At 36.7% G+C, this 288,206-nt stretch overlaps 3 protein-coding genes across 3 annotated transcripts in view; 1 reads left to right on the top strand and 2 right to left on the bottom strand.

Moving 5' to 3' along the window:
• Nucleotides 1-137,750: 137,750 nt before the first annotated feature.
• LOC115921280 (putative nuclease HARBI1) lies at nt 137,751-242,805 on the top strand (the record flags this gene model as incomplete). Its single annotated transcript, XM_030978610.1, has 4 exons — nt 137,751-137,843; nt 138,158-138,435; nt 241,523-242,145; nt 242,414-242,805. Coding segments are annotated over exons 1-4 (1,386 nt in total), but the record flags the coding sequence as incomplete, so codon positions are not given.
• A 1,463-nt stretch (nt 242,806-244,268) lies between these two features.
• Nucleotides 244,269-247,852, bottom strand: LOC105439105. The gene is made up of 3 exons (XM_011667688.2): nt 247,746-247,852; nt 245,197-245,395; nt 244,269-244,724 (listed from the first exon to the last, which is right to left on the bottom strand). The coding sequence occupies exons 2-3, from the start codon at nt 245,373-245,375 to the stop codon at nt 244,403-244,405; spliced, it is 501 nt and encodes a 166-aa protein (XP_011665990.1). The 5' UTR covers nt 245,376-245,395; nt 247,746-247,852; the 3' UTR covers nt 244,269-244,402.
• A 38,654-nt stretch (nt 247,853-286,506) lies between these two features.
• The window catches only part of LOC100893610, a 2,416-nt gene continuing 716 nt past the window's right edge, over nt 286,507-288,206 (bottom strand). Inside the window, exons 2-4 of the mRNA XM_030978609.1 lie at nt 287,928-288,206; nt 286,822-287,260; nt 286,507-286,511 (exon numbers count right to left, since the gene is read on the bottom strand). The exon at nt 287,928-288,206 is cut by the window's right edge and continues 33 nt beyond it. Coding sequence (XP_030834469.1) covers nt 286,507-286,511; nt 286,822-287,260; nt 287,928-288,206 — 723 coding nt within the window. The remainder of the gene's footprint in view (nt 286,512-286,821; nt 287,261-287,927) is intronic.

Genomic DNA, 288,206 nt, shown 5'->3' with positions numbered 1-288,206 from the left:
GTATTTTGCATTCCGGGTCACCGTCTTATAAAGAGTTCTGATGATCAAAATTAATCGCTAGTCCTCCGATCAATCGCAAGTTTGCAGTCTCCTTTATATCGTAAGAACATAATGGTATGATAGATATCAATTGTAAGTAAGGAACGATTAATATGAACTCTGTACAAGACAGGCCCCATATACGCCTTTCGTGCTATCAAATCTCGCTAATAAAGCTACGTAAAATATTCATCACATTTTAAACCTGCAAGGCATGAACAAAGACCAATTTGTTACTTTCCTATTGATGGAACCATAACATTGATTGACTACATATTTCATTTCACCAGCGTTATATTTATGTCGAAGACTGTACACAATACACATTATAACCAAGCAACAGCTATTGTTTTTGAACAGGATTTTCTACTCTTACAAACCAAATGACATTCGTAAAAAACCGACAACTAGCAGGAAATTTAGAAAATTATTGTTTGTTCCACTACTGGTAGAGTTAGCTCGATACTTTCCATGGAAGAAATTGAGCTAACAAAAGAAGCAAGAAATCTATGAAAATAAATTGCTTATATTGATCTAATTTATAGATAATGTGATTCTTTTATGTTTCATTGTAAAAATAAACTTTATTTGTCCTGCCACAGCAGCCTGGTCAAGACTAAATGGCAGTTCAATATTTAATCAAATTCTGATATTTTGTTTGGTTATACCTGTACATTAACGACATATGCTACAGTCTGTCATATGAAAATAAAAAATCCTACACTCCGTAATGTCCCCAACATTTACACAAAATCTGGATTAATGATTTTTAACAAACATGGATCAATGTAACTTTTTAAACATAAATACTGCGAAATATAAAAACTGTCATGAACATCATTATTATGTCTAATCAAAAGTATGTAGCCCGGGTGTAATATACTCACATATCACTCTCTGTTTTATCAAGGCAGCCACTTAATCAGGTTTGTGTACTCAATCACAGCTACGCCATCATCGTTTAACTTTTAACAATTTTCCCTTTTATCAAGGCAGCCACTTAATCAGGTTTGTGTACTCAATCACAGCTACGCCATCATCGTTGAATTTTTAACAATTTTCCCTTTTATCAAGGCAGCCGCTTAATTAGGTTTGTGTACTCAATCACAGCTACGCCATCATCGTTTAACTTTTAACAATTTTCCCTTTTATCAAGGCAGCCACTTAATCAGGTTTGTGTACTCAATCACAGCTACGCCATCATCGTTGAATTTTTAACAATTTTCCCTTTTATCAAGGCAGCCGCTTAATTAGGTTTGTGTACTCAATCACAGCTATGCCATCATCGTTTAATTTTTTAACAATTTTCCCTTTTATCAAGGCAGCCACTTAATCAGGTTTTCGTACTCAATCACAGCTATGCCATCATCGTTTAATTTTTTAAAATTTCCCTTTACCCCGTCTCAACTATTTCACGACAGTAGTTATCATTTGTTAATGATCAAATCATAATAATCGGCTTCAAAGCAACCGAGGTATCGAGTTTTAGAACTGATCTTTCTCCTTTTTTTAAATATAACTGTTTAATGTTAATGTAACTTTTTTTATAATCTTATTTTATGCTTTCTTGTATGTTACTTCAAATATGACAATATTAGTTTCCGAACTTTTACCATTAAAATTAATGAATACAACGAACTGATATTGAATTAAAAAAGAGGGAAAAAATTAAGAAAAAGAAATTGAGACCTAAATTTACACATATATTGCATTGCTGAAGAGTTGGCGCAATATATGCCCATGATAACTTTGGACGAAAGTAGAACATGTTTTTTTTAAAGATGTCTTTAAGAGAGAAATACAAAACTATTATATCAATAATTTGAAGCATAACAGTTGATAAAAGGTGATGATAAAAAAGTTACACGTATTAATACCCCACAACAGAAGTCAATACACAATAAATAAAAGCACATCAATTAAAGACATGAGTTCGGGTTGAATTAAAGATGGTTAACATCTTAATACTTTCAACCCTTTTAAACAGCAGAAGAAAAAATCTGTATCACGTGTTGATTATAAATAAATAGTAGTGTTAGGAAGAAAGTATGTAGCTATAAGATTCAGGCAATAAATTATGATGACTCTAATACATAAACAAAGCCAGTCTAATTTTTTTAGAAATCTCAATGTTCAAGAGTTTCATTCGTCTGAAAATGGGGCTATGTATGAGCATGAGGAGTATCATTGGAAATTACTCTGACAATCCTCTTTTTTAGTTTTTGCACTCAAATTTGCAAGAGATGTTGAAGCCCAGATAAACGTACAATATGATAGGTATATGTTTGAATTAACGTTTAATTTAAGTTGAGTCATAATTGGATTAACATTCTTAAATTCTTATAAAACCACTCGATAAAGACCTAATATTCGTGAACTAATGCAAACTGTTGGATTGAATTCATGAATTTTCTCTTCTTCAGTTATTGCGTTATGTAAAGTGAGAAATGTATATTTGGATATCCACACTATTTTTTTAGACATGTTAGAACATACGGAGTCAACTTGACTGTTCCATATTAGTGATCATCGATGTAATCACACAGAACATATAATACTGTGTACATAGGCAGCTGCTGTCGTATTCAAATAAACCTTTGCTCCTTCGATATATGTTTCCGTTTCGTAAATATCATCATGCTAGCTTTGGATTTGCTTATTTCATTTCATGTTCTGTATTCAATTAAAATTTAAAAGCACATATAAAAAGAATCAAGGTTGCACATTTGAGGTTGACATTATATAAACAAAATTCAAAACACTCAAACAAACAAATAAACGCCGTCAGGGTGATTATAAAAAATACCAGTGATAATTTTGCAATTAAATAAATTAAACGAATGCAATGTTGTTAAAAACAATCAGCGCTACGATAGCGCAATCCACGGTCCGCCCACGGTCCCCCCTTGCGGTGTGAACACGCCCTCAGACACAAATACACACACATACCCACACACACACACACACACACATACCTTGTTACACTACAAGCTCTCATGCATGCGCACAAAATACTCGCATGAACACATTGCATACCAATAAATGGATATGCGCTGTGGAACTGAAAAGTGAGATCTACCCCCTGAAGTATCTTTACGTAATGCTACGGTCACAAAGGTTCGTACGAACGATAATTTCGTACGAATCTCCCTGTTTTTCCATTGTCTTCCCGAATTTCCATTGTCTGAAAATCGTTCGTACGGCGTTCGTAGGAGTTCGTAATGGCATTTGTGACTGAGGCTTAAGCAAATTTATAACTAAAATATAGACACATATTGCAGCATTCCCCAACAATTCTACAATTTTTTTTTTAATAGCATCTCTTTGACAGTATTCCATATCTGCCAATCTAATGCAGACAAAGATAAGTAACACAATCAGTACATTCTTGAGAATTTAGAAATTAATATTCTCTGTTATCCCTTACACGGATAAAGTCTCTCATTTGCTCCGCTATCCTTAAGAAATCATCCATTCAACCAGATGATTTCCTTTATTGTAAAGGCTGTATTTGTTTCTACTCGACTATACCACAAAGAGCTACGTGCATTTCCATTATTTGTTACAAACACATATAAACACGCACGCCCGCGTGTACATGCACACACATACACACACACGCACACGCACACGCGCACACACACACACAATATATATATATATATATATATATATATATGTACAACACACTCACCAACTCATAACAAAGATCGTTTGAACACTTTTTCATTTTAAGATTTACCTTAAGATTTTTTTGTTGTTCTTGTTTGTTTTTTGTTTTTTGCCGCCATCCTTGTCAAGCTTTGCTTATGATTGCGGTCTCCTGCACTTTTCCAACATAATAGTTCGGATAATACTTTAAATTTATGATAATATGTTATGTAAATAATAAGTTTCGTTATTATATGTACATATATTATGTAAAACAAATAATTTTGAAATGAAGAAATTATTGTTTGTTTATGTTGTATTATACCTTACATTTATATTATGTTCTTTGTTATTCAGTTATATTTTATTTGGAAAAAATGCAGAAGCAAAAATAAAATAAAATCAAAATCTAGCTTTTAGGCGTGTATATTCCAAAGTATATCTAGATATCCAGATATGTCAGATTACCTCATATTATACAATATACTCTAAATCTACTAGTTCCTGTTATGATACTGTACCTCTAGCATTTTACCTATGGCATTTTCACCAGTGGAATTTTTTCCACTGGCATTTTTACCCGACACCTGAATGAATGCACGAGATTATGAGCGTGTGCATTCGTGTGTTTCCACGTTCGTGTCTTTCTGTGTTTGACTTCACATAGTTATTTTGTGTGAAACAGTTTAAATAATAACAAAAATTGTTCAAGCAAAATACAAGTACGATAAACGGATAGTTCTGCTTCTCCACCTTTTATTTTAACACACACTTTCGGCAAAACCGGGGGGGGGGGGGCTTTGGACGAATAGTCACATTCCGGTCGACGCGACGCGACACTCCCAACGCACCCTTTCGGCAAAACCGGGGGGGGGGGCTTTGGACGAATGGTCGCGTTCAATCCAACGCGACGCGACGCTACCCGCCCTTTCGGCATAACCGTTTTACATTTAGTTTCTAAAACAGCCTTATTAAAACCCTTCTCTGGTTACATTTAAACATGTATTGTAAATATTGTCATGAAAGACGTTAATTAAATGATTATGACTAACAAACTGTTGAGTAGACACATCTAAGAATTATCCTAATTTTGACTAATATCTGGAAATGTCTTCCTTCTTATCGATTTTCCAGCAAATATCCAGCTACAAAAAATAGCTCGTATCAAAACGTTTTTGTCACTGAACAGTGCTTTTTTTATTGCCCCAAAACGTAAAAGTACCACATATTTTGCCCAGATAGACAAAGATATGACGCCAAAGACTATTTTCTTTCTAATAAAGCATTATAAAATATTGTTGCATTAGGAATGTACACAACAAGAAAAAGAACATTTTTACTATAAAAGGCGTTATCTGCCGAGAACATCGGAATAGTTCATTTTTGATTGCTGACGTCACGAATAGTTCACCCATGGACTTACTAGACAACTAGTAAGTCTATGGTTCACCATTTCCCCTTTCTAAGATGTAAAACCAATACATTTTGCCGAGGAATCTCTTTTTTGTACCATGATTCAATTTCAGAACCTTATCGCCTATAGTCTCTGTCACGGTCAACGCACTTAATACAATGCATTGCAATAATTTAATTATATAATGATAATTTTCATCAGAAAACAGAACGAATGTCCAAATATTAGAAACGTACCCGAAATCATCAATATATCTATAAAAGAAAATGTAGGGACTTAGTGATACTCCCCTGTGGAATTCCATTCATACTTCACTGTATTTTTAATTGAAGATCATTTTTTGAGGCTGTATATTGTTGACGATTGGAAAGAAGAATCTGAAACTAAAGAATTGTATACCCCTTATACCTATCTATACATTGTGTTGAGACAATCACCTTGTTTTCTACGGGTAGTGGTGTAATGGAATATTCTTCATAAATAGAAGTACAAATCAATATGGAACTGTCGTAATTAAAGTCATAAGATGACTTTTTAAATTAGTTAACAAAGTATGAAATTTTGATTTATTTCTGTTATTGAAGACACGTGTTTCAGTCTAGATGATATGCTCTGTCCGTGTTCTTAAGAAAGTTGAGAATATCATGAAGGACCCCCAACACCCTCTTCATCTATGTTTCTGCTGGATGAGATCAGGCAAACGACTCCAGTCTGCAAAATGCATGACAAACCGTTATTTGAATTCTTTCATTCCATTTGCTATTAGAGCCTTTAACAACACACGTTAAGTGTCAATCAATATAGTTCACCTGAAATTTTGACACTAGAATTATTATGTCTAAAGAGCTGGGCTGTTAAATGCAATTAAACTCTGACTTTCCATACTCGTTGACATGTGCTGTGTTGCTAATAAAGTTCGTAGTCACGTAAGCGTAGGAGTAAACAAACAAATTGCATGTAATAATATTCATATATTCACCACCAACATGTAACTGTTGTTATTATGTGCAAGGAGACGCCTCTTTTCGATGGACCAGTTTCGTAATGTGTTCGAGTTGGGTGCATGGGTCCGCGTGGGGTGCCTGGATGCGTGTGGTTAGAAGTGAGGACACTTTCTTTTTTTTTGGAGGAGGGGTCTTCAAATTTGAAAATTTGACATTTTGCTCCGTTGAGGGGAGGGGGGGGGGGGTAAGGTTTTTTTAGGTCAGCCATGGGAATAATTTTTTTTTTTTTTTAAATAATAATAATAATAATAAAATAATATATATATCCAAAGGGGGGGGGGGGGGTTAAGGGGGGGGGGGGTTTACACACATAACAATACCAAAGGGGGGGGGGTTAACCCCCCAACCCCCCCCCCCCTTGTGTGCGCGCCTGAGCTCACACATCTATCATCACTTTTTAAGTACAGCCAGTGTGTGTATGTATTATGAACTGTGTGCAATTATCTCTGAATTCGGTCTGCCCGTACTGTGGGTTGGGATTCCTTCTCGATCCTTCCCTTCCACCTCTCCCATTCCCCCTCCCCTCTCTCTCTCTACTCTTTCTCTTTCTTTTATCTTTGTTTGTCTCTCTCTCTCTTTTATTTTCTCTCTTACATCTTCCTCTTTCTCTCTCTCTATCTTCGTCTCTCGTTATTTCTTACTGTCTCTGTCTCTTTGTTCCCCTCTCTCTCTCTCTCTCTCTCTCTCTCTCTCTATGTTCCTCCGGCTTGGGATGAGTTTCTGGGGTGGGGGTGCAAGGGATCGGGGTATTGTGTACTAAAGTTATGTTGACAAACTTGGGGCCTTTTTACTAAGTATATTTGTGCATTGTGTCGATGTCATGTTATGTTTTTCCAATTTCTAACCGATTTTGAATGTAATTATTTCCTATTTCAATGTCCTGCTTTTGATGTCTTTTTATACATGATTTAAATGTAAACGCAATATGTAAATCCCACAATGAATTTCCATGTCATTATTGGACGAAATAAAATTGAATTGAATTGAATTGAATATAGCACAGAGATGAAAATTGAATTCACTGAATATTTGTTTCTCCCTTTCTCTAGTTAAATTATTCAGAACAGGGTTACAGTCATTAAAACATAATGTACATAATGATTCGGTGTGTATAAACTATATAGTGACTATAAAGAGATTCAGTTTGCAAAAACACATTCAACCTTATCAGGCAAAAAAGTGCGATCATATCTTGAATTGTATCAAAGGTCAGTTTTTAAATACATATAGACACTTCCTCTTTGTTTGCTCTAGAATGAACAATACGATTATAATTTGAAAGATTATAGGTAATTAATAATTGAATATCGCGTTTAAACCATTTCTCGGTGAGTCATATAATATTGAAAGGTGTTTTTATACATTGAAGGAAGCTAAACAGCTTTGACATATTTCTATTGAGACAACTAAATTAAATAAAAGATAATCTGCTGGTCAGATTATCTATATGTGTTTTTGTGAATTCACTAAGTTGTCATATACCAGCCAGTTCAGATGGGATAAAAAGATAAATATATCCGAATTCAGTGCTGATTGTATTCATACGAGTACAGCAATTCTTATGGGGGAAAAAAATTGGTGTCTTCGGCGAATAATATTATTATTAATATAACTATTAGTGATGGGGCTTTAGGAGAATTCTGAAAATCATCGATGTACACAATTAAGAATGATTGATGAAGAAGCAAACCTCATGGCATTCCAGATGTTATGTTTTAGGTTATGACTTTATAAGGACAAAACTGCTTTCTAAATGTATGGTAACTTCTGTACCACTCGAAGGCCTGTCCCCCTTTTCGGTAATAGGAAAATTTAGACCTTAAAATATCAAGGTCGATACCTATAATCTTTCAAATTATATTCGTATTGTTCATTCTAGAATCTAGAGCAAACAAAGAGGTAAAGTCTATATGTATTTAAAAACTGAACTTTGATACAATTAAAGATATGATCGCACTTTTTTTACTGATAAGATTGAATTGTTTGGGGTGTTGTTTAAAGCATTAATTTCAAAGGTTGTATCAGTTCTGGATACATGACTTCTCTCATTGAACACAGTCGTCTTCGTGTGGGTTTTCATTCACCTGGTCTCACTCTCCAGGTACTCATAACACACCTCAAGGAGTATTCAAACGTGCCTTCTCATTTATTGCTCCTTGTTTTTGGAATTCACTTCCTTCCTTTCTTCATGAGATGGAACACTTCAAATTAATCATCCCTCAAAATTTACCTATTTCAACCAATATTGAAATGTTGACTTAATTGGAGGACCCTGCATCTTTGAATTTTCTCTTGAAACATAAATCTGGCGCCATATAAATTTTGTGAGTCACCAGCATCACAATGATATGGTTAAGATACAACAAAAGTTGTAGAAGAAGGTTTAATACTAAATTTATATTTTAGACAGAAACGTAGTAAAATATGGCAATATGCATATTTTGTATCATTATTCATGCATGGAAATCATAGAATAGATTACAAAGATTACCTTGATATAGGAGCACGAACAATGGGAATCTTAGAGCAAAGTTTACAAGGAAAACTGATTCAGCAGAAAGAGAGCACTCAAAATATACGTGATTAGTCGCGTCTTCAAATTTTGAAGGCCTGGCTCTGGGCCAAAGTTAATGCCCCAATAATTGATGAGATGTATAGACTTGATATATCCTTTAATTGGAGATTCGATCCAATATAAATTTATATTTGAGATAAGAGCTCGAAGTTCAAGGCGCATCTGTCAATTAACCACAACTTATCTTATTGATAATATAACGGTAGCCCAGAAGATTTTTAGGTTCCAGATAAATATTACAAACTCATAAACAGTTGAGCTCAAAGGTCGATGGGGTGGACCCCTTACCTTACGAAAATGATAATCTGTATCAACCCTAAGACCTGCACGCGCTATTTACAAATTTGTTTCAATGATAAATTAACACTTGTGTCAAATTTAGGTGAGTTAAGAGGAAGGAGGATCACCTTTTATGGTACTGTTCAATTATGATAATATTTATACAATTTTGAGGGCTTTGAGGGGTTTCAAAATATATTGCCGCGTAATATTGCGGTGGTTTTCAATGAAATAACTATGGGATATTGATACCAATCGGCGAGTAAAATCTCGACCACAAACAGGTTCGTCCCTACCGCTACGTGGTAAGCGGCTATAGAAGTCAGTAGAAAAGATTTCTTAGATTCGGGACATGCAATCTTGCACGTACCTTAAGCTATGGTCACAACTCGAGAGAGGCGACCGACCGATGTGTAGCCTGCTCGGTCGCCGCTGGAATTTAGGCATCGCCCAACGAATTTTGGAGAATTCGAGCGGGCTGTAGAGCCCCAGCGGTGCCTTGTCGATTTCCCGTCGGTCGCCGGTCGATTTTAGGTTAACAAATGGGCGAAATCGGGGAGTATATCCGCGCGGCATCCCGGCAGTGACCGACTGATGACCCACCGATTCCCGGGCGGTCTTCCACCGGCCACCGACTGATTTTCGGGCACCGACCTTATCGAGCGTTCACCGTCGAGTGATTTATGTCAAAAATCGAAGCTGCTAGGTCAAAGACTGCCGACCGTTTTTGACCCCCCCATCCCCTCCCTCACACAAACACAAACACACAGACCACAAAACACACCACATGCATACACACAAGCATACAAAACACACACCCCAACACACATCCTATCACACACCACAACAAAAGTTGCCAGGCTGTGAACATTTGCACAATCTTATATTCCAAGAGCTCCCCCTCCCCCCGTCCCAAAGGAAACATAAAACTATACATATAGGCTCCTAGTAACATGAAAGCCCCTAGTTAAAAGCAACCGAATCACATGAACCTCTCTTGACCATCTCAGTACAACAGTTTGATAGGTCACATTCCCTGATTGTGAACCTAGTATACATATGCCGAAATGGAATGCAGTTGATATTAATACTAATAAGAACACTAAAAAAGCCTGTGGCATGCGTGTAGCTTTAAACAATGCCTTCAGGAATACTTAAGCCTCTACACACTACAACTCACTGCAAAACAGCTCAATATATACCACAGCTTGTGGAAATTTCAATATCGATTATCTAACTTTGTACATGTATGTACATACTGATGTTTGAGGCCCCTAGTAACATAAATGCACCTAGTTACAGGCAACCAAATCACAAACTCACACACACGCACACGCACACAGACACAACACACACGGTAACAATTGTTTCATAGTTTTCCCTTTTCTGATTAGGCGAGGCGTCAAAAATAAATATACCAGCCAGCGGCAGCTAACTGCACTTGCGCGTCCTGGCTGCATTTTTTAAATTAGCTCAGCCGGCTACCGCTGGCGGTAGGACCCTCAATTAACTCATGATGTCATCATAATGGTCTCCGAACAAAAGCATGCGCTGGCTGCCGCCTTTCGAATGGAAACCGAGCCTCAGATCCCAGCCTGGCGCAAGCCGGCTGGGCTAATAAGTGAAAAATAATTGCCCCAGCCAGGCTTCGGCCGTAATTGCAGCCTCGATGCACCAATACGTGAGGCGGCAGCCTGCTGGTATCGATATTTTTGACGCCTCGCCTTAAGCATTGATTTTTATCAAGATTGCCAAAAGTTTAAGTGGCATTTCCCTGACAATCTTTCCCTTTAGTTCACATTCACTACCACCATCATATCATCATCATCATCATTGTCATCATCTTAATCTTCTTCATCATCATCATCATCATCATCATCATGAAGCTCACAGTAATCCAATGTGCTATCTCAATACGTGTTTGTATGCATGTGCCTGTGTGCGCACGTGTGTATGTGTCTGTCTAAATTGGGGTAAAACGAAAATATTCCAACTATATGAGCGACAGTGTACATGACTTTGGCATTGATTATTATACAATTCACAAAGTAAGACTTCTCCATGAGTAATAGATCTGTGGATATTTGGGGTCATTTGACCCATGTGCTAACTGCGAAATGGTCTATTCTAGAGCAGTGGAGTAGCGTGGATCCCTTCATTGACGGTAACCTGTTCACCTTCCTTTCACGTTGCTTCCCTCTCCCTATCTCTCTCTTCTTTCATTTTAATTTTCTACTCAATCAATGGGGATCGAGGGAGAGGAGTACATCTTTCTCATTTTTGAAGGCCACTGCATTTGAAGATTCAACCCTTAGATGTCCCTCAGTGTCAAATATGAACTTGTAACTGCATCATTAATAATTTATAGTAAGCCCATATGTATGATGAAATTGTAAAGAAAATATTTTGTCGGTGTCGAATGAGGTTTTATAAGTGATAAGATTGTGGAAGTACTTTCAAAAGTACCCACATGATCACCGCGGATGGACAAATTGATACAAAGTTTAGTAAAGACACAGACTAAGAGAGATGTGCATACTTGCAAAGGACAGATTAGCCTGGAGAGAGTTTGTCTACGCCGCTAGTGACCAGGCATCGGGGACGACTCGATGGCACTACAAGAACTATGTTTATAGAGTGAATATGGTAAAATAGTATGAGGGTTAGTGGGTCGCATTTTCAAAAGTGAAAACGTAAGGGGGGGGGGCTCTTTTTTTGAAGCTTCGAAATAGTATTGTGGCTCCCCTCGTATTTCCCTTGTATCAGGTTACGTCGTTTATTTCATAAACCATCGAATTTATCACCATCGTTTGTATAATGCTGATTCTAATGTGGTTATTAAAATATTTGCATTGGTGCGCGGGTGCAACACTAATCAATGTACATATATTTATGTATATCAACTTACTGCTAAAATACAAATGGTTTATTGCCGCTAATGGCTCAGAAACTCATAATGGATTCATGAATGTTTAATTTCGATGTAATGATAAGTACACATTAAGTAATAGCGATATTTATATAATCTTCCGGTAATCTGCTAGCATGGGAAACACGCGAAATATGATTTGGGCCACACTTCCTGTTCAATTGATTTTTGAACAGGTGTAGTTTCTTTTATGCATGTGAAATATAGTGATGTGTATGTTGGTAATATTCGAAATTGATTCGAGTCACGAACTGATCACGAAAGTAATTTGTCTTGATCGGGCTTTGCACACTGGGTGTTCTCTTTGTTTCGCATTTTTGACATTTTGTGGTCGCGGACGAGCAGAAATCTTTAGAACATAGGGGGCCTTATCTAACTATTTGAAGTTTCTAAAAGCAATTTGATGAATATTTACATAATAATAGAAGAATTATTGAGGTCAACAGTTTGTTACTTTTTCCTTGTCGGATGGTTGTCGATTTGGGATAAAACTAGCCCCTTGCTCCATTCCTTCACTTTCTTGTGCCCTCCTTTTGGAATCTTGTGTACCTCCCCATGTATGGGTCTTTTCACCATTTTGCCTGTTTAACAAATATATAACTTATTATTTGATCAATTTTTTAATGACGTTTGCACAATTATTGACTGACATAAAACAAAATCAAAGACAACATAAGTATTATCAGGGTTAATACTGATGAACTCACAGTCACGTCCTGGACTTCGATCTCATATCTCCCATAATGATTGCGTTACCTGGGATGTGCTGAACTGGAAACCGGGTGGGACAATGCAAATAATCTCTATTTAGCTTCTCGTATACCTCATTAACGTAGGCGTGGCCTATTACCATAAGTACTTGAAATGACTTGTACATACGTCGATGTGTTATCGAGTAGTCAACTTCGCGTAGTCGACATCTTGTCGTGATTTGGGCCATCTGAAAAACACAAGGCGTTTCGTCTTTGACGTGTATATCATGATTTCCGACCGCGCTCTACCAATCTGAAGGCAGATGGCGCGTGCCGAATCGGAAGAAAGTATGTCTAGGATGGAGAATCTTAGACCAAGGCTTACAAATGACATTCATGTTATGCTTGTTGGCCCTGCTGGAGCAGGAAAGTCTTCTCTAATCAAATCTTTGATACAGCTCTGTAAACCAAGTGATGGATCTCTGCCATGCGATTATTCGTATATACCACCTGTAGGAGGAGGTATGCTGGGCGGACATACCCTGATGCGACACGAGACAGTCGACTCGATCAACACTCTCACCTTTACAAACAACAGTGAGTGGCATGACTGGTCAAATAAAACCGCGGTGGAAGAGCTAACTGCTCAAATTCGTAAGTTAATTCAAATTTGACTTGACAGCATAGATTTATTTATTCCAACGATAATCAAACGATAATATGTGTTTCTTGTATTGTTTTTTCTCTTTTTGTTGGTTGTGCATGAATATCAGAAATACATTATTGAAGATATCATTGTCTTCTGTTAACTCGACGGCTCAACAAATATTTGTATCTTGAGTAGTCAATTTTATTTATGTTATAAATATAAATTACCTTGAATATATGTTTGCTTATTTTTTGCAAATGAAAATCAATAAAATCCCTTTGGAAGAAAAAAATTATGAAGAAGTATACCAACAAAAATGGAAACAAATTATTGATTTCTTAGTATACTTTGTTAAAGATTAATTGTAAACGAGTATCTGAGGTACTAACACTTAAACAAGCGCTATTTATAGTTAGTTCCCCTTTTACGTGCTATTTTTTAAAAATTATATTTGTCGTTTCATTATATATTTGTTGTTGTAGTATACCTATTCATTGTATTATGTTTTGGATAATAAATACAAATCATTTGATTTAGACTAATTATTCTAGAGGGTAATTTCCAGAGGGTAATTGTCCTCGGGAAGGGGGGGGGGGGTTGTTGTCTTTGGGGCGTATTTTCCTGGAGTAATTTCCCGGGGGTAATTGTACATGGGGTTATTGTTCTCGAACCAGGATCCTGAGCACTGTTTTTGTATTGTAAACTAAATTATTTAATTAAAATTGATATGTAATTAGTCAGCACTTTGTAATTGTATAAACTGTTCTCCTCCTGAGATAAACATTATCCAAATTGCAGTATTATCTGTTACTCTTATTTCTTTACAGGCGGTGAGAAACCAATTGATGATATCGATTGGACTAATACTGAAAGAGACCCATCTCCATTAAAACATTCAATGGTACCACATCCTGCTTTCAGTGAAGTAGATTGCATCGCTGTCGTTCTAAAGTAAGTTTTGGGCTGTATCTTTATATTTGTTAAATATATTGTTATTTGTTATTTTCTTCTTCTTCTTCTTCTGTTTTGATGCCATGTCCAAGCATCACTACTGCTTTTGGATGGAGGATGCGAGCGTATATCCATATATCTACCTTGTATAGACTTGCTATTATGCACAACATGTCATAACATTTATGAACAATTTGATGGATATTTCTTTTATTCGGAAAATCAAATCGCACATTTCTTTTGGAAGAAAAGAAGATACACGTATCATAAGAAAACATCAGGAAGTTTAAATGGCAATGGGGAGTTTTGGGATTTTTTCCTAATAATAATAATAATAATATTGGATTCTTATATAGCGCACGTATCGACCTTGCAACGGTCCTCAAGGCGCTCCAACATTACCCGGCTGTGCTAGGCTGCCTGTTTCGACGCTCACAGCATTTTAAGGAATTCCTTCCTACCGGTACCCATTTAACACCTGGGTGGAGAGTGGCAAATGTAGATCAATGTCTTGCTAAAGGACAGTAGTGCCGCGACGAGACTCGAACCGCGGACATTGTTATCGACAGTCCGGCGACGTATCCACTCATCCACGACGCTTCTAAGAGCGCTCTTTATTTTGGCAGGCTCGAGATCGAGTCGATTTGTGGTCTGAGGGCCGGTTAATACGGGTTCTAGGACAATTACCCTCTGGGCAATCACCCCCCCCCCCGGAATATTACCCCCGGAAAACTACCCCCAAAGGACAATTACCCCCTGGAATATTACCCCCCGGAGAATCACCCCCCGAGGACAACTACCCCCCAAGGACAATTACCCCCCGGGGAATTACCCCCCGAGGACAATTACAACCGGAAAATTACCCCCGGATAATTACCCCCCCCCGAGGACAACTACCCCCCGAGGACAACTACCCGCCGATGATAATTACCCCCGAGGACAATTCCCCGATGACAATTACCCCCGAGGACAAATTCCCCCGTGGACAATTAGGATTCAATAGCAAAAGACGATCTGACACAATGAGAGATGGCTACGAGCCCATAAGATCCCCTGCATGAACCCATATTCTTTCAAATACTATAGCACGTTGTCTTCCTCATTACTACACATTTCCCTTTTATTATAATTTATGCAACGCCAGTGCGGTTACTAATTTCCACGAAGGATGTAAGTTTTAGGTAATTGTCCAGCGCTTTTCAAAATACATAGATTATTTCTCTGGAGCAGCGTTATTTTAACTTTTTGTTAGTCACGGTACCCTCTTGCGAAATGAAAAGTTTCTCCCAAATCCCAAAGTCTTTACAGACTATTAATTTTGCATGACTCTGGCTCTCGTCAAGTGCCATGCACACACGTATGGGCACATTTAAGAATAAAAAGGAGAAGACATTTTCAAACTGGTAAAAAATTAGTTTGTAATCCACACACTAGAAACTATTTAAAGTACTGTATGCGGGCACCTTGCCGCCGAATGTACATAAATAAAAAGTGATATATTCGGTCATGACCTTGATACACGAATACGAGGATATGAGGATATTCGGGCCTCTCGTTGCCCTTATTTGCCTTGCTGTCAAAATATTGGCAGCGAGCGAGGAAGGAAAACATTTTAATATCTTCAACATTTCATTTTCTTATGTAATTTACATATTTTAACCGTTTCTGGTATTTGATTTTTTTTTACAAAATCAACGTTTTCCAAATCATTCTCTTGCGGCACCCCGGTTGAAAAACGCTGTGCTGGAGTTACAAAATCAAATGAGATGAATTACCAGAGAGCGGATATTTATTTTCTTTTGACATGGCACCGTACATATAATTTGAAGGCAATTTCTATTTCAAAATAATTTAACGTACACGAAAACATTTTATACTTCAATATGACAACACACATAAATAGATGTAGATAACGTGAAGACAACCTTAAAGTTGATATTCATTGCTTATCAATATGGTTAAATCTCATATCGATGCAAAGGTTATATGTCTAGATCAATATCGGACTAATTCCAGCGTCCAAGAGGCAAACAGAACGCAGAAATCGCAAATCCAATGTTGATAAACATCCACCCCGGTAAACGCCCCTGATTGGGGTCCCGGAGTCATGTTATCGAGTGACGTCACTATATGGACCACTATGATATTGATCGCTTGCGTGCAAAACACATCGCTGTGCTTCTTCAATTCACTTTGCTGTCTCTACGAATGTACTCTCAATATTACGATTATGGCCGATCTTGACTTAGAATTAGATTTTGAAGTCGACAGTGCTCAGGGGGAGGATGATGATCAGCTATGAGCTCATATAGTCAAGCAGGTGCAATGCAGCTATGCTACTGCTGGTGATGCCGCGGAAGGGGGGGGGGGGGAGGGGGGGGGGGGGGGTAGGGAGCATCATTTTTTGTTGGTATATGACCCCGAAAATGTGAAAATCGAGCCTACCAATATTTCGCTCAGTGGGGGGGGGGGGGGGGGGGGAGGGGGGGGGGGGAGGACGCATAATTTTTTTTTTGTATTTTACCCCGAAAACTTTTTTTTGTTTTCTTTTATTAAAAAAAAAAAAAAGCAGGGGGAGGGGGCGGGTCCATCGGTCCCCTCCCCGTGGATCCGCGCCTGCCGCAAGGCTATCTGCCGCTGCGAAGATCAGTGCAGTGCAGTCTTCAGTTCAGTTTTTATTCTCGTACTTTAATTTATTTCTTATTCATATTTCTTATGAATTAATTGTATCCTTCATTTAAAAATCATGTAAGATAACAGTATTTTTAACATATCTGTATTGGAAACCACGGTAAATCACTGCGTTGATAAAGACTTCGGTGCGGCGGTCTATATACTTATTATATAGCTTCAATGCGTGAAATCTAATTCTGCTGATCTGTAAACAAACCGGTCCCTTTTTTTCACTTTCGGACTTTAGGGTTCGAGATTTTGCAGGAAAATGCCATTTCTTGTATGTATAATTATAGATTCAAGTTAGGTTTTTTTTTTTTTACGGTACTCATTAATTCAGCTTTTTAATTCAACTCGTTCGTTTTAATTTACAAATTTGTGCTTATATGTATATGCACCATCGACCAGGTCCGCCTGTCGAGATCAACAACTTCGTCGAAGCTATGGTCTAATTTAACGCTAATTTAACAGGTTTACAAAACCGATGTGGAATATCCGAACAAAAAAACATTAATCTTGTTATTCTATATTCGTGTCATGTTTCTTTGCATACGTTAATGTGAAAAAATAACATGTAAAATTGGACGGAATATATTGGTAAAAGATGTTGTTTTACGCGTTGTATGTAGCTGTACTGTTTACGGCGCGCCAGCTGGGTCCATATAACTACGTCACAAAAACAGCGTCTTACGCTATAAGTCAACTTCCGTATTCTAAGAATCTGAGAGGTGTTTCTAAATTGTGTTTTAGAGGGATTTCAATATATTGATATGATATCTAGTGAATATCATGGTAATCTGGATGCTTTTCGCTTTCTATTAATATATTATTTGCCATATTTGTGCTTTTCAATGAATATCAACTTTAATTATGGATCATGGCATGGATGAGGGCCCATTATACATACAAAGACAAATACACGATCAGCTGATTAAAAAGTTACAGAGGATGCATAAAGGAAATCTTACATCCTAATTTCTTTGTTGTGCCATTGATGGTGAGAGAGGCTGTAACGCATACTCATCTGCGCGCAATGTATTCTTCAATTTCTGTTCTTTACTCGGTAGCAAAGCTACAGGAGAATTAGGCAACCTCCATCCCCCCATATCGAATTGAATAATTTGAAAAGACTGAAATGAACTTCATAAATAACAAAGAAAATGAAGGTTCATGCAATTTCTGTAAATAACAATTTGGAGAGAAGCTTGCGTTATACGTCACATTGTTATAAATTCCTCGGGGGTGATTGTCATTGGGGGTAGTTGTCCTCCGGGGGTTATTGTCCTCGGGGGGGGGGGATGGGTAGTTGTCATCGGGGGGTTATTGTCTACGGGGGTAGTTTTCCTGGGGGTTAGTTGTCCTCGAGGGTAATAATAATAATAATAATAATAATAATAACTAGACTTTAATTCGTCACTTAGACGAATTAGGTGATACGTATGATAATGGTCTACATAACGAATAATGCATTACACGATATATTATTTTGTAAACTGCTTCTCCCATTCATATGCTTCTCCCATTATGATCTATTCATATGTCAAGATTAAATTGTGTCTCCTTGATCATTATGGATCTAGGGAAGATAGATTGAAACAATATATGACCTTCGACCCTGTGCAGTAACCAGTTACACATTTGACTCTAATTTACATCATGAAGAACACCTTTTGACGATTTTTATCTTATTCAAAGAAATGAAAATGTAATTGATAAATGATTATCATCATTATGATAATGATGATCATGATGATCATGATCATGATCATGAGCGTGATCATGACATCTTATTGAAAAAAATGAGGGTTGATTTAGATAGCATATAGTCTCAGCTACAACATACTAAAAAATCAACAAAATCCAAGCCGAAATAACGGCGATATTGCTCGCAAAAGACAGGAATGTAGACTCCAGATTTTAGAAAAAGTTATCTCCCATAGGGATTACACGCAAAAAGTAATGGATTAAGTGAAAACAGGGTAATAATAAAGTAAAAAGGGTTATTTATGACATTATTTGCGAATCTACGTGTTTAAATAATCAAAGGAGATGGTACAGTGAAGGTCAAAAGGAAAACAAAGTGAGAAAAAAAAAGTGTTGGAGACACCCGGACTCGAACCAGGGATCTCGAGGTTGGAAGTCAAGTGCGTTACCGATATACCAAAACATCTCCCATAGCGATTACACGTAAACGGGAAATGGAATTCAGAAATCCTACTTTGCAAGTGAAATATGAGCTTGATCCTGGCATCTAATCGAAAAATAAAAGGCACACTTTTGATAGCTCATTGTCTCAGCTACAACATATCCAAAGCCCAGCGAAAACAAAGCTAAAACAACGAAGATTTTGCTCGCGAAAGACAGGAGTGTAGAATCCAGTTTTGAGAAAAAGTCATGTCCCATAGAGAATACACGCAAAATGTGAAAAATTGACATGCCTCCTTTAATCGCAAAAATACACCTTGATACTTGTGTCAAAAATAAAAATTGTGAATACTACATTTGTAGAAAATTGTCTCAGCTAGAACATATCAAAATTAAAAAGAAAATTGATCCATATTTACAGAGATACAATCAATTTCCCAAAAATATGCTGACGTCATAATATGCAAATTGAAATTTTGAGTTTGGAGGCCATTATGATGACGTCATGAGTTAATTGAGGATAAAATGAGACATGAAATCATATCTCCGACTCATAATCTATCCAAATATGAAAGAATATTAGGAGTTTCTATCTATTCTAAAGAGTTACAATGAATTTTATATAGGCATGTTTTTGCCCATGTATTGTGGACAAAGATAACGCAAATCCGCGCGTGCTGTCAACTTTGACGGACGCTCATTGCGTTATTAAAAGGTGAACAAATTATCAAAATGCTTGGAAAAATGTACCGAATATGATGACAGAAAAAAATCGGCGATTCTATGTTGCAAAATGCCAGTACACGCGAAAACGCGCGCGCATGCGCGTGCGCGTAATTTTTTTATCAAATGCTTCATATGGCCTGAAACGTATGCAAAACAAATTTGGGATGACTTGGAGCATTTTAAATTTTTGCGCGCGCGTAAACGCGCGGACGAACGCGCACGCGCGCATTTGCGCACTTTTATTGACCTCAACTTGACCGGACGGATATTTATCTTAATCGTGATAATTATGAATGAGAAATACTTTTCCGTTATGAAGATATGATCATTAGTTGATTTTCACAAAATGGCGCCTGGATGACGTCACGATAATTTTGAGTCTTTGAAAAGTCACGCAGTTCTAAGTTAGACTAAGATCTATCATCATGGCAAGTTTCATGATAATGGCTTTATTCAGTCTTGAGATATCCTGCGAACAAATTCGAGGAAGAATAATAATAAATAAATAAATAAATAAATAAATAATAAAAATCTTGACGAAATCAAAAGGTGATACGTCTACGTACGTATCACCTAATAATAACGTTTTATTTACCCAGGGTAGCCACTTCAGTTATGAAACTGCTCTTCCAGCGGGCCCTGCAAACATAATATGTCATTACTACCCTTCTCCAATCTAATATGCTGAGCGCCTAGCTAGAAGGCAGAAGGTCCCATTGTTATAAGTCTTCGGTATTGCTCGGCCGGGGTTCGAACCCATAACCTCCCGTTCATACGCTCTAACCACTGAGCCACCATGCCCAGTAGTGTCCATGGGGGTAATTGTCCTCGGGGGTAGTTGTCCTCGGGGGGTAATTGTCCTCGGGGGGTAGTTGTCCTCGGAGGTAATTGTCCTCGGGGGTAGTTGTCCTCGGGGGTAGTTGTCCTTGGGGGTAATTGTCCTCGGGGGGGGGGGGAATTGTCCTCGGGGGGAGTTGTTCTCGGGGGTAATTGTCCCCGGGGGGTAGTTGTCCTCGGGGGGTAATTCTCCGGGGGGTAATTTTCCGGGGGGTAATTGTCCTTGGGGGGTAATTGTCCTCGGGGGTAATTCTCTGGGGGTAATTTTCCGGGGGGGGGGGTAATCGTCCTACGGGGGTAGATTTCCGGGGGGTAATTTTCCGGGGGGTGATTGCCCAGGGGGTAATTGTCCTGATACGGTTAATACGCATCTTAGCACATTTAGTGGGGTGGTCGCATTACATTTCAGAAGCTATTATCAGTCCCATGAATTCCACACGCCCGACCCTTTTGAGCAATGCACTCCGTTGTCATACTTATAAACCTTCTTCATTATAAGAGTAATGAATGCATTGGTAACAAAAGAAATCCCTCCCCAAAAAATCTTCAGTCGAATTTACATCTTGCCAGTTTTCTATTGGTCATCTTTGAGATGACATGGTGAGATTGCACGACAAAATGCGGATCCAACCACTGTGGGTGCAAACAAATTGTTATTTAAACTCTATGCAAGGGCAATGGAAGTACTGGGATTTGGTTTGGAACATTTATTTTGGAAATAATGGCAACCCTCTCCCCCTTGTATTGACGTCCCTTGCAACCAGTTAGGTGCACGACTCATGGAATACTAGTAGATGATATTTTCACAGTAAATCCCACAACACATTTGATAGTGAGACGCTTTTCATGGTGTAATAATGAAGCCCTGAAGAAAAAAAATGGCGCTTCAAAATGATCATGAAGTGCCTCAAAAAAGTAAACATCTTTGAGTAACCGGTTTAACTATACTCATTTTTCCCAGTAGACTGTAGTGTTATAAAAACCGTTAGGAAAACCCCAAATTTGATTTCGATTTCCGATCATAAATATCTTGATAATCAGAAAGGCGATCGGCTTGTTAAAGTCATGGGGTCCTTACTGACCTAAAGGTTTATAATTATCATTGCAGCATGAGCTAAATCCAGGATTTTGTTTCACAATCTGAGTCAAAGTTACCCAATCCCTTCAATTCAGTACTCTATACACGCTTTGTATTTGTGTGTACAAGTATATAACACAAACATATACAAATGCAATAGACTGTATTGTAATGGTTGTTTCATAAGAAAATGTTTTCTACCAACTAAGAAAATAATTAATTTTCATATGAAAGAAAAAAAGTATCTGGCAAGTGGCGATGTCTGGGGTGGGGGGGGGGGGGGGTGCACAGTGTCCCCACTTCTTCAAGTACCTCAAAAGTGCCCACTTTTACATCACTTAAAGGTATCCTTACCACCTCTGATAAGTTCCCCTAACTTTTGATATCTTCCTCTTTTCATAAACAAGAGGTGCCCCTTTGTTAAGTAAGAAGTGCCCCTTTATTCTCTAATAAGTTCCCCTTTTCATCACTGATAAGTGCCAATATTTTTAACACGTGCCCCCTCTTCCTTAAAAAGTACCTTTTCCCATCTGATGAGAGCTCCTTTCTCTTTATAATAATAGCTCCTTCGCCTTCTCATAAATGCCCCCTTCAATCTCTGGTGCGTGCCTCTTTTCAGATGCAAAAAGCGCTCCTTATCCTCCAACAAATGCTATTTTTTCTTTATAACAAGTGCCTTCTTTACATCTCTAGTTATGATAGCCACTATTTCGGGTGAGAGAAGTGACCCTTTTCACCTTTGATAATTGGCCATTTAACTTTTACACGTCCCCTTTTTCCTTCCTATTAAAAAAACAACCTTTTGATGAGAACCCCTTCCCCTTTTCATAAAAGCCCCTTTTCACATCTGATAAATGCCCCTTATAAAACATAATAAGTACCTTTTTTCCTCCGAAAATGCCCCTTTTCCATCCTGATATTTTTTTAAAAATTTTGTGAGTGCCTCTTTTTAGGTGCGAGACATACCCCAATTACTTCAAAACGTGCTCCCTTCCTTTTCAAATAAGTGTCCTTTTCCCTTCCGATATGTGCCCTCTTTTCATTTCACCTTAACATGTGCCCCTAATTGAAAGCGAATGAGAGCAACATATCTTTGATTTTGTTCAAAGTTCCCTCGCTACGCTGGCTCTCATTTATAGTTGATTTAATTGTGTTTTCTTATTAAAGATGTTTCACGATAGGATTATATTTTTTTCCCCTTCGTTATAGTATGTAATTTTTCGCCATGTGACCTATTACTTAAAACAATTTTTGTGTTGAAGATTCACAATACTTTACATGTCACTCTTGTGGGCATTCTTACACATCTTCTGACGGCTCAAGAGACCTAAATTGTTGGTTTCATGGGCTTCTGGTATATTGGGATATCCCTGCAAGATCGGAAGCGGTTTTTTGTTTGTATTCCCTATCTTTCATTATGTTGAAATATTTTCTTTGCCATAGCAAGATTATAGCAAGCAGTCAGATGATGGAATGGTGAACAAATAGTCGATGGGGGAGGGGGTGGAAAGCAACTGCCATTGTCAAAACGAATCACAGAGTCTAGAAGAATTACTTATTTGATTGCACTCAATACTTTCGTCCAGTTAGTGTACCGAGATGCTGGCCAAAATTAGAAGAAAAGAAAAACGGTATCTACAAAGAACACATTTTCGGCTCAGAATTTATATTTTACACAACAAATTATTGTTATAAACTTGGAGATAATTCAATTATCCACCACATAAAACAAACAAATGGTGATGTGGGGTTTTATTTAAAGGTAATGCAAAGTTTTGGGAAATTTTAAAATTGGATGGATAGTAATTCTTATTTGTTTAAATATATTTGGATGCCCCTGTTGATGTATTATAAGCACTACACAATTTAGCCCCTAGTCCCCTTAGTCCTTGCACAAGGACGATTCCTGAACAAAGTTACCAATCCCTCTTTCCTGACTACAGCCCTCTAACATGTATAATGCGTTGATTATTCAAATGTGGGTACTTGAATCACTGAATGGAGTCTACTTGAAGCTTTTAATTGCTTGTAGCTTCAGATAACTTTTTAATTTGTTGTATTCCAACGTTCTTTTTTGGCGTTTTCCTTTTTTTAATTTCTCAGGATAAGTTGTGACTATTTTTCAAATGATTTCTTTCCTTATCCTATAGCGGGCAAGCAGGTATCGAGGGAATTGCGAATCATCACGGACTCGTTGAGGCATGCCGTCAAAACACCAGTGAGTACTTTTCAACGATTTTCTTTCAAAATACACTTTAAGATCCCATTATTACGCGTTTAAGAGTATTGTTACATGACTAGCAGAGAACGTCAGAGAGTTATTGTGTTTTACATATTTTCTTTTCTGTATAAGATTCACAATCTTTGTTTGTAGTTTTTGCTTCAAATGAACGCATTTGTCAATAAATGATTTCGGTGTTACGTTGTATTATTATAAAAATGGTATACAGTATTTTTTTAATGTTTCGGTCCGTTCGTAACATTTAATAGGTAGCGCTTCGCCACAAGTGAATCTGAATCATGATGAAAACGTAATGATGTTGCCTTAGTGGCTGCAAACTTAGTAGGATTATTATGTATTTGGTAAGACTTATTGAGGTCATAATGTCTGTTTAAGGTGCCTGAAAAAAGTAGATAGACCGAAGTAAGATTTCATGACAAAATATTTGTGGGCGTACTTTACAGAACGCGTCATTTCATAAGAAAGCAAAACCCAAGAGTCTTTTGAACATTTAAGCTGTTGAAAATCTTCCCTCTGTTTATTTCTCCTTTTTCACACCTTCAACTTTTACGATGTATATTAAAACTTCTCAATAAGCAGACACATAAAGGTTCAAGGCACTGGTTTTTTTTAACTTATACCAAATGTGTCCACAAATGGGTCCAAAATGAAATTATGTTTACTCACTTCAAACTTGTATTTTTAGGATCAGGACTAATCATATTTTTGAGAAATGCAAATTCTGGACCTTAATCTATCTCCTTATTTATTCACCAGATATGAATACTTTGAGTTTTTACAATTTTATTGTGAACTATAGCATATCTAATAACTGTGATATAAAACTCATTTGCTATTAACTACACCTTTAAATATGTTGGGTCTTTAAGAATATGTTTCAGAGATTATTCTTGCAAATTGTTGAGTTTCTATCTTGAAAAATACAGATTTTGTATCCCTTGAAAGTGAAAAATAGCTCTAAATTAGGGTTTTGACAATAACAAGTTTCTATTTCAATAGGTAAAATGCTTTTTTTCTTAGGTCAAACTTATTTTATTATAACAACTGATGATATAAGGTAAATACATGCAAAGAAATTGGGAACCAGTACATTGCCTAATAATTTTCATATGGCACACCACTGATGTTTCGGACGTTACACACTGTTAACATTATAACTTTATTCAAGTTAATTGCTTTTCTTTAGGTATTATTGACCAGTAATTTCTGTAACATTTATGGAAAAAATTGTGCAGTTTTAATTAGTTTAACACATACATGTATACCAAGTTTGTCTTCATCGACCACTCAATTTATGTAAGGTATATTATTCATTTCAAGAACGTGTACTGGTAGTTAAAAATGCTTATGTGATTTAACACAGTGAAATATGAAGCTAATAGCAATTGTAGTCATCAAAACTCCTTAGAAAATTCACTTAGAAACATACTCTTTATTGCATGTTATGAACAACAGTGTGAAATGTATACTATGGTTTGTTTCGGATGTTACACGATGTTAACATTTCAATGAGATCATCAATTTCTACAAACTCTACAATATAGATGTTTAATCAGCTTGCTAATGTTCTTTGCCTTCTACTATATAGTGTGTCATTCAATAATATCACTAACACATACATGTATGTAAGCAAAACATTGACAAATCTTTAAAAAAATAAAACTATAAAAAAGTACCCCCAGTCATGTAAGTACGGTAATAAGAAATAAGTGAATCCTAATGTATGTACATCTCGAGAATGAGACATTTTTGATGTATTATAAAATTGTGTATGTTTTAGGTTATAATACTACTGTAGTAACAATCATCCTTTACCACTATTTGTATTAGGAGGCTGTTTCAAACGACAATATGTTTTAATGCTCTTAAATAAGTATTTATTTATTTATTTAATTGATGACTATTTAATTGATGACCGATTGATGAATGGATGGATTGATTGGTTGGCCGGTTGGTTGGTTGATAGATCTTAACTCTTGCTGTGCCTATATTACAGGTGACAACCAATATACAGTGTAGGTTAAACATGTACCGTATTTGCCGGCGATAAGGCCGCAGCGCCGCACCCCCAACTTTGACATTTCGGAGAGGAAAAAAAACAAAAACGGACAGCGCATTTATATTTCACACTAGTGTAGGGTTGCGGTTCTAACATATAATTCCTAGCACTCTTAACACAGAGGCAGCCCAGCAGACATGTTGTAGGATCGATAACTACTAGCTAAGTTACCAGGTTTTAATGTGTAAAAGCATTACAGCATTCTATGTAGCATTCCACATACATTCCATGCAAAGTAGAATAAATCAATAAATATTCATATAGTCCCATACAAGTATCAATCAACATCACAAAGTATTCTTGAATATTCAAACATAAACAAAGGGTATATATTGAATATTCATAGTATATGTAAATTTTACTAAAGCTTGACTGCATCAGGTGAACATTGAAACCAATGAGAGAGAGATAGACAGATGAAAGGATGGTGGATGAAAAGGGTGAATGTGAATGAGGGATGACCTATCAATATGAAAGGGATGAATCATGGATATGAAGGGGAGTTTCAAAAGTTCAAAATAAATCCCTACACTATAGCTGATTTTGAGGAAGATACTACATGTATATGTTTAGGATCATTAAATAAGGTATTACTGGTAATGCCCTTTTCTTTTATACATGTATGTATTTTCTACACAGATTAGTTACGTGCACTGAGTGCCCTTTTTCAAGGTATTTTCAAATGAAAATCCATATTTCCCATAATTTTTTAGAAAAACATTTTAATTTGCTTGATTTTATCAACTTTATATACCTGTATCATACCCGTGTCATGTACATGTACACTGGGTATTGCTTAAGTGGGTGATTTTTAGCTTTTGTAACCTACCAAATAGTTTAGATTGACCATACAATCTTTGGTTATATGACATAATTTGGAACAACCTCTGTAAAAGTGAAAACGCGTAAGAAAACCAGACGGGGTAATCGAGGCGGAAGGAAAAAGAATAGTCTTCGACATGTAAGTCAAGCATTGATTAGAACTTCATCACTTTCAGATCATCTTAAACTCTGTTCAATTAATGTACGCTCTGTTCGTAATAAAACAACTATTATCCACGATTTTGTCTATGAAAGCAATGCTGATTTAGTCACACTAACAGAAACCTGGTTAACTGAGAGTGACACTGCAGTTCTACGAGAATTTGTTCCCTCTGGGTATCGCTTCCTTCACCATCCTAGGACTGGTCGCCGCGGTGGTGGAACTGGTCTTCTCTCCAAAGATTCCATCGATGCTCGTCAAGTTGCCGCTGGTCAAAAGGAATCATTTGAGTATGCTGAATATCATATTTCTTGTAAATCGTTTCGTCTTCATTTGATCAATGTATACAGACCACCATATTCAGAATCTCATCCCGTGTCTGTTTCACTGTTTCTTTCTCAATTCAATGAATATATTCAAGATCACCTTTTGTCCAATGTTCCATTACTAATTACTGGTGATTTTAATATCCGAGTTGATGTAAGCTCATCTGAATCAAGGTCATTTAGATACCTCCTCGAATCACTCTGTTGTACTCAATTTGTAAATTTTAGTACTCATTCACATGGTCATACCCTTGACCTACTTATTTGTCGCGAGTCTGATGATATTATTGTTGGCCAACCATGGCCATGTGATTACCTCCTATCTGATCATATTCCTGTTATGTGCCATCTCAATACATGTAAACCATTATTGGCTGACAAACTTGTGTCGTATCGCAAATACTCCCGTATTAATACTAGGATGTTTAGTATAGATCTTGCAGAAAGTATACTCTGTCAAAATGTACATGTACCCAGTGATATCTCCGATCTGGCCTCCTTGTATGATATCACACTCAGAAAGCTCTTAGATAAACATGCTCCTTTAGTTTCAAAACGAGTAGTTGCCCGTCCTCATGTGCCATGGTACACGGACGAGGTTAGAGCAGCAAAGAAGCAAAGAAGAAAAGCACAGAAACGATGGTCTAGAACACGATCTGATCACGATCTGAATGAGTACAAGAAAGCTCGCAATGCAGCATTGTATGTTTTGAACGCTGCTCACAGAACTTATCATAAAGATTTAGTAACACATAACAAAGATGACTCAAAGGGCTTGTTCACTGTCATAAAATCTCTGCTTAATGTTTCAAACAAACAACCAGTGATGCCATGTAATATTGATAAAAAGATTTTTGTGAATGACTTAGGAAAATTCTTTCATGACAAGGTTCTAAACATTCACAGTGATATTCAAACTAGCATAGGTTTGATGGATAGAATTGATACTGATTCATCAAGTCTTATTCCAGTACCTGATGGTATCAAGCTTGATGAGTTTAAACTTTTATCTGAACAGGAAGTAGGGAAACTTGTGATGAAGCTCAGCAAGAAGTCTTGCTCTGCTGATCCGATTCCAACAAAGATTCTCTTGCAATATATTGATGTTATACTACCTGTGTTCACATCCATGATCAATAATGTCTCCTTGTCTACGGGCCACTTTCCTAAAGAATGGAAAGTCGCACTTGTTTCACCATTGTTGAAAAAACCAGGGCTTGATGTTGAATTTGGTAATCTTAGACCCATAAGTAACCTACAATACATTTCTAAATTGGTAGAAGGTGCAGCCACACAACAGATTTTACAGTTTCTTAACAGTAATTCACTCCTTCCATCCAATCAGTCTGCATATAGACAGTTTCATAGTACAGAAACGGCACTACTCAGGATCAAGAGTGATATTCTGATTGCAATGGACAGACAGAAAATCACTCTCCTGTTATTACTTGACTTGAGTAGTGCCTTTGACACTATTGAACATTCCAGATTAATAGATATTTTGAAGATATGTTGCGGTATCGACGGTGTTGCTCTCGGCTGGATCGAGTCATACTTGTCTGATCGACATCAAAAAGTTAAAATTGATGGCATTGTCTCTGACTCTTTCCAGGTGCCCTTTGGTGTGCCACAGGGCTCTCGGCTCGGCCCTTTGCTTTTTATGTTATACACGAGTAATCTAATCAAGAGCACTCAGGATAATTTTCCTGAAGTCTCCTGTCACTGTTATGCAGACGACACACAATTATTTTTATCCTTTAGACCATCCACTAGTACTCAAGATGCAAGTGTTTCAATGTTGGAAAAATGTGTTAATTTTATTCATAGATGGATGCTTAACAATAATCTTAAGCTAGACGATAGTAAGAGTGAATTTTTGGTTATAGGAACTCCACAACAAATCTCAAAAAAAAAGCATTGACGGTGTAAGAGTTGGATCCTCCAATGTGATACCCTCTGTTACAGCAAGGAATTTAGGAGTATACTTTGATACTAATTTAACCATGGAAACACATGTTAAAAATATATGCAAATCAACATACTATCTTCTGTACAATCTCAGACGTATCCGCAAATATTTTGATCAAGAAAGTATGAAATTGGTTGTATATGCTCTTATCACAAGTAAGCTTGATTATTGTAACGGGTTGCTGTTTGGAATGCCTGATTCTCTGATAGCTAAGTTACAAAGAGTCCAAAATGCATGTGCAAGACTTGTCTATCGTCGGTCGAAATTCACTTCAACCACACCTCTTCTGAGAGAACTCCACTGGTTGCCAGTCCGTCAAAGAATCTCATTCAAAATATTGTTAATTGTCTATAAATCATTGAGTGGTCAAGCACCTAATTACATCACAGAATTACTCCAACTCAAAGTCCAATCACACAGTCATAGCCTACGCAGTTCCACAGATAAATTATTATTTCAGATTCCCCATGGCAAAACTAAAATAACTCTTGGGGACCGCGCTTTTGCTATTGCTGCCCCCAAACTATGGAATAGCTTGCCAATAGAAATACGAAGCACTCCATCTCTCAATGTTTTTAAATCCAATTTAAAAACTTATTTGTTCAACTGAGAGATCTTATTTAATTTGTAGAATTTAGTAAAAAGGAGCTCTTAACCAGCGCAGCTGAATATATTTTGTATAAAAGCTGCGCTATATAAATTTATTATTATTATTATTATTATTATTATTATTATTATTATTTGCAAACACACATCAATGTAAATAGCAAGAGGAGAGGTTGAACAATTGAAATTTGCTATTCTCACATTTATCTGTGCCCCTCATTTGAACTAGTTAAAGTATGAAAATGTCTGTTAACAGTTTAATGTAACATCCGAAACGTGCTAACAGCATAACAGAAAGTGCTGTTAGTGCTGAATAATTTTTATAAGTCACTTTTATTGAGATTTTTTCTGATAAATTACAATTAAGGATATACTAAAGCAGCCAGAAATGCCTTGCACCACAAAGTGTGGCTTCAATATTTATTTTTTATAAGTCAATTTTGCAGAAAATTTAGATATTTTACGGAAAATTTGATTTTTTGCATCATATTTCTTCATATTTTTATATTTAGATCTAAATGAAATTATCAAAATAGTGTTTTAAACAGGAGTGTGCATTGTGAAATCGTAACTTGCACATATGATCGAAAATTAGTTGAAATTTGCAAACTATGTGTTAACAATCAAATAGTGTAACGTCCGAAACACCCTTCTTGAGTTTACACAAAATTATTGGATTTGAAAGACCTGATTTGTGTTTTGACTTGTGTTAAGACTTATAATAACTTATTTCATAATGATTTATTCACTCCAGATACCCTCAAATATGGATTATCATCATTTATTTGGTATTTTTTTGTTTCGGACGTTACATTTGTTTCGGACGTTACAACAGTTAACGGAAAATTGGTTTTAACTATAAAATAGTATTGTAATGATATATTGCAAATTTCTTTTCTTTTGGTGGGTAGCCGCCATGAAATGTTTAAAAAATGTTACGAAAGATAGGTCCTGCAGTTCATATATTTTCTGCTACTTCAAATTGAAAGTTGTTTCGGACGTTACAAAATTGTTTACGGAAAATGAGACAACTTTTTCAAATTTTGAATATATTTATAATATAAGCGCTACTACAATTAAATTATATTTTCTTTTAATTTAATGACTTGGAGTAACTAATAAGCTTATTCAAACCATAAACAATCTCATTAAATGATTGTTCTGGTGGGTTAAACGAGGGCCTACATTGTTTACGGAAAATGTAACGTCCGAAACACCATTTTCAATTGCTTTTTTCTATCAAAATACAGGAGTTAATTCAGATTTCTGTTAACTTTCTTTAAGATCTACCCATGCTCATTAATCATCAATAGAAAAAAAACATATTGCTTGTGGGTATATATTTTTTCGGCTCCAACCAAAAAGGTATGTCAATTTTGTTACAAAATTCCGTAAACAATTGGCTGTTCAGGGATACCTCATTTTCGTTAAGCTATGGGAGGTTAACCTAGGTCCATGCTACAAGAAAAAGTTGTAACTGATTTCTAATTTTTTATCTTTGTAAAGTTTCAGGCTGTCAAAGGGTCATTAAGCTATTTGGTCATAGTTAAAAAAACCAGTGCCTCAATATCATTGAGTCCAATTAAGCGGAGGGCCTAAGTCAAATATCACGCTAACCTTTTCAGTTGGTCACCACTATTTGTACCTTGTTTTTGTTCGTAAATGTTTCGTAAAAGGTGTTTTTCTTTTTCAAATTTGTAGCAGTCACTTCTAAATCGAAGGGGGCGTCCTAAATGGCGCCCGTTTTCACAGGAAAAAGAAAAACGATTTATTAGGAGATTTAAGAAGAAAAAAAAAGAAGGAAATAGAACAGATGTTGTGACTTTCCAGGATTTGCCCATGTACATGGAAGTACGATGCCTTGCGCAAATAATTGAAATTATACACATGTATCTCTTTGCAGTGGAAAGTTTTAGCAACCAACATTAATTTCATCGCTTTTGAAAACAATTATTTTTTTTGCCCGCGTATGATTAAAGTATATGCATGCATGTGTACTGATATATTGATGAGGAGTTTGGTGTGTTTAAATTCAGTTTAATGATAACTTTTAGATTAAACTTTAAATCACCATGGGTTTAAAATCAAATGGTCGATAATTAATTAAATTACATGTACTTCAAGTTCATAGAAGTTCTTAATTTTTAAGGAAAACGATGGCTAAATGCAACATTGATATTTACTTCGTTGGGTTCTAGGACAATTACCCCCTGGGCAATAACCCCCGGAAAATTACCCACGGAAAACTACCCCCGAATGATAATTCCCCCCAGTAAATCACCCCCGGAAAATTACCCCCAAGGACAATTACCCCCAAAGACAATTAACCCTGAGGATAACTACCCCCGAGGACAACTACCCTCCCCCCCTGAGGACAACTACCCCCGTGGACTATCATGATACAATAGCAAAAGATGATCTGACACATTGATAGATGGCTACGAGCCCATAAAATCCACTGCATGAACCCATATTCGTTCAAATACTTTAACACATTGTCTTCCTCATTATTACACATTTCCCTGTAATTATAATGTGTGCAACGCCAGTGCGGTTGCTGATTTCCACGAAGGATGTTAGTTTTAAGTAATTGTCCAGCGCTACTCAAAATGCATACAAATGCATTTATCTAAAGCAGCCTTAAATCAACTTGTTGTTAGTCACGATACCCTTTTAAGAAATGAAAAGTTTCTCCCGAATCCCAAAGTCTTCACAGACTTTTTATTTTGCATGACTCTTGCACTCGTCAAGTGCTATGTACACACGTATGAGCATATTTAAGAATAAAAAAGGAGAATTTTTGTTAAACTGCTAATTTTTGTTGTTGTAATCAACACACTATAAACAATTTAAAGTACGCACCTTGCCGCCGAATGTACATGAATAAAAAGTGATGTATTCGGTAATGACATTGGTACACGGATATAAGGATATTCAGGCCTATCGTTGCCCTTGTTTGTCAGTTTTTAAACGCAATGAGTCAACGGTACAAAACATGTCTCACATCTGGAAGAGCCGAGGCCTATCTCTCAGTCTGAAGGTTCGTCTGCTTCAAGCAACTTCCTTCTCTATTGCGACTTATGGAAGTGAGTCCTGGGCCATGACAAAGAATGACAGAAAGAGAGTTGATGCCTTTGAAATGTGGTGCTACAGGAGGCTGTTGCAGGTGTCATGGAAAGATAAAAAGACAAATGTGTGGGTCCTGGAAAAGATAATAAAGTGTCTAAACAATCTCTTGCGGCACCCCGGTTGAAAAGCGCTGCGCTGGAGTTACAAAATCAAATGAGATGATTTACCAGAGAGCATATATTTATTTTCCTTTGACATGACACCATATAACTTGAAGGCAATTTCTATTTCAAAATAGTAAAGTTGCAGAGGATGAATAAATAAAATCTTACATCCTAATTTCTTTGTTGTGCCACTGTTCGTGAGAGAGGCTGTAACGCGAACTCATCTGCGCGCAATGTATTGTTAAATTTATAACAAATGCAATTTCTGCTCTTCACTCATTAGCAAAACTACGGGGGAATTGGGCAACCTCTTCCCTCTCCCCCCCCCCCCTCCCATCGAATTGAATAATTTGAAAAGACTGAAATGATCTTCATAAATAACAAAGAAAATGAAGGTTCATGAAATTTTCTGTAAATAGCAATTTGGAAAGAAGCTCGCAATATACGTCACAGTGTTACACATTCCTCGGTGGTGATTTTCATTGGGGTAGTTGTCCTGGGGGAGGGGGGGGGGGTTATTGCCCTCGCCGGGGGATGGTTGTTTTCTTTAGGGGGGGGGGGAATTGTCCTCGGGGATGATTTTCCGGGGGTAATTTTCCGGGGGTTATTGCCCAGGTAGTAATTGTCCTGATACGAGTTCGTTGTTTTAAACAAAAGAACAATGGAATAGTTGTCCATACAAACTAGAATTTGAATTTCCTTACCAAAATAAAGAATATTTAGTACAAGAAAAGGGGGAAAATGCTCTTTTGGTCATAATATTTTCCGTAAATTCAAATTATTGATTAGAGGTGGTATCGGCCCTCATTTCTCTCACCCTTTCTTTCCCTAGCGACACATGTGTAATTACTTTTAAAATTAAGGAGCTTCCATTGATACCACCTTCCCTCGTTGGGATTGCCTGTGAGGGGTGAAGGGGAATTCGCCCCACGAGCCGCTCTTTAATTTAGCCGGCTCGAGGTCTATACGATTCGTAGTCTGAGGGCCAGTCGGTATGCATATTATAATAGTTAATGGGCTAGTGGCATCATAGGCGAATCGAAAGAGGACTAAACGGCCATAGTCTCCCTCTGAGTCAAATGAAATGAAATAATAATAATTAAAAACAAATTAAAGGGTAAGAACTTGTCAGCGAACCCCGGCAGCGTCATACCAAAAGACGTTAAAATATGGGAATTGTTGCTACCTTGTTTGGCGTTCAACAATAAGGGATAGAGCAACGTCGATCTGGCGCTGCTCAGTGGCTGCCGGGCTCACGATAAATTGGGCAAAAAGAATTTCCGTTTCGACTATTAGGCTATTATTATTATTATTATTATTATTATTATTATTTTCAGAACCATGAGGTGAACAGAGTGACTTCCGTTGAAAAAGAGAAATTGAAATGGGAAATGCATTCTCAGTGCCCATCCCTTCGGAACAATGCACTAAACTTTCGGATTTAATATAAACTTTATTTCATTTTCAGAGTAATGAGCGCACCGGTATAAAAAGTGTGGGTGTTCATAAAAAAAATTTCTTAGCGTGCTAAAAAAATTCGGACCTTTTAAATAAGAGTGACCAAGACAACGCCCAAACTATCTAGCTAGTGTTACACTCATTGTCTTTGAGATGATATGCTGAGATGTGAGAAAAAATAGAAATCTAATGTAAACAAGTAACCTGTTCATAAAGTAAGACTGTTCAAGGGTAATAGAAGTACTGGGATCTGGTTTGGAACATTAATTTTGGCATTATTTGCACCCCTGCTGTATACCGTTGATCGATGTCCAATGCAACAGTACATGTTCACGCCTCGTGGAATACTAGACCAACGATAGTTTTACGGTAAACCCCTTAAGGCACTTGATAGTAAGACACTTTTCAACATTGGTAACATACCTTTAATTTTTATTATTGTAATAACGCCCTCAGCTGTTCTGTATGCATGTACATCAAACGAATACATATACATGTAAGGCGAGGCGTCAACAATATCGATACCAGCAGGCTGCCGCCTCACGTATTGGCGCATCGAGGCTGCAATTACGGCCGAAGCCTGGCTGGGGCAATTATTTTTCACTAATTAGCCCAGCCGGCTTGCGCCAGGCTGGGATCTGAGGCTCGGTTTCTATTCGAAAGGCGGCAGCCGGCGCATGCTTTTGTTCGGAAACCATTATGATGACATCATGAGTTAATTGAGGGTCCTACTGCCAGCGGTAGCCGGCTGAGCTAATTTAAAAAATGCAGCCAGGACGCACAAGTGCAGTTAGCTGCCGCTGGCTGGTATATTTATTTTTGACGCCTCGCCTAACTACGATTAGTCTAATTTGGTCAACGCCTATAAAAACAGGTCAAGCAGGCCAATATTCGTATAACTATACAACTATACGACTAAACGTCTATCCAGCCATCCAATCAGAATACAGAAAATTGTATATCTATATACGGCTATATGGCTATGCATCCATCGAAGTACTCGTTAACGCGTGTATACAGTGTTAGTCAACACAAACGTTTACACCTAGAAAATTGATAATTATTTAAAAAAAAATCATCTATGAACAGTGAATTATTATATATGTTATGAAAGAGTGTTTTATCACAAATCATTTGTGTGTGGTATGTGTCCACGCTTGGATGAACAGGAGGCATTGTTTGCGAAAGTGCAAACATCGACTTGCGCCAAAGTTTCTTATGTGATGTTTAAATATCAAAACAATTGGGATGTGGGTATTAAATCGGTTTTTGCAGATCCAAATAACATCCCTTACAAAATTAATCATGCCACACAAATATTGAATATCAAATATCAACATGAGTGTGTGCACGTGTGTGTGTGTGACTTTGCTTATACAACAAGCATATGCAATGCATTTGATTTGATACATTCAATTAATTCTCTCACTCCGCTAATTCCAACATAATACATGCTGTAGGCATCACTTTGGCTCAAGCCGATTTTTGCACTCTCGCAAACAATGCCTCCTGTTCATTCAAGCGTGAACACATACCACACACAAATGATACCTAATGATTTGGCATAAAACAGTCTTTCATGAGATGTATAATAATTTACTGTTCATAGATGATTTTTAAAATAATAAGCAATTTTCTAGGTGTAAACTCTTTTTTTTGACTCACACGGTAGTTTCCAGCGCGCGGGCCGAAGCAGGCACGGATCCAGGAGGCCGAGTGGGCCTTGCCCCCCCCCCCCGTAAAAAAGAGAGCGAGAGAGAAAGAAAAGAAGGGAAATGAAGAGAGTAGAGAAAAGGAAAGAAAGAAGAGGAAGAAGAAAAGAAAAGGGAAAAAAGAAGGAGATCGGGAAGGAGGGGGCCGAAAGGTCCTTGCCCTCCCCCCTGTTACACCCACAAATGTAATAACGCCCACAAATGTAATAACACTTTACCCACAAATGTAATAACACCCACAAATGTAATAACACTTTACCCACAAATGTAATAATTTTACCCACAAATGAAATAACCACTTTACCCACAAATGTAATAATTTTGAATCACCCACAAATGTAATAATGACTTTACCCACAAATGTAATAAATTTGAAGTGATATTTTTTTCGAATTTGTTCAAAACTAAAACCCTGTAATAAAGCATGAGTATAGCTAACTACCACCTAGTTAACTACCCCCCGGACATCTACCCCCAGTCAAGTACCCCCTCCCCGGACATCTACCGCCGTTTTATATCAAGTTCAGTTGATGTTATCAGGTTCAATATTGCCCAAATTATAACCTTGTTTGCTTGTAAAAGACACGTGAGTTACTCCACCTTTTTATACGTAATAATTATTTTGATTCTGTTACCGTCTGTATATTAATGAAACAACCTCTTCATTCGATTGGAATAAAATACTTTCTATCTTACAAAATCTATGTATCCATCATTGCATCACTATAAAACCATAACCTCTGCAATTTACTCACATTGATTGAGAGAGTATATAGATATTTTATCAGTCAAAGGGTTCTGCAATCGTTCATTCAAAACATGCAAATATGTTTCGCGTGATCTCGTTATACAGCTATTTATGATTTGTTATATGAAAGTATGCGTTGTTATTTGCTTGTTAACCGATTATCATTTCAGACTTGTTCTTGTTTATATAGCTGCTTGAGTGTTTCAGAAGTAGGGAAAACTGTAATATAAATGTGTTTTGTTTGTATTTGCCTTTGAATAAATGTCGTTCTCATGAATTCACACCGTGTACCGCGTACCAATTGGTAGTCTTCAGTACAAGTAATTGATACGTTCATCACATGAAGAGAGGTAATTCATTCACGCACTCATGAAAATATAACATCGCAATCCAACGTTTCAATGTCACTAATAGCGTACATATATATATATATAGAAGTTACATATCGTGAAGATATTTCATAATCACATGCATAAAACAATCAGCGTCAATATTTAAATACATTTAAGGTCACTTATTCGATTACTTTTTTTTCTACGAACATTGAATTCCAGGATATTTGTGGGCGTTAGAATATTTACATGATTAAAAAATCGTCGACGGTCAACGAACCATCGAATCGGTCCCTCCTCTGTGTGTTATATATATATGGACCATTTTGACTAATTCGTCAGTTCGTGTGACCGCCGACCAATCATTTATTTGTGACGTGTTGTATCCACATATGTAATAATGTAATTTATTTTTAAATGAAAAAAAGAGAGGAATAAGAGGGTGGGTTTTAGTTTCGAAGATTTTTTTTTTTTTTAAACTTTTTTTTTTAACTTTTGAATAACCGGGTCTGGAGGAAAGACTACGCTCAATACTCATGTTCTTCCACAGGAATAAGATGATGGGGTCTTAGTTTTGAAGATTTTTGAAAAGTTTTGAAATAACCGGGTCTGGAGTAAAGACTGCGCGCTATACCCGTGCTTTATTACAGGGTTTTGGTTTTGAACAAATTCGACAAAATATCCCTTCAAATTTAGTACATTTGTGGGTAAAGTCATTATTACATTTGTGGGTGATTCAAAATTATTACATTTGTGGGTAAAGTGGTTACTACATTTGTGGGTGAAATTATTACATTTGTGGGTAAAGTGTTATTACATTTGTGGGTGTTATAACATTTATTACATTTGTGGGCGTTATTACATTTATTGGTGTCACACCCCCCCCCCCCTATCAAGAAAGGAAGGAAAGGGAAAGAAAAAAAGGAACAAGAGGAGATTACCGCTGCGAAAATAAGCGCCGGCGGCCGGGCAGCTTTGGCTGGTATAAGCATTTGTTAGCATGCACATTTGACCCAGAATTACTTTTACTTCTGAATGAAGGAGGAAGAACACGTGTTTAAACTTGGCTGCCTTACACTGTTGGGTTGTCACATTTAACATCATGTCGACGTTTTATCATTGGATTTTTTAGGTTGGATTGGGAAGAAGAAATGACTGAGAGCCCCCCCCCCCCCCCCAAGTGAAATAGTTGAGTTTTGTTACAGAGGGCGCTACACAAAATATTTTGTGTGAGATTATGAAGAACTGAGTGTCAAATTTTCAAGAACAAACAATTTAAATGACATAATCATCTTTGTTTTTATCAAAATCGGTTCAGAGACGGCTGAAATATCCATAAATATAACCATTTCTAATAAGTTGGGGGCCCCACAAATATTCGACAATTTTGAGCCAGTCGTTGAATTCCAGCCAATGCCAATGTTGGCTTTTTGTTGGCTTTTTTGTGTTGGTTATAAAACGCACAACCAGCCGGCCGGCCTGTGTATTGTTATTATTAAAGTAATTAATTAATGCATTAACGGTCTCAGTATTTTTGGGAAGTGGAGGTGAATTGGTATGATCGTATTTAATCTAAATTTTTACACGTTTTGGCTTTAACACTAGCTTAATGGCAATTTTAGGTTTTTAAAGGGCACTAGAAATTAAATAATTAAAAAATAAGCGCAATAACCATGCACTTTGAAGGCATTTGCAGTCTTAAACAATAACTCAACTATCCCTTTAATACAACTTTCATTGAAATAATAATAACAACAAAGATACATGTAAATATTTTTTTTTCTTCTTTAAGACACCTTATCTATGATATTTGAAGCTTTTCTTTAAATACAACTAACATTTTGGATGCCCCGCCCCCCTCCCCTTCAAGGGTGACCGTTACACATAAATGAAAAATAAAATACCTACTGAGACATTGTGTATTTTTATAAAATCTTTTCAAAGATCGAAGTGTGCTTAGTTTTTGAAGAAGTGGCAACAAAACTCCTCTTTTCTGACTTTGGTACTTTCTTAAATAGTAGATCATCTTTAATACTGAATTTCTAATTGCATTATACACTCTTCCGTTGAAAATATTTCATTTTCCATTCTCTATCATTAGAACAAATGTTACACCCAGGAAACTAATCATATTAATTGTGTTCTAATTTTTTGATATGATAGGCACGATAAATGGAGTTATGTGTATATGTCAAATGTGTAAATGTTTTGTATACATGTATTTGTCATTTGTTCTGTAAAAGTTGATATACACTGTCGCTCATAAAGTTGGAATATTTTTGTTTTACCCCAATTTATGGAATTATTTTAAAAATGATTTAAAAATAATAGATCTAGATAATAGTATACATTCTCTGATTTTATTGAATGATAATTTGACAATGTGTGTTTTGCGTGACTGCTAAAGCATGTGTATGCTACTATGCTTATCAACTAGGGGACCTACGCCCTTAAGTCATAAATGACAGTAATGAGGATTAATGCCTCCCAAAGGGCACTAATATAGCACATCGACACGGTTTTGATCCTGGGGCCTCACAGTTACGAGGTCATTGCTTTGTCACTGAACCATGACTGTACGCAGCGGGGGCTAGGGTAGGGGCAGTTTCCATAAACCAAAAAACAACAAAGAAAATGCAATAGATTTTCAATAATTTATTGCATTTTACCCCGGTTCCCAACATAAAAAAAAAATCCTCGGTGTCAATACCTTGAGCCATAATGCATGAAAACTGTCCCCTACCCTAGCCCCCGCTGCGTACAGTCATGGTTCAATGACAAAGCAATGGTCTCATAACTGTGAGGCCCCAGGATTATAACCGTGTCGATGGGCTATATTAGTGCCCTTTTGTGGGGCATTAATCCTCATTACTGTCATTTATGACTTAAGGGCGTAGGTCCCCTAGTTGATAAGCATAGTAGCATACACACGCTTTAGCAGTCACGCAAAACACACATTGTCAAATTATCATTCAATAAAATCAGAGAATGTATACTATTATCTAGATCTATTATTTTTAAATCATTTTTAAAATAATTCCATAAATTGGGGTAAAACAAAAATATTCCAACTTTATGAGCGACAGTGTATTTTAGGACGAAACAAATCATATGATGTTATTTCCTTGATTTAAGATTGAAATTTACTACAAGCTATTTCTTTTAATCTTAAGCAATTTTTAAATTAGCAGCAGACTTTATGTACCAATATTTAATTGTAATACTTCAGAGGATAACAACTATAAAAATGTATATATATATATATATATATATGAATATATAACTTATATTTATAGGGTAGTTGCAGGGAATTGGAGAACCTTAAGCACATTTACATAATTTACATAAACATGAAAAATGTTACACATACAGAACGTGTTGTATTCTCTTCAGTAACTTCTTCTCTTCATTTGGTAACAAATTAATTATTATTATTATTATTTGTTTGACCAATCGGAAAACATACAGTGAGTATAACAATTAGATAATACATAGCAATATCATAATACATACAAACAGCTTTAGGGAAGTGGAGAGGAGAGAGAGAGAAGGATACAATCTGCTGGTCAGGGGTGACAAAAGCAATTGAAATTGCTATTACTCGAAAGCATGTCACCCCCACAGTCTGCACCCTGGAAAATCAAGAGTAAAGAACATAATGAGAATTCACAATATGACAAAATAAATAAATATCAGGATAAAAATAATTGGAAGGATTACCATTATATGCTTAATTACTTTCATTACATTGTGTTGTCATTACAATGGCTTTACGTTCATCACATAAAACTACAAACTTTCAAATCAATAACATGGTGCTTACATTAGAAACATTTCATATGATTATTATTAGGAAGGTTCCATAAAGTTCCATAATAATATAAAATGCTTAACAATAATTTCTAACTTTTAAAATGAAATGAATAAAATTGTAAACTGAAACCTTATATGTACGGAACAGAACGAAGAAATGAGCTTGCAATATTGATGATATTATTTCTAAGTGACAAAATAAACATAAATTAGTCAGTTATGATATATAGGTGAGATGAATAATTAATCTCAGGGTTTCCAAAAAGGCACAGTAAAATTACATATCAGTTGCTTTTAAGTGACGATCACATTTGGGAATTCATTGCATAAAAATTGAAAAATAAAAAGCTTTGCTTGATTTGCTTGAGAGTAATAGACAGAACTTGAAATCAGACACGAGTATGAAAAATATTACCATTAATAATTATCAATACATTGTTTTACATTAAATTAAATGAGTTCAATGAACAGAGAGTAGAGATTGTTTCAGTGTTGAAAGGAAGGATGAAGTAGAATTGAGTACAGCAGTATCTTGTATTACTGTGGGAAGGTTGTTTCACAGTCTTGGAAAGTGGCAAGATGGAGAAAGAAAAAGTGCCTGTGTCCGAGAAGGAAGGTGACGGAATGTAAGGACCTCTTGCCGCCTGGAATTGATCTGGCTGCATTCAGTAAGAGCCTCACAAAGGGTGAGACCACTGAGGCATTTGAAAGTGAATGAAAGAAGGAGATAGTCTCTCCTGGAAGATAAGCTCGACCAGTGGAGAGTAGTGAGTCTATCTTCATAGGACATGTCGCCTCTCCGTTGTTTAAGGGCAAGACGTGTGGCTGCGCGCAGAACGCGTTATAATTGGTGTTCTTGTTTGAGGGTGTGAGGATGTCAGGCTGGACATCCGTATTCTAGTATTGGAAGAATGAGAGCTTTGTAAAGAGATAAAATGGCTTGTGATGAAGCATGACCTGCCACTACTCTAATGAACCCGAGGAGACGGTTGGCCCTTTTGACGATATTATCAATATGTGTGTTCCATTGTAGATTAGCACAAATTGTGACCCCTAGATAAATATATGAAGGGGCACATGAGAGGTCAGATGTGTTGAGTTTGTATGTGGGTGGTTGCAGATTCCTGCTACTAGATACATGGAGTATTTTACGTTTGGATGGATTGAAGGCCATTTGGTTCAGCTCGGCCCATTCATGTAGGAGTTGCAAACCAGTTTGAAACATCTCTTCATCATTGGGTGACTGCACCGTACGAAACATCAGAATGTCGTCAGCAAACATAACAGATTTAGGAGAAAGGGGGAGGGAAATATCATTGATGAAAAGGTTGAAAAGGAGAGGGCCTAAACAACTACCCTGTGGCACCCAGGAAGTCACATCAACCCAGGGAGAAGAGGACCCCTGAACAATTACACGCTGTATCCGTCCAACGAGGAAGGACTTAATCCATTTCCAGAGAGTACCTGTTACATTAAACTGTGCAGATAGTTTAGACATTAGAATGTGATGAGGCATTTTATCAAATGCTTTGGACATATCTAGGAAAGCTGCATCTACACGAGGAGGACGATTTTTATCAAGAATTGTACACCAAGCATGTAGGACGTTGATAAGCTGGGTGACGCAACTGCATTTCTGTGTAAAACCGTGTTGGTTTGGATTGAGGAGACCAAATGTTTCCATATGTTCGAGAATGGCAGAAGAAACAATTTGCTCAAGAACCTTACATATAACAGAAGTGAGGGCAACTGGTCTGTAGTTTGTCATGATTGATATGTCACCCTTCTTAAAGACAGGTGTAATAAGATAACAATAATTAATGACGTCGGCACCAAAGGTCTCTCATTACCTGCATGTGCAGGTAATAAGGAACAGTTACAAATCAAGACATTTTGAATACAATTTGAATGAAAATAGGATTGTTATGGTTAGTTCAAACACTTTTTGAAAGAGATATATGCAGCCAATAAACTTACTGTAATTTTGAAACGATTTTAAAACAATGTGGCCCAAAATATTTCTGTACATGGACAATTAACCAACCAGCATCGGGTCATTGACCGTCCTCGGCATACTCGACATTCAAAACAAACGACCCCCATCTCTCTCTCTCTCTTCCTCTTTCTCTCTCTTCAAACTTCTCTCCTTCATTTTTTCTTTTAACCTTCCCTTTTCTCTCTTTTAGCATGTATTTGTATGATGATTATTGTTGCCTCGGCAAAATCTGACTTTCCTAATATTTATAATGTAATTATGAATAATATCTTTATTTAATTATGATCATTCCATTCCCTGCTCTCTCTCTCTCTCTCTCTCTTCATTTCTCTCTTTGTACCTCCCTTTTTCTCCCATCCTCTCTCTCTCTCTCTTCCTCTCTACTCCATTCACTTTATCACTCTCACTTTCATGCTCTTGTATATCTTCTGCTAGTACACCCTTTCACGTAATGTACATAAACGAACGCAATATAAGTCTGCTGTATTGTCATTATGTTACAGATTTCTTTACTATGTTTCGTAATACTATTGTACATGTATATAATTTACATCACTGTACCTTTGTAAATTGACCCTTTCAGCCTTGTTCTGCTGGTCGATCATATTATACCAATAAATGAATAATAATAATAAATCTTGGACCTGGTGTCCCCCATTGCCTGCACACATTTCTGATCAGACACCATTCATAATGGGCTGCGCAACACCCATTCACAACATACAATGGCCATAAGTTTTCTGTGATGGTTGGCACACTTCATAAACTTCAATTTAAAACTACTTTTTAAGAGCCACCCCTAAATATCTGCATACACCACAACATTCAGTGAAAATTGGGTTTTTATATCAGAGCAAAATTTTACGATCAAAATTGGTTACCTTGGTCAATTTGGCCAATTTTCTCGGAGCAAGAGCACATTGTAGTCTTCGAAATGTATTGGACTTATGCAGTAGTGTTGTTAAAGGCCACAAGTGGCGCTATAGCAATATTGGATCCAACACGGACAGACAGTGATGGTTTCAAGCTTGGTGGTCTCCAATTCCCTGCGGTCTCCAATTCCCTGCACTTACCCTAAGTATAAAACTACGCAAGAACAAACTCTGTTATCAATACGCCATGTACATGGTGCATATGTACTTGGGAATCACAAAATCATTTAGGCATGTACGTACGTACTTTGCATTTCTTCGTTAAATAAGCTATTTTCATCTGACCAAGAGTATAACATAGGTCGTAGGCAGGCGCGTACACAGGGGGGGGGGGGGGGGGGGTTTGGGAGTTGAACCCCCCCTTTGGTATTTTTATGTGTTTAAACCCCCCTAAAACCCACCTAACCCCCCCCCGCCCCCATTGTTTTTTGTTTTGTTTGTTTGTTTGTTTGTTTTTGTTTTGTTAATTATTAACAAAAAAAAATAAAAATATATATATTATACTTATGCCCATAGCTGACCTAAAAAAGGTGACCTTACCCCCTCCCCCTAACGAAAAAAATGTCAAATTTCCAAATTTCGAGACCAAAAAAAAAGAAAAGAAAGTGTCCTCTTACCCTCCCCCCCCCCCCCCCCCCCCCCTTTGAGTGACTTTTCGGCTGGCGCGATTTTCAAATTTTCGGGAGCAAAATAATAAAGCTGAGTCGTTGCGAAATTTTGGGCCTGATTTTAAAACCCCCCCTTGAAAAAATCCTGCATACGCCCCTGGTCGTAGGAACACTTCCGGGAGAAGTTTCGTAGAGTACGCTTAAATGTTTGTACACACACCCTCACCCATAATCACACCTTCTTTTTCATTTCCATACTTGTAGGGCGTATACCATCCTTCGTAATTACGCACAAGGATACGATGTCAGGCGAACAGATTGAGCACATGAAGACTGCACTTGAGACAGAGTATGGACTCGACCCGTACAACATCTTCTTCATTGAAAACATCACGACACCTAATCAGGAAATTGTAGATGTTGATTGGAAGTCAAGTCTATGTGATTTCATTGCGGTCTGTGAAGCTGATGGAAAGGTCGGTGTAGATTTTCATCAAATGGGGGAGAACGCAATCCGTAAAGAAGAAGAGGGTCAACATAAGGACGAAACGAATCGTATAGAAAACGAGATTGCGGATGCAAAATATGAGCTTGACACCATGAAAATACGCGTTACATTAGGTCAAGTTGGTCCTGATACAGCGAATAAGATGGTGCATCTTGAGCAGAAGCAGGTTATGTTGAATGACAAGCTGAAGCATGCTGAAGAAATGTACCTTCTCAAAACAGGTAAACGTTTGAACAATCACACTCATGAAACATTGTCTTAATAAATTCAAAAAATAAGAAATTAACGTGGATATTAACGAGGGGATCATAAACACCATCTGGATACATTATCACATACATATTGTTGCTCCTAAGGGACACGTAAACGCAACAATTGTACGTATACCTATGCAACAATTATTTTTTGTCTGTTACGTCCAAGACGTGAAAGTCAAAACAAATTGACGTATACTTTGAATTGTTTAGTAATTTTTTCATTTTTCTTTACTCAATGGCCCTGAAGGAACACGCTGACGTGACTATTTTACGTGCATTTTTTCCAGTAAATTAAGCACCTACAAAGTCTGTGCCGTAGTGCAGTGGATGCAGTGCATAACATTCCCTGCGCCGCGGATTTGGTGTGATGTATTGACTTTCTAAGTAACAACAAAATGCCTTCTTGTGCAGCCATCAAATGCACAAATCGACTTTTGAAAGGCTCCTTGGAAACATTTCACAAGTAAGTGATCATTTCGTTTAGATATTTCGAAAATTAGCGTTTAAAGACGGGTTTCGTAGGATAATCTAATCGTCGCGGCATTTGTAGTCGAGTAGTCGCTTCTGCTTGTTTTTTATGTGCGTGAAAATGTTTAACTTGGCTGACCTGGGGAAGGGGAAAGCCATAGTTCACAAAACATACGTCATAACTCAAAGTAATAAACTGAATCCAATCAAGTGGGGATATGTGCTTGTACTTGGTAGGGTGTGTAAAGAAGAAAAGATAGGCAAACACTAGACAGAAATGACCGTCTGGTATGGGTCATTCTTTGATAACAAAATGACATTTGTCAACATAGAGGCGGTCGGAGGAGCCAGATGTAATATCAGCGGAACAACCGTCGATATCACAGACTGAAGCTTCCGGTCTCGGCAAACACATAAATATTTAGTCATTTTAGTGCTACTTCTAGAGCCTACTAAAAAACAATGTTTGACTTTGACACTGACATTTACAGTGATAGTTTGTTGTCTTTATATTAATGTTGTAAAGTAAGTTGGTGAAGCCTGAAAGTGAAACATGTATTCAGTTAGGGTCTACTAATTCGGTGATAACGAATCTAAGAGGCTGTTCACACCGCATTGAGATAGCGCGGTCTATCGTAGCACCCCCTTTTTTCTAGCGCGCGCTAGACCGCGCTCTCTCTCGTGGACCACCCCCAAGAGGTGCTCCAGTGGCACGCCATTTTGGCTCGCCGTGGCTCGCTGTTGGGCGGACCGAAACGACGTTGTACCTTCCAAACCGCAGAGATAGCGCGGTCTAGCGCGCGCTATCTCTGCCGGTGTGAACAGCCTCTAAATAACAATAAAGTCAAATGTTTTCGCATAGCTCAGTTGTATTTGTATACTTTTATTTTTTAAAGAGAGATATTTATATATATAGATCTAATTTATATTTATATTATTACACGCAATTTCAATTTCTTTTGACAATTGATATAGATCTACCTTTCACTAACATAGAAAATAACAGTTTGAAGAATACGGCCCCAGATCTTTGCCATATGTTTGGACATCGATTATCTGCATGCTGCAAATAACCTTGCATACAATACATGTCATGATATTAGTGACGTGTTGCTTTGGGTTTTGCCTTTGAAATGCTTTGCTTTGTGAAATTGATCTGGACAGGTTCATTGAAAAAATGCTTGATGGGGTGTTTATATTTGTTGGTAAAAATCAAACAGCAACAATTGACCAGTTAATTTTTGTTATCATTGTCTGGACACACGTCCCCCATGCTATAGGACAAAGGCAAAGGCAATATAAAAGGCAAATGCAATGAAGCCTTGTTCTCAGCATCCCACTTATCCTCCATTATCTTGTTTTCTTTTAATTCCAAAGTTTCCCAAAGCTGGTTCAGCCCTTTTGAAATAATGGCTTGTCAAGATGAGGAGGGACAAGTGGACATCGAGCCAGTAGTCCACCCTGTGCTCGGACCACTGTGAAGCAGAGTGTTTTAACCGCATTGGCCAGACAACTATACTTCGCCGAGGTGCTATTCCAACCATTTTCCTCTTCTCTGATCATCTGGAGAAGGTAAACACCAATGCTAAATTCTCTTGTGGTAATGATTAAAGAGGACATTTGTTAATTTGATAGATTATTTGAATATTTTCTTTATTTAAGAAAATATCGCATGGTGATAGCCAAAAGGGCGTTAACTCATATATTCCTACACAGAGTAAATTGCCTTCTGGCTCTCAACAGATGATTTAATTGTTCTAGTAGTTAATTAATTTAAGTTCAATTCAACCTTCAATTCATTACCAGATGAGTGATTTGATTCATAGAAAAATGTTACTAAAAAGAGTTCGCATTTAAACCTTGAATGCAGTTTTCACACCTATATTGTGGGAATGTAAACTGACTTGGTCCAAAGTATGTATCCCTTTCCAAAAGAAACCATTAACACCAACTTAAAAAATGCAATTTCATTTTCATAAATATATGACAACATTTGAAGGCATAATGTTTCTGCTGTATATTGGCATATCCATGAGAACGGAACAAAACATTAAATACAGAAATATGTCTTGTATGAATATCATTCGCTTTACTCCTGTCAAGTAGTATGCATGTTTATGTTGTCCGTTTGCATATAAATGAACATCTTTGTTTATATTTAAGAATATTTCTGAAATGAAAATATAACTTGATTTACTATAGATATGCAAATAAAATGGCTGTTTCATGTTAAGGACAATGATAAGTAAAATTTGTGGAGAATTAACCATTTCTTTTTCCAAACTATTTTCATCTTTGTCCCTTAACCCTATCTAGCCCCGGCGGGTGGGGTACTAAAGCCCCCCCCCCCCTCTAGATTTGTCACTATAATTTTTAACTCCAAAGAATCTTGCGCTGAAACTTTATGACCTTTTCTTACAATTGTAGCACATCTTTTGAAATAATTTTTTTTCGAAAATCGGACCTTCAGTTCCAAAGTCAAGTGACCCTTTGTTTTTGCAAATCAGCTCACAAATCGGTCATTTTCGTGATTTGTGTTCAAAACAAAGGGAAACCTAATTCTTCCAAAAAAGAGATAAAACATTGGTTCTTTGGTCTTGTTCATAGTTTAGGTGTTTATTTTGGGATTCAGAATAATTGGATTCTAGTTTGTATTATTATCCCAAATGGTCTAAAGAATATATGTAGTGAAAACTAATGTTTAAATATGAAGAATATATGATTCATGGGTAAAAATATGAATGTTAATACCCTTTTTGCATAAATTACCATAAATATGCAAATTTGTGAATTTTTCAAACTTGCTTTAAAGTACCATAGTAATCTATACAGTCCACTTGACATGCATGCAAATTTTCGCGGCGATCGGCCGAGATCATGGGGGGAGGGGGGAGGAGGGCTTAGAAGCCCCCCCGGGTTATGTAGTTTCAAAATAATATGGGCTAGATAGGGTTAAAGACTGTTAAAGTGACTCGGTAACATCGTTGAAGGTTGATTACAAAAATGAATAATTTGTGTATGAAATGTTACTTATCATCTTCCTTCTACTGTACTAGCCCACTAACATGCACACAATCCTAAACGATTCTCAAACCACAAATATATTAATGGTTTTCTAAGAAAGCCTCTAACAGTGATTGACAGTAAATTCTCCCCACAATTTTCGAATTTTCCCAACCTTTTTTCCATGAAAATAAGACAAAAGAGAGGCTTTAAAAAAGCTTCCAACACCTAAATGCCTGGAATGGTGTACAGTTGGGAGAATGAACGTATCGAACAGATCAGTTTTCCCCAATTGTTATCATTAATAATGGTCCGTTTTCACTCAAACTTTCAGATTATCTTTAATTGTACATCTATCATTGAAGTCACTACCTTAGCACCAATTTCTCTCATCTTTACAATTTTAAAGTCCCTTTAAGAAACGCAAGCCTCCAAAGCCTAGAAGCAGTGAAGACATGTCTAGGCTTCTTAGCACATCAACAATAGCAGGCGCGATAGCTCAGTCGGTAGAGCAGTGATCCACCACCAACTCCACCACTCATCATGGCTGGTACATTTTACAATACATTTTTTTTTTACATATGTATTGGTTTGTATGAAATCTAAATGCAAGATATTGTCTACTCATTGTGAGAGAAACAAAATTGTATTTTATTCCATTTCTGACACCAAAAAAAAGTTATTAAGCTAAGGAATTATTTGTGTTGTGATGTTCCTTTTCCCACCTGTATGAAAACCTGAAAGTAGAACTATTATATGTTAATGCAACTGTTTTGTTTAGTTTTCCAATTCTTCCAATTATGCTGACAATTTACCTGTATGCATGTACTGGAATTATGATGTACAGCGATATTACTGTTTAGATCTCTACTAGTGTTTGCAAAAGGACAACCACATATTTCATGTGATATTCAACATTTGTTTATAGTAACTGTTAAGAGGTCTTAAGTGAGATGAACTACTTGCACTTTTTGTTGTTTTGGGGGATTTTTGAATCCCAAATGATGTATGGAATTGTGTAAACAGTCAAAGAATCAATATTATTTTTTCTTTTCACTTTATAGTATAAATATATACAAAAGAAATGGTTAGTTATGAACCAATGACGTCACATGCTCATAACCGAGTTGCTAATTCGACAAGTTATGTTCATTGTGCTCCCCAGGTTCATGCCATTACAAATTCATAACTTTTTAAGGTGGTTTTCTGATTTTCCTCAAAACTTTTTTGATACGTTTTATTTTCTGTTTTTATTCAAACCAATTAATTGAATGTAACTTAACTAAAGATCATGTGTTGTACACTATGTACCTGGTATTTTTTATTTAAAGAAACATATGTTATATGTTGATTTGTAATAATAAACACCATAATCTTTATGATAAACATTTTATAAATATTTAACTACATGTATGAAATTTCATAAGTCAACTTGGGATTGATTTCAGTAGCAATTAAAGAAAGTTAATATTAATAAATTATAAAACAATTCTTTACATTTCGTGAAAGGAAATAGAAATAATGATTTTTCCACTGTGTCATGACTTGCATGCTTGTAAAATGGATTTATAATGGTAAATGCCGAGAAATGTCGAATACACGTAGTACAGAGAGAAAGGGAAGGGAGGGAGGAAAGGAGAGAGAGACAGCTTGGGAGAGAGAAACGAGAAAGAGGAGAAAGAGAGAGGGGAGAGAGAAATAAGAGAAAGAGAAAGGGGGAGACAGATTGGGATAGAAAGAGGAGAGAGACAGATTGGGAGGGAGAAAGAGTTCGAGAGAACGGGAGAGAGAGAGTGGTGAGACATTATGAGAAAGAAATAGATAGAGTGAGAGAGAGTAAAAATATGTGTGATAGGAGAGGGGGGGGGGTGGCAACACTAATGCACAAAAAGAAGTAATTGCCTGGTACAGGCAAAATATGTTAAGAAATGTCAAAGCGTAATGTAGCCTTCTACTTTATGTCAAGTTTAGTCCATATACAATTAATGTCGAGATAAAGCTGATTAAAAACATAGTAGGACAAACCCAGATACACTTATCTTCCTGGTGCTCAGCTTACTGAAAACAAAATTCACGTAAAATATATTCACGTCTGCGTTTCCCTTTTGGAAGACGCAGACGTGTATATATTGGACGCAGATTTTCCAGCCAATTTGCACGTCTGCGCGTCCCTTCAGGGCCATTGAGTACAGAAAAATAAAAAAATTACCAAACAAAGGTATACGTCAATTTGTTTGATTTTCACGTCTTGGACGTAAAAGACAAAACAATTGTTGCTTGGGTATACGTGAAATGTTGTGATTTTCACGTCTTTGACATAACAAAAGAAAAAAAAATGTATAAGGTATGAGTCAAATGTTTGCTTTTGCGTGTCCCTTGTGAGCCACCATTCATACATGATCGAAAATCATATTTTTTTCAAAGGAGTTAAGACGAAGTTAACAAGTATAGGTCCCAGGGTGGGAAGGGGGTTGGGGATGGAGGTGGCACCTGAAACAGATTCAAAAATATACACGTCTACTTATGGCTTAAGAAGGCAGGCGTGTCGGGATCCTTCCTTTTTTCCCTTCAATTTTGTTTTTCTTTCTATTTTTTCCTTTTTCTTTTGGAGGGGCAGTCACGAAAGGACTTGGGACAAATTTTAGCTCAGAAATTAAACTACGATAAATGTCTGCGAGGCCCTTCAAGCTTCCTCATGTTTGTAGCAATATTTCAACGCGATTTGAATGCGCCCGAAGCCCCCATGTTTTTTCTTTATGTTATGGGTGGGGGGAGGGGAAATATGCCCCTTACATTCGTATACGCTTTTCATGCAATATTAACAGAAATAGGTCATCTATGCGTAAGTATTTATGTATGGTAATGTACATATCGCTTGGCTATAATAACAACACAGTAGCATTGGCTAAACAGTGTTCTGCAATTTATTTATAACAGTGAGAACCCAATATCGCAAATTAATAATCATCGAATATAAATTAATGATTGATTAATAGAAATGTAAGCTTTACTTTTTCATGAGAAAAAAAAATCTATATAGCTATGTTTTTTTCAGAATTTTAGTTAGGGCCACAAAGTTGCATTGCAATCGCCTTCCATTACAAATAGTTTAAGTTTTCATGATTGCTGATTTTTTTTGTTTAGCTCTCTACTATGTCATAAATATCACCCCTGCACCATAAGGAATGGTTGATGTAAAGCTTTAGCCGGGCGGCGAGTTTTCAGCAAATTTCGTCCGGACACCGAGCGGCGGCGGCTCAGGCACCGCTTGTTTTTAGGGCATCGCTCGGTCGCCGCTGAAATTTTAGCGCGGAGTTATTTAAAAAAAAAGATTTTTGACCTAAATCGCTCGACGGCGAACGGTCGGTTAGGTCGGTGCCCGGGCGGCTGAATTTTTTTCCCCACTTGAGCTCTGAACCCCAGTATGAACTCATTTGCATACAGCCAATCAGAGCTCATCTTGTCAATAACAAGCTTTATGCGTGCTAAAGATGCGAAATTCGAAACGGTGCAAAGCTCTGGGCTTCACACACGTACACACAGCGCATTGCCTATTTCAGCATGCATGGTGTGCGTGCATTGGCATAGGCTTGTAAATGATTCATTTCTGCTCTAGCATCTCTACCTTTAGCAAATTTATTACAGATCTACAAATATCAGCTTATCAAATTGCTGTGAAAAACTGTTACTTAGCACTAAGTTACAATTACTCTAGCAATTACGCACCGTTTTGAATTTCGCATCTTTAGCACGCATAAAGCTTGTTATTGACAAGATGAGCTCTAATTGGCTGTATGCAAATTAGTTCATACTGGGGATCCGGAGCTCAAGTGGGAAAAAAATTACGCGCCCGGACGGCGTTGAATTTCAGTCGAGAACTCTGGGAAGCGCGATTGATTTCCCCATTTTGTCCTACTTTAGATTAAGAGTTGTATCTTACATTACGTGGTCGAGATAACCAAAAAAAATCTACGTTTCGTAGTTTGGATACGTTATTTTCGAGAGCAGGTTTTATCACAGCTTTAAAGTTCAGCGTTAAAAATTATTTCTATATTTTGTGTTACTAATTAACGTTTATTTTTCGAGGTAGAGTAGCGACCGTGCAAGTCGTTTAAAACAAACAATTATTTTTGTAATGGTACAGTAGTTCAGAACGGAAATAGCTCTACCCAAGCGTATTTTGACCTTCTTACAGCCAGGCAGCCTTTTCAGAATTAAAAACAATGTTTTGCGTAACGCTAAAACCAAATTCATTTACATAATATTCCTGTATCTAGCAATGTTCATAACGACCGTTGTTGTAGTAAGTATGTAAATGCTTAGAGACCAGTATGGTTTACTTAAAGTACCCAAATCTGTAACAACATATTTATTACAACATCTGTTTTGATATCACTTTTAGAATGCAATAAAGCAAGGCAGAACATCACAGATACAAACAAACAGCGAGGATGGGAAAATAAGTGGCATCAACGCCAGATTAGTGAGATGCAAGGGAAGCTACAACAGTCTACAACAGTTTGTGATAGCCTTGTCGATACAAATGCGAGTCTACAAAGTCAGCTAAAAGATGAACGAGACAAAAGAAATCAGATTGAAACGACGTTGAAAGAAAAATACACTATTTTAGAGAAAAGAATAAAGAAGGTACAAACGGAAGTAAAGGTTAAAAACCAACGTATACAGCAACAGAAGCGTGAAATATTGAACCTGAGAAGAAAAATTCAACTGGAAAGCCAAAGACGATCAGAGGAACAGAAGAAGATGAAAGAGGAAGAAGAAAAATCTGGACCAATAGCTTCCTTTCCGAAATCTAAAGCAGGTTAGGCATTTGCATAGTGTACACTACGTGGCCCTTCGGTCACTTAATAACTACATGGAAAGCTACTATAAATCGATGGCACTGTCTGTCCTATCCAACATATGAAGAACAAAAAGCGATGTTTTTTGTTTGCAGTGCTCACTTTCATTATAAATACGTGTACATTAACTTGCCTGGGTGAGGGGGTTGGTGGTGGGGGGGGGGGGGGGGGGTTGTCGATCCAAGCTTTTGAAGAAAAAAAGAAACAAGCTTACCACGAGTGCAGTCTTGTATTTCCAATAGTATTATTACGTGATGCTTCGATTTGATGGTGCTATTTTCGAGAAATGCCGTTCACTACCATAGCCGTTCTAAAAAAAAATTATTAAAAAAAGTGTCAAGAATGATTCGTCTCTCCAGGCGAATTCGATACCGTTTTGTAGGCCATGTTCATTCATGTTTGGATTACGTATCAATAATCAATATAATCAATAATCAATAATCAATTTCGCACATTTCAATATAGATGAGGGAACATGTTATTGAAATATCTTTAGGGGTTGTTTCTTCGGAAGTAATTTTTATTGCGATGTATTGACATTTAGAGAATAGTTTATTGACATTACTCCTCTTCTATATCCTCATGATTTAGGTTTGCCGGACACATGTTCCAACCCTGACAATCTGGACCAAACAGATGTGCGGAATTTAGAGTAAGTTGATATAATGAGCAGACACATTCTTGTTGCAATCATTATTATTACTTTTTGGGAGGGGCCACAACAGGTCATTTGGATTCAAATATTAAAATTGACCTTTTCAATTCTACCCCTCGTTATTTAACGCATCAACATAACTCGAACTAAGCTTATGACAGGAATTATAAGCATTTATAAAACAAGAACTTGAAACAAAATGAAGTTTTTTCGAAAAATCTTTTCAATAAAAAAAAGAAGACGATCCCCAACAAGAAAACTGAAGAAAACGTATTAAATATATATGGAAGTCTTATCATTCACACTAGAGCATGAGGTTTTCAATCATTACCTATTTTTTGCATTGTCTTGAGAAAACAAAGGAACCTCTATCACAAATACCCTTCATTTTACATAACAAGGTGAAATCAAGGCTATCTAATAGACAAATGGACACTGTCATGAGAGGTTTTTGACAAAACTATGGGCAAGAAGTAACTACAATAATACTATTGAAGTCACCGACGCCTATATTTGTAACTAATACCTCGAAAAGAAGGCAGGGTATATTGGTTTCATATCCTACATAACAAATCAGGTTTTCCAATGAATTCAAGCCCCTCAGATTCAATATAATCGAAACACGCCTCCACCTTTTTGCAATATTCGCCAAATATTGACATTCCATACTTAATTTGCTTCTTTGTGTTGTCGCTGCCATACAAAAGATAACATTATTCAGATCTTCTTCTTCGACGTTATTAAATCTCCGGTCAGAGGAGGCCGCCATCTTTGCAGACGATCAAACCACAACAACGCTTTTGCTATTGCATGGCGTGAGCGCCGTGACAGCGCTGAATATGCACGCTGGATCCATTTGAAATCCCTTACGCTCGCTTATTTTTCATTTCCCAAATATTACGCCCAAATAGTAGTACTTTTTCTCCCTAACAGTACCTTCAAATGGTACTTTTGCAGAGTAACCTTAAAATGGTTGAAATATCTATGGTCATGTCAAGAGCGTTGCTTTATATATCCTTAAAAAACTGAATTATACCGTTCTAGATAATCTCTCAACATGCAATAATATTATAGAATCCCTTTTTATTGAAATCGTGATTCCCGGTAATAAGAACATAATAGTCGGCGTGATATATCGACCCCCGAGTTCGAATGCACACGAATTGTTATTGTATTTATCTGACACATTACAAAACGCCAACTTCAACAATAAAGATTGTTTTTTGATGGGCGACTTTAATATAGACCTGTTAAAGCACTTACATAGCAATGTTTCTCAAGAATTTCTCGAAACAATTTTGTCTGCTTCTTTCTTACCACTTATTTCCAAGCCAACTCGTGTTGCAAATACATCTGCTACTTTAATTGATAATATTTTTTCTAATGTTACTCCACATTTTGATTCTTACATTATTGTTTCGGACATATCTGACCATTACCCCATTGTGACTCACTACACGGTTTCAAAGCCATTTAACAACAATGGTCCTTACCCAAGTAGACGTAAAATAACTGTATAGAATTTAGCTCGCCTTGGCCCTAATCTCGAAAACACTGATTGGTATAGTGTTTATTCCGAAAATGAAATTAACTGTTCTTATGAAATGTTCTCTAGTATATTAAACAACCAATTATATACTAACATGCCGAAGCAAACATGGTTATGAGAAAACGCCCAAACTCCCTTGGATTTCTAAGTCTATATTGCGATCAATAAATCGGAAGAATAACCTTTATTTTAAATATAAAATAAAAGGCACTGAGCAATCAAGGAGAAAATATACATCCTATAAAAACATTTTGACTCGGATTATTCGATTAGAAAAGAAAAATTACTTTGTAAATCGTTTGAAACTTTTTAAATATGATATGCAAAACATTTGGAAGGTAATCAAACAAGCAATGAACCAAGTTAATAATAAATATGAGGTAAAGAAGATCAAATTTGATAATGAGATTGTTGAAGACCCAAAAGATATAGTTAATTTTTGTAATACTTATTTTTCTTTAATAGGTGATAATCTCGTTAAAAACATTCCGCCTTCAAACACACATTTTGTGGAGTTTTTAGGCCCTCACAATCCAAATTCTATTTTCTGTGTTCCAACTAATAGGGAAGAAATTATGAATATTGTTTCTAGTCTGAAAGATGAGGAAATTTCAGGGTATGATGAAATTAATAATGTCATACTAAAATCAATTATTCCCTTTATTGCAGATCCCGGCATTGGTTCACATCTTTAATATATCACTTTTATATGGTAAATTTCCTAATTCTATGAAAATAGCCCAAATTATTCCGTTATTTAAAAAGGGTGATAAACTGGATGTGGGTAACTACCGCCCGATTTCTTTATTATCTTCATTTTCTAAAGTTTTGGAAAGAATAATCTATATCCGGATGATGTCTTTTTTGAAAAAAATATGATGTATTTTCAAACTTCCAATTTGGTTTCAGAGAAAATCACAGCATCGTTCATGCTTTAATGTCTTTTATTGAGAAGGTTGCCCACGCAATTGATACATCGTCACACACTGTAGGTATATTCCTGGACTTCTCCAAGGCCTTCGACACGATCATTCACGAAATTTTACTTTACAAACTATCTCACTATGGTGTACGTGGAAAGGCCTTGGAGTGGTTCAGGAGTTGCCTCTCTAACAAAAGGCAATGTGTACGATCATGCATCTGAATTATGCAATATTAGTTGTGGTGTCCCACAAGGTAGTCTGCTAGGCCCGCTACTCTTTATTCTTTATATACATGACTTTTGTAAATCGTCTAACTCCCTGTCGTTTATTTTATTTGCAGATGATACTAATTTATTTTTTTCACACAAAAATCAAAACGTCCTGGTTGATAAAATCAATGCCGAGTTATTAAATATATTGCAATGGATACAAGCAAATAAATTGTCACTTAATCTCCAGAAAACAAACTACATGCTATTTAGTAACTCTTTGGATTCATTACCCTCTGACATTATTTTTGACAATACCCCTTTGAAACATGTCCCTCTTACCACATTCTTGGGTATAACAGTCGATGATAAACTTTCTTGGAAACCACACATTGATAATATTTGTAAAATCATTTCGCGCAATATTGGTGTTATTAATAGACTAAAATTGTACTTACCACAATCATCATTACTTATGCTGTATTCTTCATTGATCTTGCCTTATTTGAATTACGGTCTTCTAGTTTGGGGCAATACACATCATACATTGTTGGAAAGAGTTCTATTGCTGCAAAATAGAGTTATTCGTATTATCTGTAATGCCCCAATACGCTCCCAAACTGATCCTCTGTTTTTTTTAAATAACATCTTAAAAATTAAGGATTTGTACTTATTTCAGCTCGGTCAATTTATGTTTAATTACAATAATGGTATACTGCCCTCTGTGTTTAATGATATGTTTCTTAAAAACCATGCTGTTCATAGATACCCCACTCGACAATCCGATGAGTTTCACTTACCTCTTTTGAGAAAATGTTCTGCACAGAACACGTTCTTGTTTGAAGGCACTAAATTTTGGAATACTCTGCATAACGATTTGAAAACTTCCCCTTCACTAATAACTTTTAAAAAAAGTAAACATTTTCCTTATTACAATCTTATAATATTTAGAAATTTATTGTGATAGAACATCTCCTTCCCAATTTTGTTTTCTTTCCCTCTTTTCTTCAGCCCATCTAAAAAAAAAACTACTTGCCATCATGTTCTTGCTCATTTCGTTTCAGCTATTTCAAGGATTTTGTGCGCTCCCTATTTCGTGCTCGATCTCTACAACTTTTCCTTTCTCTCCTCTCCTTCCCTCCAAACGCAGCCCACATTTTTTTTCCTTTTTTTTCTCCTTCTTTTTTCTGTTCTTTCTTCGTCATGTAAAATTTGTTACATCTTCTTGTTTACAGTCATTACGTGTTTTAATAAATGTTCTCTGCTGGCCACTATTCTTCTTTCATTGATTATGTATTCCATATTTTTTCACACTCATTATTATCTGAGGGGTCCACAATTTACAAGCTCTGCTTTTCAGTGGACCTCTCCATTTCCTCAGAATATAAATGCAGTTTAATTTTAAAATTCATTTTTTGTCTTCCTAAAATGTATAAATTATTATTAAGATTTGTTAATTACAAATGTAACTATATTTTGTATACATTTTACATTGTATTCGTTATTGTGTATTGTATTTTGTTGGAAATGAAAAAATAAAACTGAAATGAAATGAAATGAAATAACAAACCATACTTTTTTGATGCAGGATATACTAACATATATGGACTTGTAGGGTGTGTAATATAACATTTGTTGGGCAGCAAGAGAGTAATATTTCCCCAATGATCATATTTTGAACATTGTATAACCCTTGGGAAAATGCATTTAGTATTCGAGAGAATGTTACTTTACATAACCTACCAATCAATATTTGTACAATGGCAGTGTCTGCAACAAAAATACCAAGTCTCTCAAAAAATTGCAGTAATCTATTCGATACCCAGACGATATTAACTTCAAACAGGGTTGGGTAATTAGGACATTTCACTGCTAAAATAACTTAAGAACCTGTGAGGACTCTGTAATGCTCTAAGCCAAACATGTACGTGCTACGTCGTCATTCCCTACGTCTTTACTCCTTCCTGTTATTTAAAAATAAATCATGAATTCGTGATGACAAATTAAATGAAAGGAATGAAGATTTGTTTCTTCTTCTTCGAAGCATTTCATCGATATATGTGGCGTTTTTGCTTGCCCACTTCCGGTTACTTTGTATAAAAGCGGGGCACTCGATCGAGCGCTCGCAGGCCAGGTGAGCCATTTATTTTGGTACACAGACCCCCCCCCCCCCCACCAAAAAAGAAAAAAGAAAGAAAAAAAAAGTGGATTCCGAAATAAAATGTAATGCTAACAACGTTGGTAGGCAATCGAGGTTACTGAAATTTTAGCTCATTTAAAAGACAACGATTTTCTGTATCGGATGGCACAGATAGTCATCTTCTTGAAAACACCATACTTTAGGACATTATCGACCCCTAGTTCATGTTACTATTTCATCCCTTTGGAGTGGCTTCGTACATGATAACACGACATTGGCATAAGTTAAACCGATTTAAAAAAGGGTGACTAAAATAATGTAAACAATTATGGTCCTATTGCCGTGCTAACAAGTTTATTTATTATAACCAATTGTGTACACCGGAAAGTATAAATCTTTATAGTTCCACCATGCGTTCATTTACTGATAAGTTAGTTTCCCTGAAAAGCATAGTACATTGTGGACATGAATTATGAATACATGTATGGCATCATTAGACAGGCATTACTTTCCCTTAACCATGCAATAAGATTAAACGCAACACAGGTTATAACCTCTTTCGTATGAACTACCAAAGTTGCGAATATTATGTTGTATATGCACTCTATATGCAAACATTTGGGGGAGAAAGATCCTTTGCTCACGCCTGTCCTACTTTATGGAATAGCCTGAAGACATGAACAATTGTATAATCTCTGATTCCTATAAACGTTATGTAAATACGCTCCTGTTTAAATCTTAATTATTTCTACATGCGCCTCAAGCACTCAACAGAGTGGATTTGGCGCTATATAATTTACATTTTGAGTATCATTATCATATCCCACAAATTAACTTTCAAAATCTTGTTCGATGAATGGAACTAACTTGATTAGACATTTCTTTTATATTAAAATAATCTTACTATTATACAGGAGAGTTTCAAATCCATGAGTGGGGTGTGCTGTCGGCGAGACGCTGTGTGTGCCCCCGACGTAGGCGGCGTTGTAGTCTGCTGTCGTCTGCTGTGCATTCTAGCTGTGAGGCTGGCGGCTGCTTTGAGGGTTCGGCGGGTGGCGTTGGTTGATGTAAGGGTGTCTGTGGGTGTGGTGAGGGCGGTGGTGGAGGCGGTGGTAGAGGAGGAGTGACCGGGTACATGTTGATGAGGGGTTTCCAGATGTCGTTGATGTATAATCCTGAGTCTTGGGGCACGGCGGGTGTTTTGGCGGTGAATTTCGATGACTTCTCGGATTCGGCGTGTATGCCAGTGCCTCATTATGGAGATGAGATGACTGTTATACCATTCGATGGTGTGTTGGAGTTGCTGGGCGTGTTTGACAATGGCGGACTTATCCCAATCGCTGAGTCTGAAGCTGGTTCTGTGCTCCTTCAGTCTTGTTGCCAGATTTCTCCCCGTTTCACCAATGTAGACTTTTCCAACGGGGAGAAATCTGGAAACAGGACAGCACACCCCACTCATGGATTCGAAACTCTCCTAAGTCCGCAACCCGGAGACTCCAGACGGACAGTCAGACGGACGAGCAGACCATCCATGTCCACTCCCCGGTGACTTAAGCCCACGCGGTCATGCATTTTTCCCCGACGTTCGCACCCAGGTAACTTAAGCTCACGTACGCCAGCTATTAGGGACTTTTAGATTTGCTGGACTGATACGTGTGACGTCCATTCAAGGCAGTGCATTAAAAGGACGTCGATCGTAGCAATCCCCATTGTCTTCGTGCGAATCTAAAAGTCCCTATTCTCCACTCCTGACGACGGATAGTCAACCTGTTCGAAACGTCAAGCCACTTCCGCCACTCATCCTCTCCAAGTGCTTTAGTTCTCCTTAGAACTATAAGCTAAGAAAGATAACCAACAGTCTTGTTCAAGACTACACAAACAGTGGTTTTCAGGACTACACACCCCCAAGAAAGATTACCGAGAATCCTTTATCAGAACTCCTCAATCCTCTCTCTCTCTCCCTCACATGGTGCACCCTAAAGCCTACTGTATACCTACATCACCATGCAAGCCGACACTTACAAGCAGCATCTAATCTCACTATTGATTGTTAAAGCTGACTATGATGAGGATTTTTTTGTAATTCTAACAATCATTATACTATTTATAAAAAGAGAAATTGTTTGCATATAAATAGCGGGAAAAAAAATGCTATCCTAATAGGCATTCAAATATATAATGAATATGTAACTTTCTATATAATATATGCTTAACTTACAATATCCTTACTTCGTTCAGGTGAATCTGAATCCGCAACGCATCTGGTGATACCTTAAATTCATTGTCAGTAAATTCACGTTCCTCCGCCACGTTGAACTATGTGACTTTGCACTTTTTAACCATAGAAAGTAGCTACTTTATTTCGGGGTGAAAACGTGCTTATGTTATTGACCTATTAGACGATTTCAAATTAATTGTTAATTCATGATGTAGAATAATGATTAAAGATTATGAAAATGTGTGTAACTAACTTTTCATAAAAGTGTGGGTTGGCAGTATTTTACACCAACCCCCTTCAAAAATGAAGTAAATTTATGACATTTAGAAACTAAAAAGATATCTTGCTGGCAACATAGTTTTTGATAGTATTCCTCTTGAAAATGTCTCCTGCATTAAACTTCAAGGTGTTAATTTCTACAACAGCCCGACATGGAAAATCATGTGAATTCTATTTGTGAAATAGATTCACGTTAAGTAACAAACTTAAATGTTCCAATCCCTTTATCTCCCTTGTTACGCTTTACCAAGGTCGTATTTACCTTATTTAAAAGTTAGTATCCTGGCTAGGAGTTAAACTCATTAGTTCCTTTTAATTGAAATATTATGGCCTCAAAAGAAAATGTTAAGAATTTGTTCGACCTCAAACTACGTGCCCACACTGAAAAACTCTTTTGTTTCATTTTATAATTGATAAAAGTAAAAGACAAACCTTTTCCAGTTAGATTTATGTTCCGCTACAACAACAACAAACATCTAAACTTAAAGGACATACACAGTTTTGGTACGGGGTCATGAATTTGGTTCAAATGTACATATTGGAAGCATATGCGACTTTACAAAATCCAATTGTTGTTGTCGCAATTGAAATCGAGTTTAAAGAAATGATATTATAAATGATAAACTCATTACGTTGTATAGCTTCCTCCAAAGACTGATATTACTTTAGCTGTAAAACAATGTTTCTTGACTACAATCGACCGATTTGCTATTCCCATTTGGAAATCATATATCACAACTGCATATTATGAGATTTTCATGGTCGCAGCTACCATGGAATGGTATTAGGCGCTATTTAATTTGAAATATTTGAAATTTACCGGGAGCGCCGGTACAAATTTGTTTATTATTCGATTTCTCGAAAGCAGAAGTGTTTTAGGGGCTAAATATGCTAGTGCTTACAATGCATCCACAGGGGCATCCACATAAATCATAATTTTAAAGAATTAGGGTAGGATAGGTGTAGAGAATTGGAGACCGCAGGGAATTGGAGACCACCAAGCTTGAACACATCACTGTCTGTCCGTGTTGGCTTCAATATTGCTGTAGAGCCATTTGTGGCCTTTACAAGTACTGCATATATCAAATTCATTTTGAAGACTAAAATGCGTTCTTTCTCCGAGAAAATTGACAAAATTGACCAATGTAAGTAACATTTTGCTCTGATATAAAACCCAATTTTCACTGAATGTTGTGGTGTATGCAGATATTTAGAGGTGGCTCTTAACAAGTAGTTTTAAAAGGAAGTTTATGAAGTATGCCAACCATCACAGAAAACTTATGGCCATTTTGTGTGTTGTGAATGGGTGTTGCAATGCACATTGGGGACACCAGGTCCAAGATGGGGGTCGTTTGTTGTGAATGTCGAGCATGCCGAGGACAGTCAATGACCCAATGCTGGTTGGTTAATTGTCCACGTACATAAATATTTTTGGCCACATTTCATTTATTCATTTCTGTTTGATTTTCTTTTTCTTTTGCCCTATTACAATATATAACAAACAAAACATTGCAAATTTTACACATTTCAAAAGAATATAATGTCGAATAAAGTAACTAATCGAATAAATCAAACAGGAGGGTTGACAAAGTAAGCAAAGCTTGATAGCTTGACTACCCTCAATGGATACATAATAATACGAATATGGTGGAACAAATATTGGTAAAGGGGGAAAGAGAGAGAGAGAGAGAAGGAAAAAAAAGGGGTGTATGTGGTACAATGTAGTTGGATTTCAATTTGATATATGAATATAATAAAAGAAGATGCACATTTGAATATTGGGTGGCCAACTTGGGATGTATTATAAAATGAGAAGACTCACGGGGTTTCTGGATAGTATGAATACAAATGTGAGATCAGCGAGCTGGTTTTTATAGACTGTAAGCCTTTGTTTGTATACAAAACAGGTTTTTGGGAGTATCCCAAGTAGGCCACATTTTTTAAAAAATCGTTTCAAAATTACAGCAAGTTCATTGGCTGCATATATCTCTTTCACAAAGTGTTTGAACTAACTATAACAATTCCATTTTCATTCAAATTGTACTTACAATGTCTTGATTTATAACTGTCCCTTATTACATTCACATGTAGGTAATGGGAGACCTTTGGTGATGACGACATTGCAATGACGAATATCGTCATTGCCTTGTTTTTGTTCACCTTCTTCCCCATTAATATTCTTCTTCTCGTCAGGAAATCGCATTCGTTTTGTACATAGTGCTTGTTATTCCTAGTTAGGTGCTTTCCTCATGTCCATTTTCTTTCAAATTTGTGTTTTTTCATTTTCTGAAATCATTCATGCGTAACCGTCCAGGCGCCATTTTGTCCATTTCTGGTCCATTTTATGGCCTTTCTATCATCCTTCCTATCTCCACTATCCTAGATCCTACAAACTTCTAATAAATTCCTCTACATAGTCTAAGAGATGTTCTTTCATATGCAAGAAAAACCTGACCTTCAAAATGCCATCTTCGCACTCAAAATTCAAATCTGAAACCGACTCCGTCAAAAATCTCTCGAATTCTTGAAAAATTGACCCCTAAAAATCTAAAATTGCAATAACTTTTTTTTACCCATTTCGTTTCGTCTCATTTTCTTGCAGTTTGTTTATTTTATAATTGCACATAGCCATGCCAAATTTCACACTCAAATGGCTATGCATAAAATAAATAGCGCCCTCTAAAATTCTGGGAATTGGCTTTCTTTCTTTCTATTGTGTCTTGGCAAACCCGTACCCTTTTGGGGATTAAGATACTTCAACATATGCCCTTTCCAGCCATAAACAAAATTATATACCCTAACATCGACCAACTTTGCGAAAAATGCCCTCCAAATATGCAGTTTTCAAGAAAATTGATAAATAACTTCAACTTGATCCTTATGCCTACGTCAATGAAACTTAGCGAACACATGTTTCCATTTACGTGACAACTGTCTGCTAAGTTAAGTAAAATTCGATTACGTCAGCGTAAAGTTATCGCTAAAAATGATGAATTTACTATGCATTACGTATTAGCGTGTTTCATGCGTGCAGTACATTGCGCACAGATGACAATGGTGTCAAACTGACCGCAATAAAGTGCCCTTTCGAATGATACCAAGTATGCTACATGTTCACACAGAAAATTTAGAGTAAATCGTATTTGAACAAGGGTCACTATACGAATTCCGCCGAGTTTCCGCCCGATTATAACAGTATCGGCTATGACGTCATTTTTTTCAAACTGCTTTTCGCCCCCTAAACGTTCTTTTTTTTTTCCTTGAAAATTTGCAGTGACATTCCGAGTTGCAATACGCAGGGCACAAGAAGCCGGATTTTTAAAATTGGTCAAGTGGGTCATTCAAGACGCCATTTTGTCCTATAAATCTTTTTTGCATCACGTGTTTCGATAGGATTATCATAGCAAAAAATAAAGTGGGTTACAATAACCGCCATGAAATTCTCTTTCCAATAATACCAAATACGGCCCATAACAAGACATAAAGAGAGAGAGAAAAAACAATTTAAATCCGGTCATAATACAGATCATGTACGTTTTCCGCCCATGCATTACACGCATTGTCTATGGGGCAAATCGGATTCACGCTTTTAGCCCCCAGAACGATCTATATTTTTCTTCAAATGTTTTTTATCATTTGTCAAGGGAGTATTTTAGACCCCATATTATACTGTTTATGATTATGTTAGTATAGACGACCGTTAGTGCCGAATCGCCCGTCATTGCACGCATATCGTTGTGCCACGATTGCAGGTCTAGTTAATTATTGTTATCTTATTAATCAGTTACATCATGACCACAATTTTGTTACCAAATAAAGAGAAGAAGTTACTGAAGAGAATACAAAACTTTCTGTATGTGTAACATTGTTCATGTTTATGTAAATTAAACAAATGTGCCTAAGCAGGGGCGGATCTAGCTTTTTGCTAAGGGGGGGGGGGGGGGTTAACCAAAATAATGACGATGCAGAGCATCGTCCACGAGCCGCGAAGTAGCGAGCCGATTTTTTTTGGGGTGTTTATTTGAACCCCGTAAGTGATGTTTTCCTGGCATCTATTAACACAATGGAGACCATAAAAAGCAGTGCATGATAACGTCTTTTTAAATCAAGTAACAGTTTAATACACAGTTATATCCAGAGTTATCATGTGTTTGGTTAAGTTACCAGATGAGTTGAATATCTTCTCACAATATTTGCACTTGAAAGGGTTTCTCTCCAGCGTGCGTTCTTTTTTTTTTTTTTGGGCCGCCCAAGGGGGGGGGGGGTTTAAACCCCCTAACCCCCCCCCGTAGATCCGCGCCTTCTAAGGGTCTCCAACTCCCTACACCTAATCACGTTTTCATAATTTACATAAACGTGAAAAATGTTACACTTACATCAAGTTATATACTTATTCATTCATTCTTCATTTCATATGTTACAGAGAAAAACAACCAAATGACGAGTTGGCAGCAATACTGAAGCATATAGCCGATGATCTTTATGATGAAGCCAAGATCGATAGCCTTGGGGGTCAGCTAGGGATCATACAGGGTGATATACAGAGAGCGCTCATGACCAATGTGAAGTTCAACCGTGTTACCAGTGATGGAACTCATCACATGCTGAAAGAATGGAGAAGAGGTGTATACAGCGGAGACGAACGGATCGAACTGAGGAACGCGCTCGTGGCTGCCAAATTACAAGATCTTGCTGACTGTTATTTTCATGAAGGTTAGACCATGATAGCCAAATTGTTATAACAGTATAATAATTAAAACAAATGCAAATATCACAATGTTAACGTATGCCTAATTACATAACAAGATAGAACGAAAAATAGAGAGGCGGTGGGGACAAAGAGAAAGAGAGAGAGAGAGAGAGGGAGAGAGAGAGAGAGAGAGAGAAGAAAATTGAAGAGTGAAAAACATGAACGCGGAGATCGAGGAAAAGAGCGAATATTGGATCGTTAGGCACGTGTTCAAAATACCCCACTCCCCCCCCCCCCAAAAAAAAGGCCTGTCGGTATAATTTCTAAGGCTTGACTTGTTCTTAGAGGGTATTGACTGAGCAGATATGTTTAAGTTTAGGCTTGAAATTACTGAGACTAGGGGATTTCCAAATTCATTGAGCAGGTTCTTATGGCAAGCCGTTTGTAACATTTATTCCTATTTCTTTTTCTTTTTATTCATTTGTATTATTGATCATTCATAATCATATTTTTACAAACAATCATAGGAGAAATAATAGTTTTAAAAAAATAATTAAAAAAAAAAAAACAAAAAACAGCAGCAATAAATTATACCATAAGATAATACAATGTCAAGCTAATGTCCTAATTCAGCCGCGGGGGGCTCGGGGAAACACGAGCCGACTTCCGCGAAAAGGGATCAAGACCGCTCCCCGAATCCCCTGCGGCGCATTCCTTGAGCAAGAGATGGCAACGAATAGTCAGAAACTGTTATGAATCTACATAAAAACTTCAAAGTTCAAACAAAGATACAAAAAGATTTAATGTACATTCTATAAACATATAACTTCTTATATGTACATTACATTCTACATAAGAAAAAGTTCACATCGAATTTCCATTTGGTTTTAATGGATTGAAAGTTTGTTTCTCTTTTTTTGCAAGGAAATACCCAGAATCCTTATGTGTCTTGACAAATGATTTAAATGCAATATTAGTTGGTAAACTACTCTTGAATGTACAGGTGTATATAAAACATTTTAATAGCAGGAATAAATAGGACAATAATTTGTCAGATGGGGTACCAAAAAGCTTTTCAAAATTGGTTAAATCAAACTTTGGATCAAATTTGAGGTAAATTAAGGTTAATAATTCATTCCAAAGTGGTGTTACTTTCTCACATTCACAAAATAAAGGAACTATTGTCTAATTTTCTTTGTAACAAAAAATACAATTAGGGGAGTCCTTCCTCTTGATTTCATACACAAAAAGTTTATTCCTATTTCTTGATATCAAGAAACGTATTCTCGTTATCAAAAAATGATTTTCTGTTGTGAAGCAATGGTAATTCTTCATATATCAAGAATTCGACTTCTTGATATCAAGAATTCATTTCTTGATATCAAGAAATAGGAATAAATGTTGAAAACGGCTTGCCATAAAAACGCAGCAATGTGCAAGCTATATATGTGAAAAGGTGTGACTAAGGGTACGTTTATGCTCAACTTTTTCAGGCCAGAATGAGGCTTTTATTACGCGTTTAGTTCAAAACACGGTTCCATCCTTTCTCATTTTCGTAGAATCACTGATAAACGGCGATCTTAATCGCCGATCGTAAACTCACAAAAACGTGGGTTTGGGATCGGCGTTGCTCAAAAAGACTGTTTCTGGGGAAGCATAAATGCACAATCATTTTTAAACGCGTTTAAATGACGTCATCATAAACGTGTTTCCGGTTCAGGTTGAAATCAATAACTAGCAGGACCCGTGGAAAACTCACGGAAAAGAGGAGGGTTGTTAATAGATATAATGTGCTAACGAAAATATTATTAAAATTTTTTTTTTTTAAATATAATTTCTATGTTAGATGATATATTTTCAATATAATAGTGTTTTTTTTTTTTTTTAATTATTATTTTTCCTTCTATTTTGCAATTTGTTTTTCTCTTGTTTGTGTACCCTTATTCTTTTACGTCTTCTTTTTATTTAAACGCACATCGAAAACACGTACATGCAATGGCCGCCTGGCTTGCTTAAATGCATGCTCCTGTCGGTGCAGTGCCTACAAAGCATATTCGGAAAAGCGCTCCAAAACTTGACCTGCCCACCTGGGGTGAACGTAGCATGCGAATCCAGATAGGCTTTCAGAGCCCCAATTGGTCTGGAGAAGGGAGCATTAACAGTACACCGTGGAACTGCGTTTACGATGAGCGTTTCAAATCGCTCATTCTGCCCTCAATCATCACTAGTTTCTAGCTGCCCTGTCAGCGACAGCTACGTACAGAGCCGATAGCGGACCATGCAGTCAGCATAGTTTAACCACGGGGACCCTGTAACGCACATTATGTGACAAGGTTATGTGCCTGCAAGTCACCCATCCCAATAAAAAGGTACCCTTGTGATTGACACACGTGTATTACTATTGATAACGTGACTATGAAGTAAACGTTCTCACTTTAACCACATCAACCTCTCTCTCTCTCTCTCAATTTTATACAGTCGACGTGGCTAAGCATGGGGATCAACTTGACAGCGAGTCGGCACTACCGGACGTTCGCCAGGAGCATGACGCTAAAGTCTCGAGGACCGAAACTGCTGTACCGACTCCGGAGAGTCCAAGTGCTAACATGGATATACTACATGTAGAAAAAGGTACTAATGTCAAGTATGCACAAGGAGAACTTCAAATCACTGACGTAATTGATAAGATCCCAAGAACAAGGAATGACAGAAAAAATTGACATGAAGAAAAATTAAAGCGATGTATTTGCTGCCGACTTTTAAAACAATATAAATGAACAATCAACTTCACGAAATGTAACTACATGGCATTTTACAACTTTCCAAAAATCCATACTTTAGCTGTGTAGAATTCAAATTAAATGATCATATTCTTCCAAGAGTGGATTCTATTAAGTTTCTTAGTATTTTCATAGACATTAATTAACATTGAAAAGTCATATAAATGCACTGTAAAACAAAATAGCTCAAAACACAGGTGTTATTTAACGTCTAAGTATAATTTTACCCAGTATTATTCTCCCATCCCTATCCTATTGTAATAGTATATGGGCAAATAAATATCGAACAAGTTTTAAAAAGCGTTGTGCACTGCAAAATAAGGTTTTACGTTTAATATCAGTTTCTCACCCACGATCCAGTAGCGATCCTTTATTTAAATCTCTCAAGTTGCTTTATATTGATAAAGAAAAAATCATCAATATACATTATTATTTAATGTCTAAACTCACAACTATCTTCTCAGTTCTGCAGCCAATTCCAACGTGTTTCAGATATCCATAATTATGGTACCAGATCATCTTAAGAAAACTATATTCCCAAACACCATTAACATATGTTTCAATATAATATCCGTTTTACCGGTCCAAAGCTTTGGAACGATTTACCTGAACCTATGAGTAAAAATGTATCTCTGTTAAACTTCTCTCGGAAGTTTAAAATATGTATGATTTGAAATTAAGGTGCATAAGTATCAGCCCTATACCAAATTAGGGTGACGAGTGTGGGTATATTGTATGAGGTGATGTGTATGTATGTGTATATATAAATATATACATGGTGTAGGCAAATGTGTAATTATGTAAACACATATACCGTGTGAGTCAAATAAAAGTTTACACCTAGAAATTTGCTAATTATTAACAAAAATATCTCTAACTCACTTGTAACTCACTTGATCCAGGATTATTCAGTCTTCAGACTGTTGGGGTTGTCATCATATTTGTAGTGACTTGACCTTTAGTTAGGAGAACTTTGCATTTGTAGATATTATTGTCTTGTCTCTATTGTGTGGCTTGAAGTCTAGCCTTTTATTCCAGTGTCACTTGTTTCTTTTGTGACACCTGTTACATTACTAGAGTGCCACACAAACTTATTCTGGCGAGCACATTCCACACCCTATGGGTTGGGATGTGCAACCACCTAATATACTGGTATAGCTTATACAGGCATATTAAACTTGCTTTGCCACACCTTTTTCATCACTTCTCCTGAGTTGTTCATATAGAGCAAACGTATTCTAGAGAGTCTTGAGTCGATCTACAGCAAAGCTAATTCAGCTTCATCTTAATTCTTGTACTATTCAGGTGGGCTGTATTTAATACAGACCACCTTATAATTTTTAGGTGGTCTGTCGATATCGACAGATCACCTATTGTTTTTGTCCAAATTTTCTTTCTTTATCAGGTAGGCTGTATCTAATACAGACCACCTTATATTTTTGTTAAAATCGTCTTTATTTATTATCAGGTGGGCTTTTTGTTAAAATCGCCTTTATTTATTATTTATTTATTATTTATTGTTCTTAATTCTACCCACTTTTTTGTTAACAAGATAACTTGAAAATGGCTATATCAAATGCCTTGAGATTTTAGACACATATGTATAGGCATATGGAGAAAAGACGGTAAGGTTTTCAACCTTGACCTTGACTGATGACGTCATCTAGGCGCCATTTTGTGAAAATTAACTCATGATCATATCTTCCCAACCCAAAGTAATTTCTCATTCATATTTATCATGATCAAGGTCAATATCAGTCCGGTCAATTTCATGTCAAAAAACGCGCGCATGCGCGTACGTCCGCGCGTCAGTGCGCGCGCAAATGCTTAAAATCGTCTCAAATCTTTTTTGCATATGTTTCAGGTCATTTTATAGAAAATCGCGCTCACGCGCATGCGCGCGCATTTTCGCGCGTAACACCATCACACATCATAGAATCGCCATTTTTTTCTTTCTATCCTGATATTTTTTTTTTTTTCTTCAAACAATTCGATACCATGTTAATATCTTTATGACCATTAATAACAAGATGAACGTCCATTCAAGATAAATGTCTGTGCGCGCGAGCTCTTGTAATACATCGCATATATGGGCAAAAACATGCCTATACAAATTCCATTAAAGCTCTTTGGGATGGAGCTGGACCCCCAATATTTTTTCATATTTTGATAGAGAATGCTTATAAATGACGTCAGCATATTTATGGAAAATTGATTCAATCTCTGTATATATTGATTGATTCTTTCCAAATTTCGATATGTTGTAGCTAAGATAATTCTCTACAAGCTCAATAATCACCATTTTTCCTTTTGATGACGTCATCAGAGTAAAAACGATTTAAGGCCTCATGTCAGAAATTTCATAAGTTGCGTGCGCGTACGTCCGCGCGTCAATGCGCGCGTAAAATTTTGAAATGCTCAAAATCGTCTCAAAATCATTTTGCATACGTTTTAGGCCATTCTAAGCATTTTATAAAAAATCGCGCACACGCGCATACGTGCGCGTTTTTGCGCGTAAAACTATTGCACAACATAGAATCGCCATTTTTTTTCTTTTATAATATTTCACATATTTTTACAAACAAATTGATAGCATGTTTATCTTTTTATGACTATTAATGACGGAATGATCGACCGTTAAACATAAATTTCCGTGCGCGCGAGCTCTTGTAATACATAGCATATATGGGCAAAAACATGCCAATGCAAAATCCATTGTAGCTCTTTAGGATGCAAGATGACCCCCAATTTTTTTTCATATTTTGATTGAGTATGAATCGGAGATATGATTTCATGTCTCATTTGACCCTAAATTAACTCATGACGTCATCATAATGGCCTCCGAACTCAAAATTTCAATTTGCATATTTTTAAAAAATTGATTGTATCTTTGTAAAAATTGATCGATTTTCTTCAAAATTTTAATATGTACTAGCTGAGACAAATCTCTACTAATCCATTTGCCACAATTTTTCATTTTGACAAAGGCATCATGGCGTATTTTTGCGATTAAAGGAGGCATGTCAATTTTTCACATTTTGCGTGTATTCTCTATGGGACATGACTTTTTCTCAAAACTCGATTCTACATTCCCGTCTTTCGCAAGCAATATCTACGTCGTTTTAGCTTCATTTACGCTGAACTTCGAGTATGTTGTAGCTGAGACAAAAAGCTATCTCAAATGTGCCCTTTATTTTCTCTCAATTTTTTGTTGGATCAGCCCACCTATACTTGTTCCAAACAAGTATTACAAATCTAGTTATTCTTTATTCCTTTATTTTCTTATTTCGACCCACTTTTTTGTGAGCAAGATAACTTTAAAATGGCTAAATTAAATGTCTTAAAATTTAGCACACATATGTATAGGCATTAGAACAAAACACAGACATTTTTTCAACCTTGACCTTGACTGATGACGTCATCTAGGCGCCATTTTGTGAAATTTTCTGAAAATCAACTCATGATCATATCTTCATAACCCAAAGTCAATTCTCATTTATATTTATCATGATCAAGGTCGATATCCGTCCGGTCAATTACAGGTCAAAAACGCGCGCGTGCGCGTTCGTCCGCGCGTCAGTGCGCGCGCAAAATGTTGAAATGCTCAAAATCGTCTCAAATTTGTTTTGCATACGTTTCTGGTCATTTTAAGCATTTTATGAAAAAATCGCGCACACGCGCATGCGCGCGCGTTTTCGCGCGAAGCACCATTACACAACATAGAATCGCCATTTTTTTAATTTTCATTATATTTCTCATATTTTTTCAAACAAATTGATACCATGTTTGTCTCTTTATGACTATTAATAACGGAATGATCGACCGTTTAACATAAATTTACGTGCGCGCGAGCTGTTGTAATACATAGCATATATTGGCAAAAAATGCCTACTGGTATACAAAATCCAATGTAGCTCTTTAGGATGCAAGGTGACCCCAATTTGATTTCATATTTTAATAAAGTATGATTCGGAGATATTGTTTCATGTCTCATTTGACCCTCAATTAACTCATGACGTCAGCATATTTATGGAAAATTGATTGTATCTCTGTAAATATTTATCGACTTTCTTACAAATTTTGATATGTTCTAGCTGAGACAATTTTCTACAAATGTAATATTCCCGATTTTCCATTTTGACAAAGGCATCATGGCGTATTTTTGCGATTAAAGGAGGCATGTCAATTTTTCACATTTTGCGTGTATTCTCTAAGTGACATGATTTTTTTCTCAAAACTGGATTCTAAATTCCCGTCTTTCGCGAGCAATTTCTCCGTTGTGTTAGCTTCGTTTTCGCTGAGCTTCAAGTATATTGTAGCTGAGACAATAATCTACCACAAATTTGCCCTTTAAATTTTAATTGGAACAGCCCACCTATACTTGTCCAAAACAAGTATTACAAATCTAGTTATTCTTTATTTTTCCTTTTTCTAACCACTTTTTAGTGAGCAAGATAACTTGAAAATGGCTCAATTACAAGCCTTCAAATTTGGCACACATGTGTATAGGCATTAGAACTAAACACAGAAATTTTGTCAACCTTGACCTTGACTGATGACGTCATCTAGGCGCCATTTTGTTACATTTTCTGAAAATAAACTCTTGATCATATCTTCATAACCAAAAACCATATCTCATTCATATTTATCACGATCAAGGTCTATATTCGTCCGGTCAATTCAGGTAAAAAAACGCGCGCGTGCGCATACGTCTGCGCGTCAATGAGCGCGCAAAATTTAAAAATGCTCAAAATCGTCTCAAATTTATTTTGCATACGTTTCATGTCATTTTAAGCATTTTATAAAAAATCGCGCACGGCAATGCGCGCGCGTTTTCGCGCGTAACACCATTACACAACATAGAATCGCCATTTTTTTTATTTTCATGATATTTCTCATATTTTTTCGAGGAATTTGATACCATGTTTATCTCTTTATGACCATTAAAAACAAGATGAGCGTCAATTCAAGAAAAATGTCCGTGCGCGCGAGCTCTTGTAATACATAGCGTATATGGGCAAAAACATGCCTATACAAAATCCATTGTAGCTCTTTAGGCTGCAAGGTGACCCCGATTTTCTTTTCATATTTTGATAGAAAATAAATTGGAGATATGTCATCATAATCGCCTCCGAACTCAAAATTTCAATTAGCATATTATGATGTCAGCATATTTTTTGAAAATTGATTGTATCTCTGTAAATATTGATCAATTTTCTTCCAAATTTTGATATGTTCTAGCTTAGAATAATTTCTAAAAAATGCAGTCGTCACGATATTTCATTTTGACGAAAGCATCATGGCGTATTTTTGCGATTAAAGGAGGAATGTCAATTGTTCACATTTTGCGTGTATTCTCTATGGGACATGACTTTTTCTCAAAACTGGATTCTACATTCTCGTCTTTCACGAGCAATATCTCCGTCGTTTGAGCTTCGTTTACGCTGAGCTTTGAGTATGTTGTAGCTGAGACAATAAACTATCACAAATGTGTCTTTTATTATTTCGATCAGATGCCGGGTTCATGCTCATATCTCACTTGCAAAGTGGGATTTGAGAATTTCATTTTCCGTTTACGTGTAATCGCCATGGGAAATGTTTTGGTATATCGGTAACGCACTTGACTTCCGACCTCGAGGTCCCTGGTTCGAGTCCGGGCGTCTCCGATAATTCTTTTTCTTCACTTTTTTTCTTTTTGACCTTTCACTATACCATCTCCTTTGAATATTAAAACACGTAGAATCGCAAATAATGTAATAAACAACCATATTTACTTTATTATTACCCTATTATCACTTGATCCATTACTTTTTGCGTGTAATCCTTATGGGAGATGACTTTTTCTCAAATCTGGATTCTACATTCATGTCTTTTGCGAGCAATATCGCCGTTATTTCAGCTTGATTTTTGAGTATGTTGTAGCTGAGACTATACGCTATCTAAATGTCCCCTCATTTTTTCAATCAGATGTCATCATGGTCTGTTGATGATAATCATCAACATTTTCATATTGATGAAAATCATCCTCATCAACATCATCATGATCATGATTATCATCATGATTATCATCATTATCATCGTCATCATCATCACCATTATCGTCATCATTATCATAATGATGATAATCATCCTCATCAACATCATTATGATCATGATTATCATCATCATGATTATCATTATCGTCATCATGAAAATCATGATCATGATCAAGTAGTTTATTCTCAATACATCGTTTCATATTCATTAGGCCTACTTATTTTGATATTTTTTGCATTAAATTTGATCATGATCATTATGAATCATCACGATAATTGCTCAATATTTCGATCATCACTTCAGCTCATCAGTTTAGTTCAGTTCATCAGTTCATCCGTTTAGCTCATCAATTCAATTCACTTCACATCAGTTCAATCTATCCGTTCATCAGTACTTCATTCATCAATTCATATCTTAATACATCATTTTACATTAACATCATTTTATTGGGTAATTGAATTGAAGATGAGCATGATCATAAGAATTGAAGACAGACCACCTAATTCGTCCCCATGACGATTTAAATTTCTAGTCAGGTGGTCTGTCGTTTTCGACAGATCACCTGTTTTCGTCAGAATTTTCTTTCTTTATTTTAATTTCCTTCACTTTTTTGTTAACAGGATAACTCAAGATCAATTTGGTCAATTTCATTCAATTTTTAGACAGTCATAGGTCATTGCCATAAGACGATCCAGTAACCTTTTCAAGGTCATCGGGTCATCGTGACGTCATCCAGACGCCATTTTGTGAAATCACGTTATCCATCATATCTTCGTGATGCATAAGCAAAGGTCATTCATATACATATCACATATATTTCAGGTCAAGGGTCAACAGGTCATGTCATCAAAGGTCACATAAAGGTCACGACGCGCGCGTACTTGCGCGTCAAAATTTAAAATGCTCAAAATCACTTAACTATTAAAGGAGAGTACGAATCAGGTCATTTTAAGCATTTCAAAATTTTCCGTCCATACGTGTCCCCGCGCGCGTTTTGCGCGCTCACAACGCGCGGAAAAGGTCAAATTCAATTTTGTTTTTACATGATTTAGATTCCTCTTACCGTAAATGACAATTTACATTAATTTCAGTCACTCTTGACCTTTCATAAGGCCGTGAGCGCGCGTCACGGTTCAAAATCCGCGCGTGCTGCTATGGGAAATATAATGCAAATTTGATCAAAAACATGCCATTTTAAAAATCGAAATAGCTCTTCAGATAGTCAATTGACCCCCAACTTTTATATCATGGTTGGAAAAAGCATGAGTTGAAGATATGATTTCATGTCTCATTTGACCTTCAATTAACTCATGACGTCATCATAATGGCCTCCGAACTCAAAATTTCAATTTGCATATTATGACGTCAGCAGATTTTTGGAAAATTGATTGTATCTCTGTAAATTTTGATCAATTTTCTTTCAAATTTTGATATGTTCTACCTGAGAATATTTTCTACAAATGCAGTTACACGATATTTCATTTTGGCAAAAGCATCATGGCGTATTTTTGCGATTAAAGGAGGCATGTCAATTTTTCACATTTTTTGTGTATTCTCTATGGGACATGACTTTTTCTCAAAACTGGATTCTACATTCTCGTCTTTCGCGAGCAATATCTCAGTCGTTTTATCTCTGTTTACGCTGAGCTTTGAGTATGTTGTAGCTGAGACAATAAGCTATCACAAATGTTACTTTATTATTTCGATCAGATGCCGGGATCATGCTCATATTTCACTTACAAAGTAGGATTTGAGAATTCCATTTTTCGTTTACGTGTAATCTCTATGGCAAATGTTTTGGTATATCGGTAATGCACTTGACTTCGGACCTCGAGATCCCTGGTTCGAGTCCGGGCGTCTCCAACAATTTTTTTTCTTTTTGACCTTTCACTTTACCATCTCCTTTGAATACTGAAACACGTAGAATCGCAAATCGCGTAATAAACAGCCATATTTACTTTATTATAACCCTATTTTCACTTGATCGATTACTTTTTGCGTGTAATTCCTAAGGGAGATGACTTTTTCTCAAATCTGGAATCTACATTCCTATCTTCTGCGAGCAATATCGACATTATTTCTGCTTGGATTATGTTGATTTTCGAGTATGTTGTAGCTGAGACCATATGCTATCTAAATGTTCCCCCATTTTTTTCAATCAGATGTCAACATCATCATGATGATGATCATCATCATCATCGTCATCACCATTACTATTAAGATCATCATCATCATGATCATCATTGTTTACATGTCTATATAACTTGAAGGCAGACCACCTTAATCGTCCTCGTGACGAATTAAATTCTAGTCAGGTGGGCTGTATATAATACAGATCACCTTATGTTTTCGTAAGAGCTTTTTTGTGAGCACGATAACTTGAAAATGGTTCAATCAAATGCCTTGAAATTTGGCACACATATGTATAGCCATATGGAAAGAGCACATTAAGGTTTTCAACTTTGACCTTGACTGATGACGTAATCTAGGCGCCATTTTGTGAAAATCAACTCATGATCATATCTTCATAACGGAAAGACATTTCTCATTCATATTTACCAGGATCAAGGTCATTACCAGTCCTGTCAATTTCAGGTCAAAAAACGCGCGCGTACGCCATTATTAGCAATAGCATTTCATAAAGAAAATAAAGAAACGCGCACACGCGCATGCGCGTGCGTTTTCGTTTGTCACGGCCGAACGCAAAATAATTCATCCTGGGTATTTTTTAACACAGTATTCCTCATGTTTTTCCCGAACAATTTGATACCATGTTTATCTCTTTATGACCATTAATAAGGGAATGAGCGTCCGTTCAAGATGAATGTGCGTGCGCGCGAGCTCTTGTAATACATAGCATATATGGGCAACAACATGCCTATACAAAACCCCTATGGCTCTTCGGGATGGACGGGAACCCTCAATTTTTCTCTTCATATTCGGATAGAGTATGAGTCGGAGATGTGATTTCATGTCTCATTTGGCCATTTAGTATATCGTGTCATCATCATATTGACCTTGGAACTCAAAATACGAATTTGCAAATTTTGACGTCAGCATATTTATGGAAAATTGATTGTATCTCTGTAAATATTGATGGATTCTCTTTTTAATGTTGATATCTTGTAGTTGAGGCAATTGTCTACAAGTTCACTGCATATTATTTTTCATTTTGATGACGTCATCATAGTGAAAATTGCGATTAAAGGTAACTTGACAGATTTTCTGAATTTGCGTGTTAAGCCTATGGAAGGTGCCAATTTAGTTCAAATCATGGATCTACATGACATTAATCTTTGAGTACTTTCTAGCTTTTTGGGGCCCTATGTTCTCCCAAATTTTACGTGTAATCTCTATGGGAAATGTGTGGGTATATCGGTATTAAACGCACTTGACTTTCAACCTCGAGGTCCCTGGATCGAGTCCGGGCGGCGATTTTTTTTTCCTGAACCTTTACGGCTTCATTATATGAATATTCATGACTTTCGTCTTCGGAGTATGAGCACGCATGCGCGTGGACTAACTTTATTTGCGGTGAGGATTCTGCTGAGGAAAGAGGACAGGCGAGATGGCGGTTTCCGAAGTTTCTTCTGTGCAGGTACATAGGCCTAGTCATATCGATAGATAAAACTAGCTTGACTAATTTTTTCTTTATAGTCCAGTATATCATGCAATGTGCTTATTATGCGTATACTTTTGGCATGTTTGGAACAGAAGTAGTCTATTATATCATATTCCGTGGGAATTAGTAACTGATCACCGTGACCGAGTTTTGACTGTGGATGTGAGTGTGACTGTGTGGGCTTGACTGAGACTGAGTGAGAGTGACACTCACACTGTCACTATACACTGTACTGTAGTGTTAGACCATGACTGATAAGTGATAGGTCCTAAAATCATTGAATGTAGGTCGTTGACACTGGCAGTCTATACTATAAACAGTTTTACTGTACATCGCTTGTCGTAGGTCATAGACAATTAACAGCTCTCAATAAACAAAGTTTCCATATTTGGTCGTATTCTGCACTTTTTCCCAGGCAGTAATTTATTTTTTCCGCTGAAATGTTAATTAGATCTACATGTTTGAAAGAGGGACCTAAAGCTACGCACTTTGTTTCCAGCAGCTGAAAAGTCACAAAAATCATTGGTTTGTCCAAATTTCATTCCATATTGCACATGTTTGTCTCTTTTGCAGGAACTTCTTCCAAAAGGATATGAATACAAGTTTCCTGAGAGCCCCACATATTCCAGTGTGTAAGACTTCAAAGCTGTGATACGGACAACCATTGAAAATGAAGACAAAGCTGAACAATGGTGAAAAGATTTTCAGGAAAATTGTAAAATGACATGGAGATTGCATTCAGGAAAGGAAAGGTGAATGTGTACAAACGGTACTTTCGATGCCATCACAATACCATGCCTCGTTCTGAGAGTGCTGATAAGAGGATGGCCTCAAAAAACACAAACTACCCAGCTACAATGATCATCATGGTAAAGAGGACACAGTTAAAGAAGAAGAAGTCACGGTATGTTTAAAATTCAATGTATGCACAACAGACAGACACAACACTAATAATGAAGAACTCACTTTTCCAATACCGTTGAAGATATTTGTATTTTCACAGAATGACACCCCCCCCCCCCCCTCCAAGTCTGTTTTTGATATGGACAATTCTTGGCATTGCAGAATGACATTTATGCACTGTCATTTTTAAATTCAAATTTCTCTGGCATCTAGATTTCTGACATTTCAGTCATTTTAACAAATTATTTCTTATTTCGGGGATGATATTTTCCATTTTGACTGAAGATGATATCTGAAATCCAGTATATTTGCATATGCAAATGTGCATTGCGGACTGACACACATAAGTATTTTTTTTCCTTCTTTTTCATGGCAACATTTTGCAAAAAATATGAACTTGGTAGACCTGTTTGCTTTTTATGTTTATGATTTTTAACTTTTATTTAGTTAGCCTGTTGTTGACATACTTTAAAAAGCACTTTCATCTTTGGTGGGGGGGGGGGGGGTTGACCTCCTGGTAACCGTGTCCTGGGGGGGGGGGGAGAGGAACTGTACTCCGCAAAGTTTTCAGGTGGGAATCATCCGCGGGGTAGTTGTCTTGATATGGAGTCATTTATTGCAATACAACATACAACATTGCTTCAGTGTGATAATCTTGCATACTTTTTTTTCTGGCAGTGCTACTGTTCCTGATCCCTACCTTCCTGAATATCCATGTCAGATTGAAATCAACAACAACCATAACCACCTCATCCATACTGCAGACTCTTTGCGGGAACGTGATGTGACAGAGGAAACAAAGATGAAATTGCAAGAACTCTTCGAAAAAGGCCATTCACCAGCATCAGCTCTAGAATCAATCAAGACAGACATGCAAATCTCTGAAGGCAGCAACTATGCCTTTGCTGCTGCTGATAGGGCAATTTGTCCTGATACTGGATATTGTTTCAGGTAATGCACATTAAGTTCCATTTTGCATAACTTGGGGGAGGGGGGTATCTTCTATTGAAACGTGTACAGCATCCTTGTAGAAGAAAATATGGGAAAAGGATATAATTTTCATGATCCTGCTCGTTACGTGCATAAAAACAGGAAAATAACACATTCCAATATTTTTTCCTGTTAAGGATATCCACAAATAGTTGAAATATTCTCCATGTATAGGGTATCAAAAAGCAATGTCACATCTTCCTCCCTTTTTAGGGTATAAAACAAAATCTCAAATGTTCTCCCTGTTTAGGGTATCGAAATCAGATAATCTTTATCCCCTTTTAGGGTGCTTTTCAGAGGGTTATCCACGAGGATACTGTACAGGGTTCAATGATAGACCCCCCCCTTTCCCCCTGGGACTTGTAATTGGTAGATTCAGTTTTGCTGCTTTATTTGACTCCTGCCCTATTGAGTCATGCTTCAAACTGGGTATTGACTCTGCATCACTGTGTCCAATTTTGTCATGAGACCTAAAGTCACCTAATGCTATCTGATGCTCAGCTCTCATTTGAATATCTTTGTTTTCGTCAAGCCCTAAGAGGTGGAGGAAGACTAAGTGATCAAGATGAACGTACATGTTTTTTGTTTTTGTTTTTGTTTTTTTTAGCAATGAAAATAAATAGTAATGCATGCAAGGAACACCTCAAATTTTCCTCAGTAGAAAAACATCGGGAAGTGGTCTTTCTTGGATGGTAGATGTCCCACAGGGCGGTGAATGTCATCTCAAGGTCAAAGGTCACCAACAGGGGTCAACAAATGTTTGGAGAACTATGTTCAATTTCACCTGAGAATTTTCATTAGGCCTATGGTTCATCCATAGTAACTTCGCAACAATGGGCAAGACACATTATGGCTATCGCCTTGTTTAAAAGTATGATTTATGTAAAAAGTTAAAAAATATAATTTTAGCTTAATAAAAAACAGTTGCTGTTAAATGTGTTGATGAACTGACATTTAAAACTATTCTTAATCATTTTCAGGCTATACTACAAGATATTTTCCAAGTCATATGGTGCTCCAAGCGGTGAACAAACGGTGAAGGACCTTGAGCATCACATCAACGAGTTCAACCTGGAGAAAGGGGAATATTGTGCATGTGTAACAACAGTTGGGAAGGACCTAGTGGTGGCTTTATGCACTTCATTAATGAAGCGGGCACATTCGTTGATACCTCAGAGTGGAGAGATCGTCTTTATTGATGCTAGTGGTGGACTTGACCGCCATCACTGTAGAATTGTTTTAACTGTAAATATAAGAAATCATACGCTCTATCTTAATAATATAGATGTTTTTTATGTACTTACCTTAATATCTTGCCAAACTTTTCCTTGAATCCTTGTATTTTTACCTCATTTTAGATCGTAAATAGCAACTTACAGCATTTTATGTTTGAAACAGTGTAAAATTGAAAACCTGCTAGAATGGGCGACTTAAAAAGGAATAAGGTAGACTCATATAATGTATCTGAGTGGGAATTCAGAATAAACGTTTATAAAACGTTTATTAACCCATTTTGTCTTGCCTTGTGAATCAAAGAGAGACATAGGTATCACCATTTGTCATGTGGGCGGTCAAGTTTGAAAATTGGTCTAATTGACCCAGTTCAAAAGGCCAATGAAGTTTCCATGATAAGAACTGTAGTAGGTTATACATAGAGTTACCTTTTATAGATGTGAGGTAGGATCACCAAATTCCCATACTAGAGGAACATCTCATGGTGAGGTAAAGGTCAAATAATGATCAAATGTCCAACTTCCAAGGTCAAATGGTCATAGAATTTTCCATGATAAGTACTGTATCTAGGGGCCGAAAGGTCAGGGGAAATGTAGTCAAATTGACCTCATCTATTGTAGTAAAATTCCATGTGTTATTATTGATTGCAAAACAGGCTAGACTTTATTTTTAATGGGGGGGGGGGGTGCTTACACCAGTAGTACTAGTGCTTATACTGGTGTTGAATTTATGAAAGATAACATTGCTACTACATGTATAATTTATAACTTACACTAAAACAAAAAAAATCATTTTAAAGGGCATAATACTGTAATGGACTAGATTGCAACAGTGTTAATTTCGTAGTCACACCAACGAAACCGACTCCATACTGACCGATGCTGCATCATTCAAAATAATGCAGTGGCTTTCATCGGTCTAGAGTCGGTCTCGTCGGTTTGACTGTGACATAAATCAGGAGTGGTCAATAGCCTATGTGTTAGTATGAGTGAGGATCCAAAGAATCAAAATCATTTTCAACAATTTTGAAATCATGAAGGTATTTATGAAAATGAGTGAAGAGCTTGATCAGCACACTTATAGATTCTTATCAGGTGGGCTGTATCTAATACAGACCACCTTATAATTTTGTTAAAATTGCCTTTATTTATTTATCAGGTGGGCTGTATAACGTACAGACCACCTTATAATTTCGTTTATTTATTTATTTATTTGTTTATCAGGTGGGCTGTATAACGTACAGACCACCTTATAATTTCGTTAGAATTGCCTTTATTTATTTATTTATTTATTATTATATATTTTTCTTATTTCTAACCACTTTTTTGTTGGCAAGATAACTTGGAAATGGCTCAATCAAATGCCTTGAAATTTGGCACACATATGTATAGGCATATGTACAAAACACAATAACGTTTTCAACATTGACCTTCACTGATGACGTCATCTAGGCGCCATTTTGTAAAATTTTACGAAAATCAACTCATGATCATATCTTCATAACCAAAAGGTATTTCTCATTCATATTTATAATAATCAAGGTCAATATCCGTCCGGTCAATTTCAGGTCAAATAACGCGCGCGTGCGCGTACGTCCGCGCGTCAATGCGCGCGCAAAATTTTGAAATGCTCAAAATCGTCTCAAAATCATTTTGCATACGTTTTAGGCCATTCTAAGCATTTTATAAAAAATCGCGCACACGCACATGCGCGCGCGTTTTCGCGCGTAAAACTTTTGCACAACATAGAATTGCCTTTTTTTTTCTTTCATAATATTCCACATGTATTTACAAACAAATTGATACCACGTTTGTCTATTTATGACTATTAATAACGGATTGATCGACCGTTTAACATAAATTTCCGTGCGCGCGAGCTCTTGTAATACATAGCAAATATGGGCAAAAACATTCCTATACAAAATCCATCGTAGCTCTTTAGGATGCAAGGTGACCCCAATTTGTTTTCATATTTTAATAGAGTATGATTCGGAAATATTGTTTCATGTCTCATTTGACCCTCAATTAACTCATGACGTCATCATAATGGCCTCCGAACTCCAAATTCCAATTTGCATATTATGACGTCAGCATATTTATGGAAAATTGATTGTATCTCTGTAAATATTGATCGATTTTCTTCCAAATTTTGATATGTTCTAGCTGAGACAATTTTCTACAAATGCAGTTACTACTATCCTTCATTTTGACAAAGGCATCATGGCGTATTTTTGCGATTAAAGGAGGCATGTCAATTTTTTACATTTTGCGTGTATTCTCTATGGGACATGACTTTTTCTCAAAACTCGATTCTACATTCCCGTCTTTCGCGAGCAATATCTACGTCGTTTTAGCTTCGTTTACGCTGAACTTCCAGTATGTTGTAGATGAGACACAAAAGCTATCTCAAATGTACCCTTTATTTTGTCTCAATTTTTTGTTGGATCAGCCCACCTATACTTGTTCCAAACAAGTATTACAAATCTAGTATATTTTTCTTATTTCTAACCACTTTTTTGTTGGCAAGATAACTTGGAAATGGCTCGATCAAATACCTTGAAATTTGGCACACATATGTATAGGCATATGTACAAAGCACAATAACGTTTTCAACATGGACCTTCACTGATGACGTCATCTAGGCGCCATTTTATAAAATTTTAAGAAAATCAACTCATGATCATATCTTCATAACCAAAAGGTATTTCTCATTCATATTTATTATGATCAAGGTCAATATCCGTCCGGTCAATTTCAGGTCAAATAACGCGCGCGTGCGCGCGTCAATGCGCGCGCAAAATTTTAAAATGCTCAAAATCGTCTCAAAATCATTTTGCATACGTTTTAGGCCATTCTAAGCATTTTATAAAAAATCGCGCACACGCGCATGCGCGCGCGTTTTCGCGCGTAAAAATATTACACAACATAGAATCGCCATTTTTTTTCTTTCATAATATTCCACATATTTTTACAAACAAATTGATACCATGTTTGTCTCTTTATGACTATTAAAAACGGAATAATCGACCGTTTAACATAAATTTCAGTGCGCGGAGCTCTTGTAATACATAGCATATACGAGCAAAAACATGCCTATACAAAATCCATTGTAGCTCTTTAGGATGCAAGGTGACCCCAATTTTTTTTCATATTTTAATAGAGTATGATTCGGAGATATTGTTTCATGTCTCATTTGACCCTCAATTAACTCATGACGTCATTATAATGGCCTCCAAACTCAAAATTTTAGTTTGCATATTATGACATCAGCATATTTATGGAAAATTGATTGTATCTCTGAAAATATTGATCGATTTTCTTCCAAATTTCGATATATTTTAGCTAAGACAATTCACTACAAATGCGGTGTACAGGATTTTTTATTTCGCTGAATCAATCATGGCGTATTTTTGCGATCAAGGGAGGCATGTCAAATTTTCACTTTTTGCGTGTATTCTCTATGGGACATGACTTTTTCTCAAAACTGGATTCTACATTCCAGTCTTTCGCGAGCAGTATCTCCGTCGTGTTAGCTTCGTTTACGCTGAACTTTGGGTATGATGTAGCTGAGACAATTAGCTATCTCACGTGTGCCCTTCATTTTGTCTCAAACTTTAGTTGGACCAGCCCACCTATACTTGTTCCAAACAAGTATTACAAATCTAGTTATTATATATTTTTCTTATTTCTAACCACTTTCTTGTTGGCAAGATAACTTGGAAATGGCTTAATCAAATGCCTTGAAATTTGGCACACATATGTATAGGCATATGTACAAAGCACAATAACGTTTTCAACATTGACCTTTACTGATGACGTCATCTAGGCGCCATTTTGTAAAATTTTACGAAAATCAACTCATGATCATATCTTCATAACCAAAAGGTATTTCTCATTCATATTTATCATGATCAAGGTCAATATCCGTCCGGTCAATTTCAGGTCATAGAACGCGCGTGTGCGCGTACGTCCGCGCGTCAATGAGCGCGCAAAATTTTAAAATGCTCAAAATCGTCTCAAAATCATTTTGCATACGTTTTAGGCCATTCTAAGCATTTTAAGCATCTCAAAAATCATGAATTTTCAGGAGAGCGAAAAAACTTTCCTGTCTCAACAAATTTAGTGCTGTGACACCGTCCTTTCTTTTTAAAACTGGAATATTTATACAAGTTTTAATGTCATTGTTGAAATATAGTAAAATAATTGTTTTTATATTTGAAAGTGAGTTACGAGGTTTTTGCTTTTATCTACATTGAGATACGAGTTTTTAGTTGTCATTCAAATTGAGATACGAGTTCTTACTTTCAATTCTGAATGAGTTACGAGGTTTTGGTTGAATAAGTTACGAGGATTTGAATACACTAACTTCGGTACTGCTAGGCCGTGTGTGAGTTACGAGGAAAAGGAATTACGTATCTTATGTTACGAGGTTTTGTCAGTGCAGCTTCAAAGGGGGTTAAAGTTACGAGGTTTAGTTAAGGGTGTTTGTGTGGATTTGTAAAAAACCAAGACAGGAGGCGTTCCATGGATTTATCAGGTGGAGTCGTAGGCCATTAGCTACAAAATTATGCAAAAAAAATCAAAATCTCAAAAAATTGAGATACGAGGTTTTGTCACCCCACCGACGAAATGCAGTTGCTACTCTCCTTCATTTTGACAAAGACATCATGGTGTATTTTTGCGATTAAAGGAGGCATTTCAATTTTTCACATTTTGCGTGTATTCTCTATGGGACATGACTTTTTCTCAAACTCGATTCTACATTCCCGTCTTTCGCGAGCAATATCTACGTCGTTTTAGCTTCCTTTACGCTGAACTTCGAGTATGTTGTAGCTGAGACAAAAAGCTATCTTAAATGTGCCCTTTATTTTGTCTCAATTTTTTGTTGGATCAGCCCACCTGTACTTGTTCCAAACAAGTATTACAAATCTAGTTCTTTGCTTGTTTTTCTACTCGGTTCTGAGGCCTTATTACTTCATAGATATTATAAGTTTCTTCTTCCTTACTTAATTCGCAAAGAAGCGTCATTACTTTGTACATGGTCTTACATATTTTGTCTATACGGGTCCTGTGCAATATTTGAATTACTACTTGTGAGATAATATATGTCACAAGTGTCAGCATTACAACAGGTGTATCTACGAGACAAGGTAGGAAAGAAACCATTTTCTAAATCTTTAATTTAGGTGATTAATTCCCTACATATTTATCTGGGGCATCTTTCGACCATTTCTCAAGTCCAGATTTGAAACGATTGATAGTGGTACTCTCCACAATTGCCTGGAAGACCATTCCATACATCGATTATTCTCTGGCTGAATGAGTTTGTCAATTGTGTCTTCCGGCATTTTAGCTTGTAAAACTTAAGTGAGTGACCACGGGTCCGACTGCACTTTACAAAGTTTCTCCTGCTGAAGAAGTGTTAATCTTGAAGATTATCAAACTTTTGCAATATTCTGAACACTTGAATCATATCAGATCGTTTCCGTCTGAACTGTAGAGTGGTTTTTTTTAGTGCTTTGAGTCTCTCTTAGTAGTTTAAGTGTCTAACACTTTGGAGAAGTTTTGTATCCCTCCTCTGCACCTGTTCCAAATTATCCTTGATCTTATTCAAAAGATGGTTCCATACTGTTGAGCAGTACTCTATCGTAGGTCTTAATATTTCCGACATGCAGGCTGTATTTTAAGGATGGGTTAAAGGTAGCCTCTTGTCGATGGCCCTCGCTTTGTTGGAGTCCGTAAATTCTGGCGAGCGAAGCGAGTCAGAGAAACCGAGCGCGAGCGAGGGCCTCTTGACAAGTGATCTGAATTTCTTATGTTTTACATTGTTTGGCGAATATTCCGACCCAAAAGAAGTCAGTGAAAGTCATCCAATCAGAGAGAGCTACTATGACGTAATATCTACCGCTCTGTGCGAATTCCCCCCGTGAGAGCGAGACTGGCCGCCTAGTTGTAGTCTGCAAGCACAAACCTGGTCAGTCGTAAAAGAGAGCCTGCACTATAAGACTACCATAGGCCATGTACTATAGCTGCTCCTGACCTATATTGGTACAACCAGTAGGTACCAGTAGGTAGCTGGGCTAGGCTTCTCTCAAGGCACAATGATTTTTTTGATAAAGTGTCAAATTAGGGTCTGTGCTTGCAGACTAGCCTAGTTGGGCAATCCCGAAACACACACACACACACACAATCGCTGCGGTCTAGACATGCATAATTCAGTAGGAAATCGGGTCTCATGAATATATAATTCAGATCACTTGTCAAGAGGCCCTAGCTCGCGCTCGGTTTCTCTGACTCGCTTCGCTCGCCAGAATTTACGGACTCCAACAACGCGAGGGCCATCGACAAGAGGCTAGGTTAAAGGTGACTCCAAGGTCTTTTCCGCAGTAACGTTTTTTATCATAGAGTTTGTCTCTTTGTTGATGGAATATGTTGCTCTTGGGTTTTTGTGTCTATAGTGGATAACCTTGCACTTTGATTCGTTGAAAGGTAGCTGCCATCCTTTTGACCATTCCGTCTGAGCATCGATATCATGTTGCAGTTTGTTGACATCTGCAGCACCCTTTACCGGTCCAAATACTTTGGTGTCATCGGACAACAGCCCAACTCTAGAGTTAACTGCTAGAGGAGGGTCGTTGATGAAGATGAGGAACAAGATCGGGCCGAGCACAGACCCTTGCGGAATGCCACTTGTTACATTTGTCCGTGATGAGTAGGCTCCATCTACTCTAAGTCTTTGAGTCCTACATGACAGTAGGGCTTTTAACCACTTGGATCCACGCAAAGGTGTGACTAAGGCATTGTTGCCCTGTCAGCGGCAGTCAAGTACAAAGCCGATAGTGCTCACTATAGACCATACAATCAGCAAAGTTTAAAGACACTCAGTAGTCAGCTCTCATTGGGAATTCAACATCGTTCGGGTGTTTACCCAATAAGAGGTGCTGTCAATCACCAGAATTAGCCTTCAGTTTTACGACCACCAGGCCTTATGTAACATACTGCGTTTTCCACCCATTCCCCCACATAGTAATCTCACCTTTCCCTCTCCCGAACCGACCGAAGACTCTCGAGAGACGAGGGGGGTATTTCTCGATTGGCCAACGGGTTCGGTGTGTGCAGACCTAATACCTGTACACACGTTAATGACTTTTATTATCCACCAAGTCTGGTGTCAGCAAATTATGGCCTTCTGCTCATGGAAACTGACGAATGACTCCCTTTAACCTGGTGGACCCCGTTACGCACAATATGTGACAATGTTTCGTGCCTGTTAAAGGTAAAGACCAGTTTTGGAAACGCCCCCCTCTAACAAAAAATGAAATGGAAGCTCTTATTACCAATCATGTGAAAGAATATGTTTTGACTAATACATGATGATTACAATTTTGCCGGGAAACCACCTACTAATTGATATATTTGGTAAACTATTTTATCTATTTGGACATTATAGATAAAAACGCACGTGTCGCGCACGTGTGAGTAGTCCCATATACATCTTTCTGTGTACAGTGCTTGTAACTTTAAAAAGACTGGGCCAAATTTCTTATCATTTTGATGATTCCAGGTCCTTGCAGTACCAACCAAAACTTATATGCTAGATGATCAACCTTTTCTGATCGATTCCACAATGTTTCTTTCACAATGCAATCGCATGACCATAACTGGTCGTTATATTTAAGTAAATCACCCATCCCAATTAAAAGGTACCCTTGTGATTGACACACGTGTATTACTATTGATAACGTGACTATGAAGTAAACGTTCTCACTTTAACAACATCAACCTCTCTCTCTCTCTCTCAATTTTATACAGTCGACGTGGCTAAGCATGAGGATCAACTTGACAGCGAGTCGGCACTACCGGACGTTCGCCAGGAGCATGACGCTAAAGTCTCGAGGACCGAAACTGCTGTACCGACTCCGGAGAGTCCAAGTGCTAACATGGATATACTACATGTAGAAAAAGGTACTAATGTCAAGTATGCACAAGGAGAACTTCAAATCACTGACGTAATTGAAAAGATCCCAAGAACAAGGAATGAAAGAAAAAATGGACATGAAGAAAAATCAAAGCGATGTATTTGTTGCTGATTTGTAAGATAATAACAATTAACATAATTCCATCATATTTTCCACATATTTTCCTTTGGTTTATCCACTATAAACTATCAATTAACAGGGGCTTTCCTTTTGTGAGTGCGTAGATAATACTGGATTCTAAGTGCTGATTTTAAGACGAGCAGGGTGGGTGTAATTTTCAGTGTAAAAAGGATGCGCTTTTGTATAAGAAAGGCACGTACAAAGAGTAAATTCAAAGCCAAAAATATTTTTTTTGAGGCACCAGCATTTACACGTACATTATAACTAATGCGTAATCGAGAATCATCTGAAACATTGTTTTGCTCACGTTATGTGATTCATGGTACTTCTTCCTTGTCATAGTTTCCAGTTGTGTTTGGTGGTCTGAAAATTCATCTTTGGGAAAAAATTAAAAGACTGTGAGTTTGCCTTTTGATCGATCAGAAATTTTTAAAGAGATTAACCGATCGTGAGGGGGTTTTAAGAAAAGACCTCTTATAAAATATAAATATCACCACCAGCGTACGAGGGCTGCTGCCCTAGACCGAAATAAAATAACAATACTAACACAAAATAACCGGGCCTTACTTCCAAACACTCTTCTCACATCGTGCTCCGATGCTAGGGAGAAAATAGGAAGAAGACCCCGTCTCCTAAACATAGAACATAAACGTTCTTTCTCATATTTCCGGTAGGGTTTGATATCAGAAACAGTATAACATAAATCGAAGAAAATCGGACCCGGCTAAGTGTTTTTTCTTCAAAAAAGCGTCCATGATAGCCGTCAATACTTTAAAATAGCCATAAATCATGATTTCTCCATCTTAGATATGTGATGGTGGTGTCGAAACTAAGGATTGGGGGAATAGGGTGTTGGATAATTTCTTCATATATTTGTTAACGGGTATGACCACCAGGAATCCTGGTAATCCAAGATGGCGTCTAAAATAGCTACCGGTCTGCTAAAAATTACCAGAAGCGAGTTACTATTGACAGTAAATGTTAAATTATTAAGATTAAAAATATGGTTTAGGGGTCAGGGTATTCACTAGTTTACTTTCAATTATCTTCGAGGTTTTTAATATCATTTTACTAAAAAAATTGTAATCCAAGATGGCCGACGGAAACTGAAATTAGCTATAAATCAAAATACATCCATCTGAGATAACAATGTTGGTGTCTTTACCTAAGTTTCGGAGGTCGATAGATTTTTTAAACTGTTAAGAATGTGTTATGGCAACCCAAAATCCTGGAAATCCTGGATGGATTCCTAAATAGTAACCAGTGTGTATCCTAACATAATTGGATTCAGGTTACTATTTACACTACATAGTATTTAAGAATAAAATGGGATTTCATTTTATTTCTCTTTATGGTATTTTCCAAAAGCTACAAACTAATTACAAAATAATAATGATAATAAACATATCATTTAATAAGACATCATTAACGTAGCTTACTATTATGTAATATACGTTTTTGCGGCCAATTTTTAAACCATAGGCCGAGGCCTGTTTTTCTTGCTTAGTTTTTGAATTCCGTGGTTTCCGACTGGGCAGTACCTACACATGTGCCAGATATCTTGGAAATGTGTATCTAAAACAAAAACGACATGTTCCCACGTTTGAAACTTGAGCATACGGCAGAAAACAAAGAAAATTTTAAAAATTGGTTGGTAGCCATCTTTTTCCCTAGCAACCATAAAAGGGGACATATTTATTGACATATTTTGCAGGAAATATGCTTATTGTGCATACAAATGGTGTTTTGAGAAGTGTGATGTTATGAATTAATGTTTAATAATATAACATTTGCATGTGTACATTAATTAGTACCTTAATTAATATATGTATACATATTGGTAAAAAGTCTCATAAAACCTGATATCAGTATGAACATGCATGTAGAATCAGATGCATTTGTGTATTTATCAAGTTTTCCAAAGGGATGGCATTATCATTTGCCACTTGTTTCCTTCATGGATATTACCATCCATTTTTTCTCTCTGTGTGACCTCACATGAAAAGCAATGACAGAATGATTTGTGTAGTATAGTATTTAATGTTCTATTTACTAACAAAAGAAAGAAAAAGGATCACAGTACAAGTTCCAAAACACTGCCATAATAAACCATTGTTGATGTATTTCATATAGGCATTATATATGTATGTACCATCAAATTCAATTTAATATGTTTAAAAATCGCACTGCCAGAATATTCTCTGGATCTATTCATACTAACAGTCAATCAATTCAGCCAAGGTAAGCAGGTACATGTATTGCTTTTAGAAACTATACTCTTCTTTACTCACTTTAATTCGAAAGTGTAACACTCAGAAGTACACTGACAATTAGTTTCAAACTGAATGGCTACCAAACTGTATAACTCTAATAGACACGGGTTGCACATCATACAATATGCAACAGTCCATAACAATGCCACCTCATCCAATGACAAATCTACAAAAACTACATCACTAGAATTATTATGAAGACGACCAAGAAGTTTCAGAAAAAAAGGGTCTTCTGAAGCCTTCGCTTTAAATTATTCGACTTGTAACCTGGGATTTCTTTCCCTCTACCTCCTTGGTTGAACACAATATTGCTCATCTAATTGCCTTGGTGGCTCCTTTATCACTGATTCCTCTGCCTCATGTGGAATATCGTTGGTTTTTGTGGCTGAAGCATGTTTTTAAAGACAAAAAGAGAAACAGAAAAACAAATTATTATTGGTCCAAGCTTTAAATGTAATAAAGGAAATGCCCCATATACAATTCCAACACATGTTCAGTCCCCTTCCTATAAAAAAAAAATTTTTCATTGTGGAACAAATAATTTTCAACATCTTAGTTAAAAAGATTGAAAGCTGAATAATTGTTTCATAATGCTGACTTGTTGATGTGGACGATGACTACCCAAGCTATATTCTAAGTGGCATTGCTATTAGCTGAATCAAAGTGTTATTATTCATAATTTCCACCCGATAATATTTGAACTTGAACATGTCATTATACATTTTATTACTCATGTACCATACGAGGTCAACCATAAACAGTTTATCACCTTATCTTACATGTATGAGCACGGATATTCAGCACCCGCAGTAAGACAGAAGTGGATACAATGAATAAAACTGGGAAAAGTCAACATTTAATTTTCCTTTAAAGTAATTTTTCCCATCAAGGCCGTGAGTGAAATTTATTGTACGCCAGGGCGCGAATCCTTACGTAATACCTATTGTTCAGGGGGGGGGGGATGAATGAATAGATCACCCCCTGAACAATAGGTATTACGTAAGGATTTAAGCCCATGATTGTACCAGGGAGTGCCCTGATTGTACGATACCTTGTGTTTTACTGCCATTCAGATTTCACCACCTGTAACTAAAGTGGAGCCTTTCAGTGAATTCAAGTAGTTCACAATGATGTTAGAACAAATTAGAATAAATAGAGGTGCTCATGTTTCCACTTCTATTATTCATAAGACCCTGTCACAATGTGACTTGAATTTCTGTCATTTTAAACTCTCCTGACCCTGTTGAGTTGTTTAGGCAGAGAATGTAATAGACAGGTGCTAGCTGAATGGATGTGTTTGGCGGAAATTTAGGCAGTAACTAGGCCTAGGTCAACTAACTGGAGTTCTCTAGTATAGCAGGTGTCTGTCTTTGTCTGTGTGTGTGGAAAGGATGAGGAGAATGTTGACAGGACAGTTTTGTATAGAGGATTCAGTAAAAGGAATTTTGATGGACAGTTTTGGCATTAGAGGAATATGAAGAATATTAAGGAGGTTACTATTGAGAGAGCTACAGTGGATTGGAGATTTAGGGCAGTTTATTCAGATTGCTTATGAGATCTCGAGAGGATCAGACCTATCTGAATTTGGTCTGATCTTGGAGTGAATGAGGGGTGTTGGCCACGAAGGGGAATGTTACAGCCACATGATGTATGCATAATGCTGCTGGCATAGCAGACTTTCCCTATATATAATGGAACCAGGTAAGGACCAGGCAGCACAGGCCGTAAGTGGTAGAAGCCTCATCAGCAAACATCCTAGAGGAGAAAGCTAGTTGCAACTGGTCCAGTTGATGAACCAATTAATGCCACCTGGTAACCCTGGAAATTGAAATGGGCTAAATGATCCAGTTGATCCAGGCCAGTTAGAATTCAAGTGGTCTAGCTGAGCCATTAGAACCATTTGGTAAAACTTCCAACCAGTTGAACGGCAACAACACTTCAACACTGGTACGTCTGTATTTCCAATGTAAAGGCATTGGTAATAAGTAGACATACATGTACATAATTTAAATAATCGATTTTTTTTCATATACTTGTATTTTATTGAAATTATTTGAGTTCATAGATAATGTTTCCCTTATTCATGTTTAATTGAATATAATTTATACGAAGTAACGAAATGTCCTAATAACTGGTAATTTATATTTGAAGTATTTTCGAAATGAAAAAGGAAAAAAGAAAGGAGGTGGGCTATAACAAACAATGGTGTAGCAATATTACGAATAGATCGAGTATTTCGTCCAAAGATATCGAACTAATGTGTGTCTCATTTCGCCCCTTTTATCTGCCAAGAGAATTTCCCCAAGTCAATGTACTCTTAGTTTATACACCTCCGAGCTCAGATAAAGAAAATGCCAAACAAATTATACAGGAACAAGTGAACGAACTCGGAATACAGTCCGCCGATGCCCCCGTTATCATATTAGGCGATTTCAACCATTGTGACCTGGAAACTGTTATGCCCCATTATTACCAATACGTTGATATAGCAACAAGGGGAGAAAACATTTTAGATAAATGTTACTGCTCAGTTAAGGATGCCTACAAGTCTGTTATTCGACCTGGGATTGGTGCTTCAGATCATCACACTGTCCATCTTATGCCAAGGTACAGACAAAAGATTAAACGTGAAAAGCCAAGGAAAAGGAAGATAAAAGTGTGGGACAATGAATCGAGTGAAATGCTACAAGCCGCATTTGATATCACTGATTGGGACGTATTTCGTGACGAATGTGATTACATACATGAACTAATGGATACAATAAATAGTTATGTCACTTTCTGTGAAGACTTACACATTCAATCTAAAGAAATCAAAATCTACCCTAATGGCAAGCCCTGGTTTAATGGAAAGATAAAAGCAACCATAAAGGAAAAGAAGAACGAGTTTAAGAATGGAAATCATGATCGGGTGAAAGAACTGACGAGAGAAATAAAAAGACAAGTCAGTAAAGCAAAGCAAAAATATGGAGAAAAGCTAGAAAGGTGCTTCAAGACAAATAATCCAAGGAATGCATGGAAATGCTTAGAAGCAATGCCGGACTATTCCAACAAAAAGCATGGAAACACTTTCGAGCACGAAGAGAATGCAAAAGAAAAGGCAAATGAACTTAACTCATTCTTCTGCCGCTTCGAAAACCAAGATCGTCAAGAAGAGCTCAACGAACAACTAACAGCGTTGCGTAACAGAGTAGACGACCGCGAGCCTTTTGTGATCCATGAATCAGATGTTCGCAAACGGTTCAAGCTCATTAGGGACTTTTAGATTGAGTGGACGAGAACACGACGAACGCCGACTGATCATGCGTGTCAACGTACTTAACTGCCCATGTTGACTACAATTAGAAATCTTTTAGATTGCACTCGACGATATATGCATGCAGGAAGTAACACTATGAACATCACGGACAAAGAAAGAGGACAAAATATGGGGCCAGTCACCACGAAATGAGTCCAGTGTCGCATTAGGCTCACTCGTAGTAATAGCGATGTATAGTGTGTATGTACTGAAAATTGACCCACCTACCACATTTAAGATTTTTCCAAAAATCGACTTATTAATGTCTTGTAGTTTATGTCCCCAGAGCTTAGGTCACGAAAATATCTCCTTCTAACATTTTTTGGCAAATAATATAGGCTATGTTACGCATCATTAACTTTACACCTAATTATCTCAAAACTGGGTAATCCCATTGTTTATAAAGTCCAATTAGGTTTTTGTTCATATTTCTGGATATAATTTATCAATTTTAATGTGTGACCCCTTAATTTAAAGCTTACTTAATGTAGATTCATAAAATTCCTAAAAAACAGGAATAAAATTTTTGACAAACTGGACTCATTTCGTGGTGACAGGCCCCATATACAGTTCCTCATTCTACCCTGTGTAGAACAGGTGAATATGCATGTGACACCTGTTCTACATATTTTTACATAATAGCAGGGAAGGGATGTTCCTTTGTCTACCTGAGGAACTGTATATTTTATGCGCACGCGGCATAGTACCTTGAGCATGTAAAGGCGCTATATTACCAATATGTATGTATGTATAGTACTACATTTAGGAAAATCAAGGTTGACGCATTCTCGATCGCCGACTGAGACGACGTAACGCATGCAAAGGCGCTGTTTTGCTGCTGCCACACACACACTTCTGCTCCCTAAATGTCATTTGTTTTGGGCTACTTTCTCTTTGTTTTTCACTTCAAAATTTGGATCATGTTGAGTTTATGTTTCAGAGCATCTCCTGATCAAGGTTGGAGTGATTTTATTGTAATCTTCTTGGTGGATTTTTGATGTGTTTTTCTTGTACCTGGATGTGACTTTCCTACATGCAACTTGTGCTTCCATTATACACATTAGCCTTTTCACTTTGTTGGCTATTGGAATGCAAATGAGTGCTTTGTGCACCACCAACAGGATATGGTCAACAATAGATATGGATCGGTTCAGTGCCTACAGCCATTGAAATACAGCAGGTCCCAGCTGCTTGCACTAAGAAGTAAAGCTATCAAACAAATACCTTTTGATGCTTATTGTGCTTTGAAGGACAATGGCTTGCTACATGTAAGGGGCAGACGTGGAGGTGCCCACATGCATAAATCAAAGCATGTACATGTACATAATAATGTGGAAAGTAAATTGTCATCTGATAATCAAGTTACAACAACATACAGGAATGAACTTGATGTTAGGCACTGGAACGTCCACTCTGCACGCAACAAAACTTGCTATGTGGCTGACTATGCTATTGAACATAATGTAGATGTTTTATTCTTGACTGAAACCTGGCTACGTGAGGATGATAATGTTATAATAGGTGAACTTAAACCACCGGGTTACTCGTTCTTAAATGTCCCCCGATCATCCGACGAGGATCATCATGGGGGGATAGGGATTCTTTCTAAGAGTGAACTCAATCTGCAACTTGTTCCTGGTATTCTTCCTGATACAGTAACCTTTGAACACGCGTTGGTATCCAACACTACGAGAGACATTCACTTTGTCGTTATCTACAGACCCCCTCCTTCAGCTAAAAATGGCTTACGTACTTCCTCATTCTTATCAGAGTTCGACAATTTTATTGATGCTGCAAGTCTGCTGCCAGGTATGCTTGTTCTGATGGGTGATATGAATATTCATTTTGATATTCCAGGGAAATCAGACGTGGCTCATGTTCTATCTTCACTCTCTGCAAATGGTCTTGTACAGAACATTTCGGAGCCAACGCACAGGTTGGGACATACACTTGACCCTATCATCACTCGTGTTGATGGTGATAGTTTGATGAACTACAAAGTTCACGTCAATCATATCTCTGATCACCACGTGGTATGTGCTTCTCTAAGAGTGTATCATCCTGAGTTGATATCAACAAAAATATCATACAGGAACTTCAAAGACATGGATCACTCCAATTTTGCCTCTGAGCTCGCGGCTAAACTTGATGCTCCTAAGGCTGATAATGGGACTGCTGATGAATGTCGTATCAATAAGATCGTATCGGAATTCGACTCTGCCGTCCAGGAGACTCTTGACTCTACCGCTCCCATGAAGACAGTCACCATCAAGGCTCGTCGCAGGCCCAGGTGGTATAACTCGACAATAGGGGATTCACGCCGTGAACGCCGCCGATGTGAAAGGCGGTGGGGGAAACACAAGACTGATGTAAATTTGAGTGCTTTCCAAGCTGCAAAACTTCATGTCAAAAAGTGCATCACCATGGCCAAGTGTGAATACTTTACCTGTGCTCTTGAGGAGTGTACTCCAAAGACTGCCTTCCAAGTACTGAATAGGTTACTGAACACCAATGAAAAGGTTCTTCCTGTACATGACTTGCCAGCTGAATTAGCAGACAGATTCGCCAACTTCTTCACTGATAAAGTCCTGAAGATTCGGAATGAACTTGATGGCAATGATCCCGATCCATTGTTCACATCCTGCTGTAATCAGGGGATAGGTCTTCAGTTCCGAGAGTTCGCCGAAGTATCTGAGAGTGAAGTGGAGAATATCATCAAACGTTCATCATCAAAGAGTTGCTCCCTTGACCCTCTACCAACATGGCTGTTGAAGAAACATCTCAGAGTTGTACTACCTGAACTTGTTCACCTTACGAACCAGGTTCTGTCTAGTGGTGTCTTTCCTACAGATCTCAAAGAGGCACTAGTGTTACCAGTCATCAAGAAAGCGTCAATGGATAGAAATGATCTACGGAGCTATCGCCCTGTATCAAATATACCATTTCGGTCTAAGATTATCGAGCGAATAATGCTTAGACAACTTACTGAGCACATCCAGGATAATGGACTTGCTGAGCCCATGCAATCGGCATACAAAGAACACCATAGCACTGAAACAGCACTACTTAAGATCCAGACGGATTTACTTCAAGCCATTGACAGTCAGAAAGGAATAATGATGGTGCTGCTTGACTTGTCTGCTGCGTTTGACACAGTGGACCATAACATTCTGCTGAATCGTCTTGAAGACCATTTTGGTATTACAGGTCTCGCTCTCAAGCTTATCCATTCATACCTTGAAGACCGCAACAGCCATGTTCTAATCTCTGGTCAGCTTTCGAAAGCTTGTAGATTACCACATGGAATTCCACAAGGTTCTGTCATCGGACCCTTGTTTTTCACCCTTTACATTCGTCCCATTGGTGATATTCTTCGGGCTCATGGAGTATTCTTTCATATGTATGCAGATGACATTCAGATCTACGTGATGTTTGACCCAACTGATCCAGTGGCAATTGATGCTGCGCTTGGCAGACTCAGTAGTTGTATCACTGAAATTCAGCGTTGGATGAATGCGAACAAGCTCAAACTCAACGATGGCAAGACAGAATTCTTTGTCTCTGCTTCACCGCATCATCGGTCATCCCATCTAATGAATGATGTCAAACTGATGATTGGTGAGAAATCCTTCCCACCATGTAAGTCCATCCGCAATCTGGGAGTAACACTTGAACCATCTGTGAACTTAAGTCTGCATGTTAACCTTCTCAGCAGAAGCATCAAGTACCACCTACGTAACCTGTGGAGGGTGAGGCGGTTTATTGATCAATCAACATGCCACGCTGCGGCGAGGGCTCTCGTCCTTTCCAGACTAGACTACTGCAACAGTCTCTTCAGTGTTCTCAGCCAGAGGGACCTTGATCGTCTTCAGAGACTCCAAAACTCAGCGGCAAGGCTTGTCTTTTCTGCTCCTCTTCGGACTCACATAACACCACTTCGACTTGAACTCCATTGGCTGCCTGTACGACAGAGAATAGCTTTTAAGATCCTACTACTGGTCTACAAGTCTCTCAACCACCGATGTCCCCCGTACATAGCTGACTGCTTGGTTCGTCGTCCTCGAGTCCGAAATACCCGCTCATCATCATCCATCTGGCTCACTCAGTGTCTCTCTAAGAAACGTGCTGGTGAATTGTCTTTTCCATCGGTTGCTGCAAAACTGTGGAACCAACTACCTACTGCTGTGCAGACTGCCTCATCTGTTGACCAGTTCAAGAAACTACTCAAGTCACATCTTTTCTGCTAGAAATTACTTTATTACCAGCCTACATATACTTTGCTGATCTCTAAGAAGTGTCTAACTTTTGTTTTTAAGTGGCCCAAACATTGTCGAGCATGTGTGCAGCGCTTTGTAACTGCAAGGAAAAGGCGCTATATCAAATATCTTTTGGATTGGATTGGATGCACAGTGCCTTAAAATGACGTCACACGTTGCAGTCAAAGCTGTCGACGTGCAAATCTAAAAGTCCCTATTAACCCTCGAAAGGCATCGGGGCCTGACGGTGTGAATGGACGAGTTCTGAAGACCTGCTCGTCCCAACTCGCCGTCCCATACGCTATGATATTCCAGACGTCGATCTCCGAAAGAGTAGTACCTGCCTGTTGGAAAGCGTCCGTAGTTACGCCAGTACCCAAGAACAATCGCCCCAGCGCGAATGGGGATTTTCGCCCTATCGCACTGACATCGGTTGTTATGAAAAGCCTGGAAAGACTAGTACTTGAAAAGCTGACAAGCTCAGTTCTTCCGCTACTAGATCCAAACCAGTTTGCATATAAAGCGAAGCGTTCCGTTACCGATGCAGTTCTTACCTTGACAAACAAGCTGTACGAACACTTAGATAAGGCAAGGTGTTATGCCAGAGCAACTTTCATAGACTTTTCGTCGGCATTTAACACTATAGAACCCCTCATCCTACTACAGAAACTTCAACATCTACAAGTTCAGCCATCTCTTATATTGTGGCTGCAAGACTTCCTACTTGACAGGACACAGAAGGTCAAGGTCAACAGTGTTCTCTCTGACGAACTTATCACAACAATTGGTACCCCACAAGACTGTATATCTAATTCTCCATCTGTTCACATACTTAAATATGCAGATGATACAGTAATAGTAGGATTGATTGAAACTGAAAATGAACTTGATTACAGAGCTACCATTTCCATGTTCGAAAATTGGTGTAGGGAAAACTATTTACTGCTGAACTCAAAGAAAACAAAAGAAATTGTTTTTGACTTTAGGCAAAATAAAGCTTTTGAACCCATTGATAGACCTGTATACTTTAATGATGATACCATTGAGAATGTTGACAGTTATAGATACCTAGGTACAGAAATCGACAATAAGCTGTCTTGGGAAGACAAGTCAAAGCGCACCCTAACAAAATGCAACCAGCGCTTATATTTTCTTAGAAAGTTAAAGTACTTTCATGTGAACGACAGAATTCTGTTTCTCTTTTACCAGTCGATAATTCAGAGTACTATTACATTTGATTCCATTATCTAGTTTAACAATGCAAGGCAAAGTGACAAACAAAAGCTGAGAAGGGTTGTAAAACAAGCCAGCAAAATAATGAACCATAGTGTTGACCTAGATGAAGTCTGTAAGGAAAGAGTAGTATCTAAGGCCCTATCCATTATGTCTGATCTTACCCACCCCCTTAATGACTAGTACATACACCTGAGAAGCGGACGAAGATTGAGATATGTTAAAGCAAGAACTAGTCGCCGCATTAATTCATTCATTGCACTTTCCATAAGAGTAGTTAATGAAACCCAGTAAAGAATAGAGAATGTGAAAACCATGCAAAATACCCTCATTGACATGTTACACGAATATATATATTGTTTTAGTATACTTACTTTACTGTTGTACCCCTACTGTTATACAATATCAAGAAATAATCTTTAACACAAAATACCTACTTCAGATTAGAGCATATAAGAATTTTAAAAAAAATGGAGGGTATGTAAGAAGAAAGAGAGAAGAAGAAGAAGAAGAAGAAGAAGAAGAAGAAGAAGAAGAAGAAGAAAGAGTATTTAAATGTATATTCATCATGACCATGTATATTATATCAAATGTATACTAAAACAGGGCCCTATGAATATCAATTATATGTTGTTCCTATGTTCATATGTTTAAGCAAGACCGTTCATGTGCATATAAACAATTATCCTATATGGACACAATAAAGAAATGAAATGAAATGAAATATAACTAAGTCATCAGTAATTAAGAAATATGCTGTAAATTCAGATAATTATTAAACAAACATAGATCCGCACGCACCCCATATTCAATATGCAAACTAATTGGTGTCAGCTGGTACAACTGGAAATATGTCAACAGACCAGTTATCAACTGGTGCAATGACAATATGCCAACAGTCAGTTATCAACTGGTGCAAATAGATTGTTCACACCTAAAAAATCACAGATCCACACCTAAGATTAATAATGAGTTTGAGTCACGAGATCATCACCGCGGAACTTAGGCAACTTTGACTACCATTTAAAAAGGTGTTTTAAGACACCTAATAATTACTAATTTTTTACACCTAAATATCACGGATGCCCAGCTTATATTAATAATCCGTTTGAGTCACGAGATCATCACCGCGGAACCTACTGCAACTTTGACTACCATTTAAAAAGTGTTTTAAGACACCGAATAATAACTTATTTTTCACATCTAAATATCACGGATTCACAGCTTAGATTAGTAATCAGTTTTAGCAACGTGATCATCACCAAGAAAGTTATGGTAAGTTTGAAACCATTAAAAAAGGTGTTTTAAGACATATAATAATGACTAATTTTTCACACCTAAATATCACGGATGCCCAACTTAGATTAATAATCAGATTGAGTCACGAGATCATCATTACCGTGGAACTTATGGCAACCTTGACTACCATTTAAAAAAAGTGTTTGAAGACACCTAATAATAAATAATTTTTCACATTTAAATATCACGGATTCACAGCTTAGATTAGTAATTAGTTTTAGCCACGTGATCATCACCAAGAAAGTTATGGTAACTTTGAAACCATTTAAAAAGGTGTTTTAAGACACCTAATAATGACTAATGTTTAACACCTAAAAATCACGGATGCCCAGCTTAGATTTATAATCTGTTTGAGTCACGAGATAATTACCAAGAAAGTTATGGTAACTTTGAAACCATTCCAAAGAGGTGTGTAAGACACCTCAAAATTACTAATTTAATACAACCAGAGATTCAAGGACAGAACAATAAGACGATTAGCCGGTTTAAGTAACGTGATTATTACAATCAACCTTGGATTACCTGTGAAACCAATCGATAAAGGTGCTTAAAAGACCAAATAATTACTTATTTATCACCACCGTCGGTTAACGGATAAACAAAAAAACTCGTTGATTGGTCAAGTGGTTATTTGGTCATAAACACTTGATTTACAGAGGTAAGTGGAATCACGTTACTCCAGTCGCGTGATAAATTGGTGGTTTTTAGGTTAGATGAAAACGTGAACAGGAGTACCTTTTTTGTTTAAATGAAGGCACGTGTCGATAACGTTTAAATGTAGTTTACAAGGCACCATACTTTAAAATCACTTAAAATACGCTTCCAAAAGAGGTTATTTGTTTGTGTTCTGTTTATTGGGATACTCTTATACTCTTATTTCATATTGAATCACAATCATTTTGTTTGTCATTTATTTGCGTGTACATTTATATTGAGCAGATGGCTCTTAATTACATTTATAACAGTATATCTTTTCAAAATGAACAAATCATTGTTCAATATTTAGCAAAAAGTGGGAAATCCAATTTCACGTCTTTTAAGCATTATTTTCATTTTTTTTAAAGGTCAGAATGAAATTCACTACCCTTTTTCAATTTGTCAAAGCTTACGTTTATATAATTTCAGCTAATATGTTTCTTTTTTTTTAATTAAAAAAAAGTCTCTCACTCGGACAGGTATCTTTGTCTTCACAATTGTAATACCTGGAAATGCAACACAATATAGTCACTCAATGGAACGCAATATATCACATTGATATATCAATGTGATATATTGCGTTCCATTGAGTGACTATATTATTGTGTTGCATTTCCAGGTATTACAATTGTGAAGACAAATATACCTGTCCGAGTGAGAGACTTTTATATGTATATATGTGTGTATATAATGTAAAAGATAGTCATATCTTTGTCAAGTCAGGTCAGATAATATTAACTTGTCAAGTCAGGTCAGATAATTTTATCTTTGTCAAGTCAGGTCAGATAATATTAACTTGTCAAGTCAGGTCGGATAATTTTATCTTTGTCAAGTCAGGTCAAATAATATTATCCTTGTCAAGTCAGGTCAGATAATTTTATCTTTGTCAAGTCAGGTCAGATAATATTAACTTGTCAAGTCAGGTCAGATAATATTATCCTCGTCAAGTCCGGGTAGATAATTTTATCTTTGTCAGGTCAGGTCAGATAATATTATCCTTGTCAAGTCCGGGTAGATAATTTTATCCTCGTCAAGTCGGGGGATTATATTATCTTGTTCAAGTCAGGTCAGATAATAGTATCCTTGTCAACTCCGGGTAGATTATTATCTTTGTCAAGTCGATGCAGATCATGTCAATTCAAGGTAGATGCATGTAATATCAGTTTTGTCAAGTCAAGGCAGTTATTGTCAATGTCTAGTCAGATCCCACTGACAAGGAGAAATAATCTGCGGTTCTCCTCGCAGCTGCTTCAGGGGCGGATCTAGCTTTTTGCTAAGGGGGGGGTTGACCAAAATAATGACGATGCAGAGCATCGTCCACGAGCCGCGAAGCGGCGAGCCGATTTTTTTTGGGGTGTTTATTTGAACCCCGTAAGTGATGTTTTCCTGGCATCTATTAACACAATGGAGACCATAAAAAGCAGTGCATGATAACGTCTTTTTAAATCAAGTAACAGTTAAATACACAGTTATATCCAGAGTTATCATGTGTTTGGTTAAGTTACCTGATGAGTTGAATATCTTCTCACAATATTTGCACTTGAAAGGGTTTCTCTCCAGCGTGCGTTCTTTTTTCTTTCTTTTTTTCTTTCTTTTTTTCTTTTTTTTCCTTTTTTTTTTTTTTTTTGGGGGGGGGGGGGGCCGCCCAAGGGGGGGTTGCAACCCCCCCAACCCCCCCCCCCCCCTGGATCCGCCACTGTGCTTGTTGATGGGTCCAGCTCGGCGATCCGTCCAGCTACCCGAAGTCCGACTCTAGATCTGCCCATGCCGCCGTCATTTTTCCAGTTCTGATTTGTTGCGTTTAATTGAAAGCTAGAACGAGTTCACAGTCTAGAAATCAGGCCCGATTTGTCTTTCGAAGGAAATATAAATCAAACGTACACCTCTGTCGGTTATTTTGGGACTGAATAGATATGAATAATAACAAACAAGACTAAGTTGAAGCAGCTAGGGAGGCGGTGTACCTGGTTGAAGCACCTATACATTTATGCTGTCAACAATGAAGCATCTACGTACCAGTACTTCACACTTTTTACTATGTACACGCGCGCGGCGACGCACGCTGTACTGTAATTGGTCGCTATTGTCCTGCTTGTCAGATTCTATTGTTCAGGTGCGAATTAAGGCTACCTAATCCCTTGGCTAATTTGAATCACGAAAGTCTATATTCAGCAGAGTTGGTGTATATTTAAATTCATGTTGTTCTATCGGCATGGAATGTGTGTGTTAGAATGGGGGGGGGGGGGGGTTTGAACGCGATCGGATCAAAATGGCAAAGGCCCTTAAGCATACAGAGGCGATTTGTGATATAGGATTTCCCGGCCAGATTCGCATGTCATTCGAATTAATCTACTTTGCATTTGAGTTAGCGCAGCTCGGCATATTGCCATACCAATTATCCCGTTATTTTATTTAATTTGGATTTTGGTCGAAGGGTTTTATAATCACTAGTAAAAGGAATATAAACCCGAGATATACCCGACAGCCGTTAAAAAGCGTCGAATTTTAACTCAAGACAATTAATTTTAATGACAAATTCGCGAATTTGGGTGGGAAATCCTTCTAAAAATCGAGCTATACTAGGGCGGAAAATAAATAATGGTGATGAGATTCTTTTCACTTCACCACGCCGTTAGATAAAAGTAGAGAGTGAACTTAAAAGAAACTTCAATTTTAAAAGAGAAAACATAAACTTTGTCGATCACAGGTGTGTGATTTTAAAAGGAGAAAACAAAAATCAACCGGTTAAGGGGTGTGTTTGTGTTATTAATCCTAGTTTTTTAGAAAAACGAAAAATAAAAGAAATTAATTAGTAGGCTTTTAAATCAAATGTGTTAAGATAAAAGACACGGGTGTTATTTCTTTTCTGGGGAACATGCATTAACTATGTTAGGGCCGTGGAAATCCGTGGAAATCTCGGACAAAGTTCATAACAGTTTGAAAACTATTCAGTTACTGTTAACATGATGAAAAAAGGAAGATGATCAATATAAAAGAAAGAGAAGGGAGAGAGAGAAAAATAACTGACACTGTATCATATAATGATATTGATGCGTTTATTGTAAAAGGAGATCAAATGACAGTAGTCTAGAAGCCTAGTCTGCATGTATAGACTTTGTTTTGTATTTTTAGAAAGCCGCGTGCAAACTTTGAAATTACTGTACCGGTATCTAGTAAAGATCAATTTTTAGTTGTTATTTCATTTGGCAACCATTCCAATATGATATGTTTTTCATTAATCCGATTAGCAATTGTAAAGTGTGTGTGTTTGTTTGGTTTGGGTAAAATAAGAGTATGTTTCTGCAGACTGACATTCTCGGGAAAATTCAAAAATACGTCGTAGGCATGCACGCACGGCAAAGTATTAAAGGCTGTTGATGATCGCTATTGTCCGGCTTGCCAGTTCTATTGTTCAGGTAGGGATTAAGGCTGCATAACCTGAATCACCCAAGACTGTATTCAGCAGAGTGCGTGAATATTTAAATTCATGTTGTTCTATCGGCATGGCAAGTGTGTGTTTAAAATGGGGGGGGGGGGTATAAACGCGATCGGACCAAAATGGCAAAGGCTCTACGATTTCCCGGCCAGATTAGCGAGTTTGTAATCGAATTTACTTTGCATTTGAGTTAGCGCAGATCGGCTTTGCCATGCCAATTATAATTCAATTCTCCCATTATTTTATTTAATTTATGATTTTGGACGAAGGGTTTTATAGATTTGTCATTTGATTTAGAAACTGCTCAACTAGCATTCAAACTAATCGTCACTTGTCGAGGCATCGTGTTTATCATTAAATTAACACCTGTCACCATTCGTAATCGAAATATGTTTCTCCAAGTGAGGAATGTCAGAGGGGGAAGAAATTTAACACAGTGTTACATGCTCAAATTGTGTGACTCTATTATAGTCCCTACCCCAGTCGAAATAAGGATGTGGTCAGTAGAATGGGTGTATAGCCTATTTTAGATGATGTTGTTGTCGAGAATACAAGTGCTGGAATTAGAAGGAAAGATAAGAAAATATCAATATTAATTTTCTGGTCAGCTCACGTCTTAATTCTTTGTCATTAAAAACGGTGGCCAAACTCCAAATGTATTTTAAAAAGCGTTAAGAAAAGACACGAAGAATTTGAAAGAGAGATAAAATGAGTTTGTCAAGATGATTCCAAAATGAGTGAGTAGTTAAGGAGGTGAGAAGAAAAAATGTCAGTAATAAATAGCCCGGTCTATTTATAAACCCTTTTTTTCACTACGGGAAATTACAAAATATCAATCATTTTATTGTTCTTATTCTTTAAAATACGATTAAGTCTAATTTTTTTTTTTTGTTAAAGCAAACTGAAAAGGACGGTAGCTTTTATGGATATGTTGATAGTTTGACTTATCTAGGGATCGAGGTGAAGGATAATCATCAAACAAAATATTAATTCATGATGACACTGTTCAGTTTACCTCGCTGTTTGATAATTTGAGTTTTGTTGAGCGAAAACATAAGAAATGTTGCACTATATAAATGAAAAAACAGGAAATGTGGCGAGATATCAGGCGCCGAAGGAGAAAAAAGCGAATGACTTACTAACGATATATCTCGGGCTCGAGGCCCGTGCTAAAGAAGCGATAGAAATGTTAATGTTAAAAACGGTTAACAACAATTTTCCATAACCAGAATGGGGAAGCTCAGATGGCGTATAATTGAATAAAAATGAAAGAATGTAAAAATAACAATAATATTAATAAAAAGAAAAGAGAAATTTCGACAGTGTCAATGATGCTCAGTCCCTCGCTTGTCTTTCTTTCAAAAATACACAAAACGAGATGCCAGGAAGTATTTATATTCGTAAGCATGCAAATAGGGGGATGGGGTATATATGCTTGACGCCACAATGAACCGGCCTCATTGGTGTTTTTGAGTTTTTCGAGAATGTCAACTGTACAAAGTCTGCAGAAACAGACTTTATTTTGACGCTAAAAAACCCACAAAGAAACAAACATTACAATTGCTTTCTGTATATACAAGAATATCACATTTGAATGGTTGCCAAATAAAATAAGAACTAAAAATATATCTTTAGAAGATACATTAATTTCAGAGTTCGCATGGCTTTCTGAAAGTGTCAAAACAATGTTTATACATGCAGACTAGGTTTCTAGACTTCTCCCCGTCTCTGTCATATGCCATTCTTCCCCCTTTTTTCCCCTTTTGCTATTTGTCATTTTGTTCGTATTGCCAATGCAAACTGATGTCAAGCCATTAAGTCTTACTTATTTATGGATCAGCAAGGTGTAGCATGGGCGTATGGTCCATATGACCCCTCCGGGGATGTGGATATACCCCCCCCCCCCCACCCCCGCACTTGTATTCGCGACGTATAGTTCCTGTTATCTTTCTTTTTTTTAAATAGAGCTCTACAAATTTAAAGACAAACAAAAATACACGCGAAAAGAACATTACAGAACATTCATGCAACATTGAACATCCGATTTAAAAAATATGCAAATTCGAAATTTTCTAGGCCAGCGAGTTCTGTTTCATTTCATCGTGACGGGTCACTTTTGCCTCTATATAGCTCTTGTAAGACAAGGCCATTAAAAAATATATAAATGTTTAGCGTCCCCGCCCGCTTCCTTTTTTGGGGGCCGCCTCCTATTTTTTTGTTTTTTTTGTTTGTTGAGTTTTTAAAGAAAAAAAACATGAAAACACTGCTAAATGGATCTATTTCTGATTTTTAAAAAAAGGCCTCCTCCTTCCTATTTTCCCCCAAAATAGGACGCTAAACATGTTTTTTTTTTTTTTTATTGTTTTGCCCAACATATGATCTATGTCTAGGGAAAGAAGGCCTATTTATTTTTGGCTACTTATAAAAGATACAATTAATTGCCAGCTACTATATATCCTGGTGGGGTAGCCTCGCTAGTCATACACCCCGCTATTCATAACGTGACACGCTATAATCATGAAACGGAAAGGGTGTCATATATATGCATAACGGCATAAGGACCGCTATTTATAAAGTGAGTTGAAGGTCGCTATTCATAATTCACATTCAGTTCATAATTTAAATTGGGAGTCACTACTCGTAAGGACTGCTATTAATAATAAGAAAGTGAGGGTCGCTATTCATAATACGAAAAGCATGAGTGCCCACCTTGTCGTATTATGATGAACGTCAATCTTATCATATGAATAACGACCCCGGTTTATTATTATGAATAACGCTCCTTAAGAATAAAGACCCTGATGCACCCCTCCTGATGGGCCCATACCCATACTACTGGCCACATATAATTCGGGTGATTCAAGTTAGGCAGCCTTAATCCGTACCTGAACAAAAGAATCTGGCAAGCCGGACAATAGCGATCAAACAAGAGGATGTCAACTCTACATAGTCTGCAGAAACAGACTCTATTTTTACGCTAAAAACAAACCAAACAAACACACACACTTTACAATTGCTATTTGAATGAAAACATATATCATATTTGAATGGTTGTCAAATATTATAGCAACTAAAAATTGATCTTTACTAGATACAGGAATTTCAAAGTTTGCACGCAGCTTTTTTAAAAGTGCAAAACAAGTCTTTACATGCAGACTAGGCTTCTAGACTTCCCCCCTCTCTGTCATTTGATCTCCTTTTAAAATAACTAACACATCAATATCATAATTTAATACAGTGTCAGTTATCTCTCTCTCTCTCTCTCACTTCTCTTTCTTTTCTATTGATCATCTTCCTTTTAACATCATGTTAAATAGTAAAGATAAACTGAATTGTTTTCCGACTGTTATGCACTTTGTCCTAGATTTCCAAAAAAGCTATTGCTTTTTGTATAGGATTTACACGCCCCTAAGATAATGTTCCCCAGAAAAGAAATAACACATGTTTCTTAATCTTAACACATTTGCTTTAAAAGCATACTTTCTTTTATTTTTCGTTTTTCAAGAGCTAAAATTAATAACGCAAACACACCCTGGCAACATGGACTTTTGTTTTCTCCTTTTAAAATCACACACTGTCTTGTGATCGACAAAGTTTATGTTTTCTCATTTAAAATTGAAGTTTCTTTTGTGTTCACTCTCTACTTTAATCCAACAGCGTGGTGAAGTGAAAAGAAACTCATTATCATTATTTATTTCCCGCCCTAGTTAGCTCGATTTTTCGAAGGATTTCCCGGCCAAATTCGCGAATTTGTCATTAAAATTAATTTCTCTTGCGCTCCAATTCGACGGTTTTTAGTGCTGTCAGGTATATAACGGGTTTATATTCCTTTTACTAGTTTTCAAATCTATGAAGTTTCTATATCTCATATGTTTCATTCAAATTAATGAACAATGTGCTAGTCTTTCATTATTTTTGTCTGACTTAAATAAAAATATTTCGATTACGAATGACAGGTGTTAAGTTAAATGATAGAAACGACGCCTCGACAAGTGATGATTAGTTTGAATGCTTGTTGAGCAGTTTCTCAATTAAATGACAAATCTATGAAACCCTTCAACTAAAATCCAAATAAAATAAAATAACGATAATTAAATGATAATTGGCATGGCAGTGCCGATCTGCGCTAACTCAAATGCAAAGTTAATTAATTCGAATTACAAACTCGCGAATCTAGCCGGAAAATCCTATATCACAAATCGGCTCTGTACACTATGAATATGACAGACAAAGAAGGCGGACAAAATATACAGTTCCTCAGGTAGACAAAGGAACATCCCTTCTCTGCTATTATGTAAAAATGTGTAGAACAGGTGAATATGCATATGACACCTGTTTTACACAATAGCAGTGAAGGAATGTTCCTTTGTCTACCTGAGGAACTGTATATTTTATCCGCTCTCTTTGTCTGTCATGTTCATAGTGGTATATGCTGAAGGGCCTTTGCCATTTTGGTCCGATCGCCCCCCCCCCCCCATTCAAACACACACATGCCATGCCGATAGAACAATATGAATTTAAATATACACCAACTCTGCTGATTACAGACTTTGGTGATTCAAATTAGCCAAGGGATTAGGTAGCCTTAATTCGCACCTGAACAATAGAATCTGACAAGCAGGACAATAGCGACCAATTACAGTACAGCGTGCGTCGCCGCGCGCGTGTACATAGTAAAAAGTGTGAAGTACTGGTACGTAGATGCTTCACTGTTGACAGCATAAATGTATAGGTGCTTCAACCAGGTACACCGCCTCCCTAGCTGCTTCAACTTAGTCTTGTTTGTTATTATTCATATCTATTCAGTCCCAAAATAACCGACAGAGGTGTACGTTTGATTTATATTTCCTTCGAAAGACAAATCGGGCCTGATTTCTAGACTGTGAACTCGTTCTAGCTTTCAATTAAACGCAACAAATCAGAACTGGAAAAATGACGGCGGCATGGGCAGATCTAGAGTCGGACTTCGGGTAGCTGGACGGATCGCCGAGCTGGACCCATCAACAAGCAGCTGCGAGGAGAACCGCAGATTATTTCTCCTTGTCAGTGGGATCTGACTAGACATTGACAATAACTGCCTTGACTTGACAAAACTGATATTACATGTATCTACCTTGAATTGACATGATCTGCATCGACTTGACAAAGATAATAATCTACCCGGAGTTGACAAGGATACTATTATCTGACCTGACTTGAACAAGATAATATAATCCCCCGACTTGACGAAGATAAAATTATCTACCCGGACTTGACAAGGATAATATTATCTGACCTGACCTGACAAAGATAAAATTATCTACCCGGACTTGACGAGGATAATATTATCTGACCTGACTTGACAAGTTAATATTTTCTGACCTGACTTGACAAAGATAAAATTATCTGACCTGACTTGACAAGGATAATATTATCTGACCTGACTTGACAAAGACAAAATTATCCGACCTGACTTGACAAGTTAATATTATCTGACCTGACTTGACAAAGATAAAATTATCTGACCTGACTTGACAAGTTAATATTATCTGACCTGACTTGACAAAGATATGACTATCTTTTACATTATATACACATACATATATATATATATATATATATATATATATATATATAAAAGTCTCTCACTCGGACAGGTATCTTTGTCTTCACAATTGTAATACCTGGAAATGCAAAACAATAAAGTCACTCAATGACAATGGAACGCAATATATCAATGTGAGATATTGCGTTTCATTGAGTGACTATATTGTGTTGCATTTCCAGGTATTACAATTGTGAAGACAAAGATACCTGTCCGAGTGAGAGACTTTTTTATTTAAAAAAAGAAACAAATTAGCTGAAATTATATAAACGTAAGCTTTGACAAAATGAAAAAGGGTAGTGAATTTAATTCTGACCTTTAAAACAAATGAAAATAATGCTTAAAAGACGTGAAATTGAATTTCCCACTTTTTGCTAAATAATGAACAATGATTTGTTCATTTTGAAAAGATATACTGTTTTATGTAAACTTTATTTTACTCTTGAAGTTGCTTTATCTTCTTGTGATACGTACTCATTTCAACAGAAACCTAATTTATCGTCAGACTATAGTAATTAACAATACTTAAATCTGACAGACCCAAAGGCCCAAGCACAAGCCTTACTCACTCCAGCAAAGCGGAACTTAGGCAACTTTGACTACCATTTAAAAATGTGTTTTAAGACACCTAATAATTACTAATTTTTTACACCTAAATATCACGGATGCCCAGCTTATATTAATAATCCGTTTGAGTCACGAGATCATCACCGCGGAACCTACGGCAACATTGACTACCATTTAAAAAAGTGTTTTAAGACACCGAATAATAACTAATTTTTCACATCTAAATATCACGGATTCACAGCTTGGATTAGTAATCAGTTTTAGCAACGTGATCATCATTACCGCGGTACTTATGGCAACCTTGACTACCGACACCTAATAATAAATAATTTTTCACATTTAAATATCACGGATTAACAGCTTAGATTATTAACTAGTTTTAGCCACGTGATCATCACCACAAAAAGTTATGGTAAGTTTGAAACCATTAAAAAAATGTGTTTTAAGACACCTAATAATGACTAATTTTTCACACCTAAATATCACGGATGCCCAGCTTAGATTAATAATCCGATTGAGTCACGAGATCATCATTACCGCGGTACTTATGGCAACCTTGACTACCGACACCTAATAATAAATAATTTTTCACATTTAAATATCACGGATTCACAGCTTAGATTATTAACTAGTTTTAGCCACGTGATCATCACCACAAAAAGTTATGGTAACTTTGAAACCATTTAAAAAGGTGTTTTCAGACACCTAATAATGACTAATTTTTAACACCTAAAAACCACGGATGCCCAGCTAAGATTAATAATCCGTTTGAGTCACGAGATAATTACCGCGGCACTTATGGCAACTTTGACTACCATTTAAAAAAGTGTTTTAAGACACCTAATAATAATAAATTTTTCAAACGTAAATATCACGGATCCACACCTGAGATTAATAATCCGTTTGAGACACGAGATCATCACAGTGGAACTTACGGCAACTTTGACTACCATTTAAAAAGGTGTTTCAAGACCCCTAATAATAACTAATTTTACACACCTAAATATCACGGATTCACAGTTTTGATTAGTAATCAGTTTTAGCCACGAGATCAACACCAAGAAAGTTATGGTTACTTTGAAACCATTTAAAAGGTGTTTTAAGACACCTAATAATGACTAATTTGTAACACCTAAAAATCACGGATGCCCAGCTTAGATTAATAATCCGTTTGAGTCACGAGATAATTACCAAGAAAGTTATGGTAACTTTGAAACCATTCAAAAGAGGTGTGTAAGACACTTCAAAACTACTAATTTAATACAACCAGAGATTCAAGGACAGAACAATAAGATGATTAGCCGGTTTAAGTAACGTGATTATTACCATCAACCTTAGATTACCTGTAAAACCAATCGATAAAGGTGCTTAAAAGACCAAATAATTACTTATTTATCACCACCGTCGGTTAACGGATAAACAAAAAAACTCGTTGCTTGGTCAAGTGGTTATTTGGTCATAAACACTTGATTTACAGAGGTAGGTGGAATCTCGTTACTCCAGTCGCGTGATAAATTGGTGGTTTTTAGGTTAGATGAAAACGTGAACAGGAGTACCTTTTTTGTTTAAATGAAGGCACGTGTCGGTAACGTTTAAACGTAGTTCACAAGGCACCATACTTTAAAATCACTTAAAATACGCTCCCAAAAGAGGTTATTTGTTTGTGTTCTGTTTATTGGGATACTCTTATACTCTTATTTCATATTGAATCAAAATCATTTTGTTTGTCATTTATTTGCGTGTACATTTATATTGAGCAGATGGCTCTTAATTACATTTATGTACACTTTATTTTACTCTTGAAGTTGCTTTATCTTCTTGTGATACGTACTCATTTCAACAGAAACCTAATTTATCGTCAGACTATAGTAATTAACAGTACTTAAATTTGACAGACCCAAAGGCCCAAGCACAAGCCTAACTCACTCCAGCAAAGCATAGAGAGTCAATGCTAATGCGTATTGACCTTTAGCACTACCTTACGTGTTAATAGGCAGCATTTGCTCAAATTAATAGTCAATACACTTTTTATACACAAATGCACACAATCAAGCCGATGTGGCTGATCGGCAAGTTTGACAGTAGATTTACAATTTGATTTATTAAATTATTCTTTCTAACATCGGTAAGTTTAAAAAAAATTGTATTTTACTGCTATTTAGGTGTCATCAATTGTCACTACAGTACCGATTTTGAGTGAAATCAGTTGAGTTTTGTACAGTGGTGTGTAGCACATCTTTTAATACACAGCCAGGATAGTAATACAGCTATGTGTGGCCTAACTTTGCTTTGTAATACAAAGTTTTGGTAAGGGGTCATGAATTTGGTTCAAATGAACATATTGGAAGCATAGGCGATCCTACAATATTCAGTGATCGTTGTCGCGGTTGAAATCGAGTCTAAGGTGATGAAACTGTAAATAATTAACTATGTATGTTGTATAGCGCCCTCTCAAGGCCAATATATTAATTTAGCTATAAAACAATGTTCTTTGAATAAAATCGACCGATTTGCTATTACCGTTTGGTATATATATCACAACTACATATTCTGAGATTTTCATGGTCGCAGCTACCATCGTATGGTCGTAGGCGCTATTTGAAATTTATCAAAACTTACCGGGAGCACAGGTAAATTTGTATATTCAATTTTTCTCGAAAGCAGAAGTGTTTTAGGGGCTAAATTTGTTAGTGCTTATAATACATCCATAGAGGCATCCAAATATATCAAAATTGTAAATAATCACTATCCAGCCAATTTTCAAAATTTACCAAAACTTTGTAATTCCTTTAATATTTCTAAATATAGACCGTACAAAGTTATTTTTATATTCGTACGATTGTCATGAAGATAGCCTACCTACATATATAGTGCCTCTTTATCTTATGAAGGGAATAATCAATTTGTGGGTAAAATCAAGAGATTTGTTAGAGATAAGCCCACTCAGGAGAACCGAGACCTTAACAGTAACACAAATACCAATGCATGGGACTGTAATGTAGACATACTGGGCCAACAGTGACTAAAAGGTGATGAAAACTTCACTGTTTAATCATAAAAATGATTTTGAAATGACAGCAATGATTATTTTGTTTACAAGCGACAGATTCCTTTATTTTTGTATCGCTGCATTTTTCATCAACATAAAACCATGCGCGGGGTTTAGAGTGAGGCAATAGATTATACATTTAGCCTGACGGTAGTGAAGTAAGAGAAAGAACTCGAGAAAAGATGAAAACACAGGCACTGAAAATGTGTGAGATGTCATGGGACATCGTCTGCTTGTGCATGTCATGTCCATACTGTAATCTCACACATCTCAGCAGCGTTCGGAGAGCTCTTCAGGTGCTATGCCGGGGCTGTATTTAAGCGTTTTATAATTTATAATAATCATTACTTCGAATGTTTCCAAGCGTTGAATTTTGATAACCTTGTCGAATCAAAGTTTCAACTTTGCAATAATGTAAATAAAGTTCGATTTTAAAATCAATGAATATCTACTTTAACCGTCTTAAATAATATGGATTTGATCAGCAAAGTGTATCTTTATAGGAAGTGCCTTTGAACTGGTATTCAGCTCATCATATCTGATTAGGCCTACAAAAAAAGAGGTAAAACATATTTGAATTTGAATGTATTAACAACAACACATCACAATAATGACAGTACATATGAACAATCATACAATGCAAAGCATAATACTGATACATGTATACATAACATAAGAGTAATGTTGACTGAACAGTAATAGCTTTTAATAGACATAGCTCTGCATACTATCAAATGTACACAAGCTATATACGTAAATATGTGTATTATTATATTTAGGTGCATTTGTTAAAGGGATCGTTTAACAATGTTAAATCTGAGATACACGGCCCTAAGTGTAGTCTGTGATATGGTGTAATATTGAAGCCCTACAAAAATTGCGCTTCAAAATGATCAAGAAGTGCCTCAAAAAAGTAAAAATCTTTGAGTGACCGGTTTTACCGTACTTGTTTTTCCCAATAGACTGTAGTGTTATGAAAACCGTCAGGCGAACGATTTTCAAAATTTGTAATTCCAATCATAAATATCTTGATAATCAGACAGGCAATCGGCTTGTACAAGTCATGGGGTTCCTGACTGATCTCAAGGTTTATAATTATCATTGCATCATGCGCTAAATCCAGAATTTTGTTTCAGAATCTGAGACGAAGTTACCGGATCCCTTTAGTGGGAACTAGAAGTTAGCACAAGTGCTAGTCGAGCCTATTTCCAATTCTTTGGCAAGATTTAAAAAAAAATGTGTTTATACATATGAATGGAAAACTTGCTTGTTTTGTATTATATACAACAAAATGATACAGTTTCATGTAATTTTTTTACATTAAAAAAATTTGTATGTGTTAAAGCATTATATTGAAAGAAAACAAATCTTTGAACAAATAAAATCATCTATGTGTTCATAAAAATGAGAAGGATTTATTAATAAAAATAACATCATACAGATGTGCGTACATGCACAAATCCTGTAAAAGCTTAAGGCAGCTATAATCGTTAACAAGCAAGTATATACAAATATAAAAGGAAGACAGGTAAACTAAAAGGAAAAATGAAGGGGGGGGGGGTTGTGGGATTAAGCCCACGTCATTTACATAGAAGGTAGGTGGAAAGGTGTCTCCTAAAAGAGAACCTCGATATGTTTAATCTTACTTCATCTGGGAGATCATTCCACAGCTTTGTTCTTAGAAACAAAATAGAAAAATTATCCTTGCGTTGTCTTACATTTTGGTTGATAGAGTAAGCCACTTTCTTTTCTCCTAGTTGCATATCTGTGCTGTATCATCTGAAAATAATCGACTAAAGAGTGTGGTAAAACACCTTTTACCAAATCATACATGAATTTTGATACAAGAAGTTCATGGAGTTGAAAAATATCTAATATAGGATTTCTCAGTCACTTTCGTAAGTTGGCCACACAAATTCATTTTATGTTCATTCAATTTCGCCGATTCTGTCACCGCAGCTGTTATTTTCCGTTCAAAATCGTTTTTTAGCATTTAAATTCCTAAAACGATCATTCAAAAACGTTTCATTTTCATTCGAATTAAAACGTGTTTCTTTTTCGTAAAATGTTCATTCAATTTAAGGCGAGACGATTCGCGATTACGTAATAGCGTCTTCCGTGAATTCAAATTCGTTTCTTTGCATACAGTTTCACACGTTTTGCAGTCAAATTAAACATGTAGATCTTACCCAGTATGATCATATATAGAACCCCGCAAGCTTAGTTCCACGCTAAATCCATTTCAATTTGTATGGGTTGGTAACCAACAAACAATTTATTTGTCCTCACTATAGGTGTATATGTATACCCACTAAATCATCACTATTAAGCAACTGAACGATCATGTGTTAAGTAGATAAAACCTAGCCACATTAATATAGAATTAGCATGGAACTAAGCAAGAGTGTCTTTTTATGAATATGCAATGAAATAAGTTATAAATGCATGCAAAGTGTGTGCTTACAGACTACGGTGGTATGTATTGGAGTGGCGTACAGTAATGGTGGGGGGGGGGTATCAATACTCTATACATTGATTTATTTTTAATGTTTTGTTTGGTTTTGTTTTTTATAATTTATTCGATGTTCGTAATCTCTTTGAAGCAATTTGTATTTGTGTAAATTATAGTTATTCTGTATTGAACATATTAAGAACAATCTATGAGTATTAGTTTAATAACAATCATAATCACATCAAAATCTGAATCACCATCACACTGTATCACAATCACGATCGTGATCACAGTCACAATTACCATCTCAGTCACAATCGTAATCACCATCTCAATTACAATCACGATCACGCTACACAATCATTAATGAGTTTGATACATTGTTTTCTCACTGCGCACACATCTCAATAACTCATGTCATGTGGACATAAACTAAAGAATACACGTATACAATCTGAAATCTGAAATATATTTTAATGATGATAATTACATCATGCATGACATTATCATCCAAAAGATGACCGAGTACGATAAAGTCCGTGATGAGAACATCAGTAAGATGATGTCCAATCTTATATCTAGAGTTGTTTAACCATCTACATGTTGACGGGCAAGACATCTAGGCATGTTATATCCCAATAAACAGAACACTAAAAAGTAACCTCTTTTGGGAGTGTATTTTAAGTGATTTTAAAGTATGATGCCTTTTGAACTAGATTTAAACGTTATCGAAACGTGCCTTCATTTAAACACAAAAGGTACTCCTGTTCACGTTTTCATCTAACCTAAAAACCACCAATTTATCACGCGACTGGAGTAACGTGATTCCACTTACCTCTGTAAATCAAGTGTTTATGACCAAATAACCACTTGACCAAGCAACGAGTTTTTTGTCCGTTAACCGATGGTGGTGATAAATACGTAATTATTTGGTCTTGTAAGCACCTTTATTGATTGGTTTCACATGTTATCCAATGTTGATGGTAATAATCACGTTACTTACACCGGCTAATCGTCTTACTGTTCTGTCCGTGAATCTCTGGTTATATTAAATTAGTAATTATGAGGTGTCTTACACACCTCTTTAAATGGTTTCAAAGTTACCATAAATTTCTTGGTTAAGATCACGTGGCTCACGCTGATTACTAATCTAAACTGTGAATACGTGATATTTAGGTGTGAAAATAAGTAATTATTAGGTGTTTTAAAACACCTTTTTAAATGGTAGTCAAAGTTGCCATAAGTTCCGCGGTGATGATCTCGTGACTCAAACGGATTATTAATCTAAGCTGGGCATACGTGACTTTTAGGTGTGAAAAATTGGTAATTATTAGGTGTCTTAAAACACCTTTTTAAATGGTTTCAAAGTTACCATAACTTTCTTGGTGATGATCACGTAGCCAAAACTGATTACTAATCAAAGCTGTGAATCCGTGATATTTAGGTGTGAAAAATTAGTAATTATTAGGTGTCTTAAAACACCTATTTAAATGGTAGTCAAAGTTGCCAGCAGTTCCGCGGTGATGATCTCGTGACTCAAACGGATTATTAATCTAAGCTGGGCATACGTGTTTTCCAGGTGTGAAAATGAGTTATTATTGGGTGTCTTTATGGTTTCACAGTTACCATTTAAGTTCCGTGGTGATAATCCCGTGACTGTTGGCATATTTCCATGCTCACCAGTTCATAAATGACTGTTGGCATATTTTCATTGCACCAGTTGATAACTGGAGTGTGCATATTATCAGTTGCACCAGTCGATGACTGACCGTTGGCATATTTCCAGTTGAACCAGCTGACACCAATTAATTTGCATATTGAATATGGGGTGCGTGCAGATCTATGTTTTTTAAACAAGTTATCTGAATTTACAGCATATTTCTTAATTTCTGATGATTTATTTATGTGCAATTCATTTCGAAAATACTACATATATAAATTACCAGTTATTAGGACATTTCGCTACTTCGTATAAATTACATTGAGTTAAACATGAATAAGGGAAACATTAACCATGCAATAAATAATTTCAATAAAATACAAGTATATGACAAAATTACGATTAATTAAATTATGTAAGTCTACTAATTACCAATGCCTTTACATTGGAAATACAGACGTACCAGTATTGAAGTGCTGTTGCTATTCAACTGGTTGGAAGTTTTACCAAATCGTTCTAATGGCTCAGCTAGACCAGTTGAATTCTAACTGGCCTGGATCAACTGGATCATTTAGCCCATTTCAATTTCCAGGGTTACCAGTTGGCATTAACTGGTTCATCAACTGGACCAGTTGCAACTAGCTTTCTCTTCTGGCATGTTTGCACCCCGCCCCCCCCCCCCCCCAATCCACTCTAATCCCAAACTGCTTCCGGCGCGCCTAAACGCAATTATGGAAGATCCAAGACACGATGTTCAGAAACGGGATGAGAACGTCATTATTTTGGTTCATTTATTGTGTAACATTTGCGTTATTATTGGGTTGAACGCGGGTTACAGTAACATATTTCCTCTTCGACGTAAATTTCACGTGAATGAAGAACATGATTCATCTCAAGTCAGCCTCGTAATATTCACGTGAATTTCACGCAGATATTTTGACTAAAACTATCACTAACGCTTCACGTGTTTCTGTGACGCGATAATTTCGTTTATGAAGATGTAATTTCATAACCAAATAAACACGGGAGTATTAGGTTTACAAACCATGGTCTCCAAGGTAGGAATAACCACGTTATTATAATGGTGATATTGCAGTGACAATTGCGTGATTTAGTGTACGTGTGTTTCAAGTTACCTAGTGCAATAAACGTATTAACACATTTACGTAAATGTCCGGTGTTTGTAGAACGTAACTCTCCTCAAGTCGATACCTTGATATTGACGTGATTTTCACGTGATTTTGTTTATTGGGATAACTCATTTGTTTAATTTAGATGAGAAACATGTGCATATACCATGTATACCATAGGTTTGTAAAGATAGGCGAATATGAATGAAAACTTTGTTATTTAGAATGACCCAAAGTGAAATTGAATGGTACGGACGTCCGATTTGCCATTGTTGACGAAAATGAATGCAAACTGCGCATTTGTAAGCGGTTGTTAAATTGAATGAAACAAGTGCTAAATTCATTGGCCGAATAAGTAAATCAAATGAAAAAAGTGTTATTTTTAATGAAATTTACACGCCGGCAGCTTTATTTCGCGAATTGAAATGAACTTTGTATCAAAACGAATGAAAAGCTTACGAAAGTGACCGAGAAATCCTATATTTATAGACTTTATAAAAGAAGTTTGGAGTCTGGTTTCAGTGGACTGAATTTAATTGAACTCATTGCCATTTTTTGGACTGAAATATATACAATTTAGATTACTTTTGTAAGTGCTCCCCATACTTCTACTCCATGATAGAGGATAGGCTGTATAAAAAGTCTTATATAATTACATAAGTATATTCTTGGGAACAAAATGTCTCAGTTAAAAGAAAATGCCTACTTACTTTTTTCTTATGCATTTCTATACTGTCTGAATATGTTCTTTCCATGAAAGGTGACACTCAATTTCAATTCCTACACATGATGCAACGGATACCTCTTTAATATCTGATCTTGATATTCTCACAGACCCTTTTTTTTCTATTAGATCAAGAATCATACATCAAAAAGTGCTCTAGTTTGTGGTTCTTGTGACCACCGAGCGGCAACTACCTGAATTTGTGCACAATGATGGAGAAAAATATGAATAATAACCACAAAAACTCGTCAAGCGTGAATGTTGCACATTAATTAGTAATCATAATTTAGATTAATCATATTTGTGTTTGTCGCCCTCTTGTGTTCAAATATATAAAATAGACTCATTGCATATGTTTATTTTATGTTCATGCCTTCTTCATGCATGCATGTTTCATGCTTTATTTGATGTAAATAGTAAATGTTCTTTTGTATTATTTAGCTGTGAATGTAAAATCATATTCTATTTAATAATATTAACATGCAGATTTGTTTATGTATTGATTTTGTTATTGTTTGTTATTTTAATTGTTGTTATTGTTTGTGAAAAGCAATGTAGAAAATAAAATATCATTGAAGAAAAAAAAATATGGATACCTACTGTTCCTTTTTTTTTCGAGGTGAATATTGTGATGTGCAGTATGTTGACTTTTGTTATTCACATGGTTAAGGAATAAAGTGTGAACTTAGCTTTACATCCTATTCGATGGATTTTTAATTTTTTTTTTACTTAAGGAATAGTTAGACCAATAATGATGAGTATGATGATACTGATCTAATAATAATAATAATAATAATAATAACTAGACTTTAATTCGTCACTTTGACGAATTAGGTGATACGTTATTATGCTCATGTGTAACATAATGAAGAACGCATTTTCACGATTTCATCTTTCGTTATAAAATACTTCTCCCATTTATGGTCTATCCATGAGTCAAGTTTCAACTGTGTAGGGCAGAGGGAGACAGAGCAATAGAATAAGAGGGAGGCAAGGCAAGAGAGAGAAAGAGAGAGGCAGAGGGTGAAAGAGTAGAGAGAGAGAGATTGAGGGGGAGAGGGTGAAAGAGTAGAAAGAGAGATAAAGATAGATGCAGAGACAGACCAACAAAAGGGAGAGGGGCAAAACATGAAACCAAGTAACACAACAATCCATTGATATTAAGAAACTGAAACATCCTTAAATTGTTTTCCACCTCATTCCATATTCTGGACCCTTCAGAACATTCAAAGAAGATAAGACGATAGGTTTCTACCTCTTTTCTACAAAAGGAACATACATTTGACTGTGTTAATCCAAAAAGATACAGTTTATCATTACAAAATATGATGTTATGAAAAGTTTACACTGAAATTCTCTGGTGACCATGATTAAAAGTGGTATAGCGCCCCCTTCAGGTATTTGATAGAGATTTGTAGAATCAGAATTTCAGAAAAAGTCGCTTAACAAGCAAACTAAGAAAATTCTGACCTTTAATTTAATTTTTCACTATGATGATGTCATCAAAATGATAAATAATGTACGTCATTCTTGTAGATAATTTTCTTAGCTACACCGTATCAAAATTTGGGAGAACATAGAGCACAAATAAGCTAGATCGTGCTCAAAGATCAATGTCATGTAGATCCATGATGTGAACGAAATTCACCTTACATAGGCATAACACGCAAATTGAGAAAATTCTGACATGTAGCCTTTAATTGAATTTTGTACTATGATGACATCAATGAAATAAAAAGCAGTGTGTATTTATCTTGTAGGCAATTGCCTCAGCTACAAGATACCGTAATTTAAACGAAATTCAGTCAATATTATGAGAAATACACTAAATTTGCCATAAATATAATGACGTCATAATATGCAATTTTGTATTTTGACTTCCAAGGCCGTTATGATGACGTCAAGATGTATTTAATGGCCAAGTGAGCTATGAAATCATATCTCCGACTCATACTCTATAAAGAGATGAACAGGGTATCAAAATGCTTGGAAAAATGTGCCAAACATGATGACTGAGAAAATTTGGCGATTATATGTTGCAAAATGCCAGAACGCGCAAAAAACGCGCGCGCATGCGCGTTTGAGTGATTTTTTGTCAAATGCTCCATATGACTTGAAACGTATGTAAAAAAAATTGGGAATGATTTGGAGCATTTTAAATTTTTGCGCGCACGTAAACGCGCGAACGAACGCGTACGCGCGCATTTGTGCATGTTTATTGACACAAAATTGACCAGACGGATATTGTTCTTAATCATGATAATTATGAATGAGAAATAACTTTCCGTTATGAAAATATGATCATGAGTTGATTTTCACAAAATGGCGCCTGGATGACGTCACGATGACGTTGAGTCTATGAAAAGTCACGCAGTTCTAAGTTAGACTAAGATCTGTCATCATGGCAAGTTTCATGATAACGGCTCTAGCCATTCTTGAGATATCCTGCGAACAAAATTGAGGAATAATAAGAATAATTTCTTCTATACAGACACAAAATAAATACTAGACTTTAATTCGTCACTTAGACGAATTAGGTGATACGTATGATAATGGTCTACATAACGAATAATGCATTACACGATATATTATTTTGTAAAATGCTTCTCCCATTCATATGCTTCTCCCATTATGATCTATTCATATGTCAAGATTAAATTGTGTCTCCTTGATCATCATGGATCTAGGGAAGATAGATTGAAACAATTTATGACCTTGTGCAGTAACCAGTTACACATTTGACTCTAATTTACATCATGAAGAACACCTTTTGACGACTTTTATCTTATTCAAAGAAATGAAAATGTAATTGATAAATGATTATCATCATTATGATAATGATGATCATGATGATCATGATCATGAGCGCGATCATGACATCTTATTGAAAAAATGAGGGTTGATTTAGATAGCATATAGTCTCAGCTACAACTTACTCCAAAGTCAACAAAATCCAAGCAGAAATAACGACGATATTGCTCGCAAAAGACAGGAATGTAGACTCCAGATTTTAGAAAAAGTCATCTCCCATAGGGATTACACGCAAAAAGTAATGGATTAAGTGAAAATAAGGTAATAATAAAGTAAAAAGGGTTATTTATGACATTATTTGCGAATCTACGTGTTTAAATAATCAAAGGAGATGGTACAGTGAAGGTCAAAAGGAAAAAAAAGTGAAAAAAAAAGTGTTGGAGACACCCGGACTCGAACCAGGGATCTCGAGGTTGGAAGTCAAGTGCGTTACCGATATACCAAAACATCTCCCATAGCGATTACACGTAAACAGGAAATGGAATTCAGAAATCCTACTTTGCAAGTGAAATACGAGCATGATCCCGGCATCTAATCGAAAAATAAAGGGCACACTTGTGATAGCTCATTGTCTCAGCTACAACATATCCAAAGCTCAGCGAAAACGAAGTTAAAACAACGGAGATTTTGCTCGCGAAAGACAGGAGTGTAGAATCCAGTTTTGAGAAAAAGTCATGTCCCATAGAGAATACACGCAAAATGCGAACAATTGACATGCCTCCTTTAATCGCAAAAATACACCATGATACTTTTGTCAAAAATAAAAATTGTGAATACTGCATTTGTAGGAAATTGTCTCAGCTAGAACATATTAAAATTTGAAAGAAAATTAAAAGATATTTACAGAGATACAATCAATTTTCCAAATATATGCTGACGTCATAATATGCAAATTGAAATTTTGAGTTTGGAGGCCATTATGATGACATCATGAGTTAATTGAGGATCAAATGAGACATGAAATCATATTTCCGACTCATAATCTATCCAAATATGACAAAATATTAGGAGTTTCTATCTATTCTAAAGAGTTACAATGAATTTTATATAGGCATGTTTTTGCCCATGTATTGTGGATAAAGATAACACAAATCCGCGTGTGCTGTCAACTTTGACGGACGCTCATTGCGTAAATAAAAGGTGAACAAATTATCAAAATGCTTGGAAAAATGTGCCAAATATGATGACAGAGAAAATTTGACGATTCTATGTTGCAAAGAGCCAGTACGCGCGGAAACGCGCACGCATGCGCGTGTGCGCGATTTTTTTGCGAAATGCTTTAAATGGCCTGAAACATATGCAAAAAAATTTGAAGATGATTTAGAGCATTTTAAATTTTTGCGCGCGCATTAACGCGCGCACGAACGCGTACGCGCACGTCTACGCACGTTTATTGACCTAAAATTGACCGGACGGATATTGATCTTAATCATGATAAATATGAATGAAAAAATACTATCCGTTATGAAGATATGACCATTAGTTGATTTTCACAAAATGGCGCCTGGATGACGTCACGATGACTTTGAGTCTTTGAAAAGTCACGCAGTTCTAAGTTAGACTAAGATCTATCCTCATTGAAAGATTCATAACAATGGCTTCATTCAGTCTTGAGATATCCTGCGAACAAATTCGAGGAAGAATAATAATAATAAACTAGACTTTAATTCGTCACTTAGACGAATTAGGTGATACGTATGATAATGGTTTACATAACGAATAATGCATTACACGATATATTATTTTGCTTCTCCCATTCATATGCTTCTCCCATTATGATCTATTCATATGTCAAGATTAAATTGTGTCTCCTTGATCATCATGGATCTAGGGAAGATAGATTGAAACAATATATGACCTTTGACCCTGTGCAGTAACCAGTTACACATTTGACTCTAATTTACATCATGAAGAACACCTTTTGGCGATTTTATCTTATTCAAAGAAATGAAAATGTAATTGATAAATGATTAGCATCATTATGATAATGATGATCGTGATGATCATGATCATGATCATGAGCGCGATCATGACATCTTATTGAAAAAATGAGGGTTGATTTAGATAGTTTATAATCTCAGCTACAACATACTCAAAAATCAACAAAATCCAAGCCGAAATAACGGCGATATTGCTCGCAAAAGACAGGAATGTAGACTTCAGATTTGAGAAAAAGTCATTTCCCATAGGGATTACACGCAAAAAATAATGGATTAAGTGAAAATAGGGTAATAATAAAGTAAAAAGGGTTATTTATGACATTATTTGCGAATCTACGTGTTTAAATAATCAAAGGAGATGGTACAGTGAAGGTCAAAAGGAAAAAAAAGTGAAAAAAAAAGTGTTGGAGACACCCGGACTCGAACCAGGGATCTCGAGGTTGGAAGTCAAGTGCGTTACCGATATACCAAAACATCTCCCATAGCGATTACACGTAAACAGGAAATGGAATTCAGAAATCCTACTTTGCAAGTGAAATACGAGCATGATCCCGGCATCTAATCGAAAAATAAAGGGCACACTTGTGATAGCTCATTGTCTCAGCTACAACATATCCAAAGCTCAGCGAAAACGAAGTTAAAACAACGGAGATTTTGCTCGCGAAAGACAGGAGTGTAGAATCCAGTTTTGAGAAAAAGTCATGTCCCATAGAGAATACACGCAAAATGCGAACAATTGACATGCCTCCTTTAATCGCAAAAATACACCATGATACTTTTGTCAAAAATAAAAATTGTGAATACTGCATTTGTAGGAAATTGTCTCAGCTAGAACATATTAAAATTTGAAAGAAAATTAAAAGATATTTACAGAGATACAATCAATTTTCCAAAAATATGCTGACGTCATAATATGCAAATTGAAATTTTGAGTTTGGAGGCCATTATGATGACATCATGAGTTAATTGAGGATCAAATGAGACATGAAATCATATTTCCGACTCATAATCTATCCAAATATGACAAAATGTTAGGAGTTTCTATCTATTCTAAAGAGTTACAATGAATTTTATATAGGCATGTTTTTGCCCATGTATTGTGGATAAAGATAACACAAATCCGCGTGTGCTGTCAACTTTGACGGACGCTCATTGCGTAAATAAAAGGTGAACAAATTATCAAAATGCTTGGAAAAATGTGCCAAATATGATGACAGAGAAAATTTGACGATTCTATGTTGCAAAGAGCCAGTACGCGCGGAAACGCGCACGCATGCGCGTGTGCGCGATTTTTTTGCGAAATGCTTTAAATGGCCTGAAACATATGCAAAAAAATTTGAAGATGATTTAGAGCATTTTAAATTTTTGCGCGCGCATTAACGCGCGCACGAACGCGTACGCGCACGTCTACGCACGTTTATTGACCTAAAATTGACCGGACGGATATTGATCTTAATCATGATAAATATGAATGAAAAAATACTATCCGTTATGAAGATATGACCATTAGTTGATTTTCACAAAATGGCGCCTGGATGACGTCACGATGACTTTGAGTCTTTGAAAAGTCACGCAGTTCTAAGTTAGACTAAGATCTATCCTCATTGAAAGATTCATAACAATGGCTTCATTCAGTCTTGAGATATCCTGCGAACAAATTCGAGGAAGAATAATAATAATAAACTAGACTTTAATTCGTCACTTAGACGAATTAGGTGATACGTATGATAATGGTTTACATAACGAATAATGCATTACACGATATATTATTTTGCTTCTCCCATTCATATGCTTCTCCCATTATGATCTATTCATATGTCAAGATTAAATTGTGTCTCCTTGATCATCATGGATCTAGGGAAGATAGATTGAAACAATATATGACCTTTGACCCTGTGCAGTAACCAGTTACACATTTGACTCTAATTTACATCATGAAGAACACCTTTTGGCGATTTTATCTTATTCAAAGAAATGAAAATGTAATTGATAAATGATTAGCATCATTATGATAATGATGATCGTGATGATCATGATCATGATCATGAGCGCGATCATGACATCTTATTGAAAAAATGAGGGTTGATTTAGATAGTTTATAATCTCAGCTACAACATACTCAAAAATCAACAAAATCCAAGCCGAAATAACGGCGATATTGCTCGCAAAAGACAGGAATGTAGACTTCAGATTTGAGAAAAAGTCATTTCCCATAGGGATTACACGCAAAAAATAATGGATTAAGTGAAAATAGGGTAATAATAAAGTAAAAAGGGTTATTTATGACATTATTTGCGAATCTACGTGTTTAAATAATCAAAGGAGATGGTACAGTGAAGGTCAAAAGGAAAAAAAAAGTGAAAAAAAAGTGTTGGAGACACCCGGACTCGAACCAGGGATCTCGAGGTTGGAAGTCAAGTGCGTTACCGATATACCAAAACATCTCCCATAGCGATTACACGTAAACAGGAAATGGAATTCAGAAATCCTACTTTGCAAGTGAAATACGAGCATGATCCCGGCATCTAATCGAAAAATAAAGGGCACACTTGTGATAGCTCATTGTCTCAGCTACAACATATCCAAAGCTCAGCGAAAACGAAGTTAAAACAACGGAGATTTTGCTCGCGAAAGACAGGAGTGTAGAATCCAGTTTTGAGAAAAAGTCATGTCCCATAGAGAATACACGCAAAATGCGAACAATTGACATGCCTCCTTTAATCGCAAAAATACACCATGATACTTTTGTCAAAAATAAAAATTGTGAATACTGCATTTGTAGGAAATTGTCTCAGCTAGAACATATTAAAATTTGAAAGAAAATTAAAAGATATTTACAGAGATACAATCAATTTTCCAAAAATATGCTGACGTCATAATATGCAAATTGAAATTTTGAGTTTGGAGGCCATTATGATGACATCATGAGTTAATTGAGGATCAAATGAGACATGAAATCATATTTCCGACTCATAATCTATCCAAATATGACAAAATATTAGGAGTTTCTATCTATTCTAAAGAGTTACAATGAATTTTATATAGGCATGTTTTTGCCCATGTATTGTGGATAAAGATAACACAAATCCGCGTGTGCTGTCAACTTTGACGGACGCTCATTGCGTAAATAAAAGGTGAACAAATTATCAAAATGCTTGGAAAAATGTGCCAAATATGATGACAGAGAAAATTTGACGATTCTATGTTGCAAAGAGCCAGTACGCGCGGAAACGCGCACGCATGCGCGTGTGCGCGATTTTTTTGCGAAATGCTTTAAATGGCCTGAAACATATGCAAAAAAATTTGAAGATGATTTAGAGCATTTTAAATTTTTGCGCGCGCATTAACGCGCGCACGAACGCGTACGCGCACGTCTACGCACGTTTATTGACCTAAAATTGACCGGACGGATATTGATCTTAATCATGATAAATATGAATGAAAAAATACTATCCGTTATGAAGATATGACCATTAGTTGATTTTCACAAAATGGCGCCTGGATGACGTCACGATGACTTTGAGTCTTTGAAAAGTCACGCAGTTCTAAGTTAGACTAAGATCTATCCTCATTGAAAGATTCATAACAATGGCTTCATTCAGTCTTGAGATATCCTGCGAACAAATTCGAGGAAGAATAATAATAATAAACTAGACTTTAATTCGTCACTTAGACGAATTAGGTGATACGTATGATAATGGTTTACATAACGAATAATGCATTACACGATATATTATTTTGCTTCTCCCATTCATATGCTTCTCCCATTATGATCTATTCATATGTCAAGATTAAATTGTGTCTCCTTGATCATCATGGATCTAGGGAAGATAGATTGAAACAATATATGACCTTTGACCCTGTGCAGTAACCAGTTACACATTTGACTCTAATTTACATCATGAAGAACACCTTTTGGCGATTTTATCTTATTCAAAGAAATGAAAATGTAATTGATAAATGATTAGCATCATTATGATAATGATGATCGTGATGATCATGATCATGATCATGAGCGCGATCATGACATCTTATTGAAAAAATGAGGGTTGATTTAGATAGTTTATAATCTCAGCTACAACATACTCAAAAATCAACAAAATCCAAGCCGAAATAACGGCGATATTGCTCGCAAAAGACAGGAATGTAGACTTCAGATTTGAGAAAAAGTCATTTCCCATAGGGATTACACGCAAAAAATAATGGATTAAGTGAAAATAGGGTAATAATAAAGTAAAAAGGGTTATTTATGACATTATTTGCGAATCTACGTGTTTAAATAATCAAAGGAGATGGTACAGTGAAGGTCAAAAGGAAAAAAAAGTGAAAAAAAAAGTGTTGGAGACACCCGGACTCGAACCAGGGATCTCGAGGTTGGAAGTCAAGTGCGTTACCGATATACCAAAACATCTCCCATAGCGATTACACGTAAACAGGAAATGGAATTCAGAAATCCTACTTTGCAAGTGAAATACGAGCATGATCCCGGCATCTAATCGAAAAATAAAGGGCACACTTGTGATAGCTCATTGTCTCAGCTACAACATATCCAAAGCTCAGCGAAAACGAAGTTAAAACAACGGAGATTTTGCTCGCGAAAGACAGGAGTGTAGAATCCAGTTTTGAGAAAAAGTCATGTCCCATAGAGAATACACGCAAAATGCGAACAATTGACATGCCTCCTTTAATCGCAAAAATACACCATGATACTTTTGTCAAAAATAAAAATTGTGAATACTGCATTTGTAGGAAATTGTCTCAGCTAGAACATATTAAAATTTGAAAGAAAATTAAAAGATATTTACAGAGATACAATCAATTTTCCAAAAATATGCTGACGTCATAATATGCAAATTGAAATTTTGAGTTTGGAGGCCATTATGATGACATCATGAGTTAATTGAGGATCAAATGAGACATGAAATCATATTTCCGACTCATAATCTATCCAAATATGACAAAATGTTAGGAGTTTCTATCTATTCTAAAGAGTTACAATGAATTTTATATAGGCATGTTTTTGCCCATGTATTGTGGATAAAGATAACACAAATCCGCGTGTGCTGTCAACTTTGACGGACGCTCATTGCGTAAATAAAAGGTGAACAAATTATCAAAATGCTTGGAAAAATGTGCCAAATATGATGACAGAGAAAATTTGACGATTCTATGTTGCAAAGAGCCAGTACGCGCGGAAACGCGCACGCATGCGCGTGTGCGCGATTTTTTTGCGAAATGCTTTAAATGGCCTGAAACATATGCAAAAAAATTTGAAGATGATTTAGAGCATTTTAAATTTTTGCGCGCGCATTAACGCGCGCACGAACGCGTACGCGCACGTCTACGCACGTTTATTGACCTAAAATTGACCGGACGGATATTGATCTTAATCATGATAAATATGAATGAAAAAATACTATCCGTTATGAAGATATGACCATTAGTTGATTTTCACAAAATGGCGCCTGGATGACGTCACGATGACTTTGAGTCTTTGAAAAGTCACGCAGTTCTAAGTTAGACTAAGATCTATCCTCATTGAAAGATTCATAACAATGGCTTCATTCAGTCTTGAGATATCCTGCGAACAAATTCGAGGAAGAATAATAATAATAAACTAGACTTTAATTCGTCACTTAGACGAATTAGGTGATACGTATGATAATGGTTTACATAACGAATAATGCATTACACGATATATTATTTTGCTTCTCCCATTCATATGCTTCTCCCATTATGATCTATTCATATGTCAAGATTAAATTGTGTCTCCTTGATCATCATGGATCTAGGGAAGATAGATTGAAACAATATATGACCTTTGACCCTGTGCAGTAACCAGTTACACATTTGACTCTAATTTACATCATGAAGAACACCTTTTGGCGATTTTATCTTATTCAAAGAAATGAAAATGTAATTGATAAATGATTAGCATCATTATGATAATGATGATCGTGATGATCATGATCATGATCATGAGCGCGATCATGACATCTTATTGAAAAAATGAGGGTTGATTTAGATAGTTTATAATCTCAGCTACAACATACTCAAAAATCAACAAAATCCAAGCCGAAATAACGGCGATATTGCTCGCAAAAGACAGGAATGTAGACTTCAGATTTGAGAAAAAGTCATTTCCCATAGGGATTACACGCAAAAAATAATGGATTAAGTGAAAATAGGGTAATAATAAAGTAAAAAGGGTTATTTATGACATTATTTGCGAATCTACGTGTTTAAATAATCAAAGGAGATGGTACAGTGAAGGTCAAAAGGAAAAAAAAAGTGAAAAAAAAGTGTTGGAGACACCCGGACTCGAACCAGGGATCTCGAGGTTGGAAGTCAAGTGCGTTACCGATATACCAAAACATCTCCCATAGCGATTACACGTAAACAGGAAATGGAATTCAGAAATCCTACTTTGCAAGTGAAATACGAGCATGATCCCGGCATCTAATCGAAAAATAAAGGGCACACTTGTGATAGCTCATTGTCTCAGCTACAACATATCCAAAGCTCAGCGAAAACGAAGTTAAAACAACGGAGATTTTGCTCGCGAAAGACAGGAGTGTAGAATCCAGTTTTGAGAAAAAGTCATGTCCCATAGAGAATACACGCAAAATGCGAACAATTGACATGCCTCCTTTAATCGCAAAAATACACCATGATACTTTTGTCAAAAATAAAAATTGTGAATACTGCATTTGTAGGAAATTGTCTCAGCTAGAACATATTAAAATTTGAAAGAAAATTAAAAGATATTTACAGAGATACAATCAATTTTCCAAAAATATGCTGACGTCATAATATGCAAATTGAAATTTTGAGTTTGGAGGCCATTATGATGACATCATGAGTTAATTGAGGATCAAATGAGACATGAAATCATATTTCCGACTCATAATCTATCCAAATATGACAAAATATTAGGAGTTTCTATCTATTCTAAAGAGTTACAATGAATTTTATATAGGCATGTTTTTGCCCATGTATTGTGGATAAAGATAACACAAATCCGCGTGTGCTGTCAACTTTGACGGACGCTCATTGCGTAAATAAAAGGTGAACAAATTATCAAAATGCTTGGAAAAATGTGCCAAATATGATGACAGAGAAAATTTGACGATTCTATGTTGCAAAGAGCCAGTACGCGCGGAAACGCGCACGCATGCGCGTGTGCGCGATTTTTTTGCGAAATGCTTTAAATGGCCTGAAACATATGCAAAAAAATTTGAAGATGATTTAGAGCATTTTAAATTTTTGCGCGCGCATTAACGCGCGCACGAACGCGTACGCGCACGTCTACGCACGTTTATTGACCTAAAATTGACCGGACGGATATTGATCTTAATCATGATAAATATGAATGAAAAAATACTATCCGTTATGAAGATATGACCATTAGTTGATTTTCACAAAATGGCGCCTGGATGACGTCACGATGACTTTGAGTCTTTGAAAAGTCACGCAGTTCTAAGTTAGACTAAGATCTATCCTCATTGAAAGATTCATAACAATGGCTTCATTCAGTCTTGAGATATCCTGCGAACAAATTCGAGGAAGAATAATAATAATAAACTAGACTTTAATTCGTCACTTAGACGATTTAGGTGATACGTATGATAATGGTTTACATAACGAATAATGCATTACACGATATATTATTTTGTAAAATGCTTCTCCCATTCATATGCTTCTCCCGTTATGATCTATTCATATGTCAAGATTAAATTGTGTCTCCTTGATCATCATGGATCTAGGGAAGATAGATTGAAACAATATATGACCTTTGACCCTGTGCAGTAACCAGTTACACATTTGACTCTAATTTACATCATGAAGAACACCTTTTGACGATTTTATCTTATTCAAAGAAATGAAAATGTAATTGATAAATGATTATCATCATTATGATAATGATGATCATGATGATTATGATCATGATCATGAGCGCGATCATGACATCTTATTGAAAAAATGAGGGTTGATTTAGATAGCATATAGTCTCAGCTACAACATACTCAAAAATCAACAAAATCCAAGCCGAAATAACGGCGATATTGCTCGCAAAAGAAAGGAATGTAGACTCCAGATTTGAGAAAAAGTCATCTCCCATAGGGATTACACGCAAAAAGTAATGGATTAAGTGAAAATAGGGTAATAATAAAGTAAAAAGGGTTATTTATGACATTATTTGCGAATCTACGTGTTTTAATAATCAAAGGAGATGGTACAATGGAGGTCAAAAGGAAAAAAAAAGTAAAAAAAAAAAATTGTTGGAGACACCCGGACTCGAACCTGGGATCTCGAGGTTGGAAGTCAAGTGCGTTACCGATATACCAAAACATCTCCCATAGCGATTACACGTAAACGGGAAATGGAATTCAGAAATCCTACTTTGCAAGTGAAATATGAGCATGATCCCGGCATCTAATCGAAAAATAAAGTGCACACTTTTGATAGCTCATTGTCTCAGCTACAACATATCCGAAGCTCAGCGAAAACGAAGCTAAAACAACGGAGATTTTGCTCGCGAAAGACAGGAGTGTAGAATCCAGTTTTGAGAAAAAGTCATGTCCCATAGAGAATACACGCAAAATGCGAAAAATTGACATGCCTCCTTTAATCGCAAAAATACACCATGATACTTTTGTCAAAAATAAAAAATGTGAATACTACATTTGTAGGAAATTGTCTCAGCTAGAACATATCAAAATTTAAAAGAAAATTAATCATTATGTACAGAGATACAATCAATTTTCCAAAAATATGCTGACGTAATAATATGCATATTAAAATTTTGAGTTTGGAGGCCATTATGATGACGTCATGAGTTAATTAAGGATCAAATGAGACATGAAATCATATCTCCGACTCATAATCTATCCAAATATGAAAAAATATTAGGAGTTTCTATCTTTTCTAAAGAGTTACAATGAATTTTATATAGGCATGTTTTTGCCCATGTATTGTGGATAAAGATAACGCAATTCCGCGCGTGCTGTCAACTTTGACGGACGCTCATTGCGTTATTAAAAGTTGAACAAATTATCAAAATGCTTGGAAAAATGTATCAAATATAATGACAGAAAAAATTCGGCAATTCTATATTGCAAAATGCCAGTACGCGCGAAAATGCGCGCGCATGCGCGTGTGCGTAATTTTTTTATCAAATGCTCCATATGGCCTGAAACGGATGTAAAAAAAAATTGGGATGATTTGGAGCATTTTAATTTTTTTCGCGCGCGTAAACGCGCGGACATAAGCGTACGCGCATTTTTGCGCGCATTTATTGACTTGAAATTGACCGGACGGATATTGAGTTTAATCATGATAAATATGAATGAAAAATGGCTTTCCTTTATGAAGATATGATCATAAGTTGATTTTCACAAAATGGCGCCTGGATGACGTCACGATGACCTTGACTGTCTGAAAAGTCACACAGTTCTAAGTTAGACTAAGATCTATCATCATTGAAAGTTTCATGATAATGGCTTTATTCAGTCTTGAGATATCCTGCGAACAAATTCGAGGAAGAATAATAAAAATAAACTAGACTTTAATTCGTCACTTAGACGAATTAGGTGATACGTATGATAATGGTTTACATAACGAATAATGCATTACACGATATATTATTTTGCTTCTCCCATTCATATGCTTCTCCCATTATGATCTATTCATATGTCAAGATTAAATTGTGTCTCCTTGATCATCATGGATCTAGGGAAGATAGATTGAAACAATATATGACCTTTGACCCTGTGCAGTAACCAGTTACACATTTGACTCTAATTTTCATCATGAAGAACACCTTTTGACGATTTTATCTTATTCAAAGAAATGAAAATGTAATTGATAAATGATTAGCATCATTATGATAATGATGATCGTGATGATCATGATCATGATCATGAGCACGATCATGACATCTTATTGAAAAAATGAGGGTTGATTTAGATAGCATATAGTCTCAGCTACAACATACTCAAAAATCAACAAAATCCAAGCCGAAATAACGGCGATATTGCTCGCCAAAGACAGGAATGTAGACTCCAGATTTGAGAAAAAGTCATTTCCCATAGGGATTACACGCAAAAAGTAATGGATTAAGTGAAAATAGGGTAATAATAAAGTAAAAAGGGTTATTTATGACATTATTTGCGAATCTACGTGTTTAAATAATCAAAGGAGATGGTACAGTGAAGGTCAAAAGGAAAAAAAAGTGAAAAAAAAGTGTTGGAGACACCCGGACTCGAACCAGGGATCTCGAGGTTGGAAGTCATGCTAGGAGTCCACTGGGCCGCGCCAGTTGGCGCCAGTTTGCGCCAATGCAATTTACTGTGGCGCCTAGTGTCGCCAATAAGGTGCCTAGTGGCGTGTAGTGGCTCAAACTGCCTCCCAACTGGCTCGTGGTGGCCCGTAACGGCACCAAATTTGAATGTGGCGGCAAGAAAATTTCAAAATGTTTGAAATTTTCGTCGCGCCACTTGCATCGAGCAATCAGCGCCAAGTGTCCGCCAAGTGGCACCAAATGGCGCGAACATATCGCCCTTTGGCGCAAACAATCCGCCTATTGGAATCCACTGGAATGTAATGGCGCGCGCTAAGTTGCGCCAATGAGATTTCGCGCCACATGGCGCCACTTGGCGCCAAGGGGCACCTTGTTTGCGCCACTACGCGAGCCAAACGGCACCCGATTGGTGACTACTTCGCGCCAAATGCCACCTGATTGCCCGCCATTCGGCGCCACTTGCCGCCTATAACAGCAGGGCGGCATCGCAGGACTTTCTCACAGTGATGGCGGCAGTTCTCCAAGCTCTAGGGATGAGGTTGTGCTGGGCATCCTCCTGGTCCAACATGCGGATGTCCCATGCCTGATAGTGCTTCCTGATGAGGTTGTGCAGCATGACGGCAGCTTCAATGAGCAGGCGGACTGTGTCTGGTTCCTGTCTCATCTGGCCAAGGAAGCACTGGAACCGCAGAGCCAGAATACCAAAGGCATTTTCATCCACACGCCTTGCCCTGGACAGCCTGTAGTTGAAGATCTTCTGCTGTTGGTCCATGCTACGCCGGCCATAAGGCTTCATCATGTACGTCCTCATGGCGAAGGCATAGTCTCCCACGAAGAAGTACGGCATAGCGTGCTCTTCATCATCATGGGGAAGAGGAGCTGGATCTGGGATGCCTAAAGCGCCAGCTTCAATGCACTCCTTCAGTTCACTGTTGTTGTAGATCTGGGCATCAGACTGATGGCCAACCCCACCCACATCGATCCAGGAACTGGTACTTTGAATCTACCAGAGCCATCTTCTGACAACCGAGAAGAACTGCTTGTAGTTGAAGTAAAGGGCTTTTGCTAACGTTGCACCCAAACTATGGAACACTTTACCACTAGAAATAAGACAATCATCATCAGTCGAAACATTTAAGAAGAAACTTAAGCACCATTTGTTTATGTCGTAGTTTTAATATTGTAAAATTATGTCGTAGTTTGTATAGTGTATAATTATGTCGTAGTTTTAATATTGTATAATTATTTTTGATGTTGTACAAGAGCGCCTTGAGCAGTCTTTTAGAATGGATATGTGCGCTATATAAATTGACATTATTATTATTATTATTATTAAAGGCTGCCTGATTTGTTGGGCTTCTGGAGACGGATGTGCTTTCCATCATAGCCTCCCAGACAGTGAGGAAGATTCCATCTGGCTTCAAAATTACCTGCAACCTCAAGCCAGCCTTCATTGGTTGTGGTGAGTTAGATGACTTCTGCAGCATACTCATCCACTACCGCTCTGGCTACATCAGGGACAAACTTCTGGATGGTTTCCTTGCCCATTCGGAAGTTGAAAGACAGCTCGGCATAGGTGGCCCCATTGGCGAGATGGCGCAGGAAGACGGACAACTTGAGACCAAGGGAATGGCCTTCCTGATGTGGGTGTCCTTTTTCTGCAAGTGGGGTGTAAGCCTGACCAACAGGTCATCAAACATCTCTGGGGACACCCTGGTGTAGTTCTTGAACTTCCTCCTGTCATTCTCACTCAGCTCTTCCATCAAAGTGTGGTACTGTCCACGTTCGGTCCTCAACTGTGGGTGGAGCATGGGTCTAAACCACCAGTTGTGCTTCCTTTTCTTCTTAGGAGGCTCTTCTTCTTCAGGATTGGCCAGCATAAGTTGATAGGCAGTGGCCACCTCAGCATCTCTCATCATCTTCTGATGGAGCAGCATCATCACTCCAACATTATCAAAAGCCTCGGACATATCAAAATTGTAAATATTTAGTAGAGATGTTGTTCATACAGCAGCTGAGGAGGGTCTGAACCAGGTAGCCAATGGCCGGTATTTATTTAGTCGGCAAGTAGCGCCAAGCGGCGGCAAGTTCAAACCAATTTGGCGACCTTTGGCACAAACTAATCACCAAGTGGCGCAAAGTAGCCGTCTATTGGCGCGAATGGCGCCAACAGGGTGAATTTTGGAATCAAATGGCCGTGTAATGGCGCGAACTGGCGCGAACTGGCGCATCATTTTGGAGCAAGCCGGGTGGCATTTGGCGCACGCCATATGGCACCCAGTTTATTCCTCTTGGCGACACATGCCGAGCGGACATTAATTCGGCGCCACAGCGAGCCACTACGCGCCAATCACATAATCTTTGGCGCGAACTGGCACCAACTGGCGCCGGCCCAGTGGACTCCTAGCATCAAGTGCGTTACCGATATACCAAAACATCTCCCATAGCGATTACACGTAAACGGGAAATGGAATTCAGAAATCCCACTTTGCAAGTGAAATATGAGCATGATCCCGGCATCTAATCGAAAAATAAAGGGCACACTTTTGATAGCTCATTGTCTCAGCTACAACATATCCGAAGCTCAGCGAAGACGAAGCTAAAACAACGGAGATTTTGATCGCGAAAGACAGGAGTGTAGAATCCAGTTTTGAGAAAAAGTCATGTCCCATAGAGAATACACGCAAAATGCGAACAATTGACATGCCTCCTTTAATTGCAAAAATACACCATGATACTTTTGTCAAAAATAAAAATTGTGAATATTACATTTGTAGAAAATTGTCTCAGCTAGAACTTATCAAAATTAAAAAAAGAAAATTAATCCATATTTACAGAGATACAATCAATTTTCCAAAAATATGCTGACGTCATAATATGCAAATTAAAAATTTGAGTTTGGAGGCCATTATGATGACGTCATGAGTTAATTGAGGATCAAATGAGACATGAAATCATATCTCCGACTCATAATCTATCCAAATATGAAAAAATATTAGGAGTTTCTATCTATTCTAAAGAGTTACAATGACTTTTATATAGGCATGTTTTTGCCCATGTATTGTAGATAAAGATAACGCAAATCCACGCGTGCTGTCAACTTTGACGGACGCTCATTGCGTTAATAAAAGGTGAACAAGTTATCAAAATGCTTGGAAAAATGTACCAAATATAATGACAGAAAAAATTCGGCGATTCTATATTGCAAAATGCCAGTACGCGCGAAAACGCGCGCGCATGCGCGTGTGCGTAATTTTTTTATCAAATGCTCCATATGGCCTGAAACGGATGTAAAAAAAAATTGGGATGATTTGGAGCATTTTAATTTTTTTCGCGCGCGTAAACGCGCGGACATAAGCGTACGCGCATTTTTGCGCGCATTTATTGACTTGAAATTGACCGGACGGATATTGAGTTTAATCATGATAAATATGAATGAAAAATGGCTTTCCTTTATGAAGATATGATCATAAGTTGATTTTCACAAAATGGCGCCTGGATGACGTCACGATGACCTTGACTGTCTGAAAAGTCACACAGTTCTAAGTTAGACTAAGATCTATCATCATTGAAAGTTTCATGATAATGGCTTTATTCAGTCTTGAGATATCCTGCGAACAAATTCGAGGAAGAATAATAAAAATAAATAATAATAATAATAATAATAATAAAGAAAAATCTTGACGAAATCAAAAGGTGATACGTTGACTTCGTTACGTATCACCTAATAATAATAATAAAGAAAAATCTTGACGAAATCAAAAGGTGATACGTTGACTTCGTTACGTATCACCTAACTAGACTTTAATTCGTCACTTTGACGAATTAGGTGATACGTGTGTAACATAATGAAGAACGCATTTTCACGATTTCATCTTTCGTTATTAAATACTACTTCCATTATGGTATATCCATGAGTCAAGTTTCAACTGTGTAGAACAGAGGGAGACAGAGCAATATAATAAGAAGAAGGCAAGGCAAGAGAAAGAGAGAGAGAGAGAGGGAGGGGATAAAAGTGTAGAGAGGGAAAGAGAGATAGAGAGTGAGAGAGAGAGATGCAGAGACAGACCAAGTAAAGGAGAGGGGCAGAACATGAGGGGAGAAGGGAAACACAGCAAGAGAGAGGAGAGAGAGATGCAATTGAGAACAATGCCTTCCATATTTCTAGCATAAATAAGCTCTTTTGAATACTTGTCATGAAAGTGTTGCCGATAATCAAAAAACGATTATGTTCATGAATACGATGATGACGATATTAAAATGATGACCATGATTGAAAGTGGCACAGCGCCCCCTTCATGTTTTCGATTGAGGATCGTTATATATGATAACTGTTCACTATTACCAGGGAGAGTGCCCTGCTATTACTAAACATTGCAGAGATATACTTATACCAATCATTGAAGTGATATTTCGACGCACTAAATACGCAACAATGACGTCAATAGAGCTGATTATGACTAATAAGGACTATATCTTAACTAAGTTTCATGCTGCTTATTGACCGTTCCGTATTGGAAAGAAAGATCTACCGTTTGAATAACGTTTTAACGCACTAAGAATGTGAATGCTTCCGTGTGCCATCTGTCAAGTCTTGAGATAACATGCAAATAAAGTTTTTAAGCCCTTATTTTATCAACTAAACATGAACACAGTGATTTATTTAGTCCTGATTCAATATAAAATATGAGTAAGATATTCATATTTTACCCATCCATAAACCAACATCTATAAGATGTTAATTCTAGAAATGATTGTTAGTATGCATGGCAGTGAATGGCTAAACGATTGAAATTGCCTCAAATTTCCTTTGATTTGATTTGTATACATGTAATACACTAATAAATGAGACACTGGGATGATGCAGAGAGAAAGGGGGAGACTATACAGAAATAGAGAGGCAGATCGAGACAGAACAAGAGATAAAGAGGAAGGCAGCAAGGCATCTCACCCATCTCCTTTTTTCTCAATTCTCTTTTCCCTCTTTCTTCTTCTACTTTTACTTCTTCTAATAATTCCCCTTTTTTTACAGTTTGGATAAAACATAACCTTTTTCTTGTAGTAGCTATTACCTAGAGGAAAATATAAATGTGTACAATTTGTCATATAAGTATTCGCATAATAACTTCGCCTCTATCATTTGTAATTTGTATAATGTGTAATGCTTGAATATTGATATCGATACCTTAGGATAGTGTTACTATACCCTCCGTCTATCCTCTTACCATCTTACCATCAACTTTTCTTTTCTTTCTTTGCTTTACATCATCATCATGTTCTTCTTCACTTTGTGTATCTCCTTTTTATATCAAATGATTTCGGAAGATCAAAAATGAAATACAAATTTCGAAGTTGAATATTGTTTTTAACAATTTACTCATTCTGGTTCAATTCTTTAATTTCGATGTTATTTGATATGAATGTTTGAATATATTGTATTTTAAATTTGTAAAACATTACCTAATTCATCCGTTTATGCCGCAATGCATTGTTGTTCTTTTATTTTTATTCTCAATCAAACCATCATCAATTAAACTCAATACTAGGACACTGCTAACGTTAAAATTCACAAATAGGACATACGTGACATCATAATTACTGCAAAGTTCTACGGAATTTGCAAATTCGACTTTCAATTGAAAATTGTGACATGATACCATCATCTGATCGAAAAACTAAAAGCACCGTTTTTATAGCCCATGGTCTCAGCTATAACATACCCAAATTTGGGAGAAAACAACAAAGCACAAATAAGAAAGATAGTGCTCATAGATGAATGCCATGTAGATTCATGATGTGAACGAAATTCACCTTCCATAGACAATTTTGAGCAATTTAAAATTTTACGCGCGCCTACGCGTACGCGCATTTTTGCGCGCATTTATTGACCTCAAATTGACCCGACGGATATTGATCTTAATCTTGATAAATATGAATGTAAAATTACTTTCCGTTATGAAGATATGATCATAAGTTGATTTTTACAAAATGGCGCCTGGATGACGTCACGATGACTTTGAGTCTTTAAAAAGTCACGCAGTTCTAAGTTAGACTAAGATCTATCATCATTGAAAGTTTCATGACAATGGCTTTATTCAGTCTTGAGATATCCTGCGAACAAAATCGAGGAAGAATAATAGGAAGAAGAAGAAGAATAATAAATAAAAATCTTGACGAAATCAATAGGTGATACGTAGACTTCGTTACGTATCACCTAACTAGACTTTAATTCGTCACTTAGACGAATTAGGTGATACGTATGATAATGGTTTACATAACGAATAATGCATTACACGATATATTATTTTGCTTCTCCCATTCATATGCTTCTCCCATTATGATCTATTCATATGTCAAGATTAAATTGTGTCTCCTTGATCATCATGGATCTAGGGAAGATAGATTGAAACAATATATGACCTTTGACCCTGTGCAGTAACCAGTTAGTAAATTTAGAAGTAAATCGATCAATATTTACAGAGATACACTGTTGGTCATAATGGTGGAATATTTATTTTTACCCCAGTTTAGGGAAGGATTTGAAAAAAAATATTTATTCCTAATAGATCTAGATAATGGCATACATTCTCAGATTTTATTGAATATTAATTTGCGAGTGTTTATTTTGCGTGACTGCTTAATCATATGTGTGCTACTATGCTAATCAGCTAAGGGACCTACGTCCTTAAGTCATAATTGACAGTAATGAGGATTAATGCCTCACAAAAGGGTACTAATATATAGCTGATCGACACGATTTTTATCCTGGTGCCTCACAGTAACGAGGCCATTGCTTAGCCCCTGAATCATGACTGTGCGCAGTGTTTGCTAGGGTACGCGGCCCCTTCCACAAATTCCCCCAAAACGAAGAAAATGCAATAAATTGTCAAAAATTCATTGCATTTTCCCCCGGCCCCAACAGGAAAAATTCCTCTGTAGGGCCATGCATTATGGTTCAAGGCATGGCCACAAAGAGGAATTTTTCCTTTTGGGGGCCGGGGGAAAATGCAATGAATTTTTGACAATTTATTGCATTTTCTTCGTTTTGGGGGATTTGTGGGGGCGGCCGCGTACCTTAGCAAACACTGCGTACAGTCATGATTCAGGGGCTAAGCAATGGCCCCCGTTACTGTGAGGCCTCAGCTTAAACATCGTGTCGATCAGCTATATTAGTGCCCTTTTGTGAGGCATTAATCCTCATTACTGTCAATTATGATTTAAGGACGTAGGTTCCGTAGCTGATTAGCATAGTAGCACACATATGATTTAGCAGTCACGCAAAACAAACACTCACAAAATTAATATTCAATAAAATCTGAGAATGTATGCCATTATCTAGATCTATTAGAAATAAATAATTTTTTTAAATCCTTCCCTAAACTGGGGTAAAAGTAATTATTCCACCATTATGACCAACAGTGTACATTCGATTTCCCATAAATATGCTGATGTCATAATGTGAGTATTCGTATTTCGGCTTCCAAGGCTATTATAATGACGTCACGATGTACTTAATGGCCAAATGAGACATGAAATTATATCTCCTACTCATACTCTATCCAAATATGAAAAAGGAATGGGGAGTCTCTTGGCATCCCAAAGAGCTATAATGGACTTTTTATAGGCATATGTTTTTGCCAGTATATGCTATGTATTACAAAACTCGCGCATACGCCTTGAACAGACGCTCATTCCGTTATTTATAGTGATAAAGAGATAAACATGGTATCAATTTGTTCGGACAAATATGAGAAATATCCTGTATAAAAAGATTGACTGGTAATTATTTTGAGTTCGGCTGTGACAGACGAAAACGCGCGAAAATGCGCGTTTGCGCGATTTTTTATAAAATGCATACAATGGCATGAAACGTATGCAAAATGAATTTGAGATGATTTGGAGCAATTTAAAATTTTGCGCGCGCATTTACGCGCGGACATACGCGCATGCGCGTTTTTGTTTAACTGATATTGATTGGACGGATATTGACCATCGAAATCCAAGTAAGTAGAAGGATTTTCCGAGACCGCTGAATTGCACCGCCGTGCGCCATCTTGGATAGAACGAGCGTTGTGAAAGCGAACTGCGACTACGTGCTATGTGTATGCTCAACTTTCGTCTGCAAAATGCCATATTGTGCAGCTTTCAACTGCACCAGTCGCCTTAAAAGAGGCTCTGGAATAACCTTTCATAGTTAAGTGATCACTTCATTAAAAACATGGCAAAAATAAACAGTTTTGCATGATAATCCGAACGCAGAAAGCCACAGACTAAAGCGTGTATTTGTACATAAGTCCCATCTATTCATTTCCATGTTTGTGAACTGTTTTCGCTCGAGTTCAATGACATCGGCTATGAACTATCAAAAATATTGAATTCCACAGAGCTGCAAAGTATTATAAACCGATAATATCGAATACATGATATCCAGAGAATACTGTACTGTTTTGTGTTTTTTTTTTGGGGGGGGGGATCATTGGGGCATAAGCAGGTCACTTTCTTTGTTTGACTTGGTGAAACTTGGTTCAAGTTAATTTGAAGATTAACTTGAACTTATGAACATGTTGCATCGCGGCGCTGGTATTAATAGTGACACAATTTCCCCTGAATCGTCAGACTTTCAAGCATTATTGTAAGAAATTTACTGGAATTTACTCAAAATTTACACCTTAATTTTGGACATTTAAATTGTTGTAAAACACAAGAAATTTTACTCATCAAAGTTGGTCATTGTGAAAGTTACGACCTGTCAGTCATGGCAGTTAAAGAAGCTACCTGCATGAACCTTCCTACGTCCTCTAAAACTTACTCCTCAGATGAATATGTGTAGATTATGTAGTGATTTCATATGGCCTAGTAAAGCACAGCACTTCAAATACAAATCAAGACAAAAAAACACCAGGCAATATTTTGCGAAGCTCCCATTATTCTGGTACATGTATATCTTTAAAGACATAAATATACATTTTGAAATATTTGGGGATTTCTGCTGTAAAAGGGTAAAAAATTGGTCAATCTTATTTATGTGTATTTTTTTACATAATATTTCACCATTGATGAAATAAATATACTAATTCAAACAGACTATTTCATCTTCTCCTTCCCACTGTAATGACAGAATGTGCACTACAGGGATAATATTTATTACGATGTTTGCCCTATTGGTCTATTTTGTGTTTTATACATCTCAGAGAGAAAGGAATTGTGTGATTCTATTATTGACACTAGCCTGTCTTCTGTCTGACAGGTTTAGGTATAGTTTGAATCTGATTGCATAAATTAGATTTGAGATTAGAATTTGCGAAAGAGGCATCAAAGAAATAAAAAAACAACTGGATTATTGTCAACGTGTTTCAGGGAAAGGGATTTTCTTTAAATTTTGTATTTTTAACTTGACTCTGATCACTTATGGTTCCCAAAGCTATTTACAAATTATTGTGCGTATGTTTCTTGATAATGGATAATGTATTCGGTGATGGCATAGTGCCACAAACATGTGTGTACAAACAAATTGTTTCGTCAAATTAGATAAGGAAGTCACTCATTATGTTGTATGAAAATCTGTATACAGAGGTTTACGGTGTATGCAAACGATCCCTGTTTTGTTATAAAATATTGTCCAATGATTTTATTGTTCAATGTGCAGTGTCATCTATTCTACACTATTGAATTCAAACTGTAGTTGCAATGGTTGTATCCATGTTTACCAACTGAAAGAGCTTGAGCTAAATGAAAGTTGCAACTTTCATCTAGAGTAAAAATCTGTTTTAAAAGTTTTCACTGAAATAAGATGAATCCATACATTGCTTCATGAACAAACCAAAGAGAGGGAAATACTGATTCATATGTATTATATCTTGTTGATGTCTAGTTTTTTAATGAAGTATGTTCAAGTTTTGAGTGCTAAAAGGGAGAAAATCTTGCCTTTTGTACATTGTAGTCAGTCAAATGCAAATGTACATGTGATTATTTCTCTGTGTGTTAAAATGAATAAGAAATCTGCCGGTATAAACATAATGTGCCATGATTGCTTGCTTGAGGAACGTTTTTTCCACACCATTGAGGATTTTTTTCTTCATATCCACCATTGCAATAGTTCATGGATGTTTTGATATGTACTGTATACATTCATGTAATACATAGCGCAATGCCAAGGTTAAAAAAAAAACTTAATAAAGATGAAAGTATTCACAATTATGTGGAAAGACATGTGAATAGTTGCCACAATGTGTCATTACTTAACACTTCTTAGACAAATCTTTAATATGCCTATATGGAATGAAAATAATATCTGGCAGCTAAATGTTAGCCTCCCAAGGGAAAGAAAAGATATTAATATTCAGTGGGCCTACTTCTGCAGTGCCAAGAATCAAAGGGATGGAGAAAGAGAGAGGGGAGAGAGACAAAAAGAGAGAGGGGGAGAGTGAAAGAAAAGGGGGGAGAGAAAAAGAGAAGGGGATAGAGAGAAAGAGAGAAAGAAAGGGAGAGTGAAAGAAAAAGAGAGGGAGAGAGAGAAGGGGATAGAGAGAAAGAGAGAGGGAGTAGAGAAAGGGGTAGAGAGAAAGAAGGGGAGAGGGGGAGTGTGAAAGAAAAAGAGAGGGAGGGAGAGAAGGGGATAGAGAGAGGGGGAGTGGGAAGAGAAACACAAAGACTGAGAATTTACGAGTGTGTGTAAATAGAAAGTGGGAGTGATTTATATAGATAGAGCCTAAATAATTTGATATATTCTTTCTATCACAGAAAGAGACAAAACTAGCCTAATACCACAAATGAAATTTAACAAATAGTCTGGCTCTTTTAGTCTTTATGCAAAAAAAACCCTAAAATTTCAACTCCCCTACTGTCCAAGCTGCCGCTCTTATTCCAATATTCAAGTCATCAAACATCTGTATGGGACTTGGAAAAGGGCATAAACAATATATGTAAAGATATTTTTCACCAAAACTAACAATAAAACCCTGGTTTCTGGACGTCCCTTCCTCCAATTGCAATAGGAGCTTGTACACAATACGTATGCGCAGGCGATTTCTTGTACTACGCAAAATGGCGGCGGGCGCACTCGAGCGGTGCCATTGCGCTGCGTGAAACGTGAACGGACACAATCCTTCTACTTGGTTTGAGTTCGTTGATATTGACCTTGACCATAACAAATATGAATGAGGAAAGATTTTCTGTTATGAAGATATGATCATGAGTTGATTTTCACAAAATGGCGCCTAAATGACGTCACGGTAATCTTGAGTCTCTGAAAAGACACGCAGTTCTAAGTTAGACTAATATCTATCATCATTACAAGTTTCATGATAATAGCTTTATTCATTCTTGAAATATCTTGCGAACGAATTCGAGGAAGAATAATAAAAATAAATAATAATAAAGAAAAATCTTGACGAAATCAAAATGTGATACGTTGACTTCGTTACGTATCACCTAACTGACGTCACCTGACGTCAATGAAATAAAAATTAGTGTGTATTTATCTTGAAGGCAATTGCCTCAACCACAAGATACCGAAATTTGGAAGAAAATCAGTCAATATTATGAGAAATACACTAAATTTGCCATAAATATAATGACGTCATAATATGCAATTTTGTATTTTGACTTTCAAGGCCATTATGATGACGTCAAGATGTACTTAATGGCCAAATGAGATATGAAATTATACCTCCGACTCATACTCTATCTAAATATGGAAAAAAATTGGCAGTCCTTATTCATCCCACTGGACTATTTATAGGCATGTTTTTGCCCATATATGCTATGTATTGCAAAAATCGCGCGTACGGACGGTTATCTTGAACGGACGCTCATTCCGTTTTTAAATAGTGATAAAGAGCTAAACATGGTATCAAATTGTTCGGAAAAATATAAGGAATATTGTGTCAAAAGTTTTTTTTAGAGGAATTATTTTTCGTTCGGCCGTGACGAACGAAAACGTTCAAAAATGCGTGTTTTGTGCGATTTTTTATAAAATGCTTATAATAGCCTTAAACGGATGCAAACAAAATTTAATACGATTTTGAGCAATTTAAAATTGTACGCGCGCATTAACGCGCGCACCTACGCGTACGCGCATTTTTGCGCGTATTTATCGACCTGAAATTGACCCGACAAATATTGACCTTGATCATGACAAATATGAATGAGAAATGGCTTTCTGTTATGAAGATATGATCATGAGTTGATTTTCACAAAATGGCGCCTGGATGACGTCACGATGACGTTGAGTCTATGAAAAGTCACGCAGTTCTAAGGTAGACTAAGATCTATCATCATAGCAAGTTTCATGATAATGGTTCTAGCCAATCTTGAGATATCCTGTGAACAAAATTGAGGAAGAATAATAATAATTTCTTCTATACAGACACAAAATAAATACTAGACTTTAATTCGTCACTTAGACGAATTAGGTGATACGTATGATAATGGTTTACATAACGAATAATGCATTACACGATATATTATTTTGCTTCTCCCATTCATATGCTTCTCCCATTATGATCTATTCATATGTCAAGATTAAATTGTGTCTCCTTGATTATCATGGATCTAGGGAAGATAGATTGAAACAATATATGACCTTTGACCCTGTGCAGTAACCAGTTACACATTTGACTCTAATTTACATCATGAAGAACACCTTTTGACGATTTTATCTTATTCAAAGAAATGAAAATGTAATTGATAAATGATTAGCATCATTATGATAATGATGATTGTGATGATCATGATCATGATCATGAGCGCGATCATGAAATCTTATTGAAAAAATGAGGGTTGATTTAGATAGCATATAATCTCAGCTACAACATACTCAAAAATCAACAAAATCCAAGCCGAAATAACGGCGATATTGCTCGCAAAAGACAGGAATGTAGACTCCAGATTTTAGAAAAAGTCATTTCCCATAGGGATTACACGCAAAAAGTAATGGATTAAGTGAAAATAGGGTAATAATAAAGTAAAAAGGGTTATTTATGACATTATTTGCGAATCTACGTGTTTAAATAATCAAAGGAGATGGTACAGTGAAGGTCAAAAGGAAAAAAGAGTGAGAAAAAAAAGTGTTGGAGACACCCGGACTCGAACCAGGGATCTCGAGGTTGGAAGTCAAGTGCGTTACCGATATACCAAAACATCTCCCATAGCGATTACACGTAAACAGGAAATGGAATTCAGAAATCCTACTTTGCAAGTGAAATATGAGCATGATCCCGGCATCTAATCGAAAAATAAAGGGCACACTTGAGATAGCTCATTGTCTCAGCTACAACATATCCGAAGCTCAGTGAAAACGAAGCTAAAACAACGGAGATTTTGCTCGCGAAAGACAGGAGTGTAGAATCCAGTTTTGAGAAAAAGTCATGTCCCATAGAGAATACACGCAAAATGCGAAAAATTGACATGCCTCCTTTAATCGCAAAAATACACCATGATACTTTTGTCAAAAATAAAAATTGTGAACATTACATTTGTAGAAAATTGTCTCAGCTAGAACATATCAAAATTAAAAAGAAAATTGATCCATATTTACAGAGATACAATCAATTTTCCAAAAATATGCTGACGTCATAATATGCAAATTAAAATTTTGAGTTTGGAGGCCATTATGATGACGTCATGAGTTAATTGAGGATCAAATGAGACATGAAATCATATATCCGACTCATGATCTATCCAAATATGACAAAATATTAGGAGTTTCTATCTATTCTAAAGAGTTACAATGAATTTTATATAGGCATGTTTATGCCCATGTATTGTGGATAAAGATAACGCAAATCCGCGCGTGCTGTCAACTTTGACGGACGCTCATTGCGTTAATAAAAGGTGAAAAAATTATCAAAATGCTTGGAAAAATGTACCGAATATGATGACAGAAAAAAAATCGGCGATTCTATGTTGCAAAATGCCAGTACGCGCGAAAACGCGCGCGCATGCGCGTGTGCGTAATTTTTTTAATAAATGCTCCATATGGCCTGAAACGTATGCAAAAAAAATTTGGAATGATTTGGAGCATTTTAAATTTTTGCGCGCACGTAAACGCGCGGACGAGCGCGCACGCGCGCATTTACGCATGTTTATTGACCTCAACTTGACCGGACGGATATTGATCTTAATCATGATAAATATGAATGAAAAACTAGATTTGTAATACTTGTTTGGAACAAGTATAGGTGGGCTGGTCGATTTAAAATTTGAGACAAAATAAAGGGTACATTTGAAATAGCTTATTGTCTCAGCTACATCATACTTGAAGTTCAGCGTAAACGAAGCTAAAAAGACAAAGATATTGCTCGCGAAAGACGGGAATGTAGAATCCAGTTTTGAGAAAAACTCATGTCCCATAGAGAATACGCACAAAATATGAAAAATTGACATGCCTTTTTTAATCGCGAAAATACGCCCTGATGCCTTTGTCTGTATGAAAATTTGGGCGAACTGTATTTGTAAAGAATTGTCTCAGCTAAAACATATTAAAATTTGGAAGACAAACGATCAATATTTACAGAGAAACAATCAATTTTCAAAAAATATGCTGACGTCATAATATGCAAATTGAAATTTTGAGTTTGGAGGCCATTATGATGACGTCATGAGTTAATTGAGGGTCAAATGAGACATGAAATCATATCTCCAATTCATACTTTATCAAAATATGACCCCCAAATTGGGGTCACCTTGCATCCTAAGGAGCTACAGTGGATCTTGTATAGGCATGTTTTTGCCCATATATGCTATGTATTACAAGAGCTCGCGCGCACGGAAATTTATTTTAAACGGTCGATCATTCCGTTATTAATAGTCATAAAGAGACAAACATGGTATCAATTTGTTTGTAAAAATATGTGAAATATTATAAAAGAAAAAAAATTGCGATTCTATCTTGTGTAATAGTTTTACGCGCGAAAACGTGCGCGCCGCGCGCATGCGCGTGTGTGTGCGCGATTTTTTTATAAAATGCTTACAATGGCCTAAAACGTATGTAAAATGATTTTGAGACGATTTTGAGCATTTCAAAATTTTGCGCGCGCATTGACGCGCGGACGTACGCGCACGCGCGCATTATTTGACCTGAAATTGACCGGACGGATATTGACCTTAATCATGGTAAATATGAATGAGAAATACCTTTTGGTTATGAAGATATGATCATGAGTTGATTTTCGTAAAATTTTACAAAATGGCGCCTAGATGACGTCATCAGTAAAGGTCAATGTTGAAAACGTTATTGTGCTTTGTACATATGCCTATACATATGTGTGCCAATTTTCATGGCATTTAATTCAGCCATTTCTAAGTTATCTTGCCAACAAAAAAGTGGTTAGAAATAAGAAAAATATATAATAATAAATAAATAAATAAAGGCAATTCTAACGAAATTATAAGGTGGTCTGTACGTTATACAGCCCACCTGATTATTATTTGTTATAAAGATATGATCATTAGTTGATTTTCACAAAATGGCGCCTGGATGACGTCACGATGACTTTGAGTCTTTGAAAAGTCACGCAGTTCTAAGTTAGACTAAGATCTATCATCATGGCAAGTTTCATGATAATGGCTCTAGCCATTCTTGAGATATCCTGCGAACAAAATTGAGGAATAATAATAATAATTTCTTCTATACAGACACAAAATAAATACTAGACTTTAATTCGTCACTTAGACGAATTAGGTGATACGTATGATAATGGTCTACATAACGAATAATGCATTACACGATATATTATTTTGTAAAATGCTTCTCCCATTATGATCTATTCATATGTCAAGATTAAATTGTGTCTCCTTGATCATCTTGGATCTAGGGAAGATAGATTGAAACAAGATATGACCTTTGACCCTGTGCAGTAACCAGTTACACATTCGACTCTAATTTACATCATGAAGAACACCTTTTGACGATTTTTATCTTATTCAAAGAAATGAAAATGTGATTGATAAATGATTATCATCATTATGATAATGATGATCATGATGATCATGATCATGATCATGAGCGCGATCATGACATCTTATTGAAAAAATGAGGGTTGATTTAGATAGCATATAGTCTCAGCTACAACATACTCAAAAATCAACAAAATCCAAGCCGAAATAACGGCGATATTGCTCGCAAAAGACAGGAATGTAGACTCCAGATTTTAGAAAAAGTCATTTCCCATAGGGATTACACGCAAAAAGTAATGGATTAAGTGAAAATAGGGTAATAATAAAGTAAAAAGGGTTATTTATGACATTATTTGCGAATCTATGTGTTTAAATAATCAAAGGAGATGGTACAGTGAAGGTCAAAAGGAAAAAAAAGTGAAAAAAAAAAGTGTTGGAGACACCCGGACTCGAACCAGGGATCTCGAGGTTGGAAGTCAAGTGCGTTACCGATATACCAAAACATCTCCCATAGCGATTACACGTAAACAGGAAATGGAATTCAGAAATCCTACTTTGCAAGTGAAATATGAGCATGATCCCGGCATCTAATCGAAAAATAAAAGACACACTTTTGATAGCTCATTGTCTCAGCTACAACATATCCAAAGCTCAGCGAAAACAAAGCTAAAACAACGGAGATTTTGCTCGCGAAAGACAGGAGTGTAGAATCCAGTTTTGAGAAAAAGTCATGTCCCTTAGAGAATACACGCAAAATGCGAAAATTTGACATGCCTCCATTAATCGCAAAAATACACCATGATACTTTTGTCAAAAATAGAAATTGTGAATACTACATTTGTAGAAAATTGTCTCAGCTAGAACATATCAAAATTAAAAAGAAAATTAATCCATATTTCCAGAGATACAATCAATTTTCCAAAAATATGCTGACGTCAAAATATGCAAATTGAAATTTTGAGTTTGGAGGCCATTATGCTGACGTCATGAGTTAATTGAGGATAAAATGAGACATGAAATTATATCTCCGACTCATAATCTATCCAAATATGAAAAAATATTAGGAGTTTCTATCTATTCTGAAGAGTTACAATGAATTTTATATAGGCATGTTTTTGCCCATGTATTATGGATAAAGATAACGCAAATCCGCGCGTGCTGTCAACTTTGACGGACGCTCATTGCGTTAATAAAAGGTGAACAAATTATCAAAATGCTTGGAAAAATGTACCGAATATGATGACAGAAAAAAATCGGCGATTCTATGTTGCAAAATGCCAGTACGCGCGAAAACGCACGTGCATGCGCGTGTGCGTAATTTTTTTATCAAATGCTCCATATGGCCTGAAACGTATGCAAAAAAAAATTTGGGATGATTTGGAGCATTTTAAATTTTTGCGCGGACGAACGCGCACGCGCGCATTTGCGCACGTTTATTGACCTCAACTTGACCGGACGGATATTTATCTTAATCGTGATAATTATGAATAAGAAATACTTTTCCGTTATGAAGATATGATCATTAGTTGATTTTCACAAAATGGCGCCTGGATGACGTCACGATAATTTTGACTCTCAAAAAAGTCACGCAGTTCTAAGTTAGACTAAGATCTATCATCATGGCAAGTTTCATGATAATGGCTTTATTCAGTCTTGAAATATCCTGCGAACAAAATCGAGGAAGAATAATAATAAATAATAAATAATAAATAAATAAATAAATAATAAAAATCTTGACGAAATCAAAAGGTGATACGTCTACGTACGTATCACCTAACTAGACTTTAATTCGTCACTTAGACGAATTAGGTGATACGTATGATAATGGTTTACATAACGAATAATGCATTACACGATATATTATTTTATAAAAATGATTCTCCCATTATGATCTATCCACATGTCAAGATTGAATTGTGTCTCCATGATCATCATTAACATGCCTGGATAATAAAAAGTGAATAGTGTTTGACGTCACGATGTCCCGTCGTAAATGAAAAGTCAAAATAAATGTGGGAATACATTAGCGATCATTTTTAGTTGTCGACGTGAGATTCGCAAGTTGCTTGATAATATAATTTTTAAATATCGAATGGATATAAACTGTCACTGTATAAGTATGTGGATTAGACCAGAGTTGAATTAACAGGTAATAATATAGGAAAGGGAAAGAATGAGAGGCAGGGAGTATTGGATTTTTTGGATTTGTATAGCATGGAACTGTAGATAGCTAAAGATATTATTCGGAAGGGAAAGGAGCTTAGCAATCATCGAGGCCAGGATGGTAAAAAAGAAGGAATGAAAGGGAAGTTTGATTTTGACCCATTGTGTTTGACTAAAATTCCTTCATAATCCCGTCATCAAGAAAGAAAATAAGTTGTATTTGGAACTTAGATCAGAAACTCAGCTACTTCATATTAGAATTTGGGAGATATTCGAATAAAGATAAACGATATCCGGTTGCAAATGCATTGTCATTGATCACGAAATCAATTGAAATCGATTGAAATTAAATATTTTTATTTTAACAAGCAATATAATGGTGTCGGGAAATCCGATTAGTCAAAAAGAAGTATCACATCGCTGTTTCGTTTTTTCAACGGCTTTTTCAAATTATCGAATATTTTTGGTGGTACACAAATATTACAAATCGCTATATTTAAGGATATTTTAGTCGTTTCTGAACCGATTTTGATAAACAAAAATGACTTTGTCATTTAAATTGTATGTTCTTTAACTCAGTGTGTCATTTTCTCATTCTGTACTGCTTTTGTTTGAGTGTGATTGTATATGTGATTTAATTCAGGTTTTTAATATTGTTATGTTCTTTTGGGTTAAAAATACAAACCATGTTTACTCCTTTACTGATTTTTTTTTTGGGGGGGGGGGGGGTGGAGGAGGGGGGTTATTTTTATTTATTTATTTTTTATTTATCTATTTTTTATTTTTTTTTTTGGGGGGGGGGGCAAAATGCGTTTTGCCCCCCCCCCCCCCAACACACTTTTTGGGTTGGGGGGGGGGGGCAACTGCCCCCTGCCACCCCCACCCCCACTTCCGGCGCCTATAACACATATAATGTATACATTTGCAATAGCTCTCTAGTACTTTTATAGACTCTGTTGATTACAAGTCCAACTGAGGTGGCCTCTGCTTCCGGATGAGGAAAGAAAGATCATGAGAGTTCAAAATAACAGGAAATAACACCCACCCGTATTCGGCATAGGCCTTCTTTGTGAAAATATGGGCAAAGTCCACAAATATGATAAGCAGATGTCCTGATAGCTTGCAGACACAAATCCTTGCCAGTCGATGTGCGTAACAGTGTATGCACAGTGAGACAAGGAGGGCCTATAGTGTGGTACGGTATGTCACTGAAACAGCTCCAAAGTTGATTTTTTTTGTTTGCATTTTGGGATTCATTGGGGTCCAAGCTATCATAAATGGATGGGGTTCAAATTTTCCTGAAGACACCAAAGTTCCCTATTGCGCGTTAAATATGCCATTTCGGCGCCCAATATGGACCCCCCCAGGAAATGAAAGAGGGGACCGAAAATTTGAACCCCATCATTTTTGGCCAATTGGGACCCTTTTGAAGCCAAAGAGCAAAAAAACTCATACTCTATCCACATATAATAAAACAACTGGGGTATCCGATCATTTAAAGAAGTTATGGCCCATTAAACATAGGCATGTTTTTTTGTTTTTTTTTTGGAAAATGTGCGCATGCACGTGTTGTTATCTTTGACGCGCGCATATTACATCAATTTGAGTGAAAAATGATTGAAATTTACAGGGATTGTTGATAAAAGTATCGTTAATCCAAAACGAGCAAAAAAAGGGAAAACATTCGATCCGCGTGCGTTACAAACGCAAATACGCGTGCGCCGACCTGCACGCGCGGAAATTTTTGAAAAGCTTAAAATTGTCTGAAACGTATGCAAAATTACTTTGTTTGGAGTTTTTGGCATTTTGTTTTCTAATTTCTTTTTGACGCACGTGTACGCGCACGTTAGAAGGGGCAGGCTCATTTACGTGGGCTAAATGTCTGACCCATGACCTGAGCATGATTGATACCAAATTTTAATTGAAATCGATATTGCATGGCTGAGCTACGACCATTAATGATGTTTTACATAATGACGTCATAATGACGTCACGATGCCTTGGGGTCACTGAAAAGTCACGCAGTTCTAAGTTGGACTATGATCTATCTTCAGGAAAAGTTTCATGAGAATTGCTTCAGCCATTCTTGAGATATCTTGCGAACAAATTCGAGGAAGAATAATAATAATTTCTTCTACACAGACACAAAATAAATACTAGACTTTAATTCGTCACTTAGACGAATTAGGTGATACGTATGATAATGGTTTACATAACGAATAATGCATTACACGATATATTATTTTGTAAAATGCTTCTCCCATTTATATGCTTCTCCCATTATGATCTATTCATATGTCAAGATTAAATTGTGTCTCCTTGATCATCATGGATCTAGGGAAGATAGATTGAAACAATATATGACCTTTGACCCTGTGCAGTAACCAGTTACACATTTGACTCTAATTTACATCATGAAGAACACCTTTTGACGATTTTATCTTATTCAAAGAAATGAAAATGTAATTGATAAATGATTATCATCATTATGATAATGATGATCATGATGATAATGATCATGATCATGAGCGCGATCATGACATCTTATTGAAAAAATGAGGGTTGATTTAGATAGCATATAGTCTCAGCTACAACTTACTCAAAAGTCAACAAAATCCAAGCAGAAATAACGGCGATATTGCTCGCAAAAGACAGGAATGTAGACTCCAGATTTGAGAAAAAGTCATCTCCCATAGAGATTACACGCAAAAAGTAATGGATTAAGTGAAAATAGGGTAATAATAAAGTAAAAAGGGTTGTTTGTGACATTATTTGCGATTCTACGTGTTTTAATAATCAAAGGAGATGGTACAGTGAAGGTCAAAAGGAAAAAAAAGTGAAGAAAAAAATTGTTGGAGACACCCGGACTCGAACCAGGGATCTCGAGATTGGAAGTCAAGTGCGTTACCGATATACCAAAACATTTCCCATAGCGATTACACGTAAACGGGAAATGGAATTCTGAAATCCTACTTTGCAAGTGAAATATGAGCATGATCCCGGCATCTAATCGAAAAATAAAGGGCGCACTTGTGATAGCTCATTGTCTCAGCTACAACATATCCGAAGTTCAGCGAAAACGAAGCTAAAACAACAGAGATTTTGCTCGCGAAAGACAGGAGTGTAGAATCCAGTTTTGAGAAAAAGTCATGTCCCATAGAGAATACACGTAAAATGTGAAAAATTGACATGCCTTCTTTAATTGCAAAAATACGCCATGATGCCTTTGTCAAAATGGAAAATTGTGGATTATTTATTTGTAGAAAATTGTCTCAGGTAGAACATATCAAAATTTAAAAGAAAATCAATCAATATTTACAGAGATACAATCAATTTTCCAAAATTATGCTGACGTCATAATATGCAAATTGAAATTTTGAGTTTGGAGGCCATTATGATGACGTTATGAGTTAATTGAGGGTCAAATGAGACATGAAATCATATCTCCAACTTATAACCTATCTAAATATGAAAAAATATTGGGAGTTTCTATCTATTCTGAAGAGTTACAAAGAATTTTGTATAGACATGTTTTTGCTCATGTATTGTGGATAAAGATAACGCAGGTCCGCGCGCGCTGTCAACTTTGACGGACGCTCATTGCGTTATTAAAAGGTGAACAAGTTATCAAAATGCTTGGAAAGATGTACCAAATATGATGATAGAGAACATTCGGCGATTCTATGTTGCAAAATGCTAGTACGCGCAAAAAACGCGCGCGCATGCGCGTTTGCGTGATTTTTTGTCAAATGCTCCATATGGCCTGAAACGTATGCAAAAAAAATTTGGGATGATTTGGAGCATTTTAATTTTTTTCGCGCGCGTAAACGCGCGTACGAACGCGCACGCGCGCATTTGCGCACGTTTATTGATCTGAAATTGACCGGATGGATATTGATCTTCTTCCTGATAAATATGAATGAAAAATTCCTTTCCGTTATGAAGATATGATCATAAGTTTATTTTCACAAAATGGCGCCTGGATGACGTCACGATAATTTTGAGTCTTTGAAAAGTCACGCAGTTCTAAGTTAGACTAAGATCTATCATCATGGCAAGTTTCATGATAATGGCTTTATTCAGTCTTGAGATATCCTGCGAACAAATTCGAGGAAGAATAATAATAAATAAATAAATAAATAAATAAATAATAAAAATCTTGACGAAATCAAAAGGTGATACGTCTACGTACGTATCACCTAACTAGACTTTAATTCGTCAATTAGACGAATTAGGTGATACGTATGATAATGGTTTACATAACGAATAATGCATTACACGATATATTATTGTATAAAATGCTTCTCCCATTTATATGCTTCTCCCATTATGATCTATCCATATGTCAAGATTAAATTGTGTCTCCTTGATCATCATGGATCTAGGGAAGATAGATTAAAACAATATATGACCTTTGACCCTGTGCAGTAACCAGTTACACATTTGACTTCAATTTACATCATGAAGAACACCTTTTGACGATTTTATCTTATTCAAAGAAATGAAAATGTAATTGATAAATGATTACCATCATTATGATAATGAAGATGATCATGATCATGAGCGTGATCCTGATATCTTATTGAAAAAATGAGGGGTGATTTAGATAGCATATAGTCTCAGCTACAACATCCTCAAATATTAACAAAATCCAAGCAGGAATAACGGCGATATTGCTCGCAAAAGACAGAAATGTAGAATCCAGATTTGAGGAAAAGTCATCTCCCATAGGGATTAGACACAAAAAGTAATCGTTTAAGTGAAAATAGGGTAATAATAAAGCAAATAGTTTATTCGCAGATATACGTGTTTTAATAATCAAAGGAGATGGTACAGTGAAAGGTCAAAAAGAAAAAAAAAGTAAAGGAAAAAAAGTGGTTGGAGATGCCCAGACTCGAACCAGGGACCTCGAGGATAGAATTCAAGTGCGTTAACGATATACCAAAACAATTCACATAGCGATTACACGTAAACGGAAAATGGGATTCTCAAATCCCACTTTGCAAGTGCAATATGAGCATGATCCCGGCATCTGATCAAAAAATAAAAGATACATTTGAGATAGCTTATTGTCTCCGCTACAACATACTCCAAGCTCAGCGTAAACAAAGACAAAACAACAGAGATATTGCTCGCGAAAGAGGGAAATGTAGAATCCAATTTTGAGAAATAGTCATGTCCCATAGACAATACACGCAAAATGTGAAAAACTGACATGCCTCCTTTAATCGCAAAAAAACGCCATGATACCTTTGTAAAACTGGAAAGGTGTGGCAACTGCATTTGTTGAAAATTATCTCAGCTAGAACATATCGAAATTAAGGAGAAAAACAATCTATATTTACAGAAATACAATCAATTTCCCAAAAATATGCAAACGTCATAATATGCAAATTTAAATTTTGAGTTTGGAGGCCATTATGATGACATTATGACTTAATTGAGGGTCAAATGAGACATGAAATCATATCTCCATTTCATAATCTATCCAAATATGAAAAAATATTAGGAGTTTCTATCTATTCTAAAGAGTTAAAATGAAATTTATATAGGCATGTTTTTGCCCATGTATTGTGGATAAAGATAACGCAAATCCGCGCGTGCTGTCAACTTTGACGGACGCTCATTGTGTTAATAAAAGGTGAACAAATTATCAATATGCTTGGAAAAATGTGCCAAATATGATGACAGAGAAAATTCGGCGATTCTACGTTGCAAAATGCCAGTACGCGCGGAAACGCGCGAGCATGCGCGTGTGCGCGATTTTTTTGCGAAATGCTTTAAATGGCCTGAAACGTATGCAAAAAAAAATTGGGATGCTTCGGAGCATTTTAAATTTTTGCGCGCGCGTAAACGCGCGGACGAACGCGCACGCGCGCATTTGCGCACTTTTATTGACCTCAACTTGACCGGACGGATATTGATCTTAATCATAATAATTATGAATAGGAAACAACTTTCCGTTACGAAGATATGATCATAAGTTGATTTTCACAAAATGGCGCATGGATGACGTCACGATCAATTTGACTCTCTAAAAAGTCACGCAGTTCTAAGTTAGACTAAGATCTATCATCGTGTCAAGTTTTATGATAATGGCTTTATTCAGTCTTGAGATATCCTGCGAACAAATTCGAGGAAGAATAATAATAAATAACTAGACTTTAATTCGTCACTTAGACGAATTAGGTGATACGTATGATAATGGTTTACATAACGAATAATGCATTACACGATATATTATTTTGCTTCTCCCATTCATATGCTTCTCCCATTATGATCTATTCATATGTCAAGATTAAATTGTGTCTCCTTGATCATCATGGATCTAGGGAAGATAGATTGAAACAATATATGACCTTTGACCCTGTGCAGTAACCAGTTACACATTTGACTCTAATTTACATCATGAAGAACACCTTTTGACGATTTTATCTTATTCAAAGAAATGAAAATGTAATTGATAAATGATTAGCATCATTTTGATAATGATGATCGTGATGATCATGATCATGATCATGAGCGCGATCATGACATCTTATTGAAAAAATGAGGGTTGATTTAGATAGCATATAATCTCAGCTACAACATACTCAAAAATCAACAAAATCCAAGCCGAAATAACGGCGATATTGCTCGCAAAAGACAGGAATGTAGAAACCAGATTTGAAAAAAAAAGTCATTTCCCATGGGGATTACACGCAAAAAGTAATGGATTAAGTGAAAATAGGGTAATAATAAAGTAAAAAGGGTTATTTATGACATTATTTGCGAATCTACGTGTTTAAATAATCAAAGGAGATGGTACAGTGAAGGTCAAAAGGAAAAAAAAAGTGGGAAAAAAAAGTGTTGGAGACACCCGGAATCGAACCAGGGATCTCGAGGTTGGAAGTCAAGTGCGTTACCGATATAACAAAACATCTCCCATAGCGATTAATTACACGTAAACGGGAAATGGAATTCAGAAATCCTACTTTGCAAGTGAAATATGAGCATAATCCCGGCATCTGATCGAAATATAAAAGGCACACGTGTGATAGCTTATTGTCTCAGCTACAACATATTCGAAGCTCAGCGAAAACAAAACTAAAATATGGGAGATTTCGCTCGCAAAAGACAGGAGTGTAGAATCCAGTTTTGAGAAAAAGTCATGTCCCATAGAGAATACACGCAAAATGTGAAAAATTGACATGCCTCCTTTAATCACAAAAGTACGCCTTGATGCCTTAGTCAAAATGAAAAATTGTGGCAACTATACTTGTAGCAAATTGTCTCAGCTAGAACATATCAAAATTTAAAAGAAAATTGATCCATATTTACAGAGATACAATTAATTTTCCAAAAATATGCTGACGTCATAATATGCAAATTGAAATTTTGAGTTTGGAGGCCATTATGATGACATCATGAGTTAATTGAGGGTCAAATGAGACATGAAATCATATCTCCAACTCATAATCTATCTAAATATGAAAACATATTGGGAGTTCCCATCCATTCTGAACAGTTACAATGAATTTTGTATAGGCATGTTTTTGCCAATGTATGGTGGATAAAGATAACGCAGATCTGCGCGTGCTGTCAACTTTGACGGACGCTCATTGCGTTATTAAAAGGTGAACAAGTTATCAAAATGCTTGGAAAAATGTATCAAATATAATGACAGAAAAAATTCGGCGATTCTATATTGCAAAATGCCAGTACGCGCGAAAATGCGCGCGCATGCGCGTGTGCGTAATTTTTTTTATCAAATGCTCCATATGGCCTGAAACGGATGTAAAAAAAAATTGGGATGATTTGGAGCATTTTAATTTTTTTCGCGCGCGTAAACGCGCGGACATAAGCGTACGCGCATTTTTGCGCGCATTTATTGACTTGAAATTGACCGGACGGATATTGAGTTTAATCATGATAAATATGAATGAAAAATGGCTTTCCTTTATGAAGATATGATCATAAGTTGATTTTCACAAAATGGCGCCTGGATGACGTCACGATGACCTTGACTGTCTGAAAAGTCACACAGTTCTAAGTTAGACTAAGATCTATCATCATTGAAAGTTTCATGATAATGGCTTTATTCAGTCTTGAGATATCCTGCGAACAAATTCGAGGAAGAATAATAAAAATAAACTAGACTTTAATTCGTCACTTTGACGAATTAGGTGATACGTATGCTCATGTGTAACATAATAAAGAACGCATTTTTACGATTTCATATTTCGTTTACTACTCCCATTATGGTCTATCCATGAGTCAAGTTTCAACTGTAGGGCAGAGGGAGACAGACCAAGAGAATAAGAGGGACGCAAGGCAAGAGAGAGAGAGAGAGGGAGAGGGTGAAAGAGAAGAGAGATAGATAGATGCAGAGACAGACCAAAAAAGGAGAGGGGCAGAACATGAGAGGAGAAGTAAAAGAGCAAGAGAGAGGAGAGAGAGAGAGATGCAATTAAGAACAATGCCTTCCAGATGACCATGATTAAAAGTGGTATAGCGCCCCCTTTAGGTATTCGATTGAGGATTGTTATATATAAAAATTGACATGTCACCTATGATTGAATTTTTGACTATGATAACGTCATGATAATGTTAGATAGTCTACATAAATCTTGTGGAAACTTGTCTCAGCTGCAACATACTAAAAATCAACAAAATCCAAGCAGAAATAACGGCGATATTGCTCGCAAAAGACAGGAATGTAGAAACCAGATTTGAGAAAAAATCATCTCCCATAGGGATTACACGCAAAAAGTAATGGATCAAGTGAAAATAGGGTAATAATAAAGTAAAAAGGGTTGTTTATTACATTATTTGCGATTCTACGTGTTTTAATAATCAAATGAGATGGTACAGTGAAAGGTCAAAAGAAAAAAAAAGTGAAGACAAATATTGTTGGAGACACCCGGACTCGAACCAGGGATCTCGAGGTTGGAAGTCAAGTGCGTTACTGATATACCAAAACATCTCCCATAGCGATAACACGTAAACGGGAAATGGAATTCTGAAGTCCTACATTGCAAGTGAAATATGAGCATGATCCCGGCATATGATTGAAAAATAAAGTGAACATTGGAGATAGCCTTTTGTCTCAGCTACAACATACCCGAAGCTCAGCAAAAACAAAGCTAAAACAACGGAGATATTGCTCGCGAAAGAGGGAAATGTAGAATCCAGTTTTGAGAAATAGTCATGTGCCATAGACAATACACGCAAAATGTGAAAAATTGACATGCCTCCTTTAATCGCAAAACTACGACATGATACCTTTGTCAAACTGGAAAATTGTGGACATTGCTTTTGTTGAAAATTATCTCAGCTAGAACATATCAAAATTTGGAAGAAAAAAAATCAATATTTACAGAGATACAATCAATTGTCCAAAAATATGCAAACGTCATACTATCAAAATTTAAATTTTGAGTTCGGAGGCCATTATGATGACGTCATGAGTTAATTAAGGGTCAAATGACACATGAAATCATATTTCCGACCGATAATCTATCTAAATATGAAAAAAAATTGGGAGTTCCTATCTATTCAGAAGAGTTACAAAGAATTTTGTATAGGAATGTTTTTGCTCATGTATTGTGGATAAAGAAAACGCAGGTCCGCGCGCGCTGTCAACTTTGACGGACGCATATTGCGTTATAAAAAGGTTAACAAGTTATCAAAATGCTTGGAAAAATGTGCCAAATATGATGATAGAGAAAATTCGGCGATTCTATGTTGCAAAATGCTAGTACACGCAAAAAACGCGCGCGCATGCGCGTGAGCATAATTTTTTGTCAAATGCTCCATATGGCCTAAAACGTATGCAAAATTTATTTAGAGCATTTTAAATTTTTTCGCGCGCGAAAACGCGCGGATGAACGCGCACGCGCGCATTTGCGCACGTTTATTGACCTGAAATTGACCGGTAGGATATTGATCTTAATCATGATAATTATGAATGAGAAATACTTTTCCGTTATGAAGATATGATCATAAGTTGATTTTCACAAAATGGCGCCTGGATGACGTCACGATGACTTTGAGTTTTTGAAAAGTCACGCAGTTCTAAGTTAGACTAAGATCTATCATCATGGCAAGTTTCATGATAATGGCTTCAGCCATTCTTGAGATATCCTGCGAACAAAATTGAGGAAGAATAATAATAATTTCTTCTATACAGACACAAAATAAATACTAGACTTTAATTCGTCACTTAGACGAATTAGGTGATACGTATGATAATGGTTTACATAACGAATAATGCATTACACGATATATTATTTTGCTTCTCCTATTCATATGCTTCTCTCATTATGATCTATTCATATGTCAAGATTAAATTGTGTCTCCTTGATCATCATGAATCTAGGGAAGATAGATTGAAACAATATATGACCTTTGACCCTGTGCAGTAACCAGTTACACATTTGACTCTAATTTACATCATGAAGAACACCTTTTGACGATTTTATCTTATTCAAAGAAATGAAAATGTAATTGATAAATGATTAGCATCATTATGATAATGATGATCGTGATGATCATGATCATGATCATGAGCGCGATCATGATCATGAGCGCGATCATGACATCTTATTGAAAAAATGAGGGTTGATTTAGATAGCATATAATCTCAGCTACAACATACTCAAAAATCAACAAAATCCAAGCCGAAATAACGGCGATATTGCTCGCAAAAGACAGGAATGTAGACTCCAGATTTGAGAAAAAGTCATTTCCCATAGGGATTACACGCAAAAAGTAATGGATTAAGTGAAAATAGGGTAATAATAAAGTAAAAAGGGTTATTTATGACATTATTTGCGAATCTACGTGTTTAAATAATCAAAGGAGATGGTACAGTGAAGGTCATAAGGAAAAAAAAGTGAAAAAAAGTGTTGGAGACACCCGGACTCGAACCAGGGATCTCGAGGTTGGAAGTCAAGTGCGTTACCGATATACCAAAACATCTCCCATAGTGATTACACGTAAACGGGAAATGGAATTCAGAAATCCTACTTTGCAAGTGAAATATGAGCATGATCCTGGCATCTAATCGAAAAATAAAGAAGACTCTTTTGATAGCTCATTGTCTCAGCTACAACATATCCGAAGCTCAGCGAAAACGAAGCTAAAACAACGGAGATTTTGCTCGCGAAAGACAGGAGTGTAGAATCCAGTTTTGAGAAAAAGTCATGTCCCATAGAGAATACACGCAAAATGCGAAAAATTGACATGCCTCCTTTAATCGCAAAAATACACCATGATACTTTTGTCAAAAATAAAAATTGTGAACATTACATTTGTAGAAAATTGTCTCAGCTAGAACATATCAAAATTAAAAAGAAAATTGATCCATATTTACAGAGATACAATCAATTTTCCAAAAATATGCTGACGTCATAATATGCAAATTAAAATTTTGAGTTTGGAGGCCATTATGATGACGTCATGAGTTAATTGAGGATAAAATGAGACATGAAATCATATCTCCGACTCATAATCTATCCAAATATGACAAAATATTAGGAGTTTCTATCTATTCTAAAGAGTTACAATGAATTTTATATAGGCATGTTTTTGCCCATGTATTGTGGATAAAGATAACGCAAATCCGCGCGTGCAGTCAACTTTGACGAAGGCTCATTGCGTTAATAAAAGGTGAACAAATTATCAAAATGCTTGGAAAAATGTACCGAATATGATGACAGAAAAAAATCGGCGATTCTATGTTGCAAAATGCCAGTACGCGCGAAAACGCGCGCGCATGCGCGTGTGCGTAATATTTTTATCAAATGCTCCATATGGCCTGAAACGTATGCAAAAAAAATTTGGGATGATTTAGAGCATTTTTAATTTTTGCGCGCACGTAAACGCGCGGACGAGCGCGCACGCGCGCATTTACGCACGTTTATTGACCTCAACTTGACCGGACGGATATTGATCTTAATCATGATAAATATGAATGAAAAATTATTATTCGTTATAAAGATATGATCATTAGTTGATTTTCACAAAATGGCGCCTGGATGACGTCACGATGACTTTGAGTCTTTGAAAAGTCACGCAGTTCTAAGTTAGACTAAGATCTATCATCATTGAAAGATTCATAACAATGGCTTCGTTCAGTCTTGAGATATCCTGCGAACAAATTCGAGGAAGAATAATAATAAATAAATAAATAATAAAAATCTTGACGAAATCAAAAGGTGATACGTCTACGTACGTATCACCTAATAATAATAATAAAGAAAAATCTTGACGAAATCAAAAGGTGATACGTTGACTTCGTTACGTATCACCTAACTAGACTTTAATTCGTCACTTAGACGAATTAGGTGATACGTATGATAATGGTTTACATAACAAAGAATGCATTACACGATATCATATTATTTTATAAAATGCTCCTCCCATAATGATCTATCCATATGTCAAGTTTAAATTGTGTCGATCCCTTGATCATTATGGATCTAGGGAAGATAGATTGAGACAATATATGACCATTGACTCTGTGCAGTAACCAGTTACACTTTTGACTCTAATTTACATCATGAAGAACGCATTTTGACGATTTTTATCTTATTCATAGAAATGAAAATGTAATTGATAAATAAGAGCTTATGCCTGAATAATTAAAAATGAATAGTGTATGACGTCACGATGTCCCGGCGTAAATGAAAAGTCAAAATAAATGTGAGAATACATTAGCGATCATTTTGAGTTGTCGACGTGAGATTCACTAGTTGCTTGAAAATAAAATCTTTAAATATCGGATGGATATATACTGTCACTGTATAAGGAATGTGGATTAGAGGGATATTGATCCGTCAGTCTTTCTTGAAGGCTTGTCAATTAAAGAAATACAAAGATTTGAATGTATTTCGCTCAAGAAATTACATACAGCATTGCCAGTAAATTTCACGGGATCAATGTTAAAATCTCCCATTATATAAACCTGTTTATGTTCAGTATGTGTTTTTTGTAAAACATTTTCAAAGACAGGGATGAAATCATTGATATTTGATTGGGGTTTCCTAAATATGACACCTACAATAATATTATTATGTCTCGGCAAATTGCGTTCAATAAACAGTGATTCATAGTTGTATGATGGGTATAATATAAATAGATCATTGCGTATTTCATATTCAAAATTGTCAGCGACCAATAGACCAACACCTCTACTCTTTTCTACTTGGCGATTAAAATGTATAAATGAATGACCAGACACATTGAATGATAGTGGCGTACTATCATTAACCCAAGTTTCTATACATAAGTACAGATGAAATTGGATAAAGCATTACAATGTATGTTTAAACTACGCGAATTAAAATGTAAAATACTAAAATGATAGTTAATGTTACTGAATTCAGTCGTAAAATCCTCATCAATATAATATTTACACTTCAGAAACCTACTGAAATGAAACTCATATTCTTTTTCGGATAAATAGTTTAAATCATTGATATCAGTATAAGTATATGTAGTATTACTACCAAATATTGAATGAAGTTCGTCATTATTCAAGTCTTGAATAGGAAATGAACAATGAGAACAGAGTGGGTTATTAATGTAGCCGAATGCTCATGTTCTCTATAACGCTCATTTTATGTATTTTATTACCAGAGAAAAAAAGATGTCAGTCAGTCACTCAATAGTGTCTGAGAGTAAAGTCTAGAAAGTAAAAGGGTTTCCTTACATAATTTCAATACGAGGACACTGCTAACGTTTAAGTTTCACAAATAGGACATACGTGACATATTCATCATTTCAACATTCAACTGAAAATTGTGATATGATCTCATCATCTGATCAAAAAACTAAAAGCACCGTTTGTATAGCCCATGGTCTCAGCTATAACATACCCCAATTTGGGAGAAAACAGAGCACACATAAGATAGATAGTGCTCATAGATGAATGCCATGTAGATTCATGATGTGAACGAAATTCACCTTCCATAGACATAACACGCAAATGACGAAAATTCTGACATGTGGCCTTTAATTGAATTTTGTACTATGATGAGCTCATTAAAATGAAACTTAGTGAAAAGTGATCTTGTAGAGAATTGCCTTATCTACAACATATCGACATTTCAAAGAGAATCGATGAATATTGAGAGAAATACACTACATTTTCCATAAATACAATGACGTCATAATATGCAATTTTGTATTTTTGACTTCCAAGGCCATTATGATGACGTTAAGATGTACTTAATGGCCAAATGAGATATGAAATCATACCTCCGACTCATACTCTATCTAAATATGAAAAAAAAATTGGCAATCCCTATTCATCCCAATGGACTTTTTATAGGCATGTTTTTGCCAATATATGCAATGTATTACAAAAATCGCGCGTACGGACGGTTATCTTGAACGGACGCTCATTCCATTTTTAATAGTGATAAAGAGCTAAACATGGTATCAAATTTTCCGGAAAAATATGAGGAATATTCGGTCAAAAGCTTTTGCGGAGAAATTATTTTTCGTTCGGCCGTGACGAACGAAAACGTGCAAAAATTGCGTGTTTTGCGTGATTTTTTATGAAATGCTTATAATGGCCTGAAACGTATGCAAAAAAAATTTAAGACGATTTTGAGCAATTTAAAATTTTACGCGCGCATTTACGCGCGCGCCTACGCGTACGCGCATTTTTGCGCGCATTTATTGAACTCAAATTAACCCGCCGGATATTGATCTTAATCTTGATAAATATGAATGTAAAATTACTTTCCGTTATGAAGATATGATCATAAGTTGATTTTTACAAAATGGCGCCTGGATGACGTCACGATGACTTTGAGTGTTTGAAAAGTCACGCAGTTCTAAGTTAGACTAAGATCTATTATCATTGAAAGATTCATAACAATGGCTTCATTCAGTCTTGAGATATCCTGCGAACAAATTCGAGGAAGAATAATAATAAATAAATAATAATAATAAATAACAATCTTGACGAAATCAAAAGGTGATACGTTGACTTCGTTACGTATCACCTAACTATACTTTAATTCGTCACTTTGACGAATTAGGTGATACGTGCTATTTTGTTATCATGAAAGTGTGCCGATGATGATCTAATGATAATGATCATGAATACGATAAAGACCATGATTAAGAGTGGTATAGCGCCCCCTTCAGGTATTCGATAGAGATTTGTTGAATCCGGATTTCAGAAAAAGTGGCCTAACACGCAAACTAAGAAAATTCTGACATGTCGCCTTTAATTAAAATTTTCACTATGATAATGTCATCAAAATGATAAATGATGTACATCATTCTTATAGATAATTTGCTTAGCTACGCCGTATCAAAATTTGGGAGAACTTAAAGCACAAATCAGCTAAAAGGTGCTCAAAGATCAATGTCATGTAGATTCATGATGTGAACGAATTTCACCTTCCTTAGACATAACACGCAAATTGAGAAACTTCTGACATGTGGCCTTTAATTGAATTTTGTACTATAATGACGTCAATGAAATAAAAAGTAGTGTGTATTGATCTTGTAGGCAATTTCCTAAGCTACAAGATACCGCAATTTGGAAGAAAATCAGTCAATATTATGAGAAATACATTAAATTTTCAAAAAATATAATGACGTCATAATATGCAATTTTGGATTTTGACTTCCAAGGCCATTATGATGACGTCAAGATGTATTTAATGGCCAAATGAGCTATGAAATCATATCTCCGACTCATACTCTATCAAAATATGAAAAAAAAATTGGCAGTCCTTATTCATCCCAATGGACTTTTTATAGGCGTGTTTTTGCCCATATTTACTATGTAATACATGAGCTCGCGCACAAGGATATTTATCTTGAACGGACGCTCATTCCGTTATTAATAGTGATAAAGAGATGAACATGGTATCAAAATGCTTGGAAAAATGTGCCAAACATGATGACAGAGAAAATTTGGCGATTATATGTTGCAAAATGCCAGAACGCGCAAAAAACGCGCGCATTCGCGTTTGAGTGATTTTTTGTCAAATGCTCAATATGGCTTGAAACGTATGCCAACAAAATTGGGGATGATTTGGAGCATTTTTAATTTTTTGCACGCACGTAAACGCGCACACGAACGCGTACGCGCGGATTTGCGCATTTTTTTTTTATCTGAAATTGACCGGAAGGATATTGATCTTATTCATGATAAATATGAATGAAAAATTAGTTTCCGTTATGAAGATATGATCATAGGTTGATTTTCACAAAATGGCGCCTGGATGACGTCACGATGATTTTGAGTCTTTGAAAAGTCACGCAGTTCTAAGTTAGACTAAGATCTATCATTTTTGAAAGTTTCATGACAATGGCTTTTGCCATTCTTGAGATATCCTGCGAACAAAATTGAGGAAGAATAATAATAATTTCTTCTATACAGACACAAAATAAATACTAGACTTTAATTCGTCACTTAGACGAATTAGGTGATACGTATGATAATGGTCTACATAACGAATAATGCATTACACGATATATTATTTTGTAAAATGCTTCTCCCATTTATATGCTTCTCCCATTATGATCTATTCATATGTCAAGATTAAATTATGTCTCCTTGATCATCATGGATCTAGGGAAGATAGATTGAAACAATGTATGACCTTTGACCCTGTGCAGTAACCAGTTACACATTTGACTCTAATTTACATCATGAAGAACACCTTTTGACGATTTTTATCTTATTCAAAAAAATGAAAATGTAATTGATAAATGATTATCATCATTATGATAATGATGATCATGATGATCATGATCATGATCATGAGCGCGATCATGACATCTTATTGAAAAAATGAGGGTTGATTTAGATAGCATATAGTCTCAGCTACAACATACTCAAAAATCAACAAAATCCAAGCCGAAATAACGGCGATATTGCTCGCAAAAGACAGGAATGTAGACTCCAGATTTTAGAAAAAGTCATCTCCAATAGGGATTACACGCAAAAAGTAATGGATTAAGTGAAAATAGGGTAATAATAAAGTAAAAAGGGTTATTTATGACATTATTTGCGATTCTACGTGTTTAAATAATCAAAGGAGATTGTACAGTGAAGGTCAAAAGGAAAAAAAAAGTGAAGCAAAAAATTGTTGGAGACACCCGGACTCGAACCAGGGATCTCGAGGTTGGAAGTAAAGTGCGTATACCGATTTACCAAAACATCTCCCATAGCGATTACACGTAAACGGGAAATGGAATTCAGAAATCCTACTTTGCAAGTGAAATATGAGCATGATCCCAGCATCTAATCGAAAAATAAAGGACACACTTTTGATAGCTCATTGTCTCAGCTACAACATATCCATAGCTCAGCGAAAACAAAGCTAAAACAACGGAGATTTTGCTCGCGAAAGACAGGAGTGTAGAATCCAGTTTTGAGAAAAAGTCATGTCCTATAGAGAATACACGCAAAATGCGAAAAATTGACATGCCTTCTTTAATCGCAAAAATACACCATGATACTTTTGTCAAAAATAAAAATTGTGAATACTACATTTGTAGAAAATTGTCTCAGCTAGAACATATCAAAATTCGAAAGAAAATTGATCGATATTTATAGAGATACAATCATTTTTCCAAAAATATTCTGACGTCATAATATGCAAATTGAAGTTTTGAGTTTGGAGGCCATTATAATGACGTCATGAGTTAATTGAGGATCAAATGAGACATGAAATCATATTTCCATTTCATAATATATCTAAATATGAACAAAGATTGGAAGTTTTTATCTATTTTGAAGAGTAACAATGAATTTTATATAGGCATGTTTTTGCCCATGTATTGTGGATAAAGATAACGCAAATCCGCGCGTGCTGTCAACTTTGACGGACGCTCATTGCGTTAATAAAAGATGAACAAGTTATCAAAATGCTTGGAAAAATGTGCCAAATATGATGATAGAGAAATTTCGGCGATTCTATGTTGCAAAACGCTAGTACGCTCAAAAAACGCTCGCGCATGCGCGTGAGCATAATTTTTTGTCAAATGCTCCATATGGCCTGAAACGTATGCAAAATTTTTTTTGGATGATTTAAAGCATTTTAATTTTTTGCGCGCGCGTAAACGCGCGGACGAACGCGCATGCACGCATTTGCGTACGTTAAATGACCTGAAATTGAGCGGACGGATATTAATCTTAATCCTGATAATTATGAATGAGAAATACTTTTCCGTTATGAAAATATGCTCATAAGTTGATTTTTACAAAATGGCGCCTGGATGACGTCACGATGACTTTGAGTTTTTGAAAAGTCACGCAGTTCTAAGTTAGACTAAGATCTATCATCATGGCAAGTTTTATGATAATGGCTTTAGCCATTCTTGAGATATCCTGCGAACAAAATTGAGGAAGAATAATAATAATTTCTTCTATACAGACACAAAATAAATACTAGACTTTAATTCGTCACTTTGACGAATTAGGTGATACGTGCTATTTTGTTATCATGAAAGTGTGCCGATGACGATCTCATGATAATGATCATAAATACGATAAAGACCATGATTAAAAGTGGTATAGCGCACCCTTCAGGTATTCGATAGAGATTTGTAGAATCAGGATTTCAGAAAAAGTCGCCAAACACGCAAACTAAGAAAATTCTGACATGCCACCTTTAATTGAAATTTTCACTATGATGATGTAATCGAAATGAGAAATGATGTACGTCTATATTGTAGATAATTTATTAGCTACACCGTATCAAAATTTGGGAGAACATAGAATACAAATCAGCGAGATAGTGCTCAAAGATCAATGTCATGAAGATTCATGATGTGAACGAAATTCACCTTCCTTAGGCATAACACTCAAGTTAAGAAAATTCTGAAATGTGGCCTTTAATTGAATTTTGTACTATGATGACGTCAATAAAATAAAAAATAGTGTGTATTTATCTTGAAGGCAATTGCCTCAACTACAAGATACCGAAATTTGGAAGAAAATCAGTCAATAATATGAGAAATACACTAAATTTTCCATAAATATAATGACGTCATAATATGCAATTTCGTATTTTGACTTTCAAGGCCATTATGATGACGTCAAGATGTATTTAATGGCCAAATGAGCTAGGAAATCATATCTCCGACTCATACTCTATCAAAATATGAAAAAAAACTTGGCAGTCCCTATTCATCCCAATGGACTTTTTATAGGTATGTTTTTGTCCATATATACTATGAAATACATGAGCTAGCGCGCACGGATATTTATCTTGAATGGACGCTCATTCCGTTATTACTAGTGATAAAGAGATGAATAAGGTATCAACATGCTTGGAAAAATGTGCCAAACATGATGACAGAGAAAATTTGGCGATTATATGTTGCAAAATGCCAGAACGCGCGAAAAACGCGCGCGCATGCGCGTTTGAGGGATTTTTTGTCAAATGCTCTATATGGCTTGAAACGTATGCAAAAAAAATTTGGGATGATTTGGAGCATTTTAAATTTTTGCGCGCACGTAAACGCGCGCACAAACGCGTAGGCGCGGATTTGCGCATGTTTTTTAGTCTGAAATTGACCGGAAGGATATTGATCTTATTCATGATAACTATGAATGAAAAATTAGTTTCCGTTATGAAGATATGATCATAAGTTGATTTTCACAAAATGGCGCCTGGATGACGTCACGATGATTTTGTGTCTTTGAAAAGTTGTGCAGTTCTAAGTTAGACTAAGATCTATCATCATTGAAAGTTTCATGACAATGGCTTTTGCCATTCTTGAGATATCCTGCGAACAAAATTGAGGAAGAATAATAATAATTTCTTCTATACAGACACAAAATAAATACTAGACTTTAATTCGTCACTTTGACGAATTAGGTGATACGTATGCTAATGGTTTACATAATAAAGAATGCATTACACGATATCATATTATTTCATGAAATGCTTCATTCATTAAGATCTATCCATATGTCAAGTTTAAATTGTGTCCCCTTGATCATTATGGATCTAGGGAAGATAGATTGAAAAAATATGACCATTGACCCTGCGCAGTAACCAGTTACACCTTTGACTCTAATTTACATCATGAAGATAACATTTTGACGATTCTATCTTATTCAAAGAAATGAAAATGTAATTGATAAATGATTATCATCATTATGATAATGATGATCATGATGATCATGATGAAGATCATAATCATGAGCGGGATCCTGACATCTTATTGACAAAATGAGGGGTGATTTAGATAGCACATAGTCTTAGCTACAGCATACTCAAAAATCAACAAAATCCAAGCAGAAATAACGGCGATATTGCTCGCAAAAGACAGGAATGTAGACTCCAGATTTTAGAAAAAGTCATCTCCCATAGAGATTATACGCAAAAAGTAATGGATTAAGTGAAAATAGGGTAATAATAAAGTAAAAAGGGTTATTTATGACATTATTTGCGAATCTACGTGTTTAAATAATCAAAGGAGATGGTACAGTGAAGGTCAAAAGGAAAAAAAGTGAAGAAAAAAAAAAGTGTTGGAGACACCCAGACTCGAACCAGGGATCTCGAGGTTGGAAGTCAAGTGCGTTACCGATATACCAAAACATCTCCCGTAGCGATTACACGTAAACGGGAAATGGAATTCAGAAATCCTACTTTGCAAGTGAAATATGAGCATGATCCCGGCATCTAATCGAAAAATAAAAGACACACTTTTGATAGCTCATTGTCTCAGCTACAACATATCCAAAGCTCAGCAAAAACAAAGCTAAAACAACGGAGATTTTGCTCGCGAAAGACAGGAGTGTAGAATCCAGTTTTGAGAAAAAGTCATGTCCCATAGAGAATACACGCAAAATGCGAAAAATTGACATGCCTCCTTTAATCGCAAAAATACACCATGATAGTTTTGTCAAAAATAAAAATTGTGAATATTACATTTGTAGAAAATTGTCTCAGCTAGAACTTATCAAAATTAAAAAAAGAAAATTGATCCATATTCACAGAGATACAATCAATTTTCCAAAAATATGCTGACGTCATAATATGCAAATTAAAATTTTGAGTTTGGAGGCCATTATGATGACGTCATGAGTTAATTGAGGATCAAATGAGACATGAAATCATATCTCCGACTCATAATCTATCCAAATATGACAAAATATTAGGAGTTTCTATCTATTCTAAAGAGTTACAATGAATTTTATATAGGCATGTTTTTGCCCATGTATTGTGGATAAAGATAACGCAAATCCGCGCGTGCTGTCAACTTTGACGGACGCTCATTGCGTTAATAAAAGGTGAACAAATTATCAAAATGCTTGGAAAAATGTACCGAATATGATGACAGAAAAAAATCGGCGATTCTATGTTGCAAAATGCCAGTACGCGCGAAAACGCGCGCGCATGCGCGTGTGCGTAATTTTTTTATCAAATGCTCCATATGGCCTGAAACGTATGCAAAAAAAATTTGGGATGATTTAGAGCATTTTTAATTTTTGCGCGCGCGTAAACGCGCGGACGAGCGCGCACGCGCGCATTTACGCACGTTTATTGACCTCAACTTGACCGGACGGATATTAATCTTAATCATGATAAATATGAATGAAAAATTATTATTCGTTATAAAGATATGATCATTAGTTGATTTTCACAAAATGGCGCCTGGATGACGTCACGATGACTTTGAGTCTTTGAAAAGTCACGCAGTTCTAAGTTAGACTAAGATCTATCATCATTGAAAGATTCATAACAATGGCTTCGTTCAGTCTTGAGATATCCTGCGAACAAATTCGAGGAAGAATAATAATAAATAAATAATAATAAAAATCTTGACGAAATCAAAAGGTGATACGTCTACGTACGTATCACCTAACTAGACTTTAATTCGTCACTTTGACGAATTAGGTGATACGTTATTATGCTTATGTGTAACATAATGAAGAACACATTTTCACGATTTCATCTTTCGTTATAAAATACTTCTCCCATTTATGGTCTATCCATGAGTCAAGTTTCAACTGTGTAGGGCAGAGGGAGACAGAGCAATAGAATAAGAGGGAGGCAAGGCAAGAGAGAGAAAGAGAGAGGCAGAGGGTGAAAGAGTAGAGAGAGAGAGAGAGAGGGGGAGAGGGTGAAAGAGTAGAGAGAGAGAGAGATATAGATAGATGCAGAGACAGACCAACAAAAGGGAGAGGGGCAGAACATGAAACCAAGTAACACAACAATCCATTGATATTAAGAAACTGAAACATCTTTAAATTGTTTTCCACCTCATTCCGTATTCTGGACCCTTCAGAACATTCAAAGAAGATAAGACGATAGGTTTCTACCTCTTTTCTACAAAAGGAACATACATTTGACTGTGTTCATCCAAAAAGATACAGTTTATCATTACAAAATATGATGTTATGAAAAGTTTTCACTGAAATTTTCTGGTGGCCATGATTAAAAGTGGTATAGCGCCCCCTTCAGGTATTTGATAGAGATTTGTAGAATCAGAATTTCAGAAAAAGTCGCTTAACAAGCAAACTAAGAAAATTCTGACCTTTAATTTAATTTTTCACCATGATGATGTCATCAAAATGATAAATAATGTACGTCATTCTTGTAGATAATTTTCTTAGCTACACCGTATCAAAATTTGGATGAACATAGAGCACAAATAAGCTAGATCGTGCTCAAAGATCAATGTCATGTAGATCCATGATGTGAACGAAATTCACCTTACTTAGGCATAACACGCAAATTGAGAAAATTCTGACATGTGGCCTTTAATTGAATTTTGTACTATGATGACATCAATGAAATAAAAAGCAGTGTGTATTTATCTTGTAGGCAATTGCCTCAGCTACAAGATACCGCAATTTAAACGAAAATCAGTCAATATTATGAGAAATACACTAAATTTTCCATAAATATAATGACGTCATAATATGCAATTTTGTATTTTGACTTCCAAGGCCATTATGATGACGTCAAGATGTATTTAATGGCCAAGTGAGCTATGAAATCATATCTCCGACTCATACTCTATCAAAATATGAAAAAAACTTGGCAGTCCTTATTCATCGCAATGGACTTTTTATAGACATGTTTTTGCCCATATATACTATGTAATACATGAGCTCGCGCGCACGGATATTATCTTGAACGGACGCTCATTCCGTTTTTATTAGTGATAAAGAGATGAATATGGTATCAAAATGCTTGGAAAAATGTGCTAAACATGATGACAGAGAAAATTTGGCGATTATATGTTGCAAAATGCCAGAACGCGCAAAAAACGCGCGCATTCGCGTTTGAGTGATTTTTTGTCAAATGCTCAATATGGCTTGAAACGTATGCCAACAAAATTGGGGATGATTTGGAGCATTTTTAATTTTTTGCACGCACGTAAACGCGCACACGAACGCGTACGCGTGGATTTGCGCATTTTTTTTTTATCTGAAATTGACCGGAAGGATATTGATCTTATTCATGATAAATATGAATGAAAAATTAGTTTCCGTTATGAAGATATGATCATAGGTTGATTTTCACAAAATGGCGCCTGGATGACGTCACGATGATTTTGAGTCTTTGAAAAGTCACGCAGTTCTAAGTTAGACTAAGATCTATCATTTTTGAAAGTTTCATGACAATGGCTTTTGCCATTCTTGAGATATCCTGCGAACAAAATTGAGGAAGAATAATAATAATTTCTTCTATACAGACACAAAATAAATACTAGACTTTAATTCGTCACTTTGACGAATTAGGTGATACGTTATTATGCTTATGTGTAACATAATGAAGAACACATTTTCACGATTTCATCTTTCGTTATAAAATACTTCTCCCATTTATGGTCTATCCATGAGTCAAGTTTCAACTGTGTAGGGCAGAGGGAGACAGAGCAATAGAATAAGAGGGAGGCAAGGCAAGAGAGAGAAAGAGAGAGGCAGAGGGTGAAAGAGTAGAGAGAGAGAGAGAGAGGGGGAGAGGGTGAAAGAGTAGAGAGAGAGAGATATAGATAGATGCAGAGACAGACCAACAAAAGGGAGAGGGGCAGAACATGAAACCAAGTAACACAACAATCCATTGATATTAAGAAACTGAAACATCTTTAAATTGTTTTCCACCTCATTCCGTATTCTGGACCCTTCAGAACATTCAAAGAAGATAAGACGATAGGTTTCTACCTCTTTTCTACAAAAGGAACATACATTTGACTGTGTTCATCCAAAAAGATACAGTTTATCATTACAAAATATGATGTTATGAAAAGTTTTCACTGAAATTTTCTGGTGGCCATGATTAAAAGTGGTATAGCGCCCCCTTCAGGTATTTGATAGAGATTTGTAGAATCAGAATTTCAGAAAAAGTCGCTTAACAAGCAAACTAAGAAAATTCTGACCTTTAATTTAATTTTTCACCATGATGATGTCATCAAAATGATAAATAATGTACGTCATTCTTGTAGATAATTTTCTTAGCTACACCGTATCAAAATTTGGATGAACATAGAGCACAAATAAGCTAGATCGTGCTCAAAGATCAATGTCATGTAGATCCATGATGTGAACGAAATTCACCTTACTTAGGCATAACACGCAAATTGAGAAAATTCTGACATGTGGCCTTTAATTGAATTTTGTACTATGATGACATCAATGAAATAAAAAGCAGTGTGTATTTATCTTGTAGGCAATTGCCTCAGCTACAAGATACCGCAATTTAAACGAAAATCAGTCAATATTATGAGAAATACACTAAATTTTCCATAAATATAATGACGTCATAATATGCAATTTTGTATTTTGACTTCCAAGGCCATTATGATGACGTCAAGATGTACTTAATGGCCAAGTGAGCTATGAAATCATATCTCCGACTCATACTCTATCAAAATATGAAAAAAACTTGGCAGTCCTTATTCATCGCAATGGACTTTTTATAGACATGTTTTTGCCCATATATACTATGTAATACATGAGCTCGCGCGCACGGATATTATCTTGAACGGACGCTCATTCCGTTTTTATTAGTGATAAAGAGATGAATATGGTATCAAAATGCTTGGAAAAATGTGCTAAACATGATGACAGAGAAAATTTGGCGATTATATGTTGCAAAATGCCAGAACGCGCAAAAAACGCGCGCATTCGCGTTTGAGTGATTTTTTGTCAAATGCTCAATATGGCTTGAAACGTATGCCAACAAAATTGGGGATGATTTGGAGCATTTTTAATTTTTTGCACGCACGTAAACGCGCACACGAACGCGTACGCGTGGATTTGCGCATTTTTTTTAATCTGAAATTGACCGGAAGGATATTGATCTTATTCATGATAAATATGAATGAAAAATTAGTTTCCGTTATGAAGATATGATCATAGGTTGATTTTCACAAAATGGCGCCTGGATGACGTCACGATGATTTTGAGTCTTTGAAAAGTCACGCAGTTCTAAGTTAGACTAAGATCTATCATTTTTGAAAGTTTCATGACAATGGCTTTTGCCATTCTTGAGATATCCTGCGAACAAAATTGAGGAAGAATAATAATAATTTCTTCTATACAGACACAAAATAAATACTAGACTTTAATTCGTCACTTAGACGAATTAGGTGATACGTATGATAATGGTTTACATAACAAATAATGCAATACACGATATATTAATTTATAAAATGCTTCTCCCATTTATATGCTTCTCCCATTATGATCTATCCATATGTCAAGATTAAATTGTGTCTCCTTGATTATGATGGATCTAGGGAAGATAGATTGAAACAATAAATGACCTTTGACCCTGTGCAGTAACCAGTTACACATTTGACTCTAATTTACATCATGAAGAACACCTTTTGACGATTTTATCTCATTCAAAGAAATGAAAATGTAATTGATAAATGATTATCATCATTATGATAATGATGATCATGATGATAATGATCATGATCATGATCATGAGCGCGATCCTGACATCTTATTGAAAAAATAAGGATTGCTTTAGATAGCATATAGTCTAAGCTACAACATACTCAAAAATCAACAAAATCCAAGCAGAACTAACGGCGATATTGCTCGCAAAAGACAGGAATGTAGAATCCAGATTTTAGAAAAAGTCATTTCCCATAGGGATTACACGCAAAAAGTAATGGATTAAGTGATAATAGGGTAATAATAAAGTAAAAAGGGTTGTTTATGACATTATTTGCGATTCTATGTGTTTAAATAATCAAAGGAGATGGTACAGTGAAAGGTCAAAAGGAAAAAAAAGTTAAGAAAAAAATTGTTGGAGACACCCGGACTCGAACCAGGGATCTCGAGGTTGGAAGTCAAGTGCGTTACTGATATACCAAAACATCTCCCATAGCGATAACACGTAAACGGGAAATGGAATTCTAAAGTCCTACATTGCAAGTGAAATATGAGCATGATCCCGGCATATGATCGAAAAATAAAGTGAACACTGGAGATAGCCTTTCGTCTCAGCTACAACATACCCGAAGCTCAGCAAAAACAAAGCTAAAACAACGGAGATATTGCTCGCGAAAGAGGGAAATGTAGAATCCAGTTTTGAGAAATAGTCATGTGCCATAGACAATACACGCAAAATGAGAAAAATTGACATGCCTCCTTTAATCGCAAAAATACGACATGATACCTTTGTCAAACTGGAAAATTGTGGACATTGCATTTGTTGAAAATTATCTCAGCTAGAACATATCAAAATTTGCAAGAAAAAAAATCAATATTTACAGAGATACAATCAATTGTCCAAAAATATGCAAACGTCATACTATCAAAATTTAAATTTTGAGTTCGGAGGCCATTATGATGACGTCATGAGTTAATTAAGGGTCAAATGACACATGAAATCATATTTCCGACCCATAATCTATCTAAATATGAAAAAAAATTGGGAGTTCCTATCTATTCAGAAGAGTTACAAAGAATTTTGTATAGGCATGTTTTTGCTCATGTATTGTGGATAAAGAAAACGCAGGTCCGCGCGCGCTGTCAACTTTGACGGACGCTTATTGCGTTATAAAAAGGTTAACAAGTTATCAAAATGCTTGGAAAAATGTGCCAAATATGATGATAAAGAAAATTCGGCGATTCTATGTTGCAAAATGCTAGAACGCGCAAAAAACGCGCTCGCATGCGCGTGAGCATAATTTTTTGTCAAATGCTCCATATGGCCTAAAACGTATGCAAAAAAAATTAGGATGATTTAGAGCATTTTAAATTTTTACGCGCGCGTAAACGCGCGGATGAACGCGCACGCGCGCATTTGCGCACGTTTATTGACCTGGTATTGACCGGTAGGATATTGATCTTAATCATGATAATTATGAATGAGAAATACTTTTCCGTTATGAAGATATGATCATAAGTTGATTTTCACAAAATGGCGCCTGGATGACGTCACGATGACTTTGAGTTTTTGAAAAGTCACGCAGTTCTAAGTTAGACTAAGATCTATCATCATGGCAAGTTTCATGATAATGGCTTTAGCCATTCTTGAGATATCCTGCGAACAAAATTGAGGAAGAATAATAATAATTTCTTCTATACAGACACAAAATAAATACTAGACTTTAATTCGTCACTTAGACGAATTAGGTGATACGTATGATAGTGGTTTACATAGCGAATAATGCATTACACGATATATTATTTTGTAAAATGCTTCTCCCATTTATATGCTTCTCCCATTATGATCTATTCATATGTCAAGATTAAATTGTGTCTCCTTGATCATCATGGATCTAGGGAAGATAGATTGAAACAATATATGACCTTTGACCCTGTGCAGTAACCAGTTACACATTTGACTCTAATTTACATCATGAAGAACACCTTTTGACGATTTTTATCTTATTCAAAGAAATGAAAATGTAATTGATAAATGATTATCATCATTATGATAATGATGATCATGATGATCATGATCATGATCATAAGCGCGATTTTGACATCTTATTGAAAAAAAAGAGGGTTGATTTAGATAGCATATAGTCTCAGCTACAACATACTCAAAAATCAACAAAATTCAAGCCGAAATAACGGCGATATTGCTCGCAAAAGACAGGAATGTAGAATCCAGATTTGAAAAAAAAAGTCATCTCCCATAGGGATTACACGCAAAAAGTAATGGATTAAGTGAAAATAGGGTAATAATAAAGTAAAAAGGGTTATTTATGACATTATTTGCGAATCTACATGTTTAAATAATCAAAGGAGATGGTACAGTGAAGGTCAAAAGGAAAAAAAAAGTGAAAAAAAAGTGTTGGAGACACCCGGAATCGAACCAGGGATCTCGAGGTTGGAAGTCAAGTGCGTTACCGATATAACAAAACATCTCCCATAGCGATTAATTACACGTAAACGGGAAATGGAATTCAGAAATCCTACTTTGCAAGTGAAATATGAGCATAATCCCGGCATCTGATCGAAATATAAAAGGCACACGTGTGATAGCTTATTGTCTCAGCTACAACATATTCGAAGCTCAGCGAAAACAAAGCTAAAATATGGGAGATTTCGCTCGCAAAAGACAGGAGTGTAGAATCCAGTTTTGAGAAAAAGTCATGTCCCATAGAGAATACACGCAAAATGTGAAAAATTGACATGCCTCCTTTAATCACAAAAGTACGCCTTGATGCCTTAGTCAAAATGAAAAATTGTGGCAACTATACTTGTAGCAAATTGTCTCAGCTAGAACATATCAAAATTTAAAAGAAAATTGATCAATATTTACAGAGATACAATTAATTTTCCAAAAATATGCTGACGTCATAATATGCAAATTGAAATTTTGAGTTTGGAGGCCATTATGATGACATCATGAGTTAATTGAGGGTCAAATGAGACATGAAATCATATCTCCAACTCATAATCTATCTAAATATGAAAACATATTGGGAGTTCCCATCCATTCTGAACAGTTACAATGAATTTTGTATAGGCATGTTTTTGCCAATGTATGGTGGATAAAGATAACGCAGATCTGCGCGTGCTGTCAACTTTGACGGACGCTCATTGCGTTATTAAAAGGTGAACAAGTTATCAAAATGCTTGGAAAAATGTATCAAATATAATGACAGAAAAAATTCGGCGATTCTATATTGCAAAATGCCAGTACGCGCGAAAATGCGCGCGCATGCGCGTGTGCGTAATTTTTTTATCAAATGCTCCATATGGCCTGAAACGTATGCAAAAAAAAATTGGGATGATTTGGAGCATTTTAATTTTTTTCGCGCGCGTAAACGCGCGGACATAAGCGTACGCGCATTTTTGCGCGCATTTATTGACTTGAAATTGACCGGACGGATATAGAGTTTAATCATGATAAATATGAATGAAAAATGGCTTTCCTTTATGAAGATATGATCATAAGTTGATTTTCACAAAATGGCGCCTGGATGACGTCACGATGACCTTGACTGTCTGAAAAGTCACACAGTTCTAAGTTAGACTAAGATCTATCATCATTGAAAGTTTCATGATAATGGCTTTATTCAGTCTTGAGATATCCTGCGAACAAATTCGAGGAAGAATAATAAAAATAAATAATAATAATAATAATAATAATAAAGAAAAATCTTGACGAAATCAAAAGGTGATACGTTGACTTCGTTACGTATCACCTAACTAGACTTTAATTCGTCACTTTGACGAATTAGGTGATACGTGCTATTTTGTTATCATGAAAGTGTGCCGATGATGATCTAATGATAATGATCATGAATACGATAAAGACCATGATTAAGAGTGGTATAGCTCCCCCTTCAGGTATTCTAAAGAGATTTGTAGAATTAGGATTTCAGAAAAAGTCGCCTAACACGCAAACTAAGAAAATTCTGACATGCCACCTTTAATTGAAATTTTCACTATGATGATGTCATCGAAATGATAAATGATGTACGTCTATATTGTAGATAATTTATTAGCTACAACGTATCAAAATTTGGGAGAACATAGAATACAAATAAGCTAGATAGTGCTCAAAGATCAATGTCATGAAGATTCATGATGTGAACGAAATTCACCTTCCTTAGGCATAACACGCAAATTGAGAAAATTCTGACATGTGGCCTTTAATTGAATTTTGTACTATAATGACGTCAATAAAATAAAAAGCAGTGTGTATTGATCTTGTAGGCAATTTCCTAAGCTACAAGATACCGCAATTTGGAAGAAAATCAGTCAATATTATGAGAAATACACTAAATTTTCAAAAAATATAATGACGTCATAATATGCAATTTTGTATTTTTACTTCCAAGGCCATTATGATGACGTCAAGATGTATTTAATGGCCAAATAAGCTATGAAATCATATCTCCGACTCATACTCTATCAAAATATGAACAAAACTTGGCATTCCTTGTTCATCCCAATGGACGTTTTATAGGCATGTTTTTGCCCATATATACTATGTAATACATGAGCTCGCACACAAGGATATTTATCTTTAACGGACGCTCATTCCGTTATTAATAGTGATAAAGGGATGAACATGGTATCAAAATGCTTGGAAAAATGTGCCAAACATGATGACAGAGAAAATTTGGCGATAATATGTTGCAAAATGCCAGAACGCGCAAAAAACACGCGCGCATGCGCGTTTGAGTGTTTTTTTGTCAAATGCTCCTTATGGCTTGAAACGTGTGCAAAAAAAATTGGAAATGATTTGTAGCATTTCAAATTTTTGCGCGCACGTAAACGCGCGCACAAACGCGTACGCGCGGATTTGCGCACATTTTTTGATCTAAAATTGACCGGAAGGATATTGATCTTATTCATGATATATATGAATGAGAAATTACTTTCCGTTATGAAGATATGATCATAAGTTGATTTTTACAAAATGGCGCCTGGATGACGTCACGATAATTTTGAGTCTTTGAAAAGTCATGCAGTTCTAAGTTAGACTAAGATCTATCATCATTGACAATTTCATGACAATGGCTTTTGCCATTCTTGAGATATCCTGCGAACAAAATTGAGGAAGAATAATAATAATTTCTTCTATACAGACACAAAATAAATACTAGACTTTAATTCGTCACTTAGACGAATTAGGTGATACGTATGATAATGGTTTACATAACAAATAATGCATTACACGATATATTATTTTGCTTCTCCCATTCATATGCTTCTCCCATTATGATCTATTCATATGTCAAGATTAAATTGTGTCTCCTTGATCATCATGGATCTAGGGAAGATAGATTGAAACAATATATGACCTTTGACCCTGTGCAGTAACCAGTTACACATTTGACTCTAATTTACATCATGAAGAACACCTTTTGACGATTTTATCTTATTCAAAGAAATGAAAATGTAATTGATAAATGATTAGCATCATTATGATAATGATGATCGTGATGATCATGATCATGATCATGAGCGCGATCATGACATCTTATTGAAAAAATGAGGGTTGATTTAGATAGCATATAATCTCAGCTACAACATACTCAAAAATCAACAAAATCCAAGCCGAAATAACGGCGATATTGCTCGCAAAAGACAGGAATGTAGACTCCAGATTTGAGAAAAAGTCATTTCCCATAGGGATTATACGCAAAAAGTAATGGAATTAAGTGAAAATAGGGTAATAATAAAGTAAAAAGGGTTATTTATGACATTATTTGCGAATCTACGTGTTTAAATAATCAAAGGAGATGGTACAGTGAAGGTCAAAAGGAAAAAAAAGTGAGAAAAAAAAGTGTTGAAGACACCCGGACTCGAACCAGGGATCTCGAGGTTGGAAGTCAAGTGCGTTACCGATATACCAAAACATCTCCCATAGCGATTACACGTAAACAGGAAATGGAATTCAGAAATCCTACTTTGCAAGTGAAATACGAGCATGATCCCGGCATCTAATCGAAAAATAAAGGGCACACTTGTGATAGCTCATTGTCTCAGCTACAACATATCCGAAGCTCAGCGAAAACGAAGCTAAAACAACGGAGACTTTGCTCGCGAAAGACAGGAGTGTAGAATCCAGTTTTGAGAAAAAGTCATGTCCCATAGAGAATACACGCAGAATGCGAAAAATTGACATGCCTCCTTTAATCGCAAAAATACACCATGATACTTTTGTCAAAAATAAAAATTGTGAATATTACATTTGTAGAAAATTGTCTTAGCTAGAACATATCAAAATTAAAAAGAAAATTGATCCATATTTACAGAGATACAATCAATTTTCCAAAAATATGCTGACGTCATAATATGCAAATTAAAATTTTGAGTTTGGAGGCCATTATGATGACGTCATGAGTTAATTGAGGATCAAATGAGACATGAAATCATATATCCGACTCATAATCTATCCAAATATGAAAAAATATTAGGAGTTTCTATCTATTCTAAAGAGTTACAATGAATTTTATATAGGCATGTTTTTGCCCATGTATTGTGGATAAAGATAACGCAAATCCGCGCGTGCTGTCAACTTTGACGGACGCTCATTGCGTTAAAAAAAGGTGAACAAATTATCAAAATGCTTGGAAAAATGTACCGAATATGATGACAGAAAAAAATCGGCTATTCTATGTTGCAAAATGCCAGTACGCGCGAAAACGCGCGCGCATGCGCGTGTGCGTAATTTTTTTATCAAATGCTCCATATGGCCTGAAACGTATGCAAAAAAAATTGGGATGATTTAGAGCATTTTAAATTTTTGCGCGCGCGTAAACGCGCGGACGAGCGCGCACGCGCGCATTTACGCACGTTTATTGACCTCAACTTGACCGGACGGATATTGATCTTAATCATGATAAATATGAATGAAAAATTATTATTCCTTATAAAGATATGATCATTAGTTGATTTTCACAAAATGGCGCCTGAATGACGTCACGATGACTTTGAGTCTTTGAAAAGTCACGCAGTTCTAAGTTAGACTAAGATCTATCATCATTGAAAGATTCATAACAATGGCTTCATTCAGTCTTGAGATATCCTGCGAACAAATTCGAGGAAGAATTATAATAAATAAACTAGACTTTAATTCGTCACTTAGACGAATTAGGTGACACGTATGATAATGGTTTACATAACGAATAATGCATTACACGATATATTATTTTGTAAAATGCTTCTCCCATTTATATGCTTCTCCACTATGATCTATTCATATGTAAAGATTAAATTGTGTCTCCTTGATCATCATGGATCTAGGGAAGATAGATTGAAACAATATATGACCTTTGACCCTGTGCAGTAACTAGTTACACATTTGACTCTAATTTACATCATGAAGAACACCTTTTGACGATTTTATCTTATTCAAAGAAATGAAAATGTAATTGATAAATGATTATCATCATTATGATAATGATAATCATGATGATAATGATCATGATCATGAGCGCGATCATGACATCTTATTGAAAAAATGAGGGTTGATTTAGATAGCATATAGTCTCAGCTACAACATACTCAAAAATCAACAAAATCCAACCCGAAATAACGGCGATATTGCTCGCAAAAGACAGGAATGTAGACTCCAGATTTTAAGAAAAAGTCATCTCCTATAGGGATTACACGCAAAAAGTAATGGATTAAGTGAAAATAGGGTAATAATAAAGTAAAAAGGGTTATTTATGACGATATTTGCGAATCTACGTGTTTAAATAATCAAAGGAGATGGTACAGTGAAGGTCAAAAGGGAAAAAAAAGTGAAAAAAAAAGTGTTGGAGACACCCGGACTCGAACCAGGGATCTCGAGGTTGGAAGTCAAGTGCGTTACCGATATACCAAAACATCTCCCATAGCGATTACACGTAAACGGGAAATGGAATTCAGAAATCCTACTTTGCAAGTGAAATATGAGCATGATCCCGGCATCTAATCGAAAAATAAATGACACACTTTTGATAGCTCATTGTCTCAGCTACAACATATTCGAAGCTCAGCGAAAACGAAGCTAAAACAACGGAGATTTTGCTCGCGAAAGACAGGAGTGTAGAATCCAGTTTTGAGAAAAAGTCATGTCCCATAGAGAATACACGCAAAATGCGAAAAATTGACATGCCTCCTTTAATTGCAAAAATACACCATAATACTTTTGTCAAAAATAAAAATTGTGAATACTACATTTGTAGAAAATTGTCTCAGCTAGAACATATCAAAATTAAAAAGAAAATTGATCCATATTTACAGAGATACAATCAATTTTCCAAAAATATGCTGACGTCATAATATGCAAATTGAAATTTTGAGTTTGGAGGCCATTATGATGCCGTCATGAGTTAATTGAGGATAAAATGAGACATGAAATCATATCTCCAACTCATCATCTATCCAAATATGAAAAAATATTAGGAGTTTTTATCTGTTCTAAAGAGTTACAATGAATTTTATATAGGCATGTTTTTGCCCATGTATTGTGGATAAAGATAACGCAAATCCGCGCGTGCTGTCAACTTTGACGGACGCTCATTGCGTTATTAAAAGGTGAACAAATTATCAAAATGCTTGGAAAAATGTACCAAATATGATGTCAGAAAAAAATCGGCGATTCTATGTTGCAAAATGCCAGTACGCGCGAAAACGCGCGCGCATGCGCGTGCGCGTAAATTTTTTATCAAATGCTCCATATGGCCTGAAACGTATGCAAAAAAAATTTGGGATGATTTAGAGCATTTTAATTTTTTTCGCGCGCGTAAACGCGCGGACATAAGCGTACGCGCATTTTTGCGCGCATTTATTGACTTGAAATTGACCGGAAGGATATTGAGTTTAATCATGATAAATATGAATGAAAAATAGCTTTCCTTTATGAAGATATGATCATAAGTTGATTTTCACAAAATGGCGCCTGGATGACGTCACGATGACCTTGACTGTCTAAAAAGTCACACAGTTCTAAGTTAGACTAAGATCTATCATCATTGAAAGTTTCATGATAATGGCTTTATTCAGTCTTGAGATATCCTGCGAACAAATTCGAGGAAGAATAATAAAAATAAACTAGACTTTAATTCGTCACTTAGACGAATTAGGTGATACGTATGATAATGGTTTACATAACGAATAATGCATTACACGATATATTATTTTGTAAAATGCTTCTCCCATTCGTATGCTTCTCCCATTATGATCTATTCATATGTCAAGATTAAATTGTGTCTCCTTGATCATCATGGATCTAGGGAAGATAGATTGAAACAATATATGACCTTTGACCCTGTGCAGTAACCAGTTACACATTTGACTCTAATTTACATCATGAAGAACACCTTTTGACGATTTTATCTTATTCAAAGAAATGAAAATGTAATTGATAAATGATTAGCATCATTATGATAATGATGATCGTGATGATCATGATCATGATCATGAGCGCGATCATGACATCTTATTGAAAAAATGAGGGTTGATTTAGAAAGCATATAATCTCAGCTACAACATACTCAAAAATCAACAAAATCCAACCCGAAATAACGGCGATATTGCTCGCAAAAGACAGGAATGTAGACTCCAGATTTGAGAAAAAGTCATTTCCCATAGGGATTACACGCAAAAAGTAATGGATTAAGTGAAAATAGGGTAATAATAAAGTAAAAAGGGTTATTTATGACATTATTTGCGAATCTACGTGTTTAAATAATCAAAGGAGATGGTACAGTGAAGGTCAAAAGGAAAAAAAAGTGGGAAAAAAAAAGTGTTGGAGACACCCGGACTCGAACCAGGGATCTCGAGGTTGGAAGTCAAGTGCGTTACCGATATACCAAAACATCTCCCATAGCGATTACACGTAAACAGGAAATGGAATTCAGAAATCCTACTTTGCAAGTAAAATATAAGCATGATCCCGGCATCTAATCGAAAAAATAAGGGACACATTTGTGATAGCTCATTGTCTCAGCTACAACATATCCGAAGCTCAGCGAAAACGAAGCTAAAACAACGGAGATTTTGCTCGCGAAAGACAGGAGTGTAGAATCCAGTTTTGAGAAAAAGTCATGTCCCATAGAGAATACACGCAAAATGCGAAAAATTGACATGCCTCCTTTAATCGCAAAAATACACCATGATACTTTTGTCAAAAATAAAAATTGTGAACATTACATTTGTAGAAAATTGTCTCAGCTAGAACATATCAAAATTAAAAAGAAAATTGATCCATATTTACAGAGATACAATCAATTTTCCAAAAATATGCTGACGTCATAATATGCAAATTTAAATTTGGAGTTTGGAGGCCATTTTGATGACGTCATGAGTTAATTGAGGATCAAATGAGACATGAAATCATATCTCCGACTCATAATCTATCCAAATATGAAAAAATATTAGGAGTTTCTATCTATTCTAAAGAGTTACAATGAATTTTATATAGGCATGTTTTTGCCCATGTATTGTGGATAAAGATAACGCAAATCCGCGCGTGCTGTCAACTTTGACGGACGCTCATTGCGTTAATAAAAGGTGAACAAATTATCAAAATGCTTGGAAAAATGTACCAAATATGATGACAGAAAAAAATCGGCGATTCTATGTTGCAAAATGCCAGTACGCGCGAAAACGCGCGCGCATGCGCGTGTGCGTAATTTTTTTATCAAATGCTCCATATGGCCTGAAACGTATGCAAAAAAAATTTGGGATGATTTGGAGCATTTTAAATTTTTGCGCGCGCGTAAACGCGCGGACGAACGCGCACGCGCGCATTTGCGCACTTTTATTGACCTCAACTTGACTGGACGGATATTTATCTTAATCGTGATAATTATGAATGAGAAATACTTTTCCGTTATCAAGATATGATCATTAGTTGATTTTCACAAAATGGCGCCTGGATGACGTCACGATAATTTTGACTCTCTAAAAAGTCACGCAGTTCTAAGTTAGACTAAGATCTATCATCATGGCAAGTTTCATGATAATTGCTTTATTCAGTCTTGAGATATCCTGCGAACAAATTCGAGGAAGAATAATAATAAATAAACTAGACTTTAATTCGTCACTTAGACGAATTAGGTGATACGTATGATAATGGTTTGCATAACGAATAATGCATTACACGATATATTATTTTGTAAAATGCTTCTCCCATTTATATGCTTCTCCCATTATGATCTATTCATATGTCAAGATTAAATTGTGTCTCCTTGATCATCATGGATGTAGGGAAGATAGATTGAAACAATATATGACCTTTGACCCTGTGCAGTAGCCAGTTACACATTTGACTCTAATTTACATCATGAAGAACACCTTTTGACGATTTTATCTTATTCAAAGAAATGAAAATGTAATTGATAAATGATTATCATCATTATGATAATGATGATCATGATGATAATGATCATGATCATGAGCGCAATCATGACATCTTATTGAAGAAAATGAGGATTGATTTAGATAGCATATAGTCTCAGGTACAACATACTCTAAAATCAACAAAATTCAAGCAGAAATAACGGCGATATTGCTCGCAAAAGACAGGAATGTAGACTCCAGATTTGAGAAAAAGTCATCTCCCATAGATTACACGCAAAAAGTAATGGATTAAGTGAAAATAGGGTAATAATAAAGTAAAAAGGGTTTTTTATGACATTATTTGCGATTCTACGTGTTTAAATAATCAAAGGAGATGGTACAGTGAAGGTCAAAAGGAAAAAAAAGTGAAGAAAACAAATTGTTGGAGACACCCGGACTCGAACCAGGGATCTCGAGGTTGGAAGTCAAGTGCGTTACCGATATACCAAAACATCTCCCATAGCGATTACACGTAAACGGGAAATTGAATTCTGAAATCCTACATTGCAAGTGAAATATGAGCATAATCCCGGCATCTAATCGAAAAATAAATGCTACACTTGTGATAGCTCATTGTCTCAGCTACAACATATCCAAAGCTCAGCGAAAACGAAGCTAAAACATTGGAGATTTTGCTCGCGAAAGACAGGAGTGTAGAATCCAGTTTTGAGAAAAAGTCATGTCCCATAGAGAATACACGCAAAATGTGAAAAATTGACATGCCTCCTTTAATCGCAAAAATACACCATGATACTTTTGTCAAAAATAAAAATTGTGAATATTGCATTTGTAGAAAATTGTCTCAGCTACAACATATCAGAATTTTGAAGAAAAACAATTGATATTTACAGAGATACAATGAATATTCCAAAAATATGCTGACGTCATAATATGCAAATTGAAATTTTGAGTTTGGAGGCCATTATGATGACGTCATGAGTTAATTGAGGATCAAATGAGACATGAAATCATATCTCCGACTCATAATATATCCAAATATGAAAAAATATTAGGAGTTTCTATCTATTCTAAAGAGTTACGATTAATTGTATATAGGCATGTTTTTGCCCATGTATTGTGGATAAAGATAATGCAAATCCGCGCGTGCTGTCAACTTTGACGGACGCTCATTGCGTTAATAAAAGGTGAACAAATAATCAAAATGCTTGGAAAAATGTACCAAATATGATGACAGAAAAAAATCGGCGATTCTGTCTTGCAAAATGCCAGTACGCGCGAAAACGCGCGCGCATGCGCGTGTGCGTAATTTTTTTATCAAATGCTCCATATGGCCTGAAACGTATGTAAAAAAAATTTGGGATGATTTGGAGCATTTAGAAAAAATTCGCGCGCGTAAACGCGCGGACAAAAGCGTACGCGAATTTTTGCGCGCATTTTTTGACCTGAAATTGACCGGACGGATATTGATCTTAATCGTGATAATTATGAATGAGAAATACTTTTCCGTTATGAAGATATAATCATAAGTTGATTTTCACAAAATGGCGCCTGGATGACGTCACGATGACTTTCAGTCTTTGAAAAGTCACACAGTTCTAAGTTAGACTAAGATGTATCACCATTGAAAGATTCATGACAATGGCTTTATTCAATATTGAGATATCCTGCGAACAAATTCGAGGAAGAATAATAATAATAATAAAAATCTTGACGAAATCAATAGGTGATACGTAGACTTCGTTACGTATCACCTAATAATAATAAAGAAAAATCTTGACGAAATCAAAAGGTGATACGTTGACTTCGTTACGTATCACCTAATAAATAATAATAAAAATCTTGACGAAATCAAAAGGTGATACGTCTACGTACGTATCACCTAACTAGACTTTAATTCGTCACTTTGACGAATTAGGTGATACGTATGCTCATGTGTAACATAATAAAGAACGCATTTTCACGATTTCATATTTCGTTTACTACTCCCATTATGGTCTATCCATGAGTCAAGTTTCAACTGTAGGGCAGAGGGAGACAGACCAAGAGAATAAGAGGGACGCAAGGCAAGAGAGAGAGAGAGAGAGAGGGAGAGGGTGAAAGAGAAGAGAGATAGATAGATGCAGAGACAGACCAAAAAAGGAGAGGGGCAGAACATGAGAGGAGAAGTAAAAGAGCAAGAGAGAGGAGAGAGAGAGAGAGAGATGCAATTGAGAACAATGCCTTCCAGATGACCATGATTGAAAGTGGTATAGTGCCCCCTTCAGGTATCCGATTGAGGATTGTTATATATGATAATTGACATGTCACCTTTGATTGAATTTTTGACTATGATAACGTCATGATAATGTTAGATAGTCTACATAAATCTCGTGAAAACTTGTCTCAGCTACAACATACTCAAAAATCAACAAAATCCAAGCAGAAATATCGGCGATATTGCTCAAAACACAGGAATGTAGAATCCACATTTGAGAAAAAGTCATCTCCCATAGGGATTAAACGCAAAAAGTAATGGATTAAGTGAAAATAGGGTAATAATAAAGAAAATAGGGTTGTTTATTACATTATTTGCGATTCTACGTGTTTTAATACTCAAAGGAGATGGTACAGTGAAAGGTCAAAAAATAAAGTGAAGACAAATATTGTTGGAGACACCCGGACTCGAACCATGGATCTCGAGGATGGAAGTCAAGTGCGTTACCGATATACCAAAACATTTCCCATAGCGATTACACGTAAACGGGAAATGGAATTCTCAAATCCTACTTTGCAAGTGAAATATGAGCATAATCCCGGCATCTGATCGTAAAATGAAAGGCACACGTGTGATAGATTATTGTCTCAGCTACAACATATTCGAAGCTCAGCAAAAACTAAGCTAAGACAACGGAGATTTTGCTCGTGAAAGACAAGAGTGTAGAATCCAGTTTTGAGAAAAAGTCATGTCCCATAGAGAATACACGCAAAATGTGAAGAATTGACATGCCTCCTTTAATTGCAAAAAATACGCCATGATGCCTTTGTCAAAATGAAAAATTGTGGGCACTAGATTTGTAGAAAATTGTTTCAGCTAGAACATATCGAAATTTGAAAGAAAATCAATCAATATTTACAGAGATACAATCAATTTTTGAAAAATATGCTGACGTCATAACATGCAAATTAAATTTGTGAGTTTGGAGGACATTATGGTGACGTCATGAGTTAATTGAGGGTCAAATGAGACATGAAATCATATTCACGACTCATAATCTATCTAAATATGAAAAAATATTGGGAGTTCCTATCTATTCTGAAGGGTAACAAAGAATTTTGTATAGGCATGTTTTTGCTCATGTATTGTGGATAAAGATAACGCAGGTCCGCGCGCACTGTCAACTTTGACGGACGCTCATTGCGTTATTAAAAGATGAACAAGTTATCAAAATGCTTGGAAAAATGTGCCAAATAAGATGATAGAGAAAATCCGGCGATACTATGTTGCAAAATGCTAGTACGCGCAAAAAACGCGCGCGCATGCGCGTGAGCGTGATTTTTTGTCAAATGCTCCATATGGCCTGAAACGTATGCAAAAAAAATTTGGGATGATTTAGAGCATTTTAAATTTTTGCGCGCGCGTAAACGCGCGGACGAACGCGCACGCGCTAATTTGCGCACGTTTATTGACCTGAAATTGACCGGACGGATATTGATCTTATTCATGATAAATATGAATGAAAAATTACTTTCCGTTATGAAGATATGATCATAAGTTGATTTTCACAAAATGGCGCCTGGATGACGTCACAATGACTTTGAGTCTTTGAAAAGTCACGCAGTTCTAAGTTAGACTAAGATCTATCATCATTGAAAGTTTCATGACAATGGCTTGATTCAGTCTTGAGATATCCTGCGAACAAAATCGAGGAAGAATACTAGGAATAAAAATCTTGACGAAATCAATAGGTGATACGTAGACTTCGTTACGTATCACCTAACTAGACTTTAATTCGTCACTTAGACGAATTAGGTGATACGTATGATAATGGTCTACATAACGAATAATGCATTACACGATATATTATTTTGTAAAATGCTTCTCCCATTCATATGCTTCTCCCATTATGATCTATTCATATGTCAAGATTAAATTGTGTCTCCTTGATCATCATGGATCTAGGGAAGATAGATTGAAACAATATATGACCTTTGACCCTGTGCAGTAACCAGTTACACATTTGACTCTAATTTACATCATGAAGAACACCTTTTGACGATTTTATCTTATTCAAAGAAATGAAAATGTAATTGATAAATGATTATCATCATTATGATAATGATGATCATGATGATCATGATCATGATCATGAGCGCGATCATGACATCTTATTGAAAAAATGAGGGTTGATTTAGATAGCATATAGTCTCAGCTACAACATACTCAAAAATCAACAAAATCCAAGCCGAAATAACGGCGATATTGCTCGCAAAAGACAGGAATGTAGACTCCAGATTTGAGAAAAAGTCATCTCCCATAGGGATTACACGCAAAAAGTAATGGATTAAGTGAAAATAGGGTAATAATAAAGTAAAAAGGGTTATTTATGACATTATTTGCGAATCTACGTGTTAAAATAATCAAAGGAGATGGTACAGTAAAGGTCAAAAGGAAAAAAAGTGAGAAAAAAAAGTGTTGGAGACACCCGGACTCGAACCAGGGATCTCGAGGTTGGAAGTCAAGTGCGTATACCGATATACCAAAACATCTCCCATAGCGATTACACGTAAACAGGAAATGGAATTCAGAAATCCTACTTTGCAAGTGAAATATGAGCATGATCCCGGCATCTAATCGAAAAATAAAAACACATTTTTGATAGCTCATTGTCTCAGCTACAACATATCCGAAGCTCAGCGAAAACAAAGCTAAAACAACGGAGATTTTGCTCGCGAAAGACAGGAGTGTAGAATCCAGTTTTGAGAAAAAGTCATGTTCCATAGAGAATACACGCGAAATGCGAAAAATTGACATGCCTCCTTTAATCGCAAAAATACACCATGATACTTTTATCAAAAATAAAAGTTATGGATACTACATTTGTAGAAAATTGTCACAGCTAGAACATATCAAAATTAAAAAGAAAATTGATCAATATTTACAGAGATACAATCAATTTTCCAAAAATATACTGACGTAATAATATGCAAATTGAAATTTTGAGTTTGGAGGCCATTATGATGACGTCATGAGTTAATTGAGGATCAAATGAGACATGAAATCTTATCTCCGACTCATAATCTATCCAAATATGAAAAAATATTAGGAGTTTCTATCTATTCTAAAGAGTTACAATGAATTTTATATAGGCATGTTTTTGCCCATGTATTGTGGATAAAGATAACGCAAATCCGCACGTGCTGTCAACTTTGACGGACGCTCATTGCGTTAAAAAAAGGTGAACAAATTATCAAAATGCTTGGAAAAATGTACCAAATATGATGTCAGAAAAAAATCGGCGATTCTATGTTGCAAAATGCCAGTACGCGCGAAAACGCGCGCGCATGCGCGTGTGCGTATTTTTTTTATCAAATGCTCCATATGGCCTGAAACGTATGCAAAAAAAATTTGGAATGATTAAGAGCATTTTAATTTTTTGCGCGCGCGTAAACGCGCGGACGAGCGCGCACGCGCGCATTTACGGACGTTTATTGACTTGAGATTGACCGGACGGATATTGATCTTAATCACGATAAATATGAATGAAAAATGACTATTCATTATGAAGATATGATCATTAGTTGATTTTCACAAAATGGCGCCTGGATGACGTCACGATGACTTTGAGTCTTTGAAAATTCACGCAGTTCTAAGTTAGACTAAGATCTATCATCATTGAAAGATTCATAACAATGGCTTCATTCAGTCTTGAGATATCCTGCGAACAAATTCGAGGAAGAATAATAATAATAAATAACTAGACTTTAATTCGTCACTCGACGAATTAGGTGATACGTGTGATAATGGTTTACATAACGAATAATGCATTACACGATATATTATTTATAAAATGCTTTTCCTATTATGATCTATCCATATGTCAAGTTTAAATTGCGTCCCCTTGATCAGGGATCTAGGGAAGATAGATTGAAACAATATATGACCTATGACCCTGTACAGTAACCAGTTACACCTTTGACTCTAATTTACATCATGAAGAACACATTTTGACGATTTTATCTTATTTAAAGAAATTAAAATGTAATTGATAAATGATTATCATCATTATGATAATGATGATCATGATGATAATGATCATGATCATGATCATGAGCGCAATCCTGACATCTTATTACAAAAATGAGGGTTGATTTAGATAGCATAAAGTCTCAGCGACAACATACTAAAAAATCAACAAAATCCATGCAGAAATAACGGCGATATTGCTCGCAAAAGACAGGAATGTAGACTCCAGATTTTAGAAAAAGTCATCTCCCATAGGGATGACACGCAAAAAGTAATGGATTAAGTGAAAATAGGGTAATAATAAAGTAAAAAGGGTTATTTATGACATTATCTGCGAATCTACGTGTTTAAATAATCAAAGGAGATGGTACAGTGAAGGTCAAAAGGAAAAAAAAGTGAAAAAAAAAGTGTTGGAGACACCCGGACTCGAACCAGGGATCTCGAGGTTGGAAGTCAAGTGCGTTACCGATATACCAAAACATCTCCCATAGCGATTACACGTAAACGGGAAATGGAATTCAGAAATTCTACTTTGCAAGTGAAATATGAGCATGATCCCGGCATTTAATCGAAAAATAAAAACACATTTTTGATAGCTCATTGTCTCAGCTACAACATATCCAAAGCTCAGCGAAAACAAAGCTCAAACAACGGAGATTTTGCTCACGAAAGACAGGAGTGTAGAATCCAGTTTTGAGAAAAAGTCATGTCCCATAGAGAATACACGCAAAATGCGAAAAATTGACATGCCTCCTTTAATCGCAAAAATACACCATGATACTTTTGTCAAACTGGAAAATTGTGTATACTACATTTGTAGAAAATTGTCTTAGCTAGAACATATCAAAATTAAAAAGAAACTTGATCCATATTTACAGAGATACAATCAATTTTCCAAAAATATGCTGACGTCATAATATGCAAATAAAATTTTTGAGTTCGGAGGCCATTATGATGACGTCATGAGTTAATTGAGGGTCAAATGAGACATGAAATCATATCTCCGACTCATAATCTATCCAAATATGAAAAAATATTAGGAGTTTCTATCTATTTTAAAGAGTTACAATGAATTTTATATAGGCATGTTTTTGCCCATGTATTGTGGATAAAGATAACGCAAATCCGCGCGTGCTGTCAACTTTGACGGACGCTCATTGCGTTAATAAAAGGTGAACAAATTATCAAAATGCTTGGAAAAATGTACCGAATATGATGACAGAAAAAAATCGGCGATTCTATGTTGCAAAATGCCAGTACGCGCGAAAACGCGCGCGCATGCGCGTGTGCGTAATTTTTTTATCAAATGCTCCATATGGCCTGAAACGTATGCAAAAAAAATTTGGGATGATTTGGAGCATTTTAAATTTTTGCGCGCGCTTAAACGCGCGGACGAACGCGCACGCGCGAATTTGCGCACTTTTTTTGACCTCAACTTGACCGGACGGATATTTATCTTAATCGTGATAATTATGAATGAGAAATACTTTTCCGTTATGAAGATATGATCATTAGTTGATTTTCACAAAATGGCGCCTGGATGACGTCACGATAATTTTGACTCTCTAAAAAGTCACGCAGTTCTAAGTTAGACTAAGATCTATCATCATTGCAAGTTTCATGATAATGGCTTTATTCAGTCTTGAGATATCCTGCGAACAAATTCGAGGAAGAATAATAATAAATAACTAGACTTTAATTCGTCACTTAGACGAATTAGGTGATACGTATGATAAGGGTTTACATAACGAATAATGCATTACACGATATATTATTTTGCTTCTCCCATTCATATGCTTCTCCCATTATGATCTATTCATATGTCAAGATTAAATTGTGTCTTCTTGATCATCATGGATCTAGGGAAGATAGATTGAAACAATATATGACCTTTGACCCTGTGCAGTAACCAGTTACACATTTGACTCTAATTTACATCATGAAGAACACCTTTTGACGATTTTATCTTATTCAAAGAAATGAAAATGTAATTGATAAATGATTAGCATCATTATGATAATGATGATCGTGATGATCATGATCATGAGCGCGATCATGACATCTTATTGAAAAAATGAGGGTTGATTTAGATAGCATATAGTCTCAGCTACAACATACTCAAAAATCAACAAAATCCAAGCCGAAATAACGGCAATATTGCTCGCAAAAGACAGAAATGTAGACTCCAGATTTGAGAAAAGGTCATTTCCCATAGGGATTACACGCAAAAAGTAATGGATTAAGTGAAAATAGGGTAATAATAAAGTTAAAAGGGTTATTTATGACATTATTTGCGAATCTACGTGTTTAAATAATCAAAGGAGATGGTACAGTGAAGGTCAAAATGAAAAAAAGTGAAAAAAAAAGTGTTGGAGACACCCGGACTCGAACCAGGGATCTCGAGGTTGGAAGTAAAGTGCGTTACCGATATACCAAAACATCTCCCATAGCGATTACACGTAAACAGGAAATAGAATTCAGAAATCCTACTTTGCAAGTGAAATATGAGCATGATCCCGGCATCTAATCGAAAAATAAAGGAAACACTTTTGATAGCTCATTGTCTCAGCTACAACATATCCAAAGCTCAGCGAAAACGAAGCTAAAACAACGGAGATTTTGCTCGCGAAAGACAGGAGTGTAGAATCCACTTTTGAGAAAAAGTCATGTCCCATAGAGAATACACGCAAAATGCGAAAAATTGACATGCCTCCTTAAATCGCAAAAATACACCATGATACTTTTGTCAAAAATAAAAATTGTGAATATTACATTTGTAGAAAATTGTCTCAGCTAGAACATATCAAAATTAAAAAGAAAATTGATCCATATTTACAGAGATACAATCAATTTTCAAAAAATATGCTGACGTCATAATATGCAAATTGAAATTTTGAGTTTGGAGGCCATTATGATGACGTCATGAGTTAATTGAGGATCAAATGAGACATGAAATCATATCTCCGACTCATAATCTATCCAAATATGACAAAATATTAGGAGTTTCTATCTATTCTAAAGAGTTACAATGAATTTTATATAGGCATGTTTTTGCCCATGTATTGTGGATAAAGATAACGCAAATCCGCGCGTGCTGTCAACTTTGACGGACGCTCATTGCGTTAATAAAAGGTGAACAAAATATCAAAATGCTTGGAAAAATGTACCGAATATGATGACATAAAAAAATCGGCGATTCTATGTTGCAAAATGCCAGTACGCGCGAAAACGCGCGCGCATGCGCGTGTGCGTAATTTTTTTATCAAATGCTCCATATGGCCTGAAACGTATGCAAAAAAAATTTGGGATGATTTGGAGCATTTTAAATTTTTGCGCGCGCTTAAACGCGCGGACGAACGCGCACGCGCGCATTTGCGCACTTTTATTGACCTCAACTTGACCGGACGGATATTTATCTTAATCGTGATAATTATGAATGAGAAATACTTTTCCGTTATGAAGATATGATCATTAGTTGATTTTCACAAAATGGCGCCTGGATGACGTCACGATAATTTTGACTCTCTAAAAAGTCACGCAGTTCTAAGTTAGACTAAGATCTATCATCATGGCAAGTTTCATGATAATGGCTTTATTCAGTCTTGAGATATCCTGCGAACAAATTCGAGGAAGAATAATAATAAATAATAAATAATAATAAATAAATAAATAAATAAATAATAAAAATCTTGACGAAATCAAAAGGTGATACGTCTACGTACGTATCACCTAATAATAAAAATCTTGACGAAATCAAAAGGTGATACGTCTACGTACGTATCACCTAACTAGACTTTAATTCGTCACTTTGACGAATTAGGTGATACGTATGCTAATGGTTTACATAATAAAGAATGCATTACACGATATCATATTATTTTATGAAATGCTTCATCCATTAAGATCTATCCATATGTCAAGTTTAAATTGTGTCCCCTTGATCATTATGGATCTAGGGGAGATAGATTGAAAAATATGACCATTGACCCTGCGCAGCAACCAGTTACACCTTTGATTCTAATTTATATCATGAAGAACACATTTTGACGATTTTATCTTATTCAAAGAAATGAAAATGTAATTGATAAATGATTATCATCATTATGATAATGATGATCATGATAATCATGATGAAGATCATGATCATGAGCGGGATCCTGACATCTTATTGAAAAAATGAGGGGTGATTTAGATAGCCCAAAGTCTTAGCTATAGCATACTAAAAAATCAACAAAATCCAAGCAGAAATAACGGCGATATTGCTCGCAAAAGACAGGAATGTAGAATCCAGATTTGAGAAAAAAATTATCTCCCACAGGGATTACACGCAAAAAGTAATGGATTAAGTGAAAATAGGGAAACACTAAAGTAAATAGGGTTGTTTATTACATTATTTGCGATTCTACGTGTTTAAATAATCAAAGGAGATGGTACAGTGAAAGGTCAAAAGGAAAAAAAAGTGGAGAAAAAATTGTTGGAGACACCCGGACTCGAACCCGGGATCTCAAGGTCGGAAGTCAAGTGCGTTACCGATATACCAAAACATTTCCCATAGCGATTAAACGTAAACGAAAATGGAATTCTAAAATCCCACTTTGCAAGTAAAATATGAGCATGATCCCGGCATATGATCGAAAAAAGAAGTACACATTGGAGATAGCTCATTGTCTCAGCTACAACATATCCGAAGCTCACCGAAAACAAAGTTAAAAAAACGGAGATGTTGCTCGCGAAAGACGGAAATGTAGAATGCATTTTTGAGAAATAGTCATGTCCCATAGACAATACACGCAAAATGTGAAAAATTGACATGCCTCCTTTAATCCCAAAAATACACCATGATACTTTTGTCAAAAATAAAAATTGTGAATATTGCATTTGTAGAAAATTGTCTCAGCTAGAACATATCAAAATTTAAAAGAAAATTGATTTATATTTTTAGAGATAAAATCAATTTTCAAAAAATATGCTGACGTCATAATATGCAAATTGAAATTTTGAGTTTGGAGGCCATTATGATGACGTCATGAGTTAATTGAGGATCAAATGAGACATGATATCATATTTCCATTTCATAATCTATCCACATATGAAAGAATATTGGGAGTTTCTATCTATTCTGAAGAGTTACAATGAATTTTGTATAGGCATTTTTTTGCCCTTGTATTGAGGATAAAAATCACGCAAATCCGCGCGTGCTGTCAACTTTGACGGACGCTGATTGCGTTAATAAAAGGTGAACAAAATATCAAAATGCTTGGAAAAATGTACCGAATATGATGACATAAAAAAATCGGCGATTCTATGTTGCAAAATGCCAGTACGCGCGAAAACGCGCGCGCATGCGCGTGTGCGTAATTTTTTTTATCAAATGCTCCATATGGCCTGAAACGTATGCAAAAAAAATTTGGGATGATTTGGAGCATTTTAAATTTTTGCGCGCGCTTAAACGCGCGGACGAACGCGCACGCGCGCATTTGCGCACTTTTATTGACCTCAACTTGACCGGACGGATATTTATCTTAATCGTGATAATTATGAATGAGAAATACTTTTCCGTTATGAAGATATGATCATTAGTTGATTTTCACAAAATGGCGCCTGGATGACGTCACGATAATTTTGACTCTCTAAAAAGTCACGCAGTTCTAAGTTAGACTAAGATCTATCATCATGGCAAGTTTCATGATAATGGCTTTATTCAGTCTTGAGATATCCTGCGAACAAATTCGAGGAAGAATAATAATAAATAATAAATAATAATAAATAAATAAATAAATAAATAATAAAAATCTTGACGAAATCAAAAGGTGATACGTCTACGTACGTATCACCTAATAATAAAAATCTTGACGAAATCAAAAGGTGATACGTCTACGTACGTATCACCTAACTAGACTTTAATTCGTCACTTTGACGAATTAGGTGATACGTATGCTAATGGTTTACATAATAAAGAATGCATTACACGATATCATATTATTTTATGAAATGCTTCATCCATTAAGATCTATCCATATGTCAAGTTTAAATTGTGTCCCCTTGATCATTATGGATCTAGGGGAGATAGATTGAAAAATATGACCATTGACCCTGCGCAGCAACCAGTTACACCTTTGATTCTAATTTATATCATGAAGAACACATTTTGACGATTTTATCTTATTCAAAGAAATGAAAATGTAATTGATAAATGATTATCATCATTATGATAATGATGATCATGATAATCATGATGAAGATCATGATCATGAGCGGGATCCTGACATCTTATTGAAAAAATGAGGGGTGATTTAGATAGCCCAAAGTCTTAGCTATAGCATACTCAAAAATCAACAAAATCCAAGCAGAAATAACGGCGATATTGCTCGCAAAAGACAGGAATGTAGAATCCAGATTTGAGAAAAAAATTATCTCCCACAGGGATTACACGCAAAAAGTAATGGATTAAGTGAAAATAGGGAAACACTAAAGTAAATAGGGTTGTTTATTACATTATTTGCGATTCTACGTGTTTAAATAATCAAAGGAGATGGTACAGTGAAAGGTCAAAAGGAAAAAAAAGTGGAGAAAAAATTGTTGGAGACACCCGGACTCGAACCCGGGATCTCAAGGTCGGAAGTCAAGTGCGTTACCGATATACCAAAACATTTCCCATAGCGATTAAACGTAAACGAAAATGGAATTCTAAAATCCCACTTTGCAAGTAAAATATGAGCATGATCCCGGCATATGATCGAAAAAAGAAGTACACATTGGAGATAGCTCATTGTCTCAGCTACAACATATCCAAAGCTCACCGAAAACAAAGTTAAAAAAACGGAGATGTTGCTCGCGAAAGACGGAAATGTAGAATGCATTTTTGAGAAATAGTCATGTCCCATAGACAATACACGCAAAATGTGAAAAATTGACATGCCTCCTTTAATCCCAAAAATACACCATGATACTTTTGTCAAAAATAAAAATTGTGAATATTGCATTTGTAGAAAATTGTCTCAGCTAGAACATATCAAAATTTAAAAGAAAATTGATTTATATTTTTAGAGATAAAATCAATTTTCAAAAAATATGCTGACGTCATAATATGCAAATTGAAATTTTGAGTTTGGAGGCCATTATGATGACGTCATGAGTTAATTGAGGATCAAATGAGACATGATATCATATTTCCATTTCATAATCTATCCACATATGAAAGAATATTGGGAGTTTCTATCTATTCTGAAGAGTTACAATGAATTTTGTATAGGCATTTTTTTGCCCTTGTATTGAGGATAAAAATCACGCAAATCCGCGCGTGCTGTCAACTTTGACGGACGCTCATTGCGTTAATAAAAGGTGAACAAAATATCAAAAATGCTTGGAAAAATGTACCGAATATGATGACATAAAAAAATCGGCGATTCTATGTTGCAAAATGCCAGTACGCGCGAAAACGCGCGCGCATGCGCGTGTGCGTAATTTTTTTATCAAATGCTCCATATGGCCTGAAACGTATGCAAAACAAATTTGGGATGATTTGGAGCATTTTAAATTTTTGCGCGCGCTTAAACGCGCGGACGAACGCGCACGCGCGCATTTGCGCACTTTTATTGACCTCAACTTGACCGGACGGATATTTATCTTAATCGTGATAATTATGAATGAGAAATACTTTTCCGTTATGAAGATATGATCATTAGTTGATTTTCACAAAATGGCGCCTGGATGACGTCACGATAATTTTGACTCTCTAAAAAGTCACGCAGTTCTAAGTTAGACTAAGATCTATCATTATGGCAAGTTTCATGATAATGGCTTTATTCAGTCTTGAGATATCCTGCGAACAAATTCGAGGAAGAATAATAATAAATAACTAGACTTTAATTCGTCACTTAGACGAATTAGGTGATACGTATGATAATGGTTTACATAACGAATAATGCATTACACGATATATTATTTTGTAAAATGCTTCTCCCTTTCATATGCTTCTCCCATTGTGAACTATTCATATGTCAAGATTAAATTGTGTCTCCTTGATCATCGTGGATCTAGGGAAGATAGATTGAAACAATATATGACCTTTGACCCTGTGCAGTAACCAGTTACACATTTGACTCTAATTTACATCATGAAGAACACTTTTTGACGATTTTATCTTATTCAAAGAAATGAAAATGTAATTGATAAATGATTATCATCATTATGATAATGATGATCATGATGATCTTGATCATGATCATGAGCGCGATCATGACATCTTATTGAAAAAATGAGGGTTGATTTAGATAGCATATAGTCTCAGCTACAACATACTCAAAAATCAACAAAATCCAAGCCGAAATAACGGCGATATTGCTCGCAAAAGACAGGAATGTAGACTCCAGATTTTAGAAAAAGTCATCTCCCATAGGGATTACACGCAAAAAGTAATGGATTAAGTGAAAATAGGGTAATAATAAAGTAAAAAGGGTTATTTATGACATTATTTGCGAATCTACGTGTTTAAATAATCAAAGGAGATGGTACAGTGAAGGTCAAAAGGAAAAAAAAAGTGGAAAAAAAAGTGTTGGAGACACCCGGACTCGAACCAGGGATCTCGAGGTTGGAAGTCAAGTGCGTTACCGATATACCAAAACATCTCCCATAGCGATTACACGTAAACGGGAAATGGAATTCAGAAATCCTACTTTGCAAGTGAAATATGAGCATGATCCCGGCATCTAATCGAAAAATAAAAGGCACACTTTTGATAGCTCATTGTCTCAGCTACAACATATCCAAAGCTCAGCGAAAACGAAGCTAAAACAACGGAGATTTTGCTCGCGAAAGACAGGAGTGTAGAATCCAGTTTTGAGAAAAAGTCATGTCCTATAGAGAATACACGCAAAATGCGTAAAATTGACATGCCTCCTTTAATCGCAAAAATACACCATGATACTTTTGTCGAAAATAAAAATTGTGAATACTACATTTGTAGAAAATTGTCTCAGCTAGAACATATCAAAATTAAAAAGAAAATTGATCAATATTTACAGAGATACAATCCATTTTCCAAAAATATGCTGACGTCATAATATGCAAATTGAAATTTTGAGTTTGGAGGCCATTATGATGACGTCATGAGTTAATTGAGGATAAAATGAGACATGAAATCATATTTCCGACTCCTAATCTATCCAAATATGATAACATTTTAGGAGTTTCTATCTATTCTAAAGAGTTACAATGAATTTTATATAGGCATGTTTTTGCCCATGTATTGTGGAAAAAGATAACGCAAATCCGCGCGTGCTGTCAACTTTGACGGACGCTCATTGCGTTAATAAAAGGTGAACAACTTATCAAAATGCTTGGAAAAATGTACCGAATATGATGACAGAAAAAAATCGGCGATTCTAAGTTGCAAAATGCCAGTACGCGCGAAAACGCGCGCGCATGCGCGTGTGCGTAATTTTTTTATCAAATGCTCCATATGGCCTGAAACGTATGCAAAAAAAATTTGGGATGATTTAGAGCATTTTAAATTTTTGCGCGCGCGTAAACGCGCGGACGAGCGCGCACGCGCGCATTTACGCACATTTATTGACCTGAAATTGACCGGACGGATATTGATCTAAATCGTGATAAATATGAATGAGAAATTACTATTCGTTATGAAGATATGATCATTAGTTGATTTTCACAAAATGGCGCCTGGATGACGTCACGATGACTTTGAGTCTTTGAAAATTCACGCAGTTCTAAGTTAGACTAAGATCTATCATCATTAAAAGATTCATGACAATGGCTTCATTCAGTCTTGAGATATCTTGCGAACAAATTCGAGGAAGAATAATAATAAATAACTAGACTTTAATTCGTCACTTAGACGAATTAGGTGATACGTATGATAATGGTCTACATAACGAATAATGCATTACACGATATATTATTTTGTAAACTGCTTCTCCCATTCATATGCTTCTCCCATTATGATCTATTCATATGTCAAGATTAAATTGTGTCTCCTTGATCATCATGGATCTAGGGAAGATAGATTGAAACAATATATGACCTTCGACCCTGTGCAGTAACCAGTTACACATTTGACTCTAATTTACATCATGAAGAACACCTTTTGACGATTTTTATCTTATTCAAAGAAATGAAAATGTAATTGATAAATGATTATCATCATTATGATAATGATGATCATGATGATCATGATCATGATCATGAGCGCGATCATGACATCTTATTGAAAAAATGAGGGTTGATTTAGATAGCATATAGTCTCAGCTACAACATACTAAAAAATCAACAAAATCCAAGCCGAAATAACGGCGATATTGCTCGCAAAAGACAGGAATGTAGACTCCAGATTTTAGAAAAAGTCATCTCCCATAGGGATTACACGCAAAAAGTAATGGATTAAGTGAAAATAGGGTAATAATAAAGTAAAAAGGGTTATTTATGACATTATTTGCGAATCTACGTGTTTAAATAATCAAAGGAGATGGTACAGTGAAGGTCAAAAGGAAAAAAAAGTGAGAAAAAAAAAGTGTTGGAGACACCCGGACTCGAACCAGGGATCTCGAGGTTGGAAGTCAAGTGCGTTACCGATATACCAAAACATCTCCCATAGCGATTACACGTAAACGGGAAATGGAATTCAGAAATCCTACTTTGCAAGTGAAATATGAGCTTGATCCCGGCATCTAATCGAAAAATAAAAGGCACACTTTTGATAGCTCATTGTCTCAGCTACAACATATCCAAAGCTCAGCGAAAACAAAGCTAAAACAACGAAGATTTTGCTCGCGAAAGACAGGAGTGTAGAATCCAGTTTTGAGAAAAAGTCATGTCCCTTAGAGAATACACGCAAAATGTGAAAAATTGACATGCCTCCTTTAATCGCAAAAATACACCATGATAATTTTGTCAAAAATAAAAATTGTGAATACTACATTTGTAGAACATTGTCTCAGCTAGAACATATCAAAATTATAAAGAAAATTGATCAATATTTACAGAGATACAATCAATTTTCCAAAAATATGCTGACGTCATAATATGCAAATTAAAATTTTGAGTTTGGAGGCCATTATGATGACGTCATGAGTTAATTGAGGATAAAATGAGACATGAAATGATATCTCCGACTCATAATCTATCCAAATATGTAAAAATATTAGGAGTTTATATCTATTCCAAAGAGTTACATTGAATTTTATATAGGCATGTTTTTGCCCATGTATTGTGGATAAAGATAACGCAAATCCGCGCGTGCTGTCAACTTTGACGGACGCTCATTGCGTTAATAAAAGGTGAACAAATTATCAAAATGCTTGGAAAAATGTACCGAATATGATGACAGAAAAAATTCGGCGATTCTATGTTGCAAAATGCCAGTACGCGCGAAAACGCGCGCGCATGCGCGTGTGCGTAATTTTTTTATCAAATGCTCCATATGGTCTGAAACGTATGCAAAAAAAATTTGGGATGATTTAGAGCATTTTTAATTTTTGCGCGCGCGTAAACGCGCGGACGAGCGCGCACGCGCGCATTTGCGCATTTTTATTGACCTAAAATTGACCGGACGGATATTGATCTAAATCATGATAAATATGAATGAAAAATGGCTTTCCTTTATGAAGATATGATCATAAGTTGATTTTCACAAAATGGCGCCTGGATGACGTCACGATGACCTCGACTGTCTGAAAAGTCACACAGTTCTAAGTTAGACTAAGATCTATCATCATTTAAAGTTTCATGATAATGGCTTTATTCAGTCTTGAGATATCCTGCGAACAAATTCGAGGAAGAATAATAAAAATAAATAATAAAGAAAAATCTTGACGAAATCAAAAGGTGATACGTTGACTTCGTTACGTATCACCTAATAAATAATAATAAATAAATAAATAAATAATAAAAATCTTGACGAAATCAAAAGGTGATACGTCTACGTACGTATCACCTAATAATAAAAATCTTGACGAAATCAAAAGGTGATACGTCTACGTACGTATCACCTAACTAGACTTTAATTCGTCACTTTGACGAATTAGGTGATACGTATGCTAATGGTTTACATAATAAAGAATGCATTACACGATATCATATTATTTTATGAAATGCTTCATCCATTAAGATCTATCCATATGTCAAGTTTAAATTGTGTCCCCTTGATCATTATGGATCTAGGGGAGATAGATTGAAAAATATGACCATTGACCCTGCGCAGCAACCAGTTACACCTTTGATTCTAATTTATATCATGAAGAACACATTTTGACGATTTTATCTTATTCAAAGAAATGAAAATGTAATTGATAAATGATTATCATCATTATGATAATGATGATCATGATAATCATGATGAAGATCATGATCATGAGCGGGATCCTGACATCTTATTGAAAAAATGAGGGGTGATTTAGATAGCCCAAAGTCTTAGCTATAGCATACTCAAAAATCAACAAAATCCAAGCAGAAATAACGGCGATATTGCTCGCAAAAGACAGGAATGTAGAATCCAGATTTGAGAAAAAAATTATCTCCCACAGGGATTACACGCAAAAAGTAATGGATTAAGTGAAAATAGGGAAACACTAAAGTAAATAGGGTTGTTTATTACATTATTTGCGATTCTACGTGTTTAAATAATCAAAGGAGATGGTACAGTGAAAGGTCAAAAGGAAAAAAAAGTGGAGAAAAAATTGTTGGAGACACCCGGACTCGAACCCGGGATCTCAAGGTCGGAAGTCAAGTGCGTTACCGATATACCAAAACATTTCCCATAGCGATTAAACGTAAACGAAAATGGAATTCTAAAATCCCACTTTGCAAGTAAAATATGAGCATGATCCCGGCATATGATCGAAAAAAGAAGTACACATTGGAGATAGCTCATTGTCTCAGCTACAACATATCCGAAGCTCACCGAAAACAAAGTTAAAAAAACGGAGATGTTGCTCGCGAAAGACGGAAATGTAGAATGCATTTTTGAGAAATAGTCATGTCCCATAGACAATACACGCAAAATGTGAAAAATTGACATGCCTCCTTTAATCCCAAAAATACACCATGATACTTTTGTCAAAAATAAAAATTGTGAATATTGCATTTGTAGAAAATTGTCTCAGCTAGAACATATCAACATTTAAAAGAAAATTGATCTATATTTTTAGAGATAAAATTAATTTTCCAAAAATATGCTGACGTCATAATATGCAAATTGAAATTTTGAGTTTGGAGGCCATTATGATGACGTCATGAGTTAATTGAGGATCAAATGAGACATGAAATCATATTTCCATTTCATAATCTATCCACATATGAAAGAATATTGGAAGTTTCTATCTATTCTGAAGAGTTACAATGAATTTTGTATAGGCTTTTTTTTGCCCTTGTATTGAGGATAAAAATCACGCAAATCCGCGCGTGCTGTCAACTTTGACGGACGCTCATTGCGTTAATAAAAGGTGAACAAAATATCAAAATGCTTGGAAAAATGTACCGAATATGATGACAGAAAAAAATCGGCGATTCTATGTTGCAAAATGCCAGTACGCGCGAAAACGCGCGCGCATGCGCGTGTGCGTAATTTTTTTATCAAATGCTCCATATGGCCTGAAACGTATGCAAAACAAATTTGGGATGATTTGGAGCATTTTAAATTTTTGCGCGCGCTTAAACGCGCGGACGAACGCGCACGCGCGCATTTGCGCACTTTTATTGACCTCAACTTGACCGGACGGATATTTATCTTAATCGTGATAATTATGAATGAGAAATACTTTTCCGTTATGAAGATATGATCATTAGTTGAGTTTCACAAAATGGCGCCTGGATGACGTCACGATAACTTTGAGTCTTTGAAAATTCACGCAGTTCTAAGTTAGACTAAGATCTATCATCATTGAAAGATTCATAACAATGGCTTCGTTCAGTCTTGAGATATCCTGCGAACAAATTCGAGGAAGAATAATAATAAACTAGATTTGTAATACTTGTTTGGAACAAGTATAGGTGGGCTGATCCAACAACAAATTGAGACAAAATAAAGAGTACATTTGAAATAGCTTTTTGTCTCAGCTACAACATATTCGGAGTTCAGCGTAAATGAAGCTAAAACGACGTAGATATTGCTCGCGAAAGACGGGAATGTAGAATCAAGTTTTGAGAAAAAGTCATGTCCCTTAGAGAATACACGCAAAATGTGAAAAAATTAGCTTGCCTCCTTTAATCGCAAAAATACGCCATGATGCCTTTGTCAAAATGAAAAATTGTGACAACTGGATTTGTAGAGAATTGTCTCAGCTAGAACATATCAAAATTTTAAAGAAAATTAATCAATTTTTAGAAAGATACAATCAATTTTCCAAAAAAATGCTGACGTCATAATAGGCAAATTGAAATTTTGAGTTCGGAGGCCATTATGATGACGTCATGAGTTAATTGAGGGTCAAATGAGACATGAAATCATATCTCTGATTCATACTCGCTCAAAATATGAAAAAAAAATTGGGGTCACCTTACATCCTAAAGAGCTATAATGGATTTTGCATAGGCATGTTTTTGCCCATATATGCTATGTATTACAAGAGCTCGCGCGCATTGAAATTTATGTTAAACGGTCGATTATTCAATTATTTATAGTCATAAAGAGACAAACATGGTATCAATTTGTTTGTAAGAATATGTGGAATATTATGAAAGAAAAAAAATGGCGATTCTATGGTGTCTAATAGTTTTACGCGCGAAAACGCGCGCGCATGCGCGTGTGCGCGATTTTTAAAAAAATGCATAGAATGGCCTAAAACGTATGCAAAATGATTTTGAGACGATTTTGAGCATTTCAAAATTTTGCGCGCGCATTGACGCGCGGACGTACGCGCACGCGCGCGTTATTTGACCTGAAATTGACCGGACGGATATTGACCCTGATCATGATAAATATGAATCAGAAATACCTTTTGGTTATGAAGATATGATCAGGAGTTGATTTTCGTAAAATTTTACAAAATGGCGCCTAGATGACGTTATCAGTGAAGGTCAATGTTGAAAACGTTATTGTGCTTTGTACATATGCCTATACATATGTGTGCCAAATTTCAAATTATTTGATTGAGCCATTTCCAAGTTATCTTGCCAACAAAAAAGTGGTTAGAAATAAGAAAAATATATAAATAATAAATAATAAACTAGATTTGTAATACTTGTTTGGAACAAGTATAGGTGGGCTGGTCCAACTAAAACTTAAGACAAAATGAATGGCACATTTGAGATAGCTAATTGTCTCAGCTACAACATACTCGAAGTTCAGCGTAAATGAAGCTAAAACGACGGAGATATTGCTCGCAAAAGACGGAAATGTAGAATCCAGTTCTGAGAAAAACTCATGTCCCATAGAGAATACACGCAAAATGTGAAAAATTGACATTCCTCCTTTAATCGCAAAATTACGCCATGATGCTTTTGTCAAAATTAAAAATTGTGAACAGTGCATTTGTAGAACATTGTCTCAGCTAAAACATATACAATTTTGGAAGAAAATTGATCAATATTAAGAGAGATACTATCAATTTTCCAAAAATACGATGACAACATAATATGCAAATTGAAATTTTGAGTTCGGAGGCCATTATGATGACGTCATGTGTTAATTGAGGGTAAAATAAGACATGAAATCATATCTCCAATTTATATTCTATCACAATTTGAAAAAAGAATTAGGGTGACCTTGCATCCTAAAGAGCTACAATGGATTTTGTGTAGGCATGTTTTTGTCCATATATTCTATGTAATACAAGAGCTCGCACGCACAGAAATTTATGTTAAAAGGTCAATCATTCCGTTATTAATAGTCATAAAGAGACAAACATGGTATTAAATTGTTTGTAAAAATATGTGGAATATTATGAAAGAAAAAAATTGCGATTCTATGTTGTGTAATAGTTTTACGCGCGAAAACGCGCGCGCATGCGCGTGTGCGCGATTTTTTATAAAATGCTTAGAATGGCCTAAAACGTATGCAAAATGATTTTGAGACGATTTTGAGCATTTTAATATTTTGCGCGCGTATTGACGCGCGGAGGTACGCGCACGCGCGCGTTTTTTGATCTGCAATTGACCGGACGGATATTGACCTTGATCATGATAAATATGAATATGAAATAACCTTTGGTTATGAAGATATGGTCATGAGTTGATTTTCGTAAAATTTTACAAAATGGCGCCTAGATGACGTCATCAGTGAAGGTCAATGTTGAAAACGTTATTGTGCTTTGTACATATGCCTATACATATGTGTGCCAAATTTCAAATTATTTGATTGAGCCATTTCCAAGTTATCTTGCCAACAAAAAAGTGGTTAGAAATAAGAAAAATATACTAGATTTGTAATACTTGTTTGGAACAAGTATAGGTGGGCTGGTCCAACTAAAATTTGAGACAAAATGAAGGGCACATTTGAGATATCTTATCGTCTCAGCTACAACAAACTCGAAGTACAGCGTAAACGAAGCTAAAACGACGTAGATATTGCTCGCGAAAGACGGGAATGTAGAATCGAGTTTTGAAAAAAAGTCATGTCCCATAGAGAATACACGCTAAATGTGAAAAATTGACATGCCTCCTTTAATCGCAAAAATACGCCATGATGCCTTTGTCAAAATAAAGAATAATTAGAACTGCATCTGTAGAAAATTGTCTCAGCTAGAACGTATCAAAATTTGGAAGAAAATCGATCAATATTTACAGAGATACAATCAATTTTCTATAAATATGCTGACGTCATAATATGCAAATTGGAATTTTGAGTTCGGAGGCCATTATGATGACGTCATGAGTTAATTGAGGATCAAATGAGACATGAACAAATATCTCCGAATCATACTCTATTAAAATATGAAAAAAATTGGCGTCACCTTGCATTCTAAAGAGCTACAATGTATTTTGTATAGGCATGTTTTTGCCCATATATGCTATGTATTACAAGAGCTCGCGCGCACGGAAATTTTGTTTAACGGTCGATCATTCCGTTTTTAATAGTCATACAGAAACAACCATGGCATCTATTTGTTTGTAAAAATATGTAGAATATTATGAAGAAAAAAAAATGGCGATTCTATGTTGTGTAATAGTTTTACGCGCGAAAACGCGCGCGCATGTGCGTGTGCGCGATTTTTTATAAAATGCTTAAAATGGCCTCAAACGTATGCAAAATGATTTTGAGACGATTTTTAACATTTTAAAATTTTGCGCGCGCATTGACGCGCGGACGTACGCGCACGCGCGCGTTCTTTGACCTGAAATTGACCGGACGGATATTGACCTTGATCATGATAAATATGAATGAGAAATAACTTTTGGTTATGAAGATATGATCATAAGTTGATTTTCGTAAAATTTTACAAAATGGCGCCTAGATGACGTCATCAGTAATGTTTAATGTTGAAAACGTTATTGTGCTTTGTACATATGCCTATACATATGTGTGCTAAATTTCAAGGCTTTTGATTGAGCCATTTTCACGTTATCCTGCCAACAAAAAAGTGGTTAGAAATAAGAAAAATAAATAATAAATAAATAAATAAATAAAGGCAATTCTAACGAAATTATAAGGTGGTCTGTACGTTATACAGCCCACCTGATAATAAATAAATAAAGGCAATTCTAACGAAATTATAAGGTGGTCTGTACGTTATACAGCCCACCTGATAAATAAATAAATAAATAATAAAAATCTTGACGAAATCAAAAGGTGATACGTCTACGTACGTATCACCTAATAAAAATCTTGACGAAATCAAAAGGTGATACGTCTACGTACGTATCACCTAACTAGACTTTAATTCGTCACTTTGACGAATTAGGTGATACGTGCTATTTTGTTATCATGAAAGTGTGCCGATGATGATCTAATGATAATGATCATAAATACGATAAAGACCATGATTAAGAGTGGTATAGCGCCCCCTTCAGGTATTCGATTGAGATTTGTAGAATCAGGATTTCAGAAAAAGTCGCCTAACACGCTTACTAAGAAAATTCTGACATGTCGCCTTTAATTGAAATTTTCACTAAGATGATGTCATCGAAATGATAAATGATGTACGTCAATATTGTAGATAATTTATTAGCTACACCGTATTAAAATTGGGAAGAACATAGAGTACTCATAAGCTAGATAGTGCTCAAAGATCAATGTCATGAAGATTCATGATGTGAACGAAATTCACCTTCCTTAGGCATAACACGCAAATTAAGAAAATTCTGAAATGTGGCCTTTAATTGAATTTTGTACTATGATGACATCAATGAAATAAAAAATAATGTGTATTTATCTTGAAGGCAATTGCCTCACCTACAAGATACCGAAATTTGGAAGAAAATCAGTCAATATTATGAGAAATACACCGAATTTTCCATAAATATAATGACGTCATAATATGCAATTTTGTATTTTGACTTCCAAGGCCATTATGATGACGTCAAGATGTATTGAATGGCCAAATGAGATATGAAATCATATCTCTGACTCATACTCTATCTAAATATGAAAAAAAATGGCAGTCCTTATTCACCCCGATGCACTTTTTATAGGCATGTTTTTGCCCATATGTGCTATGTAATACATGAGCTCGCGCGCACGGATATTTTTCTTGAACGGACGCTCATTCCGTTATTTATAGTGATAAAGAGATGAACATGGTATCAAATTGTTCAGAAAAATATGAGGAATATTCTGTCAAAACAAATATACAAGGAATTATTTTTCGTTCGGCCGTGACAAACGAAAACGTGCAAAAATGTGTGTTTTGCGCGATTTTTTATGAAATGCTTATAATGGCCTGAAACGTATGCAAAAAAAATTTGGGATGATATAGAGCATTTTTAATTTTTGCGCGCGCGTAAACGCGCGGACGAAAGCGCTCGCGCGTATTTGCGCACGTTTATTGACCTGAAATTGACCCGACGGATATTGATCTTAATCATGATGAATATGAATGAAAAATTACTTTCCGTTATGAAGATATGATCATAAGTAGATTTTCACAAAATGGCGCCTAGATGACGTCATAATGCATTTGAGTCTTTGAAAAGTCACGCAGTTCTAAGTTAGACTAAGATCTATCATCATTGAAAGATTCATGACAATAGCTTTATGCAATCTTGAGATATCCTGCGAACAAATTCGAGGAAAAATAAAAATAAAACTAGAAATTTAATTCGTCATGGGGACGAATTAGGTGGTCTGTTTTCAATTTTATGATCATTGAAAAGTCAAAAAAGAAAAAAAATGAAGAAAAAAAATTGTTGGAGACTCCCGGACTCGAACCAGGGATCTCGAGGTCCGAAGTCAAGTGCGTTACCGATATACCAAAACATTTCCCATAGCGATTACACGTAAACGGAAAATGAAATTCTCAAATCCCACTTTGCAAGTGAAATATGAGTATGATCCCGGCATCTGATCGAGAAATAAATGGCGCACTTGTGATAGCTTATTGTCTCAGCTACAACATACTCGATGCTCAACGAAAACGAAGCTGAGACGACGGAGATATTGCTCGTGAAAGACGGGAATGTAGAATCCAGTTTTCAGAAAAAGTCATGTCCCATACACGCAAAATGTAAAAAATTGACATGCCTCCTTTAATCGCAAAAATACGCCATGATGCTTTCGTCAAAATGAAAATTCGTGAAAACTGCCTCTGTAGAGAATTGTCTCAGCTAAAACATATCAAAATGTGGATGAAAATTGATCAATATTTACAGAGATACAATCAATTTTCCAAAAATATGATGACGTCATAATATGCAAATTGAAATTTTGAGTTCGGAGGCCATTATGATGACGTCATGAGTCAATTGAGGATCAAATGAGACATGAAATCATATCTCCAATTCATACTCTATCAAAATATGAAAACAAAATTGGGTTCATCTTGCATCCTAAAGCGCTACAATGGATTTTGTATAGGCATGTTTTTGCCCATGTATGCTATGTATTACAAGAGCTCGCACGCACAGACATTATCTTAAACGGACGCTCATTCCGTTATTAATGGGCAGAAAAAGGTGAACAAGGTATCAAAATGCTTGGAAAAATGTGCCAAATATGATGACAGAGAAAATTTGGCGATTCTATGTTGAAAAATACCAGTACGCGCGAAAACGCGCGCGCATGTGCGTGCGCGCGTTTTTTTGCAAAATGCCTAGAATGGCCTGAAACGTATGCAAAATGAATTTAGGACGATTTTGAGCATTTTTATTTTTTGCGCGCGCGCTGACGCGCGGACGTACGCATGCGCGTGCGTTTTCTGACTTGAAATTGACCGGACGGATATTGACCTTAATCATGATAAAAATGAATGAGAAATGCCTTTTCGTTATGAAGATATGATCATGAGTAAAAAGTACCCCAAAAAACACAAAATGGCGCCTGGATGACGTCATGAAGACTTGATGACCTTGAAAATGTTACACTGACGTCTCATGACAATGACCTATGACTGTGCCAAAATTGAACGAAATTGATTAAACCTATCTTGAGTTATCCTGTTCACAAAAAAGTGGGAACAATAAATAAAAATAAAGAATAATAAATAATAACTAGAAATTTAATTCGTCATGGGGACGAATTAGGTGGTCTGTTTTCAATGTTATGATCATTGAAAAGTCAAAAAAGAAAAAAAAAGTGAAGAAAAAAAATTGTTGGAAACTCCCGGTCTCGAACCAGGGACCTCGAGGTCGGAAGTCAAGCGCGTTACCGATATGCCAAAACATTTCCCATAGAGATTACACGTAAACGGAAAATAGAATTCACAAATCCCACTTTGTAAGTGAAATATGAGCATGATCCCGGCATCTGATCGAAAATAAAGGGCACACTTGTGATAGCTTATTCTCTCAGCTACATCATACTCAAAGCTCAGCGAAAACACAGCTAAAACGACGGAGATATTGCTCGCAAAAGACAGGATGTAGAATCCAGTTTTGAGAAAAAGTCATGTCCCATAGAGAATACACGCAGAATGTGAAAAATTGACATGCCACCTTTAATCGCAAAAATACGCCATGATACCTTTGTCAAAATAAAATATTGTGGTGACTGCCTTTGTAGAAAATTGTCTCAGGTAGATCATATCAAAATTTGGAAGAAAATCGATCAATATTTACAGAGATACAGTCACTTTTCCAGAAATATGCTGACGTCATAATATGCAAATTGAAATTTTGAGTTTGGAGGCCATTGTGATGACGTCATGAGTTAATTGAGGGTCAAATGAGACATGAAATCATATCTCCAATTCATACTCTATCAAAATATGAAAACAAAATTGGGATCACTTTGCATCCTTAAGCGCTACAATGGATTTTGTATAGGCATGTTTTTGCCCATGTATGCTATGAATTAGTTAGATGATCATACGCGAGCGCCTGTACTATCCGACTCTTTCACGTTGTAACAAGTTTCTCTGCCCTTAAATACCCCCATATGGGCATTTAAACAGCTTGAATTACTTTCTAGACAGATAAGACATATATGTGGAACACATATATATTCTGGTGGTGAAGTTTGTGTTGGAATTCTGTTGTGCTTTTGAGTGTTTTTGAGCGCTCTGCGATGACATTGAACTATCGGGTGACATACACAAATGTGCTTAGTCCCACATACGGATATACAGTTCGGAGTATATATATATCTCACGCGATTGAACTACGTTATTGGATCAGTTCCTCTTCGATTGTCAGCATCATTATCATCATGCTGTAATATATATTGCTCTTAGACGTTATTCTGGAATGCATCAATAACACTTGGAAATGAAAATGTGGAACTTTGAGATGGACTTGTGAGTAGGTATTTTGTATTTATGATCTGATAACATTTCAAAGCTCAACGACGAGAAGTTTATAAATACTGAATTATATATTGGTTATTACCATCACGCATCATCAACATTAAAACTGTTTGATAAAACAAGATTTATTTGAATTCCGTGGTTCTTATCACGCCATTTTCTACGTGGTCGACCTGTTTTTTTACATTTTATCATGTACTCACAATCTACCATCACACCGAACAATGTCGACAACATTGCCGAAAATGCAATCAATTCCTTTATCAAAGGAGAGCTTTTCTTGAAAACAATTCGCCAAGCAGTGCGTGAAGGCGTACAAAAGGAAATAGGCCTAATCATGGGTCGTCTCGACGCCCATGAAGCAAGGATTATGGTTTTGGAGAACAAGGTCGATTCTCTGTCGAAAAATATCGATCACTTTCACAAAGACCTAGAAAGAAAACAAAACAAAGTGGAAACTCTTACAAGGGAACTCAATGCACAAGAACAGTACTCTAGACGTAATTGCCTCCGTTTCTATGGTGTGCCGGAATCTACGAACGAAAACACGGATGACTTAATCCGAGAGATTGTGAACGACAAACTAAAGATCCCAATTAACAATGGAGACATTGAGCGTTCGCATCGCATCTCTTTCAAGAAAAAGGAGGGGGCCAATGCTCAAGAAGGGGTGAAAACCCGATCGTCAACGCGCACTGCCACTCCCAATCCCAAGGACTCCAAGGATCCCAGCCCACGCCCTATAATTGTGAAGTTCGTGAGCTATCGCATGCGGAGGTCAATAATTCTAAACCGTCGCGAACTCAAAGGAAAAAAACTTGGTATTGACGAAGATCTGACAAAGGCAAATGCTGCCCTCTTACGAAAAACAAAAGACTGTGCGAAGGTTCTGTCTGCCTGGACGTCAGACGGTAGGGTCATTGCCCTACTCCCTGCGTCTGGGGGAAAGACTATGAAAAAACTCATCACCTGTGAAGAGGACTTGGACTTAATTTGATTTTTTTAATACAAAACATTAACTCCATACCTTCATGCTCCAGTTTTTTTAGGTAATGGATATTTTGATATTCGAATTAATATAATATACACGAGTAATGATGATATTGATGCATTCCAGGACTACTCTGCTCTTATTTATAGTTTCAGTTTATTGGAATCTTATCTCTCTTTTTTAATATTGTAAATTGTTTTTATAAATTTCTAATGCCAATATGTATACTGTAATATGTTTTATGATGATTTCTTTCTTACGTTGCTCTACTATTTCCACTATTCTATGTGTAAAAAGTGTGTTTACTCGACACCATGACGGAATCTCGTGATGTCTAATAATACAAACATCTTTGGAGAATCTACATATTTCACAGTTGGAAAATTTAATGAATGTATTTCAGCATTTGATTGTAAAACAAATATATCAATTATACACCTAAATTGTCGTAGTTTAACGAAGAATTTTGACAATCTATCTCTATATTTAAATGGTTTTGATAGACAATTTAGTATTATTGCTTTGTCGGAAACATGGTTGAAAAAATCACATCCTAATCTATGTCAACTCAATAATTACTCTTTTATCAGTCAGGAAAGAGAAAATAGACGCGGTGGTGGCGTTGGTTTTTTTATCTTGAATAATCTGAATTACAGTATAATGCATAATCTCAATATAAACAATGAATATTGTGAAGCTATATTTTTGAAAATCAATGAGAATGTTATTATCGGCTGTGTATATAGACCACCTGGTCAACCAATTAATGATTTTTTGAATATTTTACAAAATACTCTCCAACATATTCCACGTTCCATGTCATGTTATTTCTTTGGAGACTATAATATAAATCTTTTATCGTCTGAGGGCAGTCTTTTCAATAATGAATTCATAGATATGTTTTGTTCTTTTTCATTTTACCCAGTTATTGATAAGCCCACCCGCATAACGAAAGATTCTGCTACATTAATTGACAACATGTTTACAAATAAGCCTGATACGGTCAGGGAAAGTGGTATTCTCTTTGGAGACATTAGTGATCATTTGCCCATATTTAGCGTTATTTCACCAAGTTGTATATTTTCTAACTCTGACAATGTAAACAGTTTTAAACGTGTAGTCAATGATTATAATATTGCAATATTTTGTAGACATTTAAGGGATTTTGACTGGAATCTTCGTGTGACAAATGTAAATGACATGTTTAAAGACTTTGTGGATATTTTTCTAGATATATACGACAAGTGTTTCCCTCTCAAAAAATCAAAAAATATGAACAATCGGAAGAACAAGGCTTGGTTCACAAAAGAACTAAAAAAAATGTGTAAAAAAAGACAAACTTTATACAAAAAATTTATATCACGCCGAACAGTAATTGATGAAAGAATTTACAAGTCATTCCGTAACAAATGCACAAAGGCAATACAAAAAACAAAACAACGATATTTTCAATCCAAATTTTGTGCCGTTACAGGGAATTCCAAGGCTACTTGGAAAGAAATTAATACGGTTTTAAATAGAACTAAAATTAAAAAAAATATCCCTTCCAAAATTGTAAATGACAATAATGACATATCTCACCCAAGGGAAATGGCTAACGAATTTAATAAATATTTCATTTCAATAGGCCCCAATTTACAAAAGAAACTGGATGATCCCCATGATACATGTAATAAACATTTCTCCAAATATCTTTCAAATCCTTGTTCTTCTTCAATATTTTTTCAACCGATTGTTGAAAGTGAAATTATATCCATTGTTGACAAATTTAAAAATGATACTTCTTCTGGTTTCGACCACATAGATGTAAAAGTAGTTAAGAAAGTAATACCGTTTATTTGTAAACCATTGAGTCAAATTTTTAACATGTCAATGTCGACAGGTCTTGTTCCAGATAATCTCAAAGTAGCTAAAGTTATACCAGTTTTTAAATCGGGGTCAAAAGAATGTATGTCGAATTATAGACCAATTTCTGTACTTACTGTTTTCTCAAAAATAATCGAAAAATGTGTTTTCAGTAGAATTTCCAATTTTTTTATCTTCCAACAACTTATTAAATAGCACTCAATATGGATTTAGAGAGGGTCTGTCAACATCATTAGCAATTACAAAATTCACTCAAGATATTACAAATTCCATTGAAATTAAAAAAACAACAGTCGGTGTATTTTTAGATATGTCAAAAGCATTTGATACAATAGACCATAATATTTTAATGCACAAATTATATCATATTGGCATACGAGGTGTTCCCCATAAATGGATTGAAAATTATCTTAGCAATAGAAAACAATATGTTACAATTAATTCTACAGACTCAAATATGCTCAATGTTGTTTGCGGGGTTCCACAGGGTTCTATCCTCGGCCCATTATTATTTCTAATTTACATAAATGATATTCAGTGTTCATCAAATGTCCTAAGTTTTATACAGTTTGCCGACGATACAAGTATTTTTTTTACCCATAAAGATATTCCCCTTATTAATACCACGTTTAATAAAGAATTACAAAATGTATATCAGTGGTTAAAATGTAATAAGTTAGTTATAAATATGTCTAAAACTAACTATATGGTTTTTAGCAATATGAATTATAATATTGATGATATAAGAATCCATATGGACAAATCCCAACTATTACATACAAATCATACCAAATTTTTAGGTGTTCATATAGATGAATCCATGTCTTGGAAATATCATTTAGGAGATGTTTGTTCTAAAATTTCTCAAGTTGTTGGTATCCTATATCGCCTGCGCAATTTATTACCCGAAAAAATTCTTCTTACTATTTACAATACCCTTTTCCTACCCCACATATCATACTGTAATATAAATTGGGGTGGCTGTCCTAAGTCATATTCTGATAGAGTCTTTAAACTACAAAAAAAAGCCATTCGCCTGATATCAAAATCCTCGTATAACTCTCATTCTGCTCCGCTATTTCATAAGCTCAATGTATTAAGCCTATCCGATATTTGTAAGCTACAAACTGGTATGTTCATGTATAAATGTAAAAATCGCTTATTCCCTCGTTATATTACTGATCTATTTCCTATAAATGCAAGTATTCACTCTTATCAAACTCGGTCTTCTAATGATTTTCATTTCCCCAAAATACGTACATCCTATGCAAAATCTACTTTATTTTTTACCGGCCCAAAACTGTGGAGTTCTTTACCAAATGAAATAAAAAACTCAGTGTCACTCCAATCTTTCAAACGCAAACTAAAAAAACACTTGATAAATTCATACCGTAATCAACTACAACGTTAGTAGAGCTTCTTAACCCGTCCTTTCTTTCTTTATATTCAAATTTACTTTGCTTTTTTTTTTTTGTTTAACGCAATTATTCAATTGTTATTTAATGTATTAAGATTATATTTAATTGATCATGATGGGTGCCAACGCACTTAAGACTATTTTCCTGTCTTCCAGTTGGCTCCCTCCGCAATAATAACATGTTCTATATCATTACACTTTAATCAATCACTTATGCTCTTTATCAATGTTACTGTAAATGTTCACATTTTGTTTTGGTATTTGTTGTTGTTATTGTATATACATGTATATATCTGTTATATGTAATGTACATCTTTGTACTTTTATTATTGTGGAAAATAAATGAACTGAACTGTATTACAAGAGCTCGCACGCACGGAAATTATCTTAAACGGACGCTCATTCCGTTATTAATGGGCAGAAAAAGGTGAACAAGGTATCAAAATGCTTGGGAAAATGTGCCAAATATGATGACAGAGAAAATTTGGCGATTCTATGTTGAAAAATACCAGTACGCGCGAAAACGCGCGCGCATTTGCGTGCGCGCGTTTTTTTGCAAAATGCTTTAAATGGCCTGAAACGTATGCAAAATGAATTTGGGACGATTTTGAGCATTTTTATTTTTTGCGCGCGCGCTGACGCGCGGACGTACGCATGCGCGCGCGTTTTCTGACTTGAAATTGATCGGACGGATATTGACCTTAATCATGATAAATATGAAAGAGAAATGCCTTTCCGTTATGAAGATATGATCATGAGTAAAAAGTACCAAGAAAAACACAAAATGGCGCCTGGATGACGTCATGAAGACTTGATGACCTTGAAAATGTTACACTGACGTCTCATGACAATGACCTATGACTGTGCCAAAATTGAACGAAATTGATTAAACCGATCTTGAGTTATCCTGTTCACAAAAAAGTGGGAACAATAAATAAAAATAAAGAATAATAAATAATAATAAATAATAAAAATAATAAAGAAAGAAAATTCTGACGAAAACAATAGGTGGTCTGTTGATAACAGACCACCTAATAATAAAGAAAGAAAATTCTGACGAAAACAATAGGTGATCTGTTTTCAACAGACCACCTAACTAGATTTGTAATACTTGTTTGGAACAAGTATAGGTGGGCTGATCCAACAACAAATTGAGACAAAATAAAGGGTACATTTGAGATAGCTTTTTGTCTCAGCTACAACATACTCAAAGTTCAGCGTAAATGACGCTAAAACGACGTAGATATTGCTCGCGAAAGATGGGAATATAGCATCGAGTTTTGAGAAAAAAATCATGTCCCATAGAGAATACACGCAAAATGTGAAAATTGACATGCCTCCTTTAATCGCAAAAATACGCCATGATGCTTTTGTCAAAATTAACAATTGTGATGACTTTATTTGTAGAAAAATGTCTCAGCTAGAACATTTCAAAATTTGGAAGAAAATCAATCAACTTTTACAGAGATACAATCAATGTTCAATAAATATGCTGACGTCATAATATGCAAATTGGAATTTTGAGTTCGGAGGCCATTATGATGACGTCATGAGTTAATTGAAGGTCAAATGAGACATGAAACAATATTTCCGAATCATACTCATCAAAATATTAAAAAGAATTGGGGTCACCTTGCATCCTAAAGAGCTACAATGGATTTTGTATAGGCATGTTTTTGCCCATATATGCTATGTATTACAAGAGCTCGCGCGCACAGAGATTTATGTTAAACGGTCGATCATTCCGTTATTAATAGTCATAAAGAGACAAACATGGTATCAATTTGTTTGTAAAAATATGTGAAATATTATGAAAGAAAAAAAAGGCGATTCTATGTTGTGTAATAGTTTTACGCGCGGACGTACGCGCACGCGCGTGTTTTTTTACCTTAAATTGACCGGACGGATATTGACCTTGATCATGATAAATATGAATGAGAAATAGCTTTTGGTTATGAAGATATTATCATGAGTTGATTTACGTAAAATTTTACAAAATGGCGCCTAGATGACGTCATCAGTAAAGGTCAATGTTGAAAACGTTATTGTGCTTTGTACATATGCCTTTACATATGTGTGCCAAATTTCAAGGATTTTGATCGACCCATTTTTGTGTTATTTTGTTCACAAAAAAGTGGTTAGAAATAAGAAAAATATTTAATAAATAAATAAAGGCAATTCTAACGAAATTATAAGGTGGTCTGTACGATATACAGCCCACCTGAATAAAGAAAATCTTGACGAAATCAATAGGTGATACGTAGACTTCGTTACGTATCACCTAATAAATAATAATAAATAAATAAATAAATAATAAAAATCTTGACGAAATCAAAAGGTGATACGTATATTTCATACGTATCACCTAACTAGACTTTGACGAATTAGGTGATACGTATGCTCATGTGTAACATAATGAAGAACGCATTTTCACGATTTCATATTTAGTTTACTACTCCCATTATGGTCTATCCATGATTCAAGTTTCAACTGTAGGGCAAGAGGGAAACAGACCAAGAGAATAAGAGGGACGCAAGGCAAGAGAGAGAGAGAGAAAGAGAGGGAGAGGGTGAAAGAGAAGAGAGATAGATAGATGCAGAGACAGACCAACAACGGAGAGGGGCAGAACATGATAGGAGAAGTAAAGAGCAAGAGAGAGGAGAGAGAGAGAGATGCAATTGAAAACAATGCCTTCCAGATGACCATGATTGAAAGTGGTATAGCGCCCCCTTCAGGTATCCGAATGAGGATTGTTATATATGATAATTGACATGTCACCTATGATTGAATTTTTTGACTATGATAACGTCATGATAATGTTAGATAGTCTACATAAATCTCGTGGAAACTTGTCTCAGCTACAACATACTCAAATATCAACAAAATCCAAGCAGAAATATCGGCGATATTGTTCAAAACACAGGAATGTAGAATCCAGATTTGAGAAAAAGTCATCTCCCATAGGGATTAAACGCAAAAAGTAATGGATTAAGTGAAAATAGGGTAATAATAAAGAAAATAGGGTTGCTTATTACATTATTTGCGATTCTACATGTTTTAATACTCAAAGGAGATGGTACAGTGAAAGGTCAAAAAGTAAAGTGAAGACAAATATTGTTGGAGACACCCGGACTCGAACCATGGATCTCGAGGATGGAAGTCAAGTGCGTTACCGATATACTAAAACATTTCCCATAGCGATTACACGTAAACGGGAAATGGAATTCTCTAATCCTACTTTGCAAGTAAAATATGAGCATAATCCCGGCATCTGATCGAAAAAATGAAAGTCACACGTGTGATAGATTATTGTCTCATCTACAACATATTCGAAACTCAGCAAAAACTAAGCTAAGACAACGGAGATTTTGCTCGCGAAAGACAGGAGTGTAGAATCCAGTTTTGAGAAAAAGTCATGTCCCATAGTGAATACACGCAAAATGTAAAAAATTGACATGCCTCCTTTAATCGCAAAAATACGCCATGATGCCTTTGTCAAAATGAAAAATTGTGCTAACTGTATTTGTAGAGAAGTGTTTCAGCTAGAACATTTTAAAATTTGAAAGAAAATCAATGAATATTTACAGAGATACAATCAATTTTCCAAAAATATGGTGACGTCATAATATGCAAATTGAAATTTTGAGTTTGGAGGCCATTATGATGACGTCATGAGTTAATTGAGGGTCAAATGAGACATGAAATCATATTTACAAATCATAATCTATCTAAATATGAAAAAATATTGAGAGTTCCTATCTATTGTGAAGAGTTACAAAGAATTTTGTATAGGCATGTTTTTGCTCATGTATTGTGGATAAAGATAACGCAGATCCGCGCGCGCTGTCAACTTTGACGGACGCTCATTGCGTTATTAAAAGATGAACAAGTTATCAAAATGCTTGGAAAAATGTGCCAAATATGATGATAGAGAAAATTCGGCGATTCTATGTTGCAAAATGCAAGTACGCGCAAAAAACGCGCGCGCATGCGCGTGAGCATGATTTTTTGTCAAATGCTCCATATGGCCTGAAACGTATGCAAAAAAAATTTGGGATGATTTAGAGCATTTTAAATTTTTGCGCGCGCGAAAACGCGCGGACGAACGCGCAGGCGCGCATTTGCGCACGTTTATTGACCTGAAATTGACCGGACGGATATTGATCTTAATCGTGATAATTATGAATGAGAAATGCTTTTCCGTTATGAAGATATGATCATAAGTTGATTTTCACAAAATGCCGTCTGGATGACGTCATAATGACTTTGAGTCTTTGAAAAGTCACGCAGTTCTAAGTTAGACTAAGATCTATCATCATTGAAAGATTCATGACAATAGCTTTATGCGATCTTGAGATATCCTGCGAACAAATTCGAGGAAGAATAAAAATAAAAATAAAAATAATAAAGAAAATCTTGACGAAATCAATAGGTGATACGTAGACTTCGTTACGTATCACCTAATTAGACTTTAAATCGTCACTTTGACGAAGTAGGTGATACGAAGCTATTTTTGTATCATGAATGTTTGCCGATGATGATCTAATGATAATATTCATGAATACGATAATGACGATATTGATGATGATGAAATTTTGGTTTTTGATTCGATAGAGAATTGTTATATGATTAAACTATTAATTTACTAAACAAGCTCAAATTTTCACCTGATTGCAGAGCCTTCCAATCATTGAACTGATATTTCGACGCACAACATACGCAACATAATGAACAAGTCTAGACTGGAATGTAGTATCAATCACCTCCCATAGGCATAACACGCATATTTAGCAAAAATCTGACATATGTCGCCTTTAATCGCAATTTTCACCATAATGACGTCAACAAAATGATTAAATATTAGTAATGATCTTGTGGATTGTCTCAGCTACAACATATCAAAATTTAGAAGTAAATCGATCAATATTTACAGAGATACATTCGATTTCCCATAAATATGCTGACGTCATAATGTGCGTATTCGTATTTTGACTTCCAAGGCAATTATAATGACGTCACGATGTACTTAATGGCCAAATGAGACATGAAATCATATCTCCTACTCATACTCTATCCAAATATGAAAAAAGAATGGGGAGTCTCTAGGCATCCCAAAGAGCTATATTGGACTTTTTATAGGCATGTTTTTGCCAATATATGCTATGTATTACAAAACTCGCGCATACGCCTTGAACAGACGCTCATTCCGTTATTAATATTGATAAAGAGATAAACATGGTATCAAATTGTTCGGACAAATATGAGGAATATCCTGTCAAAACAAATTGACTGGTAATTATTTTGCGTTCGGCTGTGACGGACGAAAACGCGCGAAAATGCGCGCTTGCGCGATTTTTTATAAAATGCTTATAATGGCATGAAACGTATGCAAAATGAATTTGAGATGATTTGGAGCAATTTAAAAATTTGCGCGCGCATTGACGCGCGGACATACGCGCATGCGCGCGTTTTTATAACTGATATTGATTGGACGGATATTGACCTTGATCATGATAAATATGAATGAGGAAAGACTTTCTGTTATGAAGATATGTTCATGAGTTGATTTTCACAAAATGGCGCCTAGATGACGTCACGGTAATCTTGAGTCTCTGAAAAGTCACGCAATTCTAAGTTAGATTAATATCTATCATCAGTACAAGTTTCATGATAATAGCTTTATTCATTCTTGAGATATCTTGTGAACAAATTCGAGGAAGAATAATAAGAAAAATAAATAAATAAATAATAATAAAGAAAAATCTTGACGAAATCAAAAGGTGATACGTATATTTCATACGTATCACCTAATAATAATAACATAAATAATAATAACTATAATAAGCGTGATAACAATGATAATACTACATGAACTACTATTTTAATAATACTAACTATAAAGATGATATTGATATGAACATGAAAGTGATATTTTTTGATAAATCATTTAGATCTTGATTTTATTAGAATTAGTAAAGTAATTTTGATTAATATTCGGATGATACTTCATTTCGACTATCATCATTGCTTTGTGTTGATACGTGTATATTCTCATCACATTTTCTTTTTATTGACTCTCTGATCTTCTTTATCCAGATTTTTCTCTCATTTCATCCCCCCCCCCCTTGACTCTCTCTCTGATTTCTTTCTTCTATACACTCACTCTGTCTTTTTTTTCTCTCTCTATCTCGCTCTCTCTCTCTCTCTCCCTCTTTGTTTCTTTAATCTCTATCTCGCTATCTCAATATTCCTTTGCTCGCCTTCAACCCCCCTACAAGATCTCTACACTTCGCAGACAACTAATTTTGACTGAATGACAAAAAATATCCAGACAAGGACAAAAGCATCATCATATTCCAATTCTATAATATTGATAACATTACTGAACATTATCATAACTTGCACATAATTATGACACACACAAAAAAGTAAAGGAGTAAATGTGGTTTGTACAAAGAACATAACAATAATAAAAACCTGAATTAAATCACATATAAAATTCCATTCAAAGACAAGAAAAGTTAACAGATATTAAATTTCCTAAACATTGCGCATGCCACCTACATTTATCAATGGAGGTTTTTTTATAATAGCGATACGTGCATATCGTGGACATATCGTGAGAGAATGGGAAAGCGTGTCTGTTTTTTGTTATAGGGTGATAAGACATGAGCCCCTGAACGCTAGCGTACTGAGTGGGGGTGGGGGAGGGGGGATGGGGGATTGGGGGGGGGGGGGCGGCGGTATTTTTTATTCGATACCAGTGATTTACAAATGTTGCTGAAATGAAATGATTTTCGGTATTTTGTTCTCTTTTTTTTGGTAAGTCATACTTTTTTTGCGTTTGTTGAAAAATTAAAAATTCCTGAATTTACAGTCGAGCGAAAAATATGCTTATTTAGAAGGCTTTATGTCATGGTCTGCAAAACGGATGGGCTCGGGGGCTCGAGCCCCTATAACTTTTTGAAAAAGTATGTTACAGATAAAAAGAAAGAAAGAGAGAGAGAGAAAAAATAAGTGACCTGCCAATGTCACAAATGAGGTATAAAAATATGCTCATCTGACGATAATTAAATGCCAAGAACCCCAGATCTTATGGGGGCTTCGTCCCCGTACCTCACCAAGGGCCCTGAGGCAGTCTCCTGGATGTTCATCTGACCGTAATTAAATACCTAAAACCCCAGAGCTTCTGAGGCTCTGCCCCCTGGACCTCACCTATGGGCCTAAGGCGGTCCCCTGGATGCTCATCTGACCGTAATTAAATACCTAAAACCCCAGAGCTTCCGGGGGCTCTGCCCCCTCGGACCCCACCAAGGGTTCTTAGGCGGTCCCGTGGATGCTCATCTGACCGTAATTAAATACCTTAAACCCCAGAGCTTCCGGGGGCTCTGCCCCCTGGACCCCACCAAGAGCCCTAAGGCAAGCCCCTGGATGCTCATCTGACCGTAATTAAGTACCTAAAACCCCAGAGCTTCCGGGGGCTCTGCCCCTGGATGCTCATCTGACCGTAATTAAATACCTAAAACCCCTGAGCTTCCGGGGTTCTGCCCCCTGGACCCCACCAAGGGCCATAAGGCGGCCCATGGATGCTCATCTGACCGTAGTTAAATATTAAAACCTCTCAGCTTACCGAGGGCCCTGCCCCTGGACCACAGCAATGGCCTTAAAGAGGGCCCCTGGATGCTCATCTAACCGTAACTAAATACCTAAAACCCCTGAACTTCCGGGGGCTCTGCACCCTGGACTCTATGCTAATTAGTGACCTGCCAATGCCACAAATAAGGTATCTAAATATGCTTAACTGACCGTAATCTAATGCCTAAAAACCCTGAGCTTGCGGGGGCTCAGCCCCTTGACCCCCCCCCCCCCCATGCTGAGGCTCAGGCCCTGGACCCCACGCCAATTTACGTTCTACCTTATCGTTAATACTCCACTTTGAAAAACGTGTAAGAGTGGTGGTGATGCAGATTTTTCTTCTCCCCCCACACGTTTTTGCTCATTACGTCACCGCCCCTGGAATGTTTGCCCCCCCCCCCAAGTCCCAAAGTGCTTCCGGCGCACCTGATGCAGTGTAATAATAAAGTTATGCGTCCACATACTAATCATGTGTACCAATGTCAACAACATACATACATTAGCTTTAAATAACTATCAAAATACATATAAACAAAACATGAATATAAAGTATGCAATACATGTAGCAATACATGTACGTACACAAATCTTCAGCATTATATAATTTTTTATTTTTTCAAGGCGCGGATAAATTCCAATAAAAATGTAAATGAAACTGTGTCAAAATCGTCACTATTTTGAGACAAACTAGTATTTCTTGCAACACTAATATCCTGGTGAAAATTTCTTTCTCTCACGTTGTAGTACCAAGCTACTTGTAAATATAGGCAACTTATAGGAAAAATTGTGTAAGAATTTACATGTAGATAGAAGTGCGATTAAAGCGATGAATATTCAAACAATGATATATTAACCATGATAAATATGCTCAAATAAAAATAGAATACCGCCTTCTTAGTTGATTTATACACTTATACTTACGAAATGAAAGTTCACATGGACACCTGACTTACACTAAATGCACAAACATGGCTGAGGTTTGTGGACAGAACATACCCAAATTCAGTTAATAATAATAATAATAATAATATTTTATTTGTATATAGCGCTTATTACAAATGTCTCTAAACAAACACTGTAAAAGGTGTATAATTTCTCTACAAATCACAAGAAAATTCAATTATAACAATTCTCAATCAAGTGGCTTACTATTCTTGCAGTGCATCACAAGTGATTGTGATACATGCATATAGGAGGCGAGTTGGCTAAAGGCCCGGTCACACAGAGGGGACGCATGGGGAACGCACGGCCAGCGCATTGGAAATGTGCAATTTTGGCCAGTGCGTTGTCGTGCGCCCAACTTTTGTCGTAGCTGACACCAAATTCATAGCGTGTTGCTAGCGCGCTGAGCGCATACAGGGCGCATACAATGCGCATACAGACCGTACCCAGAGCGCACATGATAACAACTTCCACGAATGCACAGCGTGTTGCTAGCGCGCTGGACGAATGGTCCACGCATGCACCGCGTTCTACGACGCACGGCCAGCGCATTGGTAAACTTTTGTCATGATTTTGGAAAAGCTAGCGAGCTGACACAAAATGCACAGCGTGTAGCTAGCGCGCTGTGCGTATACAGGGCGTGTGCTCCGCGTATGTCTGGCGCTGGTCTAGCGCGCTCAACGCACGTCTGGCGTGCCTTTGGCGTGTACATTCATGCGTCGAGCTCCGCGCACACTTTTGAGCATGCTCAAAAAATCCCGACGCACACAGCGAATGGCGACGAATGCATAGCGCTGGTCCAGCGTTGGTCCAGCGCGCTCGACGAACGAGTAACGCATGATGACGCACGCCTAGCGAACGACAACGCACTGGCCCAAACTGCAAATTTTCCATGCGCCGGCCGTGCGTCCCCCATGCGTCCCCTCTGTGTGACCGGGCCTTTAGTCAGTAAAGCGTCTGCCTGTCGAACCAAAGATCTCGGGTTCGAATCCCACCCAGGCGGATGACTGAAGCCTGCGCTGTGTGTTAACGTGCCCTTCCCCTCGTTTCATAGACGCAGGCTACAGTATGTTAAGTGGAAAACACTCCGTCCCTCGGATAGAACGTTAAATGGAGGGCCTGTGAGCAGGAGATTCACCACTATTCGTATAAGAGTAGGGGGATAAGTGATGTTTATACATGAATATGATATCAATTTGTATACAGCTCGAATTGTAGGTGGAGTGGGATTAAGAATCCAAATCTTGTCGGTCCATTACGCTTGCAAAACTTTGAATGACTTTGCGATCGTTTGCCCGTTTTGTAATCAAACTTGGATGGTAGATGCTCTACAGTGACCCGACTGGCCTCAATGTTATCCCGGGGTCACATATACCTTACTTTTGTCAGAGGTCAAATGAGTTCAGACCAGAACACATGTACACTACTGTGAATGAATTATATTTTATAGGCCTACTCTAGCTCTACGTCTCTAGCATCGTACTAATTTTAATATGCAATTCAGATACAATTTATGACACCTAAATTGCAGTAATACTAAAACATAATAAATATCACATCTACACATCATATTGTAATGGTACGAACATGATTAGATTTAGAGTCTAAACATGGCATCATGCCAATATTTGCCAAACAAGTCAAAGCCAAAGGCCATGCAATACGTCGCACTACTCACTACTACTACCCATCCTAGATACGACAGCTACATAGCCCACCTTGTTGTTGTGCACACATCGTCATCGTCTGCTTTGGTTGCGATGTCACTTTCTGGACGATTTTTCAACTCCTTCCGTAGGGTGGCACACTCTAAAATCTTGTTGAAGTTTTTCTCTGAAAAGGGAATAACTCTTCCATAAGTTTCAATTGCGTGCATGAAACAGTAAAAAGAAGTTTTCCCCTAAGAATCATCAGCTTCCGACGCAATGATGAAGACCTGTACGCGTCCATATTGTACGGTGAAGGTGAAATGCAACGAGGGATCGGATGCGATTGGTCAATAGAGGATTCACCGTTCTAAATGATGCGGTGAAACGCGCAAACTGGTTGGCTTACAATCATGATGAAAATATAAATAGTTTTCTCGGGGTTTTGTTAATTACAAAAGAATGTTCCATTTTTACGCTTGTCGAGTTTGAGGCAAGCTATTTATAATATTTCTACATAACATCTAAGAATATAAAGTAGTTGCCTGACGGTGGTCACAAGAAGTCGACTTTTGGGGCTTTGCATCCCGGCCTATATTGATCAACATTTGGAGTTCATAATCATATAGTTTGTTTTCTGTAGGTTAACTGTGACTTCATTATGCATTACACCATTCATGCACCTTCATTAAATTTTCACCTACAATTTCTAAATCAATTTCTTTTTGTCTAGGATTAAAAGTATGAAAAAGATTCGAGTCATCAGCAAATAATCCGAAATTGAAAAAGTTTGTGGAGTTAGGTAAGTCGTTTATATTTAGTAAAATTAATGTTGGTGAAAGACATTTTGTTTTTTATATTGTATAAACTGTGATCGTTTACACAAATAATTTTCAAACCATTGCAAGGCTTACCGACGTATTTCATAGTGCGACATTTTTTTATTTTTTATTTTTTTTGGGGGGGGGGGAGGGAGAATGCTGTGGTTTATAGTATCAAATGCCTCTGGAAAGTAGAACTGTTGTTAGAACATTTATGTACATTTTGTATTCTTCCTCGTCTTTCTGTTGGAATTTCGATGCCTTTAATTTAGAATACAACTTGTGCTTCTTCTTGACTGAATTTAAAATAGCATTAGTCATCAATGGTTTCTCCCCCTTTTTTTAGGTTCTTCGAATTTGATGACATAATTGGTGCATGCTTGTCACAGAAATGCGTAAAAAAGTCGTAAAATACAGAGGTTGACTCATTTAATTTTGTACAACCACTTACACTGTTCTATTTAATTTTACCTAGATCATCATGACATTTATTAATATCATAATTTCTGAAAGTACGAAACACAGACTTTTTTGTGGCTTGTTTTACTTGCCTTCCTAAGATGCTCAAATGCAACAAAGATAGGGAAATGATCTGATATATCAGTTTCTATAACTCCAGCATAAATAGAAGAAATGTTCATAATAGTGTACACATGGCCAATAAGAGAGGAAGTTGTTTCAGTTACTCTTGTTGGTGAAGTGATTAGTGGCTGCATACCCAAACATTGCAAAGAATTTAAAAATTGTTCTGCTTTCATATATACTCCTTCCTTGTGTAGTGCATTAATGTTAAAATCTCCAAGTAAAACTACATTTGCTTCATCAATTTTCGATCTTTCTAATCTTTACCAACAAGGAGTTTTGAAATTGATCTATATCAGTATTGGGCTTACGATAAATAATACCTGCAGTAATTTTCCTATCATTCAGGTCAGTTTCTAACAAGAGACTTTCTGTGTGAGTGACTTCATGGTTAATAATAACATATTTGAATGAAGAGTGAATGTAAGATTTATATATATATATATATATATATAAAGAACAATTAGGGGGCTGGTAAAAGAGAAAAAGGGATAAAAAAAAATGAGGGAAAGAGATGTGGGAGAGAGAGAGAGATCGATATATATATAGAGAGAGATAAAGAATGGGGAGAGGGCGATATGGGAGAGAGAGGGAGAGAGAGAGAGAGAGAGAGAGCAAGAGAGAGAGAAAGAGAGAGAAAATATGGGAAAGGGAGAGAGAGAAGAACACAAACACATAACTGTTATGTATACACCATACAAAAGAACAATGTCATTCAAAAAGTCTTGTCATTCAAGTTTGTGGAAATGCTTTTCAAAGTAATTTTTTTTTTCTTTTTAATTGAGGAAAAATGCATTTCCGCAGAATTATAGGAAACATCCCTTCCAAATCACTAGTATTGATGTTATAGAACTCTATCAATATGTCCAATTATTTAGAACATGTATACAGATGTATTGAAAGAAAAGTGTAGTGCGGGATATTCATGCATATATATAGCGATATGATAATCCAAATACATGATGAAAAGGCAACAATTATTGTGAAACAAACAAAGAACGTTAACTAAACTGTGGAGATTTCTTTGTGTAATAGTATAGTAATAATGACTGCTTTGAGAGAAATAGTTGTTTTAATATACACTCAAGGGGAGATTACAATCGTGCTATTGCCCGAGACGTGCCGAGGGCAATAGCACGACTGTAACCTCTCTACACTCGAACTTTTGAATCGTTTTTTTATCCTCTTGAGTAATGTTTCAGCTCGATTGCCATCGTCACCCAGTCACTCCTTTGCCAAAACTTTCGGGCGGGACTATCTCTGAAAATTAGATACGAGTATAGGCCTATATTACTTAACTGCATCAATGATCCAAGCTTTTTTGTTAATTTTACGTCCAACTCTTGATTAACTACTTTGATAGTTGGGTCAGAAGAAAATTAATAGCTAACACTAAAAGTATGGTCATAGCTCAGTTGATATGAGTTGTGAACAAGCGCCAAAACTTGGACCAGATTATTTAAAGACTTTTAAGAGACTTGTCGCAGTACCAAATGCTTGCTTTCTTGGAGTATGTGCTTGAAACAATAATGTCCTTGGAGAACACAGACCACCACAAGAGAAGGTAAAGATATTTACCTCTGATCTTATAACTTGATATGTTTAGTTTTTTTTCAAGTAAAAGGACATTTTTGAAATGAGTGAGGTCAAGGTAAAGTTGGAGAGGGATACAAAGGCCGCTAAAGGGCTGGTTTGAGAAGTATCCATTCAGGGGGGGGGGGGGGCTATTTATGGATCCGCATGTCTACTAACAATTTGCTGAAGTGTTTATTTAAGGTGTATTTAACTTCCAATATATCTCTATTTATAATAAACATTTTGAGCTCATGTGCAAGGGGGGAGGAGAAGGGGGTCCACTATATGAAAAAGAACGACAAGCAAAAAGAAAAAAAAAAGACCTTTTGCTGGAAAGTAAACATTGTAGACAACTCAAATAGTACATACCACTAACAATTTGCTGAAGTGTTTATTTAAGGTGTATTTAACTTCCAATATATCTCTATTTAGAATAAACATTTTGAGCTCATGTGCAAGGGGGGAGGAGAAGGAGGTCCACTATATGAAAAAGAACGACAAGCAAAAAGAAAAAAAAAGACCTTTTGCTGGAAAGTAAACATTGTAGACAACTCAAATAGTACATACTGCTATTTAATTTCAAATTTGGTCAATATGTATTGAAATGTTTATAATTCTGTTTCAGGGATTGAGAAGGAGTGCTTCCTGTTGAGAGATCATGGGTCAGGGTGTCTTGAGGTTCCCCCTTACCCTACAGCGATGGCCTCTTGTGCCTGACAACATGGGAGCAACGCACAGTGGACTGGTAATTCATAATGAATATTACAATGTTTTTAAAAAATCCGGGAAAGAAACGGATAAATTCATAGCAATTCAATTCAATTCAATTTCGGTTTATTAATATCAACATAATACAATGTACAATGCAGTAGTCCATGGACCAATAATGCAATGTTTACATAAAATGTGCATACAAAACAGGAATGATCATATAAATGTACAATAAAAATGATAAAAGATAAAGTTAACATTATTGTTCATACCTAAAGTTATATACACATATAAATAAATGATAATAGATGGATGAACAACCTATAACAGTTACTTGAAATATTGAACCAATTATTGCAAGTAAAAATATTCTTTAAATAAAAAAAATATTAAAAAAATAAATAAATATATATATATATATATATAGAGAGAGAGAGAGAGGGGGGGGGGAATTATTATATTGCAATTGTTAAAATGAGATCGATAGACTGAAAAAGTATACATGCAGGTGTGTCTGTAGTGTGACAGGTAAGGTCAAATTATGTTGAATGGAATTATTACATTAAAAATATATCATTAAAGCATTTCATATAAAGAGATGTATAATGCCTATGAGCATAAACAAATTCTTATAACTGTTGAGTTTCCACATTACATTTTAAATTAAAGTTGAGCTAAATTATGTTATTGCAGCAGAATTATACACGGTGGTTTAAGAACAACTTAATAAGAAAAATGAAGAGCACTCAATAATATGTACACGAAATTTTGATTTGGGGATCGATCTTGAGTTCAATTAAACAAAGTAACAAAACAATAACTATAATATTATTAAAAAGAAGAAGAAAAACAAATAGGATACATTACTATAGACGATCTACAACTGAGCATTGACCAGTTTGACAAGTGTGGGGACACTTGATGTTCTGTATCGTTCAGTTCTTGCATAAGGAATGTGTAGGTGGTTATAATTCCTAAGTCCACCTCGCGAGAGATGCTGTCGTTCAGCCGGAAGCAAATCACGGTGTCGCGAGGAGACAAGAATTGATTTGGCAAAGTTGGTAAGTAAGTCATTTCTTCGCCTGGCAAGGGAGGAAATGCCGAAGCTGCTCAGGAGTTCCTCGTAGTGATGTTGATCAGGGTATGATATCATCCTGAGAGACCTATGCTGTACCCGCTCTATGCTATCTGACTGCTGTGTTGTCAGGCTACCGCTCCACACTGGTTCACAATATTCCATCAATGGTCGGATATACATTGTGTATATAAGCACAAGATCACTGGTTGGAACTCCATTCCTCTTCAATTTGCACAGGATATATAGACGTCTGGATGCACGTTTGATGACCTGTTCCACTTGTAGATCCCACTTTAGGTTTGTCTGAATGATAACAACGAGCAGGCGAAGCGACGTTACAGACTCGAAAACTTGATTTCCAATAGTAATCACCGGTGAAGGTGGACCATTACGCAGGAAAGTTACATGCATCACCTTACATTTTTCAGGCTTTGGTTTCATTGAATTCAACTCACTCCATGTAGATAGAGCATCCACATGAGACTGTAGATGACTTGGCTCTGCTTTATGGACAACTTCACCAATAGTTACGTCATCAACATACTTCCATCTCTTGGAGGTAGTATCGGCGGCATCGTTGATCATAATTAGGAAGATTACCGGACCGAGTTTGGTTCCCTGTGGAACCCCACATAATAGCTCTTGCTCAGATGATGATGTACCGCAATATCGAGTTGTCTGCGTACGTTGCGTGAGAAAACTAGCTATCACTGTGATGATGGCCGGGTTGACATCCAGTTGAATCAGCTTCTGTAGAGCCTTCGTATGGTCGATGAGGTCAAAGGCTTTCATGAAGTCGATTGTACAAATCGTGGCATGATGACTTGGCTAATCCAGGCCCCGCTGAAGATCATCTAGCAGGCTGACTAGGTAATGTGACACAGAGCTGCCTTTCATATTACCAAATTGAAAATTTGAGAGTCTGTCACGGCATTTTGAGTAACCCAACATTTGCTCCTGCAACGACTGCTCAAGGCTTTATTCGTCAAATGTGTAGGGTTAGGCCAAGGGTTGCAATTGAGATTGAGGTTAGGTATAAGGTTAGGGCAGGGACGTGGTAGAGAAGGACTGGAATCGAGCCGCTCTCCTTTGACCCCATGCCCCAAGCCGCCGAAAAGATATGCGCTAATCTGCAACTGTTGACCAGGTGGTGATATAAAAGAGCGCATGCAATTTCAGGATTTAGAACTCCTACATCAGATAATGGTATCACAGCACCTGTTCGCTGTCCCTTTCAATGATTTCTCACCCATTGTTGAACGTGTACAGAGTAGAACAAGCGAACACAAACTTGTGTAATTTCATCCTTTTTTTAACTTCAAAAATCAAAAAAAAAACAACGCGAAAACACGCATTAGCAAAATTAATGTCATTGAAGATCGTAAATCATGGATAAAATAACGGGACATTAAAACATGCACAAATTAGCGCATTATCCTAAAATATTGAGTTTTTGTCAGGATGTAATTTTTCTTTTACCAACTCAGGCACACAAATTATAGGAAGAACAGAGTACTAAATTTGAAAATTTGTTTGATGCACTATTTCCGAAATAGTCCCCATAGAAAGTGTTGATTTACACTGAAATTTTGCCGGTAATTTAATATTTTTTGATAAATGTAAAACTGGTGCCTGCCCAATAAACAAAATCACGTGAAAATCACGTCAATATCAAGGTATCGACTTGAGGAGAGTTACGTTCTTCAAACACCTGGGCCCGTATTCAATTAACATCTTAAGCATGAAATCTAAGTACTTTTTCTTAAATTTTGGCTAAGAAAAAAATCTTAGCCAAAATTCGTATTCAATATAAGATATTTGCTTAAGGGTATTTTCTTAACTTAAGACTTTGTCTTAGCCGATTTTTCAGAGTTTAGGTATAAAATCTTAGATTTTGTCTAAGTCAAAATTCTTAAATAGAAATTAAGAATTTTACCCTAAGTTTAAGCATCCTACCCAGTATACTTAAACTTCACGCGAAAGGCACATAACTCATTTTCAAAGCTGTAGGAAACACGGCAGCATTAATTCATCGAATTAACAATAATCATCGAGATGTCCGACGTTATCTTGCTGCTAGGCGCGTGCACCCTCTGAATACGTACAACGATGTTGAACTTATTAGGAGGTTCAGATTTGACAGAGAAGGGATAATCGAAATTACAGGAATGATCCATGATGACATCGCACCAAGGGCAAATAGAAACCATGCCATTCAGCCAGTCGATAAAGTTTGTGCAGCCCTTCACTTTTATGCGACTGGTTGTTTTCAAAATACTGACGGGGATACCATGAAGATATCCCAACCATCAATTTCGAGAATAATTCATCAAGTTTCGCTCGCGCTTGTGAGGAGATTGGGGGAGCATGTCCGTCTCCCTAATGAAGAGGAAAGGAGGGTCAACGCTGACACCTTCTACCGGATGGCGAATTTCCCTGGTATCATCGGGCTTATTGATGGAACCAACGTTCGCATTCAAGCGCCCACTGAAAATGAAGAACAATTCGTCAATAGGAAGAGATACCACAGTATCAATGTCCAAATAGTCGTGAACGCAAAATCTGAAATTATCAATGTAAACGCCCAGTGGCCAGGAAGCGTCCACGATTCGCGCATTTTGAGGGAAAGTGGACTGGACGAGGTACTCGAGAATACAGAAGGGCATCTGCTGGGGATAGTGGTTATCCCTTCGACGATGGCTGATGACACCTTTTCTCCGACCACGAAACCATGCGGAAGAACACTTTAACAGGTAATTGTTTTTTTTTGGTTTTATAGATAGATCTATGTCTATAATGGGGTCGGAGATAGCATGATGGTGCAATTCAAAAATTATTATTAGAATAAGAAAATACCGGTATTAGGTACATTTTAGCGCTTATAAAGAGACAATCGTGAATTATAATATTTTAAAAAGCAAAAACCACTAAATCAAGATTGCCTATTAGCCTGCATGAGATTCCAGTGCACTGGAGCCAGGGTTGTTGAGGTGAATATAATTATACATGTAAGAAGATATTGCATTTAATTCCTTTTCAATCAACTGGTTTTGCCATAAATACTGGTTATATTTACCTTTACTCATTTTATACTATAGGGCACATAAACATACTCGATGCTTGGTTGAGAGATCAATTGGTCAACTCAAAAGAAGATTCCATTGTCTTCATGGGGAACTGCGAGTGAGCCCACTCAAAGCCAGCCGCATCATTGCTAGTTGTTGTGTTCTACACAACATTGCTAAAAGAATGAACATGCCGGACAACGAAGACGCCCCTGACCACCCCGATGACGAGCAGCCTCCTCATGAAATTGTCATGGAACATGATGGCGTGTCTGGACAAGCCTATCGCCAACACATCGTCGACAATCATTTCGTTTGGTGCATTTTCAATGTTTTACAATTTATATCCTTTAAAAAAAAAAATTGTACTCGCTATGCAATGGAATGAGTGGCGTAGCTTTGCATAGGGGATAGGTCATATTAATGCAACTGGATCAAAGGGCGCATCCATGATTGTGAGAAATTGGGAAGACAATTTTGTGTTAAATTAATTTACTTGTAAAGGTGTGTGCGACTTGGTAGGCGAGAGGGTGGGGGTGCTCCATTATTAGTCACAAAGCGGTGCCTATTTGTATTTTACTATTTTATCTTTAATCCCCCCCCCCAAGAAGGAACAAATTGATTTTAAAAGAAAATCTGCATTCAAAGTTTATGGGCAGAGGACTGGGTTAGTGGGTAGAGGAGGGCATCTTTTCATATTCTGTTTGTCCCCCCTTCTCTCTCTCTCTCTTTTCAATTTTAAGGTCTCTTGCACCCCCCCCCTCTTAATTATCACTCCTGGCACTTCACACCATATAAAAACAAATTTTTCTCTGCACCCCTTCTCTCTCTCTCTCTCTCTCTTTGTTTTTCATCATCATCATTGATTGCTAAATCTAAGAATTAAACAGGAAAATCAATAAAACCATAACACACAATCAAAACACTTCAGATCAAGTCATCTTCCAACAGAGCCCAAATATCTTAACTGTTCATCAAAATCATCAATTGTCTTTTTTTAGTTTGTTCTGCTTCAGCATGTTTGGGAAATTATCAACCAAAGCTTATTACTCAGAAGTAATTAGATCTATTATTTTTGTAATTCCTAATTTCTTCAGTAATTGGAAAATGTACCTAAACTTTATGCCTGCAAAACTGGCAGTATACAAATCTTTAAATCAATACATGCTCTCAATACATGAAAGAAACTATTGGATTTTTATGAAGTGAACATTGAATGTTTTATTAATATTTCAATTATATTATATAATAGCTATATACAGTACATGTATTTTCACTATCGATGACTTGTAAAATTAACGATAACCACTTTCCTTGTAATTTACATATAGTTCTCAAAACCATAATATACTTGCGTTGTTTATATGAAAAAATAAACATCAACTAAAATAATATTAAAAATATGCACTTCTCCTTATACATGCCGTCAACAATAAATACATATTTCACAACAAAATTAAAATTGAGGCAACCCAATGTAACAGAAATAGTGGCCACTGTAGACATCTTCTATAAAACACACCTCTTTCAACAGCTTTCTGTACAAGGTATGGAAAGTTTTTTAAGTGATGAGAGAAAAACAAATCTTCCAAAAATAAATCTGGATATCAGTAGAGGCATGCAATTGGGTGATATTTTGAATGGATCCATGTATGTAGCCATACCCCTCCCAGCCCCCCCCCACCCCCCCCCCCATCTCCCCAATAACTAATTCCACAAATATATACTCACAGTGGGATTACCTACTTTTTTCTGTACAATCCAAAACTTCTCTGACCATTTGAAATAATTTTTAACTACACATGTCAATAGATTCATACAGGATTCCAAGCAGAGAAGGAGAATGGAGTTCTTTTGAGGTCGCAGCAACTACGGAAATGTGCACTTATCAGCAAATAATGCAAATGTACAAAAAAAATAAACTGCAAAAACAAGATGATTTAAATTTCAATATTAGTGAAGTCAATGACATCTACTTCCTTCACCTGTGTTTTTTCTTCAAGTTCAAACCGAAGCTTTAGAATTTCTAACTGAAGCTTCTGTTTTTCAAGATAGATCTTCTCCTTCTCTGCTTGGATCCTCTCCATATCCAGTTTAGCACGCTTCATTTCTACATGCAAATAATCATTATATGTTGTATCTGTTTGTCCGGCTCTCTTTCCTGCAGATTCTGAGAACTTGGGCCTTGAGACTTGAAATCCAACTGATGGAGATGAGTTTGAGGACTGTCGATTAGAAGAAGAGGCAACTGGAGTGCTTGGCCTGAAATGAAGAAATAGATTCTTATTTGATAGACTTGCAGTGCAACAATAATAGATGAGAACATGGGATTTTAGCAGGAAAAATTCAATTATACATTCAAAGGTCTATTAAAGTAATCACAGGTTATTATTTCTGAGAAAATGACTATATAACCTGTAGTTAGAGCATTTTAAGAGTACCCTTCAATTAGCTTCATCACTGATATTTACTGATGTGAATCAATGGATGGAAAGTGAGATATTCTTCAACAATGTTATACACAGATAACTCAATCTTACAATTTTTAACATAACTTCTTACTGATTTATCTATTCATATAACATGGAGGGGGGCAGAGGTCTTTTACATTGAGCGTTATTAAATGCAAGACCTACATGAACAGTACATCTTCTTTAAAAAGCAAGCATCCTGTGCAACCCTTCATACAAGAAGCCCCAAATTTCTTAATCTTCAATGTAAAGAATGGACTTACATCACAGGCGTGACAGGTGTGACAGGCGTGACAGGCTTAGGCGTGACAGGCATAGGTGTGACATGTTTAGGTGTGACAGGCATAGCCGCCAAAGAGTCTGCTCCTCCACCTATCCCCACTATGACAGGACTAAACTCTCCGACAATGTCCAGGACATGATTGTCAACTGCGGTCATCATTGTTGTTGCCACACCTCCACCTGTACCAAAAGAGCAAAAGAGAGTACATGATAATTCATGTTGAAATAAAATAAATTTACTCAGTGAGTAACTGAGTATACATTTATCACATTTTAATTTGTCTACAACTTGTTTTTCATTGTGTCCATGCCATAAATTAGTAATATACCCGATGACAATACATGTGAACAAAGGAAGTATTCATATTTATTATTCAATGAATACATATTTATAAGTATTTTGGCAACCAACTCGCAAAACAAAGTTTAAGTAATAAATTGTTATTGAAATGCAAAGGTCTGTTATGTGGGAATGAGTAAATGACTGCCAGAACTAGTATCTTCCCTATCATTTCAGAATTACAGTCTACATGTAACTGCACAAGGATTATACAAGATTCTTCTGCTTTACATTCAAATTGGTTTAACGTAAATTCTTTGAGTACCGGTATGAAGTTTTATCATTTATGATTGTGGGATATTGTTCTGTTTGTTGTATGCCCGGTATGGCCAACAAGCCAAGGGTCTGTAAACTACACAGGTCTACCGCACTCCAGCAAAGCATAGAAAGTCAGAGTACAGGGCTGTCAACTTTGGGAAACTGCTTGGAGGGATTTTTTTTTTGGAGAAAAGATTAAGTGCCAGCCGCTGAATAAGCGGGGGGGGGGGGGGAGAGCACTTTTTTTTTTTTGGTATACAGTACGGTTTGGCGGGATGTTTTTTTCATAAACCGGGAGATTCTACACCGTTGGCGGGAGAGCGGGAGGAAGGCGTGGTGGCGGGAGTCTCCCGCTATGAGCTTTTGGGGCAGCGGGAGAATGAGCGTGGTGGCGTGAGAGTGAGACTCCCTCCAAATGCGGGAGGGTTGACAGCCCTGCATGTATGTGTGGTCTACCGGTATATGAGCTACACACCTTGCAAATAAGTAGGGAGATGGGAGTTTGTCTAGCGGTAATGTTTCTTACACCTACAAACTGATCACATCCAAGTTCGACATCGACATCGAGTCAAGCCTTTCAGATGTTCTGTTCCAAGAAGTAATATTAGACCTCTACTAATAATATTAATAATCAAGTCTGATTGATACAGGTAGGCCTAGACTACTACTACTAGGTCTGTAAAAGCCTCATTAAACTCATGTTAACACACAAGATTCACCATGTCTCTGCAATTTGCAGCTGACACACAGTTGTACACTTGTATTTTGTAAGCAGGGTCCTAAGACTTAGTAGTACATGTACATGTAATTTGTTTTCCTTTCCTATTTTATTTAGACGGTCTTGCTTCGGCGCTAGTGTAGTTCCGTATCCATTTTTTTTAGCAGTTTCATATCCATTCTTATCAAAGGAAATTTAGCTCAATTTTTTACTAATTTTAATCATAATCATATATCACATTTTCCACCTGAATTTGGATCACACCCGAAATCGGGAAGCCTCCGTTTAATGCTTCGATGTTGATGTCGTCGCTCAGTACCGTCTCTACGCTAGGCCTATACTACTAGCTTTGCAACTCGAACTGAAGCTATCAGTCCAAAATTACGCAAACTTCTCGTATGACGTATGGGTTATGGTATCGTGCATGCGCGTAATACCATAAACCATACGAGAAGTCTGCATAATTTTGGACTGATAGCTTCAGTGAGGTGCGGAGCTAGCGCGTAGAGACGGTACTGAGCGACGACGTCGACATTCCAGGCCCTAAACGTAGGTTTCCCGATGTCGGGTGTGATCCAAAATCAGGTGGAAAATGCAATAGACCTATAGACCTATAAAATACAATGAGTAAAAAATTGGGCTAAAATTCCTTTGCTAAGAATGGATATTATTATTAAACTGCTAAAAAATGGATACGGAGGCGGAGCTACACTAGCGCCCTTGCTTCTACTTTCTAGATCTACCATCTACATCTACATCTAAGGTGGTAATGGACAGGACCAATTGGTATATACGTTCAGATTTCCGTGGCATCGCAAACTGTCAACAAACATCACAACTGATGCAAAGTTCAAAAATCAAAAATAATATTAATATTAAATAAGGAGGTGCTCATAGTCATAAAATAGAGTGGGTTGTACTTGTAGACATCATCTACCCTGCAGCTGGACCAATCACTGCTGTTGCTAACACATATCATTTTCAATTGAAGCAAATCCTACCACTTATTAATATTACCAGTACTCAGTAGGTACAACCTCTGCTACTAACCGAGTAATAATTGTGAAAATTTCTTAATTTTGGTTTAGACAACACCAACACTAAACATCATGAATGGGACCCGCTCAAACTAAACTAGCACGATCGTTCCTCGATCCTCGTTAGCTGTGGTAGGCCTTTACTTACTCACTGTTTACAAATATTGTTCCACTTACCACCAAACGACGGTATCCCAATCAAATATCACCATTCTGCACTCCCTTATTTTTTCCAGAAAGGAGAAAACTAAGCCCACTACCGCAATATAGGCTATAGAGTCTAGGCAATACAATTTAATTTCAACAGAAGCCAAGGTAGTCTACTACTATAGTACCGGTACAGATCTCAAAGACAAAGGACAAAGGTTAAATCCAAGCTGACGTCACCGCGATATTTCGCAATTCGTTTTCGTTTTAAAGGTATAGTCTACACGAATTAAGTCGACGGATGGATTTAGTCTTTGATCTGAGCGTGAAGAGAAATTATTTAATATACTAGTACTCACCGGTTTTCTGGATGCTTCTTTTATCTTTGAAGAAGTTTTCCTTCATCGTTATGGTCAAGTTGTGCCACTTTTTTGTTTAGCTCGTCCACCGTCCTCTTGACCAAAGGGTTTTGGGCATTTATTTTGTCCGCGATTTCCTCCCATGCCTGCTCCTTCAGTTTTGCTGTAGCCCCCACTCCGAATTTTGGCTTCAAAATGTTCTCCCTACTCTTAAATTCTTCTAACAATAGTAACTTCTCCGCATGTGTAAAATTTGCCTTCCTATGGTTCATCTTGTCTTCCATATTTGCCGGTATTGTTAATTAAATCGAGATGGCTGGTAAAGAAAGTGGTAGATCACGCGCATATATGCCAAAGGTAATTTCCTGCGGTGCGATTTTCTCTTTTACACGCAAATTGCCATAGACAAAAATTGGCGGACTCAATCAAAAAAAATTGATGAGCGGCATTAAAATTATGACGTCACACAAGTTAAGCTCTTTTTCTTAACTGTAGTCTGTCTTAAGAAAAAGTGCTTAACGTGTTTAGAATACGGCTGAGGCAACTTTCTTAACCTAGACAAATTCTAAGACATTTTCTTAGACTTAAGAAAAATGTCTTAAAAGTTTATTGAATACGGGCCCTGACATTTATGTAAATATGTTAATACGTTTATTGCACTAGGTCACTTAAAACGCACGTACACTAAATCACGCAATTGTCACTGCAATATCACCATTATAATAACGTGATTATCCCTACCTTGGAGACCAAGCTAACAATAATTTTGTATTTAATTTGTAATATAGGATTTCCCGGCCAAATTCGCGTGTTTGTCATTCGAATTCATTTACTTTGTATTTAAGTTAGCGCAAATCGGATTTGCCTTGCCAATTATCATTCAATTTTCCAGTTTTTGTATTTAATTTAGGATTTTGGTCGAAGGGTTTCCTAGATCTGTCATTTAATTTAGAAACTGCTCAACTAGCATTCAAATTAATATGCACTTGTCGAAGCGTAATTTTTATCATTCAAATTAACACCTGTCATTCGTATTCGTAATATTTTTATTCAAGTTAGGAATGTTAGGGGGAAGAATTGCAACAAACTTTTACAGTTTTTAAATAATGCACTTAAAATGCATGATTTGCCATTGGGGTCTAAGCTGTTATTCCATTTATTTATTTTCAGGACAATGCTGATGGGTGAAGTCAGACATAAAGTAAAGAAGGGGCGAAATCAAGGGATATGGCATTTCTGCACGGACATGTTAATATACCCGGGAAAGGTGGGGGTACCCTCAATCGCCCCTTTTTACTACAGACTCGGAATTTTACAAAAGTAATTCACATCGTCTCTTATACCCAGCACACCCCTCTGTTTTTCTTAAAGAGTTTCATAGTTTACTTGCCCGTCAGCAGATCGATGACTAAAGACATGGCTAAATAATGAATCATGTTCAAATTGTTGACTCTAGTCCCTACCCCAGTCACAATATTGTACCCTTCTTCCATAATGAAATTATGATAAATTTATGATGAAACATAAGACAAACAACTTCCTTACATGAACATTTACAAATATACTGAGACCATCAGGTCCGTAGATGCAAGTCGTTTTTTCTTCTTAACAATCAAACTTAAATGCTGATAAAGTGTATAAATGCAAGAAAATGAAATAGGATGAAATACACATGAAAAAACAATCTTGAAAGAAAAAGAATGAGCTATAAAAAGTTTGTAATAAACGAGAAATGTATATTGACCATCAATTTAAGTGCACAAAGTGCTAATTTGAATGCTACACATGAATTCGAATGCTAGAAGGACACCGTCGCGTTGTCAGAAAATCGTGTTGCGCCAAATCGAATGACCAAATAGCGAAAGAAGCAATTTGTTCATTAATTTGAATTAAACATACGTAGATTCTAACGAAATTCCATAGATTTGAAAACTAGAAAAGGGAATATAAAACCGAGATATACCTGACTGCACTAAAACCGTCGAATTTGAACGCAAGATAAATTGATTTGAATGACAAATTCCAATATTATAGTTGTGATGTAATCCCATAAGTGTAATACTTGAAGGCAAACTATGGTTTCAATTACTGATACACACAAGTTTTTATGCAGATATTTTAAAATATTTATACACATATGCCAATTTTATATTTAAACTGGGGTCTAATCTTTGTATCTGTATAATGGAATCACTACATTTGCTGTACCGAAGTTAAAAATCTGTGTTATCCATTTATTTTTAATTGTCATATTGCTCCGGTTGTCTCATTTTCGCTCGCTGGAACATTGCCAGCACAAACCACTGACCTCTACCTCCTGGACGGATCATCGCCCATTCCCATTCACTATACATTACGTACTAAAAGGCTGTATTGTCTGACCGTTCATGAATATTCATGTTTTTGCTTACCTCGGCAAAATGTTTGCTTTCAATAAATGGAAAAATGACGGTGGGGGGTTGGATGAAATGGACATAATGAACCAAGCAGAAGTGATCTATGATAATTCATGCTTATTATCCTTTGTGTGCTTGACCTATAATCTTAAACTGAGTCCAAAGTTCGACTTGTTTCACATGTGTATTATAGGCCTTGACGAGCTTGCAACCTATTTTGATCAAATTACGGTGAGTGAACTTTCAAAAGTCAATGGAACATGAGGGTTCCAATGAAAGAGCTAGTGATAACATACGTCGGGATGGATGTGCTTTTCGTTTAAACACAAAAATGAATTTGTAACGATTTTTGGGTAAAATTCCATAGGCTAACATGTTAAGCTGCTGACTCTGACGATAGGGGGCGTTGTGAAATGAGACTAAACGGAGCTATATGTTAAATGACTGAAATTATCTTCCATGGCCAATGTCACAGTTGTCTCCTCTTCCTTTACCACTTCTACTTTCCCACCTCCTCTCTTTATCTCACCCTTATCCTTCCTTCTCAACCCTCCTTTCCCTCTTTCTCCTCCTGCCTTTGCTTCTTCTAATTGTTCTCCTTTTTTATAGTCTGGTTGAAACATTATAACCTTTTCTTTAGAGTAGCTATTACCTAGGGTAAATTTTAATTCGTACAATTTTTCATATAAATATTAATTTTCTACATAACTTCGCCTCTATCATTAGTAGTTTGATAATGTGTAATGCTTGAATTTTGATATCAATACATTATGATAGTGTTACTATTCGCACTACCCTCTGTATATCATCTTGCTATCCCCACTTGAATCTTCTTCTTCTTCTTCTTCCTCCTTCTTTTCTACTTTTCTCTTCTTTTCTCCCTTCATTCTCTTCTTAATCTTATCATCCTCTTTTCTATGCTTTCTCTACTCTACACCACCATCATGTTCTTCTTCACTTTTCTTTATCTCCTTTTCATATACAAATGAGTTAGGGAGATCAAATAATAATAAGAGATAATAATTTTAAAGTTAAATATTATTTTTAACAATGTGCTTATTCAAGTTCAGTTCATTAATTTGATGTCCTTTAATATGAATGTTTTTATATATTGTATTTTACTTTAGTAAAACATTGCCCAATTCGGCCCTTTAGGCCGCGATGCATTGTTGTTCTTTTATTCTCAATAAAACCATTATCAATTCAATTCAATTCAATTGTAAACCTAATACTCCCGTTTTTGTTTGATTATGAAATTACATCTTCATAAACGAAATTATCACATTCTTTAGAAGTTTTAGAATCGCGTCACAGAAACACGTAAAGCGTTAGTGATAGTTTTAATAGTCAAAATATCTGCGTAAAATTCACGGGAATATTACGAGGCTGACTTGTAATGAATCATGTTCTTCATTCAAGTGAAATTTACGTCGAAGAGGAAATATGTTACTGTTAACCGCGTTCAACCCAATAATTACGCAAATGTTACACAATAAATGAACCAAAATAATGACGTTCTCATCCCGTATCTGAACATCGTGTTTTGGATCTTCCATAATTACGTCCACGAGCGCCGGAAGCAGTTTGGGATTAGAAGGGTGAGGGGGGGGGGGTGCAAACATCCCAGAAGAGAAAGCTAGTTGCAACTGGTCCAGTTGGTGAACCAGTTAATGTCAACTGGTAACCCTGGAAATTGAAATGGGCTAAATGATCCAGTTGATCCAGGCCAGTTAGAAATCAACCGGTCTAGCTGAGCCATTAGAACCATTTGGCAAAACATCCAACCAGTTGAACGGCAACAACACTTTAATACTGGTACGTCTGTATTATTAGGTATCTTAAAACACCTTTTTAAATGGTAGTCAAGGTTGCTATAACTTCCGCGGTAGTGATCTCGTGACTCAAACGGATTATTAATATAAGCTGGGTATCCGTGTGTGAACAATGAATTATTCTTGGGTGTCTTGATGGTTTCACAATTACCATTTAAGTTCCGTGGTGATAATCCCGTGACTGTGTGCATATTTCTAGTTGCACCAGTTGATGACTGACTGTTGGCATATTTCCAGTTGAACCAGCTGACACCAATTAATTTGCATATTGTATATGCGGTGCGTGCAGATCTATGTTTTTGTAAACAATTTATCTGAATTTACAGCATATTTCTTAGATACTGATGATTTAGTTATATGCAATTCATTTCGAAAATACTACAAATATAAATTACCAGTTATTAGGACATTTCGCTACTTCGTATAAATTATATTGAATTAAACATGAACAAGGGAAACATTAACTATGAACTAAAATAATTTCAATAAAATACAAGTATATGAAAATGTTTCGATTAATCAAATTATGTAAGTCAACATATTACCAATGCCTTTACATTGGAAATAACTAATTTCTCACACCTAAATATCACGGATTCACAGCTTAGATTAGTAATCAGTTTTAGCCACGTGATCATCACCGAGAAAGTTATGGTAACTTTGAAACCATTTAAAAAGGTGTTGTCAGACACCTAATAATGACTAATTTTTCACACCTAAAAATCACGGATGCCCAGCTTAGATTAGTAATCAGTTTTAGCCACGTTATCATCCCCAAGAAAGTTATTGTAACTTTGAAACCATTTAAAAAGGTGTTTTAAGACACCTAATAATGACTAATTTCTCACACCTAAAAATCACGGATGCCCAGCATAGATTACTAATCTGTTTGAGTCACGAGATCATTACCGCTGAATTTATGGCAACCTTGACAACCATTTAAAAAGGTGTTTTAAGACACCTAATAATTACTAATTTTTCACACCTAAATATCACGGATTCACAGCTTAGATTAGTAATCAGCTTGAGCTACGTGATCATCACCAAGAAAGTTATGGTAACTTTGACCATTGAAAAGAGGTGTGTAAGACACCTACAAATTACTAATTGAATACAACCAGAGATTCACGAACAGAAAAATAAGACGATTAGCCGGTGTAAGTAACGTGATTGTAAGATTGTAAGATTTTATTGACTCTATCGACCCCCTCTCGGGGTATGAGAGTACAAAAATATTTACAACATAGTATCAATATAACAATAGTATAACAATGATAAACATGTGATTACATGAAAATTGATAAACATAATAAGATAATATAAACAAAGACAAACATGTGATAATATGAACAATAATTAACATGTGATAATATGAACAATAATAAACATGTGATAATATGAACAATGATAAACATGTGATAATATGAACAATGATAAACATATTTACAAATCAAGGCGAACTGGGCATTTCACCTTCCTACCGCTACGAGTGTGCCTAACAACATTGCTTATTTGTGAGCTATCATTTACAGTATTACCATCTACCCTTGAATCTTTTGAAAAATATGACATAATGATTCTAACAAATTTGGCTAATTTCTTTAGCTGGCAAGCGTGAGCTGTATTAAAAACCTTATCCATGTGCAACGCACTTGGTCTTAAGCTACTACCACACAAGTTATTTGGTATATACATTTTTCTTTCATTTTGAAAGAATGGACATACAAAAATATAATGAAATTCATCACCAATATCTGTTGGTGTACAGAGTGGGCATTGCAAATCATCTACTACATTTGCATCAAATCTACCTTTATTAACTGGTAATCTATGTGTTCTGCATCTAAATTTACTTAAAGTTATTGCTTCCTTCTGACATAATATCTGCAGGTATTTTTCATAAACCAACTCATTCTTAAACATCCTATAGTTCGTGCAAATACGATTTGACCAGGTAGATGCGCTCCATTCCTGAATAGACATGTCAGAAAGCCTGGTTTTCATAGTATTCATAATCCAGGCAGCACTATATCCTTCTCCTTGAGCTCGCCAGACGTTCCCAAGTCCTGCATAGTCAAAACTGTCTGCAAGAAACTCGACCCATTGTGACTTTACATTAACTAAACGTTGTCCTTCACTTTGCAACTGCAACAAAAACTTAAAAAGAATCAATGAATACTTTGATTGCTTCCCTTTAACTAATCTAACCCAATATCCAATCATCTTACACTTAATTTTATCGAGTATTTTACCACGTCCAGTTTCACCATAAACCATGCAGTCAGGTGTACACTTATTTACAAACAGTATCGTTCTTAAACATTTTATGTGGAAAACTTCAAGTTGATCTATACGCTCATAGCCCCAGACCTCAGCACCATATAATAGAATTGGCAAAACTAAGTGATCAAATAAATGACATTGTGTATCAACAGATAAATGCAACCTTTTTGCCTTTACTAACATACTATACATCGCCTTTCGAGCTTGTGTGACCTGTTTAGCAATTGCTTTTTTAAAGTTACCATTATAATTAAACGTCACCCCTAAATATACAAAGTCATAAACAACTTCCAGTACACCACCATCATAAACAAATTCTGGAATTCTTCTAACTTTCCCACGTGAAAAAAACAACAATTTTTGTTTTGCTGGCATTAACAGTTAAGTGCCAAGTATCACAATAATCTTTCACTGCGTTTAGGGCTTTTTGCAACTCTTCAGGAGTTTCTGCTAGAATAATTGTGTCATCAGCATATAACAAAGAAAATAACTCCTTATATAGTTCAATACCATCAAAAGGCAACTTATTTTTAATAATAGTATTCAAAAATTCCAAGCCCTTGTACGAGTTTCCTATAGATTGTTGGAAATCGTTCAAATAAATAGCAAACAAGAGAGGTGAGAGGTTTTCACCTTGACGCACTCCAATATTGCATGTAAATAAACTGGACATGTCTCCCTCGTTAGCAACACATGATTTAGCACACCTGTACATGTTCCTTATAACATTAAAAATCTTGCCTTTTACTCCCATTCTAAACATTTTAACCCACAATGCTGCACGGTCAACCAAATCGAAGGCTTTCTTATAGTCAATGAATGCACAATAAAGGCGTTTAGAATTCTTTAAATAAACATCAATAATAGATTGTAAAACATATACATTATCTGTGATTGAATAGTTGGACCGGAAGCCAGCTTGCTCTTCTCCTAACAAACTCTCATCCTCAAAAAACTGAGTGACCCTATAGTTCAAAATTGATGTAAACAGCTTACCTAAGCAACTCAATAAAGTAATGCCTCTATAATTATCAGGGTTTGTATTCTCTCCCTTATTCTTAAATATAGGAATAATTATCCCAATACACCATTCTGTTGGAACAATACCAGAATCCAATACAACATTAAAGAACTTAACTATAACCTGAAGAATCTCCAGGGGGCAACTTTTAAGGAACTCATTTCTAATAGAGTCCCTTCCACAAGCTTTAGTATTTTTAAGCTTCTTAATCATCATGTCAACTTCCTTCAAAGTAATAGGAACATCGAGACAAACATTTTCCTGATATAACTCTTGCATAACAATTGGGGGTTCTGGCTCATCAACCTCCTTATAACTTAGACGACTAAAATGATTTTAAAAATCCTTTAATGAAACATTTCCAATATCTTTGTCCTTACGTTCATTCTTACCATTCAGTAGCTGCCAATATTCCTTAGGATTTTGTGTCCGCAATGAACGTAATGATTTATTCAAGTCCTGAAAAAAATAACCTCTTTTTACAACGTAACAAATTCCTATAAGATTTCCCTGCACCATCATAATTACTTGAATCAACAGGAACATCAGAGTTCCTCATCAATTTTACCTTCCTCTTCCATCTATTACCATCAACCTTGAATAACCTGTGAAACCAATCGGTAAAGGTGCCCTAAAGCACCAAATAATTACTTTTTTATCACCACTATCGGTTACGAATAAAAAAAAACTTGTTGCTTGGTCAAGTGGTTATTTGGTCATAAACACTTGATTTACAGAGGTAAGTGGAATCACGTTACTCTAGTCGCGTGATAAATTGGTGGTTTTTAGGTTAGATGAAAACGTGAACAGAAGTACCTTTTTTGTTTAAATGAAAGCACGTGTCGATAACGTTTAAATCTAGTTCAAACGGCACCATACTTTAAAAATTCACTCCCAAAAGAGGTTATTTGTTAGATTTCTGTTTAATGGGTTGCTTCCGAAAGTCCCCGCAGTGGAAGCGCAGTTCGGAGCATGGAACTTCAAAGCCAAGTGGAATGTTACCATATAGACGCCGGAAGTGTGTGTGTGTGTGGGGGGGGGGGGCAGGGGGACAGTTGCCCCCCCCTATATGTAGCACATCTAAGAATAGGGACTTTTAGATTTGCACGTCGACAGCTTTTACTGCAACGTGTGACGTCATTTTAAGGCACTGCGCATGCGTCACGTCGTCTCAGTCGCCGATCGAGAATGCGTCAACCTTGATTTTCCTAAATCTAGTACGGTACTATTATGTCGCGTGCGCATTAAATATACATTTCCTCAGGTAGACAAAGGAACATCCCTTCCCTGCTATTATGTAAAAATGTGTAGAACAGGTGTCACATGCATATTCACAGCAATTGTTGAGGGTAGAATGAGGAACTGTATATTTTTTCCTCTTTCTTTGTCCGTCATGTTCATAGTGTTACTTCCTGCATATGCATGTTTATCGTCGAATGCTATCTAAAAGATTTATAATTGTAGTCAACATGGGCAGTTGAGTACGTTGACACGCATGATCAGTCGGCGTTCGTCGTGTTCTCGTCCACTCAATCTAAAAGTCCCTAGTAAGACTAAGTGGACATCAACTTCGGTCGGGTTATTTTCACCGCTCCAGTTGAATGAAGAATACAATAGGAAATACAATTGAATTAGAGAATGCATGAATTTTAAAGTAGATATTCATTGATTCTAAAAACTAACTTAATTTTCATTATTGCAAAGTTGAAACTTTGATTCGACAAGGTTATCAAAATTCAATGCTTGGAAACATTCGAAGCAATGATTATTATAAATTACAAATCGCTTAAATGCAGCCCCGGCATAGCACCTGAAGAGCTCTCCGAACGCTGCTGAGATGTGTGAGATCACAGTATGGACATGACTTCCCTTACAAATATGTCCTGTGGTAACTCCTGTGGTACCTAATTTTACCACACAAAATAACACAGGAATATTATGTACCACAGCAACTCATATGGTAATGTCAACGGCTGGCTGTGGTAAGTTGATATTTCCTGTGGTACCTGATTTTACCACACAAACTACCACAGGAATATTATGTACCACATGACTCGTGTGGTAATGTCACTACCCTTACAAAAATGTCCTGTGGTAATACCACAGGATTACCACAGGACTGTACCACAGGACTGTACAACACGACTTTACCACACGACTTTACCACAGGACTGTACCACAGGATTACCACACGCCAGTTACCACAGGATTACCACACGCCCGTTACCACATAATGGTAAATTGGGACATTCTAATTTACCACAGGAATACCACACGCCATTTACCACATCAAATTACCACACAATTTACAACAGGAATATTTCTGTGGTAATTTGTGTGGTTTTGGGGGACATTACCACAGGACAGTTACAACACGCCAGTTACCACAGGAATATCACTCGCCAGTTACCACAGGATTACCACACGCCCGTTACCACAGAATTACCACACACCGGTTACCATACAGAATACCACAGAATTACCACACGCAAGTTACCACAGGATTACCACAGGAATACCACACGCCAGTTACCACATACAATAACCACACAAATTACCACAGGAATATTTCTGTGGTAATTTGTGTGGTTTTTGGGGACATTAGCACAGGACAGTTACCACACGCCAGTTACCACAGGATTATCACACGCCAGTTACCACAGGATTACCACACGCCCGTTACCACAGAATTACCACACACCGGTTACCATACAGAATACCACAGAATTACAACACGCCAGTTACCACAGGATTACCACAGGATTACCACACGCCAGTTACCACAGGAATACCACACGACAGTTACCACTTAAAATTACCACACAAATTACCACAGGAATATTTCTGTGGTAATTTGTGTGGTTTTGGGGGACATTACCACATGACAGTTACCACACGTCAGTTACCACAGAATTATCACACGCCTGTTACCACAGGATTACCACACGCCAGTTACCACAGAATTACCACACGCCCGCTACCACAGAATTACCACACACCGGTTACCACAGGATTACCACACGCCCGCTACCACAGAATTACCACACACCGGTTACCATACAAAATACCACAGAATTACCACACGCCAGGTACCACAGGATTACCACAGGAATACCACACGCCAGTTACCACATAAAATTTCCACACAAATTACCACAGGAATATTTCTGTGGTAATTTGTGTGGTTTTGGGGGACATTACCACAGGACAGTTACCACACGCCAGTTACCACAGGACAGTTACCACACGCCAGTTACCACAGGATTACCACACGCCAGTTACCACAGAATTACCACACGCCAGTTACCACAGGATTCCCGCATTGTAGGTACCACAGGACTACCTAGCATGCCTACCATATACCAGGCATTAACACAGGAATTTGAGATGACAAAACTAGAATTATAAAAAATAACATGCAAAACAAACATTTTAGAATAAAACCCTTGATGTATTCTTAGATAAATTCAATGCACACTTTACAACAGAAAAAGGTCAGATTTGGTTCAAATTTCAAAGGGTACATGAGCATTTGTACACATCAATAACCTGTTTCTAGTAATGGTCAAACAAAAACGCATACATTTCCAAATTTGAACCAAATCTGACCTTTTTCTGTTGTAAAGTGTGCATTGAATGTATTTAAGAATATATGGTATTATGTATGGTAACCGGTGTGTGGTAATTCTGTGGTAACTGGCGTGTGATAATCCTGTGGTAACTGGCGTGTGGTAACTGTCCTGTGGTAATGTCCCCCAAAACCACATAAATTACCACATAAATATTCCTGTGGTAATTTTATGTGGTAACTGGTATGTGGTATTCCAATGGTAACTTGCGTGTGGTAATCCTGTGGTAACTGGTGTGTGGTAATTCTGTGGTATTCTGTATGGTAACCGGTGTGTGGTAGTCCTGTGGTAATGTGTGTGGTAACTGCTGTATGGTAGTCCCTGTGGTAACTGATGTGTGGTATTCCTGTGGCAAATTGGGACACTCCCACAGGTAGTACCACATACTAATTCCTTCTCTGGTATCTGTTACCACATGTTAATCCAAGTGTTAACTGGCGTGTGGTAATTCTGTGGTATTATGTATGGTAACCGGTGTGTGGTAGTCCTGTGGTATTCCTGTGGAAAATTAGAATGTCCCAATTTACCATTATGTGGTAACTGGCGTGTGGTAATCCTGTGGTAACTGGCGTGTGGTAATTCTGTGGTATTCTGTATGGTAACCGGTGTGTGGTAATTCTGTGGTATTCTGTATGGTACCCGGTGTGTGGTAATTCTGTGGTAACTGGCGTGTGATAATCCTGTGGTACAGTCCTGTGGTAAAGTCCTGTGGTACAGTCCTGTGGTAATCATGTGGTATTACCACAGGACATTTTTGTAAGGGTTGCACAAGCAGACGATGTCCCATTACATCTCACACATTTTCAGTGCCTGTGTCTTCATCTTTTCTCGAGTTCTTTCCCTTACTTCACTACCGTCAGGCTAAATGTATAATCTATTGCCTCACTCTAAACCCCGCGCATGGCTTTATTTTGATGAAAAATACAGCGATACAAAAATAAAGGAATCTGTCGCTTGTAAACAAAATAAGACGCCATTGTATATTCAGCTGCACACACCGGTGTATGTTCAATTTGAAAGTCTGGTTTCTTTGATTGTTAATTAACCCCTATCTTGTGTATTTACGAGCAAAAGATTTTAGGTATTAGAATCAGGTCATATCCACTTTTGAATGGTTCGACATGCCATTACATTTATATACACTAAACTCATTATAATTTGAGAAATAATAGCTTTGCAATTATGTTCATTCTCTATGGGATGTCGTCTGCTTGGGCAGTGTTGGTCCATATAGTGACGTCATTAAAACATCGTTATTTTTCCGGCGAATCTCTCGTATATCCCAGCTGCTATGGAGGTGGTTGTATTTGTATTTGTATAAATCACCCGATATGTAGTTGACCTAAAACTTGTACGATGGCCATCTGTTAGCTTACCAGTTTCTAGTGATACATTAGTTTACATATTTGTGATCTTCTTTGAATTTCACCTTTAAGACTGTGATAATTAGGTGGTCTGTCGTAGACAGATCACCTATTGATTTCGTCAAGAATTTTCTTTCTTTATTTATTATTCTTTATTAGGTGGTCTGTCGTAGACAGATCACTTATTGATTTCGTCAGAATTTTCTTTCTTTCTTTATTTATTATTATTATTAATTTTTATTTATTTCTCCCCCCTTTTTTGTTCCAAGGATAACTCAAGATAAGTTTAATCAATTTCTTCAATTTTGGCACAGTCTTAGGTCATTGTCATGAGACGTGACAGGAACATTTTCAAGGTCATCAGATTATCGTGACTTTATCCAGGCGCCATTTTGTGAAATCACATTATCCATCATATCTTCATGACGCGTAGCCAAAGGTCATTCACATTCATATCACATTTACTTTAGTTCAAGGGTCAACAGGTCATGTCATCAAAGGTCACATTAAGGTCATGACGCGCACGTACGAGCGCGTCAAAATTTTAAAATGCTCAAAATCATTAAACTATTAAACGAGAGTACGATTCAGGCCATTTTAAGCATTTCGCAAAAAAAGCGCGTGCGTCTTTTGCGCGTCCTGGCATTTTGCAACATAGAATCGCTTTGTTATACCTTGTTCACCTTTTTCTGACCATTAATAACGGAATGAGCGTCCGTTTAAGATACATGTCCGTGAGTGCAAGCTCTTGTAATACATAGCATATATGGGCAAAAACATGCCTATATAAAATCCATTGTAGCTCTTTAAGATGCATGTTGACCTCTAATTTTCTTTTCATATTTGGATAGAGTATGAACTGTAGATATGATTTCATGTCTCATTTGACCCTCAATGAACTCATGGCGTCATCATAATGGCCTCTGAACTCAAAATTTAAATTTGCATATTATGACGTCAGCATATTTTTGGAAAATTGATTGTATCACTGTAAATATTGATCGATTTTCTTCCAAATGTTGACCTGTTCTAGCTAAGACAATTCTCTACAAATGTAATCTCAACAATTTTTCATTTTGACAAAAGCATCATGGCGTATTTTTGCGATTAAAGGAGGTACGTCAATTTTTCACATTTTGCGTGTATTCTCTATGGGACATGACTTTTTTTCATCATGATCATCATTGTTTACATGTCTATATAAATTCTCCCATTCTTAAACCTATCATAAGAAGTGAAGACAGACCGCCTAAATCGTCCCCATGACGAATTAAATTTCTAGTTTTTATTTATTTCTCCCCCTTTTTTGTTCCGAGGATAACTCTAGATCAGTTTACTCAATTTCTTTCAATGTTGGCACAGTCATAGGGCATTGTCATGAGACGTGACAGGAACATTTTCAAGGTCATCAATTCTTCATGACGTCATCCAGGCGCCATTTTGTGAAATCACATTATCCATCATATCTTCATGACGCGTCATCAAAGGTCATTCATATTCATATCACATATACTTCAGGTCAAGGGTCAACAGGTATTGTCATCAAAGGTCAAATACAGGTCATGACACATGCGTACGCGCGCGTCAAAATTAAAAAATGCTTAAAATCACTTAACTATTAAACGAGAGTACGAAATCAGGTCATTCTAAGCATTTCGCAAAAAAAAACGCGCACACGCGCATGCGCGCGCATTTTCGCGCGTCATTGCATTTTTCAACATAGAATCGCCGAATGTTCTCGGTCATCATATTTGGCACATTTTTTCAAGCATTTTGATACCTTGTTCACCTTTTTGTGAACATTAATAACGGAATGAGCGTCCGTTTAAGATACATGTACTTGCGTGTGAGCTCTTGTAATACATAGCATATATGGGCAAAAACATGCCAATACAAAATCCATTAGAGCTTTTTAGGATGCCTGTTGACCCCTAATTTTATTTTCATATTTGGATTGAGTATGAATCGTAGATATGATTTCATGTATCATTTGACCCTCAATAAACTCATGACGTCATCATAATGGCCTCTGAAATGAATATTTCTATTTGCTTATTATGACGTCAGCATATTTTTAGAAAATCATCATGATCATCATTGTTTACATGTCTATATAACTTCTATCTTTCTCTATACAGTAAATATTCAAATCTATCATAAGAAGTGAAGACAGACCACCTAATTCGTCCCCATGACGATTTAAATTTCTAGTTTTATCTGGTATTTTCTTAGGAAACAAGCCATGAGAAAACAAAAATAGAAATATCACTTAATATGATTAATACCATCGCGTCACCAATAAACATGCCAAGTATACTGTAAACATTGTATACTGCATCTAAATTGTTTAAAAAAAACATTAAAAAAAACATTAAAACAATTAAATTGAATTTTTTTGCAAGAATTTGCTATTACCATGGCAACGCCTCATTTGACATACACAAAATGTATGTCTTGCTTATTTGCAATTTAAGATCATTATGCGTACCAATAGGAGAAGAGGGTCGTTATTCATAATAGGAGAAGAGGGTCGCTATTCATAATAGAAGTAAGGGGTCGCTATTCATAATACGAAATGAGGTTCGCTGTTCATAACAGGAGAAGAGGGTCGCTATTCATAATAGGAGAAGAGGGTCGCTATTCATAATAGGAGTAGAGGCTCGCTATTCATAATACAGAATGAGGGTCGCTATTCATAATAAGAAATGACGGTCGCTATTCATAATTGGAGAAGAGGGTCGCTATTCATAATAGGAGAAGAGGGTCGCTATTCATAATAGGAGTAAGGGGCCACTATTCATAATACGAAATGAGGTTCGCTGTTCATAATAGGAGAAGAGGGTCGCTATTCATAATACAAAATGAGGGTCGCTATTCATAATAAGAAATGAGGGTCGCTATTCATAATAGGAGTAAGGGGTCGCTATTCATAATACGAAATGAGGTTCGCTATTCATAATAGGAGAAGAGGTTCGCTATTCATAATACGAAATGAGGTTCGCTGTTCATAATAGGAGAAGAGGGTCGCTGTTCATAATAGGAGAAGAGGGTCGATATTCATGATAGGAGTAGAGGCTCGCTATTCATAAAACAAAATGAGGGTCGCTATTCATAATAAGAAATGAGGGTCGCTATTCATAATAGGATTAAGGGGTCGCTATTCATAATACGAAATGAGGTTCGCTATTCATAATAGGAGAAGAGGGTCGCTATTCATAATACGAATTGAGGGTCGCTATTCATAATAGGAGAAAAGGGTCGCTATTCATAATAGGAGTAAGGGGTCGCTATTCATAATACGAAAAAATGAGGTTCGCTATTCATAATAGGAGAAGAGGGTCGCTATTCATAATAGGAGAAGAGGGTCACTATTCATAATAGGAGTAGAGGGTCGCTATTCATAATACAAAATGATGGTCGCTATTCATAATAAGAAATGAGGGTCGCTTTTCATAATTGGAGAAGAAGGTCGCTATTCATAATAGGAGAAGAAGGTCGCTATTAATAATAGGAGTAAGGGGTCACTATTCATAATAGGAGAAGAGGGTCACTATTCATAATACGAAATGAGGTTTGGAAATCATAACAGGAGAAGAGGGTCGCTTTTCATAATAGGAGAAGAGGGTCGTTATTCATAATAGGAGAAGAGGGTCGCTATTCATAATAGGAGTAAGGGGTCGATATTAATAATACGAAATGAGGTTCGCTATTCATAATAGGAGTAGAGGGTCGCTATTCATAATACGAAATGAGGTTCGCTGTTAATAATAGGAGAAGAGGGTCGCTATTCATAATAGGAGTAGAGGGTCGCTATTCATAATACAAAATGAGGGTCGCTATTCATAATAAGAAATGAGGGTCGCTATTCATAATTGGAGAAGAGGGTCGCTATTTATAATAGGAGAAGAAGGTCGCTATTCATAATAGGAGAAGAGGGTCGCTATTAATAATAGGAGTAAGGGGTCACTATTCATAATAGGAGAAGAGGGTCACTATTCATAATACGAAATGAGGTTCGGAAATCATAACAGGAGAAGAGGGTCGCTTTTCATAATAGGAGAAGAGGGTCGTTATTCATAATAGGAGAAGAGGGTCGCTATTCATAATAGGAGTAAGGGGTCACTATTCACAATACGAAATGAGGTTCGCTGTTCATAATAGGAGAAGAGGTTCGCTATTCATAATAGGAGAAGAGGTTCGCTATTCATAATACGAAATGAGGTTCGCTGTTCATAATAGGAGAAGAGGGTCGCTGTTCATAATAGGAGAAGAGGGTCGATATTCATGATAGGAGTAGAGGCTCGCTATTCATAAAACAAAATGAGGGTCGCTATTCATAATAAGAAATGAGGGTCGCTATTCATAATAGGATTAAGGGGTCGCTATTCATAATACGAAATGAGGTTCGCTATTCATAATAGGAGAAGAGGGTCGCTATTCATAATACGAATTGAGGGTCGCTATTCATAATAGGAGAAAAGGGTCGCTATTCATAATAGGAGTAAGGGGTCGCTATTCATAATACGAAAAAATGAGGTTCGCTATTCATAATAGGAGAAGAGGGTCGCTATTCATAATAGGAGAAGAGGGTCACTATTCATAATAGGAGTAGAGGGTCGCTATTCATAATACAAAATGATGGTCGCTATTCATAATAAGAAATGAGGGTCGCTTTTCATAATTGGAGAAGAAGGTCGCTATTCATAATAGGAGAAGAGGGTCGCTATTAATAATAGGAGTAAGGGGTCACTATTCATAATAGGAGAAGAGGGTCACTATTCATAATACGAAATGAGGTTTGGAAATCATAACAGGAGAAGAGGGTCGCTTTTCATAATAGGAGAAGAGGGTCGTTATTCATAATAGGAGAAGAGGGTCGCTATTCATAATAGGAGTAAGGGGTCGATATTAATAATACGAAATGAGGTTCGCTATTCATAATAGGAGTAGAGGGTCGCTATTCATAATACGAAATGAGGTTCGCTGTTAATAATAGGAGAAGAGGGTCGCTATTCATAATAGGAGTAGAGGGTCGCTATTCATAATACAAAATGAGGGTCGCTATTCATAATAAGAAATGAGGGTCGCTATTCATAATTGGAGAAGAGGGTCGCTATTTATAATAGGAGAAGAAGGTCGCTATTCATAATAGGAGAAGAGGGTCGCTATTAATAATAGGAGTAAGGGGTCACTATTCATAATAGGAGAAGAGGGTCACTATTCATAATACGAAATGAGGTTCGGAAATCATAACAGGAGAAGAGGGTCGCTTTTCATAATAGGAGAAGAGGGTCGTTATTCATAATAGGAGAAGAGGGTCGCTATTCATAATAGGAGTAAGGGGTCACTATTCACAATACGAAATGAGGTTCGCTGTTCATAATAGGAGAAGAGGTTCGCTATTCATAATAGGAGAAGAGGTTCGCTATTCATAATACGAAATGAGGTTCGCTGTTCATAATAGGAGAAGAGGGTCGCTGTTCATAATAGGAGAAGAGGGTCGATATTCATGATAGGAGTAGAGGCTCGCTATTCATAAAACAAAATGAGGGTCGCTATTCATAATAAGAAATGAGGGTCGCTATTCATAATAGGATTAAGGGGTCGCTATTCATAATACGAAATGAGGTTCGCTATTCATAATAGGAGAAGAGGGTCGCTATTCATAATACGAATTGAGGGTCGCTATTCATAATAGGAGAAAAGGGTCGCTATTCATAATAGGAGTAAGGGGTCGCTATTCATAATACGAAAAAATGAGGTTCGCTATTCATAATAGGAGAAGAGGGTCGCTATTCATAATAGGAGAAGAGGGTCACTATTCATAATAGGAGTAGAGGGTCGCTATTCATAATACAAAATGATGGTCGCTATTCATAATAAGAAATGAGGGTCGCTTTTCATAATTGGAGAAGAAGGTCGCTATTCATAATAGGAGAAGAGGGTCGCTATTAATAATAGGAGTAAGGGGTCACTATTCATAATAGGAGAAGAGGGTCACTATTCATAATACGAAATGAGGTTTGGAAATCATAACAGGAGAAGAGGGTCGCTTTTCATAATAGGAGAAGAGGGTCGTTATTCATAATAGGAGAAGAGGGTCGCTATTCATAATAGGAGTAAGGGGTCGATATTAATAATACGAAATGAGGTTCGCTATTCATAATAGGAGTAGAGGGTCGCTATTCATAATACGAAATGAGGTTCGCTGTTAATAATAGGAGAAGAGGGTCGCTATTCATAATAGGAGTAGAGGGTCGCTATTCATAATACAAAATGAGGGTCGCTATTCATAATAAGAAATGAGGGTCGCTATTCATAATTGGAGAAGAGGGTCGCTATTTATAATAGGAGAAGAAGGTCGCTATTCATAATAGGAGAAGAGGGTCGCTATTAATAATAGGAGTAAGGGGTCACTATTCATAATAGGAGAAGAGGGTCACTATTCATAATACGAAATGAGGTTCGGAAATCATAACAGGAGAAGAGGGTCGCTTTTCATAATAGGAGAAGAGGGTCGTTATTCATAATAGGAGAAGAGGGTCGCTATTCATAATAGGAGTAAGGGGTCACTATTCACAATACGAAATGAGGTTCGCTGTTCATAATAGGAGAAGAGGGTCGCTATTCATAATAGGAGAAGAGGGTCGCTATTCATAATACGAAATGAGGGTCGCTATTCATAATAGGAGAAGAGGGTCGCTATTCATAATAGGAGAAGAGGGTCCCTATTCATAATAGGAGTAGAGGGTCGCTATTCATAATACAAAATGAGGGTCGCTATTCATAATAAGAAATGAGGGTCGCTATTCATAATTGGAGAAGAGGGTCGCTATTCATAATAGGAGAAGAGGGTCGCTATTCATAATAGGAGTAAGGGGTCACTATTCATAATAGGAGAAGAGGGTCACTATTCATAATACGAAATGAGGTTCGCTAATCATAACAGGAGAAGAGGGCCGCTATTCATAATAGGAGAAGAGGGTCGTTATTCATAATAGGAGAAGAGGGTCGCTATTCATAATAGGAGTAGAGGGTCGCTATTCATAATACAAAATGAGGGTCGCTATTCATAATAAGAAATGAGGGTCGCTATTCATAATTGGAGAAGAGGGTCGCTATTCATAATAGGAGAAGAGGGTCGCTATTCATAATAGGAGTAAGGGGTCGCTATTCATAATACAAAATGAGGGTCGCTATTCATAATAAGAAATGAGGGTCGCTATTCATAATAGGAGAAGAGGGTCGCTATTCATAATAGGAGTAGAGGCTCGCTATTCATAATACAAAATGAGGGTCGCTATTCATAATAAGAAATGAGGGTCGCTATTCATAATTGGAGAAGAGGGTCGCTATTCATAATAGGAGAAGAGGGTCGCTATTCATAATAGGAGTAAGGGGTCACTATTCATAATACGAAATGAGGTTCGCTGTTCATAATAGGAGAAGAGGGTCGCTATTCATAATAGGAGTAGAGGGTCGCTATTCATAATAGGAGTAGAGGGTCGCTATTCATAATACAAAATGAGGGTCGCTATTCATAATAAGAAATGAGGGTCGCTATTCATAATAGGAGAAGAGGGTCACTATTCATAATACGAAATGAGGTTCGCTAATCATAACAGGAGAAGAGGGCCGCTATTCATAATAGGAGAAGAGGGTCGTTATTCATAATAGAAGAAGAGGGTCGCTATTCATAATAGGAGTAGAGGGTCGCTATTCATAATACAAAATGAGGGTCGCTATTCATAATAAGAAATGAGGGTCGCTATTCATAATTGGAGAAGAGGGTCGCTATTCATAATAGGAGAAGAGGGTCGCTATTCATAATAGGAGTAAGGGGTCACTATTCATAATACGAAATGAGGTTCGCTGTTCATAATAGGAGAAGAGGGTCGCTATTCATAATAGGAGAAGATGGTCGCTATTCATAATTCGAAATGAGGGTCGCTATTCATAATAAGAAATGAGGGTCGTTATTCATAATAGGAGTAAGGGGTCGCTATTCATAATACGAAATGAGGTTCGCTATTCATAATAGGAGAAGAGGGTCGCTATTCATAATACGAAATGAGGTTAGCTGTTCATAATAGGAGAAGAGGGTCGTTATTTATAATAGGAGAAGAGGGTCGCTATTCATAATACGAAATGAGGTTCGCTATTCATAATAGGAGAAGAGGGTCGCTATTCATAATAGGAGTAGAGGGTTGCTATTCATAACAGGAGAAGAGGGTCGCTATTCATAATACGAAATGAAGGTCGATATTCATAAAAAGAAATGAGGTTCGCTATTCATAATAGAAGTATAGGGTCGCTATTCATAGTACGCCCCCCCCCCTGGCTACGTTCCTGGTCCTGTAGGGGGGGGCGACATATAGCCCTGAATAGTTGTCTCTTTTTAAAGTAGTTATATTTTACCTGTTATCTTTGATAATTATATAGAGCTCATGTGGTGGCGAAAAAAAAAAGTAAAACATAACACACATGTAGTCCTATCGTTAATTGTCCTCCTTGTTGGAAATCTTGCCCCACCACCCTGCCCCCGACTGATCTTATCCAGGCTACGCCACTGAGATATTAAGTACGCCAAGCAGGCCCCTTATCCATTTTAGCTTGCTATTTAAGAAACTAGTAATTGTTTATACGATAATAATGTTTTGTAGAAAGTAATTTGTATTAGGACTTATGGACCTACAAATTATTGAGCGGGATTGGACCTGACCATAAGCCTAGTATCTACCGAGCCCCCGAGCCCCCGAGCCCCCTCCCCATCAGTATGCCCCGGCGCGGATCAAAAAAATTCCAATAAGGGGGGGGGGGAACGGAAATTTGAAAAATGCGCAGACCATTTTCTCAACTCAACGTACCAATACTGACAAGGTCATATTAGAAGCACGATACCGGTACCTACAAGCAGGCACAATTTTGGAAAGGGGGGCAAGCTAACTTAACGTCTCTTGTCCGATATCAACATTCCCCGTTTTTAAGATATACATTTTTTTGACATTTTCATCGGGGGGGGGGGGGCTAAAGCCTCTTGCCCGAAAAGGTAATTTTCTAGTTCACAATTCGGCTAGTGAGCGAAACGAGCGAGCAAAAATTTGAGCATAATAATTATGTATTTTGTGAAAGTGTTATTTATCACCAAGATAAACGAGAAAAGATATCAAAAATTCATATTCGGGCAGCTCGCTGTTCTACCCCCCCCCCCCCCCACACACCCATTACGCGCGAAGGCTTTGAACTTTCATTAATTATTATAAAAAGAAGACGATTTATTGTACCATTCTCGACTCTTAATCCTTGTCTGAATTCAGTTTTCCCCCTCGCCTTGACCTTTCATTAATTATTAGAGAAAGAAGATGATTCGTTGTTCCATTCTCGACTCTTAATCCTTGTCTGAATTCAGTTTCCCCCCTCCCGCGCAAAACGTGGAAGCTTTGATGTTTCATTAAATTATTAGAGAAAGAAGAGGATTTGTTGTACCATTCTTGATTATTAATTCTTGTCTGAATTCAGTTCCCAACCCCCCCCCCCCATCCCCTCTTGCGCAAAGCGGGTAAGCTTTGACCTTTCATAGTTTAATGAAATTATTAGAGAAAGAAGACGATTCGTTGTTCCATTCTCGACTCTGGCTACGCGCCTGCTTTAAAGGGAAAATGAAACAATCATGATTGTGATAGCACACAATTATGTTAGTAGAAATAGTAAATGATAAAATTATTGCAACAACCATGGATAAATCACGGCCGGGAGCGTGGGCCGAGTGTCATATCATACATAGTTTTGTGTTATTGGGCGAGGGGGCGTAGCGACCAAGCGAGACTTTGCAATGTTGAATGCTATATATCTTTCTAGCTATATTTCTAAATTTCCTGGGGGACGTGTCCTCCTATCGGGCCCAGGATTGCCGCCCCTGTCCATGATTACTTCCAACATGAGCTCAAATACAAGCTCAAGCGAGTTTATATGAGCTGAAGCCAAATGAAGGGCAAAATAAGAGTTGAGAAGCGGCCCCCTACCGTTAATTACAAAATTGACTTTGCATCGCAGGGGCTGTTTTAACGTTTAACTTTGATTCCGTGGCTCGAAAGTTACTGTCACTAAGCGCCATTTCCTTGTCTTTCCACCTTTTTCACCCGACTCCCCCCCCCCCCCCCCCCACTCAGTGTTATCTAGGGTACGCGTACGCATTTCCCCCTCTTTGAAAGCACCTCTCTATCTCCGGTGTGTAAAGTCAGTACGGGCCAGATTTGTGTGTATTACGGGCCGGACTTTGTTGCGTGAAAAGTACTCCTTTACCGGAGATTTTGGGAACACGAATTCGGTCCCTCCGACCCCGGAGTTGGAGGGAGGGGGGGGGGGGCTTTCCCTTTCCCCTCTCTCTGTTTTTCTTTTCTCTTCTTTCTTGTCTCTTCTCTTCTCTTTTCTTTTTCTTCTCCTTTCTTTTGCTTCTCCTTTTTTTCTCTTCTTTGTCCCTCTTTTTTTGCGCCGCCAATAGGGGGGGGGGGGGGGGGGCGGTCGTTTTGGTCCTTCTGGATCCGCCAATGAGTATGCCTGTGGTGTCCAGTGGCGTATCTGGCGCTTGTTCTCGTTTCGGGGGGGGGGGGGTGAGAGGGGCGCAAAAACGTATCTTTTCCCCCTTGTTTTTTCTTCTTCCTCTTTATTTTCTTTCCCTTTCTCTTTTTTGCTGAGGGGAGGGGGTAGGCAAGGGCCTTTCGATCCAAACCTTGTTGGCGGGAAAATCGCAACTGATATCCCTTTTCTTTACTTTTCTTCTTCCTCTTTTTTTCTTTCCCCTTTTTCTCCTCTTTTTATGGGGGAGGGGGTGGAAGCAAGGCCCCCCGATTTCCTTCTTTTCCCCCCATTTCTTTTCTTATTCCTCTTCTTTCTTTCTTTCCTTTCTCTCCTCTTTACCTTTCCCTTCTTTTCCTTCTCTCTTTTTTTCTCTCCTTTTTTTTTTTTTTGGGGGGGGGGGCATTTACCACCTCGCCCCCCCCTGGATCCGCGCCTGGATGTACGGACGGTAAACGGTACGAAAATGACCGGTATAGGCAGGGGCGTCGCAAAGGGGGGGAGGGTGTGGGGTGCTACACACCCCCCCCCCCCCCACCTATATTATTGCCGGTAAAATTGCGCTGCCATCGTGAAAAAATGAGCAAAGGTGGAGGGAAAGAAAAGAATCAAAAGAAAAGGAAAGAAAGAAAAGACCAAAAAAAAACATTAAGATACCCGTGTATGTCGCTGTGTCGGGTCGGCTGTGTCGGTATTCTCGCTCGATCCTCATGCACTGTAAAAAAAAGTTGGGCAGATGTTACTGGGTAAAGCGAATTTGGGCAAATTTTGTCCGATAATCGGGTTATTTTCTCCCAACCATTTACTATATGAAGTTACCTAATAAAAGGTAAACAATAGGTTCGGTAGATGTTACTTGGCAATTCGATGTTGGGCAAATTATGTCCAATAATTGGTTATTTTCTACCAACCATGTAGTTACCGATGAAATAATTGGGTAATGTTATTGGGCAAATCAAAGTTGGGCTATTTTTGTCCAACATTTGGGATATTTTCTCTTAACCTTTTACTCAAATATTATATAGTCCAGGTTAGAGAGCAAGGAACCTTGTTTTGTTATATATACAATGTTTTTTGATGGTTTCTTGTCAATTCGAGGGTGCTGATTCCAAATCTGATGAGTGCCAGACGCGAAACCTTGAGCATTTCTCGTAAACGGCGAAAATTCAAAATGGCCGTCAAAATGGCCGCCAAATCATGAAAACGCTTATTCTTTGGCCATTTAACAGGTTATTTTATGTTTTCTTGTCAATTTGAGGGTGCTGATCCCAAATCCGATGAGTGCCAGACGCGAAACCTTGAGCATTTCTCGTAAACGGCGAAAATTCAAAATGGCCGCCAAAATGGCCGCCAAATCATGAAAAGGCTTATTCTTTGCAAATGTTTGGCCATTTAACAGGTTATTTTATGTTTTCTTGTCAATATGAGGATGCTGAATCCAAATCCGATGAGAGCCAGACGCGAAACCTCATGCATTTCTCGTAAACGGCGAAAATTCAAAATGGCCGCCAAAATGGCCGCCAAATCATGAAAAGGCTTATTCTTTCCAAATGTTTGGCCTTTTAACAGGTTATTTTATGTTTTCTTGTCAATATGAGGGTGCTGAATTCAAATCTGATGAGAGCCAGACGCGAAACCTTGAGCATTTCTCGTAAACGGCGAAAATTCAAAATGGCCGCCAAAATGGCCGCCAAATCATGAAAAGGCTTATTCTTTGCAAATGTTTGGCCATTTAACAGGTTATTTTGTGTTTTCTTGTCAATATGAGGGTGCTGAATCCAAATCTGATGAGTGCCAGATTCGAAACCCTGAGCATTTTTCACAAAATGCGAAAATTCAATTTGGCCGGAGTTTGCTGGAGTTCCAAAACTTCTGTCTGATGGGAAGAGATTCCCACAGAATTTCAGGGTGCTTCGATTTGTCATTGAGGAAATATTGAGATAAGTACTGGAAGACCACCACTTCACTGACTTCGACGAGTTGTTTGAAATAGCCAGCAGTCAAGGCAGTCAAAGTTTGACTGCCTTGACCTCAATTTAGTAGTTTAACTACTAAATTGTGGATGAACTGTCTTGTAACACCCATGATCATCTGTATGGATTTTGTTAGAGCTGGAAGGGAGGGTGACTAGTCTCTCCATCTGCAAACTGTCAAGGAAATATCGCTCTATTTCTTCTTATCTCCTTTCCATGCAAAGTCTAGCTGCCACCAGCATTACTCAAGCAGTTCTCAGATAGAGAACATGTGATGCACCATCTGGTCCGATATGTACATTGAAACGGCGTACATGCGCTATGGAAAGGGACCTTCCACTTTGAATGACTCTACCTTTGCTCTCTGGGTTTTGTCTCTCAGCCTCTTTGGACAACTGAAGAATGACTTGGAAGCCATGCAAGAAGGGTAAGATCAGAAAGCTGTCACTTGTCACCGTAAGGAGTACATGACAGAAAGAGAATTCGTGACGCGCTATCGACTTGTTTAGATGCATTTAACAGTGAGAAGCACCCTCCTTCAAGCCTGGTGAACATCTACACTGGAAAGGTTGTGGATGATTCAGCAGTAAATGCCGATGATCCAATCAAGATTGGATCTGATCAGATGAGCGAGAACGAACGAAAGTTGCTGAAGGGGTTCCATGGCACAATTAAGAAGAAAGTCAAAGGAATGGCAAAGGCTTCTGATATATGTCGTCAAGAGGTGAGGTATCTACAGTTGCCAATACAAGGATGATCTACGACCAAGTAATCGAGATCATGGCTACATCAAGGGAAGGAATTTTAACCAAAACCTTCTTCTATTATGAATTGGCTCCCTATCTTACCGCACTGTTCGACAAGAATGGTGATGCACGTTCCACAAGTAAGTTTGCCTTGAATTCAAGGAGCAAAGTTGAGGTAGTCAACAAAATGCACTGGTGCCAGATGTTATATCAGGCTTGATGGATGTGCTCTTCTTTGGATTGTTCCGTGTCCTGATTCTCCTGCAAAGGTTTGTACTTTTGTAGATGTTCCTGTAGCAACATTCATGAAATATGCAGACAGATGACCAGTTATTCATGTGGTTTTAGACAGATAGTATGAGTTCAGCATCAAGTCAGTTTTTACGAACAGCACGTGCAAAAGGTTGCAGCCGTGTAAAATAGCTGAAGAGTGAGTATCCTCTGCCAAAACAGAACGTCATCCTAAATGTTTCTGCAAGCAAGCAACAAGTCATCAAGGTGATCGTAGATCAGTTGTGTTCCATGCAAGCACAAGAGGGCAAACGACCGATCGTAACTGGACCCGATCCGCATCCAATAATTATTGTTGTTGGGGCACTTGAAGAAGAAGCAGATGTAATAATGGCCTACCACGTGATAAAGGAGGCTGAGAATGGTCACTCACCTATCAAAGTTGTGTGCGATGATACAGATTTTCTGTTCGTTCTGGCACACCATCTACATTTTCAAGCTAATGGCATACCACACACATCAAAGGTGGTAATGGAATCAACATCTCACACTCGAGCAGTCATAGATGTCAATGAGGTTATCAAGAAACACAAGAAAATCATGCCCTATCTACTTTGAGCCCATACATTAGGTATAAGTGACATCGTTTTCTGTTTAATACAGAGTAGGAAAGGCTTCTGTACTGAAGAATTTGGAGCCATAGCTATCCTGATTCTCTATACCCCTTGGGAATACTGAAACCCTTCTCAATGAAGTAATAGAATCCTGCTTGACAATCGGGGCATCCATGTAAGGAGAAGAACCAAATGATTCTCTTGAAACAATGCGAAGGATCATTTTCGCAAGGAAGGCTGGTGGCAAGCGCCTAGCCCCTTTCAAATTGATGAGTCTTCCACCAACTATGGCCGCTTTTCGGCCAGATTACCAGCGTGCCTATTATCAAGTGACGTTGTGTGTGGCTGCTGGCAAGCCAGTACCCCCAGCTCTTTACCAGCCTAGAATAAGACCCATTGAAGAATGGATGAAGGAAGAAGTCTTCTACAATTCAACCTGTATATTTTGAAAAGGATCATCCAGTCGCACCGGAATAGTCCTCAACATTAAGTGTGGGTGTAGGAGCGACTGCAGAACAGCCCAGTGCATCTGCAAGAAATATTTACTGGCATGCTCGGAATTCTGCCGCTGTATAAAGGGCGATGTCCATTGCCAAAATCCAATGAATAAGGCATATCAGAAGAGAGTGACAGTAACAGTGACATTAGCGGTTGTGAAGACCAGTGCGATTTGACATTGTTCGGCGCTGTTATTAAAGAGGTGTTAAGACTTAAAACTTAAAAGACTTCAATAATGGTAAATGATTGTCTATAATGGACAAGGATATGGTTTACAATGAATATCTGTATCATATATTCATGTTTTCATTATTTTATTCATATATAACCTTCCCATTGCACAAAGTATACTTTGTTGTTTTCTAGCTAGCCTGTTGAGTTCGCTGTAACGGTATCCACTGCGAAAATGCAGGTGTTGAAGCAGCACAACTTATATATTGGACCACGCGGATAGATACGATTTGCTGTTATTATCACTCGCTTATTCCAGTATACAGTAGTTGAAGCACTGGATTTCTGTCTTTAGCTAAATCAAAATTGTTGACCCTTGAATAGTAAACCATCCGATGCTCACAATGGTAAAGCTACCCATATTAAGACTAACATTGGGAATCAATAGCATTGCATCTAAACTTATGTGAGTAACATCTAGATAAAGCACACACTCGGTATAAAGTTGGCATACATCATTGCACATGTCGGGTTTTTCTGCCATTTTCATTATAATTGGATAGGAAAAAATCAACCTAAGAAAGGAAAGTTTATTTGTTTGCAGCTATATGAGCTTACGGTGAACAATTTGTACACTATGATTATAAGAATTAAAAACCTGCGGAATAATAAGTGGTGTAGTGAGATTCACATTTGGTTGGCATCTGGCAATCTTTGGTTTTGGAATCAGCGCCCTCAATTTGCCCCAAAACATCAAGCAACATGACAAATGTCCTTAGAATAAACGTTTTCATGATTTGGCGGCCATTTTGAATTTTCGCCGTTTACGAGAAATGCATAAGGCTTCGCGTCTGGCACTCATCGGATTTGGATTCAGCAACCTCGAATTGACAAGAAAACATAAAATAACCTGTTAAATGGCCAAACATTTGGAAAGAATAAGCCTTTTCATGATTTGGCGGCCATTTTGGCGGCCATTTTGAATTTTCGCCGTTTACGAGAAATGCATGAGGTTTCGCGTCTGGCTCTCATCGGATTTGGATTCAGCATCCTCATTTTGACAAGAAAACATGAAATAACCTGTTAAATGGCCAAAGAATAAGCGTTTTCATGATTTGGCGGCCATTTTGGCGGCCATTTTGAATTTTCGCCGTTTACGAGAAATGCTCAAGGTTTCGCTTCTGGCACTCATCAGATTTGGAATCAGCACCCTCGAATTGACAAAAAAACCATCAAAAAACATTGTATATATAAAAAAGCAAGGTTCGGGTCCTTTCCTATGGGGCCTAGCCTGGACTAATAGTTACCCAATTAAATGTTCAAAATTAGTTGGGCAGATGTTACTGGGCAAACGCAAGTCGGGCAACAATTATAGAACATAATGGGGTCTTGTTCATATATTAGATGTGTCGTGGTCGAGTGTATTATGTCACACGACTATGGATCACAAGGTCTGCGGTTCGACTTCCGCCGCGGCGCTAATATGTCCTGTTATATATAAAATGTTATTTTTCATTTGCCCAACTAGTGTCTAATATGCTACATATTATGGTGAGAATGAGGCGAATTTCCGATTGGGTAATTTTTTGTTGGCTAAAAGTTGGGTATTTTCTGTTTATCCAACACTGGGTAAATCATGCAAAATCTTTAATTTACCCAACAGTTGGTTGGACACATAATCGCGCTCATGTTGAGTAAACATTGGGAATTTGTTTGCCCAATATTGTTTAGAGTGTGTACTATATCAATGCAGAAGTTTGAACTCTGTGAGATGTATAATGTCGGTCCGAGATTGCTGATGACTTAAATCTGAGAGATGTTCTTGTGGATTGGTCTCTTCCAGGCGCGCCGGAAGCAGTTTGGGATTGGGGGGGGGGGGCAAACATTCCAGGGGGCTCACCTTCCAGGGGCAGTGACTTAATGAGAAAGGGTCCAGGGCATGAGCCTCGGCAGGGGGTCAAGGGGCTGGCCCCCTGGAAGCTCTGGGGTTTTAGGTATTTAATTACGGTTAGATGAGCATTCAGGGGCCCTCTTTAAGGCCATTGACGTGTTCCATGGGGGGGGGGGGAGGGAGCCCCCAGAAGCTCGGAGGTTTTGGGTATTTAATTACGGTCAGATGAGCATCCAGGGGCCCGCCTTAGGGCCCATGGTGGGGTCCAGGGGCAGAGCCCCCGGAAGCTCAGGAATTTTGGGTATTTAATTACGGTTAGATGAGCATCTAGGGGCCCTCTTTAAGGCCATTGACTTGTTCCAGGGGGGGGGAGCCCCCAGAAGCTCAGAGGTTTTGGTTATTTAATAACGGTCAGATGAGCATCCTGGGGTCCGCCTTAGGGCCCTTGGTGGGGTCCAGGGGCAGAGCTCCCGGAAGCTCAGGGATCTTGGGTATTAATAACGGTTAGATGAGCATCCAGGGGGCCCTCTTTAAGGCCATTGACGTGTTCCGGGGGGGGGGAGCCCCCCAGAAGCTCAGAGATTTTGGGTATTTAATTACTGTCAGATGAGCATCCAGGGGCCCGCCTTAGGGCCCTTGGTGAGGTTCCACGGGGCATAACCTCCGGAAGCTCGGGGGTTTTGATATTTAATAAAGGTCAGATGAGCATCCAGGGGGCAGAGCCTCCGGAAGCTCAAGGGTTTTAGGTATTTAATTACGGTTAGATGAGCATCCAGGGGACCGGCTAAGGGACCTTAGTGGGGCTCGGGGGCGGAGCCCCCGTAAGCTCTGGGGTGTTATGCATTTAATTACGGTCAGATGAGCATTTTTTATACCTTATTTGTGACATTGGCAGGTCACCTATTTTTTCTCTCCGTCTTTCTTTCTTTTCTCTTTAACATACTTTTTTTTAAATTGAGGGGGGGGGGGGGCTCGAGCCCAGCCACTTTGCAGATTATGACATAAAGGCTTCTAAATAAGTGTATTTTTTGACCAACTGTATTTTGGGAATTTCCTATTTTCCAACAAACGCATAAAAAGGTATGACTTTCCAAAAAATGGAGAAAAAATACCGGAAAATCATGTCATAACAGCAACATTTGTAAATCACATGTTTCGAATAGGAAATACACCCCCCCCCCCCCCCCAGTAAGCCAGCGTTCAGGGGCTCATGTCATCTCACCCCTATAACAAAAAACCGACACGCTTTCCCATTCTCGCACAATATGTCCACGATATGCGCGTACCGCTATTATAAAGACCTCCATTGATAAATACCGTATAGGTGGCATTCGCAATGTTTATGAAATTTAATTCCTGTGAACTTTTCTTTCAGTTTGAATGGAATTGTATATGTGATTTAATTCAGGTTTTTATTATTGTTATGTTCTTTTGGGTTTAAAATACAAACTCCTTTACTGCTTTTTTTTTTTTTTTGGGGGGGGGAGGGGGGGTTTGGGGGGCAAAAATGCGTTTTGCCCCCCCCCCACTTTTTTTATGGGGGGGGGGGGGCAACTGCCCCCCTGCCCCCCCCCCCCCCACACTTCCGGCGCCTATGGTCTCTTCACAAGCCGAGGCACTAACTGAATCCAGGGCAACATGATTATACCCTACACATCCATAATAACATTCTATAGAGAAATTTCACTGACAGATGAGATTACCCATTTTATGTCCCATTTGAGTCATCTCTTGTTATCAAAGCCTTTTCCTAGGGTTTAGTCCCTCTTGAATCTTTCTGGACATTTCTGGTTCTGGTCCTTCTGGACGCAATGCTGTGTCAGAATTTTGTGATTTTCAGGTGAATATCAAACAGACAAGAATCTCACATAACAACAAACAGGGTGTGGTAAAATACATATGTACATTCCGTCCCAAGTTTGGGGGACACTGACTAAAAACTGATGAATGTATTATGTTTCGTTGTAATGTGCATTTTTCCATTTCACATACTTTCTGCTTTGAATTCAAAGGTTTCAATAAGCATGTTTTGAGTATGACAGTTTTAAGATGATGTAAAAGTTATATATTTCATACAAACATGCATTATATTCTTTAAGTTCAGCAGGTACTTAATTAGGCTAATTAGGTGGTGATTTTTGTACAGTAGTGGTATTTAAAAAAATCAAATTGATAAGAACCAATAGTAGCGAGTAGCAATATGAAAACAATTCACTGGTTTCGTTAATTTGCCTTTAAATTAAGTAAATAATGAAACACACTCTGGGTCTCTGCCTGCCCAAACCCAACGACGAATTAGTTGTTGGTTGGTTAAAAAAGACTGTTGATTAGCTTGATTTCAGAATGACAGATCTATAGATAGTCTGTGGTAATCTTTGGATAATAACAAGCACTGTCGTACTGATGGAGGGTGTGGGGGGGGGGGGGAGGGGGTTGGGGGTAGTTGCCCCCAAATTTGAAACGTGGTTTATTTTTAATTCGATACCAGTGATTTACAAATGTTGCTGAAATAAAACGATTCTCCAAGTTTCCGGGATTTTTTTCACTTTTTTGTAAATCATACTTTTGTATGCGTTTGTTGAAAAGTAACTAATTCCAAAATTTAAACTCGGGCCAAAAATATGCTAATTTAGTAGCTAACGTGTCAGGGTTTGAACCCCCCCCCCCCCCCCACACACACACACCTTTTTGAAAAAAGTATGTTAATTTGGAAATATAAAGAAAGAAAGAAAGGTGACCTGCCGGTTTCACAAATGAGGTATCAAAATATGCTCATCTGACCGTAATTAAATGCCTAAAACCCCCGAGCTTCCGGGGGCATACAAACCCCACCAAAGGCCCGTAGGCAGGCCCCTGGAAGCTCATCTAACCTTATTTTAATGCTTAAAACATCAGAGCTTCCTTGACCTTTACCGGGGCTTTGACCCTGGACCACACGCCAATTTAAACAATATTGCCCAACCTTTTCACAGTGTATAGGCTAATGGTCCGGTCAAACTCCATTTGTTTTCGATATTAGGAACGTTTCAGGAGATCAAATTTTTGGATAAATCAAGTTAGGTTAATTAATATGATTATTAGTATCCTGAGGCATGATAATTCATGGAAAACTGAAATCTTGAAACTCTTCATTGGCTGAAATTGAAGAGCTTCTGTGTGCCTGGATCTGACTAAGGCTATATAATTGGTAGTTCCATAAGTCCTACTAAAAGTTACTTTCTACACAAATATTATTTTCGTATAAACAATTACTAGTTTCTTAAGATAGCAAACTAAGTCCTTAAATGGCTATGATAATGAGCATGCTTGTTCTACTTAATGTGTCAGTGGCGTAGCCATGATAAGCTCAGTCGGGGGGGGGGGGCAGGGTGGTGGGGCAAGATTTCCCACGAGCGGGACAAATGACGATAGGATTATGTGTGTTTTCCTTCTTGTTTTCACCGCTGTAGCGGGGGAAATATATTAGCTAGATTATGGGGATGTCTATAATTATCAAAGCTAAAAAGTAAAATATCTTAAAAAATACACAATACAGGGGATTCAACCGTTCGCATAATGTCTTACCGTAAAACAAAATCGTATCTGATTCTGAATATCCAACTTCCTTACTTATATGGAAAATATGTCGTGCGACATTGTATATTTACGAAAAGCTTAAATATGGTATATAACTTAAGTCCCTACAACCCCCTCTCTGTCGCTTTCTTTCTGTGCTGAGGATAAGATACATGATAGATCAACCCCTTGAAGGCAACACTGATACAACCCCACCGCCCCCCCCCCCACCCTTAAACACACACAGGCTACGCCATCTATGAACAACTTGGACGAGAATTGTCGCTAAAATGTACATGTACCAAGGGAATACTGCCGGGAGGGTGGGCCGAATGGCGCAACGTGGTCGGGCTGAATTGGATGGGGAAGAGGGGGGGGGGGGGGGGGGATGGTGACCGGAATGATGGGACACGTTTATTATTTAGGCACGCCTTTCTTTCTTCAGAAATGTGAGTTTTCAATAAATATTTTCTTCAAATGTTTGGGACGATGTGGCCTACCCCCCCCCCCCCCCCGGCCTACGCTGTAGCCGTGGGGTTTCCTCTATCCATTATGTCGCTTTCTTATTAACGTTTAGTTTATTGCTTATGTCATTTTGACTTTTCGGTATTATGAATAGCGACCCTCTCGTCGCGTTATAAATAGCGACCCTCTTCTCCTATTATGAATAGCGACCCTCACGTCCTATTATGTATAGCGACCCTATTCTCCTATTATGAATAGCGACCCTCATTTCGTATTATGAATAGCGACCCTCTTCTACTATCATGAATAGCGACCCCCACTCCTATTATGAATAGCAACCCTCTTCTCCTATTATGAATAGCGACCCCCACTCCTATTATGAAAAGCAACCCTCTTCTCCTATTATGAATAGCGACCCTCATGTCGTATTATGAATGGCCACCCTCTTCTCATATTATGAATAGCGACCCCCTACTCCTATTATGAATAGCGACCCTCTTCTCATATTATGAATAGCGACCCCCATTTCCTATTATGAATAGCGACCCTCTCCTCCTATTATGAATAGCGACCCTCGTGTCGTATTATGAATAGCGACCCTCATTTCCTATTATGAATAGCGACCCTCTTCTCCTATTATGAATAGCGACCCTCATGTCGTATTATGAATAGAGACCTTTTCCATTATGAATAGCGACCCTTTTCTCCTATTATGAATAGCGACCCTCATTTCGTATTATGAATAGCGACCCTCTACTCCTTATATGAATAGCGACCCCCTACTCCTATTATGAATAACGAACCTCATTTCGTATTATGAATAGCGACCCCCTACTCCTATTATGAATAGCGACCCTCATGTCGTATTATGAATAGCGACCCTCTTCTCATATTATGAATAGCGACCCTCATTTCCTATTATGAATAGCGACCTTTCCCATTATGAATAGCGACCCCCTACTCCTATTATGAATAGCGACCCACTTCTCCTATTATGAATAGCGACCCTCATGTCGTATTATGAATAGCGACCCTCTTCTCCTATTATGAATAGCAACCCTCTTCTCTTATTATGAATAGCGACCCTCATGTCGTATTATGAATAGCGACCCCCTCCTCCTTTTATGAATAGCGACCCCCTACTCCGGGAGATTCCGCTGGTGAACGCCCATCGTTTGCCAACACCTATTCACGCCAAGCAGCTTGTCGGCCAACCGGAGCCCGGACCCAAGCCCATGATTTTCGCTTCTCGTCAATGTTTGATCGCGACCGCCTACTCCGCGCCTTCGAATCCCAACCACGCCATCAACTGAAGGGTACCGCAGCCGCCTCTTCGGCCCAAGTACAACAGGGAACTCGGGATCCCGCGTACTCTCGTGTTACCATTCGTAGTGACCTACCGCCGAAGCTCAAAAGGGAACGAGGACGTCTTGCCTCGGAAGCGTATCGGCTCCAACGCAAGGAGAAGGTATCTACGAGGATCAGGCTTGTTGGATCTAAGATCGTTCTTCAAACTCGTAAATACTCCACCGGTGGTTCACTAAACTCCGCTTGGGCTACCTGGTCTGAATAACAGTTCTCCACCATACGAGGCAAGTTTACACTCACACGCAATTTTAATGACTAAATTTACTGCACTATGTTGAAAGCAATTTTTAAAATGTTCAACATTGAACCTTTAACTTTATCTTTGTCTGATCGCTTCAAAAAAATATTATGAACGCGGAAATACTGTGCTATGCTGAAACTGTAAACAACTTGTACAAATACTGAATAAGATTTTTTTTTTTTTTTTTTTTTTTATGTCTAATTGTGGCAAAAATGAATGCGGAAATTTTGTTTTGTTATCTGAATTTGAACTCGCTTTATCATTACTAAATGAATTCCAATATATTGTCCATTTTTGTTCTGAATAACCCTTTCTCTGAGAACATTCTAAGTCTACGTTTTGGCTTCCTTTCTCAACCACATTGGTTAACATATTACTCTACCATTGCAATGCAAGAGAAGCCATGTTTGACTTTGAATTTTGACAGTTAAGAAAAAGACCCAAATGATATTGGCTCACATTACTTGCATAACTTTTTTTTTTTCCATTTTCAACAGTTACGTTGGTACGAATATATCTGTATAAAACTTCGTATCAAGTGCATTTAAAATGATACGTGTATATAAATAACCTGGAAGCCTATCACAACTGCCAGGCGTATTACACCTTTTTATTTAAACCATGACTAATGAGACTGGATTGCTTAATAACCATTCTCTTCTTCTGGTATTCAGATATTTCACCCTCATAATTATGTTTCTGAACTTAATATTTATGCAACCATGGTGCAAACACTAAAATCGTAATTTACTGTTGCCATATTGCTGTTCTTAAAGCTATATAGGGTGAAATGCTTCACTCATGATTCTGTTTATATACAAAGTGCAGTACAATCCTTATGGATTTGGTTATACTCTATATATATTTATTATCAGTGCATCGTATTACAGTCATTTTTTTCTTTTTGTATATATTGTATATCAAAATTTGCTTATTCTAGCAAATTTCAGCTGTTCATTACTAACTAAGGTCCATGTGATGACTATGCATTTTTTCTTTTCTTTTTTACAAATTGCTACTCTCAGTTACTATTCATACATTCACAATGTCGACTCAGTCGACGTTTGCTAATGTCCGTATCAGGACAATTACCCCCTGGGCAATCACCCCCCGGAAAATTACCCCCCGGAAAACTACCCCCCAAGGACAATTACCCCCTGGAAAATTACCCCCCGGAGAATTACCCCCCGAGGACAATTACCCCCCATGGACAATTACCCCCCGGAAAATTACCCCCCGGAGAATTACCCCCCGAGGACAATTACCCCCCAAGGACAATTACCCCCCGGAAATTTACCCCCCGGAAAACTACCCCCCGAGGACAACTACCCCCGAGGACAATTACCCCCGAGGACAACTACCCCCCGGAAAAACTACCCCCCGAGGACAACTACCCCCCAGGACAATTACCCCCCGAGGACAACTACCCCGAGGACAACTACCCCCCAGGACAATTACCCCCCATGGACAACTACCCCCGAGGACAATTGTCCCCCGAGGACAACTACCCCCGGAAAACTACCTCCCGAGGACAACTACCCCCCCCCCCCCGAGGACAATTACCCCCCCCCCTCGAAACACCATTACCTCCGAGGACAATCACACCCAGGGAATTTGCAACACTGTGACGTATAATGCGAGCTCCGCTTCAAATTGCTATTTAGAGAAAATGTCATGAACTTTCATTTTCTTAGTTATTTATGACGGCATAGATTTGTTTCGTACAGGGGTTGTGTATAAACATATTTGCAATAATTATATTTAATTATATTTTGGGTGAATGTATGTGGAAAATTTGTTAAGGAAGAATACAGATTTTTTTAAAGTTTTCTAGCACAGGGCAAATAGGCGGGGAGCTCACAAGACACGTCACGGAGTTGCATATTTGTGTTTGCACCTTCAACAAATCATAATTTTCTAATTTTTAATTGGTGAAACTTTTTCAAACTCTAGGCCATATGAAAGATAGAAACATCCACTACCTCCATCTCAGAAAAGGTTAAAGCAGGCATTTTTACTTTATTTTCCCCCTGAAACGTGGTCATGGTAATTCTATGAACCATATGAAATTGACAAGCTTTTGTTCTTAACGAGTTTAACAGAGATTAAAAATCGAAGGGACGCTTAAGCATTAGTGACGATGTTCGCTTCTCGCCAGCTTTGTTTGACGTTATTCAGTGTGGCCTCCAAGTCTCCTAAAACTTTGACTTTTCATGAATTCTGGAAGCAAAGGAATATGTCTACTTAGACTGTGCTTAAAATTTATTTTTTGTTTAGCTGTTTATGGTTCTCTAGTGTACGAGTTAATGTGGTGAAAATCCTATTCTTGTTTTGTCATCATTCTTTATATAAAAGAAAAGGTATTGAACTTAAAATGTTGCGGAGGTAAATTGACATACAAGATGCAATATTTTAACTATTTACATTCTCTATCACAAGTGAATAACTTTAATAGCATTTCAAACAGTGTTTCAATTTTCAGTTTTATTTTCACTTCCAACAGAACTATCAATATAAACAATTATGACAAGAAATCAATTACATAAATCATTTTGAAAATCATTAATTAAATTACAAAAGAATGTATACATGTGCTGTAAGTGATGTTTCGTTTGTTTAAAAGTAAAAAACTGTGAAAATGGAGGGATCTACTGAGAAGCGGGATTTGTAGAATGTGGATCCCTCAAAAGACGGTAGTAATAAACATATGGAATAAATACATATGCATTTGGAGACAAAACAGATTAATCTGAAATTGTGAAATGAGAACTTATGAATTATAAATTCATAATTTAAAAATGTATAACAACATGCTTTTCCTACGTCTGGGTGAACATGATCCAACAGAGACATAGGACGAAGACTGACATTATATGAAAGGTCACAAACGCAATCTGTGGGGGGGGGGGGGGGGGGAGTAAAACACGAGTTGACTACGCGAAGATTTAATATGTTTTATAAGATTGTAAAAGAAACGAGTTCGCTTTTCGCTTAAAAGAATGGAGTGATGGGGCAAGTTTAGTACAAATACGTGAAAAGTTCCAAAATTTGAGACCGGCATAGATAAATGTATTTAGAAGAGGTAAATGAAAGTCACCACAATGTAATTTTTTTGTAGGGGGGTGGGGGGAGGAACACATCATGAATAAAATTGAGAGCATGTCATTACTGTTAGTTTACAAAAACTGGCCTAACTGGAAGAGATAGAGGTCATTAATTATTAACATGCTATTTTCAAAGAATATAGGATTTGTAAGGGAACGCGACTGAGAGTTGCGATTAATACGAAGAGCTTTTTCTGCAACGATAAAACTTCTGTCCAGCAAATTTTGGCGCGTATTGCCCAAAACCATATTTGAAGAGGATAAACATGATAAATATTAATGATACATTAACACAAATAAAACACCTTCCTGCTGTCTTGAAGGAAGCCAAAGGAGGAGACTTATCAAAGTCATGTACTAAAAACAGAGTTCTGACATCCCAAAGTAAAACTCAGAGGCAAAGATCATCACAATCATGCTTATCATATAAACATGAAACAGTAAAAAAAGAGAATTAAAAAAAAACTAGAAACTTTTATCCTGAAAACAATCAAATGCATAAAAAAAGAAGATATCAAATGATATCATTCTGTATTCAACAATGTATATACGTAACACATCTCTTAATGTAAAACAAAAAATCCCATATAATGTAATGCCAAGTAAATGGGAGGTCCTGCATGTTAAAACAATTTACCTGGACTGATCAAAAACTGTACAATAGCATAGGTGACTGATCGTTAGTGAAGATTATGGGACACGCCCCTTAAAAAATCTACAATGTCTCTCCCATGGTAATTAGTAACGAGCCTGATGAGCCGGAGATTGGTATCTTGGTACACTCTCCTACGTGCGGGAGGCGCCATTCCAGCTTGCGCTTGTCCGATCGTTACTTCGTTCATGGCATGTTCCCGTTTTAGGCAGGTCAAAAACTGCCAAAACGAGGGGTGGTCGGCACCGACGCCGATCTGGAACCTTCGGTGCCAGCCCTCCACATGATTGTTCGTGCGAAATTCCCCCTGCAATGTCGCATTGAACATGTTCCACATTATGGGCGGGAACCTCGCTGCCTGGCGACCATGTCCCGCGGCTCTTTGAGGTCGACCCACATAAGTATCCTCAAAATAATTGAGGACAGGTTGCAGCTCTGCCCTTGCAATGCCTGCCAAGGCTTCAAACGCCTCCACGGTGTCTTCCACTGGCACAAATGCAATCGCTCCTATCATTCTCGCCTGTGTCCGGATCTCCTCATCCTCGTTGTAGAGCACCTGCAGCCCTTCTTGCTTGATCTAAAAATAATAATATAAAACTCATAACAGTACATGTACCAGCCCTTTCACACTTCAGAAATATTGTTTGTTGTCTACCCATTTAGCAAAATGCATAGATATTGGTAACTGTTCATTTAGTGTGGGGGAGGGGGGAGGAACAAACCGCTGTCCCCTATTTTTTCGCCCGAATCCGCCAGGGCTGCCCGAAATTTTCTACCTTGCCTGACTATACGCAATGAGCGTTTCCTATAGGAGAAAATAACATGCTTGTATCCTACTCAGCTTCCTTGTGGCCTACCAATTTTCAGTATAACTATCGATTATATTCCCCCCTCCCCCTCCCCTGGCGATTAGAGGTCCGTGTTTTTTCCAGGTCAGTTTTAGGCACAATCGAAAAGAGATATAGCCCCTAGCCCCCTACCCTCTAATCATCATATAAAGTTTTTGTTACTGGGCTTGAAAGGATGATTAAAAGAAAAAATATTTATTAGACTCCTCCCCCCCCCCTCTCTCCTCAGCATTTATCATGGCTTGCAAGTCCACTTACTCAAATTTCAAACTCTACCTAATATTTGTATCACTATTTTTTTTTTTTTTTTAGCCATGAGCCTTGAATGTACTATTTGATCAATAAATGGCGGGTAAAAAAAAGGGATCAACTGTCAATATATAAATATCACCATACCCGTTCATGTATCCTCTGACAGAGATGAAAAAGACATCCTTGAACGTGAGCATTTGGAAATGCCTGGGAAAATGCGTTCTTCGCTGCAAATTCGTAGTCGATCATGATTCTGGTTGGGTAGAACGCCCTTCCCTCCTGTAGTGCTGCTAGTACCCTTGCATATGACGCCTGGTCCTTATTTAGCATGAGGCAATAAACCAAAGGCACCACATGTCCCTCATATGTGGCGTGGATTGTCCACAACTGGAAGAAGATGGTCGGCACTACCTTGAACGTGCC

The sequence above is a fragment of the Strongylocentrotus purpuratus genome, unplaced genomic scaffold, assembly GCF_000002235.5.
Source record: "Strongylocentrotus purpuratus isolate Spur 01 unplaced genomic scaffold, Spur_5.0 spur5_scaffold_1, whole genome shotgun sequence".
Classification (NCBI taxonomy): Eukaryota; Metazoa; Echinodermata; class Echinoidea; order Camarodonta; family Strongylocentrotidae; genus Strongylocentrotus; species Strongylocentrotus purpuratus.
Note: the sequence above shows the minus strand (reverse complement) of the source record. Positions and strands in the feature narration are given on the sequence as shown.

Excerpts from the sequence above, each read along its gene's own strand:
- LOC105439105 (XM_011667688.2), bottom strand. The coding sequence starts at position 245,375 with ATGATGACCGCAGTTGACAATCATGTCCTGGACATTGTCGGAGAGTTT. Across the intron at positions 244,725-245,196 it reads ACACCTGTCACGCCTGTGAT|GCCAAGCACTCCAGTTGCCT; the intron begins GTAAGTCCATTC and ends TCTTCATTTCAG.